The 286,229-nt window shown below is 50.8% G+C and overlaps 1 protein-coding gene and 1 long non-coding RNA gene across 4 annotated transcripts; both read left to right on the top strand.

Moving 5' to 3' along the window:
• The first annotated feature begins 18,598 nt into the window (after window positions 1–18,598).
• Window positions 18,599–19,292, top strand: LOC137165783 (uncharacterized). The gene is made up of 2 exons (XR_010923491.1): window positions 18,599–18,770; window positions 19,023–19,292. It is a non-coding gene; the product is annotated as an uncharacterized lncRNA (long non-coding RNA).
• A 24,002-nt stretch (window positions 19,293–43,294) lies between these two features.
• On the top strand, window positions 43,295–259,823 carry IGSF21 (immunoglobin superfamily member 21). Of its 3 annotated transcripts, none has more exons than XM_067566917.1 (10): window positions 43,295–43,703; window positions 135,002–135,114; window positions 178,848–178,969; window positions 210,418–210,536; window positions 235,007–235,122; window positions 237,328–237,799; window positions 254,637–254,722; window positions 256,593–256,785; window positions 258,248–258,286; window positions 259,567–259,823. In XM_067566917.1, the coding sequence occupies exons 1-10, from the start codon at window positions 43,637–43,639 to the stop codon at window positions 259,638–259,640; spliced, it is 1,401 nt and encodes a 466-aa protein (XP_067423018.1). In that variant the 5' UTR covers window positions 43,295–43,636; the 3' UTR covers window positions 259,641–259,823. The 3 variants fall into 3 exon arrangements, with proteins under 3 accessions (XP_067423018.1, XP_067423020.1, XP_067423019.1); XM_067566918.1 differs by lacking the exon at window positions 43,295–43,703 and adding an exon at window positions 129,641–129,723; XM_067566919.1 differs by lacking the exon at window positions 256,593–256,785.
• The last annotated feature ends 26,406 nt before the right edge of the window (window positions 259,824–286,229 follow it).

Genomic DNA, 286,229 nt, shown 5'->3' with positions numbered 1-286,229 from the left:
TATGTCTACACGCAGCTTCTTTATTTATTTATTCTCTCACAGAAAGGACAAACCATTCATAGTAAACCTCTTCTGAAAGTACTCTTAAAGGTACAGACCAGAGCCTTTGGTTACCTTAATTATACCCAATATTCTCCCTGCCATAGGGTAAAACTTGCATAATTCAGGATTATTCCAGGAGGCACCAAGCAAAAACAAACCATCTGTCTGGAAAAAGCGAATAAGCATAAACCATTTGCTCCCTTGGATGAAATCATGGCCCATTGAAATAAGAGGGAAATTTACCCCTGACTTCAGTGGCAGTAAAACTTCACTCCCTTCACATACACTTTCTGTGCCCTGTATTCCCTATTACATGCATTTCTATAGTCCTACCCATGCAGGTAATGGACACGATTTACCACTAGCCTTTAGACCAGAAACAAATGCTAGGTAGCTGGTTCGAGGCTCCCATGTTTTATGCAACACCTTCAATTCCCCAGGTGACATGGACACTATAAAAGGTCCCCTGATGACATATAATAATTTATAGCCACTGCTAACCGGCTATCAACGTTCTAGGACTGTATAGGAGTGACAAGCCGTAGAAGAGTTTCAGGGACACAGGGTGAATGTTAGGGTACATAATCGTGCTGCAGGACTGCTGGGTTCTGCTACTGATTGTGTGACCTGAAGCCAAGTCACTTCCCTGTCTCTGAACCACAGTTCTGCTTGTAAAAGTAGTGTGTGTGTGGGGGGGGGGGGGCGACTACTTACCTACCTCACACGGGCAATGTGAGACTTAATTCATTTATAGCTGTAAAGTGCTTTGGGAATGTTGGCTGAAAGCACTATGGAAGTGCAAATTATTGTTGCTATAGAGTCTCTGCTCTCAAAGAACGGCAAGTCTCATACGGTGTAATTTATCAACACAATGCAAGTCTGTTTTACATGGTGTCTTTAATACAAAAGGTGAGTTAAAGCAGAGTTAAATAAAGCTCAGGGCTGGATGTCTTTCTTCAATGCACGCTCTAGTCCCAGCACAAGTTACTGAGCCAGATGTGAGAATTGTTAGGCGAGACTCCCTAGCAGGTCGAACCGGACCATCGAAACGGTCCCTTCTGGTGTTGAAATCTGCAGATTGCATGAAACCAGTTAGAAAGTTAGAGCCATAAAAATTAGCAGGGAGAACTTGAAAGGCCTGGACAAAGGAGAAGAGAGAGGTTTTCATGTGAGATTTGAAACTAGATGGAAATTAATGAGGCAGAGAACAACAAAGGATCTCTTGCCCTGATGGTGCTGTAAACATATGCGCAATGCATCCCAGCGGGTCAGGGTTTCAGTGGAGGGTAACGGTTAATTGCTATACACCACCTCCTGGGGGGAAAGAATGGCATTGTGTTAGGGGGTTGCAGTGTGTGCGAGGGTAGGGCACGACCTCTTATTAGACAGGAGCAATGCACATTTTTTCTAGGAGCAGGCAGGACTGTTTAGAATGCCGATTCCCGTACAACGGTGCCCCTGGGTACCCTGTGCCCCTGCCCCCTGGAGAGGTGAGTTACAGTGGTGTATATTGCTGTGTGCTGGAAACCACCGACCAACCAGGGGCTGGCCCTCTTACTAATTGTCACTGCTCACACGTTCTCACCTCCTAATCAAGGGTGGTGAATAGGCCTCGTCTACTCTAACTGGATGGACTTTGCTAACACCTCCCCTCCCCATTGTTGTTCCTTACCCTGGGGTGTCGATATATACCCCCATCTGATTTCTGTTTCTTGCATCTGACGAAGTGGGCTGCAGCCCACGAAAGCTTACGCCTGCAGAAATTAAACGTGTTCGTCTTTAAAGTGCTGCAGGACTCTCGGTGGTTTTTTCTCTCATTCTAGATGGCTGTTACTTTGTTCTTCCTTCGGTCACTTGAGAAACCGATGTTCAGTGGTGCTGGTCAGAGTTACCACGGGGGGGGGGCACCCTGTTCCTGGAGACTGAATGTGCCTCCCTCTCTTCCCAGGGCTGACCCTTCCAAAGCAAGATTGAGACGCACAGAAGGTGCTAGACTGGGACTCAGGACACCCGGCTTCTATTCTGGGGCAAGTCACTCCCCTCCTCTCCTTTGCCTGTCTTGTCCATTTAGGTTGCAAGCTCTTTGGGACCGCGACTGTCTCTCTTGGCACAGAACATGCCTAGCCCAAGGGGTCCCTGATCTCCATTGGGCCTCTCGGCGCCGTTGCAATGCCAACCGTGTTGGGGAGGCAGCTTCTGTGTTACACAGTTCCTCCCTCCCCCCCGTAGGGTCTAAGCCCCTCGCAACCCCCGCCGTCACACGTGGGGGACTGTTATCCCCACTTCACAGATGGGGAAGTGAGGCGCACACAGGTTAAGTGACGCTCCCAAGGAGCCCGCAGGACTTGAACCCAGGTCTCCTGACATCCAGTCCAGTTCTTTGGGTTCTGTGGGTGACTAGAGGCTCCCAGGCTCTGGGTTTGCCACGTCCCTGTTTTACACCAGCACTCATTTCACACACAATTAGTGAAGAAAAAGGTAGCCGACCGCTAACATTTTGGGGACAAGACAAGCCTCCAGGAGCATCCGCCTTCGTTTCCAGCAGCACCCACGGCAGGTTTCTGAAAGACTGGGCAGAAGGTGTGGCCTAGAACTCTTCCCTCGCTGCCCGGCGTCTTCAGACTCCGAAGGGTTGTCAGTTTTAGTGGGAGGTCTTCCTGGAGGTTTCATCACACGTGAAAACCGTTAAAGTGGAATCTTTAATTCCTGGAGGCGACAGGACAATGCTGGAGGGTTGGCCACCCTAAGACTCCGTGAGATGAGACAGCTGCAAGCGTTTAGCCAGGCAACGCCGCCACGGAGACAGGAAGGCTCGATGGCTCCTTGTTCTGTGGGCCGTGAGCGTGTGTCGCTTCGAGAAGGAGCCACGGGCGTGTGTGAGACAAATGGCTTTCAGATGGAAAGGCCTCTGGATTTATCCATCTGTAACTCAGCAGCAGTAGGATGAGCGGTTTTTAACCCGACGGTCACACGCACCCCGCACAAAGCGGCTTGGCTTGAATTCACCGTCTGCTTTGCCATTAAGGGCCTAGTTTTCAGAGGTCCTGAGCACCCACAGCTCCAGATGCAGAGGGCCTTGGGAAAGCAGGCTTTCAGGCAGAGCTTCTTCAGCCAAAGGAGGCTGAGAGGAGGCCGTGGGAGGGAGGGGCCAGGACCCGAGCTCTGGATTTGAGCAACCTCTGGGGAAATTCAGATCTGGATCCAAATGTTCCGGCTCCGGCTCATCTCTGCTTCATGGTGGTGGGCAGCTACACGCTTGGGGCAGACGAGAGAGTGGGCGGAGAAGAAGCAAACAAGTGCAACAGATAAGTCACCACAGCGCCTCCTCTCGGAGCCCAGTCCTCAACAGGCGTAAACCCATCACTCCGATGGCCCTGCGCTGAGTGGCTGCGGCCCAGGATCTCAGAATCTGGGTGCGGGAGCAGCACCCCCTGGTCTGAGAAGGACAAATCACAACTGGATTGTTTAACTGGGCTTCAAGAGCAGGATGCTCTAAGTCGCCGGCTGATCCCAGAGCGGTTTCGTGTTGCTCACTGATCATTGTGTGGAGGGGAAGTAGGAAGCTGCTGGCTTGGGAAGTGACTAGCCTAGAGTAGATCTTCATGTCTCTGACCGCAGAGGTGGGTCTGAATGAACACTTGATTTCAGCTCCCTCAGACTTCGGGGAAGTTTTGAACCAGGCCTCAGATTCGCTGCTCACATCCATCCCTCAAAGGTGGAGTCAGACAGCCATCCCGATCCCATCTCCTGCAGACTTCGGGGAGGCTGAAGTCCAGATGTGGCTCCGTGCTTTGTGGAGTGGTTCTGTGTGTCAGGGCAGGAGACTAGTTGGCTTCATGCCGCCAGTATCCATCCGCCACCGATCTTGCTGCCATGTTGGTCTTTCCACCTTCCCTGGAATCACACCACCCCATCGGAGAACGTCGACTGGACTGATGGCACAGCCAAGCTGGCCCTACGTTGCCAGCTGTTCAGAACAGGTCTGCGCTAGGGACGGACCACAGGGTATGGTTATTTGCCTAGACTGCTCAGGTTTGCATCACAGCTTTAAATTAACTGGCTTAACCTCTGTGGCGCCCCATGGATGTTCCGCACCTGTCCAGAAAAGTGACGCCTGGTGGACCCTGAGTCAAGTGCCTCAGGTCCTGTTGCATTAGTTGCCAGGCTGAGGAAAACCAAGTGGTCCCAGAGAATACACCACCTATGGTCCCCCAGGGGTTAATGTTATTGCACTCCAGGAAGAGCCTTTCTGCAGAGATCGAAGGAGGAGACTGGTCTGGTTGGAACCCAGTGGGATAATTACACTTGCTTCAGATCAGACCTAACTCACCACCTCCCCGTACAACAGAGATAATCATGAGCCCTTCAGCACGCAGGAGCAGCAAGTGAGACACACACACGCACACACAAAAAGGACTTGACAGGCTTTTCCCTTTGTGCAATGCAAGTGAGTAATAATCACGCGCGCTGGTAAATAACTAACGGAGATGCTGGGGCTGGAGACAGCAGCTGCGGCGTGAGTTCTGCTGACCCTTGCATTGTTACCACCTGAAGGGAAAGAGCCGCTATAAAATATTGAAAGGAACTAATAGAAAGCTGGACAGCATGACTAATGGAGTGGAGAGAGGAGGTAGGGAGAGCCAGCCAGGCAGCTCCCCTGCCTGCTGAACTGCCGCTCGCTTTGTTCCGAGTTGTAAGTGGATGCGAAAACTGCAGGATGCTCAGCAGCAGCCGCTAATGCCAGGCCAAGTGAAGCATGAGCCATCCAGGCGTGCGACAGCACGAGAGAAGCTGCAGGAGGGAAAATGCAGGAGCCCCGCACCTGTGCTAAGTGGCTCAGCAGCAGGACGGGATGGTTAGGGTGTTCGAGGGAAGGAAGAGAAGCCAAAAGGACAGGAGCTGCCCGGTTGGGCGTCTGGGGTCTTCCACCAGCCCCTGGCATCACGCTTTCTCTAACCCATGGCGCCACATGGCACCGTGGCTACCGGCCTGTGGCCAAGGAGGACTGGACGGGAAGCACTTTGGAACCCGGCCGTGTTGCTCTCTCTTCAGAAATGGAAGTTCACTGTTTCAGTCCTTCCCAGTTCCCACTCTGGGGCTGCCCATGGTGCTAAGCCCCTCTTGTCTTGTGGAACAAGGAGCCAAATCCAGATGCTGAATTACACCGCTGTGCAGCATTGCTGCATGGCAGCTGAGCAGCTGCCACAGTCCATCCCAGAGGTGGCTGCGTTTCAGTGGCGGGTGAAGCCATCCCTAGAGATACAAGATCTGTCATTCAGTAATGTGCTCTGAGGGTTAGTAAGGGCCCCGTATAATTGGAAACTGATGTCCACTGGCCAGTGGAGTTGAAGGACCCGTGCTGCATAGCCTTACAGGTTAGCAAGTGCAAGACCTCGGGGATTCTTGTCCAGGGGAGGCTGTTTTGTCATCTATTTTTTTTTTTTTTTTTAACCCCAGGTAGTGCCACCTCTTCTAGACCCTGATGGGCCGCTGGATATGCAAATAGTGGCCTCGTGGTGACCCCTGGGTGGTTTCTTTCTGTCATTGTTCTGTATTGTGCATAGTGATCGGGGATGTACTCCCCCAGGACCGAGATTGTTGTGACTCGAGAGGAAATCCACCCTTCAGCTCTGCTCCACAGTGGAGAAGTGGTGCCTCCTGGGGAGCAATGCTGCTTAGTGGATAGAGCACGAGCCCAGGACTCAGGAGATCTGCGTTCTCTTTCCGGACCTTGGGCAAGTCACTTCACTGCTCTGTGCCTCGGTTTCCCCACCTGTAACATGGGGCTAATGATGTTGAACCTCCCCTTATAAAGCACTTTGGGAACTACTGAGCGAAAGCGTGCTAGGTATTATCATTATCACGGCTTACCTGCTGCCGAATGCCAGCTGTGGAGAGACGCTGTAATGCTTTGAGCAATCCTTCCCCCTGGTCATAATGTGGAAAACAGCTGGGTTACCCAGGGATCCCTGATCCTTACTGCTGGAAACCGGGGGCAGACTGGAGCCGCTCTGCTGAGGTCCAGCCTTACCCTGCATTACTTCTCAGCTTGAACTCTACTGCTGCTCCTGCCTGGCCGCTAATGGCTTTCCTCTCGCCAGGCCCTTTAATAAAGTATTTTAATTTAAATGGTGCAACCCTGATTAGACAAGTCTTGGGGGCGAGGGGGATGGGAGGGGAGGACAGCACCCTCTCCCTGGTTCTGAGGGGCAGAGAGCCTATGTCGGGGTGTTTTCCCCCCCCTTTCCTCCTGAAGAGTTGTCAGAATCATTTAGGTGTAGGCGGAGTGGTAGACAGCTGCCAGAACTAATTGGCAGGCCAGGCCTGCACTGTGGCACAGCTCTGCCTCAGCCTCCCTGCCCCCAGCTGGGGTGGCCACCCCGGTTCCGACACCAGCAGGGTACGGTGAGGGAGCGAGAGGACGATATAGGCATCTAGGCCCACATGTTGCCAGGGCTCTGCTCGCTCACAGCCTGGATCGAAGGTCAGGTTTGCATGAGTCCGCGTGCAATAGGGCCCGGAGCGAAACAGGGTGAAGGGAACAGAGGAAGCCAGAATCCTGGCACCAGCATCATCGCTTCCGGAACCATGAGGCCGGCCCACAAACCATCATGAGATGGGCTTGGAAATCACGAGATCTTAAATCTGCCAGGGTTGGGTTTATGGGGCGAGAGCCCTGGAGTCGTCACCTTTCCAAGCTTTTTGCTGCAGCCACCAGGACCAGAAACGGACTCCTTTTTTAAAAAAACGAATGCAGAGAGTCTCACGTATTCACATGAATCCAGGAGCTGGAGCATTAATAAAAGCACCAGCTAGGATAAGACTCCTGGTAAAGTCATGAGACCTGGCAACACGGCAGGGAATAGCTGCATGGCCCACTTCCTGCCCCAGGGTAGGCCTCAGGTCACTACGTCCGGGGCCTGCTGAGTATTTCATTCCTATTACCTTCTCATCCCCTGCAGAGGACCCACCAACCTATCCAGTGGTAGGCTCCATTGATATTACCCATTCACCCTGTACGAAGGCCCTGTGTTTCTCTGGTACCATGTGTGCTCCAAGAGGCACTGTGGGTCTGTGAAACTTCTTCCTTTCTTCCAGGCCAGCTGCGTCCTTTCTATCCTGGCCTCCTTTCTACCCTGGCCGCTGCAGGCATGAAATAGTGGCTGGCAGTGGGACCAGGCGCTTAAACAAATGCTTTCAAATGCAGCTGGGAGGGAAGTGAGGTTGGTTTGAGTGACACAAAACGGTTCAGAGGAAGGGACATTTTTTGGATTGAATAGCCCTGCTCCTGTGTATGCCCAGCTCTGAGGAGCTGCTGCATCCTTTCTGTCTAGGTATATGGAGCCATAGTCTGTCCTAAACAGGAGGCATCTATGAAAGAGAAAACCGTTACAGCCCCAAACCTACAGATTCCACACAGCTTGAGTCTCAACTTGGTCTCTCTTGTTTATCAGGGCCTACGTCATGCCTGGAACTCCTTACAGCATGCAGAGACATCTAGTGGCTGAATAACATATTGCAAATTAATCTAGCATTCCACCTTCCACCTGCTGGGCCCCTTCAGATGCCATAACTCCACCTTTCCCCTCCATTTCCCCCGGTGTTGTCATGGCCACTTGTTCTCTAGGACTATCTGTGCACTGCTGCTTCATTTATATGTCCCTGGGCTGTGTGGGGGCAAGGGCCCCCACCGCGTGACCCCAGCTATCGTGTAATTGTTTTGCACAGATACCCTCCCTCCATGGGGACATCTGCCTCGGCACAGGGAAAATCCTAGCGCATGAGCCCAGTTCCTCCACTGTTTTGTGGGTAGGGGTGGAGAGAAAAGGATTCATGCCCTGCCCCCTTCCTCAACCTCTGTCCTGCTCAGAAACTGAATGCAGATGCAGAGACTGGGGACGTCATGGCTCTGAAAAGCACACAGCGGCTTCTTTACAATGCTTGCACTCCGGGGGAGCCTTTTCCTAGCTCCCTTCTGTTGTTTCTCTCCACCAACATCCCCTCCCCCATTGCTGACACTTTTCATTTCCTTTCTGGTTCATTGTCTTAGGGTCTTTTGTTGTTTTCATTGTTGCCATTTGGTTTTGAAATCCCTTTTCTTCTCCTCCGCTCCACAGGGATTGAAAGTTTCCTAGTCGATAATTAGCCACAGCCAGAGTCTCACCCCTGAGCAGGTAAGGAAGGGCCTGCTGAGGTCAGGCTTGACTCTGTACAAAAGTTGGATTCTCACCTGCTGCTCTTTGTTGGTGGATAATAAGGAGTAGTGGGGTGTCATGGATTATAAAGATAGAAGAGACCATTGTGATCTCTAGTCTGACTTTGCGTATAACACAGGCCCTGGGACTTCTGCTGAATTAACTCCTGTTTGAACTAGATCACACCTTTTAGAAAAACACCCAATCTTCATTGCAAAAGTGCCAGTGATGGAAAATCCACCCTGGATCCTGGGACATTGTTGCAGTGGTTAATTACCCTCACTGTGCGCACACTGCACCTTATCTCCAGTCTAACGTCACCAGCGGTGTCTTGAGAAAGGACGCGTCTAGCCACCTGCTTTGCTCTCCCAGCCTTAATTCTCTTCTCAGTGTGTCAACAGTCAGTCTAGTGAGAGTCTGTTATACTGTGTGTACCAGGCACTCTCTACTACCACAGACAGACCCTGGGGTTCTCTCTGGCTCCTAGACAGACTAAGCCAGTCAGTGCTGCTAAAATGTCCGATCCAAAGCGCACGGAGGTCAATGGAAGTCTTGCCTTCGGCCTCAGTGGGCCTTGGAGCTGACCCTAAATCCTGGCCTGTCGTGGAAGGGATGGTTGGCCTTTTCTCAGTCAGGACCAGCCATAGACTGGGGTCTGTTGCCATAGTGGGGTGTCAGTTGCGAGCGTCAATTGCCATCGTAGTTCTCTGGGAGCGCTGGAACTGGGGGGAAGTGACCAGTTCACTCTGCCGAGTAGCTGCCAGGGTGGGTTGTATTTTTTCACGCCAGCAGTAAATGGTTCCACTAACTTTCACAAATGTCACCAAGTAAAACATCCCGTTCCTGCACAAAGCCCAGCCACCCCTTTGGCTTTTCCTTTTAGAAAGCTTAATACAGGAATAGGCCTGGTCCAGGGTGGGGAGCAAGACACAGAAATCCAGACCGACAGACAGCATCTACCCTCTGGATCCTAGCACACCCATCGCAAGGGGACCTGCAGATACCAGCCTGTTTCCCACCTCTGTTGACCAAAACTAAGCCCTGTATGCTAATATCACCGGGACTGGAGGAAGTTTGGACTCACGCCAGATCTTCATGAGAATTGTTCAGATGAGGGACTTATCATGACAGGAGCACGACTAAATGGCATCTCAGAGGGCTCCAGGGCCCAATCAACAGTGGCTCCTCTATTGAATCTGCGAAGGAGAGGGCCTGCTGGGGTGGTTTGGTGACATCAGCGTTGTGTTTGTCCAATAGGAAGCAAACACAGCATTTCCTGGTGAAAAATGGCAAAGTGCAATCCTCCAGGGAAAAAGACATTATTTGTATTACCATAGTGCCAAGAGACCCATAAGGGAGGTTGAGGGCCCATGGTACTAGGTACCATACACAGAAGAGCTTACAAGCTAAATGGACAGCACAGACAATGGAAGTGTTATTATTTCCATTTTACAGACCGGGAAACTGAGGCACAGAGAGATTAAGTGACGTGACCAAGGTCAACACATGGAGTCTGTGGCAGAGCTGGGAGCTGAACGCAGGTGTTCTCTGGATCACACCACTGCCCTGACTCTTAGCCGGATGAGTTTTTGTGGATTTGATTTTCCTGACCCAGTGAAAAGTTTACCATTTCCCAAAGAAATGTCATTGCTGGCACAGTCACTTTGGGTGTTCTGTCCAACAACATTAACATCTGGGGAAAATCCACGATGAGAACAACACATTTTTGCTTTCTCCTGCTCAGGTGACTTTCCCTCCAATGTCTCCAATGGTGAGAAATATAACCTCGAGAGCTGGGAGTCAGAAGTGGCATGGCTGGTGTGTATCAGGCAGGTTGGAACCAGACTTGTGTGGTTGCCCTCTTGTGGCTGGAAGTCCACAGAGCCTATACGTTCCAGCAGTCATGGAGCTTCTCTTTCAGCTGGACTCTTGGACCCTAGTCCACATGTATAAAACGGATCTGATGACTGTGGTGTCAGGCACGCTGTGACCAGAGGTTCATTACAGCTTCTTAGGCTTCTGAGAGCTAAATACTGAACCAAAATCATGAGAAGTGGGGAATGGAAAGTCCGTCAGGCCAGGCTGGGAGTGGGGAGAAATGGCACAAAGTGCTCCACCAGCAGGCAGCTCAGAAGTGGGGCGGGGGGCGGCCAGCTGGGAGATGCATGGGCTCAGAGCATTGCACGGGCTGCTTCGCTGGAGAACCCCAGGCTGGATTTTGAAAGCTGTCGTCCCCCAGGCAGAAGGCCATCCCTAATGAGGCTCAGTCCATGGGGATGGCTGTCAGAACCAGAGGCAGGATTGTTTCACGGTGCCCTTAATGTATTTCATGGATAATTTCACAATTATTCATTCGGGGGGGGGGGGGAAGAATCCCAAACCCTCCTTCCTAATCAGCGTCTGAGCTCTGAGCCTCGCCTGCTTATCTCTGCTTCCCTGCTAATCACTTACCACTGCGCTGGCTCTCCTGCTTTGTTTGGAGTGACTGTTCCTCAATTGTACATTGGCTGCTTGGGTTGTTTTTCCTCTTCTTCCTTTTGTCCCTTGTCGCAGTGCTGGCTGCATCTTCCACGCCTCGCAGCTGACGGGTCCTTCTGATCCTTCCCCACCTAGCCCCAGCCATGTGGAACAGGGCAGTTCCCAGCTCACCAGCTGCTGTTGAACCAAAACAGCGAGGATGGAGTGGTTTTATTTTTATGCAAGAGCCTAAAACGATAGATAGATCATCTGCAAAATAAACCAAAACAATTTCCAGACCATGGGGTTCTTTCTTTTAACATAGATTGGTGGTTTTATGAATGAAGGATAATGATAATACCTGGTTCTTATAGCACTTTTCACTGGTAAACCTCAAAACACTTTACAAAGGAAGGTAAGTATCATTGCACTTTGCTGCTGCCCTGCCTTGGAGGGTCTGTAGCTCTGGGACAGCCCCCCCCCCCATCATACCTATACCAGTATAAAACAGGTGCGTAGACCAGGCCTACTCTAAACCAACCTACTTTAAACCAATCTTTACTGGCTTTTACAGAAAAGTATTATTTGGTTTTTTTCCAACTTTCACCCTAATTTTGTATAATTAGAATATATAAAAAATAACTTGTTTTATTAGGAAAATACAAGACATTGCATGAGATGCATGCATTACGGTAATGCATTAGTTTGTGTGTATATGCAAAGCTGCCTGTTGAAATAAGGCTATGTATTCAGCTAAAAGATGCACACTATAAACAAAACAGGCCTGGATGCAAGCTCTGAAGTGAGTGCACATCTGAACGTAGTGATGAATCTCACGCCCACCACGTGCACATTTCAAGCTGTTAGCAGACAATGGCTTAAAGATTTGACGCGCTAAAATGAGAAGAAAATTCTGTATCAGAATATGTTTCAAATGCAAGGATGTATTTGAAAGTTTCAAAACAGGAGAAAAGGATGAAGCTGATGAAAACAAAGGGGAAAATTAGCTAGTAGTTCTAAGTCTACACCAGTAAACTATTTATTCACATGAAAAGTTTTATTTGGGGAGCATAGAGATATTGTTTTCTTAAACTCAGAGGTGGCATTGTGGTTTGAGTTCTGTTTTAGTTCTGCAGCAAACCACATTGAATTCCTTTCCTCAAAGCATTAATCTACCAAATAGTTTTTCTCCCCATCCTTCCAGCTACCAAAACAAACCCCAATATTTACCCAGAAAAAGTATTAATAGTTTTTTGCACCAATTTTCAGCTGTTTTTGTTGTAGTGATAAACACTGATACATTCCCAGGAAAAATTAAATAAAATAAAAACCGAAAACGAAGGGCTCTGCGTATAACATTATATTATGTCATTTGAGAAATAGGATTTGATTACAATCATAGGATTAGAAGGGATTGCAGGGGTCATCTAGTCTAACCCCCCAACTGTCTAATTAAAGATTGTGTCCTGAAGCATACACACAGGGAGGGCAGAGTTAAGGTTGTTTTCCTTAACTTTGTCCCCCTCCCGTGTGGATGCCAACCTTACTTTTGGCACTTCCTGATTTGTATGTGCTTCACTTTGAGACCTTTAACGGAGATTGTTGTACAGAATTTCTTGGTAGTTGTTTTTTGTTTTTTGTTGTTGTGTTTTTTTTTTTTTTTAAGAATACCAAGATGGGAGGAAAGAACCACACCAAAAGAAGCGTAGTTCTGCAGGACTTCTAAACTCTGCTGCTATGCAGAATTATTTTTATTAAATATTGACATGGTGGTAGCTTCCAGAGGTCTCAGCCAGGTTGGAGCTCTATTGTGCTAGGTGCTGTCCAAACACACAGCAAGTGCTTGTCCCTGCTCCAAAGGCTTACAGTCGAAATAGACAGGGCATGACGGGGGAAGAAAATAATATAGGATGCCTTAGCACAAATTGACGCCGTGCACGATTCTTAGCCAATTAGGATCTGGCAGTGCGAGTGCTTCTCAGCCAATCAGAAGTCGAGATCACAGCTTGCCCCCTGACTAGCTGGCATCAGCTGGCCATTTTTTGCAGGCAGAGGTGAGTGCTGAGGGGTACTTGCAAGGTGTGGAGAGTGGTGGCTGCCTGGGCTCTGAGGGCGATCTTCACTGGCACTGGTGTTTGTGGGTTCCACAACGTGGAACAAATTGGTTGGGCTCCGCAGGAATGCCCTGTTCCATACACGTCAGGAGACCTGGAGGAGATGACCCAGCCTTAGGCTCTTCCCCTTACCTAGCTACCATGCTCCTATGGTGCATGCATAGAGGGCTCCCTCCAGCATCCATTTCAATGTGTGCAGGGGCCCAGCTTGCCCCTCCTACATCCTCTGTGGTCTGCAGGGGCTGAGTCGGGGCCTGCCCACCCTGTATGCATTACAAAGGGCCTGATCCTAATCCCGTTCGTGGAAAGGCTCCCACTGACTCCACTGTGCTCTGGATCAGGCCCCAAGTGCAGAAGCATACCCAGCATTTGTGAAGGGCTTTGAGCGCATTGGCTGGAAGGGCTCATCTCACATGCTTAGCTTCTGCGTTCAGTCGCAAGGGCAGGGAGGTAGTGCACACACCGGGGGACCTAGAGACCTGGATTCTAATCCCAGCTCGGTCATCGACTGGCTGTGTAAATGTAGGCAAGGCATGACCTGTCTCCGTGCCTCTGTTTCCCCATCTGTAAAATGGGAATAATAATAACAGTGACACTCCTCACACTGAGGGACGTTTTACCAGTATTCATCAGGACCCAGATAATGCAGCCCTGAATGCCATAGAAATGCCTATAAATAAATATCCTTGGGCTGAATCCTCTTTATCTGCTCCATTCCCCCTTAATATTCACATTCTTCACTGGGCTTAATCCTTCCGTTTTCTTCCAATTCCTTTCCTAGCATCTTTGCTCCTTCTTGGGCTCCCCCTTCTTCTCACCCAAATGCCTTCAGCCCCTTGAACGGAAAGCACCCCTCTGGCTTGTTCGTTCCAGTCAGACTCCTTTGGCAGGCTGCAGAGAGCCCCTGATTGTACCAGCAGCTCCATGCTTACCCTTTCAATTACATGGTAATGCACGTTAAAATTACAAATTTATTTATAGTATTTTTTTTTTCACTCTGCAATTTTTTACAGCTCATCTGCTGTAACAAATTCTACTTCATAAAGCAAAGGAACACGTTATTATTACCTTATGGAAATAAACGCGAGCAGCTGATCTTTATTCCGGGTCTTGGCGTTTGTCTCCTGGAATACTTAATACAGTTTCAATCAAGGCTCTGGATTTGTTCCAGTCACTGAGGACGGGGGAAACTCAGCTCAGGGATTCGACTTTTATTTTCTTCTCTCGCTGCCCCCGTTCGATGTAATTTACTCCATCTCTGAACCCTTGTTATTTGTTCGCCTTGGATAGAGCGAGGAAGGGTGATAATGTGTTTGTTCAGCAGGGCCCAGCAGCTCTCAAGAGACAACAGGAAGGATTTTTGGTCCTCCGGGGAACGTCCTGTTCCAGGAGTAGGAGTGGATTGGAGCTGTTTGCCAGCACCTTGCGTCTAGGCCCTGTGACCTTGGTCTTTCCTTTTTAACCTTTTAACTGAAGGAACAGAGTAATTGCCCTCCTTTTACTTTTAGTTTGGAGGGAGGTGGATGCCCTTGAGACAGATGCTCAGGGCTACTGTGGGGAAGATGCAAATCCATATTTATAAACTAGTAGCACTATAGGCCTCAAACACCCCATTGTGCTAGGTGCATGCACATAGGGGGAAAGAGCCCTGCCTTGAAGCGCTCACAGTCTAAATTGTCAAGGGCTGGGTGGGTAAACTGAGGCACAGAGAGAGAAGGGAAGTGACTTGCCCAAGGTTACACAGTAGATCAGTGGCAAAGACAGGAAGAACCTTTCCAAGTTGTAGAGCCTCCGCCTGCAGGCAATGGAGCCAAAAGGAGTTTTGCCCTTTTGAAGGAGGATGAGCCTTTCCGTCTCGTAAGGCCTGGTCCTGTGTGGTGATGAGCCCCTCCCTAAATTCTCATTGGAGGCAGACACTCAGCACCGCACAGGATTGGGCCCGTGCTCCCAGATCCGCGCGTGCTCAGCTACCTGGAGGAGACAGATTTTAGGGTGCGTAGCGAGTCTGCAGGTGCCTCGGGCACAGCCAAAGGAGAGCTCTGAGAGCAGAGCCACGCAGCTGGAGGAACAGCGGCAGTGCTGTGAGGTCTGGGTGCTGTGAAAGTGGGGAGGGGAGGAGGGAGTAAGGAGAAAAGGAAGGATTTTACAAAGGTCAGAGCCTCTGCACAAGCCCTCTGTGACTGCCCTGTAGTGATGCTTCACACGGGTATCACTCCTCTTATCTGCAGGTCATTATCCTCATTGCACACGTAGGGAAACTGAGGCACCAAGGGAGGAAATGACTTGCCTAAAGTGGCTCAGCGGGTCAGCGACAGAGCTAAAAGGAGAACTCAGGACCGGAATACAAAGGGGCTGCAGGTAGGGACTGAAGGGTCTTGGCGGAGCTGGAGGGGCAAAGGGAAATTTTGCACAAAACCTGACCCTCGTCTAGTTCTGCCCATCACCAGCCCTGTGAGGCCTTCGGCCCCACAAGCAGCGCAAACACCATCGTCCCTAGTGCACAGGACCTGTGGGGCTTGGGGAAGTGCACTTGTTTTCCCTTTTTCAGAACTGTTTCCCTTTGTGAATCTGTGACTCAGCAGTTCCCCCTCCCCGCAATCACTTTCAAAACCATCCCGACACCCTTAATCTTCTCAAGTGCTTCTGCTCTTTACGTTACCACCAAATGCGAGCTCCACCCACCAGCCCCCTTCGCACCAAATGACATTAGAGAGAGAGCCTGCTTTTTACATTACGCTCCAGATTACCGTTGTTATAACAACCCCGTGCAAATCTGCCCCCCATGGGCCCGCACACACTCAGATCCTCCCTCCCAGCCCAATCCGCTGCCATTTCAGACCGACTCTTAGTAGTGACAGGCTGTCTTTTGCTTTCAGAAGTGACCGCCCACTGCATGCAAGGTTTAAGGCGCTTAGAACGCAATGGGTTTAATGGGAAACCTCTCTGAGCTGGAAAATGACCTCCAGCGCTTTTCCATGTTCTTTGCCTTGAACCTCGCTAGCTCCCTCGTGGTTTTCATCTATTTAGAGCCATTACTCCTTTATCCACTAGCCGCAGGATGTCTGTTTGATTCTCACCACCAGTGGCTTACTTCCCGGGGTGATGAAGTGTGGGAGGGAGAGTTATTCCAATGTCTTTCCAAGCCCGTCTCCCCCCGCTTGCTCTGTATCCCCACGTCAGCTGCTTAGCATGGGACTTTCTGCCCATGCTAGTTCTGGGCGTTGACTGAGACACACAGTCAGGTGAAGGCATACGATGCACCCTGCTCGCCTGTTGGTAGGATTCCCGGTGGGTTGGCTTTCAGCTGAAGAGGACGTGTTGCCAACTTGTGACATTTGGTGCTTTTCTTAAAGCCTTAGTTCCTGGAAATCACATTAGTAAGATGGGTTCTGGCTGTGGAACAAACTTCCGGAGGAGAATCAAGTGAATCCAGAGTCTGGCTGTCTATAGGAAAGGCTACAGAGCCTTCCTCTTCAGAGACAACTTGAACTTTTCACTATGTGACTGATACGCTCCCAACACTGACATCCCTTCCACATACCCCCGCCAAAAGGGGAAAATAATAAAACCTAAAAAACCCCAACAAACATCCCTATCCCAAGCAGAGTTTAGATACTGAAAAGGGAGACAAGCCGGTGACTCAGAGAGGACTTCACTATTGCTATTGATTGATACGGAAGGCACTCCGATACTGCGATGATGGATGGTATTATAAAACCCTAAGATAGACTGATGGGAATGTGTGGTGATAGACAGATTCATTCTCTGATTTCTTTGTTTTAAAAGTAAGTTTCTAGCTCTCAGAGTTGTGGAGAAACGCTTGAAGCTGTGACTATTCAAGGCTGTGACGCCAGGAGGTAAATTATTAGACCCCCCCAAAGTTCTCCATTGTAAAATCTCATGATAGTTCATCCAATCTCGTGATTTTTTTTGAGGAGCGTGGCTTGGCTCATGCTATCTGAATGTGTGGGGCTGGCACTTCCAAGAATCCTGTCAAAGGGTCCGGGATGATACTTTATGTGTGTCTCTTCATCTAACGTGGCGGCTCTTGAAACTGGAAGCCACTGGTGGGCTGCAATGAAAAATCGTTTTGTGAGCCTAAGTCGTGTGGGGTTCGAAGAGATGGGTCCATAGTCAAGTCTCTGCCTCACACAGGAGCCTGCAGAATGGAAAAGCTGGGGGATCCTTCATCTACTGGGGCTTTGGTTCCACTGTGGCATCAAACACATCAGAGTTTGAAATCACGATCTTACTCAGACTGGGCATTCCTCTAGCACCTGCTGTCAGAGGGGGAGGGGGGTGTTTGTCTCCCAAATACTCCTGAATTCCTGGAGGCTCCCTCCCAGGAATCAGGGATTGGCCTCATTTTCCAAACAGCCACGCGTTCAGAAACGGAAATTGTTTTCATTGGCTGCCTGGGTCACGTTTGGTTGTTTCTGTTTTCTAACTGGGTAAGAGTGGCTCTAAGAGCTGCTCTGCACAGGTTTTGTACTGGGCTTTTCACTTTTATCTATATGAAATCAGTGTAGTTAAAGAGATACCGTCTCCTAGTGGGGATTCAATTGTGCCAGTACAATGGAACTTATAACAATGTAATTTATTCTCATAAATGTAGGGGCAAAAACTATACTAGTATTATTATAATAATCATCCCTCGCTCTTACACAATGCTTTCCATCAGTAGATTTCAAAGTGCTTTATAAATGGGGGGGGGGGCAGTATCATTATCCCCATTTTAGAGATGGAGAAACTGAGGCACAGAGAGGGGAAGTGGTCCAGCAGCCCAGTGGCAGAGCCAGGAGGAGAGCCCAGGTCTCCTGATTAGTCCTCAACTGATACGGCCTCAACTGGAGTATTGTGTCCAGTGCTGGGCGCCACATTTCAGGCAAGATGTGGGCAAATTGGAGACAGTCCAGAGAAGTGCAACAAGAATGATTAAAGGTCTAGAAAACATGACCTATGAGGGAAGATTGAAAAAACTGGATTTGTTTAGTCTGGAGAAGAGAAGACTGAGAAAGGACATAACAGTTTTCAAGTACATAAAAGGTTGTTACAAGGAAAAGGGAGCAAAATTGTTCTTGTTAACCTCTGAGGATAGGGCAAGAAGCAATGAGGTTAAATTGCAGGAAGGGTGGGTTAGGTTGGACATTAGGAAAAACTTCCTAACTGTCAGGGTAGTTAAGCACTGGAATAAATTGCCTAGGGAGGTTGTAGAATCTCCATCACTGGAGATTTTAAGAGCAGGTTAGACAAACACTTGTCAGGGACGGTCTAGATCATGCTTGGCCCTGTCATAAGTGCAGGGGACTGGACTAGATGACCTCTTGAGTTTCCTTCCAGTCCTACGAGTCTGTGATTCTCAAGTTAGTGCTCTACCCACTAGGCAACATTACTTCCCAGAAGGCACTTTGATACTGTTACAATTGTGTTCACACCAGGCGTTGTCTAGATTTAACTCTTTCAGTAAAAAAACTATACCCCTAACGTTGTTAAATTGGTACAAAACCAGCGTCTAGACCAGCCCTTAGAATCAGATGATAGATGCAAACACTGGCAATTTGGATTCGCTCTCCGGGAAAAGTCTCTAGTGTTGGCTTCGGATTGGCGTTTGGATTGCTTGAAATTTTTCAAATTTTGAAATTTCAACAACAACAAAAAAAAATACCAGGAAAATATCTGCTTGCAAACATTCCCCTCTGTGTGGTTTGTGACCTGGCTATGCTACATGGAATGATGGGGCATTTGATGAAAAGTTTTGTCCAAATTTCAACAGGAAAAGTGGGGGAAGAAAATTTTCCTGGACTAGCTTGCAGTGTTTTCACCCACCTCCCCGCCGTTCTGCTGTTGTCCTGACAGTTTTGATTGATGTTTGAGGGATGGGTCCTGCCAGAGAGCTCTGTCTGGAGACAGCACAAAAGAGCAATTAGCCTGGACAAAAATGGATTCACTTACAAGTTCAAAGGTATGTTTGTGAGAACTTTTTAACGGTGGCTACCAAGCTGTGTTCACTAGTTAGTAAAATTGCATGTATGTGCCTCTCTCTCTCTCTTCCTCGTCTTTCCCCAGTTGCAGATGACCTCTATTAGGTCTTAGCAAGTGGCTAAGAAAAAGCTACACATTGAATTTTTCCCCACTGCTCTGTTCTGAGCACTGACGATTAGGTCGCCAAAATGGGTGCTGTTGGCATATTTTAGCGAGCTTTTTTTTTCTGCAGAAATATTTCTGGGGGGAGGCATTTCTCCTACCCAGGAAAGGAATTGGCAGTAGTGGATTTCTCCAGGCAAAGCTTCCAGGTCGTGGGCATGCACATGGCAAATGAGGTATGTGTGCATGAGTACCACAGAAAAGGATGGGGGAAGATAGTTCTGAAGAATGCAACGTGACAGCTGGAGATAGACAGAAAATGCCTGTAACTTTTCTTATTATTTTTATCTACCTGGTTGATGTCATCAGCCTATTTATACAGATTCTAAGATACCTCTTTCGTATGTGTTTTATATATATGTGTGTATTTATATATATATGGATATGCAGGTTTATATTTGTACAGGTCCTGGGAGGATTCATTTACAAAGTGACTGGAGATCTTTTGATAGCTGACGTGAGAGGGGTGAGAATACAGGAAATAATTCCTCTATGGGCATCATATCTGCTCAGGATTCTGCAGTAGGGCGACCAGATAGCAAGTGTGAAAAATCGGGACAGGGAGTAGGGGGTAATAGGTCCCTGTATAAGACAAAGCCCCACATATCGGGACTGTGCTTATAAAACCGGGACATCTGGTCACCATATTCTGCAGTCAGTAACAGCAAGCTCCCGCTTTCTCATGCAACTGCAAGACCCAAGGGGTGACTTTGATTTCCCAGCCAGCTGGAGACCTTCCAGCTCCCACCTCTTCACTGTCCCGGCTTCCTGATGAACAATGTCTCCCTGCACCAGCTCCATGATTAACCAGAGGGGGCGCGGTGGAGCTGTGGGACATGAGCTTCTCCCTCTGGTTCCAAGGCTGCTGCTCCTGCAGCGCTCCCAGGTGCAGGGGGAGGGCAAGGCAAGGGCATGGGCTGAGCCGCTGCTGATGGGGGAGGCGTCCTGGGTTCAGATGGATGGGGTATGTGTGCAGCTCAGCTGCCTCCCCGTGGAGACTACGGAGCCTCCTGTAAGCGCACCCCAGGAGGGCAGACAGCGTTCCCTGGTTGCAGATGAATCCCCTTCGCCAAAGTGGAGTAGCAGGGAGTGCTGCACACTGGGAGTGAGGGGCATCGGCAGAGTTGGGGGTGGTGGTGGTCCAGGGCTGGGACAGCAGGAGTCAGGGGCAGCCCAGTGCCATGCAAGGAAGCGTGGTCTATAGCCAGCTGGGAAAGCTAACAACACCAGGAGTAAAACCTCCTCTGGGCAGAGAAGCCCGAGCCACAGGCATTGATCCTAACTGGGCAGAACCTTCTTACAGTGCGAGCTGAGAAAGCAATAAAGCAGGGGACGGAGTGAGGTTTAATTCCTGTGCTCAGACTGAGGCCATCCATTTAACACTGCCCCCGCTTCCATCTTCCCTCCCCCATGGCCTTGCTGTTTCCTGCACTCGGCCTTACAGCCGTATTTCCACTCCTCCCTGGGGTCAGGGCTGCCTTTCGCTAAATACGGAGCTCGCTGTGTAGATAAAGCACGCATTTAAGCTACCTTTATTGCAATCAATAAATCACAGCACCGTGTCTGATTGGGGACAGAAATAGCAGGCCGTGGGCTCGCCGCGGTGGCGAGGCGGTGAGGGTGACCACCACTTGTAAGAGAACAAAGCCCATGACCGATCGGGGTGTCGGCTGAGAGCAGGGGGGCACGTAGCCCCTTCTTATACAGCCTGGAGCTGCACCCCCCCTCCCCAGCCCACTGCACTCACTCATTGACTTCCAGCACACAACCGCTCTTAGACCTTGTTTCTTGTCGCCTGATGGTGCTGAGGTTAATGCCAGCTGTGTACGCTGTGTGGTTATGCCGAGCCCTGTTCCCTGTGTGAAGGCCTGGAGGTGGTACCCGGGAGCCATCCCATGGCAGTCATCCGGAGCTCAGCAGCGGGAGTGAGCGAGCGCCAGGCCTTAAGAAACCTCGCCCCATCTGACCCCAAGAGAACCGTGACCTAAAGCAGAGGGAGGGGCCCGTTAGGGGTTGCGGAGAGGAGAAGGTTCCCGGTGGGTTAGGTTAGATGGCGAGGAGGCAGCAGAAGCTTTGGACAAACATCCACACTGCAGCGGGAGCTGGGGACGAGCCTCCACAGCTACTGAGGCCCAACATCGCTGCGCTAGCCCGTGCTGTGAATCAGCCCTCTTGGAAACGGCGAGGGAATTAGTTTGTGTAGGAAAGCCCTGGGCAAGTTGGGCTCGTAGATATGCGGAGAGTGGGCCCCAGGTTGAGGAGGCTGAGGCCTCTTTTTCCATTAAAAATGTCCTTCCCCCGGCACAGATGCAGCAGCCAATATGGGCTCTGCACCAGCAAACAGCCTCGCCCAGGCCCATCCATGTGGTTAGCCAGGGGACGCTCGCTAATAACGACGCCCAGGATGTCGGGGTTACCAGCAACTTTCTGGGAAAGGTTCCGCACATGGTGGAAGCCTCGGGGGGCCTTTGGTTTCAGCCTCTCATCAGAAGGCCGGCATGGCTAGGATGCTCCGCCCCGTGCACTGCATGGCGAGTGCAAAGAGGTGACATCAGAGCAACGTGGAACTGCCAGGCTGATGGAAGTGTGCAAACGGGCAGCCAGGAACACTGAAGGCTATTCCTGGCTCTTCCGCTGGCTTGCTGCATGGCTTGCTAAAGATCCGGATTCTCAAACTTTGGGTGTTTGGATGTGTGTGTGTGTGGTGGGGGGGGGGGGGTTGGTTCAGAACCAGCATAGAGAAAGGGCCATTTGTCAAGCTTAAATCTGTATCCAGACTTCCTCGAAGTTCAAGGGTGTTTGAACTCATCTCTGCAGGGCTTCTCTGTAACTCAGTCCCCCCACCGGTAAAACAGGGGTAGCGCTACTCCCCTCTCTCCCAGGGCAGGGGTGCAGAGGTTGAGGTTTGCACAGGGCTGTGAAGATGACAGCTGGGAAGCGCTGGTGACTGAGCAACGCACGGGTGGATATGCATTTAACAGATACAGCAAAAGCCTCATTGTCGAGGAGTGCAAATGTTCCTCTTTCATGGCTGAGATGTTATCAGGACCCACAGATACGACTTCAAAGCTGTGACTTTTCCCCAGAACATATTTGTATTAAGATCATTCAGGAGATGTTCCCTCTGCCCTTATGCATGTTTATTTCAGAGTCAGGTCCCGTGGAGAGGCACTTCCTATTAGTGGAGCAAAACATTTCTGCTGATATTTTTTCCCACTTGGAGCCTGATTTCGATGCGGTTGCAGAACAGTTGTCTTTAGAGACATGATTCCGGCTCAGTGGGCCTGGTCAGCACAGGATGCACTGCAGGGGAGCAGCTGCACCTTTTTCTATTGCCTTAGAGCTGCGCAGGGAGCTCTGTGTGTTACTCCATCTTACGGAGGGGCGAGCCCATTTGGAACCGCACCGGCTCTGACTGGAGCTGTGGCAGGATGCGAGTTACTACCCTGCTCAGGGGAGTTGCTGCAGCACAGGCTTAACTGGAATCAATCAAGCAGTTAGTGGTGGGGATTGTTGGCACTTGGTGGCAATTGCTGGGCTAATGAGGTGATTGGCTTAGTCATGGAAAGAGATATAACTGGGAGGAAGGGGGCATAAAGGGGGAACTCAGTGAGGGAGCTGGGTGGAGGAGAGAAGCTGTGTCCTGCCCTGCTCAGGAATGGGACTAAAGGTAAATGTGGGGGAAAAGAAACCAAGGGTGTGTGTTTGTGGCTGAAGGACCAGGCTGTGCTACTCATTGGTGAAGGAGCACTTGGGGACAGGAGCATCCCTGGGCTTGTGTTCTGCTTAGGCAAGATGACCAAGAAAAAGGAGCAGCCAGAGGAAGAAATCCAGGGAAAAGAGAGCAGGGAGCTGCTGAGTGAGGAGCAAACACAGAGCGATGCTGAAAGAGGGGATGAGAGAGGGAAGGAAAAAGTGTGTTGTGGACATGCTGTGTCCAGGGGCCTGCTGCTGCCAGCCTGACTTCTGCTCCCCAGCATGGGGGGGGGGTCCTGTGGCTGGGAAACCAGCAGGAAAGGTTGCTTTGGGGAAGAAAGATGGCCTTGGAGTTCAGGTGCTATTCTGGGACTCCGCGTGAGACACTGGTGAGTAGGGCGCTGAGCTGAAAGTCAGCAGAGCTGAGTTCTCCATTGCTGGCTGCGTTACATGACCTTGGGCAAGTCCTTTCCTCTCGCCGGGCCTCTCGTTTCCCTCCCGCCCTTCGTCTGGCTTGTCTAGTTAAGCCCTAAACTCTATAGGCCAGGGACCGTCTCTTTCTCTGTGTCTGTACAGCGTCTCGTACATAGAGGGCCTGAGATAGGTTGAAGAAAGTAGGTGCCCCTGGGGTAGAAATAATAGCAAGATGGAGGTTCACTTCCACAGACTTTCTGTGTGATCCCAGGCAAGTAATTTAATCCCTCTTGAATCATACGTGAGGAATTAGGGGGGTGAAATCTATGGATTTAAATTACAGATCAAAAACGGTCTTGCATGCTGGGACTATTTTTGCAAATACGAGTCAGACTACACCATCTATTACGTAGTCGTAAAATCATGGAACATTATTCTTATAGGCACATTAATTATAAGATCCCATTCTGATACCGGTGTGTAAGGGGACAGAGCTGGGGTTGCTGTGGTGCCTGCGGGCCCAATTCTGCTATGTCCCACAGGTGTAAACTGGGCGTGACTTTCCTGAAGTTTGTGGCACTGCTGGATTTATACTGGTGTAACTGAGGGCCCACCCCATGGATCTGAATTTGCTGAGTGCTGTGAGATTAAAGTCTCAGCTCAAATGCTGCCCTAATGTCTTTTTATTTATATAGATATGCATAATGTATATGGACAAAAACCCACTGCCAGCTAGTGGGGAGAGAGTCATATTTCACCATGTCGCCAGAGAGCAATAATTTAACTAAAGCAAATATCTAGACTCCAGATTACATCAGAGCTGTGAAATAGGGACTTTTTAAAAGCTTTAGACACTGGAGCAGATTTAAATGAATAATCAGGGCTGAAAATGCCAGCCCTTTACACACTTAGCTGGTGGCCATCTTAGATTAGAGGAAAACCACATTGTTTAGAATAACGTTTTGTTCTCTTCACGCATAAATCTCCAAGGGCTTTGCAATGGTGGGAGAGTATCATCACCCACATTTTACAGACGTGGAAGTGAGACACCGAGCGGCACAGTGACTTGCCCACAATCACACTGCAGGTCTGATGAAGGAGTGGAGCCCAGGGGAAGGATGGTCCAGCAGTTAGACTGCTAGCTTGCACCATAAGAGATCCAGATTCGATTCTCCACTCTGCCACAGACTTCCTATGGGGCCATAGGCAAGTCATTTAGTCTCTCTCTGCCTTAGTTTCCCATCTGTACAATGGGGGATAATAGCCCTGCGCTCCTCATGGGAGTGTTGTGAGGATAAATACACTGAAGATTGTGAGGTGCTCAGATCTTATGGTGATGGGGTGGGGAAATTAAATGCCTATGACAGATAGAATCCATTTAACCAAGTAGCAGTAGCCGTCTGTAGCAGTAGCAGTAGCAGTCTGTAGCCACCAGACTGCTATAAACTCAACATTAACACCCCTATGGATCAGTCCTGTAGAATTTAATAGGAATAAAACTAATGAAGTTCTCTAGCATTTAAACAGGATTTTCTGGAAACTATTCTAAGCAGCTATAGAAATGAAAAGTGATTAGCAACTTTCCATAGGCATATTAAAAAAAACCCTGACCGCTCAACAGAGGTTTGTATGAGGGATCGGATTCGCTTGCAAATCCTATAGACGGCTCTAGTTTTAAATAATCACCATGGAATGGATATCACTCCCCATCACGTTCCTTAGGATTTTTCCATAAGAGAGACCAGCTCTCAAGTTATTGCCACTGAAAACAGATTTGCTGCTTCAGAGCAGAGAATTCAAAAGGGCGGCCCCTGTGCCCATCCTAGTAGGGGAACGTGTTAAGCTGTCACGTTATTATGTTAGAGAACATGAAGAAGCAGCCGTGGGGATACCTAACCCAGTTCTCGAAGACTCTAGTGACACTGTAAAGCTGTGTAGATGTCAGGTGGTTTGGATGGCACAGGCAACTTGAAGTTCATTGTCATGGTTACCATGATGCTTAGAAACCTTTGAGTGTTTCTATGGTTTTCTGTCCCATAGTTGCCTGCCTATTATCCTCCCACCCGGCTGGGTACTATGGTGGGGATACCCTGGCAGGTTAAATTCCAACCCACGTCTCATAGAGTGGAGAATCCCACCATGCCACACCGTGGCCCAGCAGCTCTGCAGTCCTCGTGAGGGGTTTCAGAGCTTTGAATCCCCCTTTGACTCTTTTGGCATACACATGAGGCAAAGGGAAGCGCTGAGAGGGACTCAAACACGCTTCCCTTCTCAGACCTCATGTTTGGCATAGATTCTATCAATGGTTTGTGGTCAAACTGGGGGGATGTGTCTAGGGGGGGTCCCACAGGGCTCTGTCCTGGGTCAGTATTTTCACTAATGACTTAATGAATTGGATAATGGAGTGGAGAGTTTAATTATAAAACTTGCGAATGACGCTAAATTGGAGGAGCTGCTAGCATTTTGGAGGACAGGATGAGTAAATGACCTTGGAAAGCTGGTCTGAAATCAACAAGATGAAATTCAATAAAGACAAGTGCAAAATACTACACTTAGGAAATAAAAATCAAATCCACACCTACAAAATGGGGACTAACTGGCTGGGCAGTCGTGCTGCTGAAAAATGGCTGGGTTTATAGTGGGTCACAAATTGAATGAGAGTCAACCATGGGATGCAGTTTCAAACAAGGCTGCTGTCATTCTGGGGTGTATTAAGAGGCGTGTCATCTGTAAGACAGGAGAAGTAATTGTCCTGCTCTACCCCGCACTGGGGAGGCTTCAGGTGGAGTAGCGTGTCCAGGTCCTGGTGCCACAGTCTGGGAAAGATGTGGACAAACTGGAGAGAGTCCAAGAAGAGCAAGAAAAATAGTAAAGGGTTTAGAAAACGTGGCCTTTGGGGAAAGGTTAAACTGGGCATGTGTAGTGCATGTGTAGTTAAACTGGTGCAGGGTAGTGGAGACAGCATGCAAAACGGACATTACGAAGTCAACGGAAGTTACGCAAACTACTTGCTTTGAAATTTGCGTTTTCTATTAAAGTCCTTCATTAGCATTTCACAAGATTTCTCTGATGGGTTATATAGTTACAGGGGTATACGCCATGTAAATGTTTACTATTACATTATAACAGGAACAGATAAGTAAAAACAATGCAAGTAACGTCCCTTTAGTTTTCATGAAGTTTAAACACCCAATACACTTATGCATGTAGCCATTACTTTCCTCTATACCAATACACAAGTGAATTGACCTGAATACACTCTAGCACGATCTGGTCTGCCAGCGTCACAACCGGTGTTTGTAGACTGGCGGGATCTGAATTCTATTCCAGCTGTCGCTGTGAGGTTTCAAGGGGTTGTGGCATGTAGCACAATGCAAATTGTCGCCTTCCAGCTAGCAGTTTATTATTGTATGGTGGTAGTGCCCAGGACCAACTGGGTTAGGTGCTGTAGAAACACAGAACAAAAAGGCAGAGCCTTGTCCCAAAGAGCTGGCAATCTAGGTTCAGACTCGTTCAGATTTATAATCCATTAATACTGAGCTTCCTCACAGGGCTGTTGTAGATCTTTACTCATGTTTGTAAAGTCCATTTATCATCCTGAATAAGGACAAAATACTGCTTTCTAGACCACAGGTATATTCCATCAGAGAGGTATCTCAGGGGGTGAGAATCTCAGTGCTAGGGGAGGGAGAGAGATCTATAAATATACGGACTGGATGATTCAATAGACCTCTCCCCTCTCTATCTTCAGTGAGAGAAAGAGAGAATTGTCTAGCAAAAAATGCAGGGGCAGGGAAAAGGGGGGAGATAGGAAACAAGAAAATAACCCTAATTGGGTTCAGCTTTAGCTTGAATGGTCTTGGAAAGGATTCCCACTCATGACCAGAGAGGGAAAACCTGGCTAGGTAATGCTAAGTGCCTGAGACAGGGCCGTGCACCAGCTGAGACCAAGAAGGAAATTAAAGAAATTTCCTTGATGCCATTTTAATGACTTGACAAGCAGAGCAGCAAAAAGGCACTCAGAGCAAGAGGACTACTCCTGCTTATTTTTAGTAAATGGATTTTTTTTATCGCTCACGTGTTCTGCACAATTATTGCGCTCTGGGTTTAAAGGACCCTGTGTGGGAGCATTTCGGAGTTCACATGCGACTCCTCAGATGCATATAAAAGCACTTGTGTGCTCTGAGAGCCTGTCCACGCACACCCCCCACCCCAGTCTGTGTGCTGTGTGTGTGGCACATTCACACACCCCTTCCACACCTGCACACACAGCACCTTCTCACTCAGCCGTTTGAACACGCTTGCCTGCACACGCACATTCACATTGGGGTGCAACTGGATTTCAAATGAAGCCATGTTCCCGTTCAGAGGGAGGATGCAGCCCGGACAGTCTAGGCCCTGGGGGGAAAGACCCTCCCCAGATATAAATCAATGCAGCCATTGACCTCGCTGATGCTTCATCTCTTTATGCCAATTAAGGAGCTGCCCATGGGAGCCTGAATTTTGATCTTCATGGAGGGAGCAAATCTCAACTCTCTTACGGAGCAATCTGTAGGACGCTCCACTCATTCTCATGGAGTTCCCTGACCCTTCTGTGGTTTTTTTCCCTAAATAAGGTAAAATAGGGCCCCGATCGTTAAAAATCTAGGGTTGTTACTAACCAGTTGCCACAGGGTCATTGAGGCCAAGAGCTTAGTAGGGTTGGGTTGGGTGCTAGTGTGGTGAGAAACAGGCCTCTGATATTCCTCCCATCCTATTTCTGGGCCCTTGTGAGCGTCCCAAAACACTGCTACCATGTGAATTGGGAAAAGGGAGCCAAGAGGCAGGCTTGGCCAGAGATCCTGGGAGAATGGCAGAGCAGGCAGTGCTGAGGAAACAAGTCAAGTTCCAGCTGTCCGTATATCTACCCGGCAATCAGACACCCGCCGCTGCCCCATGCCAGCTGACGCGGGGTCAGGCTAAGGGGCTGTTTAATTGCCCTGTAGACTTTCAGGCTTGTAGACCCTCCCACCTTGCAGGGTCCTAGATCTTGGGTTCCAGCCTGAGCCTGAATGTCTACACGGCAGTTAAACATCCCCTGAGCCTGAGTCAGCTGACACAAGACAAAACCTGTCATGGTTGGGTGTAGGTGGAGCTCTGAGAAGTGATGTGGAAGAGGTGGAGAGACATCAGTGTTTTAATGGTCTGAGCCAGCCTGACAGAAAGGTCTGAATGCCCGCAGGGCATTTGCGGGAGAGACATGCGGCAGGGACCCTGGGTCCTGCCTCTCGTCTTGCTGCCGTTGTCTCTGCTAACTCACTGTCCGTTTTCCCAGCATGCTCTGTTTTTTGACAATTGTTCCTTTTGCCCCCGGGTTAGCAGAACAGCCATGCTGCATGGAAGGGGAGAGCGTCGCATCGGTGGGAGGATGGTTAAGACAAGGCTCTGGGAGTGCTGGGTTCTGTTGACTCCCTGACACCGTATTTCTTCGCATTCTTCCCCTTCTTGCTCCTCCCTCTGCCGGGTCCTCAGCAGCAAGCACAAAAACAAGGTGGGTCCTATCAAAACAGCAGCTGTTGTGGCTGGGCTTTCCGTATTTCTCTTCTGGAGGGATGGGTTATTTTGAAGGCAGATAGCTAGTGAGAAACAGGGGAACATCCCATCTATCCAGGCACATTCTGGCAGAATCAGATACCTTGCCACATTGTCATGTTAGATGATCGCTGTTTAGTTCCCTGCAAAGTTCTACCACCAGATAATGGCAGATGCTGTTAGGTTGTCTTCAGGCCTAAAAAGACTCCCAAGGGTCAATCCAGGGGCAGGATTCCAGCCTTTCTTAGCACGTATGTTCCCCTTGCAGCTGGGTTTGTGAAATGTCCCTCTGGGTCTTGCCTTCTCCACCCATCTGCTGAGATTGCCTCTGTTCCATCTGTCTGTGGCCATGGAAGGGACTATGAGGTGGTCAGCTAGAGCGCTAGGCACTGCTCCGGGGTTTGCGCTCACAAGGAGCATCCGCGTCCATTTAGGGCTGCACAGGGTTTCAGAAGCCCTGAGTTCGAGAGGACCCGTTCTCTCAAAGGGAACAGCTAGCTGAGTCAGCCGTGCTGCACCTGGCTTCACATGGACAGCACCTTGCGTAGCTTCAGTTCTAAACCAGACGTTGGCCGACGTTCACATGAAAGGCCCGTGAATCTTAGCCAAACTGGACAGAAAGCCAGGACGGGTTTGTCACTAAACACCCAGCAATGAGAGCCCTTTCCCTGGCTCGGCCACTTGCCCCCAGTGCAACCTTGGGTCTGGCCGTTTCCCCACCTGTAAATGGGGGTAACCCCCGCCTCACGAGGACACGGTGAGGCTTGGCTCGCTGATGTTTGCGAGGTTCTGCGGTGGAAGGTGCTAGGGTAGGGCAAAGGGTGCATAGGTCTCCCAGCTCTTGTGATGGCAGGACTACGTCCATGCACGGACATTGTGAGGTGTGTGTTGCAGCAGGGGGTAATTAGCCAAGGATACATCCCCATTAACGCTAATGGGAATTGCCTGTGGCTAATTACCCCCTTTGTGCTGCATCTTCAGTAATGGAAAGTGACTTCATCAAAGCGTGTGCAGGGGAAAGGAGAGATTTGAGTCAGTTGCAAGGAATTGTGGGGGACATGTTTGCCCTATTATCTATATTACAGTGGGGAGTCCCTAGCTCAGGGGTGTCAAACTCGCTGATGTCAAACTAGCAGCTTGCTGGTTTGGACCCAGCTCTGCTCTGAGTCCAGGTGGCATGAACCCCCGTCAGGTGAAAAGAGAAAAAGATTTCCCATGGACTCCGACAGCCAAAGCTGCTGAGTTTCTTGCAGCTCTGATGTGATTATGGATGAAAGAAGGAGCGGCTTGGGTGTGGGAGGCTGCTGGAGAGACAGCACTAGAAGACTGCAGCTCAAAGACCCAGTGCAACCTCAGTGCAAGGATCTGTTCAACATCCCTCATCAATTCATCTCCACCTGGATCTCGATGGATCCCTCCTGAGACAGTAGCGCACTATGACTGCCTGTTGTTCCTGAGCTGAGATTGCCAGCACAGGTACCAAGTGTGGGGTGGATAACTATTCCCTAGGAACCAGCCTGAGCTCCTGAACTCATTTCACATAGGGCCTCTCGCTAGGAACAAGTTTTTGTCCTCTACAGATCTAAGAGGGCTTTGAACCAGTGACCAAGACCTATGCCCTGCAGGAGAAGAGCACGAGCCTTTCCCGTGAAGGGGCAGCCCTGAGAAGACCCCATTTCGGGAGTCGCTTAATGCTCCACGAAGGGCATGGGGAGACAGACAAAGAGCAAAGCGGAGCTGTTTGCCGCTCTCTGTCTGCTTCCTCATTAATCTTGATTATGGAACCCTCATGCTGAAGTTAATTTTCTTGTAGATGCATATCAGTCATGTAGCTGGGAATCTCTCAAAAGCTAATGAGGGATCGTATCCTTGCCACATTATTACTCTGCTAATTAGTACACAGGTTTCTTCTGAAAAGGTCAGAAGAGAGAAGGCAAGAGATGGCAGATTTTTCAGTAGAACGACAACATCCTCTTTTGTGTCAAATGTGCCAAGGGGAAGCTTGGGAGGATGCTCAGATCCCTACAAAGATAGGGGCCCAGGATACCAAATTCTCCTCTGGATTTGGAACATCCTCAAAGCAACAGGAGATGTTTGAATTTTGGGCTTTGGTTTTGGCTCATCTCTAGTTGGGGCAGCTCTGAAATCTACATCAGATAAGATGCAGCTACTGTTCTAGCTGTACCACTAATAGATAGGAGGTAGATAAAGACATCCCAAAAAGGGTGACATTTTCATCCCAGGGCAGGGGCCCAGGCCACCCTTGAACTGGTTACTGAGTCTTGCTCTCTTCCTAGAGCAGGTGTCAAGGACACACTCATTTCACGCAGAGAGCAAAAAAGTCTACTAAAAAACAAAGGACTAGATTAAGCACTTGAGTAATGTGACAGGAGAACTGGTAGAAAAAGTTTCAACTACATTTTTTTCCCGCTGAGAAATGCCATTTTGCTGAGGTCAATATGATTCAGCGAAACATTTCTTTCAATGAAGTTTTCAGGGGGAAAATTTTCCCTGGTCCAGGCTGAATGGAATTTCTGGTCAAAACTAGAGTGAGCGAACCCCGTGTCTCGCACTGACTCGGGCAGACTGGGGGCTTGAACCTGGGTCTCAGCCAAGTGCCCTAGCCCCCAGGCTATTAGCTATGCAGGGGCGGGTTTCTCTTTTGCATGTTTCTTCGTGACATTTTTCAAAAGGACTCCTTTCCATTCTGAGACAGCGTGAAAATAAATTTCAGAACCTCAAAGGTTTTCACAAGGGAATTTGTTGTTTTCCAGCCTGCCCTAATCAGTGGTGTACTTGCAGCAGGATCACGACAGCTGTCGATAACCCAGCAGACCCAACCCTCAGCCTGGGGGCAGTAATGGAGGGTGCGCCATTCCTAGCGCAGAGGAGTGTTCGGATCATGGTGGTGTTGGTAACTTCCAGTGTTCCGAGTTTGCCTGAGCGGGGTTAGTGTCCTTTGTGGGCTTGCTTCCATCTGCGGCCAGGGAGGAACCACAACACACCCTCCCTTGCGCTGCTCGTCTTTGCAGACGACACACCACGTGGTGCTGAGTCATAAATGCCATCCCACACTAGTGCCCGGTTAGGCGCCTCCTCTCCGCCCGGGGCAAGGCAGAGCTCACAGAGCCCAGACTGGGATTCACTGGGCCTGATTCAATGCCCAGTGAAGTCAATGGAAAAGACCCTCTTTCACTTCAGTGAACTTTGGAAGCCGCCTTTGTTCTCTACTTTGGATTGGACGCTACCCGGGATTGCTTGGAGCCATGGGAATAAGGCAGGAGGTAGCCTAGCGAATCTCATCCTTCAAAAGGGCGCCTGGAGGCTTCCCAGAGGCAGCTGATGGGGTGGCTTTGTGTATTTCAAAGCCGGCAGGATGAAGCCAGAAGTGGAAATCCTTGAGTCACCTCCCCCATTTGGACTGGCCCAACATCCAATGTCTGAGTCCTTTTCACCTGGAGCCAAGAGCCCCCCTGACGTGAGCATGGTGAAAAGTAGGTCAAAGAAGAGCCCAAATAGGCAGAACAAACAGGGCTATTACAAGTGCGAGGGGAGCAAAGCTCATGTCCCCACCGCCCTTGAGCTGATAACAACCATCTTGTAGCAGGTGTGGAGGTGAATTTCCCAGCACTTTCAGGGACCTGACAAGTATCCACACTCCCAAACATCAGCACCCTCAGCAGTGAGAGACTGTATGCGACACAGACCTAATCCAAGGGATTTGGGCCCCCAATGTAAGGCAAAGCAGGCACCTAAATCCCTTAGGCAGCTTTGAAAATTTCCTTCTAGGGGGCCTAATGTTAGGTTCCTACATTTTATATTTAGGTCCCTGGTTAGGTGGCTGGATTTTCAACCAGGAAAACACCCAGGAGCACCCGGCAGCTCCCACTGACCTGAAACTCTTGACCTAAAAGCTTCGCTCAGCCCTAGTGGATATCACTCCAGGTCATGGGGTGATTGATACATGTTGGCGAGAGGTCTCATGGCAGGCGCTTACCTTGCTACAGCCTGTGCCTGCTCTGTGGATTTATAGAGGACTCCCGTCTCCAGAGCTGTCAATCCAGCTCCTTTCACCAGCCATGAAATTCACACAAAATTAAAAACCAGGCAGAAAACAACCGAGCCAGACACCTAATACAAACGGCAATATTTTTACCCAACAATTTACATCACTTACTGTCTGCCTTAATGTCCTGGAATTTGGTTGATGCCCCGCACATTTCTCTCGGCATGTTCTTGTGCTAAAATAGTATAGCTGGAGGCTGTCAAAGGTAGTTTGCTGCAGGAAAACAACAAATTCTTTTAAAATGTTTTGGGACAAAATCTATATATCAAACTTCTCTGCACTGCGGATCGCTGTTGTGTAATAGAATTAGTTTGTGGGGGAGCGCTCCCAGAGAGAGGGCAGCATATAAGAGCTACACCATGCATTTGCAAGGAGACCCCAAGTCACATCGAACTCCCTGGGGTCTGGGTTTCTTGCTATGCTCTCAGAGGTTTGTGGTTTTGTGGCTAATGCACTGGATTGGGTGTCGGAAGATCTGGGTTTGATTCCCGGCTCTACGGCAGATTCACTGTGTAATGTTGGCGAAGTCGCTTGAGTGGTTAGCGAAGACACAAGGGCAGCTAAACCTCCTGGTTTAGCCAAGAAACGTGCGATACAGCAAGAGTTTCTGTTCTCCAGAGTGATGCAGCCCTCACATTAAGAACCAACCAGTGGGACCCCCTATTTCATTGTCTGGATCACCCCGAAAGGTCTCTGCTGACAAGTTAGAGAGCAATTGGGGCAAAAGAACCACAGCACGGGCTGGAGAGGAAGGTTTTGCATGGGTACATGGACGCTGTCCGCGGCACCAAGTTTCACAACCCACAAAGTCAGGCTCGCACTGCCACACTAAAAATAACCGTGTAGACGTTGTGCCTCAGGTTCTGAAGCTGGGGGGGAAGGGACAGAAGAGCTGTCTACACGGCTATTTTTAGAGCCCTAGCATGGGCCCCATAAACCTGCAGACCCAGGCTGGGAAGGTTGGTGCCCCGGGCAGAGAAGATGTAGGTGTCACCCACAGGAACGGGCAAGAGCCGGCAGGTTCTGAGCTCCTCTCTGGGATCTGCGAGTTGGTTTCACTGGAGGGTTCTGGTGACCACAAGCGTCTCCCCACTTCCTCCACTGATCTTTGTTACTGTCACCAGGTGGTTTGACGCTGAGAGTCCCCCTTTGTCCTGCTGCTTCCCTGCTCTCCACCAGCTGGAGATGGGGCCTAATGGCTAGGCAAGGAGCAGCCCCATTTCCGCGGCTGTGGGAATGGTGAAAAGGAAGGACTTTTCCTAAGGCAGCTCACGTGGCAGAGAGCCGTAGAGTTAATCAGGGTCAGGCCTGGTCCCATGCTTGGAATGGGAGTGCAGGCAGCAGTTATGTTGGTTGAGTAGGCGGCACTCTTCCTGTTCAGTCAGTCGTGAGCCAGAGAGGGCACTGTGCTTGGACGGCTTTCCCACCCTGCCAAAACCTTTGAGATGTCAAACATCTTTCCCATTCCATCTCAGGATGAAACTGAGACCTTCTGAGAGCTAGACCCTAGAATAGCCGATAGCGTGGTCGTTAAGGCCCAGACCCAGCTTCAAGTCCCTCGTCTGAACGAGGCAAAACACGGACATGAACCTTGGTCCTAATCACCGCTGTCAGGTGGGTCTTTTTTCCCCCCTCTCTGGTTTTGACCAGAAATTCCATCCTGGACCTGGGAAACCTTCCGGACCTTAAAAAAAAAAAAAAAAAAAAAAAGTTCCATTGATGAAAAATTCCCAACCAGCTCTACATCTGACTCATGTCGTTCGTTAAGGAGCCCACAGTTCCTTCTGCAAGAGAAGGCATGAGAACCCTGACACCCTGGCCAAATCCCCAGGTCAGATGATTAAATCCTACTGCTGCTTTTAAATACCCTAGCACCGGACATGTATTCTTCATTTCCTGCCCAACTTCTCAGCACCTATACATCCCACCCCCATAGACGAGCTGCATTTCAGTGCCTGATAAATCAACTCCAGCCCAGATATGACTTCTGGGTAAGAGGTGCAGTCTAAAAGTAAGACAGCATTATTTCTATTTAACGGGGGTGAAGAATGGGGTGAATGGTGGTTCAGTGCCGGGTACTGAAAGGGGAAGGAAGTTCCCCCTAAGGATACATCTTTGAATGCCTCCTACAAAAGCTAACCAAATCATATGGGTTGGGTATGGTTTGTTATCTGGACACAATGGATTTTCCATCATTTCCTATTTGCTGGACTCAGCGGTACATCAAAGTCAGTTTTTTGGCCATAGGCAGCTTAGGTTCTCTCATGGGGCCATATTTGTAGTGAATTTACCAGCACCTTCCCTGGAAAGTGTGGAGAATTTGATACACAATGGACATGGGTTTGCATGGAAGGTGCTGTCACTGTCAGCCCAGCGCCGAGGCTGTTCTGTGGTTAATACCGCAGCATCTCGAAGTGTGAGAGATCGGTTGCTTTCAGGAATGGCTCTCTGGAGCATTCCCTCTTCATCTGAGGGGCTGTTTATTTTTTTTATTTCAGAGATTAATGCAGTCATTAAGAATTAATCTGCCTTGAGTTTGCAAGTGTGGAGAAGCAGCCAGAACACAGTTTCTACAGCCCATCTGTATTTCAGAGTGGCAGATATTCCAGACCACAGCGGATTGGGAAGGGGGAAGTATTTCCTCATGAGAAAATTCTAATTTTTTCCCTACATTTTCCATAGAAATATGCCTCTTTTAAAAATTGAAACGGGGGTGTTTTGTTTTGTTTTGTTTTTAACAACTGGACGATTTCAGATTAAACAGTTGTCCAGGGAAAAAAAGTGGTCATTTTGAAAACCAGCCTTTTTTGATTGAACAGATTTTTGCATTTTTGTTCAAATTTTTGACCAGCTTTATTCTAGACCCACAACATGTTCCAGCACTCCATGACCCCTGGAAAACTTCCCCCAGCTTCTACCAGAAACAGCAGAGTGAGAGAGAAAACATCCAAGATGGAAGGAGCAGGCTAGCGCAGCTGGGGTGGGCAGCGGCCCCAAACCCCACCTCTGCGAGCCATATGCACTCTGGCTCCTGAGGCTCTTGGGAGCTGATGACAGTGAGGAAATGTACAGCCCCAGGCACAGTGCTCCAGACTGTGGATTGCTGTAATCAGAGGCTAGAGCCCTCCCTTGGCTAACGCAGAGCCAGAGCTCTCCATTTTCACAATGGCTGGAGTAAGCAGTGCTCTCCCATCACACCCAGAGCCGGATTTAGGGGCAGGCGACTGCCTGGGGTGCCAGGCGCAGGGGGTGCCATTTTTTTTTTGTTAGTGACAAAAGTCTGGAAAATCAAAGGTTTGAAGTAAAACGTTTCAGGTGTTCCATATGTGGATTCATTTTTCACGAACTTCCTAGAACGTTCTGGACCTTTGTAGAACGTCATGGAACCTTCCAGACTTTTTCTGAGAGCTCCATTTTCCTCAGACCTCCGAGAACGTTTTGCCAGCCAGGCCCTCGCAGGTATATAAGGGGCGGGGCGTCGCCAGTCAGTCAGTGAGGAAGTGAAGCGAGAGCCCAGCGCGATATCGTGAACCTGGCTATATTGTGTAATTGCGTACGCGTACTGTATTTTAAGACTTGAAGAGTGTCAGTAGCAAGTAATAAAGGACACGTTCAGTGAGAGGCCAGAGACAGCTATCGAATCCCTCTCTGCGCCACAATATAAAAGAAATACCGTTACTACTTTTGCCATGCTTAACACGTAACATTTGATGACTGTCTTAGATTGCGGAACACGGACTTTAGCTCTCCTTAATATTGTCCGTTTCCCCCCGTAGAAAATAAAAGATGCCCCCGACGAAGCCTTCAGGAGATCAGTTGCACTCTAGTTTGCAGCAAGGGGCAATTTGGCTGGGCAAATGACTGCAGCAGAACAACATAGACCAGGCTTCCGGCGGTGGCGATGGTCCCAGTGTAGAAGAGATTGAAGAGCGATGTTTAACAAATGGAGCTGGGAGAAGGGCGCCGAAGACGCTCCTCAGCTAGGGTGCCTTTTGGTCTAGGGCTGGCCCTCATCACCCCCTCTCCTCCTTGCCTGGCCTAGCGAGAGCTCCCCCTCCTGTTTCAATCCGGTGCAAACCCTGGCTGCAGCTTCCCTGCGCAGAGGTTGTAGACGAAGCCGGAGCAGCCGCAGCGGGAACACAGCAGAGCCGAAGTGCGAACTGGGCTGCAGCCGGTGGCAACTAGACAGGTGCCTTGATGCTCTCTCCACTTTATTTTTAGAGGGGGATTTAATGCAGTCCCAGGGCTGGGAAAGCTGGGCTCACCCCTCTCTGGAACCAGAAGATTTGCCCCCCGGCGAAAGCCCACTTGGCTCTAGTCTGCCTTCCCCAGCTGGCTGCCCTGGCAGAGCGTGTCTTTCTCGGACAACACCCAGCCCATCTGGATGCAGAGCGTGAGGAGTGCGTCTCTTGGGCGTTCCCTCAGCAGCACCAGGAGAGGCATATCTGGATGTAACCCAGCTTAGGGGCATGTCTCCCAGATGTTACCTGGCTCAACCAGGTGCAGTTAGGAATGTGTCTTCTGGGCACTAACCAAGGTGGCCAACTGCATCGATGGAGTCCCTTGGATGCTACGGCCTGTCCCATTGCACTGGGGGAAGAGCATCTCCTATCCTGTGCAAGGAGCATTTCGTCCGCTGCTGGACCTTACCTTCCCCTGGCGTGGAATGTGCTACTTACCAGCAGCACTGCAAGCAGCTCACACCAGGAAGTGCAGACGTTTTGTCCCAAGGGCCATTTACTGGGGAGTTGGCTGAGACCTGATTCAGCTCAGTACATGAATGGACAAAGAGCGACATCAGCGTGGATGAGTTCAGCCCATCTCCTCCTGGCATTGCCCGAGGGGAGATTCCCTTACGGACCAAGAGGGTCTCTGTTTCCCTGGGCTGCAGTAAGAGACATATCCTAGTCATAAACTGTCTCCACCAAACAGGAGACTCTGCTAATTGGTTCAGTTCCCTCTTGAGTCTGGCCACAAGGGGGCAACTCAGGCAGGGAGTGACGATCTCAAGCTGTCATGGAAAGCAGATCAGGCTTCAGGCTTGTTCTTTTCTATTTATCTCCCACCACAAAAAAAATATGGAGCCAAATTCTTTGCTGCTGCCATCCTACTGGAGTCAGTCGAATTATGTGAGTAAAGAATGTGGCTTGTGTCCTACAAAATAAATGGTAGCGACATAGAAAAGGCCCTTCTGGGCAAGAACAGGACGCTCAAACTGCAACACACTTCTTCTCGGGAACCTTTCCAGTCCTGGTCTGCCAATCCATCCCCAGATCTCCCTCCATGGAAGGACGAGACACTCCGCACGCTTGCCTTCCCATGTGTGCAGGTGGTGTTTTGTTTCACATTGTGGGGTGTGTGTGTGTGTGAGAGAGAGAGGGAGAGATCAGAGCTTAAATAATGATTTAAAGAGGACTTGTGTATCAGGCAGATTCCACCAAAATCATATGAGCATTAATAACGTCTGCATGTTTCCTAGCAAGCCAACACATTTGCATTCCCTTAAAGGACAGCGTGACTTTCCCAGGGTGAAAACCTTCCTTTTGCATTTCTAATTCTGAGCCAGTTCCAGGGATTTTTACCTGCTGGAGACTTTGCCGTCTGCTTCGCGCAAGGCCTCCTTTATAAAGGAATGAGTGTATGACAGAGAACTGATAAGAGTTCAAGCAAGCAAGGAAAGGATGGGGGCATACTGGCCTGTTCAAAGTGCCCATTTATCCACTGAGGTGTTTTAGAAAGAGACTCTCAGAGCTATAACTGATCAATAGAAATTGTATCTCCCAGAGACATTAAAAACCCAGCTGTCTGGAGAGAATGCATGTGTAATGGTGGAGAAACTGAGCACAGGTAGATGGGTAAGGAGGAGTGGGGAATATGGCATATGCAAGCAGGAGGAACATGATGAAAGGTGAAATGGTCACTGAGGAACCCAGACATCCGGCACTCTGTTTACATCCAGCTCCATCCACATCAGTCGTCAGTTTCCCTTCTGTAACGAGAGAAGGGCTTGAGTCCTGACATTAGGATCTGGAACTGGATCCAGCTCTGAAGTTTGTGGGTGTTTTGGACTGCATTCCCTGTTAGAGTGAGAGAGACCCAAATTTGGATCTGGTCCAAACCAAACTTCCCCAGATTTCAAGACTGTTTGGATTTTCTGGCTCATCATGTTACAGAGAGAGGCTCAAGTCATGATTTGGATCAGGATTTCCTCAAAGGTTAGGGGGAAGGTTCAGAACAGGTGTTCCAACTGGGCTCCATACTGCTGGTATACGAAATGCCTAGTGCACATCAGGCATGGCAAAGCTGGAGTACGTGGAGATAAAACACTTGCTGATTATGGTACCAAGCCTGTGACATTTTGGGGCTCTCGGAGTCCTTGAGACAAACACCGTGGCTGAAATTTAGGCTGAGCTTGATAATGTTATAATTGCTAATAACATTTGCATCTCTGCAAGCTCAGTCTGTGATAAGGGACATCAAACTTCAAGCTTCAGGGTTGGAGCTGGTCTCATGTGGGGGTCAGGAAGGGATTTTCCTCTCCTGTGGTACCAGACTTCAGAATTGGCAAGATGCATTATGGTGTCATCTGTCTTCTTTTACAGGATCAATGCTATGGCCCGGACAGGTTACAGGGCTAGATGGAGCATTGGTCTCATCCATTATGGCAAACCCTGTGTTTCTATTTCAGAGACAGGCCTGCTTCAGAGCCTCAAGTCTGAACGACCCTGCAATAGAGGGAAGTTTGGATCCACATCTTAATAACCTTACAGCAGGGCAGCCAGTCCAACTGGCATTTCAACCGCTGCAATATCCTCTTCTGGGTGGTACTTTCAGGGCAGCCGACACCCGGCCCATTGGAAAGGTGCACAGGTATGCATTTGTGTAGCTGTCCCTGCTCATCTCTCATCACATTTGTTGGTATCCAAATTTCCTCATTTGGGGTCAGATGTTTCCCTGCAAGACCCCATTTTCATTGCATTTGGAAGCCCAACTGAGTGCAGCTTTCTGCCTATGTTAGAAACTTATATGGCTCCCATTACCTGAGCACCTCGCAATCTTTAATGGATTTATCCTCACAGCACCTCTGTGAAATGGGGCAATGCTATTATCCCCAGTGTACAGATGGAGAACGGAGGCTCTAGCTCCTAGGTCACACAGGAACCCTGTGCCAGAGCAGGAATTTGAACCCAAGGTTTCCCAAGTCCCAGGTGGGTGCCCTAACCACCGGCTTGCCTTACAACAGTCCATTTCCTTTTAAGCCGCTCATTCTGAAACAGAGCCTCAGACAGCATTGTTGTTTTCTTGCCCTGCTTTGTTTCTTTATACTCGTGTCAATACAGACACACACGATCCCAAAGCTACACCAGCGTCTCATTGGCAGGGGACCTGCAAGCACTATCAAATCTATGATCAAATAAAATTAGGCCTTATTAACATATAACCTTTGCCTCATTCCTGTCAGTATGTAACCAAGGCTTTCGCTGGAGGATAAAAAAGGGCAGAGAACCCATCTCACTCGAAGGAATTTGGAGAACTAATTGGTTTCTTTTTTTCCCCCTTTAGACACTGATATATTCTGGGGCTGGTTTTCAGGGGGTTTGCTTATTTAAAATATAAATCTTAACCTAGAAGATTTTAAAATAATGATAGCACTTGCGTTGGTTTTCCGCCATGGCTCTCAAAACACTTTACAAGGCATTCATATGCTACCATAAAGGCAGTTTAAGAATCTGTGTACAAGTGTGCAAATGTGTGTAAGTGTCATTATACTTATTTTCCAGATGGGGATACTGAGGCCAGGCCTCTATTCAGAGTTGCACCAGTGTGTGATTTTTAAATGTGGCAGGAGGGGGAATAGAGACTTTTAATTTGATTTTAAACTTGGCTCTATTGGAGTTCAGCGGGTCTCCACACAGTGTTTTTCACAGATTTGACCACATCAGGGTTAAAACTGAATTGAAGCAAAACAGAGCAACTTTGATAAAAGTCTTTAAAGTAATGAATGGCCTAGGGAAGTTGAGAGGGAGCTTCTGTTCTCCCTCTCTCATAACAAGGACAAGGGGACATTCAGAGGAATTAAAAGGTGGCAGATTAAAAACGGATGAAAGGAGATATTTTGCCACACAATGCTTAACTAGACTGTGGCACTCCTTGCCACAGGAAATAGTTGAGGCCAAGTACATAGCAAGATTCAGGGAGGGATTGGGACGTTTATATGAGTCACACATTTATATGAGTCACACAAACAGAGCTCTAATTATTAATGCTAACCGAAAAAAAGGAAAGGCGATTAAACCTCATGGTTTAAACCAATTTTTGACTATTAAGAGATGGGGATGAGACCTAAGGGGGCAGGGGTAGATTATCCCACATCTTCCCACTGGGGATATTTACACCTTGCATGTGATTCTGGCTACTGTCAGAGAGGCCACTGGGCTATATGCCCTGGTCGGATCCAGCCTGGCACGGCTGATGTTCCTGCACCTAGATGAGAAAGGGGCTATCTCACCCCAGAGAGCCGAGAACACAGCAAAGGTCTCTTCTCTCCTTGTGCGGTGTCCTAGTCACTGGCCAGTGTAGGCAGAAACGTTGAAGTGGAGTGTAAACAGAGGAAATGCACTGCTAGGTATAGATTATAGCTGTTAAATTAAAAACATCCTCTGGTTTTAATGTTAAGATAGTGACAGGGAGAGCAGAGCCGTGAAATTGTCAGTGAGGGTTGGTATTTGCATCTTAACGCTGCCTTTCATCAGGCAGAAATGAGAAGGTGCAGCAGAGCTGGCTAAGGACGCAATCAGATTGAATGCAGAATTCCCTGGCTCTCGTTGGTTTGGCTCCATACCTTCACATTCTTTAAGCAAACATATTTGCACAGTCCACCCTACTCCACTTAATTGGGAAATCCTCTTAATTGGGACATCGTCCAGGGGATAGATTTCAGCTCAATACTCTAATGGACTGTCAACTCGATATATGCACCACTGCCCTCCACTGGTTGGAATGAGAAATGCTCTTCTGTGGGTCTGAGGTCCTATACTGCTAATAGCTCAGAGGGTTTCTCCTATAACTCACGTGGGGTTTTTGAGCAAGAGGACAGGGTGCTGGGGAATTCTGAATGGAAAAGGGGAGCAGCATAGTGAGAACCCCGAAGTCCTGGGTGCTATGGATTTGTTACAATACCAGTGTCTCCTCTTTAATGGGGATGGTAAATCTATTTACTGGGCTCACCTACTTTTATCTGTTTTCTACATTAAAAGTGTGGGGACCATTTATGGCGCTGTATGGTAGAACTGTTGAAAACAATTTCTAAGGAAAAACCTTTTAGTTGAGACATGGGCTTTTGCCCAAAACATTTTTTTTTTATGAACAAGTTTGCAACGAAAATATTTGGGTTTGTGTTGAACAAACAGGGAACCAGAAAAACAAAACATTTTTGGTTTTCAGCAACCCTTTTAACTAAATAAATACATAGATAAAAGTTCAGTGGTGTGGGAAAATGTTGACAGTTTTTTCTCTTCAGAATTTCTCAGGGGGGAAAAAGTCATTTCCTGCGGTGGTGTACTATATATATATATATATAAATAACAGAGTCCAGGGGTTCTGCTACTTAGCCCTGTGATCATACCTAGTAAGCCACACTGCCTCCAGTGCTAGGGATAGAACCCAGGAGTCCTGCTTCTCCCTTTCCCCTTCTCTGGTGCACTAGATCTGACTCCCCTGCTCTCACTGGACAGACCACATTCTCTGAAGAGCTAGCACTAGAACCCAGGAGTCCTGCTTCCCAGCCCCCTCTGCTCTAACCACTAGGTCACAGTGCCCTCCTAGGAATGGAAATAAAGCCCGGGAGCCCTGCCTCCCAAACCTAGGCCTAGACCCCAGGAGTTCTGATTCCTGGGCCTCTTCTCTGACTAGTAGGCACCGCTCCTCCCCACCAGCTACCAAAGGAAACGGATTTAAAAATCACGCCCCGGGGTCATTGTGGAAGGCAGGGGGGAGCAGGCCCAGCTAGGAACCAGACAAGAAACCCCAGGGGATTGCAATCTCCCGCTGGTCCCGTGTGTGACCTACAATAAAAGGGACCGTCCAACAGGTCCGAGGAGGGCTGAGTTCCTGGCCCCCCTCGGGTGTGTAGCTCACCTCTGCAGCACGGTTACCAAGCGGCCAGCGGCTGGGCGCTGGGTGTACGATTTGTCCCGGGCAAAGCTGGGCCGCGGCTATGCCCGGAGTTGCGGGGCGCTGGCTCTGACCCCCGCTGCACATACAGGGATTAGGAGGGAAGCTGCCGACCCAACTTGCACGGGAGCGGGCGCAGCGCACCGCGAATCTGCGCCTGCCCCCTCCATCTGCGCTCCTTCGCCTGCGACGTGTGCTGGGGGCGGCGGGGGAGGCTGGAGACTTAGGTGGGGTCTGTGTTTTTGCCAGCCGGGGAAGGGTTAAGGAGCTAAAACCAGCCACCGAAGGGGGGGGGGGGGGAGCGAGCTCCGGCGTCTCTCTCTCTCTCTTGCTGCAATAAATCGGCTTAAAGGACCGGAGCCCAGAAGCCCAGGAAGGATTAAAGAAAAGTCTGCATAATACAGCCGCCGGAGAGGCAGAGACAAGGGAGGGGGCGGGCACTGAGTGGAGATTTCCTCCCCAACTCGGGCAGCTGATCCGGTTCGGCGGGCAGCCGGCGAGCGAGCGGCGGACGCGTCAGTCACCAGGTGCAGCATCTCCCGCTGGATTCGGGCAAGGAGCCGCTCTCGCTCCCTCCTCCCCGCCCTGCTCCTGCCTCCCCCCACCCCGCCGTCCTCTTCCTGCCGCGGGACTCCAGCGGGCAGCGATGTTCGCCCCACGCCCGCGTCCCGCGCTGCCCGACCCTGCCCTGCCCCGCTCCGGATCGCCATGCGGCAGGCGGGCACGCGTCTGAACCCGATGGAGTTCTTGTGCCGGGGGCCAACATGCGAAAGATGCTGAGCTACCTGCGCCTTTGTTTGCTGCTCTGGGACCTGCCGGAGGTGGTGCTGGGTGAGTGACACCCCCCGGGGGGGCGGGGGTTCGATTCCCTCCCCCCCCCCAAGGCCAGGCCAGGAGAGGGGGTCGGGTCCCCAGTGGTGTAAAGCAGCGGGCTCCCGTCAAACCCAGGGGCTGGCTGGGGTACCTCGGGGCGGGGTGTTTCGCTCTAGGGGAGGATCTGGCCCCTTTTTTAACGCTCTGGCTCCGGTTCTTGGCCACTTTCCCGAACTGTCTCTGTCTTGCTTCCCCTTTTCGGCTGACGGCGTTTGGTCTGGCTGGGGTGTTTTTTTTTGGGGGGGGGCGGTGGGTGTTTGACGCCAGCCTTTTCCTCCCCCCCTTCGGCAGGGACGGCTCCGGTGCTGCCAAGCGCTCCCGGCTGGCGAGCGGCGCCCCAATCACGGCGCATTGTGGAGTTGCTCTTTGCGAAGAATACCGTGCCGATTGCGGCTGATGAGCCGGGGCCCTGCCGCCAACTCGGCGTGCGTGGAAACCAAACCCGAGCCAGGCTGTGTGTGTGTGTGTGGGTGTGTGTGTGTGGAGGGGGGGGCAGGCAATCCCCCCAGTCAAACACCTGAATCCTATCAAGGAGCTCTGGCTTTCTGCTCCACTTCCCCCCCCCCCTCCTCCTCCTCCCCGCACACTCCGGAGCTGCACGTGCTAGGCGTGTAAACCTCTGTCGAACCAGCTGGCTTGATTCGGGTTTAAACGGATGGGAGCAAAAGCCGCGTAGAGCGTGACCGGAGGGGCCATAGCGACGGGCCTGCGGTGGGGGGCTGGAGCTGGCCGCCGTGTCTTCCCCGCACTCCGCCGCCCTCGCCCCCTTCGCCTTTCGGTCTCCCAGGAGCCGAGGCTCTGAAATCTTGGCCAGCCCCTTCTCCTGCCGGCCCGGGGGGCTCAGCTGCCGGAGCAGCCCCTGCCCCGCTCCTTTCCTGCTCGCCGGCTGGCGCTCGGGGCCCGGCGGAGAGGGGAGCGGACGGGGGGCGGCCGCTGTGTTCAATGCGCCTCTGCTCGCGTGTAACAACCGAGCCGGAGCCGGAGCCGCTCAGCTGGCAGGAGCGCGCGTGTGTGCCTTCCCAATGCGATCGCGGGGAAATGGGCAACGTCTCCAGTGGGACGCGCAGCGCCATCCTTCCTGGGGGGGGGGGCGCCCAGGACCCCCCAGCTGGAGGCTACCCAGTTAGCAGGGAAGCAGACACCCCCCCCCCTCCCCAAGCTGCGCGCACGCACAGCCCCCGGGGGCCAGGTCCACGGTGACGGGCTGCCGCCTCTCCGTGCATCGCAACATCTGGGGGGGGGGCGGTGCAGGGGACTCCAGCTGCAAGCGGATGGCATCGACAGGGCCGGAGAGGCCGGTCTTTGGAAGCCGGGGTCCCGGCACAGCTGGGGGGGGGGGGGGGATGGGAGGGCGGTGTGGCCCCGCAGGCTGGGAACGGCCGGCCGGGGTAAAATACACCCTGCTTTAGACATAAGGCTCGCTCCTCCGGCGGGGGGGCGGCGGGGGTGTCTCGCTGGGTTTCTCTGGGCCTGGCATGGCTTCAGGCTCAGCGCTGCTCTCCCCGGGGGTTTCTCCCTGCCCGCAGAGCGAGCCGGGGGGAGGGGGGGTCTGGGGGAAAAGCCACCCGCCGCGTGTCGTGTCCCCCCCCCCAGGTCCTGCTGGAGACGCTTGTGTCGGGGGCGGGGGGGGGGGGTGATGCTCGCTCAGGTCCGAGAAGGGGCGCCCTGGGCAGCCGCCAGCGTCGCACCCACCCGGCCAAGTTTGCAAACTCCCGCGGGGCCCCTGGCCCCGGCTGCACCTGCCCTGCCTCTCCTGGGGCCGGTGTTTGGGTGTGTGTGTGGGGGGGGGGAAGTGTTGCCCTCCACCCTCTGGCATCGGCGTGGTGAGTCGCCCCAGGCTGCTGTCCCCATGGGCGGGTGTCTGGGTCCGACGCTGCACCGGATCGTGCAGGGGAGGGGGATTTGCAAAGCCCGGTCTCTATCCCAGGCAAGCCGCAGCATCCCCCAAGGACGCAGCTGGCTACCGTGGGCACCTTCGCCAGAGCCCCTCCACACCTCCCGGACCGGGCCAGCGGATGCCTGTGTAGCTGGCGTGTTACCTGTGTGTGGGGAGGGTCCGTTTCCCAGCGTCTCGCTGGTGGGGATGGCCCCACTGCGGGACCCCTCTCCCAGCGATCGCCTGGCATGTGCCGATCTAACTGGGGACACACCTGGCTTGGTAGGAAGGAGGGTGGCTGTGACCTCCCCGTTGCCCGCTGGCCGTGGTAGCGTTTGAGGCCTATTACTCAGTGGGTTTACAGGGTTCTTGGCACCGGCTTGGTTCCAGGATACGAGAGCCACAAGGGGGGTGAAGGAATATCTTTTATTGGGCTTTATCTTCTGCTGGTGGGAGGGACAAGCTTTGAAGCCTGGCTCCTCAAGTCTGGGGGGGGAGGAAGCCGCTCTACAGCGTGAGGGGAGATGGTGCCCAGCACAACCAGCTGCACCAGGGGAGGCTCCTGTCCTGGCAAACCCAGCCACACAGCCCAACCCTTCCCCAGCGCCCTGGGGATGGCAGGGGGAGCGGAGCCCCATTCCTCCCTGCTCCTTGTGCGATTTCATGAGCTGTGGTTAAACTGCCCTCTCTTCCTGTCTGGCCTGTGGCTGTTGCTGTTACCTACCCTGGAAGGTTTGAAGATCTGGAACAGCCCAGAGAAATATTTGACCTCTGAAGGCCCCATTTATTCAGCACTGGGCAGTCACAGCAGGGTCTCCCTTGCCCCGGCGCAGGGAAAGCAGGGTTTATCTGCTCAGTGCTGAGTTTATTTCCCCCTGGCATCTGGTTTGATCTTCTCTTATCCTCCGTTCCTGCTTAACTTCCTCCTCCTCCCCTGGGCAATGGAATGGCCTTTCCTGGGCTGGTGGCCTGCAGACAGACCATGACCCAGGTCACACACCGGGGTGATCTAGCCCGGCACCCACATACCCCTTTTCCAGCTTGTACCCTGCAGTCTGGGCTCACGTGGCTGGTGTCTGGTAAGCACATGGGAGAGGTTAAAGGGAAGTGCATCAAAACCTGCCCAGTCTGAGTTGAGCCTTACCAGGATTTTGGAAACAGCCTGACTACACAGTCCCTGGCATGGGGTGGAGAGTGGGGTTGGGGCACACTTTTAAAATGTACTTCTCAGTTATCATTTAGAGACTGGCAAAAGGCTCCCCCTCCCCATTATCCTGGTGTCTGAGCACTTCCCCCACCCCTGTGAGGGAGGAAAGTGCTGTTATCCCTTATGATGTAAGAGGTGGGAAACTGAGGCTGAGGGGGACTCGGCCAAGGTCACGCAGGGTGCTTGTGGCAGAGTTAGGAATGAGCCCCAGTCTCTGGCTCGTGACCTAACCACTGGGCCTCTCCCTTCGGATGTGACCACTTTAGAAACCTCAGCCAAGCCAGGCCACTGGTGTGCTGTGAACGCTGCTGGTCATGCTGCTCATCATCATCTCCGTGTTTGTGCTGTGCCCTTCTGGCTGTTTGCCATCTCTGTGCTGCAGTAATGGACACAAGAAAAGCCCGGAGGTAGCCTGGCCCAGTGGTTGGACACCGAGTTGGGGTCAGGAGCTTGTCTGCATGAACATTTCCGGCGTGTCTACACTAGAAACGCTACAGCGGCACAGCGGTCGTGCTTCAGTGTAGACGCACGCCACAGCGATGGAAGAACCTCTCCTGTCGCTAATAAATCCACCGCCCCACAAGGCAGTAGCTAGAATATTTCCATCGACCTACTGCTGTCTACACGGGGGCTTAGGTCGGCTTAACTATGTCTCGGGACGTGAATTTTTCACCCCCCCCAGTGACCTAGCTGGACTGACCTAACTTTCTGTTGTAGACCAGCCCGTAGAGCTGGAGTGTGAATCAACCCCCCACCCGCCGGCTGTGCACTGAGTATCCATGTGGACCCTGCTGCTGCACGCTTCAAGTGCCTAGTGTGCTTTAATCTCCTCCTCTTTCAAAGCCGGGTACATCAACACGTCCCACAGAACTGGGTGCACACGCACACTGTGGGTGGTAGCTTAGTGTGAGGTAGACTGATGCCCAAGCCGGCTGCAAACTGTCTAATCCTGGCTCTAATCCTAACCTACCCCACGACCCTGGGCAAGTCACTTCCCCACTCTGTGCCCACATCCCCTCCCGCTCTTCGTCTGCCTTGTTTATTTAGATTATAGGCTCTTCACGGCAGGCACTGTCTACAGCACCTGGCACAAGGGGGCCCTGACCTCAGTTTTGGCTTCTAGGCACTGCTCTAATAGCAACCGGTGATATTCCGACTGAGGCTTGAGAACCAACAGTGGCTATTTAATACGTCTCTTGCAGCTCCTTGCACCACATGACATTAAAACGCTTTGTGATTTAATTATTAACCAATCAGGATGCTTTTACTATGATGTTACCCAATTGTAGTTGATAAAATTATAATACTTGGTGAGTCATTTGGCTGTGAGAATAACATTAATATATATAACTAAAGACTTCCTCTGTCATACTGTTTAAATATGAATCTATAAACAATGAATTCACATTAGTGTGGCTCTTTTAGATAATGTTGATCACTCATTTGGCTCCTGAGGTCTGAATATCATTGATATAAACAGGAGTTTTTCCTGTTGCACTTCGTCTTTAAGGTCAGGGATAGCTCTGGTGAAGTAATTCACAATGGATAACTTATTTATTGACTTTCACCTTCTTTTCTGTTTGCAAATTGTTCACAAACCGAGTGATTTTTGTCTAACTTGTCTGTTCATAATTTTTGCAAGTAATTCTCAGCCTACAGATCATTTGCAAGCAAGTCATTCTATTTGATAGTCAGCGTTTGAGATGGTTTGATTGGACAGGCAGACCGCTGGGGGTGTGTTTATTCCCTCAGATTTTGATATTCGCCTTCTGAAAACTCTTGAGTTTGAAATTCCCTTTCTGTCAATATTCTGCAATATTGGCTCAAAATATGTACTTTCCTCAAACATTCCTGCCAGTAAACTCCTTTGCTTTGGCTGTGTTTGATGTCCCTGGGCTTTAGCAAAGTCATTTGAAAATCAGAGAGTAATGTACATTCACAGGAAATATTTTCAGATTTTCACCTAGCTCTGGCCAGGACAGCTCCACACATGAACCCCCAGATCCTCAAAAGTATTTAGGGTTCTAACTTCCACCCTAAATACCTTTTTGAGATCTGGGCCAGAGAGCCTAGTTCATTGCTGACTTATGTCCTGTGTAATCACTGGTGTAGCTATTTACGAAGTAGGTGCAAAATACCACCATTCTGATGTGGGGGGGCATTGGATTGCACTTGTGTAAATGACAGCACATGATGTAGGGCAGCAATAAGCTGGAACCAAAACATTACCTTGTGAATAGCTCTGATTTATTGTGAATTAGTCCTCTTGTATTTGTGAGCCAGGAATCCCAGACTAATGAGAGATAAGAATTCTGTTCCTGAGGGTAGAGAAGGAGTCCCAGGTGGGGGGGTGTCTAGCAAGAAAATATATCACTTTGCCAGCGGGCTTGCTCATTAACAAGAAATGATGCACAGGTAGGCAGAGCCGTAGGGGAGAGATCTATATACCCAGAGGCCAGTGTTACATGCTGAGAGGCCGGTGTGTGTGTCCAGTAGTAGCCTGGCCTCGGTTTGTAATCCCAAGACCCTCATGTCCCACCAGATTAGGTTCTCTTGACACCTGACTCACTTTCTCCAGGTCCACTCATCAAACAGGGCGAAGCAGAAATTCCATGTTTCCCAGGGAATGGGCTCTCCAACCTGTAGTGAGGCAGCCCCTTTTGCCAGACGCATTCATACCCCTCCAAATACTCCGCTCTGAAGGTCATGCTGATTCCATCAGACCTCGCTGGTAGTCTGTGTAGATGCCCTTTTGATCCTGTGGTCCCAGGGTCTGTTGATCTCCCTTCACTCCTGTTAGGTAAAAGCATCTGTGAGGTTCAGGCAGCTGGCACAAATTCCTGCAGGACCCAGGCTGGCCAGCCTGAGCCAGCTCTTCATGAACAGGCTCCGCAGGTTCCAGGGCTTTTTCTGTCTTGGGGGCAAACCCCTTCTGCGGCTTTCTGGCCCTGATGATCTGGCAAACGAGAGGTTAATCCTTCAGGAGGGAGGCATCCCTGAGAAGGTCAAGGATGCTTTCCTGGATCCATCGAGTCCTGCCATTTCCACTGTGTACCGAAGGGTTTGGTGTGGGAGAGAATTATTTTGCTGTCCATCCCGGTTAATCCAGCCCTGCATGTGTCCCTCAATTCAAATCCCAACTGTCCTGCAGAAAGGTTTGATAGGAGCCTGGCGGTGGGTGCTTTAAAGGGCCAGACTTCGAATGCAGCTGGGGCTGGATTGCTGCCTGCCCACTCCCTGGCGATCAGTTTCTGTAAGCCTTTAGCAAGACTCAGGCCTGCAGTCCCAGTCCAGAGTTTAGAGGAAAGGATTTCTGCTAAACGTCCTCTGAGCCTGCAGGCTCTGTTCCACTCCCAGCATTAACCCTCGAGGTCCCGTTGTGCAGCTGCCGCAGGTCTTGAAGATGGGTCAGCAAACTAGATGCCTGAGTTTCCTAACCTCCTTATACCGTCCCCTGCAAGGATGACAGAGGTGTTGGGGCCGGCACCTTCGCTTGTGCCTGCATGTGATGCCCAGTTCCCTTCAGCTCAGAGGCTGCCCTCCTTCCACCCTTCCCCTGCTGATGAGGCAGATCCAATGCAATGTCAGGGAAGCGGTCACGCTCTGGTGGAGGAGGCTTTGCTTTGCTGGGTCAAGGGCCCTTAAAACTCCTCTAGCCCCCAGGCTCAGGGCTGCAGAGAATCCGGCCCTGCCTGGCTGGACTGGAGGCTCCTCTGGCTGGATGTGCTGAGAGCCGTAGCCACCGTGGGTGAGATGTGCAGAGCTGCTCCCTGCCTTCATTAGCCCTTACAGAATAGGTATGTCTGCATCAGCGGATGGAGGCTTTGGCCCCGGAGGCCTAGATCCTCCCCTCTGCTGCTAGGCGGGTGGGACTCCCCTCAGACGCTACTCCCACACCCACACCTCCTTGGCAGGGAGCTCCACAAGGCTCCTCTGTGGGATGGGGAGATCCAGCCTAGACTTCTCTGCTGTCCTGATTCCCCCCCTACCCTCCCCGGAACCGGCTGGGTGGGTGCTTGCAAGCTGGAGTAACCGGATAGTCTGTAGCTGTTCTCAGGTAGCACAGGGGCATGCCTGGGATGAAAGGGGACGATGGGGCAGTGCTGGATGGCAGGGATCCTTTCCCAGCCCGGCCTCTCCTTTCCGAAGGCAGCAGGCCGAGAGGGGCGAGGGTCCTGAGTGCAGGCGGTGTGAAGAGTACGCAGCGCTGCATGCGTCCCTCTCCAAACCACTTGCACAAGCCATTTGTGCTGTTCTCTAGAAGAACCGTTAGTGCCAGGACGATCCATGTGCGTCTGACGCAGCCGAGCCAGAATATGTCTTTTCTGCAATCCCTTATCTTCATCTGCAATCACCTTATCTTAAGAGATCTTCCCCGGGGAGTGAGTGCAAGGAGCGGGCGTGTGCAGAGAAACCACCTTCCCTTCCCTGCACGCCTTGCTCAGAAATCTCCCATTGATCTGTGCCCTCTTTCCCACCCCCTCCCCTTTCCTCAAATGACTTGCCTTGTCAGTCACTGAGGACACTGCCTCTAGTAGATAAATGTCCACGTTTGAATATCTTCCCGGGCGTGACAATCTAGCCGTGTGTTGCCAAAGCGGAGAAGGGGGCTGGAGCCATCCGGTCCCTGTCAGGAGTGGTTACAATCCATCAAACATCTGCACGGGCTACGGCTTCTCTGTATCGTTTGGGGGGCTTTCCCCCATGACCGTTTGTCAGACACTGTCCATTTCTGAATTGGTGGCGGGTTGCTTCAGTGCGTAACGTGTGTCTCTCTCTCGACTCCCTTCTCCGAGGGCAAGGCAACGCATTTCCTCCCCCCCAGTAATGGAAAGTCTTTTAGCACTCAGAGGAAATGCCTCATATTATGGACACTGGGGTAGGAAGTTCCTCCTTGTTTCAGTCTCTCCTTTGGCAGAGCAGCCAGCACAACAATCTCCCCTCCCAGGTGCCCCCCACTTTGTGTCTAGTTCCTGGTCCCTAGTTCTGTGTTTGGTGACCATCTACCTGACCTTTCCATCTTGCACGGCAGCCATGTAGTCAGGCAGGATGCAGCTTCTGTGTAGATGTTAGGCCTAGGGAAATATGCCCCCCTCCCGCTCCCCCAAACGCTGAGGATTTATGCCAATAGACACCACCAACTCACTGTGCAGATATGGATTGAAAGGGCTCCCCAATATAAAATATTCATCCAGAATTGTGTTGGTTTGCAAAAAGTGCTGGTGGAAAGAGTGAAGGTTGTGAATCCAGCCCCAGATAACTATTTGTGTAATATTCAGACGAGAAATGTTTCCACAACTATCCAGAAAGCTTGAAACACAAAAGGTTACCAGTATAGCTACACTGGTTTAATGAGGGGTGCAACTCCCCCTACTGGGGACACGGTTATTCTGGGATGAATGTGTTTATCCAGCTATAGTTTATTCCTGGACAGAAAGGGGAATAATCTATACTGGTATAAGACCCCTTTATACCAATATAACTATGCCCACACTAGGGGTTAGACTGGTATAACTGGTTCTCTTTAAAAAAAAAAAAAAAAAAAATCACCCAGCTAACCAATACAAAAACTGTGTGTAGATCAGGCCTATGGGAGTGTGGGGGGCATCCAATCAGAAGTGGACACCACCACATGAGGTGGGTGACTAATCAGACATTAGGGCCATGAAGGAATAGCCATGGTGCATGATTCTGCAGAAGGGCTGGGCCCCCCTGTCTCTAGTTGGAGCTGTGGATTCTGGGTGTCTCTGAAAATCAGGCCCTTGGGGACTTATCAGGCTAGTGCCGTCGGCTGGCCATCAAATCAATTCATGCTTATTTTACAAATGCATAAAATCCGAGGTCTCTTTGCAGTCATGAAAAGGGCAACATTTGTCCAATAAAGAGCTTTGGTTTCTCTGAGGTCCCCGTCTGAGTACTCGCCATCTTTGATGTGATTAGCCACACACCGCCCCTGTGCGGTTGCAGGGGGGAAGCGCTGTTAGCCCAGATGGGGAGCTGGGGCACAGAGAGGCTAAGTGATGTGCCTAAAATCACAGAAGAGGTCTGTGACAGGGCAGGGACTTGCACCTAGACTAGTCCTCTAATGTAGATGGCCCAGTTTTTGTAGGAATTTGTAGCTTTTGTATTGATCCTTCCTTCTGAGGGAGATGTTACTCAGTTGCTTGGTTTGGGGGGAGTTTGTTTGCGTGGGAGGGTCGTGTGGAAGTGGCTTGGGAGAAACGTCAGGTAGCTGTGGGCTGTGTTTTCCTTTGGTTTGTTTTTGCCCCTCCAGTGCTTGGCAAAGGAAGGGACGGTATAAGGGACTCACCACCCATTGGATCTGTCCACACTGCGATGTGAGCCCAGGGTTAATAGAACTCGTTAGCAGACCCAGGATTTGTTAACCTAGGACTTGAGCATCTCCACTCATTTGTAACCCCAGGTTAAGAATTGTTGAACTCTGGGTCCCAGCCTAGGGCTCCAGCCTCCTCGCCGTATTATGCAGGCCCGAGTCCGACAACCCGTATCCCAGACTTCGTAGCGGCCTCCCCTTCTGTGGCCACTCATGGTGCAGTGTAGGAAAGCTGGTCTGTCCACCAAAATTGACCGTCCAGAGGACCAAGAAACTCAGCTTGTAGGACTGTGAGATACTTTGGGTGGACTTCCAGTGCATGAGTCCAGTGGGCTGCATCTACACTGCAAAGCAATAGGGCTTGAACCCTGGATCTCAGCTTGACTCAGGCTTCGACCCTCCACCCTTCTGGGATCCTGGGACCCTGGGCCTGACACCTGGATTAGTGCAACTTGTGTGTAGATGTAAGTGGGGCAAGTCTTGAGCCTGAGTTTGAACCTGGACTTGCATTGCACTGTAGACATACTCTTTGAAGTTGAGATCTGGAAAGCTACTTGAGGGGCTGGTGAGTGGCGACAAGACATCTGCCTCTCATCTCCACTCTCTTGCCCACAGGGGTAATTAGCTCAATAGCCCCTGGTTGCCCAACCTGACCTAGAGTCACTGCCTGAGCCGGGCGGGGCAGGAGAGTAAGAAGGACTTGTTCTCTCTCTGTGCTGAGTAAAGCTCTGAGAAACTAGCCCTGGTTGAAGGGAAATGCAGTGGCTAGGCCTGGGAACAGGTGTGGGGGGGACACAGCTTGCCTTTCAAAGCCGAGACACCCCTAGCTGGTGCTTGGGTTGGAGGATTTAGAAAGAGCCCGGGGTTTGGTTTGGGGTTTTTGCTAAACCTGCCCAGTTTGAGTGTTTACTGTCTGGATTGCACTTCAGTGCAGGGCACGTTACTCCTGTGGGGTATCGGGGCCTGTCCTGGAATTGCAAACGATCACTTAATGCTGCTTCTCCAGAGCAGCCTGTTTTCTCTCTCTCTTCCACAGCCCCAGTTTTCCGTGATGTTTCAGGGCAGGCAGAGAGATTCGGTACAAATGATAAACACTCTTGCTGGCCATTGCAGCGTAACTCTGCTTTATTTCTGAGCATTCAGAACCGTAACATACAAGAAGCCAGAGTAAGAGAGAGAGACACACACACAAAGCAGACTGCTCTTAAGGCAGCAAGGCACAACTCACCTGCCCCCTGCCCCTTTTTTTAGAGTGACTCTGCTCTCGTTTTTCGTTACAGAGCCCCCTCGAAAGCTCCCCCTCTTGAAGTGATAGCTTGCAATCCCAGCACAGTCCTCAGTACGCCACACCCCCACCCCGAACAGATGTCAAACAGCTGCATGACATGGCCATGCACTGTTAGCCAGCTGCTGAACTCTGCCGCAGCAGCTCACAGCCAGGTGAAAGTGCTCCCTGCACCATGTGGCTGTAGCTTAATCCTGTGAAGTGCTTTTTTTTTGAGGCTTATGAGATGTGCTCTGCGAATCAATTAACAATGATGGATTTGAAGGCGAGGGCGAGGGGTATCCAGAGCCTGCACAGATCCAGCTGTTCTGCAGCATCCTGGCCCACAAACCCAGTGGCTAGCGAGCAGAAGCGCAGCCAGTGACGGGTCCATTGCCAGCCATCGGCGCATAGGAAACACAGCGCTGCATGATGGGGATGGTATCACACCTGCGGGGAAGCTGAGTCTGGGGGAGGCAGTGGGAGTGGGTGTTAATAATTGATGGTGTATTTTAAAAATTCATGCCCGGCTCTTTCTGAAAACTTTATTACACTGAACAGCAAAAACCAAAACAACACAGTTCTAAACCTTTCCTCCCCTCACTGCTCCCCCCTTAGCCACCCCTCGTTTGGAGCACACTGTGCCCAGGAAGGGATTTTTTTTTTAATTGTGTTGAGGATTGTTACTCTAAAATCCTGGTGGTGGTGGCGGGTGTAAATTGTATGGCAGGGGTGTGTGAAAGGGTTAATGGCAGCAGGGATTATGGGGAGTTTAGGAGACCTGTTTCTGCTTATCTGATTAGAGGTAAAAGAAACAGTCCCTGGGAGGGGATGGTAATAAATGGTTTAGCAGAGTCTCAGGGGAATTATTCCCACACTCAGATAATAAGGGTATTGGTGTCATTGGTGGGGGCGGGGGAGGGTTATCCACAAATGATAATGGCTGGATTGTATCTGCACTTTACCAGGGGGTAATAATTTTTTGCCCCAAACCGATTTCTCTTCCAGGTGCTTTGCTACCCAGCCGTCACCCAATGCTGACTGGGTACAGGCGAAGCCTGCGCTCTGTCTGACTATATGGAAGTTCATTTGGGCTGTAGCGTTGCCAACCCCAGGGCTGGTTTGGATCTCGGTCCCATTCCATCCCGACTCACTCTGCCCTCGAGTTCAGAATGGGCACCACGCTGGGTTCATGGTTCTGATTTTGGACCCTTTGGGGGATAGTTTTCAAATGCACCAATGGGAACTGGGCATCCAAATCCCATTGAAAGTCAAATTCTAGTGACAAGTGAACTCCTGGGTATGCCTTTGAAATTCTCCCCACGTCCCTAAGGATTTTGCTACGTGTTCTGGACTCTAGCAGTTGGGTACAAAAGGAGCTGCAAGCTCTCTGCAGTGCAAGGTCTTGTTTACTTGGTCCTGCCACGACTTCTCGAGATCCCTTCCAGCCCTGAGTCTATGGCCAAGTCTACCCTATAAAAATATATCCGTATAACTACGTCACTCGGGTTGAAAAATCAATGCCCCTGACCTCACCCCTGGTGTAGACAGCCCTATGTCAAGGGGAGGGCTTTCCCACTGACGGAGGTGGGTTAATTACGCCGACTGGAGAAGCATTTCCATCGACATGGGATTGTCTTCCCTGAAGCACTACAGTGGTACAGCTGCAGTGTTTTAAGTGTTGACCTGCCCTATGAAAACTTCCAGCGCTATTACCATGAGAAAAGCTACAGCAATGGTAAATTACGAGTCCCGTCTTTGCCGATGTAGATGGATGTTGTGTGTGTGTGTGTATTTTACAGGTCCTCTTCTGTGTTGATCCCCAAGAATACGAGTTATTACAGTCCCCAGCTACAAAATCTTAGCTCTTCCACTCAAGCAGTAGCAGCTCATGTGTTTAGCTCTAGAAGTCCCAGTTCAATCACTGGGGTGTGTTCGTTAAGATGGTGGCTGTTGCATAAACACGGTGCCAGTCAGGTGCAATTCTGATCTCAGTTCTACCTGTGCAAAGGGGCAGTAGCTCCATGGATTTCAGACGGATCACTCCTGGATAGAGCTGGTTGAAAAGTGAAACTTTGGTTCCACAGGAAAGTCTGAGATTTAACAATCTGGTTTTGTTCCAAGTTGCCACAAAAAGTCCCAAAAAAGAAAGAGCTCTGAATTCTCCACAAAACGAACCAATCCAGAAATATTTCATTTTGGCGTTCTCAGAATGTTTCATTTCAATGATCACTTTGACTTTTCTGATCCATATAATATCATTAATAAGTAGTGGAACCATTTGGATAACTTTTAGTGACAATTTTGACAAAATCAATATGTTCCTGCAGAATGTTGAGACTTCATCAAACCAGCGTGGTGGTGGTTAAAGTGAATATCGGGACTGGGTCCATGTTGTGCTGGACTCTGTACTAACACACATGATGATCTGGTCTCTGCCCTGAAGAGCTTACAAACTAAATCCCTGGATCTCTTCATTGCACACCAAGGGCTCTTTAATTTCCACCTGCGTTTGTCATCACAGCTGTTGGGAGACAGTGTGGCTGGGTGGATTGTGCCCTGAAGTGGAACTCTGGCTTCTATTCCCAGCTCATCTGCCAAGTGACCGTGGGCAAATCACTTCCTTCTTTCGTGCCTTGCTTTTCCCATCTGTAAAATGGGGGTGCTGGTGCAGTGTGCCTGCAGTAGGAGTTTGTGCGACGGCAGTGTGTGTGTATTAAGGGGTTGTACAGATGCATCTACATCGATGTAGTTACACTAGCGCAAATATCCCTAATCTAGACAAAGCTATGGTTTGTGAATTATCCTGAAGCCAGCCCAGGGATGAAATAATAATACTTAGCACGTGTAAAGCCTTTTTCTTCCATGAATCCGAAACCCTTTACAAAGGCAGAAGGTTCCAACAGAGCTGGGGGGACAAGCTGAAATTTATCAGCGACAGAAGAGCGTGGGCCTAGTTCTGCAGGTCCGAAGCAAACGGAGTTCGGCAGCTTCCTAGACCTCGGAGCACCGGGAATGAATCGCAGCTTTGTCCGTGAGGAAGGATGGGAGGATCCACCAGTGATGGGCCTAAATGCATAGTTTTGGGTGGAGAGAGTATTGCATTAATACGGGGGGGGACTTCCTTGTGCCTAGCTTTATCCTTTTGATATAAAAGCCAGCCAGATTGATCTTGGCTTGAGCCGGGCTGGAGCAAGGCCTCTGGGCAGAGAAGCCAGGGAAATGGTTGAGGTGGGGGGTAACAGAGAGCCCCTTTCTGGAGGTGGGAGGACAGAGCTGGCGCAAGTCTTGTAAATCACCCAGCAGAGATCAGGCGCGGAGCTGGGAGGATGCAGCTGATCTGTCTGGTTTTGTTCCCTTGCCAAGTTGCTCTCTTTGCCCTTTTGTTTTGCTTTTCGCCGCGGCACTTGCAGTGCTGATGGGGTTTGTTTTTAACTAATGACTGGAGCTTACATTATCTCCTCGGCACTATCTCCTTCCCGCTTTCCCGGCTCCTTCCTAAAATAAACCGTCAATCACGGGCTTGTTTTCAGCGCAGGGCTTTGACCGCTTTTGGGATGCGGCTTCATTGCACAAGAACCAAGGGCAGGAGCGCTCGTAGCAAAGCGCAAGGACAATAACCAGATGCAAACCTTTTCCTCGGTGGAATTATTGTTATTGCTAACCAGGTATTTATAAGTACAATAGCTGGAAGCAGGCACTAGACCTATAATAAACAGGTGATTTGACTCCAGTTGGCGGCCAGTACCAAATGTCAGAGAGAGAGAGATCTGGGAGGAAAGTGTTGTAAAATCTCCGTCATACCACTTGGCGGAACAGGAATAGCCAGGGAGGGGGGCAGAACATGGCTCATGGGAGTCAGGGGGTAAGGAGAAGATAAAGAGAATGAAGGGGAGAGTGGAGTTATTTTCAGCCATCTCTTTATAGCTCTAATAGCTTTGTGTGTGACAGAGTGGTGCCTAGAGACCTCAGCCAAGATCAAGGCTGCATCGTGTTTGGTGCTGTACGTACACGAACTCGCAGTCTGAGCAGACAAGGAGCGTCAGCCCAGACGGGAGGTGACCTTCAGCAGGGCACACACCTGATCCGTGGCAGAGCCAGGAATAGACCCGCTGTCTCTTGACTCCCAGTTCGGGGCCGTGCCCATCAGACCACGCATGCATGCCCACGCCCTCCATTTCCTCTCCAAGCCAGGGCACTGGTATGCACCGTTTCTCTTGGGAGTTTTCATTCCCAGGAGCCCTTGTTGGAGCTACATGCAGCTGAGAAAAGGGGGGCGCTTCCTCATAAAGAGGGGCTCCTTCTGAAATGAAGCTTTTACCTGGGCTCTCTGGCTGCACCGCTCTGCTGCAGTTACCCCCTCTGTTCTAGTGCTGTGGTGCCGTTGCATGTCTGTGGGGTCTAAAGAGGCTCAGAGTACAGTCTGTGTGTGTTCGGTGAGCTACTGTAGTAGGAGAATACGACTCCTTGGAAATGGATGAGTCAGAAGGAATTTTTCGATCCTCTAATCTGACCTTTGGTATAACCCAGGCCAGAGAATCATAGCCACTTCCTCCGGTATCTTCTCAGATGAGATCCAGTGCAGTATGAGGATGCGAGGGTGGCTCTGGGATATGGTCCTGGTACAGATGGATGCCAGCTCCTCCCCTAGTCTCACAATGAGGGGGGATTTGGGGCATCTCGCTACCTTTCAGCAGCTTCCCCCCACTGTAACAGCGGATTTTGAAGGTGAACCATGAAGGGTTAAAGCCTGGTTTACACAGCTCTAATGGGAGTCAAGTTTTGAGCTGCGACTCTCAAATGTAATTAGCACCACATTTAGCTGGAGAGACGATCATTAATGAGCCATCACGCCGCGACAGCCGGAGTGAGTGGGATTTTTGAAAAAGGAGTGGGGCACTGGGGTTTTCAGTGCCTCATGGAAGCACACAGTACAGTCCTTCCCATGGAGCCTGTGGCTGGGAGGAAACGCTTTTCCTCACCCCCTTTCTCCCTCCCACACCAAGTCACCTGTGTCAGACTTAACGGCTCCCAATAGAGGATGGACTCCTCCTCCCATCAAAGTCAATGGCATAAGGATTTGACCCTCTGCTATGAATAACGGTGCTAGAACAAGGCTGATTGGAAAAGTCCCCCAGTGCAGTGGTTCTCAACTAGGAGTCTGTGTACCCCTGGGGGTACGCAGAGGTCTTCCAGGGAGTAGGTCAACTCATCTAAATATTTACCTAGGTTTACAACAGGCTACATAAAAAGCTCTAGCAAAGTCAGTACAAACTAAAATTTCATACAGACGACTTGCTCTATATTGCGATTTATTTGATAATTATGTAGTAAAAATGAGCAAGTACGCCATTTTTCAGGAATAGTGTGCTGTGGCACTTCTGTATTTTCATGTCTGATTTTGTAAGCTAGTAGTTTTTAAGTGAGGTGAAGCTCAGGGTACACAAGACAACTCAGGCTCCTGAAAGGGGTAGAGGAGCCTGGAAAGGTTGAGAACCTCTTCAGGTCAGCACAAGGCCTGCAATCGCTCCCCCTCCATCATAGTAAGGGTACTGGGCTGCAGCAGTAATGCCGAAGGTACTGCATGCTTTCCTAGCCGGAGCATTGCCTCCCCTCCCTTTTTACAGTCAAATCCTGGCCCTCCTTCCACTAGCTAAACTCCCTTTGACTCCAAGCACAGTTTTGCACCTGTCGGGGCTGAATAGAAAACGAAGGGACTTGGGGAGTTGACCTACTGGGGTTAGCTAGAGCTGGCCTGAAACTGGGCTTCCCATTCCGCAAGAAATTGTGAAATGTAATTTAAAAAAAAAAGAGACTGAAATCATTCAGAAACATGACATTTGGGGATTTCCTGGGAATTCCCGCAGAACAGGAATCCTAAAACGTTTTATTTAGAAACCGGCGTTTTTGTTTTGACCTTTCAGAAACATTTTTTTTGAGGCTCCCCAATCTGCCCAGGGCTCCCAGCGGCCCGCCAGGCGGGGAGCTGTGCGGCTCGGGGACCCTGGAAACCCCAACCCCAAGGCAGACCATGTGGTGCGCTGTCCCGAAGCTGAGAATCCCGGGAGCCTGAGCTGCCAGGTGCTTGGATCCTAGTTTCTCCAGCAGTCTGCCAGGTGGGCTGCTGTGGAGCTGGGAGGGTGAAGTGGCTGGTAACCAGGCCGGTTTTGGAGCCTGTATAGCAGGCAGGGTTCTGTCAGAAGTTAGCCTAGTTTCTGTGGGAGTTTCATCAAAACCTGCACATTCCTATGGACTGTCTGGATTTTGATGAATCAGTGTTTTCCGATGGGAAAACGTTCAACTGGAAAACTTCCAGCCAGTTCTGTTCTGAAGGGATATTTCTATGGCACCATAGGTGTGCCTGGCGCTTTGGATTCTAAGACCAGATCCTCGCCTTGCAGAATTTACAATCGAGACAGGTTTTGTTTGCCTTGTCCACAAGAATTCTTCCCGTCGACTTCAGTGGGGATTTGGTCCTTGGCCGCGCAGCTTGTTGGATCCCAGGATTTTGAAGGACGCGCATGTTTCTGTCTTTATCCAACACAGTGCTGAACTCTAGGATGACAAGGAGAGGTGGGGGAAGGGCTGTGGGTGGATAACAGGGGAAGTGTGGCCCAGAGGTTTTAGGCCAAATGTCTCAGACGCGCTGTGCCCCCAGCTGTGTTGAAGCCAGTGTGAGCTAAGTCAATGGCAGCAATTTTCCAAATGCCTCGCAGGAGGCAGCCAGGTTTGAAAACTTGACCTGAATTTTTGAGGAGCCGGGTGCACTGAGCGGGCAGGGAGGAGATGATTTGTGTGTGTTGCACTGTGTCCTCTCTGCATCTGAGAAACCTGATCCAAAGGTCCTAGCGGGACTTGCGCTAATGTGCTAAAAATAGCTCTGTAGTTGTTGCTTTGAGGTTGTGGCTTGGGCTATCAAGCCCCCCTGTCCCTGCAGATCCTACCCCCACGCTTGAAAGCCCAAACTCTAGCCTGAGCGGCAACCTCAAAGTCCAGTCTACACAGCTATTTTTAGTGCACTATTGCTAGTCCGTGGCCCCGGGCTGGGAGGCTGACTCCCAGCTGCAGTGTAGACATGCCTTGAGAGGCCTCAGCCTGGATCAGGGTCAGATTGTGCTGTGTGCTGTGCGTTGTAAGGGACGGCCCCTTCCCCAGAGAGCTTGCTTGCCATCTAAATGCAGGAGAGGAAGGACTATGAGCCCCGTTTTGCAGATGGGGAATTGAAGCCCAGACAAAGCGGCTTGGCTGAAGTCACGCAGGAAGCTCTTTGCAGAGCTAGGAATTGAACCCAGCTCATCAGAATCCTACTCCATTGCTTTGACCACAATAATAAAAATCCCTCGCCCCGTCTAGTGACTTGCAGCAGTAGGTCTCAGAGTGCTTTACAATGGAAGTCAATGCCATTAGCTCCATTTTACAGAAGGGGAAATTGAGGCATGGAGACGGGAAGTGACTTTGCATAAGGTTGCCTGGCAGAGCCAGGAATAGACGGTCACCTCAGGTTTCCTGAATCAGAGTCTGGCGCTCTGTCTGCTAGGCCACAGTGCTTACCATGAGACTAGCCTTCCTCTCCGATGCGCTTCCTGTCTATTTCCCCAGAAGCCACTCCGGAGAAGGACGACCACTTTTTTCCCGAAATGCAAAAACGGTACACATGCAGGAGTCCCGCCCTCTTTGTGGCCCCGCCCCTTTCTCCTCCTCTTCCCTCCGAGGCCCCGCCCCCTGACCAGCCTGGAAGCCAGCTGGGCTGTGGCAAGAGCCATCCAAGGAGCCTGGGCTGCTGTGGGGAGCCCCAGACCCTCCACCTGCCCTGGGCAGGGTGCCAGGGTGCCCAAGAGCAGTCCCCGGCCTGTGTTCCCGCCCTCTGGAGTGTGTCGCCTAGGGCAGGTGGAGGGTCCAGGGTTCTGGGGCTCCCCACAGCGGCCCAGCTTCTGGCCTGGACAGGGCAGAGGTGTCGGGGAAGACAAGGAGCAGGGGATGTGGCCTTGTGGAAAGGGGGGAGCTAAGGCCTCCCTCAACCTCCCCCCCCCCCGGGGAAGAGGCTGGAGCTGCCCCTGAGCCTCAGGGGCGACGCCGCAGGGAATCCGGGACAAATGCTGTCCCGGCGTCATTCAGCCCAGGACTGAGATTTGGAATGTACATTTTGGGACTGTCCCACCTGGTTCAGGGCGGTTGGTTGCCCTACTCCAGAGGCGGTGCGGCCAGCAGGCTCGCGTGTGGGCAGAGAGGCGGCGTCTGCCATGGCCTGAGAGGCTCCGTTCCCCCAGTGGCGTGTGGTCTGAGGGGCGCCGTTTCCCAGCGGCGCACGGAGCTGCCAAGCGGATCCGCTCCCGAAGACAACGGGCTTTGTTTGTCCAGGAGAGAGAAGCGCCGCTCCATCTGTGAGAACCTCGGCAGCTGAAAGGGAAGGCGTCTCCAAAGGCCGAGTGTGTTTGAAAATGCACCAGGGGGACGAGGATTTGCTTTCTGATCTGACCGAGTGTCGATGTATAATTCACCGTGTGTAACTGGTGTTTAACAGAATAGCTGAGGGGGGAAGATTAGCAATAGTTACTCCATCCCTTGCCTATCAAATCCCTGCAGAGGCCCGGTAAGCGGGGACCAGGCGACATCGAGAGCTGTCTGGAGGAACTGTGGGGCCGTGCCTAATCTGCATATTCATTTACATACATGTGGGGCGGGGGTTTTATTCAAGAAACACGCCCCACAGTAGGCCGTGAGCTGAAACTCATAGAAAGGGATGGGACAGAACCTGCTGGGTTCCATGCATGTCTCTCACCTGGCAAGTCATGGGGAGGGAGCTGCTGGCCGCTCTTTGTGCGTGCGGTGGGTCAGGCTGGCCTGCGACTGGCCAGGATCTGTTCAGCACCCTGGGCTCACGTTGGCTTTGCTAGGATTTCAGGGCATTTCAGGATCTTGCAGGACCGGCTTCTGAGGGCCTCAGCCAAAGCCTCCTGAAGTTTCTGGAAATCTTTTGTGGCCTCACTGAGCCTTGGATCAGGCCCCAAATGAGCAGAAAGTGTCGGGGAGGGACCGTTGCTGGGGGGTGAAACAGGCCTCTCGAGTTTAGGTTTTACTTAGTCTCGGTGATGGATTCAGTCCATGCTGCCCTGCCCACGCAATTAACCCCCCTAGCATCTTACACCATGCCCGTTACCATGGCACCTGAGCCTCTGCCCTGGACCGGGGGCCCTATGCTCCTTGCTGCTGTCTGAGCTACATTATCTGCCTTCTCCAACCTGCGTGTGCTCATCCCTGCAGCATCCAGGCGCAGCTCTCCAGCACCCACCAGCTGCTTTCTCAGGACTCCCTGGCTCTGTTTAGTGAGCGCTCAGCCCCTGCCTGCTTCTGATCCACTTGTGAAGTTAGTGCTGGGACTTGGAAGAAAGCCAAGGCCAGGGTCTGAATTCTGATCTCTCGTACTCAGGCGGCTGGACATGTAGCTGAGCAGCATCCGACTATGAGCTAGATCTCAGTCTGTGCTCGTGGAAGGTGTCTCTGGGCTGGAGCCAGGGCCTCTGGCATGGGGCAGATTGGTCATCATTTCCCATTGTGATTCAAGAAGACTCTGGTTTTTGAGGGGGCCCAATTTGAGACACCCTAAAGAAGCCGGATCTCCAGAGAGAGGGTGCTCGGAAATCTCCCACCCATTTTACAACATCTCAAACTGGGCTCCCAAAAAACTGCAGGGCCCAGAATCACGTCATTTTTGGAAAATGTAGGCCTTTTCATAAGGGGGAGCCCCAGGGGGGCAGCAGTGGGAGAGCCATTGGTGCTGGGGTGTGTGAGATGAAGGTGGAACTCAGTCGCGCTCCAGGGGAAAGGGGGAGATGACAAAGACAAGGCCTTTTCCCACTCCCCTTCCACTCTCTGGGCCCTTTCCTCTGATCCTGGCCTGAAAAGGCATCTCAGTGAGTTCAGTCTTTTTTCATACATACACAGAGAACTGTTTTGGGAAGAGAAACCTTTAGAGAGCAAGAACTTTGCTGGGGGAGGGAGGACGACATCCCAGCTGGTTATATCCTAGTCTCTGATGCACCCTGGGCTGCTCTGTGGTGAAGTTTGCCGGGGGAGAAGGGTCCAGCCAGGAAGTGGAAATGGGCAGATTATGTGTGTTCCTGTCACGCTGGAGACTGGGTTTGAGCAAAGGAAGCCAGGATTCTTGCTGCCAGTGAGAGGCTGGTGTTTGTCAGTATTGCACGATGGACGGACTCAGGATGACTTTGATTTGAGATGATGGCTCTTACCCAGGGGCTGAGCAGGGGAACAGATGCAGCAGGAGAGAAATATCCTAAGAATTCCTCCTCTCTGCCTCTCTCACGGGCCAGGTGGGGAAAGGGAGAAGGCAGCATTATCCCATGAGTGACCAAAACAAGCCCCCCACATTGTCCTACGTGCAGCCAAGGTTCAGAGGTATGGCTTTCCCTTCTGAGCCACGCTGCTGCAGTACTGCACACAGGACCCAGAGTAGTCCCTTTTTTTTGCAAATATTCGGCTCAACCCTTGGGACCCAGGGCTGTTGCCAATCTGGCAATCAGTTGGACAAAGTTTCTCTGCTGCTGCTCACAGTCAGGGCATGCCATCCCCCTCAGCTCATAAGCAAGTTTCACCCTGCTCAGAGAGAGACCACGCTGGCTGGAAACTTGGAATATCAGACAAGCAGCCGGGTAGGTGCACTTAATAAAAGGGATCCCAAAATGGGCCAGTATTTGACGGATGAGAAGTTGCTTTGAAATCTCCAGAGGTATAAAAAACAATAGAAGATATTATTTGTCAAGTGTCTGTCATGCAAACTCTATCCACAAATGCCTTACAAAGAAAAATAAGTTTTATATATGGCCTGGTCCTGCAGCATTGACACTAACGGAAGCTTTGCCGTTGACTTCAACTGGAGTGGAATCGGGTCTTTAACAAATAATAGCAGAGCAGCTGAGACAGGCCTGGGAGGGGAATTTTAGTCCTGTCCTCTGAGATGTTCAATGAACTGGGGAGCAGATTCAGCCCTTCTAAGAGCACAAGGTGCTCTGGGATCATCTAGCCTGACCTCCTGCCTAACACACCCATAGGACTTCCCCCAAATAGTACCTGTTTGAACTAGTGCAGGTCTGTTAGAAACCAACTCACCTTGATTTAAAAATGACTAATGATGGAGACTCCACCACAACCCTGGAGAAGTTGTTCCGATAGTTCATTGCCCTCACTGTTAATAATCTACACCTTGTTTCCAGTCTAAACTGGTCTGGCTTCAACTTCCACTCATTAGACCTTTCTCTGCTAGACCGAAGAGCCATTATCAAATGTTTGTTCTCTATGTAGGTACCCCTAGACTGCAATTAAGTCACCCCTGTACCCTTCTCTTTGTTAAGCTTGAAGGAGCTCAGTCTATCAGTGTGAGACGTGCTTTCCAACACTTTGATCATTCTGGTGACTCTTCTCTGAACCCTCCCTAGTTTATCAACATCCTTCTCACGGCGATGAGGGTTTAGGCTCTTTTGCAGACAACATTGGTTGTGGCAGTTGCATTCCAAATGCACGTAGACAGGGATTGCATGAACGAGGCGGGCCTTGCTAACTGAGCGAGAGGCGGAGAGTAAAAGTGGAACAAATCTGTTGGAGACTTTAAAAACGATCCAATTTTAAATTGGACTTGTGAGATGAATGGGCTGCTTGGCAGTCGCTGATGTGAGGTAGTGCAGTCTAATGGGCACAGCACTAAATTGAGAGTTGTTAAATGTGAGTTCTATTCCCAAACCATTTGTGTGACCTTGGTCCGGTCACTTCCCCTCCCACTTGGTGTCTGTCATGTCTATTTAGATCACAAACTGTCTCTCCCCATCTGTACGGTGCCCAGCACTAGAGCATTATAGGTAAGTAATAATGACGTGATGTGGTTGTATCCTTTTCGTTATATAATTGCCCACACTTTATAAATGTTTCTTTGATATAATAAATAGATTATCAAGGTTTAATACTTGCTTCGTAGATCTTACAAGCTTCAGTCGTGTGTGTTCTATAAGCCAAGGTTATTAGCAACCGACTGATCTGTTGGCTTTTTTAGCAATTGATTAACCATGTATTAAAACACCTATTGATCATTTTACCCTGTAGAAGCTCTTTATAAATGTACAGTCAGGGCCGAGGTGTATTAGCGGAGGGCAGGGCTGGGGTGATTGCACAGGTTAAAGTAGATTGGAGCAGGAGGGGCCACTCTCCGTGCCCCAGCCAAGGAGAAGGGGGAGCAGTCGGGTGCACTGCTTACCCCAGCCAGGCAGTGGAAGAGAAGCTGTCTGTCCCCCTGCTTTAACTCCTGTCCACTTGCGTCTTATCCTGACAGCTGAGATCAGCTCAACAACTGAGGCACTTGAACCAGAGCCCCCCGACGTACCTACCTGAGGGGTGTGGGCAGGGTATTCTCAGCAAGGGAGACTCAACGCTAAGTTTCTCTCTTCCCTCCCCCACCCCGCAGTCCAAAAGGACCCAAGTGTGTTGTGCCCAGTGTGACCTTCCCTTCCCCAGGGCTTCTACTGGGCAGGCTGCTCGAGTTCTGTGAGGATGGGTCTGGCCGGACACAGTGGCGTGGGCTGGTGGGTACCAGATGCATTGATGTCCGATGTCCCTGCCACACAGATCAACCCACCAAGAAGCATCACTCCTCATGACAGCTGGCCTAAAAAGAATGCCCTGGTTTGAGCCACAAGTGAACCCAGAAGCTGCTAGTGGACTAGGACCGCCTTGTGGATGGCAGAGGCGCCAAGGATGGCATGTATCCTGTAGAACAAACTCCTCTCTCATTTCTGCATCTGGCCCTTCCAGCCCAGGCCAGTCCATTGGGAAGGGGCAGTGTGTGGGGCCAGGACCCAACAATAATTTTTTCGGGCCCAGGACAAACTTGTAACAAAGGGCCCACTCCCACACATGTACCGCAATCCCTCATCCCATACATACAGTCTCATGAGCCATGACATTTTTTTTCCACATGGTAATTGAGGTTGCAGCCTGGGCCGGGCCCTCCAGGGCCTCCGGGCCCTGGTAAAGTGTACCTTTCCTCCCCCACCCCATGGGGGGGCCCTGTGTGGGGCCCTGCTCTGCCGCAGAGGATTCCTGTCCGTACGGCTGTCAGTCTTGGAATCTTTTACCCACACGAAATTCAATGACAAATTAAAACCTCCTGAGGCTCAGTGCCTGAAGGAAGCAGCCCCCCAACCTGTGAGTGACTGCCCCACTGCTCAGACAGGGAGGCGGCCTGGAATAGCCATGGCCAGTGGTTGTCTGGATGACAAGCACAGCATTCCCTGTGCACTGGAAGGGTCTCACCTCTCCTAGCGGCAGGGTGATTTCTGAGCCAGCCTCTCTTTGTCGGTGAGTGTGTTTGTTTGCAGTGTGTCTTGGGAAGACGAGCTGTCTGGCCACTAGGTTATCACGCTAAAGAGCGGCTCTGTCCCAGTGACTTCTGCCAAGCAGAGCAGGGAAAGAGGCGGAGGGAGGAGACCCACATCTTGTGGTCCTTGATCAACCAAATCATATTTGGCTTTAAAATCTTGCAATTGAGGAGCAGCTTTTGGTATCAGCTGGGGGGCCGGGGTGTGTGTGTGTGTGTGTGTGTGTGTGTGTGTGTGTGTGTGTGTGTGTGTGACAGGGTAAAGGGCTGCTCATTACATTATTTCATTCATGTCACTGCATCTGGTTTAAAAGGCTGATTTGACTTTTCTCCCTCCTGTCCTTTCCTGTGAAAAAACGGGGTGCAGGAAGGACTGGACTCAGGAGATCTGGGTTCAGTTTCTGGCTCTGCCATAGACTCCCTATGTTTGTTTGTTTGTTTGTATTGCAGTAGCGCCTAGGAGTCCTTATCATGGACCAGGACCCCATTGTACTAAGTACTTGCGGTCTGTCACTTAATAGCTCCGTGCCTCAGTTTCCCTACTGTAAGATGAGGATAATGGTACCCTGCATCAGAGGTGTTAGGATATGTATTTGGGAAGTGCTCTGATATTATCAGTGTGTGCATCACATGATGTATCCAGAGAAATAGGGAATGTAAGCCATGTAATTCAGAGTATTATTATTCATTATTTGTATCACTGTCGCACCTAGGAGCCCAGGTCATGGACCAGGCCCCCATTGTACCAATACAGAACAAAAAGACGACTGTCCCTGTCCTGAAGGGTTCATAATCTAATTGTACTGAAGAAGGGTCTTAACTCAAAGCACAAACCTTGTTAGAAATCTTTGCTGTTTGAGCTAGTCTCCAATAAATTGCTTCTGCTAAAATCCTCCTTAGAAGGTAAAAGTTATAAAACAAAGTGACCCAAGAATGAGAGAAGGGACGCGGAGTCATGGAGGTGGGTCGTGAACTTCCGCAGAGTTTGGAGGTGGTTTTCCTTTTCAAGCTTGTTCCAGAGAAGAGGGTGAGCTGCAAAGTTCAGAGCCGGCTCTCAATCCAGAACTCTCCAAAGTATTTTTGGATTTGGGAGGTTTGGAGTTGGGCATTCTGCTCTGGCCACGTCTTGGGGAGCTGAAGGGAGGGAATCCTTTGAAAGTCTGAAAATTCAGAGTTAAATTTCTGCAGATCATCTTCAGTCTGCTCATTGGCCTGCCTTACTGCGTCCTCCATGCTTTGCAATGTAAGGTACAGCAGATGCAGTGATAATGTAGAGTCTGCAGAGCCAGGACTGTGGGGGGAAGTCTTCCATGATCCTAAGCCACAAGTCTCTACCACTTGAGCTATAGGAAAATTCCCCTAGCTGGCAGCGTTAGTAGGTCCCTTATTTTCTCTGTGTGCAACCACTAGAGGGCAATGTCTCTCTCTCCCACTCCACAGCCAGGACTTCCAGGAGACTGTCAGCTTTACCATGTAAGTCAAGACCATTTAAAGTCTTTGTCGACTCCTTTGTCCTCTAGTAGAATAAGATTCAGTCATACAAGTGTGTCAGAGAATGGCACTGAGTATTGTGGCCTGCGGCCAGGATTTGTATGGGATCAGAACAGCTATTCAGCCATGCAGCTCTGCGTCCCAGTCATCTATGCAATGGGAAGGAGAATAAGTTCATTAGAACAGGATGTGCAATTGATACGGGGAGAGCAGAGTGTGTGCAGCATCTAGCACATGGATCCATGTTCTTGATTGGTCCCCAGGCCCTGCCTTAATAAATGCAAACAGTAGACAGTGGTGGTATGTGGAGAAGGCATGTAGCGGGTAAGAGGTGAAGGCACTTGTCCCCCAGCCATGGCAGGAGTGTGGGGGAGGGAGGGGCAGGGCTTGGTTCTGTAGCTAATGCATAAAAGGACTGGCGGCTGTTACTTCACTCCAGGAGGGTGGGTTGCAGAAAAGCCTGAGGTTGCGTAGGCAGCTTCTGTGTCATCAGCACACAGTTTGCATGTTGTTGGGTGGGGTACGGGCAGGGTGGCCAGGTGCCTGGTTTTCAACCAGAAAGTGACGGTGCCTGGCCAGATCTGCTGACTGGACACCCGACGTCCGGTTGCTGCGGGCGGTGGAGGCGCCGGGTCGTCGCCCGCATCAGTCGCTATTCAGCCAGGGCTGCCTCCTCTGTGTATTGGGCAGCTCCAGCGCCCAGCCCCAGCTCCACAGGCGAGACCCTCCCAAACCAGGCGGAGCAGAGGGCTGGGGGGGGAAGGAGAGAGGGGAAGAGCAGCAAGCGACAGGGGAGGGGGAAAGAGGTGCTGGGGAGGATTCAGGGGCAAGAGATGGGGCAGGGGATGTTCCGGCACTCCTGCTGGAGTGTCCAGTTTTCCGATACTGCCAAGCTGGCAACCCTAGGTATGGGGGTGAGGCCTATAGTAGGGCGGCAGTGTGGCGTAGTGGATAGAGCATTCCCTGGAGAGCTGGGTTCTATTCCCAGCTCTGCTATTGGCCTGCTGGATCACTTTGGACAAGTCACTTCTCGGCTCAGTGCCTCAGTTTCCCTATCTCTAAAATGGGAATAGTGATGTGCTTGGAAGCTACTGATGAAAAAACGTATTTAATAAAATAGGTATTGACGTGACTCCGACTAGAAATGCAAAAAAGGCTGCTGTACATAGATGTAAGGGATATATGCCAGCCTGTGGCAGGGCAGGTAAAGGTGTTTTGGAACACTAACCCTGAATTTCCAGAAATTCAAATGTTGGGGGGAGGGGGAACACCCCCACATTTAATATTAACTCAGAACTTTGTCTCTCTGAAGCACTTTTCATATGTAATGTTTTCAGACGCAGTAACTGATGTAGCCTTTTCGCTATATTTATATCATAATGCATTTTCTTTTGTTTAGTCTGGGATTTCTTTCTTTTTTAAAGAAAGTATTTTAAAACATTTAATATGGGCAAACTTGCTGTAGATCGTTATTTCCTTCTGACAGAGAGAGGCTCTACTTTGCCATAATTATAGCTGCGATGTGCAAATGACAACTGTTGTTCGGAGAGATACAGGACCGCGTAGTATTCAGTCTGCAGTAGCAGAAGGAAAGATTCCAGCAGCAGCTTGTCACTTCCTTGTCCCATACCCCAAGAGCCAGTGGCGAAAGCTTTCCAAGTGACGACTGATTTTGGGTGCCTCGATTGGTAAGTGCCTGACTTGACTCCTTAAAGGGGCCTTATTCTCAGAGTGGGCGCTCCTGGGTGGCATTGTGGGGAGAAGAGGGAGAGCCAGTGGCATCTGATGATGAACAGAGGTTCCCAGCTATTGGCACTCGAAGGAAATGTCCCCATGAATCAGAGCCACTTAACTTAGCACTAATTGTTAGCTGCGTGGTGAGACAGTGGGGTCTAGTGGTTTAAGCATGTGACTGGGATTTCTGGTATGAGGGGGTTCCCTTTCCAACGCTTCCTCGACCTTTGCCCTCCCCGCTCAGGCTGTCAAGAAGGGACCCGTGGGTGCTAACCAGGGCAGTGGGTTTTGTGTTGTAGATCTAAGGCACACACAGCTAGTCTGGTTTTGTGCTGTAGATACTCATCCACACCACAGACGCCATCCCAACACACTAAAGTAGGTTACCAAGAGCCATCAGGTGGTCATGACTTTCAGACACTACCGAGCTGGGCCATGTTCCCACATCCAGGTGAAAGGCTCTTCATCCAGTCTGAGAGCCATCCAGGTACCCAGCAGTGAATCCATACTCTTCCAGCAACAGTGCTCATGTTGAAAGCTCTGTGCACCTAGCATTGTGGAATAACCTTGGCTTAAGATGGGGTCTGCCACCCTCCCTCAAACTCCCCAGAGGGAACAACCTCATAGACCCTTCAATGAAATCATTTCACTGGGCAGCTAGAGGAAGGACCACCAGTTGGATTGCTGGCTCTGTTCCTTATGGTAGGATAGGTTTAGAGATGGGCAAAAAGTTTCCATTAAGACACTTTTTTCCCCGTCGGAAAATACCACTTCAGCTAAACTGAACATTTTTGCAAGCTGTATAGATTTCAACGACATTTTGCTTAGAAAGAAGTTGGAGAAAAACAGTTTTGAAAATGTCAAAGCATTCTCGTCCCGACAGTTTCAGGATGAAAAGTTGAGATTTTGCGATTGGAAACCACTTTTTATTTCACACTTTACTTTTCTATGAAAACAAAAGTAAGATGTTCAAAAAATCAAAATAAGAATGAAACATTTTGATTGACACAAAAGGAATTTCGGGAGGGGGGGAGATTTTGTTTTGTGGAGAACTTCCGAATTTTGGGTTTTCTTCCTGATTCAGGATGAATTCCCCCCACCCAAAAAAATCTCAAAATTTCCATGGGACAGAAAATCCATTTTCTGATCACCTCTAGGACAGCATGCGGATTGGTTGCCTAACTCCCTTAGATTGTTTTGAAAGCCCCACATTGAGTGATTTTTCCCAAGGTCACACAATGAAACAGTGGCAGAATCAGGATATTAATTCAGGGGTCCTAAAGACATGCTTAAACCACTCGACCCCAATGGTTAGCACTAAAGGTCATTGTTTGTTATTCATCAGAGGCTCATGGGAACATTTCCTTTGGGTTCCCGTGTCTGGGAAGTTTATCCTAGATGGGATACTATTAGGTGGTATAGCAAAGCGCAACAAGTCCCCCGAACACAGAGAAATGATCTAAGGCAGATCATGACTGGTATAGGGTGATCGAAAGCGGGGTGCTCAGATGGCAGTACAATCAGAGGACCCCCTATGCCAGCCCAGTATATTTCCCCCACTTACCTTCCTCTCCAATCCATCAGCTCTGTGTGTGTGTGTGGGGGGGGGGGGGGTGTCTGTCTCTCCCCCTTCCCCCTCTCTCTAGGCACACTGTGGCAGAAGTGATTAACATTTCTGGTATCTCTGCGTTAGAAATCTTGCTGCATCTGCTTTGTCCTACATTGAGCACTAAATATAGCCATTAAATATGCTCTCTCCTTTCCGAGAGAGATAACATTGTTTAAATAAGCCCTTTAAATTTTAAAGAGTTTGGGTTATTTTCTCTCTGCGGGAAGCTTTTAGCAGCGTGCATCGACAGTCGGGTGCGGGGAGGGTGGGTACCTCTGACAACACAACACATCCACTCTCCACAGTAACTCACAGAAACTGCTGAAAGGTAACCCAGCAACATCCTATTACCGGGCATCAGCAGCCTGGGAGATGCAGGGGGAAAACAATCCACCCCCGTTACCCCACCAGCCCTCCCCACTGCCAGAGAGCATGTCTACACTGCAAAAATACCCCAGCAACAACTCTCAAGTCTGGTTTTGCAGACTTAAGCTCACGCTACAGTGCAGAAAATAGCAATGTAGATGTTCCCGCTTGGGCTGGAGCCCAGGCCTTGAACCACGGTAAGGGGAGGCTGGGTCTCAGATCCCAAGTGGGAATGTCTATACTGCTATTTTTACCACCATGGTGCAAGCTCCATGAGCCCAAGTCTGTAGACCCGGGTTCTGAGACTCACGGCCACAGATGTTTTTTTCCTCCTTCCAGTGTAGACCCACCCTTGAGATCAATTTCAACCCCATCTTTTAGCCCAAGGAAATTCCCCCCCAGCTGCATGTCCAGTACAGGTCAATGCGGGCAGCATCAGTGTATAATTAGCATTGGTCTTTGTATCTACAGACCCCTTTACAGATTTCAGTCCTCACAGCACCCCTATTTATAGCACCTTTCCAAGGTGGATGTTTATTACCCATTTTACAGATGGGGAAGCGGAGGCACAGAGCTTATGGTTGGGATTTGCAGTGAGGACTAAGGGTGGTAGGCACCAACCCCTGTGAATATTAGTGCGGTGTGGTTGCCTGACTCCCCCGGCCACTTCTGAAAAATCTCCCAAGGTAACATCATGACAGAATCAGTTGCAGGGATGCAGAGAGCCTGGCGGGGGAAGCTCGCCCTGCCTCGCCCATCCCAGCTGCCCCTCTCCTGGGCTACGTGCAGGACAGTCGACCTGGCCCCTCTCACCAGCAATAGTTCCCCAGCCTAGCGTCTGTCTGTGAGAGCTACCAGATCCATTGTCATTGCCTGGGCTGCATTTCACCACGCTGGGAAAGGAGGGTTAGGCACGAAGGGGAACATTTTTGAAAGCACAAGGGGCAGTTAGGCACCCAACTCCCACCAGCAACGAATGGGGATTCGGGCACCCGCCTCCCTTTTGAAAATTTCCTGCTAAATTCCAACACTGGTATAAATAAAATGGGAGACAATTATTTACATTGCAGGAGCATGGTGCTAGGCGCTGTACAAACATGGAACAAAAAGCCCGTCCCTGCCCCAGCGAGCTGTCAATCCAAGTGTGTGAAATGCCTGCGCTCTCCGTTCCCTAGGACTGATGGCGAGAGGCTTTTTACCCCACCGCTGCCCCTCTGCGTTCAGTTTTTGCAGTGCTGCCCCCTACAGAGCCCTCCCCGGCACTGCAGCCTTCGGGCATGTATGGGGAAAAGAGCACTTACTCCATCAGCAGTCATTTCTCCCGGCCAGCTGCTAGGAAAGCCTACCGCATTACCAAGCCGCTATTACCCATCCTCATGGGAGCACTGAATTAACGGAAATATTTTACGATCCTACGCTTCGTTATGTTTTATTAAAAGCAGAGCGTCCGCTCTCCCCTGCCACATCCATCAGATCGGAGGCTGCGTTTTGTGTGTGTGTGTGTGTGTGTGTTTTTATTATTATTTCTCTCCCCTCCGCCACTGTTGTATTTAAAGCAGCAGGCTCTGTGCGGTGGGATTGCAGCCCGCGTTTGTTTTTAGAGCTGGCAGAGGGGGAGGTAGTGGCTCGGGTACGGGGGAGGCGGCGTAGGTGGGTGGAAATTTGGTAGCATGTTGGATCTCCCCTGATCGATGCTGACTCAGCGGCCCGGGAAAGTGTGAGATGCCCAAATAAATTGGTTGGGGTTCCCCAGAGGGGCTGAGGGCAGGTCGGGGTAGCGGGGAAACCATGCAGCATTGAGTTGTGGGAAGGGCAATTGAAGTTTCCTCAGTGGAACGCGTCCCTCCTCTTCTGCTCAAAATATCCCATGTGGTCCCCAAAAGAGATTCCCTGCAAAAGACCTCTCGATTTCCCCCAGAAAAGCCCTTGTGATTTCCTCTGGACCGGAGATTATGCAGATTGGTAAATGAAGAGGGCATTGCCTGCCCCATCGCCCCAGCATGGAATGGAATCTGGGGTTGGGCTGGCAAAGGGAGAGTTTTATGGGTATAGGGGAGGGAACCCCTTTATCTGGAATGGCGGCTGGGGGACAACCCCCCTCCTCTGGTGACCGGTTACACTGCAGCAGTCACACATGAGCAAAGGGGTGAAGAGATTAAAACAGGGGTGCCCCCCGCAAAATGAGTGGGGATCCCCAGGAAAATGTGAGACTAAGCTCTGATCCTGCAGCCCAAAACACCAAGGGCCAAATTCTCCGCCCAGCAACACTGGAGCAACCCCGGTGAAGGCAACGGGACTGCACCAGGGTACGTGGGAAAATAATTTAGCCAAAACCTTTTGTTATACAGCTGGAAGGCGGGAGAGGGGGGAAGAAAAGACCAGGATACAGAACTATGGGAGCGTGGTGGAGGGGAACCTCTCTGCCTCGATTTCCCTCTCTGTAAAATGGGAGATGATAATGCCTAGATCTTATATAGCAATTTTCGTGCATGGATCTCAAAGCACTTAATACTGACCACCTGTGCAAAGCACTTTGCAATCTCCTGATGAAAAGCACCTAAAAGAGTTGGGTATTTTTATCACTATTTATTAACAGTGTCTCAAACCCCACAATAGGGCAAGCTGCCAGAGGAGAGGCAGCAGTGAGACCTACAAAAAGGGGAGCGGGCAGGCGGGCAGTCTATCCCTGAAAGATATATCCTGGGATTGGAAGGGCTTTGTGTGTGAGGAGGGAGGGGGGTATGGTCTTGCCTGGTCACTCCTTCTCCAGAAGGATGCCGGGGGAGGAGAGGGCCAGCCAACCAGCCCCCAGATCTGGGTTGTGGTCAGTGGTCCAACAGCTGAAGAAGCCTGGATGTTAGATGTATAGTCTGTCCCTCTGCGCCGGCTATTTAGTAGACCTCCGAAGAGGAGAGGGAGATCCCTGGGCCAGGAGGAAGGGCCGTTACAAGGGCGTCCAACCAGCTTCGCTGAAGCCTGGCTGCGTTTGTTCTCTATTGAGACTTGCATGCTGGTGGCCCCAAAGCCATGTGCAGTGAGACCAGCAACATCCCCACAGCCCTGCTGGATGAAGATGAGACAGGACAGCGAGGTTAGCGTGAGTGAGAGGGGGCATGAGTTTGCAAGAAGACCCTCTTTCTGCTCCAGAAAGAGGAGATCGTAGGAGGGAAATAAAACAAATAGAAGGAAAAGCAAATCCCTTTGCAGAGATAGTGATATTACTCTAGTGAACAGGCTGGGAGTTAAGTATTAGCCATTCGGCTCGGTGGCAGGGTGCCAGAGGAATATTGATCGCCAGTCATATCTGGAAGCAGTTGGGAGACAGAAAAGTATTAATTAGCAGTTATTTTTCAGCAGCGCGGCGATGGATCGGGATTAAAGTAACAGCCATGCGCATCCGTTCTGTAGTGGCTGAGGAGTAATGGTAAATCAGCATTATGAATTGGTGCTGTGAGGGAGAGATATGTTTTAATCTTATTAGTGGTACAGCGTTACTGAGAGAGCAAAGGGATTATTAATCAGAGAGTGTAAACCGGGGAGAAGAGGGTAGCTTCAAATTAGCAATCATGCTTTTGTACGTCAACAAAAAGCCTGGAGATGGATATCGGGCATGGTAGTGCAAGGTGAAGAAGAAAAGGAATCAGATAACGGGATGAGTTACTGCAGAGGTGAGGCAGTAACAATCGGACGTGAAGGAGGGGTGCGGGGGGAGTCGTGTGTCAAAAGTGCATCTCGCCCACGTGGAGAGGGTGGAGTGACAAGCAGGAACGCGGGAGGGTCTCCATGGGTTCAGAGACCAGGCACAGCCATGCCATATGGAGACCCTAGGACTTGCCATACTCTTTCCACTGTAAGTCTGGTACTTTTTTTGGGCCCAACGTTGTACCATCTGGGACAAATCTGATACCAGGCCAAAGGCAGGGTATGTTACTGTCTGGTATCCTGCATTGGGTCCTGTACTTGGCCCATGCTGCAGAGAAAGGAGAGGAACCCTTCCCAGGCTGCACCTGGCGGACTGTAGAGTGTGTCTGGGTGACTGGCAGGGGGTGGACTGGAAGCTTGAGAGATGTTTCTGGCTCGGTCACTAGTTCTGTAACCTTGGACAAGTCCCTTAGGGCCATATTTCTGTTGGCTGGGGGAAACCTTAGTAATATGCTTTGGAAGAACGGTCAAAAATAGAGGAAACCGGGAGGTGTTAGACAACGGTTGGGAATGGGATGCAAAGAGCAGCAGAGCCGAGGCGCTGGAGCTGGGATTAGGAACGCAGGTTGAGAATGGCCATAAAACGTACCCCAAGCAAGAAGGAGGTATGAGCGGTGGGAAGGTAGTGAGTCTGAGGAGTGCAATCTGGGGGATGTAGGAGCATCGGCGCAGCGCGTGGGGCAGTGTGGAGGTTCTGGAGGAATGACAGGAAAGAATGTGCTTTGCAAGCCATGGAGGCTCTGGAAGAGTAACGGAGGGAATGCGCTGTGGGGAACGCGGTGGTTCCTGAATACCGAGCGCACAGACTGTGCTGTGAGAAAGGCATTGGTTCTATAGCAGCAGCAGCAACCCAGTGAGAATGCACGTGGGAAGGCCGTCGGTCTGGATGAATGCCTAGAAGCGCAGTCCCAGGGAGTGCGTAGAATAAGGTAAGTCAATTGGGGTGAAATACAATTAGTAGCATTGAATCAAAAGGGTCAGAGTTATTGAAGGCTGCTGCCTGACCTCAGGAAGTGGCGCTTAGCCTCTCTTCCTCCTGCCTTTCTGATCAGGTTCCTTTCCCTGCTCGAAAGCAGGGGGGTTTTCCACTGAGGATGCTTTTGTCGTAAAAGCCACAATTCCATCTTCTTCTTCTTTTTTTTTTTTTTTGCACAAAAAAATGGGCTATTTACTGTACATGGCGAGTGGAAGGAGCCAGGAGCCGTGGGGGCACAGCTGGAAGGGAAAGCAACAACCCCCTCTGGCCAAAAAAAACCAACCCTCAATAAGATCGTGCAACAGATCTAGAGAATGAAACTAATGAATGCAAAGAAGTCTAAAGTATGGCCAGGAGAACAGCACGCTTTACACGTCCGTCAGAGCCCAGAGCCGGTGCTCCATCTGCAGAACGCCATCAGCCAGCCAGCATGACCTGTTTAAGTCATTGCTGTACATCTCCCCCGTTCAGCAGAGACGTCAAGGAGATCCTCCCTGATGTCTTTGCTGACAGGCTGTGGCTTCGCTGAAAAAAATGCCCTTGACAGTCTCCTGTCAGCAGGGGTTGCCTTTTTCTGCAGCTGGAACTCTGATTTTATTTTGTAAATATAATATCAGGAAATCAGCAGAAGGGGGAGGGGGGAGCCAGAAACAGAGGAGAGAAACCAGCTAGTGGGTGTGTGTGTAAAGAGACAGAAAGCAGGAGTGAGGTCACTCAGCACCCCAGCTTCTGCAGCATCCTCCCTTGCCTTAAACGGGGCAGCCCCCAAAACTCATTCAACGAACATCAACGAACAACGCACCTGCCAACCTACCTCTCTTAAATGGGGGATTGGAGAGCATCACCTTGCTTCCCAGAGATGCCGTAGGTCAGGTCAGCTCCACCACCGCTCCCCAGAGGTGATGTGCAGTCCCCTCTCCCTCTTAAATAAGAAGTGGGGGAGTAGCTCCCCGTTTCTCTTAAATGAGATGTGGGAGACAGATGCTCACACCCCTCTTTAAATGCATTAGTGCGCCTTCTTTAGTGCACTAACCTGGGTCTAGCAAGTTCCTCCTAAGTGAAGGAGTGCAATTGTAACTGCCTCTGTTAAGCCAAAGCATCCTACGCCGCAGGAGGTTCATGAGAGAGTCTTTCCCTCTCCCACCCCCACTTCCTCAAAACTCATCCCAGTGTCAGGGGATCTATGTCCAGAATGAGTGATGGTTTAGATTTTAAAAAGCCACAAGGAAGAAAGAACAAAAGTAAAGTCCCCTGAAGAGTGAGCACAGTGTGTGTGTGTGTGTCACTCTGTAACATGCTGCAGCAGTGCCGGAAAAAGAAATGGTTGCAGGCAGGGTGCTTGGAAATGTAAAGGTGTAGCACGCGGGAACTAAAAGCATCCAGGTTTCATAGCTACGCACTAGTGGACATTCTCATTGCTAATCATCACAACCCACTTTAAGAAGCGGTTGCTTTGCAGGAGATTGCCAAGGAGCTCCCAACACCCCAGAGATTGTTTAAAGGTTTCTTAATGCTTTGGCCATTTTTTACTCTATTTGTTGGGATTTGTCCCTAGCTGGGCATCTTAACAGGAAGCACCAGGTTCTGATCTAGGGGATATTTTTTTTACTGGGGGGGGGGTGCTTTTTCTTTACACAGACAGACACACACACACCCTCCCCCTTTGGGACACAGACCCAAATCCTACAAGGCAATGAGAGGCTTGACGCCCAAGCCAAGATCAGGGCCCTATTGTGCTAGGAGCGGTACGTACACATAATGCGAGAGAGTCCCTGCCTCAAAGAGCTTACAATGTAAAGAGACAAGACAGGCAAGGCTGGGAGAAGGGAAACATTATTATTAATTCTATTCCACAAATGGGGAAACTGAGGCAAGGAGCAATCAAGGGCTTGGCACTAGAGCTGACGGCAGGATGACAATTTCATTTTGTGGCAGCTTTCAAATTTTCAGAGCTTGTTTTTGTTCTGCATTAGAACGAAAACTTTCGAGCACTTTTGCAAAAGTAGGGGAGAAGCCGAGGAAGGGGCCAGGGCCAGGGATGCAGGAGACCTTAGGTTCAAGTCTCTGCTCATTCAGAGGAGAGGGTTTTATCCCAGATCACTCCAAATCAGGCCAAGCAGGGAGCTGAATCTGGATTTCCCATGTCCCAGGCCAGTGCCCTAACCCTGTGCTTGCTCACTCTCTTTCTGTTGACCCAGAAACCTTCCCGATGAAAGTTTCATGGAAACCGACATGGCTCCATGTGTCAGTTTTGATGAGACAGCATATTTTGCCAAAATTTCATATTCCAACCACCTCTACTTGGCACCCAATAACTGGAGCCAAGATTTTTCAAAGTCCTCCACACCAAACATACCAGTCTGGCCTTAACTGACTTGTCCAAAACCTGCTGCAAAAATTGCATTTGAATCCCCTGTGTCCCAGAGTCTTAATCACAAAACCATCCTTCTTCTCCGAGCGCCCTTTAAGTGAACTGTTGTTTCAAACAGATTAGGTCATGCAGTCTGTGGATAAGTTTAAAAAGGAGGGTGAATAATCATCTGTTTCCGACTGCAATGTGCAGAATCAATGACATGGATAGACATTAAATATGAAAAATGCCAAGGGGGAGGAAGAATCAATAGTTAGTAAAGAGATGGATCCAATCAAACCTCGGGGATAATTGGATTTCCTAAAAATTCATCAGCTGGGCCACAGCCACCCATTTGTCCTCTGACGCTGCCCCCGCCCTTCCCATAAAAACCCAGCTGATTATTCCACAGGACTCTTAATTTGGCACAGAACAAGACGCCGATGTCTAAATCCAAATCCTCATACTCAGTCTTCGATGAAATTAATTTCCCTCCCCCCTCCTCCAAGCCCTGTAGTTCTAGCTAAATCTGGAAATAAACGAGTGTGTTTAGAAAGACTATGAGGGTGTATCAAAAATAAAAATTCAAAACCAATGGCCCAAGAGTTCAAACCCTTACCAGCGCAGCCCTTACTTATAATAATACAGCGCTCTGAGAGAGAGCTTTTCATCTGTCGTTCTCAAAGCACTTTACAAAGGAGGTCAGCGTCATTATCCCCATTTTACATGGGGAAACTGAGGCACCGGGAGGGGCGGTGTCTTGCCCAGGGTCATCCAGCAAAACAATGGCAGAGCCAGGAATAGAACCCAGATTGTCTGAGCCCTGCACTGCCCACTAGGCAACACTTTCTTATATTCTATGTTGTAGACCCCTGCCTGGCCGGTTCATTCGTTTGATGACAGCAGGAAACCAGGGCAATAGCTCCATAATCCACATGGGGAAAATAGAGCAGAAGATGTGAGAAGGGAACAGATGGCGTGTGTAAGCTCTTTGGGGCAGAGACTTTTTGCTCAGTTTGTGCAGCGTTTAGCACAGTGGGGCCCTGGTCCATGGGGGGGCTCCCAGATGCTATTGCACTACAAATAGATATTAATAGAGGGGGTGGGCTCATTTGTAGTGCCCCTCGGGCCTTTGGCATTACCCTGCAATCCTTGTTTTCTCTTGGGCTGCTCTGAATTCTTTCCCCAAAGCGGGGAGCGGGGCTGGGTGAAGGTGATGCAGACAGAGGACGGTTCCTTGCCTGGCACTGGAGGAAAGCAGCGTCGAGTAAGGAGATTCTGTTGTAACTGAATATTCCTCGGGGGAAGGACTTTTGTTTCCACAGGGGAGGAAGGAATGGCAGTGCTGTAAAGCAAGGCGAAGGGCTAGGAAAGCTGCAGCCCTGCCTCTGAAGTGCTCGTTAATGTGGGGACTGGGAAAAGGAGCCGGGCTCCGTGCAGAATTAGAGGCTGTAATTTGCAGATTGTGGAGCTGGGTGTTTATATCATTAGCATTAATGAGTTACATGTGTACTGTGAAAGGAGCGCGTACCCACACGAACAGGCTGGGCGTAGGTTAGATAACGAGATAGCAGCTGAATTAGTCTCTTGATTAAAGGTACAAACAAGTGCACGGAGCCTCTCTAACGCTTGGGGGCTGGAGAAAAAGGAGAGTCAGAGTCGCAGCCCAAAGGCGCTAGCCCAGAGCTACTTTCAGCTTCCTTGGGAGCACTGGGTCCTAGCCTCTGTTGGAGACAGGCCATTGAGCTATATGGACCCACAGTCTGATCCAAGGTCTTCTGTGTTTGAACTGGGATTTTGCTTTGGCCTGTTAAAACGGCAAGAGGCTGGGAGGCTGATCCCCATTTTACATGGAGAAACTGAGGCACGGAGAAGGAGACATGCAGGCCTGTCACCGCTAACCAGTGCTTGCTCGGGAAACAGCTTCAGCCTCCAAAGGGTTGAGCCAGGCCCCTTTTTAGTGCCTTGAACCTCAGTCAGAGCCCTGGCTCCCCTTTCCCCTGCTTTATCTCCTTCAGGCCTTTCAGACACAGAGTTCTTCTGTGCTGCACGGGTGGTCTCTGAGACACACCTGCCAAGTACTGACCTGGCCCACATATCCCCCCCCCGCCCCCCGGCCCGACTCCTGCTCTGTACGTACCCCTCCCTGCTCACATACCTTTCACAACCTTCTGTTGGGCGGGCGGTGTGTGAGGGACGTCCCACTCACCTTCCCCAGGGAGACAGGGGGGTGGCCAACTCCCTCCATCCCAAGCCTTCAGGCTGTGGGAAAGCCAAGCGTTTTCTGAGCTTGGGCGGCCTGTGCTAAGCCCGCTAAGCAACAGGGCGGGTTGAGCGTTCATCTCTACCCCATGTGGTAACTAGGGAGATCACGGGGAGCCTGGAACCAGCTGCCCATCCCACAATTCTTCTGCAAGGGGACGTGGGGGGGGGAGGTGAAAACGTCACGTGGGAGTGCTGCCCCTCTGTGAACCTCCTGCCTGAGATCCCAGCGTGCAGTGGGGAAATCTCTGGTGATGCGCCAAGGCCACTGAGCTTCCTTCCCACCCTGAAGAAGACAACTCGAGTGGGTGGGAGTGAAGCCTTAACCTGTAGTGAAAGGGGGCCCCTGGCATTCCCCAGCCCTGGGGGAGTTTCATGAAACTAGCCAGAGTCTTGTGGCTTCTTCATGACATTTCCACACTGGGGAACTTGGAGTAGAGCAGAAGCTGCACCGTAGCTCCAGCTGTTTGCCAGGCAAAGTTTTGGAAAACTGGTGGCAAGAGATCTCAGAAGGAGACACTCCCCCTACTCCTCCTGTGGCAAGAGATCTCCGAAGGAACCCCTCTTCTCCCCTCCGCCCGTCCCCTGGGTTGACCTCAGCTCAGCAGCAGCTCGAGGTGGGGAAAAGATTCACTCCCACTGCTGTAAAGACTGGAGCAGGCCAGAATTACACTACGTTTTCTCCTTCTCCTCTTCCTCCCACAATGAATCCTGGATCACCCCTCTCCTCTGCTCTCCACCTCCCTTCAGCAGGGAGAAACCTTGTGCGGAGATTAGCAGATCCTGCCGGCCTTGCAGTCATTCCATTTGATTAAAAATAATTAAAAAGCAGAGGGGATGTAATTTTCCACACACGCGCGCCCTGGGGAAGCTGCTAAAGTTAGCAGTGTAAGAGGACAGCAGCGCATCTTGTTCTTCAGCTTGAGCCTGCGTTGTATTATGTTTGGAAGGTGCCAATTAATCACTTCTGGGCTGATGGGAGGTGCTACCCGCCTGTTACTTCGCGGCGTGAGTGGAGAGAGGGCTATGGAGAGTAGTCTAAGGAATGACTTCCAGTCTGCTGCGAGAATTCAGCTGGAGGCATTTGCCGGGCAACAGTATTTAAAGTGTGGTTAGGAGACGGGATGATGGACCTTCCCGAAGGTGGCCGCCGAGATGTAGCAATGTGTGTACCATCTAGGACTATGTGTGTGAGCACACTAGAGATGGTCCAGCCCCTAGAGGTAGTTGTAATTTTAGCGTCACAAGGCCTTTGAAATGGGACTTCTAGTGAGAATTCCTGCTGCCAATGGTTAGTTGGGGATCCGGGAGACCCAGCTTCTCTGCCACAGAATCCTCCCATGACCTTGGGCAAGTCAAACGTTGGCAGGGATGTAGCCAGAACCGATATTTTGGCAGGGCCCTGTGGCTGACACGGGTGGGCGTAAGTTTAAAAACAAGCACTTCCCGAACTTCCGGTTTCCAACCACGTGATTGGAAGCTGGACGTTTGGGAAGGGACCGGCTGAGAAATGAAGCTGCCCGACAGAAGTTGGGGCTGTGCTGATGCCAACGCTCCACTTAGCTACCTTGACAACCAGTGGGGAAGTATGTGTCACTAGTGAACTGACTAAACCCTTACAACCGGCGCGTCAGGCAGCTGAGTGATTCTCGGACGGTCGCTTCCCGAACTTCTGAAGGTCGGGAAGCGACCAGCCGAAAGCTGCCTGATGCTCCAGGGTAGCTTACGCGGCGCATCGGCAGCAGAAGCGGCCAGTTGGGTGGACCTGCTTTCAAAGTGGCTGGGCCATGGCTCACCCAAGCCCACCCGTAGCTACGCCCCTGCATGTAGGGCATGTCTGCACTGCAGGTGATGGGTGTGATGGCCACATGTGTAGACGGACCTGAGCTATCTGTAGTGTTGATGGCCATGAAGCCACATCAGCCAGGGTGGTAAAAGCCTGCCTAGAAACTTACTCAGATGGCTGGCTGCACCCTGCTGCTGAATGAACGAGAATCAAGCTAGCTCACATCTACCGGTGCTGCAATCGTACCTCGTGACTACAGTGTGGACAAACCCAGAGTCACGCTGAGCCTCTGTCACAAGCCTTTCTAACCGCTACGTGAAGATAGCAGCACCGTCCTATTTCATGGGGTTGCTAAGAGCAGTGGTTCTCAGCCGGGGGTACATGTTGCCCTGGGTGCATGCAGCTGTCTTCCAGGGGGTACCTCAACTCAGCTAGCTATTTGTCTAGTTTTATTATAGGCTACAGAAAAAGCGCTAGCGAAGTCGGTATAAACTAAAATTTCACGCAGACAATGACTTGTTTATGCTGCTCTGTCTACGATACACTGAAATGTGAGTGCAACACATATATTACAATTGACTGATCTTATAATTATATGGTGAGAAATGAGAAAGGTAAGCAATTCTGCACTAATAGCGCGCTGTGACACTTCTGTATTTTTGTGGCTGATTTTTGTAAGCAAGTGGTTTTTAAGTGAGGTGAAACTCGGGGGTCCGCAAGACCAATCAGACTCCTGATTTGGTGTACAGGAGCCTGGAAAAGTTGAGTGCCCCTGGCTCAGAGGGTAAACGCATGAAAAGATTGTAAGGTGCAGACACACACATGCTTTCAGGTCACTGGTGTGTCAGCTAGGATGGAAGCCAGGGTGCTACCACTGTGCAAACAGTAGCATGTGACATTACCAGGGGGCTGGAAGGAAAGCAGCTCTGCTGGAATGCTTGAACCTCAGGCTTACATGCCCTCCACACACAGCACTCAGATTGGCTTCAAAAGAAGGATCCTGGAGGAGTCAGCAGCGGTAAGTGAGAACTGCCGTATGAGATCTTCTAGGCCGTACTGCCTGGAGCGCCCAGGAAATCAGCTACTTTCAAATCCCCCTTTATTTTTTCAAACCAGCCCAACAGAAAAGGAGCTCCGGGAAGAAAGAAGACCCTGGGATACGGTGGCACTGAGCAGTCTTAGCTTTTACCTTTCTGCAGCCGTCGCTGGGCTGGATGGCTGGACTTGTGGTTAGACCAGCAGAACAGCTTGCAGGAGATCTGGTTCTCCTCTAAGTTCTGCCTTTTGAGAGGAAGGATGACTTGGTGGTTAGAGGCCCTGGACTGGGACTCTGGTGATCTGGAGTGAAATCCCAGCTCCGTCAGGCTCCCTGTGTGACCTTGGGGGAAGTCCCTTCCCCTTTTTGTGCCTCAGTTTCACCATCTGTAAAATGGAGATAATAGCACCTCTGTACCTCCCAGGCTGTTGTGAGGTGAAATACACGGGATGTATTTTGAAATAATATTGATAGGGGCCATATAAATACCTAGAGAGATCCCCTTAAAAGGCTTAGAGCTTGTCTACACAGAACTTTAGTGTGCGCCCACCAGGGTCTGTGTGGACCAGTTAATGCACAACATGTTAGTGTGTTGTAGAAATCACACTTCTGTAGAGTGCTTTACCCACCATGTAGACCAGCCCTGAGTTAGCAAGAATAGGATTTAAACTTAGATTTGGATTTCAGGGTCTGCTCCTTTCATGCCATGTTCCTGAATGGCCCCTGACTTCTGCCTTTATTCACACGGGTCCCTGTGATTTTCATTTGGTGCCATGCCACTTGACAGGGATTAAATCCTCCTCGCAGCAGAGGAGAGCGCTCTGGTGAGTCTCTGGCTAAGGGGGAGGTTTCCTAATGATTGTAGTAGCCCTGCGTAATGCAAGCTGACAAGCCATTGACGGAGGGCATGGCCGATGAGGGATGTTGTTGGAGGAAAGCTGTTTTATTCATAGCAGGCGAAGGTTTGGGTTTGGAATAGGTTCAGGAGGGACATTAACCTGCTCCCAGGGGCAAGGAATGAAGGATTGTAATTGGCAAGGCTGAGGAGCGGGGGGCACTGGTAACTGACATGGCTGTACCTGATGGAAGATGAAAAGAGCAGCAGAATGCACTACCTCTGTTTGGTATGGCAACACAGCTTGTGCCAGCCAGCCTTGCGGTCAGGGCTGAGGACAGAGGCTCTTCCATGCTCACATCCGGTTTTCAGGCCCTTCGCGTCGCTTTGCCACTTGGGCTGAATTGTCTCATCTTTTGTTCTCAGCCCGGAGGTGGCTTTGTCTTGGGAAGTTTTGATTCTAATTGTATTTGGCTGTTTTCTTCCCCAGCGTTCCCTGAGAAAGCAGAGCGTGGGGAAAGTGTGTGTTTCGCCGTTTCCCAGAGACCTCCGTGTGAATGTGAGGTTTGCAGAACCCCAAAACTGCTTTTATCCCCTCCTAAACATCAGGCCCCGGGGCAGATTCAATTCAATTGCCTCTGAAAATGAGTTGCTGTAGTTTGTTTGAAGAAAATTAGTTTAGAAATAAGGACACTTAAGCAATTAAAAAATAACAACGCACAACGGCACCCATACTGGCATAGGTGTGAGTGAGAAAGTAGCAACCAGGCTGGGAGTCAGGAAACCTGAGTTCTGTTCACTCTGCCACTGACTCACTAGAGCACAGATCTGTGCCTCAGTTTCCCTTCTGTTAAATGAAGCTAACAAGGCCTCAATGAGAGTCTATCTAAGTATCTCTAAGAATCTGGGCCCCTGTGGCTTGCACTTAGAGGGCCCGTCCAGACTAGAAAACATCTATGCTTTGGGGAAGCCGAGAGATTTGGGCTCCATCAGTGAAAAGCTGCCTCAAAGAGCCAGCCTCATGTTTGCAACGTGTGTAGCCAAGCAGAAATGAACAGCATGCTGCACAGACAACAATGGAGCGGGATTTACATAGATGTAAACAGAGAGCACGCTATCCATTTGAAAATGGGTCATTTAGGAGCCCTGTCTGACCCAGTTGTGTTTCCGCCTGTGACTATCGTTAACAGCAAGGACTGCTGCGACAGCAGAGAGGCAGGGAAAACACAAACCTCGTGACGGGTAAGTCTTTGGTGGACCCAGTGGCCCAGGTTAACCTTTTTTTTAAAACAATGGCCTGTGGTCGTTTGCATACAGTTCCTACCATACCGTGAAGATGCAGCCACCCCCCTTTACCATATCCCAGCGAACAGCTGGATGGTCCAAGTGGCTGGGGACTCCGAGGCGTATTTGAATGTTGCGTGTGGCTGTCGTATGGCGGTTATCTTTGCCTTGGCTGTTGCCCATCAGGTTTTGCACCAGTGATTTCATGAGCCTGCTGTGGGTCTGTTCTTCATTGGCTCAATTACGCCTTAGGAAAATATGCAGCAGGCAGATAGCACCAGCATAAAGGTGTTGGCAGCGTGTGGAGATCTGATGGGACCAGTGCTGGGAGAGGCAGAACGGGCTGGAGTTGGCCTGTGTTTACCACACCGCTTATCTCCGAGAGTGGAGTCCCTGCACTCGCTCATTTTCAATTCAATCCAAAGAAACACTATTGGCACCACAAGCGATACAAGTGTATCGAGAGAGACGGGGCCTGCATTGGTCCGATTTGATCCCCCGTGTTCATTTGTCAGCAGCCTCCATCCCTGATCCAGCTTATTACCTAGTGCGACACCCTCTCTGCCCTTTCTCCTAGGATCAGGCACAGTCTTTCCCCAGTGCTTTCAATATGACGTCTGTTACCATGCCTGATAATTTAAGGAAATGTCTGTCTTCTGATCCCTCCTGTTTCAGATGCTGGAGCAGAAAGCACTTCTTTGTCTCATCCTCCCCTCTGTGTTAGTGACTGCATGATCTCTTGGTCTCAGGGTTGGGATTGTGTTTCATGCCTCCCAGTTTCCACCTCTGGTGATGGTGCATTTGGCAAGAGTCTCCCTTTAGTTTTCCACATGTTTTACTGGGATGCGGGACTTTACTGGGTCCTGTTTGTTTCTCTTTCCCGTGCAGCACCACACCTTTCTCATCTTCCCTCCCCAACTAAAAACCCATCCCCACTTTTCTTTTAGAAATAGAGTCCAGCTGTGGTAAGAAAAGTTCTGTGCCAAACAGCTCCTACAGATGTTGCTCTTCTCCTCTTTCTCTCTCTTCCCACTAAGCTAGGCACATCTGTGGAATGAGCCATCATTAGTAGGAGAGGAGAGACTTGTCTATCCGCTCTGCTGCCCCGCTGTGCCATTGCAATTCCCTGAGTTATCTGAGCGGGGCCAGAGTTGCGGAAGGGGGAAGGCCTGTTTGCAAAGCATGCTGCAGGTGTGAAATGCTGAGGATCCCATTTAGTGCCTGCTCTGCAGACCCAGAGCAATTTCCCATGGATGGAAGCCTACCTTTGCAAGGTGGCCACATCAGCTCCTGCCTTATTCCTCTCGCGTCCCTACCAAAGGTTACAGGTTTCCTTTGAATGGGACGGCTTTTGCCTCATCTGATTGGCCCTCCTTGTCTTGCGGCTGACTCCCCATCCCTGCCCTTGCTGAGTTACTGCAGCTATTTCCCTTCCAACCGCAGAATGTCAACGGCATGGCCCAGGCAGGGGCTGCTTTTGCCTCCCTCCCTGCTGCCCTCTCTGGCTGAGAAAGGCCTCCTCTGTGGGGTTGTATTTAAAATGAAGGTGGTGGCTGGTTGTTGGACACCATGGATGCCGGGGTCCATAGAACGTAGCGGCAGCAGCAACACAGATCTCTGCCACGCTGCCCATGTCACAGCCTTGCTCTGAAAAGGGTGGGGAAGGAGTCGTGTCTCCTCCGCTCGCTTAGTCTTGGGCCCCAAGTTGTCTCTTCTCCCAGTCGAGTGCCACTTGGAATCTGGAGAATTTACAGGTTCTTCTTCCTATTATTTTCTGTCTTGCAGCAGCACCTCGAGGCACTGTCTGAGATCAGGGCCTCACTGTGCTAGGCACTGTACAGACCTAGTCAACAACTGTCCCTGCCTCAAAGAGCTGATGGTTGAGCGAGACCAGACCGAAAAGTTAGTGCTGGGTGAGCGGATGCATTGTAGAGTCACAGCCAGGCAGTGCCGGGCTATGCAGGCAAGCCCAAAGCTGGGAGCGGAAAGGCACAGAGAGGGAAAGTGACCTGGCCGAGATCACCCAGCAGGTTCTGGGAGAGCCAACACTGAACGCTTTTGAAAATCCTCCTCTCCTTGTCTGGTAGGAAATGGACAAAGTCGGTTCACAGAGGCTGGCAAAGAGGCACTGGAGGGTGGGTAACAACCTGCTCTGGGCTGGATTTGAACCAGTGGCCTTGGAATTAAAGGCTCCCTCCCTGTGGTAGCCAGTGCCACTCCTTGGAGATTGAAGGAGAATCTGAACTGCCTTCCTAAGAGACCAAGAAAATCCTGGCCTGGCCCTGAAATGAATGATCTCCTCGCTAAAGCCTCTGTTAGGTTATTATTACATGTATCAACGCTGCAGAGTGGCCAAGTGTTTCTGATTTTTTTATGTTTTATTTTGTTTTAAGTCCTATATAAAAAAACCCTCCGATTTTGGTTTGCGTGTGTGCGCGTTTTCACGGGCGGAGGGGAAAATCTGCGCAGTAGAGAGAGTCCATCGTCTCCAAAGAAATGCCCCTGGCTGCCAAGAAATCATTTGGCTTTCAGACCCAACACATGAGCCCCCGCCGGCTGATTTGTCGAGTGACACAAGACCCGGGTGGTGGGGTGCGGAAGAGCAGGGTGACAAAAAGAAGTCTCCCCAGAAACCTCTGCCAACCATCCACCACTTTTAGAGTGATCACAGCCGCCGTAAACCACAGTTGGGCACTTTATTACCGCGCTAAGGCATTATATTTTAATGGCAAAATCAGTAATGTGAAGATGCGGTAGTAAAATATGCCCCCTCCCCCACCCCACATCGTTAAGAGACTCCAATAAGATGAAGGCCCGGGATGTGCTCCGTTAGCTTTACAGTGATCAGCTAAGCGCCCTGATGGCAGGGAGAGAAATTATAAATAAAACTTTACTACACTAGAGTAAATGCCGCTAAACATACTACACAGCTGTGCGGTGGAGAGAGATAAATATTAAATCTATAATTTATGTAGATGGTTTCCAAGCCCGTACGGAAGGGACTGGGAGCGGCTAATAAAATGCAATATATCAAGAAGAGTTATCAATACAGCAAATACAAGGCTGGTAATAATTTGCATGTAGATTGGATAGAGGATGGTAGGCCAGAACCTATGCACGTACTTGCATCTTCTCCACGAGGCTGCTGGCTGCGTTCACGGAATGATTTTGATTTCATTTCAAAAAGGTAGCAAAACTTCTTAAAAAGTCTTTTGGTTGCATGGAAGAGTTGACTCACCACGGGGGCAACCCCTCCTGGCTGGGCATAGCATAGCAACTGTTTCATCGTCTAGTGCCCCCTGCTGTTGCCCTGTCGTGGTCCAGTCCTGTCGTGGTCTCCCTTCTCGTGACTCATCCTTCTATCCAGGTCACTTTAAAGTCTCTCCTCTTCTGGGGTATCAACAGTCCGCGTGGACGGTGTACCTCGTGATACTGGTCATCGATATGATGACATTTCCTCCTGTGGGGCTCCTCTTCCATTCTGCTCTCCTCTTGTGGCCTTAGGACGTCTCCCTGGATTTCAACCAAACTCAAAAGCAAACCACCACCACAAAAGCCATTTCTGTCCCATTCCTTGAAATTTTAATCCATCTCGGGTCCTCCCCCAGTTCTTGATTCTTCTGCAGCACCACATCATCTTTAACATTTATTTTCACAACAATCCTATGTCATAGGCCAGTGCTGTCATCTGCATTTTACAGAGAGGAAACTGAGGCAGGGAGCAGCTAAATGACTTGCCCAGGGTCACGCAGGAAGTCTGTGGTGGAGCAGGGACTCGAACGTAGGTCTCCCAAGACCTGGGCTAGTTCCCTGAACAGCTAGACCATCCTTCCTCTGAGCAGCCAGCTAATCGTTGCTAAATTGTGCGCTTGGCCCTGTAACATGACTTCTGTGAAACTAGGATGAGACCAATTTGTGTCCTGTCTTGAGACGTAAGCCCTCCTTCTCCAGAAGGGAAGTGCTCTAGCCAGAGTCTAACCAGGTGGGCTAACCATGTGGTGGGTGAATTTCTGAAGCCATCCATTCTGTATGTTGGCTCAGATCTAGTGAAAACAAGAGCGAGGGGCCTGGCGAGGGTGGGACACCTCGTGGAGACCGGCTTCCTCATACCGTGCTCCGGTGAGCTGGAACAACCTGCCAATGGCCATGAGCTATGGAGGGAGCCATGAAGTCGTTAATGGGATTTTGTTTCGTTCCTTGCACAAACCGTGTCACTGTTATGGATGATTCTGTCTGGTGCAGATCTGGTTTTCATTAGCAGCACCTGGAAGGTAGTAATGGGCTTAGAGAAAGCAGGGTGTTTACATCCTTATTATTGGTCACCACTTGGTGTCCTAATCAGAAAGTGATTTGGGGAGCCATCATTCACATCCTCGAGCTCAGGAAGGCAGGAGGCAAGGCCAGAAATATGATGGGGGGAGAGGCAGGCGAAGGGAACCGGTGGCAGGGACAGAGTGGGGGTGATGGGCTGGGCCAGAGATGCTGCAGGGTAGATGAAACTTGCTCTAGCCGCCAGAGCCATCCCCAGAGGCTAGGAATCCCCAGAGGCTAGCCAGACTCTGCCCTGAGTGCTGCAGGGAAGCCGTATTCACTTGGTCAGAGCGTCGCCCTTCTCTGGAGACATGCGAGGCCCCAGCGGTCCTTCAGCCGAAGCTGGCTTCGTGGTTGGAATGGGTGAAGGTAGCAGCCTCTTGGCTCCTTGCTGAGCGGGACAGATCTGCAGCATGTGTAACTGGAGGTGCGCCGATTGCCACGAGGTGAGCGCGTGCTTCCCAGAGCCCAGTGCTCCTGATTTTTGTCCTCTCCCCAGATCCTTTTGTCTCTAATGGGAGCTTTCCAACCCGCTCCTCTCCCTGGGCAGAGGAAAGAGCCTGGCTGGTGACAGTTCTGCTGAACACAAACCTTTTGAACAAGTGCCATATTTCTTTGTCCTGCCCGCGGACCCTGCGTCTGGTCTGTAGCCTTCCAGGCGCAGTGTCTGTGCGCGTCAGAGCATCAGAGAGAGGAGGCAGGATTCCTCGCAGCTTTGTAAGTCTGTTCCCATCTGCCCTAGAGCGGCAGCGACAGCTTCCAGCGCAGAAAAATGCTCCCGTAGAAGAGATTTGCAAAGCGGCCACTTTGAAATCTCTGCGCAGCTGTGGGCAGAGCTCAGGGTTCATGGGAGAAGGTGGCACAGGCTGAAGGGTTCCCAGGGTGATGCTACATAGGCCTTGTACCTTTTAGAAGACTTACCCCTGCTCTGACGGGGTTGGGGTTGCTACTGGGGCCTCCTCCCCCCGCCCGGTGTGGGGTGGAAGGCACTAGCTCCTTCTCTCCCTCCCCCATGGCTCGCAGCAGGGTCTGGTCAAGCTGAACGGGGATGAGGAGAGCACAGGCTGGTGTGGGGTTGAGGAGTAACCTAGTGCCTAGGCGTGAGAAGCACCAAACCAAGGCCCAAATCCGCCGCTTCCTAAACCGGGTGGGTGTCAAGGAAGGCCTGGCTAAGAGCGTGGGGTGCAGCACCCTGGGCTGACAGCTAATCCCTTTCTACGCTTAACTCCTTCAAAGCACTTTCCAATGACCTGGCTAGTGAGATGCTCCCGAAGCAAACCCCTGTGCCCACAAACTTAAAGGTGGACTTGGGGGGGGGTCTAAGCTTGGATCCTCCCTCTCTAGCAGACTGGCCTTTGATCCAACCGCTTCCCATCTTTGGGGTGCTTAAAATCCTGCCTTGGGGCTCCCCACTTTGGCCTCCTGCCCCCCTCCCATTTTTTTTTTACAGATGAGCAGACGGCCACAGAGAAATGACTTGCCCCAGGAGGGAGTCGAGTGTCCGAGCCAGGATGAAATTCCAGGAGCTCTTAGCTCCCAGTGCTCTTCTGCCTCTGTGTCTGGACTTGGGGCAGCTCCCCCCGTAGGAAGGAGAAGACGCCATGATTTCCTGGAGCCCTCTCAAAGCGGCTTCCAGCCCCGGGCAGGATTCACTCATCAGCGGGCTACTCTAATCCCAGAAGGAGACATCCAAGGAATACAACGGAGGGCAAGGGACTCGGATGTGCCAGGCTTGTCGGCTCAGCTTCAGATGCCACCAGCTTCCCCTGGACACAGTTCCACGGGACTCCCTTTCTTCTCTCTCATTCTGCGCTTCTCCAGGGTGACGGGGGAAGGCAGGTGGTCTTTCTCAGCGGCTCCATACTCTTTGGGACCCAGCTAAAGGAGCCGTGGTGAGAAGCGGAGCTGCTGAAGGCAGAGACCCTGTCTCCGAGTAGTGAAGCCCCATGGCTCCCCCTTACCAAAAAAGAAGTGGAGGCCCAGGGTCTATCCCTAAAGCATACGGCCCCAGGACTAGATAAAGATGGGACGCAAGCTTGCACTGTGGGACCAGGACACCTTGCCTTCAGTGGGACCACGATTTATGCCTGGAGAGAGTCACTAGCACCAGGGAGTCTCCAGACAGCTGGCAGCCTCTGTTGGCTGGTGGGGCTGGGAGTGTAAAGCAGACTTGTGATGGAGTGGGAAGGGAGGCCGGACTGGGAGCGTGGAGCAGAAAGCATTTCCTCGGGCAACGTAGCTTGCGCCGGCCCTGCTCTTCGTTTCATTGCATCCCTAATTTTTTTCTGTCATTCCCCAGCACTTCATCCACCACAGACTCATTACAGCCCATTAATATTTAAAACCAGGCTGTGAAAGGTGCTAATTATCCTGCCCGCACTGCTGCAAGCTGGCGGGGTGAGGGGGGTCCTGCTCACCTCCTCCCAGGGCTGCTGCTGCCCCTTCCGACTGCTTAACAAGAATAAGTTACACACCAGGGATGGCCCTGCTCCCTAGGGCCTGCAGCTGCCTGTTAGCATTCACTCATGCAACAGCTTCAGACATCCGTAGCTGAACCCTGGGCATCTGTTGCTGCTCTCTCTCTGCCGAGGTTTTCGCTGAGGTTGGTTAGTTTGCTCTGGTGGGGAAGAAATCAAGGCAGACGCTGTCAATCCAAGGTGCCTGCTCGCCTCATTTAGCTATCTCCATTCCTCTGCTTTCACTCCAAAATACAGCTTCCATATTATTCAGCTTCCAGTAGCACCTCGAGGCCTGGCCATGATCAGGGCCGTGTTGTGCCAGGTGCTGTACACACACGTAGTAAGACACACCCCTTCCTCCAAAGAGCTGACAAAGGAAGTATTATCATTAATGTAAAAACCGAATGAACCTACACTTGAAGGTTCATTCCAATTATGATAGGATGTGACTTTAAAGTGCAATGGCTATTCCTGTATAATTCCATATGTAGACATTCTTATTCTGGGTTAGAGTGCATTGTTCTGGTTTGGCCTACTCCACTTTCAAGGTGAATTAAGCTAAACTAGAACAAGGCACTTCATGTGTAGACAAGACCTGCGAAAACCATAAGTGACTGGCATATAGAAACTCAGTGGCCACTATTTGAACCCCGGTTTCTTGTGGGTTAGTCCACTGCCCTAACCACAAGACCGTCCTCTCTGGACTTAGCTAGCCACTCAATCTAGGAGTCCGTTTCCTGTAACGCCAGCATGGCTTGTGATACTGGGAATGGATTCCAAGAAGTAGAGCTGGGCAGGTAGTGGAAAAACTTGTTCTGTGAACATCCTGTTGACTTCTTAGCAGAGTTTCTCTCCCCTGTTCATGTCCCTTTTTTATTCATTTTCCACTTCCATTTGCCTCTGTGGGAATGGGGAAGCTCAGCTGGAGAGCAGCAGAGCTGTTACACGGGTGCTTAGGACAAGTCTGGAGTTAGGGACACCTTGCACGGCGACACATCGGTCACTGGGTGCCCCCACGCTTTGGGGGAGAATGACCCATCCACCTCTGCTCCTCTCGGTGCTGGCAGTCCACGTCTGCTGGCCTGCAGGCTGCGTATGAGTCCTGAATCCCGCATGGTCAGCGGCGTACCGTAAAGGACAGAGCGCGCCGTCTGAGCCGTGCTCCAGGGCACAGCCTGCACCTGCTGATGCGGGGAGGGGGAGGGAGGGAGTAGAGAGACGCGTGAGCAAACAAGCTATTGCACTGATCCAGCGGGCTGCAGGAGGCACTTTATGTCCTCTAAGGCCCCCGATTGCCTTTAACAGCTTCGTAGCCCAACTCTCTGTAACGCACGCGGTGGTGTCCCAGGGATGGAGTGGTAGGGGAGCTCCTGCCTGGTTTAGTTTATCAAACTGCAGCAGAATCTGTACAGGCCTATCTGCTAGCAGAAAGCCGGTGTTTACGGCAGCTTCTGCAGGAGCCCCTGGACAGCTCCAGAGCTGGGGTTGAAGGGGATCAGAAGAGGGCAATCTGGGCACCTTCCCCGGCAGATTGAGGGGAGGAGAACTACACTGCGCTGGGTTTGGAAGGCAGCCCAGGAGGCAGGGCCGTGCTTCTTGGCTGTTGGCGCTTCTCCAAAAGGTGGGCCGCCCCTCGCACCGAATGGTGCCTGGGCTGCTTTGTGCAAAGCTGGCAGAGCTCCTGGAACTGTTTCCACTGGCCGGACGTCAGCCAGAACGTCTCCGGGGCGAGCTGTGAAGTCATGGAAGCAAGATTTATTGTTTGCCTCTCTCTCTTCCTGGCCTCTCGGTCTCCTTGTGCTAAACAGGCCTCCCACGCCAGGGGCACGTGCAGCGAGCTAGCTGAGCGGAGCCTTGCAGGCGGTGGAGGATTCTCCGTCTCCCCATTCTGCTCCCAGATGGCTCCCTGCTTTGGTGAGGCAGACGCGCTGAGGAGGTTTTATTTTTGGGGGGATGGGGGAGAGAGAAGGCGAGGGGTTTGCAGGGTCCAAATGGTGACTCCCAGGGACACTGCCTAGTAGCCAAGACGCAGCCCTTCCACTCTGCAACGTGCAGGGACTTGGGGGACAAGCCCAGCCAGGCCTGCAACCCTCTGTGGCAGGGCATCTCCATTGGATTCACATCTCCACAGGGACGGGTGTCTCCTGGGCACCTCTCCTCCTGAGCGCAGCCCCATTGGCAACCGTGCGACGTCCTTGCGGCCACTGCCGGCATGGCAAATTTCCCTTAGGGCAGGGGCCGAAGGGGAGTGAAACCCAAGTGGAAGCTCTAGTTGCGTGGGTGGGGTGGAGTGTGACTCATCCCAGCCCTAGAGAGGAGGGGGAAAAATGTTCTGCCCCATTCCCCCTTATTTAAATCCCAGCCATGAGAAAGGGCTTGACGCCATTGTAGCTGTGCGATGGAATAAGGGGGATTTGCCTTTAAATATATATGTATTAATCAGAATGGAATCGTGTGTCTCTGCCTTTCCTCTCTCCCTGCCTCTGGGCTTCCCCCCCAGGCACGTGCTTCCTGGCATGTGCTTTCCAGCTATCTGGTCCCCCTGGTCCTAGGCACCTGCTTCCCAGCCACCTCGTCTTCCCTGCTTTCCCACACACGGGCCGGGCACCAGGCCTATTCTGCCCTGCAAATATTGCCCAGCCACCTGGTCCTCCGCTCCTCCCACTTCCTGGCAAAGTGCTGCCAAGATGCCAGCTCTCCTGGACGTTTCGCTCCTGGCTCTGTTCTCTGAGCGCAGCGCCGTGTACCCTTTCTGATGCTCCCACCCACCAGCAGCCCAGAGCGGAGGCAGCTTGGACGGCTTCTCCTCCTGGCTTGCGACTGCTCTTTCAGACCCCCCTGCACGTTAGCGCTCGGAGGCCTGTGGAAGCAGCTGGAAACGAGGAGGAAGCAGCACGAGGTGACCAGCCTGCTCTTGGCGGGCCACCATCAGGGGCTGGGCCAGAGCTCCACCATTCCAGGATGTACGGTGACCCTAGAACCAGAGACATCTATCATTCCTGACACCTCCAGGCTATCGAGACCTAGCAAATGCACAGCCTGCCAAGGCCTGGCCCATGGCAAATCGCCCCGAGGCTGCAGGCTCCTTGCTGGATGCGATCCCACCCTCGCCTGCCTGCCCCACCCGCGAGGACACCAAGTCTGCAGACAGCAAGTGGTTTGGCCAGGAAGTCTCCTGGGCACGCGGTCTGATCCATTCCTAAGACCCTCTGCCGTGCCGGTGCTTTGGTGTTAATTTCAAGCCACTTCCTCCTCCTCGTCTCATCCGACTGCCTCTTCCTCGCCCCTCCCAGCCCACTGAACACACACCAAGAATAATTAGAGGTGCAAACTGATAAGTGTTTCTTCCCGTTTATGCAAAGCAGTGAGGTAAGAGGCATATGATTAAATGTTTGTACTTTAATACACTGCGGTGTGAAGGAAGATGAATTTTAATTACCAGCTCTTAATTGTTTGGTCAGCCTGTTAATATCCTGTTTACACAGTATTAATGCAGTTTGCTCTCCGCCAGCAGGGCTCTCCCTCTCCGTGCTAATGAGGCTTTTCTCCCAGGCCTATCGCAGCACTGGGGCTCCCGGCAGCCTGTTCCCGTGCAAGCAAAGAGACTGGGACCTCCCCACAGCCCTGCACGAGGGCAGCCCCGTAGGGGAGATGCACTGGACCACGTGAAAAGTGTCTTGCACTTGTGGAACACGAGTCACTTGTTGCACTGGTGCACGTGAGCCCTCGGCGTGGGTGCATCCGGTGTGATTCGACCTCATGTCACCGAATTCCAGGATCTAGAGCACAGCTTTGTTCCCTGAACAGGGTGGAGAGATGTATCATCTGCATCTCAGGTCAGTCAAGTACCCACTTGGGGCTTGTGTTCCCAGGCTCTTATGGCAATTATCAGCTTTACCATTCAAGCAAAAGACCACAGGGTGGATGCCCATGAGAGGGAGGCAAGAAACACCATGCTCCCATGTGGAAGCCTGAGGAATGAGCAGGGAAGCAGGTGCCGGGAGTCATTGTGGAGGATGCTGCGGCCTGGTGGAACTAGGCGGTTTAGAGACTTCTAATCCTGGTTGTGATGCAGTTTTACTGAGTAGTTTAGGGGCAGACTTTTAAAAGAGGCCCCAAGGGTATGGCTACCCTGCACTCGAAGCTCCCTATTGCCCCACACACACCAGTCTGACTCGGGTCAGCTAGCCCTCAGGACGTGAGTTCTAGGGCCCCACTGGGGGGAAGGAGGGTCAGAGCAGGAGTCCCACTGAGACTCGGGTCCAAACCATGTCTTTGCAGCGTGGCTGCAGCCCAAGCTACAGACGTGAGTCGGAAAGTCTGGGCAGTGCAGTCTGGATGTGTTCACACAGGTGTGGGACCCGGGTCCAGCAATTATAAACCACGGTTTACAGTGCAGGGCGGACGCTGAAACCGAGTCCATCAGCCTGGAATACACAGACCCAATCTTAGCGTACAGTGGATGGCAAAACTTGGATGCTCATCTTGAGATACCTGGGGCCTGGTTTTCAAGAGACGTTGAGCACGCGCTACTCTCACAGACTTCAAATGAAAACCCAGGTTGTCTCAAATCCGGTATCTGGAAACAGAAGCCCCCTCAAATCAGTGGCCACTTTTGAAAATTGGGGCCTTAATCTCTCTGAACCTCAGATTTCCCAGCTATAAAACTGGGGTAACATTGACTTAGCTCACTCAGAAGGCTGCCATGTGGTTTAATTCAATAACGTTTGCAAAACACTGTGTAATTGCAAAGCACAGTCACTGGCAGAGGTGGGATTAGAACTCAGGATCACTTAGCGCCTCTTCAGCCTACTAGAGGATGGGAATAAACAACGTGTGACTGCTTTCACTTCAGTGAGATCTTCTGAGCAAATATTACTTTTCTATTTTGCAACACGCAGTAAATAGTTCATGTGGAAATTTGGCTCAGATCAGCTTATTTTTCCCCCCCAAAAATGCCACAATTTTACGCAAGTTTTGCAAACTCTCCACCAGACAGAGTTCTGTAAAAGGTGTTTTTGGTTTTTTTTTTTGCAATGGATGTGTGACCCAGTTCTGGTTTAACTGGTTCACCAGCAGGGCCTTTGGCAAGAATCACGTTCTGTTGGGAAGAGTTTATATGCAGGATCCCAATGGTGGGAACTGGAGAAGCTTTGAAATTTGCCATAAGAGCCAGAAAGTGGCTTGGCATAGTGTCTTTGGTATTGTATTTGCAATTCATAGACAGGCCCCTGGGAACCATAGATGCATAGATCCCAAGGCCAGAAGGGGCCATTGGGATCATCTAGTCTGACCTCCTGTGTAGCCCGCACTCTAGAACTTCTCCAAAATAATTCCTAGAGCGGATCTTTCAGAAAAACATCCAGTCTTGACTTAGAACTTGTCAGCGACGGAGAATCCACCCTCACCTTTGGAAAATTGTTCCAATGGGTAATTACCCTCACTGTTAAAAATGTACGCCTTATTTCCCGCCTGAATTTGTCTAGCTTCAGTTTTCAACCACTGGATTGTTAGACCAGGGGTCGGCACCAGTGGCGTGCGTGCCCAAGGTGGGGCAGGCACGATGATTTTGAGTGGCACTCGCTCTCGCCTCTTCCGGCCCCATCCCTCTCCTCCGTGGGCCCAGTGGCACCATGGCCAGAGCCGTGTCGCTCCCAGCCCATAGCAGCGCCATGCGGCGGCTGCTCCCCCCCTCCTCCTGGCCCTGCCCCTCTCCCATGTGATGTGATGTGGGTCCAGCACTGGGAGGGGGGCTGGGCTGGGAGTGGGGAGTGGCCATCGCACGGTGCTGCTTGGGGCCAGAAGCGGCTCCTGGCCAGGGTGCTGGGCCCACGGCACATGGGAGAGGGGCAGAGGGGCCGGAGGGTGGGGAGACCTGGCATGCCGTGTCCGAAAGGTTGCCGACACCTGTGTTAGACCTTTCTCTGCAGACTGAAGAGCCCATTGTTAAATATGTGTTCCCCATGCAGGTACTTATAGACTGTCATCAAGTCACCCCTTCACCTGCTCTTTGTTGTGCTAAATGGAGAGACACAAGTTAGGCTTGAGTTACTATAAGACATTTTCTAACCCTTCAATCAGTCTCGTTGCTCTTCTTTCATTTTTCCACATCCTTCCTTCTTGAAACCCTGATCCATAGCCGAGGAGAAGTCATTCCCAGGTCCATAGACTGAGCTTTGTGCCAACTTGGAATCCTGGTGGGGTCTTTAAACTCTGATGTTCTTTGGGACATTAAAGATTTCATGGCATTTTTCATCAAAGTGGGAGAATTGCTCCAAGACTGGCCAAAATTCTCCTTAGCCTCAATCCCCTGACACAGCTCTGTGCTGGTTGGTTGCTATTCTCCTGAACCCCAGAGATGGCTGCATCTCAGCGGTGTGGTATGGATTGTGTCTAGTTTACGAAGCGTTTTGGGATCCTTTGGGAATAGGGGAAGGTTCAAGGTATATATTAGGCTAATGTTACTGCTACTCAATTCGTATTAACTCCATGTGTTCTGGTAGGACACAGAGACCCGCCCCTGAGCTCAGAGCTCCATTGTACTAAGCCCTGGGCAGCTGTCTAGCATGAGAAGCTCCCAGACAAGACACAAGCACAGAAGGAGAAGAGAAGGTGGGGCTGAAAATGGAAGCGTGTTGGGGCTGCCGTTCTCTAGACCTTGAGTTGAGGATCCTTGAGTTGGGGGCCCAATCCTGTCCTCACTGAATTGGATGCAAGTTTGCCATTAACTTCAATGGGCAGCAGGTCATCCCTTTCAGCTGTTCCCTGCTGGGTGCTAGGGGTAGCGTTTCTGCATCTCTGCCTTTCGTGCATCTGTGCGCAAAGCCTGCCATGCCACTCAATGAGGCAGACTTGCATATTGTCACCCTCCCGGCTAAAAGTCTTTAGCAAACACACACAAGTTTTCTTCCCCACCTTCTTTTTACAAAAGCAGCAGCTCATTTGGAAGTGTGAAGCCTCTTCTGTCTGCCACGTCTGATTTCACTTTGCGTCATTTAACCTGTGTTAAAATATTTATTCCCCCTTTAAAAACGCTTTAGCTAGGAGCGTGAAGAACAAAACCCCAAGAATAGACAGATCTGGCACTTCCAGGATAGGGCTGTTTTTTTTTAATTCCCCCCTCCTCCCATGTGTTCTTCTGCTCGCCCCCCAGTTAACAATGAGCGGCAGTGACACGTTTGAATTGTAAATTGCCTGTAAGATCATAAATAAGGCATTTCTGGAGCCAGAAACAGAGCAGGAGAGAGAGATTTTGCTATGCTCACAGGAAAGAGAACAACTGCTGGCATTTAATCTTTAATGAACAAGATGTTACAAAGCATTGCGAGTCAAGATATGTTTACTTAGCCATCTCTGCTCTAGTCTTGGTTCGGTTCAGTTGGCAGCAGTCTTGCCTCTTGGTCTCAGAAGGTTGGGAGTTCGAATTATGCCTCCCAGCGGGAGGCTCTGTGTTATACAATGGCAGTGCTGCGTTCTCAATGCCCTGATTTCCCCCCACTCTCTCGTCATGTCTGGTATCCTGGCGTTGTCACATCTCATCCTTGAGTCTGATCCCCTTGCTCTGTTTGAGTCACACCTTGTTTCCAGTGGGTGAAATCCTGGCTTCCGTTCCAAAACGTCCATTGACTTCAGGTGCACCTGGATTTTACCTGGTTCTCCTCACTTTCACCCCTTACAGCACCATGAGCTTCCGCGGAGTCACTCCTGATTCACACAGTGTGAATGGGATGGGAATCAGGCCCAGCTGTTTAGCAACTGCATAGGGCTTCATAGTGCGGGATTTGTGCTTACCTGTTCCTGGTTCAATAGCAGGTCACTAACTAACATTCCTGGCCAGTATGTCCTCTGGGTAGAAAGCTAGACTGAGGTCTTTGCTGGCCACGGCCGGTGCAAATGAATCATCCCAACAGCTCTCTGTAATATAGGTTCCTGGCTAGTGTTCCTCCACTCTGTAAATGTCCCAGACTGTTTGTTTCTAAGGCTCCAGCACAGCCAGCGATGTGTCCTGTGCTAACCTCAGAAGCCAGCACACTGCTGGCATCTCAGTGGCTTGCTGGTTGTGCATGCTCTGAAAAGGGAGTAAGCTAATCATCTGCACAGGCTGGGCAGGAATGGTTTGTCCCCTGTCCAGCGCTGCACATTTGACTTGGCTCATTGGGAGAGCGTCTTGTCTTCCTTCGCACTGATACTAGCCGCGGCCAGAGGTAGGAGGATACTGGCCCTGATGGACCAATGGACTGATCTGGGATGGCAAAACCTAGGTTCCTTTGTAAAGAGCTTTGGGATCCCTGCTGCTCAAAAAGCAAAAGGCACAAAACCCTTTGATTTCAGCGGAGCGGTGCCTAGGCTAGAAGGGACTCAAAGAGTTAACGCTGTGACACCCACGGCACCCGGAAATAGTGTTGATTCAGCCATGTCAGATCTGGATCGTTACTAGCTACACTTCAGGCATATTCACAACTCAGTGCCCCCTGCATCACAGCCCAGGGTTAGACCTACTGGCTTCCGTCGCCAGAGCGGAGCAAATATGGAAGAGAGAGGCAAGAATTTAAAGAGAATCATGAAAAGGCCGAAGAGAAGTAGCCTGGGCCAGGGGAGGGCTTAAGTCTAGAGCCAAAGGGATAGATGGGATGAGAGAGGCCAAGCACAAGATCAAGGGAAATGAGAAGATAGAGGCCGGCCCTGGAGTTAAAGAGAGGAGGAAAAGGAGGGAAAAGAAAATGAAGATTGGGAGAAGAAAGATGCTGGGTTTATTAATAGCCAGCTGAATGAAAGCAGCATAATCTTCTCAGCAGGCTCTCAAAGTCTGCCCTGGCCGCCTGTGGAAGTCTGGAGTTAAACCTCGTTGGGCTTTTTTCAATATTGAATAAGCTTTTCCGAAGCCAAAAGAGGGGAGGATGTGCTGGAAGACGCTGAAAGGGTTAACATAGGTTGCACTACACTTAGAAATGCTACCCTCTCTGCTGGGTTATCACTCGCCTCTCCCAACTAACTCTGGGGGCTTGTCCTCTGAGTCGTCCGTCCTGCGTCACTCCCGCGATGTTGCTGATGGCTGGTTCCTCCCTCTCCCCTAACTACAGAGAATATTATACTTTTGAGTACAAGGCCCTACAAACTACTCAAAGCTAAAGCTAAAGCCCGTACATTTTCTGACACCGGTTTCTGCCCAGCTCATGGAACATGCTGCTTGCCCTTCACCAGTGGATCTCTTTGCATGGGCAGATGCTACTCCCGGGTTTCACTGCTCTACGCTGTTTGTCCCCTAGTGCCAGGCGATTTTATGCGCTGTGTTCACTGCTTTATGCCCATGGCCCCGCTCTGCCATTTTCATGCCTGCTTTCAGAGTTCAGGGCTTTGCCGTACCTCCGGATCTTCTTGTGCGGGGATTCTCACACTTTTTTTTCTGGGAGACGCTTTTTGAAAAATGTTCAGGCTGTGGTGACCCCCCCACGAAAAAGGGACACTCCTCCCCATGCTAGGCCACCCTTACTTCTGCGCTGCTGCTGAGGGCGGCGCGGCCTTCAGAGCACCCGGCCAGCAGCTGCAGCCATGGTATGCGTGGGAGCTGACAGCTTGCAACCTCCCCATAATAACCGTACGACCCATTTAAGAACCCCTGTTCTTGTGGTTTTCTTTTCTTTGACTCTTGCTGGTATCCTGCACTTGCAGGGCCCTTTTTTCGTGCCCTGTCACATGCTCGCCGACTCTCTCGCTTCCATGACTCTGTGCCCATCTCCAGGGGACCTGCTCTCACACTGCAGGGAACCAGACGTGGCTCCTGTCTGACAGCTGGGGGCTGAGCTTTGCTTTGGGCCTTCCGTGGAGAGCTTTCCCTGTCCATCTAGAGAGTCCGAGGCTCTGCTGGGGGAGCCCTGGGATGCCTGGTGAATGGGAGAGCAGCATCTTGGGCAGTCATCGCCCTGGGAGCCGCGCTGCCATGGCAGCAGAGTGATGCAGACTCAGAGAAGCAGCAGGTTGGACTGAATCCGTCCAGAGACAGACAAGCAGAGGAGCTGGCAAGGGAAGTGCATTAAAGCTCATTGTTCCTCCCTCCCCGCACACACCTTTCCCTTGCTCCCCTTTCCTCATTCTGGCTGCCGTTCTCAGTGAGTGTTGACATCAACGGCATCCTAGTCATGTTAATGAGCAAGCCCAGCCTGGTGCGCAAAGGCCACCAAATGCTGAGCCTGGTTCCCCTTGCTCGGGGCTCGGGGCAAGGGCAGAGACTGGTGTGGGGAGCAGGGAGCACAATCCAGGGGAGCACGTGCTGTCCTGTCAGCTCTAAAAGGGGAGCCACGGAAGCCAGCAAAGGACCTGGTGTGAATTATGCATGAGCCCTGCTAATCATGCCCTGATTAAAATGATGATGTGTTAATATTATCTCTGTCACCTGAGCAGAGGGGAACTTGTGGACAGCTGGGGGCAGGGATGGGACATGGAGAACAGCCAGACTTAGTCCGGCTTCCTCTCCCCGCACTGGCCTCTGGCTGGGGCTGACTCAAGCGGTGGTTTTGGGATGCCCCAGCCGGAGGGGGCCCCTGTGCATTTACTCATGCCGGGGAGCCAGGCTCCTTCTCGGACTCCCGTGTGTGGGAGGGATCGAGGATTGCCACCTATCCTGACCAGGCGGGGATTCTCCCTGTCCTGCAGGACCACTCAGGACAGACCCGGGTCCCACGGCACCATCGTACCAATGTGGTGGTTTTGGAAGCAGGCAGGAACCAGTTTGAGGTTGGCCTCGAGCTCTTGTGTGCCTCCCCCCCCGCCCCTGCCCAGGCCCAGCTGTTTGCATTCCTGGCAGATGTTTCACACTCCCTCGGTGACTTTACGTCACCAAACCAAGGGGAATGACAGGACTGTGCTGATTTAGAGCCTTCTGTCCTGTCTGACTCGTCAGTGCCAGCCTAGATGGGTGGGTGGAGCACATCAGCACAAAAGGCCCGCCCCCTCAAATGTGGGAGGGGGTCACAGAACCAGCAATCAAGTAAATATGGGGTGGGGGGTTAACCAATGAGCAAACAGGACTGGGAGTTGGGGGGGAGGGAGGGTGTCAGAGGTGCATAGGCGGTACCAGCCTGCTGGAATCCTAGGAGGTAGTGAGCATGGCCCGGCAGCAGTAAAGGATGCTGGTTCCTTGGGCAGGGAGATGGGCCCAGTGCAGGAGAGATTTCCAGTCTTACAAAGAGGCACAGTGACTCCCACTGTATTGTTCCCTCCTTTCAGAGTGGGAGGGTATAAAGTAGCTACCCCTGTCATCCGTTAGAAATTAGCCTTCAGAAACCTGCGACAGCTGAGAAATTAATAACAGGAAAAGGAGTGAGCAAATAAATAATATTAGATTAACACTTTCTCTAGGTTTATGAAAAAAATACCAAACAGCAAATACTCTAGGAGGGAGTTGTGCAAAAGGGACCAGAGGCTGCCAGCCCATCTGTCAAGTCTGTCCCACCCACCTCCCCTTCCTCCCTCACCAGCCGTCAGAGTGTGGGACTAAACACGAGGGTCTCTTGAAGGGCCCTCTGGGTTGTTGCTTGCTAGAGGAACATGGGCTTGGTCTCTATCTCCCCAGACTGAGGTCTCCAGGACTCTCAGTCTGAATGGGGTTGGGCGTAGTCACTGTTTGGGCAAGAGACCGCCAAGGAAAATGCGTGTGATGCAGGAAGCGTGGCTGTTTAATCCGGATGTGGTACTCTTCCCCCGGAGCTGGCACTGAACCTGTCCACCAGCCTGGTGCTTTGGGACACTCTGCTTCCAGATGACACAGAAAAGTGACAACCCAATCATTTGTGGAAAGAGCGGAGTTATTAAATCAGAGCCCGATGGAATGCGCCTGCCCTCCCAAGTTCTCCTGCGGGTTCCAGTTGGATGCAGCATTTTTCTTCACTTCCTGCGATAAAACTGTTGGCGTGTTGCTGTTTAAACAGTTGCAGCGTTCCACCAGAGAGATGGCTGCATTTCAGGGAGGGGGGTGGGAGTTCTCTGGGCATGTATCCCCGCAAGACAAAAATTTCATGAGTGGATTCCCATTTTGGGTGCTCCAACCTGAGGCTTTTTCTCCCCCGGGGGTGTTGAGGATCTGCTGCTCCCACTGACTTCCATTGGAATTGTGGGTCCTCAGCACCTTTGCGAATTAGGCCCCAGGTGCCTTCATCTGGCAGTACTTAGTCCTTCCCAAGACACTTGAGTGAGAGACGGACCTTCAGTTCTGGATCCCGGCTTCCTCCTCGCTAACCTGAATGGGCACTGAACAGAAAACAGTGACAAGGGAGCAGAGCATCTAGGTCTATCAGCAGGGAAGGAGTTAAATGAAATGTCCTCTGCCATGGCAGCCATTGCTTGTGTCTCTGCCAGAGCCCCAGGAAGCAAATGCCTTTGTTTACATGTTTGATCACGGAGGGCTCTGGCTATTAATCGATCAGGGCTTCCTCAGAGATAGTGGAACTAGAGGCAATCTGGGTAATGAGACATGCTGTTTGCAGCTCAGCTCTTTCCTGGTTCTCCCAGCTTGGCCACTGGCTCTTGTTTATTTGAAGAGAAATCCCTCTTGCATATGCCATGGGGTTAAATTCCACCCACGCCTGCACTCCAGGCCTTGTCTCTCCCTATGGAAGCCCGGGCGACTCTCAGAGTCGACACAGGCAAATGGGAGGTGGAACAGTCGTTCCCTGGATACAGCCCTTGTCCGTGCAAGCAGTTGTCAAAGTCTGGTATGCAGCTAAGAAGGTGTGGAGGTGTGAGGGTGTGTATGGAGCCTGTATCCTTTCCCCCCATAGATGGTTTATAATTGAAAGCAGGGAGCATGTTGTTGTGTGCTTCCTTTTATTAAATGTGCCACTCCTGATTTAAAAGGACATTATATTGATCTCTTATTTTTTGTGCGCATAGGATGGGTGGCCGTCCAGTTCTTCCAGGTCCAGCCCTGTCAGGGCCCCCGCCTCATCATCATCCTTTAGCAACTCCAAGGGCAAATCCTCCAAGTCTGGCCCTGGTATGGTCACCTCCTCCTTGTCTGTGTGCAGCAGCTCCTCCAGGTCTTGGCCCCTCTAGATCACCGGGTCCAGCAGGGTGGTCAGATCTGGGGGTACCTCTGGGCCCCAGGCCTCGCTCTGCTCATTCACTGGTGCCCAGACACAGGCCCCGGTCCACTTGCTCAGGTACTAGGCAGCTCTGGAGGGCAGGGAGGGACATCCTTCCCCTCCAGGAGCTGGCCACCAACTGAGCTCCTGGGCCTCTCTTTTATACTTCCTTGCCCGCCCCCTCGCTTCTGGGCGGGTGGACAGGCAGTCTCTGGCTCTGCCTCCACAGGCCTGGCCTGTTTTCCCCTGTCAGTTTCAGAGGGAGGCCACACCCATTCACTACAGTGCGTCTAGCAAAACTTCCCACCGCTCGCTATCAAAAGATATTCTTACTCCCCTGGGATGCAATCTAATCAGAGGACTGTATTTCCCTGGGCCACGATCTAATCAGAGGGCTGTCTTTCCATGGGCTGTAATCTAATCAGAAGTTCGCATTTCACTTGCAACGTCTTGGCAGTGAAATGCGGCTTCTTTATAAAGAGCAAAGAAAAAAAAAACCAGACCCCAGAACTTCTGCAGCGTTTGGGTTGCGACTCATGCTGAAGAATTGAAGTCGACGATGATGATTGTCTGAGAGGGACAAACCCACCCCTGTCCCCGTTGTTTAGAACAACCTTTAAAATTCATTTTTAGGTTCAAACACCCTCTACCATTTTGTTTTAATGGAACAAAATCTTACCAACCTACTGAAGAGAGGGAAAACCAGGTCGTGGAGTCTGGATCTGTTTCCAAACTTCCCCAGAAGTGTGAGCGGCGTGCGTTGGGATCTGGGGTTTGAGTTTGGCTCCAGTTCCACAACCACTGCATGGGGAAGACCGAGAGAGGCTTTGAAAAGAAAAGTGTTTTTTCTCTTTAAATCTGGCCACGTCTGTCAGAGATCTGAACTCGGCATGCAGTCACCCTTTGACTAAGGTGAAAGAGGACTCCATGCACGTCTGGGGTTCCTCGCGGCCTGAGAACGCACATATGTTTTGTGCTCATGGGCGCCAGGATGTTTTTGGAACCCTAGATGCAGGGGTTGGTATTACCCTTGTGCTACGAAGGGACTGTGGCAGCGTGCTGGGTGGTAACCCCCTAGCCAACCCTCTGTCACGCCAGCCCCGGCTAATGAAGGTGCAGTAGAGCTGGTTAGGAGAACCGGTCCCTGATTAGGGAATGGGAGACAGCTGTCTGCCTAACTGGGCTGAGAAGTTGCTTGTACCTGATTAGCAGATAGGAGGCAGCTGCTAGGCTGACTAAGGAGGGCTCAATATGCTGCCTAGAGGAAAGAAAGGTGGGAACATGGAAGTCCAGGTATCGTAAGGAGGGGGGAAGAGACACACACACACACACACACACACACACACACACACACACACACACACTAAGTAAACTGCTCTAATGACTGCTAAACCAGAGGCTCTTTGAGTCCTTGTGAGCTGGAGGGTGGCTGAAGTGGAGGGGCTGTGGTGCAGCACCTTTACAGAGACCATCACATTTCACTCTTGAGGGTGAAAGTTGGTTTCCAGGGGCCAGGATGGGCTTGTTTTCCATGCCTCACATTGACTGACTGGGTGTGGTTTGAGGTTTGTCTGCTTTCCTTTGGAACACCAGGCATTTGCTGGAGACTGGTGTCCATAGCCAGTGGTCTGATATCGGAGCTCAGCTGCTGACGTAGCTTCTCTGGCTCTGCTTGTACTTCTCTGAGCCGTGTCAGTGTCTGTCTGAAACAGTGTTTTGACTTTTGTTTTTTTAAGAGGTGTCTATAATGCTATTGTGGAAACCAGCTAGAAATGTATTGCTATATAATAATAGCATCAGCCCCCTGTCTGGATAGATGTGGAGACCCCATTACTGAAGGATCTGGGCAGCTCTGAGTCTGTAATGTACTATAACCTCTGAGGCAGGGTGGTGCTGCTCTCTTCATTTTACAGAGGGGGAACTGAAGTCCAGTGAAAGCTAGTGACTTGCTCCAGGTCATCCAGGTTAGCAGCCTAACCAATGAACCATGGTTCCTCTCCATTCAGGGCTACCCCCTCCATTTGCACCACTCAACCTGAAGGTGCCTGCATCACCCCAGCTGAGGCTTCCCATGACATGGGGGGAGTCCAGTGACTTCAGAGTGGGTTGATATTTTTTCAGGGAAACTTTTTTTTTTTTTTAATGAAAAAGGTTTGACTGAAATGACATGAATGCAGAAAATGTTTCTTGCCATGGCTGAGATTTCTTTCCCCTCGTTCTTGCCTTTTATTCTCCTCCAGAAGGGAAAAACATGGAAAGAAAGGGGTAAAAAAATGACACCCAACTCCCCATCAACAAAAATTCAGGCTCTGTTTTGTTGGAAAAAAATGAAACCTTCTGCAAGAAAAAAGTTGTTTTGTTTGAAATTTGTTGATGAAAATATATAGCACTTGTCAAACTGGGGTATTCCCATGTACTGCCCCCCATCATGGTACAGAGGGTGGGAGAAGTGGGGAGGGCATGACATGCACCATCTATCCCTGGTTGGTAGATGGGGCCTGCTGGCACAGGTTAGAGCAGCTCTTGGCCTGTTGCAATCTGTGTCTGCTTGGAGCAGCAGAGAATGAGGTGTCCTTACCCCTATTGAGAATACATCTGTTGATTCAACAATCACTGGGTTAAAAGCGTTGCAAAGCCTCGCCAATAATGGTCATGATTCCCAGCGGGGAATTCTTGTTGGGCAGAGAGGAAATGAGTTGTCAGGCAGAGGGAGAGACTAAGATATGTCTACATTGCAACCCAAGGCGTGACCACAGCTTAGGCGGACACGCTGCACTGGCTTTATGCCCGCTAGCGTGGCTAAAAAGAGCAGTGTAGACATGGCAGCATGGGCAGTGGTGTATTGCTGAAGCCCAATCCCCCACATCTGCGTAGCTAGCTTTAGCCAGGCTGGCCTGGGGATGTCTACCGGAGCTGCAGTCACATCTCAGGCTGCAGCTTAGACGTGACCTAAGGCATGTAAAGAGAGGAGGGGAGTAGGTTGGGGAAGTGGTGGTGATGAGCACATACGTGCTCTGGAAGAGAACACACTTCCATTTGGGTCTAAACTGGGACTTTGACCTGGAGGGGCCTTACGTCCCCCATGAGATATGGAAGGTGGGGAAATCTTCTCTAGAGTATGGTACCCATCGGGGTAATCCCTTTCCAGCTCATCTGAAGCCCAATGGCTTGGAGAAAGCCCAAGTGCTGTGAGGTTTGGACCCTGGGGTCTTAGACAGAATGTCCCTACTCTCTTGCACAGTTGCTCTGCCTCCCTGCGGGCCAGACTCTCTTGCCCAGCTGTCGTTCCGGTCGGCCAGTCTCACCCCGGAATGAGGCGGAAGAGTAGTACCTGGAGGAAGAAAGAATGAAGAAAAGCCCGTGCGCGTCCAGGCTGTGTAAAGAGAGGTGTCCAGTATCAGTAAAAAGAAATTAGTCCAGCACTATTTTACGGGAGGAGAAAGGCTGCGGTTAGAATATTGTATGCAGGTTGGGTCACCTGATTATAGCAAAGCGCATTACAGGAATGGAGGGAGGGCAGCCAAGGGCAAACCGAATGAGAGAAGGGCCTCAGCTATTTAAAAAGGTGAGGAGAACTGTGTCTCCTGTTCTTTGCGGGAAGAGATTACAGGCTGGCTTCATTGTGATAGCACAATTCAGTGTGGGATGGAGATCCACTATGCAGCTGGTGTCAAGCAGAATGGCTGTCATTAGACAGGCACCATTAATCCACTTTGTGGCATCGGAGATAGTAGAGGTATTTCCTGCTCTAAGCGGAGGGAAGTATCTGCCATGTGTCGCAATCACAGCGGATTAGCGGTGGCTTTTCAGGGCGCTGACTGACGGCGTCAGACCAGCATTTTCACAAGAGGCCACTGATTTGGGGTGCCTGAGATCTTGGGCTCCCAACTTCAGGCACTTTTTGGCTCTGATTTTTCCGAAGGTGCTCAGCACCCACGACACCGGGAACTATAGGTGCTCGCACCTCTGGAAGCCAGGCCCATGCTGTCACTGCAGAAGTGGTCCGCCCCCAAAATTGTGGCACCCAGAACCAGCTGAGACCATTCATCCCCAGCACTTGAATTCCCACAGGAATTGAGCATGCGCAGCTCCATTCACAGCCCCTGGGAGCTGGTGTGGTTCAGGACCTGGATGTCTGTCTTAAAATTGGATACCCAAACTCAGTGGCCACTTCCGTATGCTCATGGTGGGCAGTTGCATCTCCTGGATGACCTGACGCTCCTTGATACAGAGAGAGTTAAACCTCCTTGCTGTTGGTGGAAGGAAGTCCCTTCTAGCCCGAGGCTAGAGATGTAGTAGCTCTGTTCTTCTGCAATAGCCTGCAGTGGCATCAATACAATTGGATTCCGGGGCTGGAGTGTAAACATTGCTCTGTGTGCGTACATGGGGCCCGGGCTGTTTGCTTTTCGTTCTCTGCAGCGATTCACAAACCGTGGGCAGCACGGCGGTCTCTGTGCTGTGATCAGTTCAGGCTGCTTGTTCTGTCCCAGCCCCGAGGGCCCTTCGGCCCGGGAGTCACTAGAGTTTCTCGGAGGTGGTAGTAAAGGGGTAACGCTTCTTTGCCGGTCTTGGGCGAGCAGAGCTCATCCTGCCTCCCAGCAGCCTCGTGCCTGAACCCTGCACGCAGCGGCCCTGAGAGAATCAATCACCCCTATCCTCTCGCTGGGAAGAGCAAAGCTGAGCCCCTGCTGGGCTCTCTATGGACACAGCTGGCTCCTGCGGAGTTGGCGGGGGGGGGGGGGGTCCTTGCTACTGCTCAGGGCACCAAGACCCCTGGGCCCTGTCTCATGGGGACAATCTGGCCAAGGGCTCTTCCTGGAGGCACATCGCTCAGGAAATGGCTGGAAAGCTCACGGGGCGCTCCGCCCTCCCCTCCCGTCCCTGCTCCTGTCTGGCTGCGGAGCGCCCTCTTCTTCCCCTCCGCCCAACTTTTCTGGGCTTAGCATGTTACCCACGCAGTTCCCGCCTGGCAAGCTCAGAATGACCCTTTCAGATTGCAGCTTGTTTCTTGACTTTTTCCGTGGGGCGGGGAGAAGCCTGGCGTTGACTTGCCTTCCCACGTCTCAAGGAAGTTCTGCCGCCCTCCCACCAGCCACCGCTCCCTGCTTGTTCCCTCGGCTGGCACAAGCTCACATCTGCAAGGTGCTAGGTGTGTCCCGCCAGGTTGCAAGCACCCTCCGGGGCCTTGCTTCTGTGGGAGCTGAGAGCACGCGGCGCGTGGCGGGGTTGGACCCTGTCTGCGAGCAGGCGCTGCCTCCCCCCGGGCCAAGCGCTGGCAGGGGGGTGCTGCAGCAGGGGAGGGGTCAGGCTGGTGGCGGACGGGTCTTGATTGTCAGCGGGCGTAAATCAGCGTAGTGGGCTGAAGGGCCGGATCCCCAGCTGGTGTAAATCAGTGGAGGAGTGGTGGCGCTAAGTGTGGAGAACAGAGGGGTCACGGGGCCCTCCAGGCAGCGAGGACGGGCAAACTGAGGCGGGCGGGTGGGCAGAGGGGACCCGACCCAGCTGGGATGGCAAACTGGGCTGTGAGCAGATGGGGGAGAAGGCCAGCAAGGCCCCCCCACCCCCACGTTCTCACCCACTCACCTCCCCGTGAGGTGGCAGGAGCCTTTTCTCTCTGTCTGCCCATAAAACTCCGAGCCCCTCTGCCCCGAGCAGGGACAGCCAGCTGGCGCCGGGCTGTCGCTACCAAAGCAGGAGCCAGCAGGTTTAAAATGGGGGGGGGGGGGGGCTGTTTCTGGATTTGCTCTCCTGCCTCTGCACCCCTTCGTCCAAGATGATGTCTCTTTAAAGGCCTCTTCTCTCAGATGGGCCAGTGCGTTGGCTGAGTGCGCTAAAGCCGCCGGCTGTATTTCCTCCCCCTTCCCCTGCTCCCTGCCGGGCTCTTGTCCCTTTCACACCTAATACATCCTCTGTCTGGGGCCTGGATCCCGCGCGGCCCCGACAGGAGCTGGGCTCACTGATCTAATCGACCTTGCCCATCTTTAGCGGCTGCAGTTTGATTCAGACCCTGCCCCGAGCTCCCCGCCCCATCCCCTGATCAGGAGAGCTGTGGAGGAGGGGTTGTGGATATGAGCCCGTGGGGGGGTGTAGTGGGAGGGGAGGGATGGCTCCTTACGCTCATACCCACTCCTCCGTTAACCATCCCGGCCCCATGGCAACCTGGGAGATCTTCTGAGCCTGGTGGATGGAGCCAGAGGGGACCAGGTGCTGTCAGCGAAGCCATGGGGCAGGGGAGGCAGGAATTGGGCTTTTCCCAGACCCCCCTTCCAGCTCTGCCTTGCTTGCCTGAGAGAGGGTCGCTAGGGCCATGAAGTCAGTCGTGTGTGTCTCCTCCTCCCCCCTCTCTGCCCCCCCCCCCCCCCCCCCAGAAAGAATTACTTTTAGTTTAACAAATATCAGCTAATGAAAGGAAACAATCCAAACGGATTAATTCCTGTCCCCACCAGGAGAGCTGTGGGGTGAGGGAACGGGAGGCTATTTCTCGCCACAAGGTGTGTGTGTGTGTGTGAGAGTGAGAGAGAGAGAAATGGGCACTGAACCCAGCCACGTGAGAGGCCACATCTGTATCACCTGCGCATCTAACTGTCTAGGATTCAGTCCCGTATCTTTGGGGTCCCTGAGCTGTGTTTTTCCCTTTCCCCTTTAAAAGTCCACTGCTATTTCCTCCCTCCTATGATCTGCGTGCCCATTTCCATGGGGAGGTACTGGCCCAGTAGCCCCCCTTTCCTCCCAGTCCCCCTCAAAGTTTAGGGGTTCTTCCACAAAGAGCCGCTCTTCACTGCCAGAGGGGAGCGGGCGTTGATTAGGATTCCCTGTGTCTGCTGCCTGTGGGGCTATGAATGAGTCTCTGATCAGCAAACTGACCCCATTGTCTTTCCGTTGTTCTGTTGGGATTTCTGCCGGAGTCACGTGGCAAAATCTGATGCTATTAACTGGGATTGGCAGAGGGGATGCTGCTGCAGCTGGTATTGTTCCCAGATGGCACAAGAGAAAAGTCTGACCCCAACCCCTTCCAACAAACGGGACTTTGTCCTGAGTCTTTGAACCCTTTTTATTCCTTCAGCTTCATCTGCCAAAATCCAGCATCCCGGGTCTTCAGCTGTGTATGCCAACGGATTTGCCAGCGTGCCCATTGATCCATGTATGCACGCTGACACGAGTGTGCGCACATGCACGCTTTCCTGCTGACATGGGTGCAAACACACACACACACACAAACCACCTAGACACGAAGGAATGCAGGCACACACACATGGATGCATGCACACTGATGCATCTTGATGCACACGTCTGTGCAAGCACTTCTCTGACATGTGCAGGTATGTGCCTGCCAAAACATGCACACCCCCTGGCACGTATGTGCTCATTGCACTGGCATCTGCACGTGTGCTCCTGGATGTAGGGCAGCTGACACGGCATGCCCTTGCTCTGCAACGGAGGATGGAGCTGGAGGGAAACTGAATTTCAAAGCAAGCTGCCCCCATTTGTTCAGTTCAGCTTTGTGCGAGTTCACACAGCAAAGCCGCCTCCCCGCACCTGCTGTGCTTCAACCTGGAACTGCGTTTGAAGATAGTTTTAATTCAAGTTGTTGTTTCTTGGCCTCCCGCTGGCAGTGGCCGTCTTGACAGTGGCATTTTTATTTGTGATAGGAGGTGTAATAGGAGCCTGCAAAAGGTCTGCTCTTAATAAGGCACCTGAAGAAGAAAGATCTCCTGATAATTACAAATAGGATAAGAACATAGGCGTGGCCGTGCTGTGTCAGGATACTGGCCTAGATGGACCATTGGTCACTCTCTTGACAGTGGCCAGTGCCAGATGCTTCAAAGGGAATAAACAGAACAGGGCAATTATTGAGTGATCCAGCCCCAGTCGTCCACTCACTGCTTCTGGCAGTCAGAGTTTAGGGACACAGAGATCAAGGGGTTGCATCCCTGACCACCTTGACTAATAGCCATTGATGGACTTATCCTCCATGAATTTATCGAATTCTTTTTGAACCCAGTTATACTTTTGGCCTTCAACATCCCCTGGCAATGAGTTCCACAGGTTGACTGTGCGTTGTGTGAAGAAATACTGCTTTATGTTTGTTTTAAACCTGCTGCCTATTAATTTCATTGGGTAACCCCCTGGTTCTTGTGTTTTCTGAAGGGGTAAATAACACTTCTAGTCACTTGTTGCACATCAGTCATGATTTTGTAGACTTCTACCATGTTGCCCCTTAGTCATCTCTTATCCAAGATGAACAATCCCAGTCTTTTGATCTCTTCTCCCCCAGAAGCTGTTCCACATTCTGATCATTTTTGTTGCCTTCTCCGTACTTTTTCCATTTCTAATCTCTCTCTTTTGAGATGGGGCAACCAGAACATGCGGTATTCAAGGTATGGGCCAATCATGCACTTATAAAGGTGTGCTGATATTTACCGTCTTATCCATGGGTTAATGAAGCCATTGTTTGTGTAAACGTCCAAGCAGGGACACAGTCTCCAGGGCTCCCCCCATAGGAATGTGGCAACTGGCACACAGGATCAACCCGATGTCCAGTTTCCAACAGTCACCGCCCCAGCTGCTTTAGAGGAAGGTGCATGTAGGGAGCCTCGTTGCAGAGAAATACGCTGTACTCAGGAAAAGTGTTTCCTAGATCTCAGTAGAGTAGCGTCAGCTCTGATGCCAGGGGTGTTGTGTCCCATCTCTAACTCCTTGGGCATATCTGCAATAGAACTGGAGCTGTAATTTCCGGCTCAGACAGACATACCTGTGCTAGCTGTGACTTAGCCAGTGCACTAAAGATGGAGTGTAGCCACGGTGGTGGGAGCGGTTTGCTGCCTTGGGTACAACCCCATTTGAAACACTAGCCAAGTGCTTGGGCGGCGAGCCGTGGGAAGGGCTATCCCACTGCAGCTACGCTTCTATTTTTAGTGTGTTTAGCTTGATCAGAACTAGCCCCGGCATGTCAGCCTGAGTTGGAAATTACCCCTCCAGCTCCAGTGTAGACACACCCTTTGCCAAAAAACACAACAAAGTATCTTCTTAACTGGGGTTGGCTAACTCCGGTTCATTCTGTAGTAAAACATCATGACAGGATTAACTGGGTTAGCCAGAGTCTCATGGATGGAGCCATACTCCACCCCTCCCTTATGTCCTGATTTAGCCTGCAGGAGTTGCCCCCGCCTCCAAGCTCTGTTTTGATGCAGTTAAATAAATCAGAAAGTTCCCAGCCTGCAGTCTGGTGAGGACTTAGTTTTTGTTGCACTGAGTGGTCCGGTTACTCCAAAAAAAAAAAAAAAAAAAAGAGAGAGAGACACACACACAGTGAAGACAGGATCTCTCAGCTTTTAACCTGGGCTAGCAGTTCAATTTCAAGCCTATGATGCAGCCTGCAGTTAGCTCCGTTGTCAGATCTTCACTGTTATTTTAACCCACATTAGCTAACATGAGTTAGAGGCACTATTTTTTATTTATTTATTTTTTTTTTTACAGTGTAGGCATGTCCTTGTTTTGTTTTTAATCCCTGCTGTTGAGTGTGATCTGAGTGTGCTTGTGTCCATGTAAACGTCCAAGCCTTTCTTGAAACTTACTAAGTGATCACCTTTGGAACTCATTGCCACAAGTTAATCGTGACAGGTGTGAAAGGAGCAGAGCTGTCTCCAAATGAAGGCACTTTTGGGCAGTGCTATGCTCGTTCACCCGCACATTGCAAAGCAAACCCTTTCAGCCTGGGTGGCTTTTAGTCCTGGTTTGGGGAAACCATAAATAATTGTTTTTTAAAATGTAGAGTCTCCTGAAGGGTCATTCTGGCTATTGTGGGTCATCCGTTCACAGTGGAACTTCGGCCATAGCTCTTTCCCTGGCCACACCCTCTGTGCCGGGGGCTGAGTGTGCTTGCTCTACCAGAGAAATCCCCATGGATTGGCAGAAAGTTGCCAGACAAGGGTCCAGGATTTGACCCAAGGTCTGAGGGGTGCTCTGAAGTCCTGAGTCGTTAACTGAATGAATCCCATCTCGATGCAGTTGGGGGCTATGAATTCACCAAAGGACACACGTGCCCAACCTGCACTGCTGATCCCCAAGATGAACATTGAGTTCTCTTTGTTAGGTTCAGTGATGTAAGAGAAGCGAGTGGGGCAGGGCTAGACCTTTTGTTTAAAATAACAAGGGCAAGATCACTTCAGAGGCCAACTCCATTTCCTGTAACGAGCGGCTGGGCAGAGAATGACTGGGAGAAACTAGAATCACCTGGCATCATAAAGCTGCTTCGTATATTTCAAACTCAACCTGTTACATCTGGATCGTCCTAGAAAGCTTTTGCAAGTCGATCTCTTCTTCAGAGCACGGTTTCTCCACCTGTCCTCTGGGCCAAACTGCCCTGAAAGAGCCCCTTGCGGGTGGCAATGAGCTGGGGAGCCCTGGTGCCCGTTAAACGTGGTGGCAAGGTGACATGCTTGCTCTTAGGAGCTCGAACTGTCAGGAGGCTGGAGTGTTTTTAGATCCGCTGACACTTGCTGGCATCAGTGCAGATGATGACAAATGCGCCGTTAAAGAGCCGAATGAGTGAAAGCCTGGAATATTTCAAGGCATCTCGGACTGTGTGTCTTCTGCAGGCCACAGGTGTGTACATGCATGCTGGTGTGTCATGTCCTTAAGAAGAAAGCAAGCGGGAAGTGCGTGAACTGAAATCAAACTTAGGAAAGACAGTGAGTATGTGACAGTTGGAGGTAAATAGCTGAGAAGGGCCCAGGGCATCCTGTTTGGCCATTTCTATGGGGAAACTGCGTCAACCACATCAAAACATTGAGCAGGTTTTTGGAAGGGTCCATCAGGGATTTTTTTTATTTTATTTTTATTTGTCTGGCTTTTTTTCCCCCCACTTGGCATTTTTGGGCTGGCTCCTTTATGAACGGTGCATCTGTTGTTGTTGTTGGGTTTTTTTTTTTATTTTTTTTTCCCCTTTCCTGTCTCTCTTGTGCTCTGTCTCTCACTCACTCATTTTTACTTTCTTCTTTCTGCTCTGGTTTCTTTTTGAACCGGCCGTCTGTTTCCCTGGCTCCTGTCTGATGTGGGCATCTCGCGTTGTGCTTGTCGTTGCCTTTGACTTGCGTTCCCTTTGTGAGCTGCCCAGGTTTAAGATTGTCGGGTCACCCTCTTTGTTGCTTTAGAAGGGAGGCGGCAGTCACTTCTGCAAACTGTCCTCACCATGGGTCTAGAGAGGCCCCGATGTGCTGTGCTGACAGCAATGCACTTAGCATCCTTTATTTCTTCTTCTCCTTGCTGCGCAGCTTTCCAGCGAAGTTCATCCCCCTGACTTAAACTCTTGCAAGCTCTTTAATACAGCAGGGCTTGGTGGGGATGGATACCTGCCTTGCTGAACTCTAAAGGACTAGCTTCTTACATAAGACTTGCTCGTGTTTCTGTGACCTATGGATTGATCTCTTGTTGGTGAGGGTCAGAGAAGGGAGGGGTGGCTTTGGGGGTGGGGATTTGTTTTTTAGAAGCAAGTTCCTGGTATTCGTGGATGTGTCCATGTTGGAGATCAGCAAATATCTGGACCAAGTGTCTTTGTAACCTACAAGATGTGCATCTCCCCATAGCACTGTGCTGGGTTGACATTTGGTACTGTGTAATGGACACCATGGCCACCCAGGATTTCATGCATAATATTGTAGCACCTGCTGTGGCCACCCAGGACTTTATGGTCATAAGCACAGATCTAGCTCACGCCCTTGGACTGCTAGAAAAGTTTTTAGCAGTAGCAGCATTCGGGCTGAAAAGAAACACTTGAGCACCCCTGCTAATCCATCCGCTAGGGCACCGTGACGACATCTACCCCAGCCGGTACGTTACAGCTCCTGGCGTGAGGCAGTGCCATTTCAAATGTTGCACAATGTCTGTTTGTAGGTTTGTCCAAGGAGTCTAGTAAGAGTCCTTCAGAATCTAGCACAAAGTCTAGAATCAAGGTATCTGGACCAGAAACATCTAGAATAAAGACTTCCAGATTTAAGAGCCTAGAATAAAATCTAGGGATAAAGATGTCCAAGTTTAGGGGGTCTAGAATAAAATCCAAGATAAAGGGATCAGGATTTCAGAGTCTAGATTCACCTCTAGAATTAAAGGGATCAGAGGTAGGGTTCTGGAATGAATTCTAGAACAAAGACGTCTGGTCCAATAAAACCATCTTTACTTGCATGTTGTCCGTTGCGGACATGGCCAAAGAGTCCAATACAGCGCTGAGCTCTGCAGCAAATGGTTTCAGCCTCTTCTCTGCCCCCAGGATCCCAGGCCCTCCCGGGGTTGCAGACAGGATCTAGCCTTCAAATACAGGGGAGGACCAAAAGGTGGTGCAGGGATTTCAAGCAGCTCCAATGGCTTCCGGCAGGGCCTGAGCCAATGCACAGGCCCATCAGCATCGAGCCCTAACGATCACATTTAGCTTTGTCCTTCAATTGCTGCACAGCAAATGGAGCGGAGGGAGAAGTCAGCGAAGGGTCTGTGTGCACAGCGAGTGCTGCCGGGACGCTGCCACGGTGCCATTCTCCGCCCCTCCTTCCCCAGACCATGTATATATTTTCCTAATCGCTCCGGCTGCTGATCATTATCTGGCTTTGCACGAGAGCGAAAGAGACTTCGTGTCAAACACTGAAAAATGACTTTTCAAGCAGCCTCTCTCCCCTTTGAAAAGAGGTGACTTGCTCAGAGCATACAAATCACTCAGCGCTCCGGCGCCTCGGCTCGGCCCGGGAGCGTGTGTTTGGATTGCAAAAAAGCCTCCCCAGCCCCTGCCAAGGTCACCCACGAGAAGCTGGGAGGGCAAAGCAGCCCATTACTAGTATCACGGCCTCACGGAGCTGCCCGGGTCAGGGAGTAAAAGGGCTCATCTCTCCCAAGATTGTACATCTCCAGTGAGCTGGCTAGGCGCAGGCATCTGCGGATGAGGCATGGATGAGGGATAGGCACCAGGACAGTGGTGCTTTGAGTCAGCTGGGGGGAAGCGCTGTCTAGTGATCAGAGCTGGAAATTGAGGGGGGCTTGAATCTCCTTTTTAGGCCTAGTTCACTGGGGATTTACCCTGATCTTAGCCACACGTGCAGACAAACTAAACTGCTATTGACTGGAAGAGTTTAGGGCCTGATCCTCCAATGTTAGGCAGTAGCCGTGGCCCACCCACTTTGAAAGCAGGCCCACCCAATCCGATTTTAAGCAATTCATCCTGCATTGTGTCAGCCTCGGTTTCGCTTGTCACTCAAGGCTTGTGCCCACCCATGTCAACCACAGGCCCTGCCAAAAACTCAGTTCCGGCTACGCCTCTGGTGTTAGGTACCCGCAGCCAGTCGGGGCTGGCTTTTTCAAAGGTCTCTCACCTCCCATGTAGGCACCTAAAGAAGGCCTGTGTTTTCAGAGCTGCCCCACCGCATCCACTATGCCACTGAAGTCCAGATTGCCAAAACATGTGCAGCTCTTTTGAACATCAGCCCTTGAACGGGAAGCCAAATTCTAGTGGAAAAACCTGTCTGCTGCAATGGGGCTAACCCCTCCTTGGAACCAAGCGAGCTCACTGGTGCAAATCGTGGCGTACTGCGGTGTAGCCCGTCTACACTAGTAGTGGCTGAAATCAGAGCAAACCCTTGGCAGAGCTTGAGAGGAAGGATTGTACAGAGGCTAGGGAGCTAGCCCAGGCTTTGGGCAGACTTGGGTTCCCTTCCGTGCTCTGCCGTAGAATGACTTGCCCTAGATCACACAGGAGTTTAGTTTCTGTCTACACTGCATTGTGAACCCAGGTCTGTGGGACCTGGCCTTGTGGACTCAGTGCTTCCAAGCCCGTGCTGGAGCAGCCACACTGCACTACAAACCTGAGCTGACAGTTGCTGTATCTAGGTCTCTCAGCCCTGCTAACACATTCCTATTGCACTGCGCAGCCCTTCTGACTCCGGTCTGCGGCTTGAGCTACGTCCACACTGCAAAATGGACTGGGCTTGGATCAAGTCTCAGTGGGACTTGGGCTCTGAGCCACCCCCTAGCAGGATCTTTGGACCTGGGTCCTGAATGCTTGCTGACCTGAGTCAAACTGATTTGTGTGCGGGTGGAAATGGGATTTGGGCTCAAACCCGAGTCAGAGCTTGGGTTTAGTGTGCGGTGTGGACAGACCCTATTATGTGCCTTAATTTCCATCTGGAAAACGGAGGAAATAGCACTGCCCTGCCTCGCAGAGGTGTTAAGAGGATAAGCAGGTTAAAGACTGCTCAAACAGACAGATTACTTACACTGGATTATGGCCTGTGGAATTACTCTGGTTCTACAGTGGTATGGATGACAGGAGAACTGGATTTACATTGTATTGTCAGTTCTGGTGCTGCTTTGCTCTGCAGCATTGAGCAAGTTGCTTAAGCCACCTATGCCTCAGCTCACTCACCTTAGAAAATGGGAGTAAACAGTACGTACAATGCTCGCTTCCCAGGAGCTGCGAATGACTCAATAATAATTCACAAAGTGCGTTGAGATCTTCGTGCAAAAGGCATTATAAATGCCAAGGCTGCTTATTATTTTACAGGCAGGGACCGTCTTTTTTGGTTCTGTGTTTGCACAACACTTCGTACAATGGGGTCCTGGTCCATTATGGAGGCTCATCGGTGCGCCGGTAATACAAAGAAGAATAACCAATACATTGAAACCTTGAGATTTTCTGATGCGGTCAGAATCCAAATCAGGCCTCTCTGAGTGGGCAGCGTGTTGGTTTTTTGTTTTGTTTTGTTTTTTAAAGCATTATCTTTTGCCACCTGGCAATTCCGACTCTGCAACCTCCTTTCTTTAATCGCTCCTGTTATCTGTAACAAAAAAAAGTGTAATCTCACCCAGTCGGCTCCTAACATTGGTTAACAAACAGGCAAAGTTTTATCACGCATATCGGCACGGTTTGGCCCTCTGTCCCTGCTGGTGTGTCAGATAAGGCTGTAATACTTTAGCGATTTCCTTCGGGCTTTGTGCTCCTGCACGGGATGGAACCCTTATATGCCAGCTCCATCCGAGGCAGACAGTGCGTCAGTAGCTGATGTTTGTAAATGGGAAGGCTGGCCGCAATCTCTACATACGCACACGCGTGCATGCAGCCCATTCAGAACGCTGCCTTTTTCTGTAGCAGTATGTTTCTTTCAGAAAGGATAACAGCAACGTGGGGGAAAGGGTAAATCAATGAGACAGTCGGGAGACAGGCAGTCGAGGGAAAGAGCTGGCTTTAGGCACTTGGGTCGGAAAGGCACGCAGGAGACCTCCGTTCTGTGCCTCATTCTGCCACTGACCCGTTGTGACCTTGACAAGTCACCTCCAGTCCCTGTTCCCCTCCCCTCCTTAGTCTGTTTTGTCTATTTAGACTCTAAGGGTGGGGTTTGCAAAGGTATTCGGGTGCCTAACTCCCTTTGTGACTCCCACCCTAAGCTCTTCCAGGCTGGACTGTCTCTTACTATGTATGTACAGCACCTAGCACAGTGAGGATCCCATTCTCAACTGGGACCTTTAGATGCTATGATAGTACAAATACTGACTAACGACACGTCGACGCTAGAGCGGGAGGTGTAATTCCCAGCTCAGGTCAACACACCCACACGGACTGTGACCAAGTTAGCCTGCTAAACGTAGAAGTTTAGCCATGGCGGGGTGTGTGGTAGCAGGCCTGAGGCCGATCCCAGCTAGACCCTATGTACGTACTCGGGTGGCTCACCGTGGCTACCCTTCTGTTTTTCGCACGCTGGCTCAGTCAGAGTTAGCGTGGGTCTGTCTGCCCCATCTGGAGAGTACAGCGTCAGTTCTAGTGTAGACGTGCCCCTAGGCCTTGTCTACACTAGGCGTTTTGGCAAACAATGGCCACCCTGGTTTAGCTGTAGTGGTGCATATTCTTAGCATAGAGAGGGTAAACGGCAATTTGCAGCTGCTCAAAGTGCAGGGTAAACTGCACCAGATTGAATAGCACCGGGTAGGAGCTTTGCCTGTTTACACCAGGTTGCCAATGCCAGTGCAGACAGCTGATGTCAGTAGACAAGGCCTTATGCTAGATTTATAAAGGTGCACTGGTGAAGCTAATCCTGGTTTATTTTAATGTAAGTAAGAGCAGGAGATGGCCCAGAACATCCCTCTTCAAAATAATCCCTAGCTCATATATAACACTCTCTTCGTCAATAGATGTCCAAAAGCTTTACAGAGGAGATCAAAATTGTGACCTCCATTTTACAGAAGAGGAAATCAAGGTGCAGAGTGGCAAAGTGACTTGCCCAAGGTCACCCAGGGGCAGAGCTGGGAACAGAAGCCAGGTCTCCTGAGTTTTAGCCCATTGCTGAAGCCGCTGAGGCCCACTGCTTCCCTTACTATCCTCTCCTGCAATTCCAGCCGGTGGGAGATGAACGAGATGCCCTACTGGAGGTTAAAGCATCACCCCAAGCAAATCCATTTGTATAAAGCTGGCCAGAAGTCACGTGTCACCTCGTTTAGGCCACGGATTTGACAGTATTTTGCCGATAACAATGGAGACTCCTCTCGGTTGTGTGTTTTCTTTGTTATTCACCCAGCTCTGCTCTGGATTTTGCCAGCAAGTTGGGTGAGTTACAGCTGAGACCGGGTGAGCTAGAGAGAGAGCAGCATTGTAGTTTAGACAGCTGCTCAGCAGCGGAGACCCACCCCACGTGCCTGCTGATTCATGCAGAGCCAAGCGGGCAGCTGATGGGAGTCTGTTCCGGTGGTGGAATTTTACAGAACGCTGTTTACAGGCGCGGCAGCTGAAAAAGCAAGGAAATGAATCTCTTCAGCTCTAATCTGGATTCCACACTCCGGTGCTGCTGCTCCTGAAGTGTTTCACTTTGGTTTATTGCAACAGATACAACCTGTGGGTCTGGGGTTTTTTGTTTTTCATCGTCTTCGTCTGAGATGAAGCCGACATGCCCGAAGGGGCATGAGAAGAATTGATGGTGGGTAGGGCAGGTAACCTGGCAACTGTCTGCAAGGCTTGAGAGTGTACCTGCATCAGCTCCCCGATCACTCCGCCTATTGCCGTGCATTCTTGGCTGTCTGTCACCATACAGTCCTGTCTATCAGTCTAGAGACTTGTAGGACCCCCATGATGATAGCAATTGAAGCCGCTTCCTGGCATCTAAAGCATAACTAGCCTGTTTCTGCCTGCCTACTCTCTCCTCCAATGTGCGTTGTCATAGTCTTTCCTTCTCTATGATCTCTTTGCTTCCCTGCTTAAATGTAATTACATTTATTAGAAGTAGAACATCAAGCTGCTGCTATTAATTATAAGGCATAAATCACTTTAAATGTTTTACATCGCCAGTGAGCTTTACAAACCAGCTGGTCTGTTTTAGGATTTCGAAAGGTCCCTTCACCTCATTATCTAAAACCCAAGCTTTAGCAGCCAGTCCTTGCAACGCCCTCTTTGAAGTGTTCTCCCCATTTTATAGAGGGGGAAACTGAGGCACAGAGGTTAATTTTCAGTCCCTCAATTTTTCAGTCCTCCACTTCAGACATCCAGGTATTTCAAGTCTGTGTCCCAAGAACGGTGGCATCCCAAATAAGTTGTTACTTGAACAGGTGAGGCCTGGGTTGCTTGCCCAAGGTCACATAGCAACACCGTGTCGGAGTCTGGATTCAGACTGAAGTCTGCCAAGATTTACAGCCCCAGGCTCAAACCACTAGGCCATGCTGCCTCTCTTCTGCGGTATGAATGCGTGCGCCGTGTGCACCTGCGGGTTACAGTGTGGATTCATTATGGACATTTATAGTATCATGTTTTGCCTTGCCAGTGACAAACCTATCCCGGGTATAAAGAACGAAAGGGATTTGCCCAATCTGTTTCTAGTTTATCTTGTGGACTGTGGCTCATGTCTCTACCTCCCTCGTGCCTTTCAGGTCCTCTTTACCTTCTCTGCTTGACACTTCCGTCTGGAGAACTAGTGATATTTCTCATAGCACGGATCTTGTGCTTTCTCAGTGCCGCAGGCTGATGGCGACACAGTGGCTACAAACAGCCATTTAAAAACAAACCAACCCCATTGCATTGTTCCATGTGTGCTAAAGATGTAAAGAGCCATAATCTGGCTGTCTAGGGAGATGAATGTACCCACGGGTTTGGGGAGAGGGAGGGATTGGAGTCAGTGTTCTGGTCCACACCCTTCTCTAACAGTGACCTAAAACGATTCCCAGTTGGCAGCCGTTTGGCTGTCTCTGTGAAATGAACTAGCGTTCTCGCTCGAGAGTCCACAACCAACTCTCAGAGTATTACCTAGAGGTGCCAGCTGAGATCAGGGCCCCATTGCACCAGGTGCTGCACCTATACATAGAACCATAGGTGCTGAAACTAAGGGTGCTGGGAGAGCTGCTGCACCCCCTGGCTTGAAATGGTTTCCATCATAGACAGGGTTTTTTCAGTTTGGTTCAATGGCTCTCCACACCCCCACTATACAAATGGGTCCAGCCCTGCGTAGTGTGTGAGAGTTCCTGCTCCAAAGAGCTGGCCATTTAAATCCCGTGGTTTTCAACTTGTTTTCATTTGCAGACCCCTACAAAGTTTGGAAAGGAGGTGCGCCCCCCTTGGGAAATCTTGGACAAAGTCCACAGCATCCCGAGGCTCTGTGGATCATAGGTTGGAAACCATTGGTCTAAATAGACAACCCAGACAAGGGATCCTCGTTATCCCTGTTTTTACAGTTGGAGAGCTGAGCTGCAGCTGGATGAAAGCCCAGATCCACAAAGGCACTGACCCCCTCCCCCCCGCCCCCCCAACTTAGGCACCGAACTCCTAGCTTTAGGTTCCCCTATGATTCACAGAACTCTTGCCAAACGCTGCAGCTGACCAAACTCACGGGCCGCTTAAGTTTTCAGGGTAAAAGTTCCCTCAGTGCCTAACTTTCATCCTCGGAGCCTGTGCCCTGCTGCTTCCCTCCAGGCGCCGGGATGCCCTGTCTCCCAGCTCAGCCCTAGAGAGCAATTCACAAAGGGGGGACCATTGGCGTCCCGCCGCCTAGCTCGCGTATGGGGCCTGATCCGGTTGGCGTGCTCGAAGGCTGCTACCAGGCTGGAGCCCCATTCAAAATCTGGCCATGGGAGGAGGGGGTGGTGGTACCCACCGTATACATTTTTAGCCCAGGGGTGAGTGCACTCTCTTGGCTTGCTTGTGAGAGACCAGGGTTCACTCCCCTCTTTGCCAAAGGGAGACAAAAAATATTGGAAGAGGGGGTTTCTCACCCCCCAAGAAAGTGCTTTAGCCACTTGATCTGCCTGCCTGCAGGGGCGAGGTTCCTGCTAACGCATTGCTAATCAGCGTGAGACAGGCTCCTAAATCTGGGTTATCTCCGAGAGAGGGGCAGGATTTAGCTCACACCTGTCTGGCCAGTGCCTCCTGTGGGCTAGCTCAGCTGGTGCCCGGCCTTGCGTGCTGGCATTTGTGAGCCCCAGGCCGAGACACCATCTCTGCCCATTGCCTAGGGAGCCTGGGCACCTACCTCGGGCTGCATGAATCCCGCTGCGTCCCCGTGATTTTCTAGATGCCCATGACTTGGGCGCTGTGATTCTGAGTGTCACAACGCCTACGTACCTGTGTGAATCCGGACCTACGTGACTTGCCCAAGGTCCCACAGAGCTGGGAATTGAACTCCAGGCTTTCAATCTCAACCCAGGGCCATCAGCAAGACCCAGAGGTTAGGACAGTGGAAGGGGGGTCAGGAAACCTTGGGTGAAATCCTGGCCCCATTAAAATCAATAGCAAAACTCCCTTTGACTTCACTGGAATGGGTATTTTACCCTGGATTCTATCCCAGCTCTGCCACTGCCCTGCAGGGTGACCTCAGGAAAATTGCATCCCCTCCCCGTGCCTCCGTTTCCCCACCTATAAAATGGTGGGAAGGCTCCTGACCGTTTCTGTCAAATGCTTTGAGGTCCATGGATGAAAAGCACATTATTAACCACAAAGTCGTCATCCTTTCTCCCCCGGGATGCCTTTGCTACCTGTAGAGAGGTCAAAGGTTAACAGGACCATAAAGAGGGCTTGCTTCCAGGTCAGTGCCATGAGGAGGAGACATGAGTCAGGGGTTGGGCCACTGGCTTGGAGCACCCATGTTCCCGTCCCTGCTCTGCCACAGACTTCCTGTGCAACCATGTGACTTGACCATGTCCCTTGGCCTCTCTCTACCTCAGTTTCCCACCTGTGAAACGATAATAGCTCTGCCCGGCTTCACAGGGAGGTTGGGAGGATAAATATATTAAAGATGGTGGGGTGCTCAGATACTGCGTGGATGAGGGCCGGACAAGTACTTAATGTAGATAGCTACAGCTGTGGTGCCTTGCCATAAGCGGCGGAGGAAAACTGCCTGTTCTTTAGCTAAATAAAGGCTCGAGTTTCCAGGCCTGTCAATCTAACCTCTTTCACCAGCCGTAAGAAATACAAAAAAAAAATGAAATGAAATCGGGTGACCTCGTGACCCCTTCTCAGCAATGTGCCTGCAATCTGCTTGCAGCAATCAATGGGAGGAAGTTAGATGGGAAAACGAAATGGAACAAAATAGCCATCCACTGACAAGCAAGCATTTTGGAACGGCTAGAATGCAGTGCTCTGATTCATATCTCTGGCGTGTGCTCATTTAATAAAGCATTAACAGGACGCAGGGATTGCATCGCCCCTCCAGCGAGCAGGGAGAGAGGCTCCCACCCAAATACTGCTAGGGAGAGACGGGGGACAACACACACGGCTCATCGTCTTGTTGAACTTGAAGCCAAGGGGTTAGCAGCACTGTCACCCGTCAGCCTGTGCTGGTAGCGGGGCAGCGAGCCAGGGAGAGGGATTGCTTAGTCCTATCACAGCTTAGCGCTCAGCAGCGATTAGCATCCACGGTGGCTGCTACGGCTCCGGTCCCGCTCCCAGATCTGATCATTGCGACTGGCGCAAAGGTCGCGGCATCACTTCGGTTTGGTCTGAGCGCCCTCCCCATCACGCGTGATGGAGGGGCTGCCAGGCCAAACCCGAGTGAGTGGTGTTGCGACCCCATGCACGCCATCCGGAGCAGAGAACTGGGCCAAGCCCTGCAGGACGGGAGCCGCCACTGCGGAGTCAGGTTTTTTTTCCGTTTTATTTTTGTTTTTTTTCATGGTTGCAAAAAACACAGGGCTGTAGGAATTGCCCTACGTGATCAGACCCAGGGGCCATCCTGTCTCTTACGGTGACCAGCACCAGATGCCCTGGAGGAATGTTTAAAAAAGAGAACGCCTCTTGTCTACTGAGGTCTCTCTCAGAAAATTCATGGCGTTTCCTTTGCGCCCTCAGTGCCCCGTTCAAAGGGACTCTAGACCCACTCACACAGACCAAGAAAAGGCTTCTCCCGTCTTATGCAGCCACTCACTGCATTGCCAGCAAATCACCCAGGCTCGTGCTACATGAACAGACCCAGGGAAATGGGATTGCATGGGATGGGATGATTGCTCTGTGTATCCATAATGTATTTTCCCCAAGGTGCAGTTGCACAGCTGTTCAGATCCACTCCCTTCTTCTCCAGCACTTGCCTTCCATGCGCTGCCGTGGCAGCCGGCTTTCATTTTTAAAATCTCTCTCCTTGTCTCCGCTTCCCCTTCCCCCCCCCCCCCCCCCCGCAACCTTCTGGGAGATGGAAACCTTGCAATCAGCGAGAAGGGGATGGGATAACTTCTCCGTCACTTCTCATACGTCTCTCGGGAAAGAGACCAATGATGGGGGAGCCCATGGGTGAATGAATGGCCCTTATTTCTGGTGTTTAGATCTGGGCTTGAAAGTCGGTAAATGTTGAGTTCAGCCCCCGCCCCTCCACCCCCCCACCGATGAAAAAACATTTCCATCAGCCACTGGACCATGCTACTTCTCTCTACTATGGGGGGGTTGATTTAAGTTCAAATCTCCATCCTCCTCCTTCCCTCACCCTGTTTGAAATGTACTCTCCTGCCCCCCTCCCCCCCCCCAACATCTGCTTACCTGGCATGCTCAGGGAATGTAACGAGGGGGCGGGAGGATGGATCGAGAGCCCAGCGAAAGGTTATCCAAGTCGGTTCCTGCGACTGACTCACCTTTCCCTGAAGGAGTTCAGAGAATATTCTGACAGTGAGCGAAGGGTGGATTTCAAACAGCGCTTTCCTCCTCAGGCCAGCGCAGTGATGGCTTTCTTGTAATAGTCTGTCTTACAATAGTAATTACGTATCTACCCCAGCATGGAGGGAGTGTCTTCCTCAGCTGGCTGCGACCCCTTTGCTCCGGAGATACGGGGCAGGGAGCTCCCATTACCAAGCACAAAAAAATTCTACCTAGATGGCCCATCTGATTTAGACAGTGCCTGATCTCCCAGGCTGGCCTTTGGATTTTAACGCCCCGCTCCTTACTACTGGAGCGCCAGCCTTCCCGCATTTCCATCCTCCATGATCTGACAAATTGTCCACAGCTGCTGTGAGGGGGAGCTGAGCAAAATCCACCCAACACATTGTTTATGAGTATTTGCTCAGATTAAAATGTCAGGCACAGTTGGGTTTGCTTTACAGGAATACACGTGGATTTCTAAAGCCGGCAGGGGTCGCAGGGATCATCTCATTTGACCTCAGCTGTGGAATAACCACGTGGATAACTCCACAGCCTGAGTGAAGGACCAGCTTTTTAAAGGTATTTAGGAGCCTAAAGAAGCAGGCAGGGACCTAGAGGGATTTTCAGCAGGGCCTCGGCACCTAATTTTCATTGAAATGAATGCACCCACATTAGGTCTCCTCCTAGTTTCGTGGTAGTATCTTACAGGGTCCTGAATATCAGAAAGCGCTTGCCCTCTGAAAATCAGGTCTCTCTAAGGTGTCGCAAGTCAGGCACCCAAAATCTCTCTAGTTGCTTTTGGAGATGCAGGCCCAGACCGCTTAGGTGACAAGTTTGGGAATCCGAGGCAAAGCTGAGGATAGGTCCAGGGAATCTTGATTCCTCATCCCTTCCAGATAATAGCTTCCGAAGAGGAAAAGAGGCGGGGATGGGAAAAGGGACTTGTCTAGAAGATGAGAGGTGCATGAGAACAGAGAAACGCAGAGTGCCTCTTGCTGATCTGCAGCGTCACTCTGTGCAACGTTCTGGGAGCGTTTAACATCCAAGCACATTCATCTCCCATGCTCGTCCCGTATGTCTGCGTCTAATTCTTAAATATCGCTGGTTATTTTACTAAATGTCTCTTAATAGGAGCGCCATAAATGTTGTCACAGATACAGGAGGGAGAGTGATGGAGGCATTCAGAATAATGAAGCGTGGCGTTAAGAAGGATCAGTCGCGCGTCTGCTCACCCAGCCTCATGTTGCTGGGGGAGGGATATGGGGGGGCCCACAGACTGGAATGGATTGGCAACACAGGCAGACCCAATAAAACGGATTACCTCCGTACACCTGCTCTAATTAATCTGCAGGATTCACTCCTACGAGAAACTGAGTCAAACAATTTAGAGGGCTTTGGAGCGGGTCTGGAGTGATGGAGACAGGGATCATCCATACCACTCCAGCAGCTTTGCTGAGAGCAGGTTAGTTATTGTTGGAAGGGTGGGGGGGAGTGAAAAGGCAGGAGGAGGGGGACAGATGCAAGCTTCGTGCTTCAGGACGTGGGTTTAGTGTTTGTATGTGTGGGGTGAGGGGGCTGGGGTGCAAGTTCCCCGTTCCCCATTCCCCCTGATTAAGATCAAATGTACAAATGTCTCTGTGTGAGAGCGTGGAGGTATCCCCTTCCCCTCAGCATCGCTCTGGGTCAGCAGATGAGGCAGGTTCTGGATGAGAGGAGAAGCAGCAGCGTGTGTTGCTGACCTGGGACACGTGAGTCCTTGCTCTGACACAGGCTTCCTGCGGGATCTCAGGTGCGTTACTTGGGGCCTGTCCTCACCCCTAAGCCCCTGTGTTTCTCACCTGCGTGTAAATAGCCCCTGTGAACCCCGCTGTGGGAAGTGCACAGTGACTAACAGGCCCTTTGGCGTCAGCGTGAGATAACCCCAGTGAGGGCCTGGAGCCGGTAAAACTGAACTGCTTTGTCCTCGCTGGTTTTTTACATCAGGGTGGCTCACGTGTGGCAGTTAGTCTGAAACCAGGCGGGGGGGGGTCTTGGAGCCTGGGCTGCGTCTCTGCTGCTCTTTTTAGCTCCACGGCCCAAGCCCCGTCAGCCCGAGTCAGTTGACCCCCCCGCTCTGAGCTTGGTGCAGCGGGTTTCCCTTTGCAGTGTAGATGTAGCTGCAATTCCCCCGCTGGATTTAGATCTTAGCACTTCCCTACCTGCTGGGGTGGCGGGAAGGGTGAGGCTAAATAAATGAAAGACTCCCCTAAATTTTAAATGAGAGAGGCGCACAGATACGACACTGCCGGGCGGCCGGAGCAATAGCACCGCTAATCTACTGGCAGAATAGGAGCCTGGCCCGAAGCCCTTTGCAGGCAGCGGGGTGTGAGCAAGAACCAAATGCTGAGAGAGCTGAGGGGTTTGTTCGGCCGAGCACTGACTACGAGCAGGGCGGATGTAGCCCCTGCCCGGGTAGCCGTGCCCCTCTCAAGAGACAAGCCTTGCCATGGAATCTCAGCCTCTGTCAGTGTGCGGGCTGGGCCGGTAAACACCCTGGGCAGCTCTTCACATTGTACCAAGAGAACGTTTTTAAACACGATCTCCAAGCACGTCCCTCAGCCGAGTCACCAGCATTCTCTCCGTTTCCCAAATGGGGAAACTGAGGCAAGGAGCAATTCGGCTCGTCTACTCTATCGCAGTACTTACAGGCTTGAGGTCTTGCAGGTCGGGCAACCACAACCCAAGGCACCCGCAATCAGCGTTGGCTCTTGATCAAGTTGGCCGAAGAACCCACAGGGAGTCGATGGCAGAGTCAGGCAGGACGGGAACCCCAATCAGCTGACTGCCAGGACACCGCCCAGCCCATTCACTGCACTGTGACTACATCCAAGCAATGTGTTCGTTTAATCGTGCTACACATTAAACACTGGTGCAATAGGATAAAGGTGAACCGTGCCTCTTTTGCAGCTTCATAGCTACTGGAGACCCACAGTCCTGGGAAACAATGTGACTCTTAACACCAGGACCTGAGCGTCTCCAGCATGTGATGGTGGTAGCAGCAGGAGTTCTCGGGGAGCAGAACGTCTAAAGGCAATTCCAAATGTATTGGCCCTCCCAGCGTAAGCCTCTTGGCTTTATTCCCACTGCACGTCTGAATGCTGAGGAAACCCAGACCAGACTAACGTGAGAGCAACACTTTGAAGTTCTGGTAGCCATGCAGTGGTTTTCAGCAGCCTCAGACCTCTGTGCCACTGTTAAAGTTCCTGAAAAATCCCAGGTGCGCTAGAGTGCTTTGAAAAGAAAAGAAACCCTGTGTACCCATTACACAACACGCTCCCCGGCAATGCACTGGGATGGGAATCTCTGGAGCCTCTAGAATTTTTCCATCCCCTAACAGATGGGTTGTTTGATCTGAAAGGTTTCACTGTCATGGCCAATTAGAAGCAGCTGTTTAACATAGCCCTGTCTGCTCCCCTACCCCCAGCTTCACCACTCATCTTCCCTGCATCACCCTGGCTGGCAGGAAGGTAACAGGCGGGATGTGGTTGCTGCACTCAAAAGAGAGCTCCTGGCTGTAGTCTGCAAGCACTGATTAATTTCAAAGGTGGGCTTTTGTTTTCTTGAGGGTTTTGTTAACCCCTTCAGCATCTCCATGGTTGGAAGCCATTTTGCAGATGGAAACAGGGATAGGAGTCAGTTATGCCTCTATTTCCCTTACTTGGTTTTGTTCCTTTGACAATGCGTTTTAATCCACATCTTGTGCTGGGGTGTCTGCAGGTGGGTTTTAGCACCACTGCTGATTAGAGCAAGGAGGCCATGTGGCAGTTCTCTCCCCTGATTGCGTTCCTGTGGGGATGTTCCTTTCTGAGAGTGCCTGGGCGTTATTCGTTTGGTAGATGTCAGCTTCGTTTTGTAACTGTTGAATATGCAGCCTGCACTGCTGCATGAGGTGAATAGCTCAGATTCAAGACAGAGTGGAACAAAATCTGCGGGCCCGTCAATGAGGAGAAAACTGAAAGGTGCTCTCATTCCTCATGCTGGAGCTGTCTGTCAGCAGAGCCTGCCCCAGTGATGGACAGAACCCAGGTCAATGCAGTGTCTTGCAGCATGCTGCATTTCCATTGCATGACCATGGGCAAAGCTGGTGCAGGCTGACTATTAGAGAGAGAGACTGGCCTGTCAGCTCGCCTGCATTTGGAGACCAATGCACTCAGATTCACTCCATCTGGACAGCTCTCACTGCCTGCCCAAGAAGAGCAAGGAGTGAGGGATAAATGTGCGGGGAGAGGACTAAGATGGTTGTAGGTACAGAGTGGGGAGGGATCATGGGAAGCAAGAAACACTGAAGGTAAGAATTGATGAGCAACACCAAGGTCTTTTGCAAAGGCACAGAAACGGGTCTCAATCTGCTTGTCCTTCAGTAAATCCATTGAATTCAGTGGTGTAAAGGTGCAAGATAAGAATCAGGCCCATTAGGTCATCTTCTCAGTGTGGTGATTGACACACCAGGGACTGAACAGGGACCTCATGCTTTATAAGCAGGCGTGGCAGAAAGCCATTTTAATTTTTTTATAATTTTGATGGATAGTATTAATGTTTATTTTTCGACTGTTATTGATTTAAATATTCACAGTTGCAGGAAATTATGAGGGGGTCAGACAATGGGGGAGATCAACCAGTAATTATTTAAGGACAGTAGATGCTGAGATTCAAAAAGTGAAATCTCTCTAACCACTAAAACACAAATATTTGACATCACGTGTCAAAATCTACAAAGTCAGTATCCTTAACTCAAACTTTACTAAGTTTTCAAGCAGCATTTTTCTTACTTTGTCCATCTGTAACTTCATTATTTCAATTATTATTGATGGTAACGTTTTTTTTCTGGGTTGGGTGTGGATGGTGAAATTGACGTTTACTGATATTTCCTGATAAAAAATCGACTCCTTCCAAGCCTGTCTATAAACCTGACACAATTTGAGCTACAGAGCCTGGCTCTTAAACTGAAAGCAGTAGCAGACCCAGAGCCTCTGTGACTGAGGCACAGTCAGGAACATGTAACACACCCTGACCAGGGGGTTACGCTTCCAACTTGTGTAGCCATTTAAACCACTGCAAAGAAGTGTAAAAGGCAGCATTGCCAACTCGCATGATTTGATTGTGCATCTTTTGACAGCTGGTGTTTTACTTACAGTCCAAGCTCTGGGAGTCATGTAATTACATGAGCCTTTCAACTTTACCTTTTTTTTTTTTTTTTTTAATTGAAACTTGCTAGCCCTCTGTTTGCGGAGAAAAGGCTGGAAATGGGACCGGAGCATACGCCAATCTCATCGTTTTGGGGGCCTGACTTGTGATATTTGAACATTTGGGGTTGGCGATGCTGAAAATGTTAACCCCCATGGTATGGGTGAAGGGAAAATTATTTATTTGCGTTACCAGGCCCCCATCGCGCCAGGCACTGTACAAACAGAATAAAAAGATGGCTGCTATCGAAGGGGCTTGCAATCTGAAGCGACAACCGATGGAAATGGACAGATGGGGGGAGTACAAGGGAACAGTGAGACACTATTGGCCAGCGTGGTAGGCTGTGGTCTCTGCACAGCAGCAGGTGTTTCACACCCACTGAACTAGTGTAATTGATTCCCCGAGGGGCAGGACAGAGGGGAATCAGGCTCAATGATTTTGTCATGAGGACGCCATCATGCATGGAGGAGGAGGAGGGGGAGGAGTGAGTAGAGGATGGGCACGTTGAAGCCGTTCTGCATTTCCAACCCCACTTGGGATTGGTTTTCCAGTTCACTTAGACCTTTGCCCCCGCCCCCACTTTCCAGCCCTGTCTTGGCTCATATTCTGTTTCTCTCCCTCTGTTATTTCACAGGCTATCTGACTGTCAGCATTGAGCCGCTCCCGCCTGTGGTGGTCGGGGATGCTGTGACTTTGAAATGTAACTTCAAGACGGATGGCAGGATGCGGGAGATAGTCTGGTACCGGGTAAGTGACCATCCGTTAAATCCCCTCCTGGGACAGGGACGGGGTCAGGCAAGCTGTGCGTCCAGTGTGTGGTGTAAGGTCAGGGCCGTGCAGCTGAGGGATGTCAGAGGAAGCTGTCAAGACTTCTCAGTGACAGAAGTATCGATCACACAGCCATGGCTGCCTCATCCAATCTAAAAGGCGAAAGGGGAATGAGACAGGAGGTTTGGTTTGGTTTTTAAATGAAGGGCAAAGAAGTATTTGTGAGATCATCCCTAGGGCCCTCCTGACGCTCGCTACAGTAATTTTGTGATGCGCCCTTGGTGGGTTTTGGCACTTGGCAGTTGAGCTAATGGGGTGTTTGCAAAGAAAGGGAAAACGCAGTGGCATTTTAGTCTGTTGGTTGCGATCGTGCCTGGAAGATTATTGGTAGGGACAGGCCCTGTGGTGTCCGTACTGTTTGGAGCTGGGACCCCGGTTACCCCACCGGAGAGGCAGAACTTCATTGTAAAGCACAGCTCAGGCTCCCAAAAGTCCAGGGGGTCTGGATGTGACGATTTATGGGTAGGGGCCAACTGCAAAGCTCTGATTTGGATCTGAACTTTCCCAGCGTTTGACTCGCGGAGTTTCCTTCCAGCCGTTCCGTAGTTCCCAACATTCACCTATACGCCAAAAGAATCTTAAACCCGCCATTGCATGTTATTTCCCTACTGGGGGCAGGGAAGTTGGGTGGCAAAGTATGTATCTCCCTATGCAGTCGTAATGCAACATCCAGGTCAGGTACAGTGCCAGCTGGGACAGAGGCAGCTCAGAATGAGAGCACGAGACCTGTACCATGACCAGGGAACATGGTTCTGTTCTCTTGTTGGGCCAAAGTGACCTCTCTGCATAAGCAGGTAAAAGTCTCTGTTTGGGGAGAAGGCAGCCGGGTCAGTGCTGTGCAGAATCCTAGGTGAAGGCCAGGGTTAGGTCTAAATGGGAGCAAGAACAAATCCGATGCCTATAAATCTACGCAGGTGAGCACCAGCCAGAACCGGTCGTTTGTGTTCTTGCTGACTTCATCCATCTCCCTTTGCCTGCGTTTGAATGGAAATCAAACTTGGTTTTTAATCTGACTTTCCCTGGGAATGGGTGGGATAATGGCGGAGAGCCTCTCCAGCTTCACCTGTATCTCAAACACACCTTTAACACCTAGTCCCGGAGGCTATGCAGTAATAGGGGTGGGGATCTGGTGGTGGTTCCATGGTGATGCTGCCTGCCCGGGTGTGTGGAGGTGAAGGGCAGATGGTGCCCTGACCCCTGCTGCTACCTAGCTTCCCAAACACATACTGAACAGACCCGTTTAGGATCATCCCTGGGGCAGCAACACTGGTTTCAGTAGAGCTCCACCAGCCTCAAACTGAGTCCGCAATCCTCTTACACCCCCAGCAACTTTTCTCTGATGGGAATCCCTCCCTTCCCTGGCTGCCGTCTCCAAAGAGCCCACGGTGGCGGCGTGTGAGGAAATCAGTCTGATGAGGATTTCCAGAGGTGTAGAGCAGCAGGGGGATAGGGTTGCTGCTCTGTGTTTTGCGTTCTGGCTGAGAGGATCCAGAGAACTTCGGTAGGAAACATGGGAACAGATCCTGCATTGTTCTTTAGAGGTCTGGGAAGCCAGTCCCTCATGTGCGAGAAATCCACCTGTGGGCGTGGGAGCATGGGTCAGAGGGGTGGATGTGCCTGTGGCTGATCCGTGCGTGTGCAAGAGAGCGTGATCTGGGTGTGTGTAACCTGTGTCTGACTGCGGGTGCGCATGTGGACATCATCTGTTTGTGTATGGACGTGTGCGTGTGGGATCTGTGGCTGTGTGCATTTGTGAGAAATACATGGGTGTGATCTGTGTTTATGTGCATGTGTGTGGTCCGGGTATGTGAGATCCATAATTGTGTGTGTGTGAGATCCGTGCGCGTGATCCATGCAGGTGTAGGTGTGCACCTGTTTGCCTGTGTGTGCGTGTGAGAAAGAGAGAGGTGTCTGTGTCTGATAAAGACCATTGCTTATTAGCAAACTCTGTCTGAGCTCATTTAACTCCAGGTCGCTTGGATGGCAGAAAAGCCAAAAGGTCCGTTTATATTGCAGAAATGTATTAAGCCTCTTCAGAGGATCATGAGGATTTATCTCCACCTGGCAATTTTGTCTCTTTTTTCCTGTACCTCACAAATTGTCCTGAGAGTTTTACTGGCTGTTGCCCTGGGGTCACCGCAAGCCAGATGCCTCTTGGAACACAGAGAGGTCTCTGTGGTGTGATAAACCCCCTCCCTTCCCAGCATCCCCCCCTTCTTAGTTCTCCAGCCCCGCAGGGCTCTGTGTGTGTGTCTGACGCAGGCCCCGTGATTGGCACAGTGAAGAGCCAGTGCAGGCTCATCCTGTCGTGCTTGCTTGGCTGGCCAGCGTGTAATGCACAGAACCGGAGGAGATGCGCGCGGAACACGCGGGGTTTGCCTTCCCCCAGCTCTGGGAGGGACTAGAACTTGGGACCAGTGAAGGGGGGTGGCAGGGAATGTCTCACCAGCCCCCCAGCTAAGGGGAAATAGGGCAATACACGTGATACAGACTCGGAGCAGTGGGCTCAGTGTCCATCCCAAACCCACCTTAGCGTGAAACGTCTGAGGCTTCCTTTTGGACTCCGCCATTAATACCCTGTCCCGATGCCCGTGACCACTGACGCCATCCCCAGACACGCTCTGCCATGAGCAGCCCTGCCGCTGCAGAGGGAGTGAGAGCAGGGACTGATTGTTACTATGCTTTATTATTACTTTTGACTTGTGTGAGGGTTGCCCTTCGAGAACAACCAGAATCGGGGCCCCATTGTGCTAGGCGCTGTACGTACCCATTCCCTGCTGAACTCTGCCATCAACTTCGTATCCCCTAGGACAGCAGAGGCTGACACAGTCCCAAACTGTCACTGTGCATTAAGACAACAGAGTCTAGTACCGTGGCCTTGGACGGACAGACTGCATCCAGGAAGGCCCCTGCTGATGGTATCCAATCCCCCTGGTCTCCTGCATGCCCGTTTGGCTGATGCGTGCACTCTGTGCAGCACACGCCCACAAAGGCCCATGCATTGACTCAGACTATCTCCGTCTCAGAGACTCCCCTTCTTCAATGCTTTAACAAAACGCTTTCCCTTGGCACCGGCCCTAGTTCATTCCGAATCCTGGCTGCCTAACGCTGTGTAATCTCCTGTCTTCGGGACGTGGGACAGGACCAGACAGAATCGGTCACCAGGGTTTGACGGTGTTGGAGGAAGTTTCTGAGCAGCAGAGCCGCAGCTCAGTTTGCTGTGAGGCACGAGGACACCAGGATTATTGTCTTCAGTTTCTGTCGGTGCCGGCCAGTCACAGGTAGCTAAATTTAGCCCTGTAAGTGTGATTTCCAGCAGTCTCCGTCTGACTTCAGCCCTGCTGTGTATAACTGACAAGAGCGCTGTTTTTTACTCGTCATAGAAATATTAAAGGTGAACGTGCACTCCCCTGGAAGAGAGATGCAATGAAAATCTCATTCTGAAGCTAAATCGAAACTCGGATTTTTCTCCTTCCTGGCTTCTCCCCAGTTTATTGCACTATGGCCCGTGCTCTGTTCCAGCCATGCAACGTGTCTGGGCTGATGCACAGTGATATGATGGGAATCTTTCCAATAACTACAAAGGGCTTTGGATCAAGTCCTTGGAGAGCAGGTGTGAGCTGGGGGGGATCAGGTTTCTTATTAGCGAAGATAGTGCCGATGAAAGGTTTGTAGATGGACGGCCCTGAAAAGCCACGTCCTTCATTTATCCACAGGACAGGGCCAGCGCGAGCTGTAGCGATGCACTCTTCCCCCAACCTCCATGCCAACGTGCTTGGAGCCCAACCTGCAGGGACCCCTTGGAAACGGCGGAGATGGTTTTTCAGGCTGCCTGGTCCACACAGCCCCGGGCCTCTCTGCTGACACTCCTAGCAAGGAGGTTTATTAGCGGTCTTGGTGACGGTGCTTTGGATGCCCACTTGCCTCTTGGATCTGATTTTGATGAGGCACTGCCAAGTCTGGCCAGCCCATAAGTAAAGGCCCCTTGAATAATTTTGGGGGCCTGGGCTTTGCCATCCAGGTACCCAAGTTTGCCCTGGATGATAAACAACTTAAATGCGGCAGCCCTAATCTGCTAGCAACTAAGCCGAGATCACCAAACTATTATACCCGGGGCCCCACAGAGCCATCGATTCCTCATGGCTTTCTTGTCGCTCCCCTCTTGGTCTGGATTCAACGCGGAGGTGAGATGCTCCCTGTCCCATCGCTGTTGTTGTATCGTGAAAATTTATAGGGCAAGTGACAAGGCAGTGGAAAGGGAAAACCTCATAGATGCACACTCAGTAACATCCCCACAGATGAACAAGCCAGATGGCTCCAGGCAATTTTTAACTGTGTAAGAGGTCTTAGGTTCAAAACCGGGGTGAGCTCAGTTTAAAGGCCGATGGCCTAGTGGCTAAAGCACAACTGGGAGTCAGAATATCCTAGGGGCAACTTCTTAGCATCCTGCACAGTCCAGGATCTGATCTGGGGCAGCCCACGGGGATCAGGAGTCCCCATCACAGTGCCTGCCCAAGTGCAAAAATTCCCAAATATCCAGTCCTGGCTATTTCCATGGAAAAATCAGAGGCCACAGCTCTGAGGAGAATGCAGCCTTTCCTATTACCAATCCCCTCATCTTCTCTGGAGACAGCTAAGATTGCTGCTCACCTGGTCTGCTTCACCGAGGGAATCTTAACGTTGCTGAGTGTTAAAGGGAGATCATGAAGGAATTTTTTCCATCATATTACTGTTTATCTTAAATCCCTTTGGAAGCTTGAAATTGAAATCTGTTCACTTACAGAATTTTTTTTCCTGCTCTGTTGCATATGCCCATGGGTTTGTTATTGTAGGGTCTCCCCTGGGTAATGGGTTGCACTTGCTCGTTTGCTATAGAATTTTGCACATGCACTCGGATGTTTGTTGCTGGAGTGTTGCATGAATACTGTGCTCTCTCCCCTCTGATTTGTTGTTGCAGGGGCTCGGCTATGTCCTATGATTTGTCATTATAGGGCTGCACAAGAAGGCACACGCTGGTTTATTACTGCAGGGTTGTTCCTGGGGACCATCTTACACCTTCTGTTTTGTTATTGTAGGGTTGTTTATGAAGACTAGGCTACGGGCTGCCTGTTAATTCTGGGCTGCATATGCCCACTGGCTTGATGTTGTTGAGTCTTTCACAGGTGCTAGGCTATTTTGTTTGTTTTGTTTCTGTAGGACTGGCCATGAATGCTGGGCTGTAATCCTTCTGGTTTGTTACTGTAGGGTCGCTCATGAGACCTGGGCCCCTAGAATTATTTTTTTAAAGGAACAATAGCTTTGAGTCAGTTGTTCTGAATCCCACCCCCTACTCCTCATGTTTCCTCCTTCCAGACTGAAATGCTTCTAGTGAGGCCCATCTGCTCACTTAGGCACCAGCAACTACCGTATGTGCCCAGCATTAGCCTCTGCCATGATAGGTGCTGTGGGGAGATGTCTGTTTCGTGACGTAACTACACAGTATGTCAGGATGCTGCCCCGAGCTCCTTCCATGCTCCGTCCTGCCTTCAACTCAGTTCACACCCCCTCTTCTTTCTGATCCTGTTTTCCTTCTGCAATAGATCCGTGCCATCCACCTTCTCCATTGTCCTCAGGATTTTTTACCTCTGAATCATGTCCCTCTTAATCTCCTCTTTTTTTAATGAATACAAATTTAATTACCCTCTCCTCTCCTCACAATGCTAACCCCTGAGACTCGTTATCACCCCAATTACCCTCTTCTGCACCTCTTCCGATTCTTCATTCTTCTCTCTCTAGTATGGTTCCCAAATATCCCAGCTGCAGTCTCACCAGCCTTCGGGGCCGTGTCGTAATGATCTCTTCTGATCTCAGCTCTATTGCTGGCACTTCCCTGTGTTCCCTTTGAGTTCCCTCAGAAAATTATACGGACTTTGCCATCAGATTTGCTCTCAGGGACTCTGGTTTCAAAAGGCAGAAAGTGACGAAATGGTCCCTGCCATCCTTGATGCTGTCTGTCGATTTGCTGACATTTCTATAGCCCCTTGCATCCCACAGTGACATGCAAATGCTGCTTCACCCAACGCTGAGGGTGCAACCAGCTCTGGGGTGAAACACCACAGCTCTTTAAGGACCACACTCCAATTGAAGGCACCAGCCCTGCAAATACTTATGCATGTTAGTCAAGTTATTACTCCATCAGGACCGTGTTTACAGGGTCGGGCCCTCAGACAGGAAGCAAAGAACACGTCCGTTGAAACTGCAGGAGGGGTTTTGGAGTCCTGTCTCGGAGGTGATTCAGTGGGAGTCACAAGTACTCAGCCTCTCATAGGATTAGGCCTCTGGATAGACCGATTCCAAGGTGGAATCTGACCAGGACATTGGGGTTACCCTGTTATTCTGAACCCCTGCGATCTGTAACGACGACAGCTGGCTTGGATGCAGATTTAGCCATCTCCTCTTGGCTCAGTCTGGACAGTGAGATGAGTCCCGCCAACCTAGGCCTATGTCGGAGCTTCCAAGGACTGATCCAGCTCATGCCTGTTTGGTTGTTGAGAGCTGAAAAGGCAACGGTTCTGGGGGTGTGGCTGCATGTGCATGCATCCAGGAATTGCCAGACCCTACCCTGATGGAAAAGTCCCATAGAAAATACACTAGGGAGAAAACCAATAGGGTTCTTTAAACAGGGCACTAAAAACCATTTCTTGTCGACAGGAGAAGGAAGGGAGCTGTGTCCTCTGGGATTTCCAGAGGTAGCCAGAAGTAATTTGGCTAACCGTTGAACATGCTTCATCCAATCTCACTCTCGTGTAAAATGTTCCTAGCTTTTTTTTTCCTTAGAATGCAAATTCTCCTTCCATTTTTACCACTAACGACTGCAGTATAATTGCTACAATGTTGCCCAGGGTGATATACACCAATGCTTGTGAAAAATGATTTCACTAGTGAATGCTTGTGAAATAAATCCTCTGCCTATCTAGCATTTTCCAAAGAAAATACACCTCCTGGGATTATCCTAACAACTGCATGTTAGAGACTGAGAGCTGAGAGTAGTGATTGCGGCTTAGATTTGAGGCAGCTCCCTCTCTTAAACTCCAATACCACCTACTGGAAAACAGGCTCAGGGCGAATTCAAATGGCTCGTAGCAAAGACAGATTAGGAAGGACAGTGGGATCTGGATGCAGTTCATCTCCTGACCCACTTTTTGAGGAACTTTACAGCCGTTGCACAATCTTTAAATCCTTCCAACTCCTGCAGATAGCACTTGGCAGAGTTTCTGTGACCGAACATGAAAAACACAGAGGGGGAGAAGTGACTTCATCAGGGGAAGCTGGCCAACTAAAAGTTTCCCTGGCTCTGAAAACCCAGCTCTTTAGTTGTACATTTGCCGGCGATGGGGGCGGCAGAAATCGCTAATTGGGCTGGTGATAAATTCATTGGCTTTTGTGTAAGACCATTTTCCTTAATCTACTATACATTGAGGACTCTTCTCCCAACAGCAACTCATCCCAGTCAGTGAGAGAGAATCCACCATCTGCACTGGGGATGGCAGCTCTTCCCCCAAAGGATTATTACGGAGCTGCCCCACGACAGGAGCTGTCGCACAGCACGCGGCATAGACGCGGTTCAGAATTAGGGCGTTGGAAAAGTCCAGCTGGTCAAGCAAATCGCTCTCCCCCTGGTATTCCGTCACATCCACCCCAGCCGGGTGACATTGGAGGCCTGTGCGTTGCCTGAGGGCGTTAGTGCTGCGTCAGCTGCGTTCTGGCCTCCTGCACAGGGTGGTTTTAGCCCTCGGTGAGTTCTTGCCCCCGCTCTGTTCTCATTTGGGTTCCCTTTTCCGCTCAGTCGCTGCCCTGCTCTGTAATATTGGATTAGCCCACTTTCTCCAAAGCTGATTTTCTATTTGCATAATCCTCCCCATTCGGAGCCGTGTTCCAGCCCTTGGTGATAAGATGATGTGCCGGGGCAGCCAAGCAAATTACACTCTTCATTCTGAACAGCCGTCGAGAGAGAAGGTGGAGGAAAATAACCCGCTTTTTATTTTTATCTCCGAACATTCCCCTTTTTCCAGGAGGGTGAGGATGGCGGCAGCTTTCCATGCATCTTCTGACAGTTGTTTTAAATATAGGGAGTAAAGAGCATCCCCGGGCATCCAAAGCACTATGGCTTCCTTGTGATGCTTGTCCTAGCTCAGAAAAAAAGCCGGTTAAAGCCAAGTCCTCTAATTTGTCACCTCTTTACTGGTTCTCTGGGCATGTCTTTGCTGCACATTAAGCCTGAACTGGGACTGCGGTTTGATCCCTAGTCCCGCTTCTGTCCACACACAAAGCAACCTGACTGGGTCAGCAAGCGCCCAGAATCTTAAATAGGAAGGCTGTCCTGAATCAGGACCTTTAAGGCATGTTTTACCCCACATACCTTTTCTTCTGGGTGACTGAAGTACGAAGGGCAGCTCTGTATAGTGCCATGAGCAAGAAGGTAGGGGCGCTGAGTTCTAATCTCAGCGAGTGGTGATCTGTGGCCGTGGGCATGTCCCTTAACCTCTGTGGCAGGGAGGAGAAGAAACCCTCCCTGGTATTGTCCATCAGTGTGAAATTCTTCACTAGGAAAATCGTTTTGTTTCTGGGCCATTCTGATCTGGTGAAAGCGAAGTGAACCTGCAGTTGGATTGGAGATATACACAGCAGGGGGCCTGATTCTAGGCTAGTGTGAACGGAAGACAGTGGAGCTACACCAGTTTATACCAGCTGAGGAGCTGGTCCTATAATCTTTAACCCAATCTCCGGTTTAATCTGTGATGGTCTATTTATTGCACTCCAGACACCCAGCAAAGTAGGAGTGACTTTCCTCCCCACACGCCTTTTCTTCTTCTTTTGTTCCCTTCTTTCTTCCACGGACCTTTCCGAGGCAGATGCTGAAAGCTCCAGTCACAGCCTCCTACTCGCTTGAAAATGAATGATGCTCTCCAGTGAGCCGGTGCAGAGATGCAGGGGCTGTTGAGTTATATTTATACAATTTGTAAATCATTTTGACGGTGCTTTTCTGGAAGATGCTGGCACCAGTTGTGCATGGCAGCTTTCTCACTCGTTTGTTTTGTTTTAAAGACGCGAGAAGGACCCTTCCTCGTGGCAACCCCGAGCGATTCCCTGGGTGGCGAGACGCCTGCGGGGTTGCTTGGGTGCTGGTGCTGAAAGTGACCGTGGGAGCTCAGAGTTCAAGTGCTGGGGCAAAGGAGGGACGCCCATTTGGCCTGAGGATGTGTCCATAGGCATGTGTGGGTGTGATTTACAGGGCACTCTCTGTGCGGATCTGTAGAGGAAATTAGTCTGCCCTAGGCTCAACCAGGAAGCTTTAGTTCAAGCTGTATCCCTGGTTCGGTGCCGGATGCTTCAGCCCTGATGGATTTAGTAGGTGAGCACTGTTTATTTCTGCCCTGTGGGGGCTGAATTCTAGACTTCAGACGAACACATGGTGCCTCTGGTGGGAGATGAATGCATACCTCGAAGGCCAAGATTTGGCTGTGACAACTGATATCCACGTAGAAAAGGCTGAGCTCCTGCTGAAGCGACACTATGGTTTTTGAGAGGGGAAAATAAGCGGTCATCTTTCCTCTATTGTGCCCCACCTTCCTCCTTCGTCAGCCTCCTGCCGTGCGCTATTATCAGTGGAAAGCAGCTACTTACAGCAGCTCCTGCAAAAGCAGACATCTCATGCCTTTCATCAGAGCGCCTGTGGTTCCCGTTTCGAAGCAGGGGGAAGTGCTAATAAATATTGAGCAAAGAAAATGAGTCTGTAGCCAGAGCATTTTGATAAATCAGAAGTTAAAGAAAAGAAAATCAATGCAGGTATGCTGGGGCGAATTCATCTGAGCACATCTCCGTCTTCGAAGGGGGATAAACCTACAATTGGCATGGCCCGTTGGCTCCTTCTTGCGTCCACTGGCAGTGCAGCTAGAGGCTCAAAATACAGCAGGTCCAATCCCTAGCTGGTCTGAATTGGTGTGGCTTTACGGCTGTCCACGGAACTATCCCAGTGACACCAGCTGAGAATCTGGCCCAACGCTTGCCGCTGTACCGGCAGCTCCAGCTGGTAAATACGCAGCGATCTGCCCCTCTGCAGACTGGCCGAAAAATGAACAAGAGTTTCAGCATTCAAATGAAAAGCCAGGGTCATGCCGATGCAAACTGACAATTTAGGTGGTACACACAAAGGGTGGGATTTAGAAATACTGTCACCAAACTGAGCCGTGGCAGAACCAGTGGCAGGGTTGTACAGCTCACATTGGATGATAAGTTGCAGGGCTCTCCCACCACCTGACGGTAACCCAGTAGGGTCTGGGAAGAGAGCCAAAGAACGGAGAGTGGTGATGTAAAGGGCACAATGGGTTTCAAGGATTGACAAGAGGCACTGGAACAATTTTACAATTCACAGACTTTTATTACAGAGCGAAAACATGCCATCCACTCAATAGATTTGTAGTGTTGAAAGGAAAGCCGTCAACTAAGCCAGGGGCTTGCTGTTTAGAAATGAAGGGGGGGCTGGGCTGAGCTGCAAAGATTGGCTGTACATGCGTTGCTGCTTCAGAGTTGAAGCTGAGATCCTGGGCTTTGGTTCAGGCCTACCTCTGTCGATAACGCAATAATAAAAGCTATTCTGAGACCAAAAACCTCTTTTTACTCACCTTTCGGTTAGAGCAGCCAGACTTTTCCTTTCAGACAATGGGTCCAGTTCTGTCCTCACTCCAGTTTTACATCAGAGTAACCCCACTAATTTCAGCGGCATTAACTCTTGCTTTGCCACAGTGAAAATGACAGAATCGGGCTCTCTGGTCTCTTCCTTCCAGGGTTTGTGGAATGCTGCAAACAGTATTCTGATCTCCCTCGTATGCTCAGGGCTTCCCACGGTCAAACAGTGCCTTCCAGATCATGGGGTTTCTTGGAGCCTCCTAAAACTCAGCAGCTGTTGGGTGATGGTATTTCCTGTGACTGCTACTGGACTGGACCTTTTAATTATATTCCTGACGAACAAAGCCTCGTTCCCTTCTCAACCTCGTACATGTTACATGCTGCCTAGCTATGGCATATGTATGTGCAAAGATGTATATGCGGAATGCTTGTGTATTTCCATTAGCTGGGCCCCATGGTGGCCCCTGTCATTTTTAGTGGCTGATGGAAACCCTGGATGACACTTTTTCCGGCTGTTCCCTAGTTCTGCTGGATGTTCTGCTAGCTCCCCTCCTTCCTGTGATTGGGCAGTGGGGCCCGCAGTGACTGTCCTGACTCGCCGATGACCAAGGAACTGATTTAACGTCTTGTCTCAGCATCTTTGCTGGCTTCCAAGAGTAGGTGGATGTTCCAGCTTCCCTCTTGGGTGGGTGGGTGGGTGGCTGGGATGTGTGATTCAGTGTCCCTCCTGACTCTCCGTGGCAGGTGGTCTGCTGACTGCTCCTTTCATTTAGTAGCAGATGGAACTCTTGGGTCTCATTTTCCTTGGAGTCTTGGAGGCTCTGTTTTCTTCCAGTCACTGACTTTCTGTAGCTCCCCAGGCCCTTTCCAGGCAGGGAACTGTGATGCTTCTGGGGTTGTGAGACATCTTGCTACCACCTGCCCTTAGCATGAGAAGACTTATCCATGCCTGCTTTGAGTCTGTTCCCCAGCTCCAACAGCCTCTGGCAACACAAGCGCTGCCTTCCAGACCTCCGCAGGCCCTGCTCTCTCTTTGCAGATAAGCAATAGGCACACACCAACCCCCAAGTCCTCCAAGCGTCCCCCCAGGAGTGGCCACCCCTGATCCAGCAGACACTCACAGAATACCTGCTCCCAAAGGAACAGAACCCCCCACCTTGACCAGTTACGCCTTAGACTCTCTCACCGCTCTGCTTTACACTCAGTACTTAACGATGTATATAGTAGAAACAAGTGACTCTGTTATTTAACCAAGAACAGAGTGTCAAGTAATAGCAAGCAGACATGTCGGAAGCAAAGGATTATAAAATCAAGTTATCACGTACACTCTAGACTGACTTAACCAGATACCCTGCTTGTCTAATAAAGGTTAGCTCACCCAAAGTCATTCCAGCCACGCCTGGCTGTGGTCCTTTTTTCATGAAGCAAACACACCCCCAGCTTGCTTTCGAGGTGAAGGATGCTGAGTCACTTCCTGTCTTTACAGTTATAGTCCAAAAATCCATCACTGTCCCTTGAAAACACCCCCACCCCACCTCCCCCTGATTTATTTTTTCCCGTAAATTCCCTCTCTTGAAGATTCCACAATTTCACATTCGCATGCGGCTCAGACTATAAAAGGGGCGTCCATTGTGAACCATACAATTTACACATAGCCAGACAGAGAGAAACATCTCTTGTCTGAAAGAAACTTGTTTATCATCTCCTGGTGCCCGGCCCCAAGTCGCAGACTTTATGAACAGGATTTTCAGTATATAAACATGACTCCTTGCATATTAGCCACACTCACGATTATGATGCTGACTAGTGTGACGCAGGTTTCAAGACGTTACATGGCCCCTTTTGGTGAGCTAGCGTGATGATACCTGACCCAGGGGATCCCTGGGCCTTCTGCAAGTTGGCCCCAAGAGGTCTCCCCAGATTACAGGAACCAGGTCCTGATATATTGCAGCTGGTGAACTTCTCTGGCTCTTCTGATTTTCAGGTCTTTGTGTGACTGGTGGGGCCCAGGGTTGGTGCACTCCCCTGCCATCTTTGCTGAGCTAAAGCCAAATCATGACTTACAGAACAAGGCGTAAGGACTTTCTTTGTCTCGCATAGCTCTGTGCTTGTCTAAATCACCAGGACCATCATATGGTTTGGCGTGACTAGCAGGCTGCACTCAGGAGCGGCCCAAGACACGAACAGCACAGAGTATTGATACAATAAAAGAAAAAACCACCTCTTCCACGTCGGACCTACAGAACAAGAACGTTCCCCCACCAGGCTCTGCAGCCCATTAACTAGGACCCCACACCCGAGGATTCCCCAGCAGAACCCCACTGAGACTTCACTGGGATTAGCTGGGCAATGGGCCACTGATTTCAGCAGGACTCCTCATGGACATAAGGTCAGATGGTGGGATCAGGGCCTGACGTTCTCACCCAGGCTGTGCTGAGGTGGCAGAGAATGCACCAGTAATAATCTTGCTCCTCCTCCTCCTCTTTCTCTGCGCTGGACTCTCTGTCCCGAGAGCCCCAGAGTTACATGGCTGCTAAGCCTTCCCTTCTGCTCCTCTGCACCATAACCCTGCACCCCAGCATCCTTCTAGCTCTTATCCTCCATTTTTCAGCCACCCCACCTGTGCCTTTTGCACAGGCAAAGGGGATCCTTTGACCCTGGCTTTTGCAACATTTTACTGACCATGCAAGCAAATAAACGTCTCCTTGCTCCTGTTGCCTGTGGGACAAAGAGTGCCAGCACAAAGCAAACCTGAAGGCTTCTTTCCCTCCTCTGCTTTGGCTTCCTTCTCGACCTGCTCAGGGATCAACCCAAAGCTCCTCAATTTGCTGGCCTATTGTGTCAGGTCCATAGAAGCCAGAACACGTCTTCCTCTCTCCTCCGAGTGCTTTCCCTGGAAGCCAGGCAGCTTCAAGGGCTTGAAGGAAGTGTGGCTGCAGGGAACAGAATGTATTTGGCGGTTCGGTTCCATTGGGAGTTCAGGATAAAGCCGATCTCTGGCCCAATAACTTTATATTCAAACCAGCAGGAGGTGTGTGGGAGCGAGACTGTACCAGAACACAGCCCAGCTGGATTCAGGGTGGGATCTATCTGTCTACTCCATGTTATTTTGGGAATGCTCATCTGCCACGGTTTGGGTGCTGTAGAAATACCTAAGGGAGGTAGAGAGAGCTGGCCTTGAATCCTGGCAGGACAATGTTCTGCATAGTGAACAGCACATGCAAGGGCTGGCTCACCAGCCTCATTGCTGGGACTGGCAAATGACTCCTGAGCGGCTGCAGCCGCATGGGGCTAGCAATCCCCGGTCGCTCTGAGATGGAGGAACTGACGCGATTGGACAGACGACAGTGGTCCTGGGAGACGTGGGAGCTGGGACTCCTCCTTGCACTGGACTGCATCCTCAAGCCGCTTCGTGGAAGGAGGAGTGTGAGCATGTCTAAAACCAGTGATGGGTCCAAACCCCCTTCAGGGAAGTTTTGTTCTCAGATCCGGGTCCAGACTTGGCCCATTCTTTCAGCAGGAGCTGATCCGAAAGCCCAGGTTCATGTGCTCTCCATCCAAACGTCATGGCTCCATTTCACCTCCCGCTAAACCTGAGGAATTGTTAATCAGCACGTTGGGCACTTCCTCATTGTCTGCGGCAAAGTTAATAATACTGAGCCCTTGCAGTTAGCTAAATCCCTGTGCTGCTTAAACCTCAAACCCTCGAGTGAGCTGTGCCTTACCGTCCTCATTTGACAGATCGGGACACGGAGCCGGGCTGAGCGATTTGCCATCCCCACGTGGCAGAGCGGAGATTAGAATCTAGGGTGACGAGGCTCCTCGTGCTCCGTTCCGCTCACTGGACCGGGCTGAAGCTAAAACTGGGCTCCAAAGGGAGCCGAGTCGGCCTCCTCGGAGCTGCTCCTCCTCTCCATTTTCTTTTCTTTTTTTTAAACTTACTGCTCCTTACAAATGAATGCTGAAATCATGCCCAAAGCATCCAGGGTCAGATCTCATGTTTGGCATAGGACTGGAGAGAGAGGGACTCCCACCTTTTATTCTCCGCCTTCTCCCATCCGGATCCTGATTTAGTCCACAGCACAATCTAGAGGACCCACAAGGCTGCTCTAACTTTCTCCTGACTGTAGTGGTCTCTAATGCTACACCCCTTGCTACCTTCCTTTGGCTGTTTTCCCAACGCAGGGGCCAGAAAGAGGTGACCGAGAGCTGGCTATCTGGAGATTCCCAGGAAGCTGGTTAAGCCAATATTGTGCGTCCTTTGTGTCATTGTCAGGGCACAAAGAGGTTGTATCTGGCCTCTGACTATTCCCCCAGCCTGTATCTTGTTACCGATATTAGAAATGGAGGGAAGGGAGTCGGCGGGAGCTTTCTCTCTCTCCATCGGCCAGGTTTCCAAGCCGCGAGGCAGTCGTTTTCTCAGCTGCACCCAGTGTTTGCAAGGTAGCTCAATGGTACACACATCAAGGATAATAGGATGGTGAAAGGACACAATTCTTGCCATTAAAAAAAAAAATCCCCAGAGAGACGGGCCCCGGAGGTGAAGGGGGCTGCATGTTGCCATGGAGACCTCTTCCAGGCACTGACCGCCCCGACGGGTGGCAGCCGTGTTCATACAATAAAACCTCCATTGATCTGTAATTTGCACTTCGGCTGCCCTTATCAGTGATGGCCAGAGATGGAAAAGGGGGCTAGATGGAGCCGGGCGAGCTCCCTTTGTGTCTGCCTCAGAAAGAACAAAGGGAGCTCGCGGCCTCTGGTCACATTCCTTAGAGGACTTTTCCATGGGCAATAGCTGCGGTTGCAGGGGTACGAGTGAGAGCGACATAAGGCAAAGGACAGACTCAGCCTGCGCTGGACCCTCCTCACCCCATCCCTGCTGGACTGGGCCCTGCGTAAAGCTCTGGCGCATGCAGTCCTGAGTCTCAGTTCTTCCCTGCACTGAGCACAATACCAGGGGTTGCAAAACTGCCTGGGGCTCACACGTCCTGTATTCTGGGGCTGGTGAGGTGTAAGTTAGGGCAGCCCTGAGGCTGCTTTACCTTATGTTCTGCTTCCCATGGCACCCCTGCAGGCCATGGGATGCAGAGAAAAGCATCCACATGATGTGTTCCAGCCAGGCCCCATTCCTGCCTCTGGCACGTCCCCACACATTCCTTGCACCAGGGGACGAGAGCAGAGCCAGCTCCAACAGCTGTACAATGGTGGGAGATCTCCCCTACACAGGGGGTTCCTGGTTCTCTCAGGACCTGTTTCCTGGCCCCTTTTCATCACCGCGCCTAAACAACCTTAGCAGAATAGCAAATAAATCAGCACTGCAGTCTCTCTAGCAGCTGGCAGACAGAGTTCTGTTGTTTCAGCAAGTTTGCAGATGACACTAAGCTAGGGGGAGTGGTAGATACCCTGGAGGGTAGGGATAGGATACAGAAGGACCTAAACAAACTGAAAGATTGGGCCAAAAGAAATCTGATAAGGTTCAACAAGGACAAGTGCAGAGTCCTGCACCTAGGACGGAAGAATCCCATGCACAGCTACAGACTGGGGACCGACGGGCTAGGCAGCAGTTCTGCAGAAAAGGACCTGGGGGTAACAGTGGATAAGAAGCTGGATCTGAGTCAGCAGTGTGCCCTGGTTGCCAAAAAGGCTAATAGCATATTGGGCTGCATTAGCGGGAGCATTGCCAGCAGATGGAGGGAAGTAATCATTCCCCTCTCTTCAGCATTGGTGAGGCTGCATTTGGAGTATTGTGTCCAGTTTTGGGCCCCCCACTACAACAAGGATGTGGAGAAGTTAGAGAGAGTCCAGCTGAGGGCAACAAAAATGATGAGGGGGCTGGAGCACAAGACTTATGAGGAGAGGCTGAAGGAACTAGGCTTGTTCAGTCTACAGAAGAGAAGAACGAGGGGGGATTTGATAGCAGCCTTTAACTACCTGAAAGGGGGTTCTAGGGAGGATGGGGCTAGGCTGTTCTCGGTGGTGGCAGACGACAGAACTAGGAGCAACGGTCTCAAGTTGCAGGGCGGGAGGTCTAGGTTGGACATTAGGAAAAAGTTTTTCCCTAGGAGGGTGGTGAAGCACTGGAATGGGTTACCTAGGGAGGTGGTGGAATCTCCATCTTTAGAGGTTTTTAAGCTGTGGCTTGACAAAACCCTGGCTGGGATTGTTTAGCTGAGGTTAGTCCTGCTCTGAGCAGGGGGTTGGACTAGATACCTCCTGAGGTCCCTTCCAGCTCTATGATTCTAATACTCCCCTCCAGCTTGCTCCTGGACGGGTGCGCTCCAGGAGAAATGTGTTGCTTTCCAGGTTTGGGTACGAACTTCAGGTCAATCCTTTTGGCGAAGCAGCCCGTGCGTGCAGTCCAGTGAGCCAGCCCCACCCAAGTCATTGCTCTGGGTCGGAGCGAAGACCAGCCCAAGTTGGTTGAGGTGGTGGGTTGGAGTAAGGGGATTTCTCACAGAGTAGGGGACTTACTGACTTTGTGAGCTCGGTTTGGGGCCCAGTCCCTTATTTGCCTTTGAGGTTATTTGCTTGACTCAGCTGTCTGTCAGCTGCTATCTGGGCTGAGGCATCAGGGAGTGAACCCGTCTCTTCCACAACTATAAGCATGAATCTCTGCAGCTTGAGCCAAAGAACCAGCCTAGCCAGTTGTGAGCTGTAATAAACTCAAATCCTCTGTGGCCTGGCCACAATGGGGGGCCGCGTATCTCACCCTGAGCAGTCTTGCACCCAGGGTGAAATCCACCTCTGTGTGGAGGGCCTTAGGGGTTTACATGAGACTTTAATGGTGCATAGACTTTGGGTGTAAAGTGGTGCATGGGCCTCATGTGGGGATCTCTGAACTGGGGCGAATCTTATCCTTTGGGCAGTTGGATTGGTGCATTGTATAAACCTAAAATGAAAATCCCCTGGTTGTACACAGCCTTTCAGATCTACGTTGCTTTCCACGCTTCCTGGCTAGTTTTGCCATGCCCTGTAGCATGCCTGTGGGTGACACACAGAATAATCCTCCAGTATTGGCTTGGCTGGAGCTTTTCCACCTCGCACCTCCCTGCCTCACATTCAGCCGCTTGGTGGCTGGCTCCGTGCCTGTAACGTGTGTATCTCTCTTCAGTAACGCTGTACGAGTGGACATGATGTCTTTGACTGAGCAGCTTTGGTTGAAAGCTGTGTCTGGTTCCCTTGAGTGACACTTCTGGTGCATTGTGTCAACAGAAACAATCCCTCCTCCTCTTCCCCCCCCGCTAGATTTTTCTGAAGTTGGCACTTCGCTTGGGTCCTGCGAATTATACCATCTCCTGTGCTGTGGGATGGTCTGTTGCCAGGCAGATCAGACAGGGATGCACACGACTTCTCATCCCTGCTTGCCTTCGGGCTTTATCAGTCATTAACCAGACTTGACGAGGGACCGATGCAAAGCAAACTCTCCTCTTAAAAGTAAAACCACGTTGAACCGAGCAAAGTGTGTGAATAACACAAACCGTTGCGGTGCGAATGAGAGTGTGCGCAGCTCCATCGAAGGGTGTGTGCACGCGAGAGCCTGTGTCTGTTCTGGAATAATACAATACAATACACAAGAGCATGTCGTGCCTTCAAAACACGTGGCAGGTACCAAGGGCCATTGAAGCCCAGGTCTCCTCCCCTGCTGCTTTGAGAGGAGAGTTTGAAGCCGATGGCAGAGTATGGCTCATAAGTAACTAGATGAGAGAGGTAGGGGTGTGTGTGTGTGTGTGTGTGTGTGTGTGTGTGTGTGTGTGTGTGTGTGTGTGTGTGTGTGTGTGTGTGTGTGTGTGTGTGTGTGTGTGTGTGTGTGTGTGTGTGTGCGTGCACGCGTCAATACAGCTGTATGTGAGCAAGCAACATCTGTTGCATGGCACGTGTTTCCGAGTGTACCGGTTGCACTGGGCATGCTCAAAGAGGCTGTTTCCCGGGTGGGCTGGTGGCTGTGCTGGTTTTTTGGCCCCCTTGGTGCATAGGGCGGCGTTGTTTCCTGAGCCTGTCTGGCACGTTGGACATTGCTGGCCGTGTTTGTTTCCCGGGTGCTCCCAGTGCAGTGGGATGCGCTCAAGGGATTTTGTTTCCTGGAGGGGCCTGAGGCCTTTGACATCCAGGATGAGCCCATTTCCTCCACCCTACCTGCTGTCTCAGACACACCAGAGAAGCATGGAGCATGTAAACTGGGCATATTGCAGAGATGCCAGCCTGGTGCAACAGACACATTGGAGAAACGAACTTCATGGCTGTGCCTGGGGTTGCTTCATCCAGCGCTGAAGATGTTCATGCCGGCTGGGGCTAATTTGCTAACGTTGGGTATCTTAGCATCTGCAACCTTCACCTGCAGCAAAGCAAGCTCCATCTTTTACCTGGCCTGGTCTCTGTGAGGATCAGTGCAGTGGGGACAGCACATGGGAAGCGCTAGTTATAAACCAGTGTTTCCCTTGCAGGTGGGGAAGCAGGCCTTCTCCATCCTGGTCTCCTTGTCCCCAGTGCATGCATGAACTCTGAGACCTACCATCACCCACGCCCCACCCTCCCTCCAGAGAGAACTCTATCCTCCTTCTTTCAAACCAGCACTGACTGGCATGTGGGGAGCTGCTACCTTGCAGTGTCTCTGCGGGAGGCTGCTGACTTCTTCAGTGCTTTTGGATATTTTGCTTATTGCCGAAGTGCACATGGTCAAGTCAAATAACATTTGGAAGAAATTACGGTCCGTGGGGATGTGGCACAGCTTTCTCCAGCGTCCATGCTCCGGGGTATTTATACCCTGCTCCTCTCCAGAGGATGGAATATGTTGTCCCAACATCTCTCATTCTGCCAGGGCCTGAATGGGGGACGAAATCCAGAATATGCTCTCCTGAGTACCCAAAACACAGGATGCTCGTCAATTACTGCCGCAGGTGAGGCAGCATTAATTCGTTAAGGAGGCAGAGTGCAGCCTTGTGGTTTCAGAAGGGAACTGGTGATCAGGACTCCTGGGTCTTATGCATAGCTCCCTCCTGGATGCCATCAGGTGAGTCACCTCCCTTTGCCGGTTTCCCCACCTGCAATATGGAGCTAATTGTGCTGTTACCAGCTTCACAGCAATGCTGTTACGCTCTCCACACCTGGCATGTCTCTCTATGGAGGGAGCATTGCCTAGTGGATAGAGCGAGATGCCTCGGTTCTATTCCTGATCTTCTCGTTGACTCTCAGTGTAATCGGGGGGGGGACAAGACTTTGCAGCTGTGTCCAGCTCATTGTGGGTGTCTCAGTTCCGGGGCTGTCAGAGGGGTGTTCTGGACTGGGGCCAGGACACTGGAGTTAACGCCTCAGCTAGGGCAGAAATCTAGTTGCATCTTTAATAGTCACCAGTGGCCTGTAATGTGGCTATGTGTGACCCCCCAGAAGCCAGGGGATGTAGTTCCACTAACGGGGGCATGAAGATACTTACAATGGATGGTCGGGGAAATCTGCACACACGACAGCTTTTCCCTTCCCTTTCCTAGTGACCCTGGCAACGGTACTGCCTCCTACAGGCAGTGACCCCTCCCTGTGGCCCGTGGGAAAGTTACTGTGCCAGGTGCCGGCTCTCTGTAAGCCTTGTGCAAGGTCACCCCAGTACTCTCTTCTTCCCTGCTCTCTCTCGGGGGCATGGGGAGGGGAGAGGCAAGCAGCATGTCTTTGCCAGGCACGGGGGAGATGAGAAGATGAGATGAGAAACGGAGCTGCAGTCACAAGACAAACTTCCAGGGCTCGGCGTCTGCTGGTGCAGTGTTTGCCCTGACAGAGCCGCGTGGCAGGAGGCATCTCGCTTTCTCTTGGTATCCCAAGGGCCAACTCGTCTTCCAGCATCCGCTGGGGCGTCAGGGGCTCACTTTCCATGCTGTGATCTTCCTATTTCCCTGTAACTGGCTTCTCAGCTAAGTGAAAGCGAGTGAGGATGCTGCTAACAGCAAGCAGAGGGATAGCCGGACACAGGGCAAGCATCCCTACGTGTCTGCACCCGGGCACCTCAATCCAAGCCCACCGCATCCATTCTTCTGGCCCCATGTAACTGCCACTGCATCTGCTCTGCAGCACCGAGCTATTCTGGCCCAGCCTCTAGGATCACGCCACTGCGTCTCAGGCTGACTGGCAGCTCCCCCTGCTGTTCCCTAGGGGCTGCGCTTCTGACTGAGGCCCCGGGCCCCTGAAAATGGGTATCCTTTTCCCTCTGAGCTGTAAGTAACAAGTAAATATAGGATTTGAGCCATCGTTGGACCTGGAGAAACATTCTCGTTCCAGGGTGCAATGAGCGAATCACAGGTGGGTGACCAGAGAGCAAGTGTGAGCAATCGGGACGGGATGGGGGGCAATAGTCACCTATATAAGACAAATCCCAGAATATTGGGACTGTCCCTATAAAATGGGGACATCTGGTCACCCTTGGTGGAACAGAGTGAGGATTTTTTGTTGGGCCTAGAAATGCCGGTTGCCCAAACATATTAATCCCCCCCCCCCCTTCGATCTGGTTCCTGTTTTGCCCACTGCACTTTAGCCCACCCCAGGTGCTTCAATGGTCTCTGTTCAGCCCCAGAGTATTTGAGCGTCTCGCAATTGTACATGCTCATTAGCTGTGCCCGGTGAGCGAAGGAATTTGCTAACCTGAAGCACAGGGTAGCGTAAGTGCTTATGTACATGGGTACACTCAGGAACCTTAATCCAAATTAACTTTAAAAGTGGATTAGTTAAACTGCATTAAACCCCTGAATTCACTGTGGTGTATTAAACCAAACCAAATTAAAAGCACTTAAATTCTGAATGAGAGCATCCACACGAGTTTAATGTAGTTGAACCAATCCTTTTTAAATTCATAACCTTAGCTGATTCAAATTAGCTTTCCTTTAGTGTCCCCATGTAGACAAACTCGGCTGATTTGGCCCCCGAGCATGCACACAACCCGTGTCTGACCCAGGAACTGAATGCAGATTTCCTGAGTCCTAATCAGAGTCCTAACCATTAGCCAATCATTCCTTCCCTTCATTCAGGAACCTTTTGCAGCTTCATGAGCAGGATCTGAGCATGAGATGGGTTACTGGCTCCCCTGCAAGCTAGCCTTTTAAAGAGTCTTGAAAGACACAAAACCATCACGTTGTCAGCTGGCTCAGGATCCCGGCTGGCTCAGGAACTGTGCTGGAGACCTTATTAGTGTGGTCACTGGCATGCCACAGCAAGTTACGGGGATGGAGAAATTACTTTTCACAGCACTGGAAAACTAGAGGAAAAAAACCACCCAACCAACTCTATAGAGATGTGTATTAATAGAGAGGAAGCCGGGCAGCTGGGAGCAGCGAGTCTGTATGCACAGACAGCGTTCTGACAACCTAGTAATGAAAAGCATGCTGCACAGTTCAGCTGCGGTCATATCACAGGCACAGTTCCTTGGCCATGAATTCTTTGCTGTGGGCAGCACTTGTAAACCAGCCCTCTTTTTGCCTTTAAAGAAATACAGTCTGTGTTCTGTGTCTGTACAGCGCCTAGCACAATGAGGTCCCGGTCCATGACTGGGGCTCCTAGGGGCTATTGTGATACAAATAAATAATAATAATTGTCAAGATGGGTGGGTGGGGGGGGGGAGGAGAAACAAGTCAGGGGCTAAAGCATCCCTGGGTAGAGCTGGCTGGATGTAGGCACGATGCCCTCTTAAGTGGGGGTGCCCTAGCTGCTTTCCTGCAACTCCAGGGGCTCTGACATCTGGTCCCAGGGGTCCCAGTGGGAGTTGCTAGGTACTGAGCATCCTTGAGACAGGTAGGTATTTATCATTCTATGACAGCAGCATCTAAGAGCCCAATTGCGATCCAGGCCCCATTGTGCTAGGTGCTGCACGTGCACATACTTCGAGACTCAAAAAGCTTGGACAACAGCTAAGGGAAAAAGAGAGCGACTTGCCCAGAATCACTCAAGAGGGCAGTGGAAGAGCTGGGATGAAAACCCCGATTCACCACATATGACTCCAGCGCCATATCCACTAGACCCTGCTGCCCCTTCGTGAGCCAACTCTTAATTAGGTGTCTCAGTGGGAACGGGGCTCAGTTGACAATCATAGGGAATATAGGACTGGAAGGGAGCTCCTGGGTCATCCTGTCCAGTGGCTGATGTCACAGGCAACTCATCAGATCATCCCTTTTGTAACTTTATCACAAAGCTAAACCTGCGCTAGGTCAGAGCTGCTGAGTAATCATTGAATCCCGTAACAGGAAAGCGTGTTTATACTGAATGTTATTTCTAAGAACTGGAGGAAACATTTCTCATCACTCTAGGCCCAAGAAAGCTTCCCATCGAGCCCAGAACTTGCCCCCACCCCTTTCCTTTTTGTCTTCGCCACTGCAAAATCAAATCATTGTGTAACCAAGTGGCACAAACTGGCTTTGGCTGCGCGAAGCAGCCCCGCAGATATCCACCCCATGCAAGCGTGTTTGTGTTTTACGTGCATGCAGGAATGTGTGTGCAAAACTGGGAGTTGAGACCACTTGTAAAAAGTGGCCTGCTGCGTACTCTTGGGACTGTGTGTGTGTAACCCACGGGTGAGAGTGTGTTAGCGGTTCCCCCTCTGTGCTGACCCACAGGGGATGGGAGGCATTTCAGCTGCCACCTCTACAGACCTGGCACTTTTGTTCAAGCAATAGCCCCTCATGTTGGGGAGATTCTTGGTTCAATCCCCAGCAGATTGGGCAAGAGGGTGGCCATAGCACACCTCATTATGTCCTGCTTAATCTGCTTTTCATGGCTTAATTTACCTGCATTTACCGTCAACAGAGCTTTCTGGCAGAAAAGTCCTGAGTAATGCCACTTCATTCCTCACTATAGTGTTTAAAGTGATGCCCAGGTCCTTCTGCGCAGGGGTGAATTTCTCCCTGGGGTGCATACTCCATATTCTGTCTGTGTTTTGTGCTTAGGTGTGTACTCTGTGTGTAGATACTGTGCATCCTCTGTGTGTGTGTGTTCCATGGGCCTGTGCCCATATATATCTGGCTGTGTGTTTGTGTGCAGGATCTAGATGTGGGTAGAGTGAATGCCCTTGTAAAAATACTATGGCATTCATCAGTAATGGTGCAAAACATTACAGCTTCAATAGACCACTGTAGGACTTAGGCTTATCGCTAGCGAACCCTGTAGTGTTTTTTACCACGTTTGATTGTTTGTGTTGAGTATGTGCACATGTCTTGTGTGTGCATGCATAAACTGTGCTGTGCTCTGTGTGTACTGAATGTGTGCAAGCATGCTGTGCTCTGGATGGCATCTGCAGCGTACATGTGCTGTTCTCTGCATGTGCTTCATGTGGGAATATGAATGTGCTGAGCTCTGTATACCTGTCCTGTATGTGTGTATGTATGCGTGTGTTGTGTCCTCTGGGGAGGTGGGGGAATGCTCTGTGTGTGTGTGCGTGTATGAATGTATTTTGCTTTGTGTGCATGTACTGTGTGTGCGTGATTGCATATGTATGCCTGTGAGAATGAATGTACTATGCTCTGTCTGTGTGTGCGTGTGTGAACATACCGTGCTCCACCTGTATGTGAATGCATTTGTGTCTTTTTCTCTGTGCGCTTGTACTGTGTGTGCGAATATGTGCTCTGTGTGTGAATGCTCTGTGTGCTCTGTGTGTGCGGGTGAATACGCACACACATTACTCTGCCTGTGTATTCCATAGGTAATTTTCCATATATTTAGTAAAACACGGCACATATTTTTAAACTGCCCCATCACAATATTGCAAAACAGGAAACGTTCTGTATGTTTTTAACAAGGCGCAATCCCCTCTGTTTCAGCATAATTAAGCCAAACCCCCAGCACACTATGGGACAGTTTTCCTTCTATATATGGAAAGCCCGGGGCCCTGGGCAGTACTGCCCCCCCAACCTCTGGAAACGTCCTTTTCTCACCACACGCCCTATGCATGTGATGGGAGCAGCGGGGACTGAAGCAGAGAGTTCGTGGATTAATATAAAAGGCATCATTGGCAACCGTGCTGCTCTTTAACTGCCTCTGACACCGTGCTTGTCAGACTGGTCCATGTCGGGGGAAGGCAGCCCTGCTCCAGTGAGCGAAAAGAAGCCGTCGGACAGGACGAGAGGGCTGATGCGTCGCAGATGCCATCTGCACGCCTCCCAGCAGCCTGATAGACTGCGACAAACTGAGTTCCTGCAGGGGGGTTGTCTGCCACAGCCCATTAAGAGAATGAGACGTTAAAATCTTGCCCAGCTCCTTCCCAGATGTCTCAAGGCGAGAAGGGATGTTGGGCAGGGTCATGCCAAGGGTGACAGGGGGCCGTCTCCGGCCTGTTTGGAGCGCGGCTGGGATCCCTGGTGTAATTTCCCTCTCCCCCAATCCCAGAAGAGAGTGTGTTTAGGATTGGGAGCGGAGAGGGAGGCACTGGCACCAAGGAGCGCCTGGCTACAAGAGGAGTCACAGGCTGCCTTCCAGCTATCCTGGCCCCATATGGGCTCAGGAGTCCCTCCACCCCATCTGCAGGCAGCTGTGAGATGCCAAAACAATGCCTGACCATCTGGGATTGAACGCTGAGCGAGGGCAGCACTGTGCACCCCGGTTGATAAAGGGTCTTTGCCCGAATGAGCCCCAAATGAATGGCGCCTGGCCTCTGTATGTGGCAACCGGGCATCCAGTCTTTCTTCTTCCTCCTCCTCCTCCTCCCCTCATTATCCCGTCAAGTGGGGTCAGGTCATAATGCAAGCAGCTGCCACTAAAGCCTCCCTATTCACCTTCGTCTTTGTTTCCATCCATCCCTCGCTTCTTTGCCTTTCCTAGGGGTCTTTTTCCAACCACCCTGTCCTGCCACGCCATCTTCACCAGGTCCCCTTCATTCGTCTGCTGTGTGTGTCTGGACCAGCATCATCACGCTTCCTGGATTTCATCAGCCACGTCATGGACTTTGACTTCCATCCTAACGCTTCCACTTCAAAATCTGTCTCTTCGTAGAACCTTTTTTTTTTTTTTTAATAACATCTCATCTTGAACACCGGTAGGCATGGAACCTGCCATCTCTTAATTGCCCAGGCTTCTGCCCCGTGTGGCGTTGCAAGGCGCACCATTGTTCCGTGCATTTCTCTTCTAGTTTGTTTCTTTCCTTTTATAATAACCCTTTAGTTTTAGTTACTAAAGGATGGGCTGGCAGCATGGTATTTTGGGTAAGATCTAAACTTATAATGATCTGGTACTGTGGCTGACCCTTTGGGGTCAGGAGAACCTTTTTGATAAAGAGCATAGAGTTTTAAATAACTTATCTCTTTACTGGACCTAGTGGCTGATTGGGAGCCAGAGACTGAAATGCAGTAAGGGGGGCTGTGTATGTTTTGTTTTAGCTTCTTGATAACCAGTGTGGGGAATCAGAAGCAAAGTTTGTGGCTGGTTGGGAAGTCTGACTTCAGTGTTACCCACCAGTGCTGGGAGAATCTGCTCTCCTTTTGCAGCCTGCCCTGACCTTGGCATTTTCAGGTGGCTGCCCTAAGCACGGAGGGGTCACAGGGCCCACACTGGGTTTCAAGATGAGGCTATTCCCCTAGTTGTACTGGATCTTCCTAGGTTCCTGATGGGAAGGTTGGAGCCAGTCCTAGCGAGAGTTATGTAAACCTTGCAGCAAAGACTCTTCTGCTGAATTTTACCAGTACAACCCCGCTGACTTCATCGGACAATGGGGAGCTCTTGGCTCTTTTGAATCATAACAGTTCAGCGATATTGCTCGGGATTATATGGAGAGGTATCAGGTGGCTCCTTTGGATGCGACTCTTATTTCATCCAGTTATTTTATTAACAGGAGCCAACAGGCGTAGTCAGACCCCGCTGAGGGACAGCCAAGCTCCGGGACCCTGGTGGAGCTGAGAAAATGTGCATGATCCTGTTTGGAGCAGCTGCCCGATCTACTGTGTGTGGCATCTCATTCTTGTGACCTGCCATACCAGGAAAACAGGAGAGCGGGTGGAGAGATCAAACCCAGGACTGATCCATAGTAGCACTATGATAGCACAATGAACCAGCAATTTCCTTCCCCTACGACCCACATTTAAAGTTGCCTCAACCACTTTCATTGCTGTACCTACCAAGGATTTAAAAAAAAAGAAGTGACTTGTGCAATAAGGTTATCAATCATTTTTTTCCAGAGGACTGATATGAATGGATGATTTGATGCACTGGTAGCGTTTCTGAAAATTACACATCATTCTTCCAACAAAGCTTGCACCTTTGACTGCTGTAATATCTATTTGACCATGCAAGTAATTTTCAGGCATCACTTAGCATGCAAGCAAAGCATGAACACTAGGAGAAGGACCCAATCTGCACGGCAGCCCAATGATGAGATGAGATGATGGGGGGAGAGACGGAATAATCTGTTGTCGCTTCCTTATATTTATTGATATCTCCATTTAATTTGGAGTGGGGGAGGTGGGGAAGCAGGAGAGGTGGTGGGAAGGGCAAGCGCAGTGGTAATGATTTTAACTGCGGGATCAAATAGTCTGGTTTGGACAAACAAATCAAATGCTCCATTTCTTTGCAAGCCGCGTTTGCTGCTGCCGGTGGGAGGTAGCGGAAAGGGCTTTTTTCTGTAGCATCAGCAGCAGCAGCCGGAGAATGTGTTTCTGCTCACGGCCTTGTTATACCCAATCTGCTTTATTTTAAAGAGTCGCTGTCAAGGTAGTTAGTTAGACCTCCAAATGCACCTACTTTGGCAGCTGTCCCAGAATAGTGCAGATGTTACCTGCAGCAGCCCAGCCATGCTGTCATGGGGAGAGAAGCAGGGTATTTCCTATTGGTCTTCGGGAGAACAACACGTTTAAAGGGACACTGCCTGAAATACTTGAGACCTGAACAAACAGGAGTGGAAGGGAACAGGGGAGTTCAGATCAGGGGCCAGGTTCTGCTCAGTGGCGTAGTGTAAATGCAGAGCAACTCCACTGACGACAATGGTCTTGCTCTAGATTGACACCGGTGTCACTTAGCGGAAAATTTGGCCTCTGTGATTTTCGTTTAGACCCTTCTCTGTGGCTTAAGAGGTTCAGAGGGGTCTCAGTTACTATTGTAAGGAGAGCCACATAAGGACGGGTGGATGGAAGGACAGACAGACAGATCCTCTTCTCCAACGAATCCTCTATGAGGGCTTCCACAAGCGTGTGCATGTGGCTTCTGGGAGAGGCAGCCAGACCCTTTGTGCCGCGCTGCTGTTCCCACGCAAGTGACTTGCTTGTCATTGACTAGAGGGTGTGACAGGCTGAGCTTTCCTGGTGCCCGGCCTAGACAGGGGCTTGGCTGGGAGCGACTGTCTGAGGCTCGATGCAGATGAGACTGGGACGATGCTAGCAGAAGGGATGGGGTGGTAATGGTAGGGATGGGTCCAGTGCTTGGTACTGACGGGGTCTGTTCTTCCTTTGCCGTTTGGGGCTATTCTTGGATACTCCGTTTCTGGAGTCCCAGACAGAGGTGGCTGGCCCGGCCACCACCTTCCATATGGCTTTGCAGACTGACCTCCCCAGTGCCTCTGGCTGAGTGCTAGGCACTGTTGTTACTGGGCTGGATCTTTCACTGGTGTAAGTCAGCCTAGCTCCATTAAGCCATGCTGATTTACGCCAGCTGAGGAATCTGGGCCATTCAAAACAACCCACCTGCAGTGTTCGATCCAACCCCTGCTAAGCCAACAGCCATCGGCAGGACAGATCCGTGTGTGTGCAGGATCTCCCAGCGCGCTCCCCTGCAGCAAGGACGCCTAGAGCGGAGGGGGGCATCGCGGAGGATATGAGGGAGTAGGAGGGTGTGGATCAGAGCGGAGGAGCGGGGCGCTAGGCGTGACATGCAGCTCAACGTGTCTCAGTAATTGGCCCTGATGGGAGAGGTAAGGAAGGCAGGGTAAAGCATCTGACAGTTTAATGGTGTGCTTTAGGATTATCTGCTCCTTGGAGTCCCTTGAATGTGCTCTTTAAGCCAATGCTAGGAAGCAGGAAACTGATCTTACGCAGGTTTGCTCAGCTACTGTGCTGACTGGCGGCGGATGGGCGGGCGAGCGGGCGCACAAGCGCAGGTGTGTCCATCGGCAGGGCCAGCAGAGCACAGCAGAGCACAGCAGCTGGCGCCCTGGGCCCAGGTCAGACCCGCGGGGCCGAACGACTGCCGTGAGCACGTGCAGTGGTGCAGACCTGTCCACAGCAGCTGGTGGGCACTAGCTGATGTCATCCAACGGGCGTGTGGGTGCAGCTCACTGATGTTGCCTGCTGATCCTCCAGGCGGTGATCACAGCTGATGGAAATGGGCAAAGGATGTTCGGCCACTGCAAATACATCCTGGGCTGCTCACGGCTAATGGCTGAGTTTCCTGGGTTGGCTTTTTCCTGGGAATACTAGGCACAGGTGGGCTTCACTCCCCCAGCTATTCCGTGTCCAGGCACAGGGCCTTACTGTACAGTGTCTCTGCAGACCCCCACCTTTCAGGCCATTTATAGCTCAGAGACCTCACTGGAACCAGACGTGTGGCGCTGTAGCTGTCGTCGAAGGCAATTTCGGCCCTGCCTAGTAGCAAGGAGCCGGAGACTCTACAGGAGACGTGACAGCTGATCTCTGTTGTGACACTTATCTTCCCACAAGTGTCGATGGGATAACTCAGCCATGGCTGCGTCACTCAAGTGCTCTCCTTGCTCAGGGAGATAAATGTCATGGCAGAGAGATCAGCCTCATCTTACCCAAGACACTTCAGCGCAGAATGCAGAGCATCGTATTTCGAGTCAGGTGCATGACTGGAGTAACGTGTCTGAGTTACACCTGAGACGGATTTGCCCCAACTTGCCTGATCTTCCCCTATAGAACATACCACTTGGAATATGGGGCCTGATCCTCAGCTGGTGTAAATGGGTGGAGTTCATAGCTCTGTTGACTTCAATGGAGCTTACACTGATTTATACCAGCTGGGATCTGGCTCATGGAGTTTCTTTTAGCAGATCCATTGCAGGATCTCGTGGCCAGTGTCTGGTGCTTTATAAGAAAACTGCCCCTCTTTCCCACCCCCCAATTAACTGCCCAAGTGGAGATGAATCAAGCCCCTGATATTTAAGAGGGCGGAAGGTGAGGGATGAAATTAGATATGGGGAAAGCGGAGGTGGGCTTGATTTCTGTAAAACATCATGGGTTAGGTTTTCTCTGGACCCCTCCCCGCCCAAAGTTCATGGGACATGGGGAGGTCCGGGTGCGTGGTTCCAATCTTAGCCTCGCTCTAGCTGAGACCTGCCAGGGCGGGTTCCACCCCGGGGCGCTCCGTGAGACCTGGGGCAGGTCCCAGCGGGCGAGCCGGGGTTTTGTCGCGCGCGCTGCAGGAGGTACAGCTGAACGAGTGACGGGACACAGAAAGCTTTTCTCCATTCCTCTTGCGGCGGAGGTGATGTAAGCCAGCGATTCAGGCTCTGCATGGCTCTCGGGCTGGCACGTGCCCTCGCTCACGCCCATGCATCGCCGCCGGCTTCAGCCAATGCTTCGGTGGCAGGGCGCTGGGGTAACCGAGGGCAGAGCTCTGACCAACGGAAGGCTCCGCTCGGCTAAGCCTGTATTGTTGCCATGGGAACCACGACACTGAGAGTTTGCGGCGGAGCCCTCAAACTTGGGCTCCTTCAAGCTGAGTCTTCGCAAACGGAGCTGGCTTGTTTTAGTTCGGGCAGTAAAGGCTCCTTCACTGAGGTCCAGAGATCCTGAGCTCCATCCGTGCTGCGAGCAAGTGGAACTACGCAAGACCTGCAGACCGGACCACTCTAGGAAGCACGGGCATATGGGAAAAGGAAGCCCGGGGCCTAGAAGAAAGAGGATGTGACTAGCCCAAAGATCTCCTGTGCAAGGAGTTCTTGCAGCCACAAAACTGAGCTTCAGCCCTGACTTCCCAGGTGAAATATGGAGCCTCTCTCTCTTTTTGGATACGCTGATCCCGTGGGTCACTGCATTTCTTTTTGCAATGAAGGGAAAGCTGATGCTGTGATGGCTGCGTCGCCCTCCCCGCTCACCCCAGCCCTGCAGACGGCTCCAGGAGTGCGAAGGCTGGAAAAAAAGGACCAGTCGGAGCCGACAGCAACTCATCTGGCGTGTGACAGGCTGGTGGATTTTGCCACTTAAGCAGAAGTCACGGAGGGATGCGTCGAAGCATGGAGCGACAAGAAATGCCGCCACGAGGTTGGGCCCAGAAGCGGAGGAACTCGGTGGAGCAGAATGGTCCGTTTTATCAAAGTGCCTCGAAGCAATGTGAGTTTTTAACCCTCCCCTGGGGCTTACAGAGGACCAGAGCCATTCCCAGCCTCCCAGGGAAAACCCGGCTTAATCTGGTTCTGCGAAAGCCAGGCAACCAGTTCAGCTGGCCTGGGTGTGCAGAGCAATGTCGTCCAGCACGGGCAGCCTAGCATGGTCTGAAAAACACTGCAGGCTAGATTTTGGCCTTGTTGAGCCACGTGAGAGCAGGAAGTAAGCCCTCATCCATCCACCCTCTGCACACGTCCCTGATGGGCTGAGTAAGACCTCCTGTGGTCTTTTGGATGGAATGTAGTAGATGCTCCTGCCTGCAGACAGGTGGGCAGGGATGAAGCAGACAGAGGGAGGGAGTGGGTGGAATCTCTTCTTCTGTCTATACGCTGACCAGGTGCATGGAGGGGATTAAGTTATACCCTTTCCAGAGGGAGGATGTCTCTGAAGCAGGGCCTTCTGGAATTACTCCCTGGATAGGGCAGTACATGCACTGCCCCTTGCTCAAGGCTGTGTCTGAAGGCACCACCTAGCCTGCAGTGCCTAGTCTGAGTGTGTCACTCCAGAGTGCGTGTGTTGGGCGATCGTCCTGTTACCGTGCTGCATTGCTAAGTGACAAACCTGGGCGCACTGACTCAGAATTTCCCCCCAGACCTGTGAAATGCCATGTGCCCACCCCGGTGCAATTTGCCATTTTGCTCTCTGGCACTTTCCCATGGGAAAAAAAAAAAATCAAACAGACAACCTTACAAATGGCTCCCGAGTGCTTCTGGTGGCGACTGCGTATTCTGTATGGCGACTGCTTGCCATCCACACCCGCCACCGGACACTGTGACCATGTAGCCTGCACAGCTGCTGTGTGATGTGCACATAACCCACTGAGTCAGTGTCCTCCTCTAACGACTGGTCAATATCAAGGGTAAGAGCCTACTACTGCTAACAGCGAGTGAAGTTACTCCTATAGCAGAAGTGATAGAGGCCCACGCTTTTAGAGCAGGAAGTGGTGAACCCTGGGATGACCCACGAGGGGTCTGTTACTTGTAAACCACTCTTTGCTCTCTCTGACCACCTCCTGCTCTGTCCTGGTATTTCATGTAACCATGGGGTGGGCCATACTGTTACCATGTGCACGGTGATCGCCGTGCACCCGTTGCTTCATGCACTAGGGCACACTAGTAGACTCCTCAGTGCTCCAGACCGTCGCTGCGTGCTCTGTAATGCACCACATTCTCACTGCAGCTGAGAATTCAGTGGCTCGTTGGAGTCTCTCCCTGTTTCTCTCCAACCAGCCAATGCTACGTTAAGCGGAGGATTCATAGCCGCAAGCCAGAGTGGCTTTGGACTACTTGAGTCCTTCAGCTAAGCCACCTATGGATTGAGCCGTCAGGAAAGTTGCACATTATGGGGATCCCCAAAAAGGGGCTTCCGCATAGCACCCTGTGACGTTCCCCATCACTGTGGGGTTTGGGGTGTGGTTTGCTAGCTGCTCTGCATCCTTCTGTAAACTTCTCCACTGGGTTCCCTGCACCGCCTCGCAGAGGACCCAGATGAGACCAGGCAATTTATGACGCCAGCTTTCTCTGCCAAAAGCAGATCTCCCCCGTTGATTCTCAGAGAGCAATTCATCTGTCTTCCAGCGCTGATGGCGCGAGTGGGGCAGAGTGAAAGCAAAATGCCTGGTCAATGGAGAAGCGATAGTAACTGGAGGGGAGTCGGGAGGGGATCTTGCTTCTGGCAACACGGAAGGGCAGGAGGTTAACGGCGTCTCGGCACAGTGGAAATAATTGTTTTTTTGTCAGAAATACAATTTTCACTCTGGTTTATAAATAATGCATGGCACAGGCTCCAGCCCCGGGCAATTCTTTGCTCAGTTCTGATTCCTTAAATGCTCCTTTCGCTCCATGTCTCTTTTTATTGGTATTATTTCATTTGTGTGTTGGCTCCTTGTGTGTGTGTGTGCGTTGCTCGGCTGAGGGTGTGCATTAAAGGGGGAATATGTGCTTGGAGGGTCAAGTGTGTCTTTTGGTGACTTGAGGGCTGCGTGTGTGCATGGGTTGTTGAGGAATATTGTGGGAGGTTTAATGGGGGGGTGTCGTGGTGGGGGATGTGTGTGTTCGGTTTATGAATGTGATGGTGTTATTAGGTGAGTCTACATGTATCTCAGTGGACATGTGTGTTGTTGAAGCATGGGTGTGGCTGTGGTGGTTGTGAGTTTGTGGGTTGGACACCTGCACTGTGGTGTGCGCTGGGGTTATCGAGGGAGGTTTGTGGAGGCCGCGTGTGCCTTTTTTTGTGTTGGGAACTATGCCCTGTGGGAGGTCCTTGTTTGTTTTGGAATCACGGAGTCTGTGGCCGAGGTTAGTTGTGGCTTTGTGTGTGTGAGCTCAGGATGTGTGTGTTGAGGTGTGTGCTGGCGTTTAGAAGTGCGTGCGCATGGTTTTTTGGGGAAGGTGTGTGTGTGTTGGGATTGTTGGGGATGAGTGTGGGGGAGATCATTTGTGTGTGGGAGATGGGGTTGTTTAGTGACATCTGAGTTGTGTGTGGAAGGGGGGAATGTGTGCGCTGTGTGGAATATGTGATGTTGTGGAATTACTGAGAGATGTGCATGAGTCCTTGTGTATGCAGATTGGTGGGGGGCAGGTGTGTGTGTGTGTGTGTGTGTATGTTTGGGGGCTGTGGAGGGCTCTGTGTGTGTTGGTGGATGTGTGTGTTAGGAGAGGGGGGAGCTGAGTCTGTGATTTGGGCCCAGGGTGGAATGAGACTAATCAGTTTTCCGCCTTAATGAAATAGCTCCATCCCGGCTTCCCGCGCTCAGCCCGACAGGAGACGTTGGAGTCCCTGAATTATCTCCCCTCCCAAAGCGAGCGAGAAGTGCCTGGGCTCCTGAGCCTGCAGTCGATTCGTGAGCAACTTTAAATATATGTAATTTCGCTCAGAAGCCAGCCCCGGGGCTCAGACAAAGGCGTATAAATCAGACTAATCCCTGGAGATAGACTATTTGGTAGGCACCTTTTCATCGGAACCTGGCTGTAATCCCTGAGGAACAGGCCGTTCCGAGCTGGTGTTCATCTGCCGTCTTTCTCTAGCTCCTCGGTGATTTGGGGGGGGCACTGGCGTTGGGGAGTGAAGCGATGTTAATAGCTGCTGGCTGTGGGGGAACGGGGCACAGCATGGCAGATCCACCAGAACTCCAGCCTCCCCGCACGCACCTCGCCTCTGCTCTGCCAGTCCTACCCTCTTCCTCCTGGGCATCTCTGCCAGCAGGGCCCAAGCATAATTTTTTCAGGTCCAGCACAGACTTGTAACACGGGCCCCCTCCCACATACACACCCATGGGCCGGGCCCCCCAGGGCCTTTGGGCCCCGGTAAAGTATACCCTTTTCCCCTCAGGTGGGGGCCCTGTCTGCCAGCGTAGCTCAATCCTGTCTGGCAGCACTTTTGCTTTTCCAGCCCTTCTCCCGCCGCGCACGTCTTCCAGGGTGCCGTGATCTAGACCGGCAGCAACAGTTGCTGTTCCAGTCCCACGTCTCTTGGTCCGGACGGGCAGCACCCCCTGTTATCTCACACCTCATCCCTGCTAGTTCTGTCCGCTAGTTCTGATCCGCGCCCTTGTGGGAATCTCAGCACCGGGGCGGAGGATTCACTAGGTCGTGGAGGCCGAACTCCACACGTGGCCGTGAGAAGTGGCTGCCCCTTGCCTGGGCCATTTCTACTCGGTGGATAAATAGGACCTACTGAGACCAGGGAATGTGCAGGCAAACGGCAGGCGTTAAGTCTGTCAGTGAGTGTTTGTCCTGGTCTGCAGCTCCTCTCTCCCTGCAGTCTCATGTGCTGTCCAGAATTGGGATGTCCAAACCCATTTCCCAGGTCACCAGCCTGCCTTTCCATTTTGGCACGGCTCCCCTTGAGACCTGCAGGCTGGGAGGCAGCATGGCTTAGAGAATAGGGCACTGGGATGGAGACTCAGGAGACCTGGGCCCTATTCCCAGCTCTGCAGTTGGCCTGCTGTGTGCCATTGGCCAAGTCCCTTCACCTCTCCATGCCTCAGTTTCCCCATGTGAACAATAGGAATAGTCTTCCAGACAGGGACCATTCTGCATGTGCACAATGGGGGTACAGCTTTAGGTTCTCCCACAGTATTACTGCCTAGTAATATGACAAGCAATCCTTTCTTTGAGATCTGGATAAGAGCAGATCTGGATAAGAGCAGATCTGCATAAGGGCAAGGTGTTGCTATCACTGTTTGAGCCTGTCTTTGAGAAAAGTATTTGCATAGTCAGTTATTAACGTGAAATGAGGAGGTGCAAAAAAACGCTCCAACCCATTACCCACCCCAAATCTAGAGCAAATGGCAGTGCCACTCTGTTTTAATGTGGAATTAAGAAGAGATTCTAATCAACTCATTGAAATCCTTCCTGGAAAGAAATACCTCCAGCAACGAGCTCCGGAGTGCATGCCTGGCCTTTGTTAGTGGGATAGTGAAAGCGTTCCGAGATGGAAAGGAATGGTATGTAATAGGGGAATGTAATTTAAACAGCTCGAGCAAAACACACAAGCTGTTTTTGCTCCCTGCCATTATTACACTTTGTAGCAGCCGCGGGATTGGGCCATAAGTGGGATATCAAGTTTATTACAGCAATTTCCAACCTGTAATTGGTTTTGTGGAACACAAAGAAAAAGAGAAAGAGAGGTGAGTGATTTTGGAAGGCAGCTGTTGGGAGAACGCTAGGCTAGTTGTGTTTTGTTCTATTTGTTTGCACAAGCCAAGTGAAAATAACCGTCCCGTTTGCTTGTTGCATTGACAGACCTAAGTACATTTACCGCGCTTCAGATCTCCATCTTCAAACGCAGTGTCGGGAGCCTGGAAAGAATCAATAAGACGATTTGGGCAAAGCCCAGCCTGCATGGAAACGAGCGACATAGGGGGAAAAATATGAATGCAACAAAAAAGAGACGCTTAAGCAGAGTCATGCTGGGATTCTGGCTATGGTGGCAGCAGGTGGGGAGAAAAAATTCAGCGCTGCAGCCTGCTGCTGGTGAGCAGTGAAGATGTGTAGGTTTTACTGGTTTCCTACAGCCCCCCGGTGTGTATGCGGCAATTTACTGCAGGGACACACTGCTGTGGGAGGATGCAAATTACATTCATCAGCGGCAGCACAGTGGTGCATGCTGCAATATACTGCAGGGAGTCCGTGCAGTTGGAAGAAGCAAGTTTATACTGATCAGCAGTTTACTGTAGGCAGATCGAGGATTAGGAGTGCATAGATTATATTGATTTGTTGCGGGGACAGTTATAGCTGCTGCAGCCTGCTTCGGGGAGATAGTGTTTTGAGCATGCTGAGGTTACTAAATTGCTGCAAGCTACGATAGCAGGCTGCCATACGCCGCGGAGCTCCCGTGTTGGGGGTTCAGACGCTGGGGACTCGCCACACAATGATGCCTCCTGCTGCATCACGCAGCCTGGAAACAGTGGCCGGGGTGGAGGATGCAGAATATACTGATTGACCCGGTCGTGCAGATCAGACAGGAGTCAAGGGCCAGCTCCAGCTCTTAGGTTGGTGTTTGCTTTTGTTGTCGTATTCTGCACGAAACCCTTCGGATTGGAGAGGTCTCAAAACGGAGATGAGCTGCAGAACCCCATTCATCTCGGTAAGCAGCACTTACAGAAGCAGGCCAATGGGAAACCACTGCGAAATGCTGCAAGCTGCCTTCCTCCTGGCCCCACAAACACCCCCACCCTGGATCTCATTTTGGATGGGCACCAGGGGGTCGTGGGTCCAGAGTGGTGTTGGCCCATGGCATTTCCTCCTTCTCTTAACAGCGTAACTAGGGGAGGCAACAGGAGATTTCACTCCCCTGCCACAGCCCTCTGTCCTCACTCACGTATCCAATACAGCAGAAGAGGATGAAACCACTTGTGCTGCTGCCATACCATGTGGCCCGGGGCGACCAGAGAAGATAGCCACCTGTGGATGATACCAGCTGGGATCACAACTGGTGCTGCACAAAGCCCTGCGGTTTCAGAGGCAGGGCGCCGGCAGGCCTCGTTGGAGGGGGGGTGTCCAGGTCCCCCCTCCTCCCCTCCATGGGCTTTGCTAAACTTGGCATTCACCGGAGCCCCACGAGGATGAAACAGCATGGCCTAGTGAGTCGGACACTGCAGAAGGAGTCAAGAGACCTGGCTTCTGTTCCTGGCTCTGTGAGAGAAGCAAGTGCGCATGTTAACTGCAAAGGATACTCCTTCCTCATCCAGCCAGCCAGCTTCACGTCTGTTACTGCCAGGCCGCTGCACACTGTGAACATGCTCCGTCAGGTGGGGATGGCAGGGCTAGGCTGCTAGACTGAACACGGAACCGACAGCGGCGCTGACGTTTAAAGAGAGAAGCACGGCATCCAGGCGCGAGGGAAGGTGCCCAGGAATCACTGCTAGCATCCGGACACTCCCCTCCCCTTCGTCCCCATGGTACCCCCGCTGCAGCAGAGCGCGGTGCGACGCGCTGGAAAATCCAATGTTCCACCGTTTAATGGCACAACAATGGGCAGCTAACGCTATTATCGGAACACCGCCAGCTCCCATCTCGGCAAATGGAACTTCATTAGGGGAGAATAAACAAGAGGAGAATTCACTGCTGGGGCTGTGAGAGGCATTCAGAGCCTTGGCTGTATCTTAACAGGAGCTGGAGAGGGCCCTGTGTGTTGTCAGGGAGTCTCATGCTGCATTCTGGCTATATGTTGCTCCGTAGCACCTCGAGGCTTTCGCTAGCGTAAGATGCCAACCATTGTACTAGGCGCTGTACAAACACAGGGTGAGACAGCCACTGCCCCAAAGAGCTCACTGAACAGACAAGAGGTGGGAGAAGGGAGGAGGATTATCCCCATTGCACAGATGGGGAACTGACGCCCAGAGAGACGCAGGCCCAGAGCCACGAAGCTATTTAGGTTCCAAACTTCCAGTGAGATCAGGAGAAGTTCAGAGCCAAAAGAGCTTTGTGGATCAGGGCCGAAGTGACTGGCCCGGGGTCGCGCAGGGGAGCCGATGGAAGAGCTGGGAATTGAATCCAGATCTGCTGAGTCCCTGTCCAGTGCATTAGACACAGGCTCAGGTGATTGCATGTGGAGGCCCTGTGTGCACTTGTGCATTTAGGTTGAGAGAGAGTAATTCTCTGTATGCTGTGTGGACCTGGCGCGGCCAGCAGGGATGTCCTTGCAGGATTGCATCCATGGCCTCCCAACATCCCTAAAATGCTTCTGCTGGAGCACAGAGCAGGTCAGTGCTTCGAGCCCTCACCCTGGCTAGGGCACGGCTGGAACTCCAAGCCCACCCGCAAGAAAGCCCGAGCGGGAATGTCTACACTGCTATTTCTAGTCGCTTACCATTCTGGACTCTGCATTGGCTGTTCCTGTATGAATATCAATACAGAAATTAATCCCAACTTCAGCTGCCTTGGCGTGGGGGAACCCTCTAGTGGCTACTTGTGGGGTTGGGTAAGGCTGTGCCCTCCGCCGCCAGCCTAGATCCGTTGCCCGCAGCAGCGCCTGGGTGGAGGCAAGGTCTCCAGCAATGGAGCCGGCTGGTTTGTTGCAGTACAGAAGCATGTGGCTAATTTTAAGCACCTGGGTCGTTCCACTGAAGTCAGTGCAGCCTCCTCCAGCGACTCACTCGAAGTCCAGGGGGGCTACTCGTGTGCTTGTGCTGAAGTCGCTAGCTGAATCGGAGCATTGACGCCCCCCCCATAACCCTGATCCCAAGTTCACTGAAATCAGTGGAAAGTTGATTCCCATTAATTTTAACAGGCTGTGGAGCGGGCCACAAGTTGAGGTCTCTGAGATACGCGCATCCCAATGGGTAAAGGCTAAAAGGAGTGGGCTGTGGTGGATTTATGCCTGAAATAAGGCCTGTAGCTACCGGTATGTGCAAACACTGGTTTGTCTCTGAAATAGTCCCAGTGACTTGAAAATCCACAGTGATACTGAACAGAAGAGCTCTGACTTTTGTCCCGGCTCTGTGAGCGACTGTAAAACTTTCTTTCTTTCACTGGTCCCAGAGCAGGTTCATTTGCTTGGTCAAAAAAAAAAAAAAAGATGTAAATAAAGGCAAAGGGAAATTGGACCTGTCCTTGAAAACTTCCCTTCCTCCCCCAAAGAGCTGGAGATTTGTGTCTCGGATAATTCTTTTTGCAGTTCTTTATCTCGTGTATGTGTGTGTGTGTATTTTCTTTGTAATAAAAGCCTCTGCCTAGGCAAATAAATTTGAAGAGACAGTTTTACTGACAGCTTTTTTCCTCCTCTGTGTAATAAAAAAAAAATGGAGTAAAATTTGAGATAGAAATGGTAGCGCAGGCTGCATTTAAAGAGCAAAATAATGGGGCCATACCTGCGGCAGGAGAAAGGCAGATGCAAGCAGAAAGCCCAACATGCAAGTGCCTTCTTGCTTTGCTTTCTCTTCTTCTAATCCTCTTCCCTGCTCCAAGCCCACACATGGCTCTCAGAGTAGAATGAAGAAAGGCTGTGTCATTGATGGATGGACATCGCCCAGCAGGATGCTGACTCGGCATGTTTCAGCTGGAGTTAAAACAAAAACCAGAGGATGGATAATTTTTAGGAGGAACTTGAAACATTTTATGAGCATTTGTAGGGTTGGGTGCTAAGATAAGGGTAATCAAATCTCAGGCTTCAGGGCATAAATTGACTGCTTATCGGGGTCAGGAAGGAAGTTTCCCCTCCTCAATAGTAATTGGGACAGCTGCATTATGGGAAGTAGACGGGCTGCCTTCTTTGGAAGCACCCATGCATGTGCTTGGCCTGATTTTAAAATGGAATATTACTGTACTCTTCTGATGCTCTTCATCAGTGCATTGATCATACCCATCATTAGTGCATTTAGTGACCATCCGTGGCTCCCTGATGACCTCCCAGCCCCTTCCCAACAAGCTTCTTTGTGGCTTTATTTTCTTGCTGCCCTTGGATGTAGTCATACCTTCACTGTCATGTCTGTAAAGCCCTTGTCTGGAATTCTAGTCATTGCTCCTGCCATTATCAGCACCACCACCCTTGTCCCTGATCATTATTATTCTACTATAGGAGCTGTGAGCTAGGAGAACAGTAAGAGAAAAGATCTGGGAGCCAGGATGGTGTTAGGCAGAGCGGTGTGAATAACTGATTGTTTTGTTCAGTGACTGGTCTGAATAATAATAATAAAAAAATAGTTTGGGTTAACCCAAAACAAAATTTCTTTGAAATTTTCAGTGAACCAAAAAGCTGGGGGAGGGGGAAAAATTCATGTCAAAAGAAATGTTTCATTGGATCCAGAATGAAACGCTTCATTTCATTTTCAAGCTTTTTTCTTTTTGGGGGGAATTGAAGTAAATTTTGAAAAGAAATGTTGCACATCGAAAAATCGAAACTTTTTGATTTTTCTCCCAATTGTTCTGGGGTTTTTTGTTTTTTTTTCCCTGACTGGAACAATTTGACGCAAATTTGCAAAATATTTTGTTCAAACTGAATCTGCATTTCTCGGTGGGAAAAAAAACTTCAGCCAAAATAGGGTGCCCCTCTCTAGCGTCAGGTTCTAAATCAGTCGGAGCCACTGTCAATCAACTCGGGAGGTAATAAACTCACTGCAGAGCAAATGCTGCCCATCGGCTGAGCTCAGTTATAAACCCTAGATTTGCCACTGTTTGCTATCCAGCCTTTGCAAAATTAAGAGCGAAACACACTTGCCATGCAGGCAAAGCCCTTGTTGCAAAATGTCTTGTGGCAGCATAACCAGACTCCCAGCACCGCTCTGTGGCAGAAGCTTTGTATGTATAATGTTGTTTCCTGCGAGGTACATGGCTGACACCCTCTCCCGTGTATTTGCAAAGTGCTGCTCCTGGATTTTATTGGCTCCATTTGTGCAAGCAGTTCGAATATAAGCCACTGAATGACTCTGAAATAGCTTCAGAAGGAGCCAGGAGTGCACTTTTCCCTTATCGGGTTTACTTCTTTGTTTTAAATAGATATGAGCCCAAGATGCACAATTTGGATCAAGATCTGGCCATTGAACAGCTCAGTATCCAAGAGCTGGGTTGCGATTTGGCCCGTTTTAGAGATGAACACCTGTTGTGAAATTCATATGAGGGAAATGGATTCCGAATGGATCAAACCAGAATTTGAATTCCGGCTGTTCTCCGAGTGTTTGTATCTCAGGTCCTGGTTTGGGCCCTTCACTGATTTTTAAATGAGCTAAGTCAGAAACACAAGATGTAAGGGGGAGGTGGAAGAGTTGGTTAAAGCGTTAGTGGAATTTTAAAGTCCTGCAGTGGACATTTCACTGGTAGATCACTTAATGCATCTTGCTGGCTTGCAGAGATGGCCAGAAAGGAGCCACATACTCAATAGACCCCCTTTTTATTGAAAGGGTAGAGATCCACCTTTTATTCGCAGCAGCATTGGGTTCACGCAACACAGGGTGCTATGATCAAATCGCTCCTCACCTGTGGAGAGCTCGGGTCCCCATTGCTTGCTGAGTCTCAGGACACATGGACTTTCTCTCCCCTACGTTTTGACCTTGCCCCTTCCATCTCATCACAGCGGGTGGAGCCACGGTGCAGTGATGTAGGTGAACCGACAGGAGCAGCCAACAGGGGAAGAGAGAATCGGGGAGCTCTGTTGTGGTGCTCCCCCTCAGGGTAGCATTTTGACAAGAGAAAGGATTACTCCCCAAGAGGCATCTCCCCCATCCCCATGCAGCCAGGACCCTCACACAGTGTTCAGGGTTAGATTTTGATCAGGAAGACGTTGAGACAAGCGGGAAAATGCAGCCGCACGGAGGGGTAGGTAATTTAAGTGGCTCTAAGGTGGGGGTGCACAGCCCTGCATCTTGGGAAAGCTCTGACCTGTTTCTTACAGCACGGGAGCCACACAGGCGAGCTCCCAGCCTCTCTGGCAGTCTGCGGGAATCATAGCCCTACTGCCAGACCTCAAAAGCCAGCTGTGTGAATGGTGGATCAAAGTTTCTTCCTTTTATTTTATCCTCCCCTCTGGATTATTTTTTGTTCTCTCTCTCTCTCTCTTTCACCCCCCACTGACTTTTTTCAACTTTGTACTAATTTGTGTTGGAACAGCCCTAACCACAAAAAGTAAGGGTGTGTGTGGGGGGGGGGGGTATAAATCTTGGAAGCTTTACCGGGAGTGGAAGGAGTTAGAGGGGAGAACAGGGGAACTTAATCCCCACCAGACAGAGCCTCTTACAATAAGGTTCCTTTAACGAGAAAATCAGGCCAGCTGGCTGGAGATAGGAGTTGGAGAAAATGAAGCCAGAGAAATGGCCTCTGTTCTTGTGATGGAATAGTTGGAAACTTTGCGGAGATAACAGCCTAGCAGATGAGAACGGGGTGGGTTTTTTTTAATCATTTGTGGGAAAAGGAAATAAAAATCTAAAAGCGGACAGAAGAGACGGGGTGGGGGAGGTGGGATACTTCTCCCCACACACCCCATTCCTCCCCCTATCTGTAACAACCTGAGTGTGCTAGCCATCAAGGTTTGCACCTTTTTTGTCTTCTATCTTAAGGGACTTATCTCGCTCCTATCACTATAACATCTGAGCACCTCACAATCTTCAGGATACTCAGCCTGACAACACCCCGGGGTGGTAGAGAAGTGCAGTTAGCCCCATATTATGGTGGGAAACTGAGGCCCAGAGAGACTTGCCCACAGTCACCCAGGAACTCCATGGCTGTGCTGGCAATTGGACCCAGACTAATGCTCTAGCCACTGGACCATCCTTCCTTGTCTGGGAGTAATGGTGGTCTGGAGTCCGGGCTGGGGGTTGTGCAAGGAGGTAGATTAGTTCTAGTTACGTTTCTGTTCTTGCCATTCCATCTCGGGGTAACTGGCATGCCTGCCTGTCTTAATGCACACCGGAGACTGTCGAGGGCACCTGAAGCACTGGATGGGCGCTGCTGTGTTGTGATTTATAAAACGTATGAATCAACAGTTACTGGAGATAGGGCCGGTATCAAACTGTTGGGTCTAAATGCCCTCAGACTCTGGTCTCTACCCCTGCATCAGGCTGGCCAGCAACTCTGGATTGGAACCCCTCTAAACTTGGTAGTTTGGGCCAGTGTCTGATCACTAGAGGAAGTAGCTTATCCCTCCCCCTGAGTCAAAGGTTTTTGGAAGGAGATCTGGGTTGGAAGGGGATAGTAAAGCACAGCAGGCAGCAAACTCACAACCAGCTAGCACCGACGGGGACACAGAGACCGCCTGGGTCAAATAGCGGGAGGCTCACGAGTTATGGGAGCTAGTGCAGCAAGCCGCACAGCTGTGTATTTTCTGTGTAACTGTCACTGACCACCAGAGATCATGTCCATTCATTGTGAAGGAGGAGGCGCCAAGTCTTTCTCCACCATGAAGACAAGATAGTGCGCGGGAAGCCATGGGGGCCCCAGGCAGAACCTTTTGCTGAGGATACGTCTGTTTCTGATGCACAGGGTTTTGAGCTAGACTGGTCTCTTTTGTCGCTACAGAGATCATGGTTGACGAGTAAAAAAGCCACCACTACTTTAGCCTGAAAGCTCGTGCCTCAAACCTAGAGATGGAGCCAAACAAAGACTCCAGATCTGAACACCTCATAGACTCTGAGGGAGTTGGTTATAAACTTGGTAGCTTGGACTCATCTCTGAATCAAATGTTGGTCCAGGAAAATGTACGATGCTGCCCGTTTATTTGGCTAGGACAACCCCAGCTATCGAATTCATATGCACATTTATGTGTCCTTGGCAGGTAACAGATGGTGGTACCATCAAACAGAAGATCTTCACCTTTGATGCCATGTTCTCCACCAACTACTCGCACATGGAGAACTATCGCAGGAGAGAGGATTTGGTGTACCAGTCGACAGTGCGGTAAGCCACTCCGCCTCTGTTGAAGAGGTTTCTCAAGACTTTCCTAAGTTATAGGATATATCAATTTCAGAGGAGACTCCTGGGTTAAAACGTGTGTGCAAGCAAACCTACCATGAAGCAATTGTAAGCATGCACAGAGGACTGGTTGTTAGGACAAGTGCGACACACATAATACACTCTGTGATGTATTTACTCTCTTTGCCCAGTTCTGATACTGACGCAGACAGCTAGCCTCCAGCGAGTGTAGGGTATAATCCAGAAGTGTGGAACAGGGAATTACCTGAGTCATTTCCAGAGATAGGCCCGAGCTGCTTTTGTTGAGCTGAGATCTGGATAGAAATGCCTCTAAAGTTTAGGGGGGTTCAGAACCCTAATTCCAACCCAGCCAATCTAACAGAGACCCAGCACCCCCTGACACATACTCAAAAGGCCACATTCCACAGAGGCAGCAGAAGTGGGCGTGGTCCCAGATACTCAAGACGTAGGTCGAAGTGGTTGATTGTCAGACATGGGTCAGGAAGGGATTTTCCTCTAGTCCAGATTGGCAGGAACCGGGGGGGTTTCTTGCCTTCCTCTGCAGTGTGGGGTGCATGTCACTTGCTGGGATCATCTGGGTGTATCTCACTTACTGCTCCGTCATTCAGGGGCCTCAGGCACTAGTGCACCTTGGCCCCTCCTGTTCTCCGCCTGTGGCACAGGGCGGGTTTAGTCTCCTGAGGGCTGCAATACTTTGGTCTCATTTTGTTGTGGGGCTTGGTGTGGGGAGGGGGTGTAGGTGGCCTGCGGTGTTATGTGGGAGGTCAGACCAGAGGATCTGGTGGTCCCCTGTGGTCTTCAGCTGTATGACTCTGGCCTAGAGTCACGCAAGTATTTGGATACAAAACCCCAGACTGAGGCACGTAGATCTGGGTTTCGGTGCCTAAGTCCAATACCTAAGAGACCGCAGAGACTGGGATGAGGCTTACAGAGAACATCACTGTCTCTGTCTGAAGCCTGAGGAGCCATTTCACTCTCCAGAACAATTGGGTTCTGTTTGTTGCTCGTCCCCGAGGCCCTACAAAAGGCCATAATCACAGAGTGAGCCCCACCCTCTGAGGCCTGCGATGGGATCTCAGGAGTTGGTGTTGGCCCCCTGGGGCCCGATTCTCCAGTGCCCAGCCCTTTGAACAGTCACTTACAGCAGTGCACCATGGGTCTGAAATGTTCCCAGGTCTGGAAGATCGCATGGCGCACTCACTGGTGCAGGGAATCGGAGGCTCGTACCCAAGGGCTTTCCTCTTTGGAGCCCAGGTCATGCATGTTAATATCTCCAAGGACTGCCACTGAAATCAGGACACACAGTCACTCTGACCTTTTCTGTGCCTTTGGTCAGCCGCCCCTTCTACTTCCATCGCCTGGAGAACACAAGCCAGAGGCATCTTGGAGGCCAAGCCACCCATGCATTGTAATTCGTGATGTTCATTCTCATGACAAAGCACGTGACCAGAGCGAGCGAGCGGGTCACCTGTTCTCTCACGCTTTGCCAGGTCTGTTGTCGAACCTCCTGACTTCCTCTCTTTCTCTGCATTGTCTCTCCTGACCCAGTGCTGAATATCTGCCCATCTTTGCAAACACTGATTGGAAACGTGGGTGCTAGAGCTTTTACGGAGGGCTCCCCCTCTTTCTTCCCTCCAGCCCCTGCTTTTCCCTCTGTCTCATGACAGCTGAAAGTCTGCAGTGCTGTTTTTTAGTGAAATGGGAGCAGCTGCTTTCGATGGACATGTCAGGACTTTAAATGTTGGTGCAGTGGTTATTTCATACCTGTTCTCACCCAGATAGCAGGGGGAAGGGAGGCATTAGAGAGGGAGAAAGCTTTTAAAATAAAATTAAGGGAACGGGGCGGGGGGAGGAAGACAACAACCCAAACATTACGTGAAGAGGAATCAAGTTGTAAGCTAGAGCTGCTGGTGCTTTTGCTAGACTGGCGACAGGACTTCAGGGATAAGAACTCCGAATTTACATATAAATGAAGATATTTACAAATTAATGCATTTCAAGCAAGAGAAAATCCCGGCATCACAGCTGTCAAAGCTTCATCCTCTCTTGCTGTGGGAGACTGAGAGAACGAGGCGAAGAAGATTACCAACACACATGACAGCAGGAATGGTGCAATTTTCAGAGGCAAGATGGGGGAAGAACGGCGTTTACTCTGATTGCTTCTCCCTGACCTTAGACCTTTGGTGCAGGAAAGACAGGCCCATTGAAAGGCAGAAAGAGCATCCAGTGATCCAGTATGACCTGAACATCTCCCTGGAAAATAGGAATGGATTTAGGAGCTTGGTACTCTAACCACATGTAATGTAGACGGAAGCTCCCCATCCTCCCTGTGTAAACGTGTCTAATGAGCTCGGCCCTTTTGTCCTGTATTTTCAGCTAGCCCTTTGTGTACAGAAATTCTTCTTGACTCGGTTAGGATGAGCTAGGCTAGGGCCTCGGATGCTGTGAACGGGTGTAGCTCCACAGACGTCCAGGACTGAATAAGGTAACAGTCCCCAAAAGCACTGAAGTGATTTAAGAGTCATGTCAGGTTTACACAACACCGTTTTGTTGGTATAGCCGTGTTGGTCAGGGGTGTGAAAAAAACCACACACCCTCGCTGACATAGCTGTGTCGGCAAAACCCTCAGTATAGCTGCTGCTACACCAGCAGAAGAGGGCGTCTGTTGGCATGGCTAATAACCTTTGTGGAGGTGGGGTTCTTGTATCAGCAGAAAAGCTCCTGTTGGCATAAGCTGTATGTGCATTAGGGGCCCCTGCCAGTACAGCTACACCAACACAAGGCATCTGTGCTGTAGACAAGGCCATTTTAAAAAGTGACAAAGGCACTAAAGGTACCTAAAGGTCAGTGGGACTCAGGCGCCTAAGCCACTTCTGTGCTTTGGAAAATGTGACCCAGAATCTTTGTCAATGCCTTGAAGGCTGTTACTGTGACCAGTGCCACGTTGTGCTAGGTGCTGTACGCACAGCCCCTGCTCTGAAGAACTTACAGTCGAAACAGACAAGGCAGACAGAGGACGGGGGTGAGGGGACACACTGCAGGTCATTGGCGGGCCTGGAATAGAACCCAGGCATTCTGAGTCCAGTCCAGGACCCTATCCACTAGGCCACCTTGCCTTGTCAAGCCATTCTTAAATTCGTCGTAGGTCATTATTTTAATTCCTCATTCCAGCATGAAACACTTTGTTTTGTCCCCACCCCAAAATGCACCGGTGCCTTTTTCCCTAAGCCAGAGCGGCTGTGCTGTATCCGACCCCTGTTCATAACTTACTCCACATAGACCTAAATCATTTGGTCGGCCTGACCTGTCCCTTTGATTCTCACAAACGTTCTTCCAATGATAAGGTGACTGCAGGATTACTCACAGTTCTGTACTTTCAATGTGATCTCATTAAGGCTTTATACAGAGCGAGGGATGCTGTGGCCATGTGGCTGATAAGTTCCCTACTGATCCCTCCTCCCCGCCCCGTGCCTTCCCCCCTCCCCCCACACACCTCCTGCTCACGCACACGCGCGTGCACGCACACACACACACACAAGTGCACATGCTCAGCAGTTCCCGTGTTCCACTTAATGTGACTGCACAGGTCGCCAAGGTAAGGTGCCGCACGACAGACTGTTGACAATTAAATCCTCTCTCTCCCCTCTTTGTTAGCCATTCAGCCGTTCCCTGGAGAGAAAAGCACCTGCACGGGCCTCACCATTTAAAAATCGGAGCTTTGCTTTTATATTTTTACTGCTCCTTGCTGGAGAGCTGAAGTGGTTTTTTCCCCGCGTGAGAGGAAAGTGGCGGGAGGGCGCGTCAGGCCACCTAATTGCCTGTCAGCTGCTGAAGGGACATAAAATCACCTAAATTTGCCGCCTTTGATAACATCAATTTCATTTCAGTTCCTCAAGTACGGTAAAGAAATGATCTTTTCCTAATGCACCTTTTTCCATTCTCTCTCATGTTTGGCCTCCTGTCCACCCTGCTTTACTTCTCCCCCGTCCCCCCCTCCCCACACCTCCCCCCACACCCCTAACTCTCTACCTCTTCCACTCTTTATACGTCCCCTTTAGCAGCCCCCCTTTCCACGTCTTTCTCTCTCTCCTCTGCTCCTATTTCATCTCCCTTTCTGTCCCCTGCATTCCTTTGCCCTTTCTTGTTCACTCCTTCCTGAGAGTCCTTTGCTTTGTAGCAGACTCATAAAGAGAGAGAGAGAGGCTGAGAATTAATTCCATCTCGCTTGTTTCCCTGTTTTAAAGCCGGGTCTTGGGCTCCTCATCAGACACTGTTGCATTTTTCAGTTCTACTTTATTTTCTGTGTAGTGTGCTCTTCCAGGGGCGTTGTGGGTAATACTTACAAAATCCTGGGGCTCTGGAGCTGCTCATTCTGCTGTGACTTCATCTGAGAGCATGGGGTCTGGCCAGTCCATGCCATTAGTGTCTTCCCCCTGCAGGCCTAGGCCACCTTAGTTAAGCTGTTTTAGCGGGGCACGCTAGCACAGCACCCTTCCAAGCTCCAGCCTGGCGGACGGTAGGCACGGGCAGGTACTCTGCCTCCACCTCCCCCCGTGGGCTCCAGGCTCAGCAGCAGGCCTGCGGCCAGGACATTCAGAATATTTTTCTGTCCAAGGCTCCATGTGTGACAACCAGCATCTTGGCCAGCACTAGGAATCTGCAGAGCTAAATATGTGAGGCTAGCTTGAGCTGAAGAGCCGGGTTCTGTAGTGGGGCTGGGACAGGCGTGGGCACGGATTAGGGCACACAACGCACTCACCAGTGAGTTACAGAAGTTCTCTGGACAGACTCACCAGCACTGCACCCCTGTCTGACTACACTACACTCCCAAAGTCCTGTCCCAACATGTGCTGGGCTCAGTGTGATACCTGGGATGGATTCTCTGGCAGGGGACATTGCACTGGTCACTGTTCTCCTTCCTCGTCAGGCAGGAGCTGCTCGGAGCGAAGGCTTCTGAGTAGACAAGCGCTATCTGTGGAAGGGAAGCAAAAGGAATATGCCTGGATTTTCAGTCCTATAAAACCACCAGTGAAATCGAATAGAGCCCACCTGGAGCAGAGGTCGGTGTCCCCATCAGATCTCATAAGCTGAACAGCGCTGGGCTGGATGGTGGTTGTGTAGGAACACCTGGACTCTCTAAACCATGGTGGTGGTGGTCCAGAGAGTGGCGGGGGAGAGGTGAGCTGGCTCCAGATAGATGCCATGTACACAGCTGTAATAATCCCTGGATCTAATTACCTGATCATAAACAACAAAGGGCTCAGTCCTTTCCTCGGAGGCGATGTCCATCCCTTAATTTGGGGATGGAGCAGCAGGAGGTGAATTTACATAAATACCCTCAAAAATAGATTGAGAAAACAAGGCCAGAAAGAAAGAAAAGCTCATCTTTCCTTCTCTTCCGAGCAAGAAATCACTTCCAGGCTTGTCACGTTTATTACTAATTACACGCTTGCTTTATGGCCAGTGTTACACAAACAAAACTGGAGCTTGAAAAATGTCAGGGGGAGATTTAATTTAATTTAAAAAGGCCAAGATAAAGTATTTATTTTTGCAATATTTCTTAAAATTAGAATTTACTAAACGTATTTCAACTCTTGTTTTCTCGACACCAGGTAATAAAACCCTCCTCTATCCTTGGCAATGTATTGTTGATTCCCCAAAGTGACTGTTACTTAAACATGTAATTTTATTTGGGGGGAGGAGGGGCTGTAGACAAGATGGGGGAGGGAATATCTTTTATTGGACCAACTTCTGTTGGTAAGAGGGACAAGCTACACAGAGGAGCTCTTCTTCAGGTCTGGGAAACGTGCTGCTCAGAGTGTCACAGCTAAAGAAAAGGTGGAACAGATTGTTTAGCATAAGTAGTTAACACATATTTCAAGGAACCACTCGAAGTGAAGTGGTCCATTACTCGCCTGCACTCGTAGGACAAAAAGGGGAGTTAGTGGGTAACAGATGATTGTAATAAACCATGAACCCAGTGTCCTTATCAAGACCATGATTTAAAGGCTTGGGCTACACTAGAGACTTTTGTCGACCAAAGTCAGCTTTTTGCACAAAAACAGTGGTGGTGCACGTACTGCAATTCCTTCCCCCTCCCCCCCCGCTGACCCAACTCCCCTGATTTGGGGACAAATTAAAACCGCCTCAGCGAAAGGTGTAGCGCTTTTGGTGCCAAACCATTAGCGACAAAGCGTCAGTGTAGACACGGCGCTTGGTTCTGTCATGGTAAATGGCCTCCATGCTCATCATGACTGTTCTGGCCATCAGTTTGAACTCCGCTGCCCTGCAGCCATCTGTGCCCCTCCCCCCCTCTTTAAAGTGCATTGCTTGTGTGGGCATTTTTGTGCATGCACCCCCATACGTGTGGACATGTTTGCGTGGTGCATTCGTGTCTGACGGCTAAGAAGTGTGTGTGTGAGCACATGCATATATTTGTGTGCATACACACATGCCTCGTTGTCAGATAGCTACATGGGGCCCTGGCTGACTAATAGCCAGGGACAGGTGTGTAGGAAGAGTGTTGCATGGTGACTAGACCTGAATGTAGAGAAAGGAGCAGGCAGAATCAGAGGCACTGGGGGGAGCTCCCTTTGAGACTGGCAAGGGGTGCTCGTTAATTGTAAGAAACATGCTTGGACTAGGCTGCCCCTTGGGTTGCTTCTTCCCAGCATGTCTAAGGGGTGCCAGCCACCCCATAGAGACCCCACCCTCCTAAAGGATGCTCTCCCTAGGTACTGGGAAGCCCATTGCCTCGGCCCTGGGTCATTCAGAATGCTGCAGCACCAGGCTCGTGGCGGGGAACATCTGCAGAGTAGCCAGAGAGAGACAGCGGCCACTGTTCCAGCCCACAGGACGGAGTGGCAGCTGTTGTGAAGGTGTGGCGGTGCCCGAGGGTTGGGGCAGGTTAGGGTTTGTTTCTCTCCCCCCCTTACTTGGGCTTTAAGAGGGATCTGAAAATCTCACCCCCGTGCTTGGCCCAGGACAGTCCTGGATTGTTCAGCACGCACTTGTGGGGAGGGACAGCCCTAGGATGCTTGGGTTGCCTGGCTGGCAAAGAGGCCAGTGAAGGAGTCTTCATGGTGCAGGAGGCTGGAAGAGGCTGTCCAGGAGGGGCTAGGTTTCGAGTCAGATCTGCACTGAGAAGGCGGCTGGCTGAGGGTCTGGAATGGATCGGGGATCTATGCTAAAGAGCAAAAAGCCTGGCCAGCGAGGCCACCTCACCCAGGTCTGTGCCCTGGTCTGTATTCCCGGGTCCTATGATGCAGAGCTCCAGATGCAAGCACTCACCCATCTGGATCTCCTCCCACGTAAACACACTTACCAGGGGCGCCGGGTGTTTCACCGACTCGCCTGCCAAGTGGGAACGTCAGTTTGAGCGCATGGTCAGCACTGGCGATGCATTTTGCCCCAGGTGTTATGCCCAGTTCATGAGGCAGCTGTGAAGTGGTTAATATACGCCGACAACGCCAGCCTCTCCCAGGTTAATGTGGAAGCTGCAAGCTGAAGAGAAATACACCAAGAAATCGGGTTTTTTCCTCCTATATTTTAGAAGGTTGGTTTCCTGGGCAGAGTGTGTTCTGCTCATCTGCTAGTCTGATTGCTGTAGAATTTTCTGACATGACTAATTACTGTTTTGAGTGCATTTTTGAGGCTTTACTAATTGATTACGCATTCTCTGACTTGACAGATGTTTTTTTCTCAATGCAAAATGGTTTTTGGCTACGAAAACCATTGTCTTTCTGCTTTGCTCTATATTTAGTCCCTCTTTTACACAGCAATACTGCATAGAGAGCCAGTGGGTGCTAGCTGTTAAAGCAAAACTCCTGGGTTCTTGTCCTGACTTGCTGTGCCACTGACTTGCTGTATTGTCTGGGACAAATGGCCTAGGCCGAAATTTTCAGACAAATTCAGACTGAAAATGAGGCATGTATTTTTAACGGAGAAGGTAATTGACCATTGGAACAGCTTCCCACCAATTGTGGTGGTTTTTCCATGACCGGCAATGTTTAAATCAAGATCAGATGTTTTTTCCAAAAGATCTATTCTAGTTCAAACAGGTGTTAATGCAAGGAAGGCCTGTGGTCTTTGTTATGCAGGTCAGACTAAGGTGATCACAGGGGTCCCTTCTGGCTTTATAATCTATGAAAGCCCAGCAGCTATAGTTAGGCACAAATCTATATTTAGCCACCTAGGAAAGTGACGTGAAATTGATGCTACCTGGTACAGTAGGAGAGGCAGATGCCCAGCACCTCAAAAGTTATCTTGGAAGGGTGAACTGATCCCTCTGTGGTACTCTGTAAAGAATTGAAGGAGTTGCAGAAATGCACTGAATTATCCTGTGCAAAACAGGCCATGAGATGCTCACATGCAGGGCAGATTGCAGCCTAGAGACAAGCTGGGTGCTTAGTACAGTTCCCTCCAGCCTGCGATTCTGGCCAGTACCTTGGAGTTGGGAGGAGGAAGGGAAACGGCAGAGAGCAGTGACGGGCCGGGAGAGCTTTTTAAAATGCATCACTAGTCTCCATACCCCTCATGGGACTATTTTGCTAGGGGTGAGCACACAAATCCCCACCCTTAGCCACCCACCATCTGTCCCTTCCTACATAGACTAGGAGATGCCAGCCAGGAACTGCTTCTGGCCATGCCTGTGGTGCCCTCCCCTTAGCTACTTAGCTAGAGGAGTAAAGCTTTATCACGGGCGCTGCAGGAGGAATATTCCTGATCTTCCCAGCGTGTGCTCTCAGCTCATGCCCTCAAGCGTAACTTCTCCTTCTATCGTGGTCTTTCAGGTACAGAGAGAGCCTGGGTGTTTCCAAAGCTGCCAGTTACAAAAAGGTATTTAAAGGCTTAGCTGGGGGGCAGCCTGTGCTAATTATATGCTCTGAACATGGACACGTTCCTCGTGCAGTGAAACAGGGTCCCTCACATGGCTGAGACGCAGGCAATTGATCAAGCAGACTAGGATGCTTTCAGCATCATGAGGACAGTGGACCAGTCCTCACCTGGAATCAATGACAAAGAGCAGGGGCAGAAAGTGCCTAGGACAGGCAGTTTTCATAGTAGGGATCCTCTCTTGAACCTCTCCGCCTGTATTTCCTCTATTGACATGCAGTCCACCAATCTCAAGTGACTCCTTCTGGCCCATCCAGGATGAGCTGCCCTCCAGAACTGGAATCACTGCGATGCAAGGCTCCTTTCCCACTTCCCCACAGAATCCCTTTCCTGGCTGCTCCCAGCTGTCTGTGAGCAAAGGAGTGAGCTCAGGTCCTCATCGCTGCCCATATTACATAGACACACAAGTTCTCCTGGTCCCAGAGCTGTTAACACAGCACTTCCTTCCACCAGAAGCACCTTCACTTGGAAATCTCTCTCCCTCTTTCTCTCTCTATTGTAGAACTAATAGAATTTGCAGCCAGAAAATTTCACTGGCTCAATACTAAGCACTTAAAAGCATCCGTAATTGTCAGCATGGCTTGTGCAAATTGTCTGAATTACCGTGGAACTAAGGCTGTTCGTGGTGAAAATATTTTCATGCATTTGCCTTTTTCAGAGGAAAAACAGCAACGTGCTTTCTTCACAGTGAAATATTGCCAGTTTTCGTAGGAAATAAAAAGAGCCCATTTTCAGAATCACACTCTGCCCCCACCTCCCAAAAACCAAACAAACCCTAGATCCTTCTGCTGTGTGACAGCTGTGGTAGGGTCGTTTGTTGGCCCCAGCTCGCACTGATCACAGAAGTGCAAAGTTCCTGTATGGTTGTTATTTCTCTGGGGCGTGCAATGTGCTAGGTGCTTCAGATGCAAGGTCCCTGCGCTGAGGACTAGTCACACAAGACACAGAAGAAGGATGGAGCACAGAATATATCCAAAACCTTGTGGGGTGCATGGCGCAATACATCTAAATGATGCAGTGGGGTCCTGTGATTTATGCGACACAGCTGCACTAAATTCTGCAGCAAATTTAGGTTTTGCAGCAATGACAACTGATGGAGAGACGAGGCACAAGCCCTGTGCCGATGGGGAAGAAGCCTGCCAGGTCGAACTCAGAAGCCTTGCATTAATGGCTCTGTGCTTTAATGTCTTAGGAGCTGTACAGTCGAGGAAGGTGCCAGCCATGCAGTATTCTTAAGCGTGGCAGGGATACACTCTGCCCTTTAATGCTTACGTGCTGTGCAGCAGAGGGACACGTCTGCTATATTGTATGGACCAGCAAAGCCCCACAGCAGTATGGCATGGCTGTTGCACACTTTCGGAGCCATGCTACCATCTGCTCCTGACCGCCTCCATGCAGAGAGTTATTTAGCCCCTTTTGCCACTCCTGCAGAAGTCTGCACTTTGCAACCCACGCTCCTCAGGCCATACTGCCCCCACCCCCACCGTGCTCCTCGGGTGATGACAGCAAGCTACGATCGCAGGAGAAATGGCCATTTGTTTTGATTCCTTCAGCAAAAGCCGAGATTTATGCTGCAGCCTCTGAAAAAAGGTAAATTAAACAGCCGTTAATCGCATTCCGCACAGGCCTGTGGAGACAACGAAATGCAAATGACTAAGCCGTGGCGCTCAGCCCATGGCTTGTTAGTTCCATGGGTGTCTGCTTGACTGATGTAGGGTTTTTGAAGGCGGGTTGTTTTGCAGGGTCCTGAACCCCTGTGAGTTTGTGAAGCCCGCCTGCTGTTTACAACTGTTCTGAAGAAAGAGAAATCCATCTAACACGAGAGGAGCGAATCACATTTTGGGTCCACGTTTTCCCTGCCTGTGCTGGTATTCGGAAGGGTACAGCGGCTCCATGCTGTACTTTTCCAAACACATGCAGCTGCTAATAGGGAGTGAACTGGTTTGAAATGAACAGCCACCAATCAGGTTGCTCCATCTGCCGTATTTCCCCCCCGCCCCCTTTCCCCCATTCCCTTTAATAAGATGATGATATCTCAAACCGTTTGCAGTCGCTCTGCAAAGGGACATGCTTACTGGTTGCTGATGAGGCCATGGATCTGTGCAAACGCCATTTGCAGCTGACTGATGTCGTTACGCGAGATTCTGAGCTCTTTGGGGCAGGGTCCAGGGTCAATCAGGGTAGGACAGGGGACGCCTCAGCCCCGACATGACCTTCTAGGGTTGCCACCTTTCTAATTGCTGGTAACTGGGCCCCTGAGGCCACGCCCCCTGCCCTGCCTCTTCCCCCAAGACCCCGCCCCTGCTCCGCCTCTTCCCCCAGGTCCCGCCCCCGGTCGCTCGCTCCTCTCTCCCCTGCCACTTGCTGGATTGTCTACACCTCCCTTCCCCGTTTGGGCTCCCTCTGCTCCAGGGCTGGGCTGGAAGCTGCTGCAGCCTGACAAGGAGCCTTCCTGCATGTAGGAGGCAGCTCCAGCTGAGCAGAGGTTGGCACGGGTTAAAGACCCGGCGCCTCCCCCTGCCTGCGGTAACCGGACTTTTGGTGTCCCGTCAGGCCACGTGACCGGACGTTCCAGGCCCCCTTTTTGACCGGACTTTCTGGTCGACGACTGGGCACCTGCCAACCCTGAGCAGCTTGCTCTAAGCACAGCTCCCTCTCCAGCAACCCCGCTCGTGATGTACTTGCTCCACCAACACGCACCCTGTGCTGGGAAGGCACAAAGGGGCAAGCGCAGTACCCGGCTGCAGCACCTTTGTGGCAGCAGGGACCTTCCCTCGGATAGTGGGATCCTCTGCTGGCTGCCTGCCGCCAAATTACGGCCCCTCTGCACCGCCAGCATTCGTGATCTGGCCCCAGGGCTTCCAATGTGTTTGTCCAGCAACCTAGCCACAGCAGGGCCCTGATCCCGACTGCGGACTGGTTTGGAGATATGATTTCTAACACCCAGCAGCTGTGACAGACAGTCGTTGTTCCAAACGGCTGTGTGCACCTTTAGACAAGACCTTAGAAACGAAGTCGTGTATGCCCCGGGTGGACGTGAAAGATCCCGCAGCTTTATCCCTGTTGTGCAATGTTACTGTGGTCTAGCTGCCTGCTGTCCCCCAGAGCAGACTGCAACACGGAGAGCTGCGTGAGGCCGGCATGGAAATGTCAAAGCATTCATATGGATACCCGTAGGCTGCTCGTCCAGGGGAGATTGCCAAGGCTCTGAAGTGAGGTTTCTGAACTTCTTGCACCGGCGGTTAAAGATAAAAACGGCAGACACTGGGTAACCCGGGGACGCTGTGCTGACCCCACCTGTGTTCCTTCATGCTCCCGCTCCCTTTCCTCAAACTGTAGTGATTGAAACCATCGACGGGGGTGGTAACAGCAGCAGGTGGCTTCTGGAGGTGGGAAGAGAGAAGCTGCAGGATTGAGGATCTGAGCCTGGGTGAGATCTGGGGGGGAATTGGATGTGTGCCTACGTAGAGCTGGCTACTTTCTTAGGATTACTCTGGGGCGCTTTGAATTATTTACTCTCAGTCAGGGGCTGGAAGAAGGTGGGTGGGAGAGGCAGGGGGGACAGAATGCAAGATCTAGATAGAGCCAGAAGCTGAGGCTGCGGTGATATCAAAGCCACTGACGCTGTCAGGGACTGCTTGTAACGTGCTACGCCTCGGACCAGTTTCACACAGACACCCTTTTCTTTCCCCCCCCAAAGAAGTATTCCCTCCCTTCTCCTCCAAATGAGGAATTCTTCCCAAAATTACCCTGGCCTGAGGCTCAGATTGGATATTTCGGAACCACTGATAGGATTGAGGCCTGATATTTTGTGACTCTGTTGAGCTTCACATAGGAAAGGGGAGATTCCTATCTTTCTGGTAGGATCCAGAGAGTATGCCTCTGTCCCTGGAAGGTCTAGAGACGCTGCATTGTAAAACTGTGATATTTTTATTACTAAAAAAGCTATTTTAGGTAATTGTGAGGGGTTGCTGTAATGTCCTGTTGCGTCTGAGGTCTCTGTAACGTTGGTACACGCTGAGGCAGGCTGGCTTTATAACTGGAGGAAGGCATCAAGGTCCCAAGAAAGACTGGATTCTCCACAGCCTTCTCCTCTACAAGAGGGTGTGACGGGTAGCCACAATCCGCTGACAATTTTAAGCACGACTCTCCTTGTCCTTATGAAAGGCAAACTTCTGTTTAACAGCATGCGGGTTAAAAATAGTGAGTTAGCGTGTTTTTCTAACACAATGTGCTTTGCCGGTATAGGCAAGCCTTTTGCGGAGTCGTTTGCATCGGTGTAAAGTGGATGTAGGATGCTGCTGGTCTGCTCTGGGGGTGTTTCACACCCAAAATGTGCAGGGGTGCAAGGTTGGGGGCAGAGGAGGCTCAAAATGTTTACAAACTCTCAATCAGTTTTCTCACTGAAGCAAGGGGCATCTCCGGAATGCGGGATCCATAAAGGTTTTACTGGTTTTCCTTTTGGCTTTATCCGTGTAGCCAGCCCCAACATTTAACAGAAAGACTAGTTGAGAAATGAGGCAGAAAGGTTAGAAGTAGTAGTATTAGTCTAGGAGCCCCAGTCGTGGCCCAGTACCCCCATTGTGCTAGGTGCTGTACAAAGCGGCATTCCATGGGCACTCTGCCCTCTGAGTCAGTATTACGGCCAAGCAAATAGTTAGAGCTGGTCAAGAACCAGATTTTACATCTCACGGAAAACTACAGGATTTTGAATATTTTTCTGTTCCAAAATGGGATGGAAAAAAAAAAGGAAAGTTCCTAGGAAATGGAATTTTAAAAAAATCATTTGGGGCTGATTGAAATATTTTATTTAACACTTTTCCCAAGCTGCCTTTTGTTCTCCAGCATCTCAGCTTTCAGTTAACACCTCCACCCCCAATCGGTCTCTAGCTGTTTATGGTTACAAAGTAAACCTTGAAAACGTGAACTGAGTTCAAACTGACGCAGTGCCATCTGCCTGAGTTTGCTGAGAGCGTGAAACAGTAGCAGTGAGATGTGTAAATTCTCTGACCAATAGTTCTGCGAGGTGCGGGTGGAGCTCATTTTGTGGGAGAGGCTTGGAGGAGTACCACTACCCCCCAGTTTGATCTCCGTCCTAACTCTTGGGCTGGCCTTCCGCACAGGGATGGATTTTACCCAAAGTGCTTTCGAGCTGTCTGAATAATGAAAAAACATTTCCACTAATAATGTATTGGATAAATGATGGAGGGAAAAGTATGCGGAATAAACTGTTGGCTGAATAGTGCTTGATTGTCAAGAGAGCTGGCAAAAGAATGAAAATGTAGTCTGCAGCAAATCAGGCTTGAGGGGTCTTGGCAGAGCTGCGTGAGGACCCAAGACTGGAAAAGCAGGGGTTGCAGTGGGTCAGGATTGAAGTGCTTTGGTAGAGCTGTCCAGGAAATTGTACTGTTTCTTGTTCAAACCAGGGCTGTCACTGACTCACTGCCATGAACACCTTTGCTTTAACTGTGACAAGAAGGGAACGAACAAACCTTTGTTCTGGCAAGTCAGTCTTTGGAATTCCTGCGTGGACCCTTTCCCCTCTCCTCCGTTTTCTCTTTCTCTCCTTTCTTCCAGACAGTGGCTGCTTCTCCCTTCACCTCACATCAGTACCTCCTTGTGCAAAGCGGGCCAGCTGCCAAGCAGAAAAAACTCCCAGGAATAGTTTTACCTTTTGCACCATTGCTGTTCGAAAGCGAGAAATGTCAGGCGCAGGAGTGTGAGATTTAAATTAATGGCAGGGTATTCTAGCAAAAGAATGGCTTTCCCTGGGATGATTGTTTCTGACTTGCTGCCTTGCATTACTTCATGTTACAGGATCTAGTCATGTCCGGTTATATCACAAGTGAAGGCAGCACAGGGCAACTTCCCAGAGAGGAATCGGTTAATAAATATTGAAATCAGGTTGGAGATTAACGCTGGTTTGGGAAGAGTGGGTTGGATGTGATGCAGGATTCTGCCACCTGCTGCTAGCATGGAGCCCATTGCATCCTCAAGCCTTCATGCCATGGGACAGGTGCAGAGAAGAGTGTTTTGCAATAAAGATGTCCCTTGCAGGTCTCTGCGGAAGCCAAAGCTTCTTACAGAGAGAGAGCTCCCAAAGACTCCGGTGATGGCTGATGTAGTGTAAGAGGGTTTGTCTTTCAGTTCTCATTACCGGGAAGGCCGTGTGAATGCTCAGCCATGACTGGTCCGGTGCTGCTCACCGTATCGCTGGGGGATGGTGAGTGGGGAGGGAACCTCCTGAGATGGAATAGACTCGATGACAACAGCCTATTCCACTGTATGCCCAACGGAGGGGGGATGAGGAAGATTCATGTTACTGTGAATAAAAAAAAATAATCCCTAGTTCTTATGCAGCACTTTTCATCAGAAGATCTCAGAGTGCATTACAAAGGTGATCAGAATCGTGATCCCCATTTCACATATGGGGAAACTGAGGCATGGGGAAACTGAGGCACAGAGCCGTGCCTTGCTTAAGGTCACTCAGCAGGCCCGTGGCAGAGCCGAGAATAGAACCCAGGTCTCCTGAGTCCCTTGCCAAGGCTCCCATCACTAAAAAGGACTGAAACGTTGAGCGTTGCTTTACCTTAAGTGCATCATCCGGGGGCTATGCGGGAGAGCCAAAGGGGAAGATGCAGGGTCAGAACCACCTGTGCATCGGTGCCCAGCTGGTCCCCAAAGTGCCCCGTCACGCACACAGGAAAAGCATGGAGTGATGGCTGCAAAAGCCATCTGACACAAGAACCGGGTGTGCTAGCCCAAGACAGCCATGCACCTTGGGTGTCTTGTGAGAAGAGATCGGAAGAACCAGAGAAGGCCTGAGGGCGCTGGACCGAAGCACAGCAGTGACTGGTGCTGTGTGAAGGGTTCAGTTTCAGTGCTGAGTTCTAAAATATTGAGTCATGCTCCAAAAATTCATGAGATTGGCCTAAAAATCATGAGATTTTTGAAACTATTAAAAAGTGTTGAGTACTTTTCCATTGCCTTCTGCTTTCTGGGGTCACACTCAAGTCACATTTTCCTGCAACTAGGAGGGCTACAATTTCATTTTATTTTAATGAAATCTGAGAGCCCCTAATAGTCACTAGACTCCAGGAGCTGGGGCTTCAAAAAAAAAAACAACCCACCAAATATTGCAAGACTTGCAATAAAATTACGAGACTCGACAGCACTGTGGTTTCAAGCCACTCCTAAAAATGCAGTTTGCTTCTCCAAGTCTTTTCCAACCTGTCTGAACCTCTTCATTGTCGTCATCAGCCTTAAGGCAAATCCCAAAGGAAGATGGCATCTTTGTAGATTGGGCGCCACCTGGATTGATCTCTAGTTAGGCCCTGAAGACTGGCTGGCTGGGTGATCCGTCGATGTCATTGGTGGTCTCATCGCACCACCGGAGCTTTTGGCATGCGCATGATCCTCTTGAGCATGGGGAATCAGGCTGGAAAACTCATGGAATTTTTTCTCTTCTCTTCTTCTCTGTGCTCCAAACGGATGAGGGTCAGGTGGGGGAAGAGAAGGATTCTCTGCATATTGACCCTAGACTGGCCCCATCCTTCTGCTGGGTAAATGTGTCTCTCTGAGGGCTGCTGGAAGGTGAGTCCTCCATCGCACAAGGGCGAAGAATCTCCTGCAGCTTGGCCCATCCTCTGCTGTTTAGGGCACAGTCCATGGCTCCCTTTGCTGGCAGCTAGGTGCTTCAGAGCCCCTTTGTAAGGGGAGGGGCTGAGGCCCATTGGGAGTTTTAGCTGAGTAAATATTGGTGGCGACCGCAGGATTTGGCCTGGGATATAGAAGAAGCGTCTCTCCTGGATGAGAGGGAAGCACTTGGAGCAAAGATGAGGTGGCCCTGGCCAAAGACTGATTCCTAGGTCTCATTTCTGCCTCCGTCTCTGGACTGACAATATCTATCACCTGAAGGCTGGATGGCTCAGGGACTGAGGAATAACACACAGCGCCTTCTGCTTCTGGATTGCCTGTTCCAATCCAGCCCTGGCTGACAGTGATTGACGCATGACGCATTTCTCTCCGCCGGCTGTGTGTAATGAGCTTTGGTTCATATCGCAAAGGGCGATTGTCAAAACATCCTCCCCTCGTGGTATCTCATTGGTAACGGCCGCGGTAGCCAGAGATGACATGATCACGGAGCCTGACCTACCTGCTCATCCAAAGAGGGGGTTGGTGTGGGTGCCGGGCAGAGTTCAGAGAGGAAGCAGAAGTTGCCGCTTGCCACTTCACCTAGCTTGCCTCCAGGTCACTAGCACTAAACTGAATGACAGAATCTGCATATAAGTCAGTAGCCAGGGATGTCAGCCGCTTGCCTGAGTCCCGTGCTGGCAGTTCTGTGTCCCCAGCGATGGTGTCTCTATTCCTCAATGCCTGCACTTTCCTCCGCGTCCGTCCCACTGTGACCGAGGCCCTTACGCAGACTCTTCTCATCCTGGTACAGGAGAGTTGTTGCTCTTTGCTTGTATGACAGAACTTGAAGCCTAACACAGAAGGTCCAAGTCCATGCCCCATTCACCTGCGTCGTTCCTCCCCTGGCAAGAGGGCCATAGAATCCCTCCCGGACTGCCTGCTAGTTCCCAGACACCAAACTGAACGGCGTGTCTGGTGCCTGGACTCACGGTCTATACGTGGGATTTTAACTAGGACCCTTGTGGCCCTTAGCCAGCAGACTATCGGGTGAGCTGGGCCCTCTCTGGACTTTTTGAGTGCAGCAAAGGGGTTCTCCAGCTCAGAAGGGGATGGGACCCATCCATGCTTTTGGAAGAGGGACCCTGGTTACGATCAGTGCAGATGGCCCTCGCGCAAGGATGGCTGAGCCAGCGGGAGCATCTGCTCTGTGTACTGAATTGCTGCCCACTCTCCTCCCCACCAAGCTGCTCTTTGCAACATCCAGCAGCTTATGCAGGAAAGCAAGAGGTGTCTTCCTATTACAAGGAGGGCATTTAAAATGGGATTCAGTCACACCCATGGTGGCTTACGGGTGCTGTGGGGATGCTGTTGCTTCCACCCGGCCTGGGCCATCCGTCTGCCAGGTCCTCTGGGGGCCGTTCACATCTGGTGCCCCATGCCTGCATGACAGACCTCCTGGGCAAACCGAGTCCATACAGCAACTGACCGGCGATAGTAAAAGCCCCAGTAGTGGTAGGTGTCACCCAAGCTGGAGGGGTTTGCTGCTGTGTTGTGACAGCAGCTTCACGCGGAGGTGGATGGGACCTTTCAGCTCTTCTTCTTTGGCAGCTGAGCTACCTGCAGCTGCCCAGATCCAAGCTGCCGCTCCTCCTTTCCCCAGTCCAGAGCCAGTGTTTGACACTGATGGATCGAAAGGGGGAAGAAGCATCTATCCTTCACAGTGGATGAGCAAAGCAGAGGCTGAGAGAAGCAGAAGGCTCCTGCCAGAGCAGAGACTTTATGCAGCCTGAAGCTGGCTGCAGAGTTGCCTCTCAGGCTGGGAAGTATCAATATTATCCAGCCTCCCAGCAGCCATGAGTTGCATGGTGGCAGCGGAGAGAAGCCACACACAGTCTGCAGGCAAGCAGCGGTTTCCACTGAGTTGAGGCTTTGGGGCTTGTTCAGACTTGAGGTTCAGGAGACGCAAACCCTAAATGGATTGAAACCAAAGGAAACGGCCCCAGCCCGGACCTCTGGGGAATGAAACCCCAGATGCTGGTGGTGATCTCGGTCGTTAATTCTCATGCTAACGCCCAAGCCTCCCCTTTGTAGAATCTCTGATGTAGCCCCATGGCCTCCCTATAGTTTAGCACTCTGACTGTCTTTATGATCCCTTAAGTCCCTAGCGGGAAGATCCTGCCGCTTCTTCTGTGGCTGTGCTGGTAGATCTGGTGGAGAGGAGAGTGGGAGAAGCTAATGCAGTGAGAGAACTGAGCGGTCGTACTTAGCACTACCCCAGCTAAACCCTGCAGTGAATTCCTCCAGGCCGTAAGAGAATCCAAAGAAACGCTGTCCTGAGAAGTGGGGCTCCATCAGGAGAGACCTGTGAGAGGAGCCACGCACCTGACTCGCCACCTGACCTGCAGAGCACAGACCTTTCCATCACTTACTCTGCATTTCTCGCTTCTATTTCTTTAAATGATGCAGTTGTGAAATGTTTTCCCTTTTGTGCATTGGTAATTAGAAGGTGGAACAGATGGCTCAGGCTTAGTTTAAAATGATGTGTCCATTAAAATAAGCTGCCAAGTAACTGTTCACTTTAACAGGGGGCTTGTTTACTCTAACAGGGTTTTGGCACTGCTAAAATCCATATTAAACAATCCAGAGACTTTGGGAGAGGATTTGAGAAAGAAGGTTCCACTTAGGGCTGCTCAAAAATTTTCCATCTAACCTGTTTTCGAATGGGAAAATTGGGTTTTTGACTGAACATTTTTCATGAAAAATATCTGCTCCCCAAGGAATTTTTTAACTTTTCATCGTCGTAACGAACACCCGAAAACCAAAGTATTTCAAATGAGAAATGCCCCTGCAGTGCCTCATGGGAGTTGTAGTTCAGTTGGCCCATGTCCCCATTCTCCTCTAGGTAGGCTGAATTTCACAACTGGACTTCCTCTCACCAAGAGGGTGGTGCATCATGGGAGATGTAGTCTGAACAGGAAGCCCAGGCTATCACGGAGAATGGGACCATGAGGCACCTGCATTACAGTTCCCATGGGGCCCCATTGCAGGATTTCCACATTGAAATATTTTTATTTTCATCCAGAATATTTCAGGTTTTCGTTTTTTGCCAAAGCATCAAAGTTTCTATGGAAAAAAACCCTCCGTTTTCTCTGACCAGCATTAATTCCACTGCATCTCAGGGCCAGCCCCAAATACTGCTCCAACACAGGCAGGGGAAAACGGAAGTATCACCACTGATGGTAACGTATACCCTTCTGCAAAGACCTTGCTCGGGGCAGGAGCCAATTCCTCTGACCTTTTCCTCCCGTCCAGCCATGTGTTGCTCAGTGCAGTACAAAATAATTGCTCCTGTCTTACTTGGAGACAAGTTGAGCTTGGAGGAGTTTTATGAGTAACTGCTTTTGGATCCGATCAAAAAAAAAACCCAACCCTGCTTCTGCTGTGTTTTCCAGCAGTTTTGCTTTTAGCAATGCTTGTGCATACATCTGGAGCAGATTTCCCTTTTCACTGCCGGGGTTGGCAATCAGCCATATGCACAGAGATAGAGAGAAGGATCTCGAACGCAATTTGAACTTGGAGCTTTGGTCTCCAGCGTCTGAGCCCACTGATTTGCACTCCAGTAGTTATTCATAGGAGCAGCTTTCATCTGAGGATCTCAAAGAGCTTTACAAACAAGTCATTAAGTCTCCCAACATCCAGTTAACAGACACTGGGATTAATTCACAGCTGGGTCCCAACTCGCTTCTGTCAGCGTAACCAAGAGCGCAGAGCACCAGCTGCCCAGCAGGGGCGGACAGCCAGCCAACATTGCTAACCAGAGCGGCGAGGTGCACAGTTGGACAGTGCTGGCCGGAGAGAATCACAGCTGATTCAGAGCTGGTTAGCCCTGCTTCGCTGTAAAGCTGCCAGCCTGTGGCAGAGAGCAACGATCCAAAATACCACCTGTCGTCCCCTGGGGCACAGTCCCCACCCTGGCACCAGCAGAGGTGAAGTAAGTCTATGGAGACACAGAGAAATTAGCTACCTACCCATCGGCGCAGGAGTTAAAACTACGCTCCTGACTCTGAATCTCCTGTTCTAGCCAGTAGACCACACTGCCTTCCCAAAACTCAGAATTTAACCCACAGATCCCACTCCTGATCCCTTGGTCTACCCACAAGGCCAGACTCCCTTTCCAAAACAAACAGACAGCCCTGGCACTTAGTCTCCTGCTGTAGCTCCTAGATCGCACTCCTTCCCAGAGCTAGGAATAGAACCCAGCATCCTGACAGCCAGTCTCCCACTCTCAGCCCTAAGGGTTTCAGGTGTGGCCCTGACGTACGCCAGAAGATGCACTGTAGCATCACCAGCTGACCCCAGTTCTAACCCAGTGGTGACCCAGAAAGCTGTTGCCCTGTTTCAGAAGTCTCCTTCAGTCACTCTGTAATGACTGCAAAATCCAGCTCTTCTTCATCCGTCCTTTTCTCTGTTCTAAGTCCTCCTGTGCGCCAGCAGCTCTTTTCCCTCATCCAGGGCTGCTTTTCACTGCAGCATGAACATGAGGTCCCCTAAGCACCAAAAACTTGCGGCTGAAACAACCAGCCTTCTGTTTGCAGGGAAGGGGAAGGTATACAGCCCCTCTATGGGGGGAAATTTAATCACAAACACAATGTCACACAAGTGGTAACAATGCTGTCTAAACAGCCAGCCTTCTGTTACCAAGCAAAAGCAGAGCTCAGCCATCCGGGGAGGTTTTAAACAGGAAGTTGTTTCTGGATTTATACGCACCACGCAGCTCTTTCTTCAGCATGCTGTGTGATAGTTATGCACGCAGCCCTCATTACACACACACACAGCTCCAGTTACCGGCAAGTCCCCTCGCATCCTGCGCTGACAATATCTCCTTTGGTGTCATTGAGATAAACTGCCCCTGGCTTTTCTCTAATGAAATGACTGCATGAAAATGTTGCTTTCTGAAGCTTTTTCTCTGGGATGCTCTTAACAAACCAGGCCAGGAAAGGAAAAACGTCGAAGATCTAACAGCCGTGGGAGCTGGGCTTTCTCTGTTCCCTCCAGCACTTGGAAAGGCTTGGAGATGTAGTGTGTTGGAATGGACAGTCACCCACCCTGACAGCAATGCAGTCAGATGGGAGTGTCACCCCATCTGGGGGTGAGATCAAGCTGTAAAGCACCATCAGAAAAGTGACGATGATGAGGTAAAGCACAGTATTGGAGACGTATCTCCCCATGATGATATCGATCCCAAAGATACTCAGATCACTATCAAAGAGGTGCCAGCTTCTGATGAGATCACACAGAAGGATGCTGTGATGTGCTGTCCGAGAGGTGTCAGCCTCTCAGGTCACACCCAAGGATTCACTGCAATTATTTATTATTGGATTCTGGCGGCACCCATAAGCCCTAGTCATGGACAAGGACGCTATGGTGCAGTGTCAGAGACATGTCACCGTGTGATGATGTCATGCACAAGGCTGTTATGCTGCACTTGTGGAAAGGTGTCCGCCAGTAGTCACGTAGCTCTGAGGATATTGTGTTGCACTGCTGGAGTGACGTCTAGCAATATTGACATCACACCTGAAAATACTCCACTGCACTGTGAAAGAGATGTCCCCCATGACAATACTATGCTGCACTGTCAGAGACGTGTCACCCGGGGATGATGTCCCCCACACGGATCCTGTGATGCCTCATCAGTAGATACCGATCTATAACACAAAATTAATCAAGTGCTTTATTTGAAATAATCCCTCAACATTCACCGAACTGGCTTAACATAGCCATGACATGCCCACTGCTTCAGTGGGTGGTTTAAAAAGAAGACCTACAAAAGAAAGTCGTGAAATTTGTCCAGCAACCTAGTTAGTGGCTGTTATTAAGCCTGCTCTGAGTGGCGGGGAGCTGTCCCCCATGGTAACATGACATGCCAGCTGACTCTGATGCATCCTGAGAGGTGTCACTCACTGCTGTAATCCACAAGGCCACCCCAGCCATCAATGGTTGCGGTGTAGCACACGAGCCTGCCCTGGGACATCGCCAGCAGCTGTCACTCCCAAGCCGTCAACAGCCCAGGAAGATGACATGGGCAAAAGAACCCTGGACACTTGACGGGCAAGGGGCCTTGGGTGAGTCAATGCTTTCAGTGATCCCATCCTGCTGCACCCATGCAGCAAAAGGGAGGAAGGAACAAATAGAGCCGAGAGGTGTGTGGGGGGGAGAGATGGGATAATCAAACAAAGGGAGTTTAGCAGAGAAGCCAGAGTCTCATTGGAGATATTTCTATCAGCAGGGGCGCTGGAACAATTTGTGTAGTGGGGGAGCTGAGAGGCATTGAACCAAACTGTAAACCCTGTATATGATGGAAGCCACTTCAAACCAGGGGGTGCAGCAGCCCCCCCACAACTGGTTCCAGCACCTGTATGATGCTAGCTTTCTCCCCCCATAAAATTAGACTCACCCCCACCACCACAGCCTTGTCAGTTTCCTCATCACAGGCAGATAGCAGGGCCCTAACCTTTGTGTCAAGCCCCCTGGCCTGGCGTGACAGGCGGAGCGGGTGTTGGACTCTGCACTCAGCCCACACACCATCCACCAATCCACCCCCCACATTAATTGCAGAGACAGTAACGAATTCTCCTGTAAGCAATGGCAACACTCTGACCCCACCCGCCTCCCGGATACGGTCTGTCAAACTGACATGAGCGGATGAGGCATACACAGGAGCCGGCAGACCCTGCGCCCCTCGGTCACATCGCCACAGCGGCTGCTTTATCTGCTGCTCATTTCATGCCTCTCCTGCAGGGACTGACTTCCTCTGAGCAAGCCTTGACTTGGACTTTGTTCTTGCTCTCTTGCCTGGTGCATTGTGGGAGAGAAACCCAGCCGTTTCCATCGTCTTGTGTCATGGCTCCTTCGCTACTCGAGGACTAAGTAGCAGAGTGGGACACACCTGTACACACACACAATCTGAGGAATGTATGCATAGACATGATGAACCTCTACACAAACACATACAGCAGCGCACCACTATGTATACAATGAATATACCTACACAAAATTACATAGGCACATACATACCACTAGATAGACACAGTGCACACACTTGCACACAACTATATATATATGATGAATATACATACACAAAACTAGATCTAGGCCAGGCATACACCTATGCACAACTAAACATACACAGATACTGTATTATCCACCCAACACACACACATGCACATATATAACAATACATGCACACCTATATATAAACACACACACATGATGTTTGGTACACACACACGTCATATCCACACAAACATGCACATGCAGTGAACTGTACATATATAGCATATACATACACACACAAATATATATTCTGCAGTTACACAACACATAGGCCTATACACAACTCTCTATACACAATGCATACACTTATACACAGAGACGGCATTGTCCTCAGAAATATGCACATCACACGTCCATACACAACACACATGCACACGCATCATAGACTCACTTTCCTGTATATTAAATCACACATACAAACAATTTAAGACCATAAGCTCTTTCAGGCTGAGACCTTGTATAATTGTATTTGTCTGTAAAGCTCTCTGAACTCTTACAGAGAGGAAGGGAGAATGCTCTATTATAAACTATACACACATGCACACACTGATTAACACACACCCATGTATGCACGCGCACACACACGCCACAAACAGAGAAACACAACACCCACAAATGCCATGCGTCCACGGTGCAGGGATTCAGAGCCAGACATGCAGGCGTGCAGGCAGATGCGCACACAGGCAGGTGGGCACGCACACAGAGGCCCGAAATGATCCCTGAAAAGCAGGGGGAAGAGGCAGGAAGAGAGAAGAAACAGGAGGGTCTGTGTGTACAGACAGAGAGAGAGGCAAGCATGGCCAATCCTTGGCTGATGTAAATCGGTGGAGCTCCACTGGGATCAATGGGGAGCGCCGACGTTTTACACCAGAATTGAAGCTTTATGGACATCATGGAGCTGCACTGATTTCCGCCAACTGAAGATGTGGCCCAGTGACTTCAATGGGGTTGCCCTGATTTGCGCCAACTGAGGATCTGGACTCTGGTGAGGGAGGGGAGGCAAAGAGCAGGGAAGAAGGGAATGGAGCGATGAGGAGGAGAACCAGAACGAAGTGGCAAAGCTTGGTAAAAACTCACGTCTTCATCTCGAAACCCCCACCTGGAGCAGGGGAAAGCGAGCGAGTGCATGAGCGAGAGACGTAGTGGAACGAACCCTTTGGTGCAAAGCCGGCGAGAGCCTGAATCTGCTTCTAATGGGTCATTGGAGCTCTGCTATCAGCATAATGAGGTGTCGGTAATAGAACGGCAGCAATAGCGCTGCTAATTGCAATGACACTAGCTCTGAAATGCTGTAATTGCCGATCGAAAATGCCGTGGTTTCTGGAAGCGGGGCACTATTATGGAGACACAGCTCCATTTGCAAGGTGCATTAGTGTTTCAATCTCCGGCAGCACGGCCCCATTTCCACTTCTATCACCCACCACACACCTCCACCCTCTCTCTTTCCCTCTCTGGCTTCCGTGATGGGCTGTTCGGGTGTTTTTTTCACAGCCCTCGGTTTGTTCCTATGCTCTGGTTCGGTTTCACCCACTGAGCAGTTTTATTACTGTCGCACTTTCCAAAACAGGAGAAAGGAGGCGGCGGTGGAGGAAATGCTAATGATGTTTCGAAGGCCTTAAGAGAAGAGTTCAGCACCCCTGAAAGGAGCAATAAAGACGCTTGACTCCACCACGCTCTGATTGCAACGTCCTGAATCCCTTTTCTCTCACTCCTTTGCACTCACACTCGCTGCCTCATGCTGTGTCAGTGGCTGCGCCTTTCTATTTTCTTCTCACCTGCTAACTGGCCCTGCTTAAATGTGCTCGGATAAACCAAACAGATTTAAGTCAGCCACATCCCAGGGACCTGGGGGAAGTTTTTTTGGCTTACAACCCAGTCACTGAACCTGGGAAACAGGTGGATTTGGGGGACCCCTGGATCCAATGCAAGGAAAGGGTAGGATTTGGTGGCAGGATCCCAAACCTGTAGTATAATTCCAAGTGCAATGTGGGACCATGGTGTTCTGCCACCTAGGATGCTGAGCCACTGGGGCTATTTCTGGATGTACAGCATAAGGATTTGGCCCTGGTATATTTCACAGTATTGGGGACGTAATAAAGCAGTGGAATGTGTTAGCAAGATGTCAAACCAGCATCCACGGTGCAGGATGCTATGAGGACGCATTATGCCACCCGGGGGGGGGAGGTTCTTTGTGCCAGGGGGATGCCCAGGTCACCCGTTCAGCTGACACCGGCTGCTTTGCGCCATTGGAGGAGGGGCTGTGGGTCTGGCTCTGTAAGGCTGGATTTTCAGAAGCGCTCAGGACCCGCATTCAGTTTTTATAGGAAAGTCCAACAGGATTCAGCAGGGAACAATACGTTTTCTATAAGATGTATCAGCCGGGCTGTAAAATGTGACAGCAGAGGCCTCATTCTCTGCTAACCCCATCACTATAGGATGCTCTTGGTTTTAGCCCCATTCGGTTCTATAGGATGTTCCCGTTAGGGCAGAACTTTGGGGAGGGAGTTCAGATCCAATCCTGAACTTTGTCTCTGGCCCTACTCTTGAGAACATGCACCATTCGGGATCCCAGTGCAACTGGCTGCCGGATGATACCATCCTGCACAGAGGTGCAGGGCCATGCAGCAGACTCGCTCGGAGTGTCAGACCAGGTGAGCCTCATCAGCTCCAACCCAAGAGTATAAATGGGTTGAGAGTCTCTCCAAGGCGGGACGTTATCAGGCGTTAGCCAGCACATTCTAATCAACACGCTGGAAACCTCTAGTGTAGACAAGGCAGTGTCGACTTGAACATGGGCTAAGGTGGTCAAGCGGAAGCCCATGCTCACCCCTAGCTTAGTATGTGTTAAAGCCAGCGGGCCACGACCACACTAGACTTCAGATGTGTTAGTTAGAATATGTTCGCTAACGTGTGCTACCATCATCCCTTTCCTCCTCGGCTAGACAAGCCCGGAGGCAGGAGAGATGTGGAGGGACATAGGGAAAACCACCAAAGAAGAGCCGAGCTCAGATGTTTATTGTTACTTAACAAAGGCAAATGCCAGGAAAGGGGGTGAGCCCGGACAATGAATGCATGTTGCTTTTGGAGGAGTTCGTTCCAGATCTGAACTTTACCACTTGGGCTCACCTCTGCTCGCTCCGTACAGTGCAGGGGGGTAAGGCTCTGGTCCGTCTAGGCAATGCACTTTACTGTACATATCGCTGGTGCCTGGGAAAGTGTTCAGACAGTACTGTTCTGATGCACCAGCCTCAGAGAGAGTGCTTTGCTGAGAGTTTAACGGAACTAGTATCAGTGTGTTTGCTGTCAGTGCTGCTCTGACAGTGCCCTTGCTTTTCATGTACTTTTCTTTTCCATAACACAATTACTTACCCTTCTGAGGAGCTGTCAGTGTTGGTAAACTCCAGCTGCTAAACTGCATTACACAGATCTCTCCTTAAAGCTTTGCAGTTATGAATAGTTTATTGATCCTGGTCCCATTGCTGGTGAAAAGAATCTCCATCCCAGGCCCCTGTTATCTGAATACCAGCTGCTAACCAGCTGGCCGATCGATGCCACTCAATCCCCTGGGAAAAAGCTCTCCTGCCTACTTAATCCACTTTAGGAGGAAGGCAGCTCTGGGGGGAGTTTAGATTAGGTAGTGAAAATATGAAGAATCCCGTGAGAGTCGTGGCCGGGGTGCAACTGGGTTCCACAAAGAAAATGCCAGCAGGCAAAGTGAGGACTCTGATCCTCTCTGCAAGGGTTTGCTGCCTCCCCTGCTCCGATAACCGCACTGTACGTTTGTTGTATTCGGGTGAGAGCCAGGACTCTTGGAGCCTGTTCTCAGATCTGCCACTCAACTGAGGCAAATTTCTTAGCCTCAGTCTCCTCATCTGTACAATGGTCAATTGCACATGCAACAATAGGGGTGCGCAACCTTTTTCTTTCTGAGACCTCCCCCCGCCATGCTATAAAAACTCCATGGCCCACCTGTGCCACAACCACCATTTTTCTGCCTACAAAAACCGGGGACAGCGTTAGAGGATAGCAAGCAGGACAACTGTCCAGCGCCCCACGCCGCAGTGGGACCCACAATGCTAAGTCGCTCAGGCTTCAGCTTCAGACTCATGCAGTGGGAGCTTCGGCTTTCTGCCCCAGGCTGAGCGACTCTAATGCTGGCCCCGCTTGGCGTCCCCCTGAAACCTGCTTGCAGCCCCCCTTCAGGGGGCCCTGGGCCTCTGGTGGAGAGCCACTGTGCAACGACACCCCCATTAAAAACATCTTTAGAGATTGAACCTGGGAACCTCTGGAGCTGCCTGAGCTAATGCACCAGGGCCGTTAGAGCAGACGCAATCACCAACTCGTAAACTTCCCTGGGTAGTCTGGCCAATAGTGCATTGTGTTAGTGTGGCTTACAGGGGAATCCTGGTGAATGTTTAGAGGACACATGGAAACCCTCAGACCAAAGGTGTCATAGGAACACCACATACAAATGCCCATTATTTGATTTTTCCTCTGCACACCGTCCTGCAGCGTGCATGCAAAGGTGTGCAAGGCCATGAGGTATTGACACTGACCTGGGGGTGGGCCCATAGCTCAGATCCAAATACCCCCGGAAAGTGGGGACGTTTGGCGGCAGATCAAGTCACTGCAGCAGGGTTCCCTTCCTGTGAAAAATTGCTAATTTGGGTGGTGGGGAGGGAATGTAAACGACAAAACAGGGCAGGGGAGAATTGGTTGATGCTGATGGACTCACCTCGCTGAAGACCTCATCAGGGTTTGCTTCCTGTTCCCTTATCAGTCTGGTTCTAAGCTGCAGAGTGACATATCTCTAGTTCTGTAGCTCCCTCTCATCCCTCCTGCCACTGAGTCTCCCGGGGGTATTTATTTGATTAACTCACAGCAACATGCCCCCATATATGTTAGGAAGCCAGTTCGATCGATCCGTCTTACCAATAAACCTTAATCTTTGCTCTCAGCTGAGCATCACTTTTATTTTCCTTCTCTGTTGGCTGCTGAGACAAGTAAGACACACTTTGATTTTCTATTCACCTTCTCAGGGCCTCCTGCCCGCTGCCTTCAGGCCTGGGATAAGGCCATGTCATTGGATCAATTTAATCCTGGAGCAGACAAATGTCAGGAACTGGCTTGGAGGAGCTGCTGGAATCAATAGCACCTTGGCCAAAACTTCATGCAGAAGTTTCTATCTCACTCCCCTCTGTTAATGCACCGTATCTGGCCAACTCCCCTGCCTGCATCGCGAGAGATGCGGCCTGCTGCTTCCCTTGACATCTGCACATACTTTATCCCTCCGACCTGTACCTACGATATTCAACATAGATAGGTGCATTGGAAGGAAGAGGTTAAACCGTTCGTGCATGCTGTTGGGAAAAGGCTTGCCCATCACAAGCACCTCCTATCCCAGATCTCACAGAGTTTTGCAGCATTAGCATGTTAAGAGGTGCTGTATTTAGAAAGGACACAAGAAAAATAATCCTCTAAAGAACATATAATTAACCTCTGGAACTCCCTGCTACTGGATATGATTGAGGTAGACATCTCAGTATAAGGCAGAAGAGGATCACACTATTCTAAGGGTAGCGATAGTAGTTAGAGTAACTGTGACAGGGTGGACTGGGCCCAGAGGGCCCCTGCTGGCAGTCTCAGGGTCCTGCTACACCTATCCCAGGAACGGAGCAGTGGAACTGAGTCCTCTGTGCGGCCTAGAGAGGCTGCAGGGAGCAGCCAATCAGGTCCCAGGAGGACCATATAAAAGGAGTTGCAGGGCCTGAGACAGTCAGTTCCTTGCTGGAGCCAGAGGAGTGCGGGGTAGTGATCATGACTTGCCAAAGGGGACTGCAGCACCACGGACAGCTCAGTGATTGTTGCCTGGTGAGGAAGAAACACCCATCTCCTCACGGTACAGTGCTGTGCACTTGTCCTCCTGCCCTATAGTACGGGTCTGCCTCCCTCCCAAACCCTGCTGGAGCGCTTTGAAGGCAGAGTTCTAGGAAATCCCAGGCACTTCCCTTCAGTTCACGCAGTTAAACGAAGCTCTTAAACCAGTGCGGTTGCTTTTCTGATATGCCCATGTACTGAGGAATGGGACTAGTTGCACAAGACTCAGTGATGAAAGGTGACGGGCTGTAACCCCGGCTGCAAACTAGACCGGTGAGGTGATCGCTGCCGGCACCTGTCCCGACGGAACGCCTTCCTATCCTGCTAGTGTCTCCGCTCATCCCGATGGGGACTGCAGCACCATGGACAGGTGTAGCTTGCTGTTGTGGATGCTGCATTGCAGCTTTGTGGGTTACTAATTGTGAATGAGCTGTACCACCTTGTGCGGTGAACCCATCAAGCACCTAAGGCATGGGGGAAGGGGTCCGGTGGTTAGGACATTTACTTAGGGTATAGGGGACCTGGGTTTAAGTCCTTGTTCTACTATGGACATCATCTATGACCATGGGCAAGGCTCTGTGCCTCAGTTTCCCTTCTGTAAGATGGGGAGAATGACTCTTCCCTGCCTCACAGGGTGGCCGTTAGGGTAAACACACTAAGGATTGTGAGGCCTTCTAATATTATGGAGATGGGGCCATACACACCTATAATAGGTGCTTCAAGAAGTGGTGCTGGTGACTCGGTAGGCAGCATGCTTCCCCTTTCATTTCTGGGGAAGCCGGGCTGGTTGCTAGTGATTAGGTTGGATGTTCAGTGTGACTCACAGCTGCTCTAACGTCGTACCCACTGAAGATCACGCGTGTTTTACTACTGACCCCAGTATGAGTAGCATTTGGCCAGTATAGAGCACTTTTGAGATTCCACACTTGGTCTTTTGGGGTAGGTCTACACTGCAGCTAGGAGTGAGCCTCCCAGCCTGGGGAGATAGATCGTGCCAGCAGGGCTTGAGCCTCGACACTATTAGGAAGAGCAGAGGGTTTAGCCCAAGCGTCCTGGCCACCTGACAATGTGCAGAACAGTTACCGGGAAGTTTCTCTTGACTGTAATGGTCACCAGCAGAGCTGGCTGAAAAATTTTCAGCTGAACAGTTTTCCAGCAGAAAATGCAGTTTCATCAGAATCTAACCATTTTGCAGGGCTGTGTTGATGTCAACAACATTTTCAATGGGAGAAAGTAATAAAGAACCATTGCGGCTTTCTCATTTCATTTTGATAATGTCAAAACGTTTTGTTTTTGATGAAGTAAAATGTTTCGTTTAAACAAAACAAGAAGTTGAATTTCATTTGGACTTGGGTATTATATTAAAATATTAATTTTAATATTTTAGAGATGTATATTTTCTATTATATTACAATGTTTCAGCATTGTTGAAATATATATTTTACCTTATCAAATTTAAATGTTTCCTTGTTTCCAAATCTTTTTTCTTTTTTTAAATTTCTATTCCATGGTGCATTTTTTTTTTAATTCAACTTTCCATTCAGAATGAAAAATTCTGTTTTCCAACCATCTCTTATTACCACCTTCTATGACAAGCTGCTGTGTATGGAGGTGGCCCCAACCAGCAATTCAGGAGTCTGACCTTGATGAATTTTTGAGCTGGACTTGCATTCTGTGACTTGCATTCATTTCTAATCATGTAGTGCACTCTTTAATAGCTGCTTCTGTCCCAGGGGTGGGAGTAAGTCTGTAGTGGATGTTGTGACTGCTGTATAAAGCATGTGTTTGGTTTGCAAAGCATAGCAGAGTCCTAAAGGAGGAATGATGTTACATGAGTGTAAGACATCAGTCATGTTACCGTAATGTTTCCTTTTCCTGTCTCCCCCTCCCAGTCTTCCAGAGGTTCAGATCTCAGACAATGGCCCATACGAGTGTCATGTGGGAATTTACGACCGAGCTACCCGGGAGAAAGTGGTCCTGGCATCCGGCAACATATTCCTCAACGTGATGTGTAAGTGAAGCTCCTCTTCCCTGGCTGGAGGTGGTCGTGATGGGAACTATGGGGGGCGGCAGAAGAGGAATCAATCCTGCTCTGAAATCTCTGCACAAAGCAGACAGGAAGCCAGTAGCGAATTGCTCTGCTGTAACCCCTGGCCAGGATGGTTTAACCATTAACCTGCTCCCAGAATGCAGTGTGCATCCCAAGGCCAAAACACGAGCGAGAATGCAATGCTTTGTTGGGGATGTGAAGGAAACGGAGCATTAAACTGCATGAGAAAGTCCAGCTGGGGTGACTCACCCTATAGCTGTCCATGCACAAGTGGCGTTCCCTGCAATGCTGTGCTTCCCGAGAGAAAGTAAACGCCTGTACTGATGCAGTCAGAGCCCCAGGTCTGCAGAGAGCATCCGCTCTGGAGCGCTCTGCTGGTGCCGCCAGCACAAAGCTGGTATGAAGCCCATATCTCCCGTAAGTTAGTCTGGTGCAGTCTAGCTTCATGCCAGTCACTGAGTGCGGAGCAAAGGAGAAAGCAGCTGGTCCGGGGATGGTTGAAGTGGCCAGGTATGTCCTGCTTGACTGATGTGGCCAAGAGGGTGGTCTCGCTGGATATGTTATTTGAAGGGAGCGTGGAAAAAGTCCCAGTCTTTTCAGGGGCAGTCAGATGGAGAACAGCCGATGCACTGATATCTCAGCACACCAGGGGGAAATCGGGAGCTGAGCAATGGGCTCTCCTGTTGCAGAGAAGAGTGAGGGAGCGACTGCCTGGGCATCAGCTAGGGCTGGAGTTTGATTCCTGGATCTTCCTCTGCAATGGCAATAATCACTGCTCAAGCAGAGAAGAGACAGCAGGCGGAACACGGCTCTTCTCCAGCATGTGATTAGGAAGGGGGAAGTTCGGACAGGGATTTTTATGTGGGGAAGTTCTGATCCCCGCACACACACACTTCATCTAAAGGCAGGATTTTGCTAAACCCATCTACTCCCTGCCTGCAGCCTTTCTGCTGCTGTCGGAGAAGCTGCTCTGAGCCTGGTAGATCTCACGAGCTAAGGAGGGCCACATCGGGTCACTGCGTGGGAGGACAGACCTTGGAGGAACACCTAAACGATGGTGCTGATTTAGAAGGTGGAACTCTTCCCTCTGAGCTAGTGCTGAACGACTGCCCCTGGATGGCGTTAGGGGTGGCTGCATTGCGCGGGAGGAGCTGCCTTTTGCCTGGAGTGTAATCCTGTGGGTATCGGAGGTTGCATGGCACCACTTATGTCTTAGTCCGTTTCCATGCTGAGTAATTATCGTCTGCCAACCTGACCCCGATGCAGCCACTACCGTCCCTGACAGTTGTGCGTCTGTCAGTCAAGTGGCATCATTATTTCTATTGCAGGTACCCCAAAAGGCCCCAGCTAAAACCAGGGCTCCATTGTGCTAGGTGCTGTACAGACACAAAGTAAGAGACAGTCCCTGCCCTGGAGAACTTACAATCTAAATAGACCACACAGGGAAAGGAGGGTTGGAGAAACTGAGGCATGGTGCCTTGCCTGGAGTGGCTTGCCAAGGCGAAGCCTAATGGCTGTTGCTGGACCATGAGAGGTAGCGTCCTACTCGCCTAGCCCTGTGGGGACAAGTATGGCGTTCTTAGCGGTGGGAGTTCTGGGGAAATGGGCGTGGGATGCTGACCATAGTTCTCTAGTCTTTCTCACACCCTGCATGTTTGGGATCCAACAGTCACAAAAGATGAGTCCACTTGTCCCGAGCTCTCCCGCCTGAAATGTGCTAGGTAAACAAGCTGGTGCCAGAAAGGAAGCAAGTTCCCTCCTGGATCCTGGGCTGAATTCCTGTGCCTACCTGGAATGGGTGTGGGCTATGTACAAGCAGGTGTCTCTTTGCTGGCAGCTGTTTGGGATGGTTCAGTTCATATAGGTCAGTAGGCACAGTTTTACCCAGGGTGTCCTGTGGTCTGTAGTTACCTGCCTGTGTGTTGCCTGAAGCTCCCTGCATCCTAACTAAACTCTAGGGCACTCGGAGTACATATACACGTGTCCAATAAAACACAGACCAGCGGGGAAAGACATTTCTTGGCCGTTAATGAGCGACTGGAGGAATTTGACCACAGACCACTATTCTGCAACAATAGGAAAAGAGAATAATAATTACCTGGCGTGTTAAGAAGTTATGAGTTGAGCGACCCGTTGCCATGGAAATTACGGTATGCTCCACGGAGAGCACTGGCTGTTCTGAGCAATTAAAGACCGGCACAGCAGTGATTAGCAGAGATCACCCCCAAACGAGCCACGTTCAGAACCAGGTCAGAAGGTCGGGGTGTTGGGATCCAGGATTTTTGCCTCTCTCTGTTATAGAGCGAGACGCTACTTAAAAAGCTGGGAGCTCAGGCTGAACTTTCGCAAAGCTCTGGGGGGTGGGCTCTATCCGTTATGGAGATTGTGGCCACTTGCAAAGCTGGGATCTGGGTCGGACCTTTCCCAAAGACCAGGGATTTTTGGACCTATTTGTTCTACTCAGAGCCAGCTCCAATTCTCACGGTCCCTTTCTATGTGTAACTGTTGTTTCAGGCTGTTTCTGATCCTTAGCAGTGCAGTGTGTCCCGGTTCAAGGCTGACTTTACCTTGCTGTTCCTGCCCGGAGCGCCATGACACAGCTCTGCCAGTGCCCCTCACAAAGCAAATGGCCAGACATGGCACCGACAGCTCAGCCCTGGGCCCCCTGTCAGCCATCAGCACCACTGGCTGCTTTGGTCTTCAGTTCTTCTGCTGTGTTCCACACCTGCCCTTCAACACTACCTGTCCCCCCGGCCTGTGGCTCCAACACAGCACTGCCCACGCAGCTCATTCCAGAGCCGCAGGACCTCCTGCTAGGCTGCCCTTAGCACCCCCATGCAGCGCTTGGCCAGTGCTACGCAGTCCTGGTCACCACCAGTTAGTCTAGAGCTGAAGCCCCACAAGATGCTGCCTGGGCATCTCCGCCCTGAGCTGCAGCACTGCCTGCGGTGGGAGCGTGTCTGCCCCCTGTGCTCACCCCACTTACCCAATCCCCGGACCCGCCCCGTGTCGCGGTGCACACCTTGCAGCCAACCTGCATCTTGTCAGGCTGCTCCAGGGCCAGCCCCTCACCCGGCATCCTCTAGTGTCCAGAGCAGAGGCTGTCCCAGCAAGTCTATCCCTGGCTCTGCCACTGACTGCCTGCATGCCCTGAGGTGAGTCACTTAGCCTCCCTGTGGCTAGTGTGATTCTGTCACGAAAAGCAAAGTCTTTCTGCTTGGGCAGGGGCTTATTTTTGCCCTGTTCCACCCGCCTGCTCCCAACGTGCACTTCCCCACCATCTATCGAGTGGGGACAGGTGAAAACAGTTCAGTCCAAAATGTTTTGACCAGCTGTAGCTAGAACCTAGGTCTCCTGACACCCTGCACCACCACAGAGACCGAACCTAGCACTGGGGATGTCTGCGCTGCGATAAAAGGCCCACGGCAGCAAATCTCAACCGACGGGGGCTTGTGGGGCTCGGGCTGTGGGGCTAAAAATAGCAATGTCGAGATCTGGGCTCGGGCTGGAGCCAGGCTCTGAGGCTCTGCTCCCGGTGCTGGTTTTCAGAGCCCGGTCTCCAGTGCGAGCCCGATTGTCTGCACTGCTCTCATTAGCCCCGCAAGCCCGAGTCAGTTGATCCGGGCTCTGAGGCTCGCTGCTATGGGGTTTTTATCGCAGTGTCGGCCTAACCCCTCGTCTCTAGCTCCTGCCTGTGCAGGCTGCAGGCCTCCGTCTCGGCTCACTTCAGCACAGCCCCCTCCGTGCGCTCTCCCCGCCGGCAGAGGTGTCAGGAGCCTGGGATTGAAGCTGGCACCTCCAGGAGTGTGTGAGGTGCCAAACGCTGGCTTTCCAGACAGCGGCAGTGGTCTCTGCGGAGTTCCGTCATTTCCAAAGCCCATCCAGGAGGTGTAATTGAGAATTACTGCTGATAATGATTCACATCACTTGGGAGAATCCCCCCGAATCGCTCACCGTGAGTGACAGGATAAGGCTGCAGAAGCCAAGCTGCTGAGAAGAGGTGGATTTATTTTTTATTAAGAGATGGCTGCAGTCTGCTGTGTGTCTCCCTCTAATAGCAGGGGTAGGACCTAACCCCCTGGGCCTTGCGGTAGTGGGTCCCTGTCGTCCATCTCTCCAGCCCTGGGGGCCATGCATTCACCGGGTGAATTGAAAGGGCAGGTCTCGCCATCGGGGGCGCAGTCTGCTCAAGTCTGCAGGTGGCCTGAGGCAATACCTCGGAGACAAGTGAGGCCTGCCCTTGGTCAGCTGGAGGTGGTGCCAACTCTGAAGCCTACTGACGCCGACCCAAATGTCAGCGTTCACTCGCGAGCAAAGCCTGCCAGATGCCATCGACTGAATGGTATTTCGTTTGGCTGCCCTGAGTGGGAGGAGGTTGGATTGTGGGAGGAGTTTGAGAGCACTGGCACTTATTTTGCTCCAAGGTGACCCCTGTTTTCTGCAAGTGTATCAGAGAGAGCCCATGTGAAAAACAGTCAGTGTATGTTCCGCATCATCGTCTGTCCCCAATCTACAGAGGACACGTATCTGTTACAGCCAGTGCTTTAGTTCAGGTAACAGAAACCTGTGCTTTTGGCTCTGGAGGTCCCCAGTTCAATCCCAGTTGTTGATGATACATGACACAAAACGGGTTGGTGGGGGTGAATGGAAGTCAGTCCTGAAGCCCCACTAAAGTAAAGACACCAATGGCCTATTAAAAAAGCTGGGAGGAGGGGCAGCTAACGTCTCCATCATCCCCTCTCCCCAAATGATTACAGCTAGTTCAGCTGCAAAAAATATCCACTGCCGGATCCTGCTAGTTTGCAACCGAATCTAGTCTGGAAAAGTTAAGGTCAATACAGATTCCCGCAGCCAAAGACACTTTGAAGGTGTTGCTGCAAACCTTTCAGTTTTGATACAAAAGGCCCATTTGAGTTCATGCAGAGATTCTTTTTCTTCCCGGGGCCATTAACTAAAAAGTGTCTACTCCCAGCAGTTTCATTGTGTTCAGTTCACACGCTGGAGGCAAACTAAATTGGCAATTAAAGCCGCAAAAATACAACGAAAAATGATACTGCATTACAGGGAATGCCGTGCTGAAAGGAACTCAGAGCACAAGCAGGGAAACGGAAACTTTTCCCACCCCGCTCTGCAGCCTTGACTTGTATCACCATCTGCTGTTCTCCCCTTGTGCCCCTTTCAGAGTTCTGCCAACACGCCTGAGTTCAGGGATGCAGTATTTCTTTCTGTTTCAGCCTCAGCCCTAGCTAACAAATACAGCTGGGCAGGAATTTTTCAACCAAACTCTTTCTGTCAGAAAAGGCTGATTAATAGAAACTGAAGCTTTTCGCAGGCAAGGGTCGGTTGTGATCAATTTTTAACGTGAAATGTTTTTTTAAAAAGTTTTGAAATGATCAAAGTGTTTCATTTTGACATTTCCTAAATGGAAAAATCCCAGGTTTCTGGTTTGAAAGGACATTTTGTTTCAAATGTTAATTGTAGTTTAAAAAAACAATGAAAAGCCTAAATCTAAATGAAATATTTTGATTGCCCTGAACTGAAATTTGGGAGAGATTTTCAGTGTGCGAAAATTTTTTAAATTTTGTCCCATTTTGGGAATAGGAAATTTTTTTTAATATCAACAATTTTTGCCAGCTGGCAACACCATTTCTCACTCCGCTCTACTGACAAATGCACCGAACTCTGTAAAGATGAGGTTGAGAACAGCATGCTTCTGTCATGATATTTGAACCGAGGTCTCCTACAATCCACCTCCTACAGCTCTATCCCACTGCCATACAGGAGGCAATCCTGCAACTTTAGGCGAATCTAATTGTGGCTGGTTCTTCCAGCAAACCCACCACGCTGGGTAAATAACAACTTGATCTGGAGCTTTTGGCAACCTGTGCCCAGCAGAGGGTCCAGTCAAACATGTCTGCAGAACTCGCCAAATCCATTTCACCTCGATCAAAGCTGCCTTTCGTGGAACCAGCTAGGAGAGAGGCTGCTTTCCATCTCCCTCCCTCTCCAGGTGCTCCCGCTCAGAGCAAGTGCCTCTCTCATTGCCTTCTCCCAGGGTGCTTAGAGCCAGGCTGCTCTGCATGTACAAATTAACTCTACGCAGTCGGCTAGTTAACCTTCCTAGCGAAATTACAAAGACAGCTCATGCTGGAAACACAGGGGAGCTGGGCCAGACTTGTCTGCAGGGAAGTGTGTTTAGTGATTAAAGGAAGGCCTGTCTCTGGAAAAGCTCTTTATTAATTACATCCGTGTGCGGAGAGTCAGGGTCTGTGACCGACCTCGGCGGAGAAAGGAGGCAGCGCATGGAAAAAGAGCTGCTGATCTGGTGCACCTCAGCGGGGGGTATGTTTATTTATGGGGGAGAGATGTGTGTTCAATGATGTGATATAATCATCAGCAAATTAAACCCAAGGCATATTTGCTTCTCTCTGCCACCCCCCCCCCCCCACCCCATCCCTGAAGAGTTCTGACATTCCGAGAGAATCTCTAATTATCCATAGGATGCAGGAATCTGTACTGACGTGGCATCAGCTCTGCAGATTGGCCCTGGGTTTCCAAAGAACCAGCACCAGGGGGTTACCTTGTGATTTCAGGGTTAATATTGGGTTTGCCTGAGCTCAGGGATACATCTCCAAGATTTAGGTATTGAGACCACCTGGGCTTGGCATTTGGTCTTCAGATCCCCACCCCCCAGAACCCAGAGGCATGTTTCCAGCCCACCTGGAAGTGACTCTGGATTGAAAGCACCGTAACTGAGATCAGACTCCAGCCAGCCCTGTGATGTAACCCAGCCCTTCCAGGTGGATGGGCTGTGCCTTCTCCACCGGACCCAGAGGAAAGCCCATGCGTCTGGCACAGGGATCTGGAGCCAGCTCTGGTCAAATCAAGCAAAGAAGTTTCCAAGCCGTCGTCAGCGTGCCTGCAGTTTCTCTACGAAGGAAGATGGAGCAATAATGACTACGGAGCAAAGAAAGTTCATCTGTGTCCTACAGCACTTCAGTTAATCATAAAAAGTTGTATAAAGAGGAGAGAAAAATCAGCGCAGACTCAGCCGCGTCCGCTTTGGCGGCCTCTTGCCTTTTTTGCTTTCAGAGAGCAAAATCCATTAGTGGCAGCCCCGAGGCCTGGGAGCAATAACCCTGTCACACAGCAGCTCCCAGCCTTTCCTGCCGCCTCGGCCAATTCATCTGATGAAGACCCTGGGTGGAGGAGCCAGGGCCTGTCACCTTTCGTTCTATCTCCATTCATTATGTGTAATGTACAACCTTGTCTAGATGAGTGAGTGATGCTGCCCTCTAGTGCTGGGCCAATAAGGCAATGGTTCTCAACCTTCCCAGACTGCTGCACCCCTCTCTGGAGTCTGATTTGTCTTGCGCACCCCAAGTTTCACCTCACTTAAAAACTGCGTACTTACAAAATCAGACATAAAAATGCAAAAGTGTCACACGCTCTTACTGAAACATGGCTTAACTTTCTCATTTTGTCTGTATGAAATTGTAGTTTGGACTGACTAGATCTAGATGGGTTGATGTATCCCCTGTAGTGTAATTCCCTTTTTGTTTACTTGCGTGTCTGTGTGTAATAGAAACAGGGCAAATTCTTTATGGAGGCTGCTGGACATAGACAAACCTGGGCTCTCTCTTTTGCTCCTGGAGTGAGTGACTGACTAACGTCCTAAGCTGTCTCGCGCTGCCATAAAGGGTCTCTCAGTCTCGGGGTAGATGTGGCTGCCCTGGAAAGGATTGTTGTCTACAGGGGAAGCAAGAGGGATGGGAAGAGCCCAGGTTTAGCGTGTGTCTTGTTTGTGCCATGATTTTTGTAGGCTTTATCCTTGTGAGTTGTGGATTTTGTGGTCCCTCTTTATAGGAAGGATTAATAAATGATTAATAGATGCTTAAATAAATGGTTGATCAATGGCTATAGAGGTCAAAAGGTTGCTTATAACCATCCATAGCACCCTTTACTGATGTGCTTGTAATAACCATTTATTCTATAGCATACACTGCTCATGTCTGGAATGGGCTTATAACAGCTATTAACTATTTATTAACCTGGTATATACCCTTGATGCAAAGCGTGACCGATGTGCTTACCGCTTGTTAACCTCTCTCTGAGTGAGTTGCTTCAAAAGTTACAGCTTCTCCGCCATCCTCTGTCTCCAAGAATGGCGAATGGCCCACGGCGCGGATCTAGCTGGCAGCTGCGGTAAATGATTCATTTCTGAATAGCATGACAGGGCCGTAGCAAAGGATTTAATTAACTGAGGTGCTCATGGGACAGGTCCTTCCATTTTAAAAGGTCCTTTTTAAATAACAACTTTCCTTTTAGGAGGCTGTCATCTCCCAGCTAAGCACTAACTCTGTCCCCCTCCAAGAAGCTAATGTCTTCTGAAGAAGGGGTGGGGTGGGGAGAGTGGGTACGTCAGGCCGAGATGAGCAGCAGGGCTTCCATGGGATGGCTGCAAATAAAAAACTAAAAGGATGATCCAGTGGCTAGGGGTCTATCCTGGAAACCATGGTTCATTGTTCACCCTATCACAGACTGTGTGCCCTTGGGAAGGTCCCTTAATCTCTCTGTGCCTTCGCTCCTCCTGGGTATGATGATACCTCCCTAACTCAGAGTCAGAGGAGTGTTGTGAGTTGCTCAGAAAACGATAGTACTAGGGACCTTAGATACCGAGACAGTTAGAAAACTAGCTCCCCCCGCTAGCGGGTAGCTGAGCCGCCAGGCCGGGTTCCGAAGCTTGCATAGGTTTCTCGATACTCAGTGGGTCGCAGTTTTTGGTTCAGACCCATCCTCACTAAACACATAAGGCTTGGGCCGTGGTTTCCCCACTTTAGCACCATTTAACATTAAACTGCAGTTACCGGGCCTCAGCTGCTTCCACTCAGGCCAGCCGTCAGCTCCCCCAGCCTTCAGCGAAAGCAGGGTCGGGCTCCCACCTTTCTTGCCCCTGGTTGATTTCCAGATCAAACCAAATTCACTCATATTACAAGGCAAGTGTATTCCCTCCTCCCTCCTCTCCCCCAATTGTTTGTGTTGCAAACTCACCTGCGACCTGAGAGTCAAGCTGGGGCCTTTCTGCCCCATTTGTCGTCGCAGATAACAAAGTTCCTGTAGTCAGAAGAGGGCTCGTTATTGGGTTGATGGAAAGAGAACAGAATGAAGCATGGCCAGGCCATGGGATCCAGCGCGACAGGGCCAGTAAACAGAGCCAGATGCCAGCCCCACAGGCAACAGGCTTGAAAAGAAGAGGTCAGTTTCATGTCATTCAGACTGCGGATGCATTAAATTACCGTTCAGGGAGCGTCAGTGCTGTGCTAGGTGCTGTAAAACGGAGGTAAAGAGGAATGGATCCTGTTCTGAAGGGCCTAAACTTTATGCAAAAGAAGTCTAGCCACAAGTGGTAGGGCCTCGGATGGAGCAAAATGCACCCTGCTGTGCACTGGTGCGGTGGGAATAAATCCCGCCTTATCCTGTTGATGTCCCTTTCAGCATGGTTGCAGGACTACAACATTCTCAATTCTGGTCCGTCTGCCCCGCAACATCTTGGTCTCCGGTTGTGGTTTGTCTTTGGCAGCACAAACCACTACTAGAGGGCCGGCAAACTCTTGAAAAGGATAATACCCAGTCCTGATGCACCGCCGGTTGCACGGTCCTTGATGTCCCTCATTCCCTCCCCTACCTTCTATCTCTCCCAGAGGCCAGGCTGCCCTTTCCAAGAGGTTGCACTGTGGGATTGCTCTTTACGCACCCCTCTGGGGAAGAGAGGTTCCTGGGAGGCGAAGGGCACGCGGAGAACCAAAGCCAGCTGCAATTCCCGGCTGTCTGTTGGCTTTGAGGCAGACTCCGCGGCTGAGCGCGGGACGCCGGGCGTTGGCTTCTTCTTTGCAGGGTTTTAAGGGAGGAGATCAGGCGGATTTCATTGCTCATGACAGGCAGGCGATTGGTAACAGCAGTTAGTATTCTGAGTACGGTGCCGGCATGCACACTGCTCTGCCGAAGCCCTTCACTCCTGGCCTGCAGCACCCCCTGCTTTTCCAGCCCTGCCAGAGCCCCTCCGTGGTTTCCCAGACAGTTTTACCAAAGCACCTCCTCTATCCCCCTCTGCACCAGCCCCTACCCCTGCAGCCCAGCCTTGGAATGCACATCACATCACTCCTGATCTTTAGCAGCCAGCAAAGAGCAGGAGGCTGTCTCTGCAAAGAGACCGAACCAGTTTGTGAGCTGCTTCGGGTGGGAACTGCCTTTTTGTTGCCTGTCTTTACCGAGCCCTGGTCAGTGGTCGCTGCCCCTAGGTGCTACTGCAATGCAAGGAATAAGCAATAATCGTCTCCTTAGTAAGCCAGTCCTGTGCCTTTCACGAAGCTCAGCCAATGCACGTTACTAGGGATTGCCTGTGGACCCACCTCTGCTCTGCTGAGCAGCATCTGCCAGTAATTCTGCACTGGGCCAGTAAATACCCACCTGTAAACCCTTGCTCTGAGCCACTCCCCTTTTGATATGGATGACCAGGAAGATTTGGAGCCATGAGGCTGTATTCTATTCTATATTGTCCGTACACTGCGCTCATCCTCGCAGCATCCCGGAGCCTTCCAGCCGTGCATCAAGCAATGTGCCGTGTGTGTTCTCTTCTCTCCCCAGAGCAGACGCGTGTGGCAGGGGCGGTGTCTTGCTTTGGCAGGGCTCTGTTTATTTTTTTTTAAATGTACCCTTTGCTCTGTCTTCATGTGAGAGAAGGCAAGGTGCAGTGTGAAAGAACCTCGGTATGAGGGGGACTTGTTATGGGAGCAAAGAGAGCTCACGTATGTCTGAGTCACTTGTGACTCCCAAACCAGATCCTGGTGTAAACGGCAGCCTTTTCCTGTGCCGGACTTGCCCCCTCTCCACAATGGAGGCCAACCGTTGGTTTCTGCAGCCACACCCCACCCCTTTGCACAGCAGCGCAGCGGCAGCTGCTCCACGCAGCAGGGGCGTATGTGCTAATAGAGCTCCGGGGCGGCAGGTTTCCAGCGGCACACTAAGGAATTCTGTGTGCAGCTCTCCTGGGGAAAAGGCAGAAGGGGCACAGTCTGGCCGCACCGGCTTTGAAGGAGAGCAGCAGAGCGGGGTGCAGGGAAGCACTGACCGCACGCAGGCTAAATGACGCTGTTTATTTTTTGCATTGCAATTGCAGCCAGGCTCACTGATCAGTGATCAGAGCCCCGTGGTGCTAGGTGCTGTACAGACCGTAACAAAAGACGGTCCCTGCCCTGAAGAGCACCCTCTGTAGGGCCTCTCTCTTCGCAGGCGCAGCCTGGCGCTCCTCAGGAAGCAGTGCTCTGCGGGTCTCTGGAGGTCTGGAGCACCTGCCTCAGCCTGCCTTTCAAAAGTGAGTCCTGGGCGAGGGTGTGCGTGGGAGTTGTGAGGATAGTAACCTTCCCCCCCGTTTCCTTTCTCTTTCCCCCTTGATCTTTCTCCTTCCCTTTTTTCTTTTTTCCTGTGCCTCTCTCCTTATTTCTTCCTCCTCTTTCTCTCTTCCCCCACCCCCGGCTCAAACTGGGGTGCCATGGCAAATCACCAATAGAAAAGCCGCTCAGCGTGTAGATAATCCAGGAAGCCCCTATTAAATTAAAGAAGCCACCCTGCCTCGTGCTCCATTTTTGCAGCTCTAAACACACAAGCCTCTCGGTAATGAAGTAAGAGGCCCTGCTGGGAAAATAATCCTCTTCAGCAGAGAGAAAAGGGGGTCACTGAAGCTGCTCCGTTGCCGGGCGCTGGGACGGAATGTCTAAGGTTTTTCAGTGTGTGTTTAGACGTCAGCCAACATCTTAAAAGTTGCTTCCTCGTGTGTATCACTAGCACGAGCTTCAGGTTCCTGCTGGAACTGCTTATGAGGGGGAGACAGGGCCTGCGCAGACAGGTATCTGCAGGGGGGCAGGTGCCGATGGCTCTAACTCATTAGGGTTAGTCACACAGGATCTGAGTTTCAGAGATGCTGAGCTCTCTCCTTTCCAGCTGTATCAATGGGAGCTGTGGGTGATCAGGCCTAGATCTTCAAAGTAGGAGGATCTGGTACTCAGCGCCTCTGAAAATGAGGCATATGGTAATAGTAGGACTGAACCCATCCATCGGAGGATCTCAAAGAACTTTACAAACACTAAGAGCCGCATGCTGCTCTCATTAATCCAGGTGTGACTCCGAAGTAAATCTGTCAGTGCGTGATAATGGAATGACACCTGATTTATACCAGAAAGTGGAAAGCCACATTTGGCTAATTACTGGTTTGGCTCCAGGCAACCCCTCCTGCAAGGCAGATATGATCAATCCCCAGATTACAGATGGGTAAACTGAGGCACACGGCGGTTAAGGCCCTGATTCTGCCATCCTTACATTGGTAGGTGAATGGTCTCATTGAAATCACATGGCAAGATGCTCCTTACTGTAAGGGTGGTGGAGTTGGGCGTGAGAGCTCCTGGCGAGTTAGTGACAGAGCTGGGAATAGAGTCCAAGGCCTGATTTCCATGACAGAGAAACGGAGTTATCCTCACTGAAGTCAGTGGGTGCCATTTATAGCCTTTGGAGCCCCTACATGTCTTCTGCTCCAGTCACTGATATAACAAGAACCATGCCTAGTCCTCACCTAGCACTTTCTACAGGCAGATCTCAAAAGGGCTTTACAAAGGATAGTTGGTATCGTTATCCCCGTTTTGCAGATGGGGAAACTGAGGCACGGAGAGGGGCTGTGACTGGCCCAAGATCACCCAGCAGCAGAGCCAGGTATAGAACCAATCTCTCTAGAGTCCCAGAGCAGTGCTCTGTTTACTGTGCCACCAGGATAAATGGAAGGCAGGCATGGAAGGGATGGGGGTGGGGGTTGGACATGATGGCAAGCTGCCATTGAGCTCATCTGAGAAGTAATTGCTCAGTGGCAAATCCAGTCTAACCCGCCTCATCTATTTGGGTGCAGCAGCAGGTACAGAAGCCAGCAGAGTGCTTGGATGGGAGGGGAAGGAACACAGAGAAGAGGACGTGGTTCTTGAACAGGGAGGCACGCTGCTATGCGCTGTGTCTAGATCTGGTTTCCTTCACTGTAAGGAAGATGTCAGAGTTTCACTAGGAAGGGGAATAGAGATGGCTGGAGGCACAGTGGGGCTTACAACTGCCAAGACCCAGGCCGACATTTTCAAGCCCATATTGCCAGTTAGGCCCCTGGTGCTGGCATTCCCAAAGGGCCATAAGGCACTTGATACCCAAGTCCCATTGAAATTCATAGATTATAAAGCCAGAAGGAACCCCTGTGATCATCTCGTCTGCCCTCCTGCATAACACAGGCCTGGGTCTTGCCTGAACTAACTCCTGTTGGAAGGAGAGCCGATCTTTCAGAAAAACACCCAATCTTGATTTAAAAATGGCCAGTGATGGAGAATCTATCATCAGCCTGGATAAGTTGTTTCAAGGCTTACTGATCCTCACTGTTAACAGTCTGTGCCTTGTTTCTAATCAGAATTCATCTAGCTTCAATTTCCAGCCACTGGATCTTGGGTGCCTAACTTTGGGGCCCCTTCGTTTGAAAAAATTGGATCAAAGATTATTTAGCGGAAGAACTTGAGCAAGGTTTTTTTAAATTATAAAGCACACTGTGAAAACTGATCCATGCCTGTTTTTCCCTTTCACCCCGCCCCATAATCTTAAGAGCAGGCGGATGCTGAAATGAAATTAAAGAGCAGAAAATTTGGAATCAATAAAAGGAACTACTTCTTTAATGCCGTGTGTGGTGAACCTGTGGGATTCGCTGCCGTAGAAGGTCACTGAGACAAATACTGTGGCTGGATTCTAAAAAGGCCTGGGTAATTTTATGACTGCTAATAACATTTGCAGCTATGCCAGCTATGCAAACTGGGATAATAAGGGCAATCAAATCTTATGCTTCAGGGCATAAAATGATCACTCACAGGGAGAAGGGAGGGATTTTTCTTCCATCATTACAACATTGAGTGAGTACCTTGTGGTTTCAATTTTCCTTCCTTTGCTGTGTCAGATGCTGGTCCCTCCTAGAGGCCATCACACCACATTAGGGCCCTGGGACTGACTGGGGATCTGCTAACATGGATCAATACGCCTCTACAAAGTGCCCAGGTGAGACATTTTGTTGCAGAATCAGGAATAAATCCTGTTCTCTTGACCTCTCCTACGTCTCAACCATCTTTCCTCCATGAGAACAGCCTTCTCTCGGTGGAATCAACAGTGTTTGAAGTCATGAATTCTGCTGAATCCAAGAGAAACTCTTATCCTTTTTTCAGTCTTCTCTTCAGATATCTCTTGGTGGTAGAAGCAAACTCAGAGCAAAATTTCTCCTCTCTGATCAAGAGCTGCTCCCACAGAGAGACAAAAGGAAAAACCTCCCCAAGCGGTGGGACTGGCCTTTGTTCTCCACTCACTTTCTCTCCCAGTCTCTCTGAGTTCATCCTGGGCAAGGCCGATGGCTACATCATTAAATTCTGACAGTTCTTAGGTCAGCAGAGATGCTTTACAGCTCCCTGCCGGCTGGCTCTAAATTTAGAGGTCTCAGCATTAGGTAAAGTTTCCTTCCTCCGGATGGCTCCTTTAATTGTACGTGATAAGTGACTCTGTGGTCTGCGGACCACGGCTGCAGGGGAGGGAGGGTGATTTAAGGGAGAGAAGTGGAAGGAGAAAGTTGCAGGCAATGTAGCAAAGAGATGGCGATACGCAGACAGAGCTAGACGATGAGAAAGAGAAGCCTGAACTGAAGGATTCATCGTAACCAGTTCCGGGCAATGCCGTGCTTCGCCACTCCCATATGGCCAGTGCTAATTGCTGATGAGAAGCTAAGCAACCTGGCATCTCTTGTTCGAACCTGTCTGGAATTATTTGGCTACAGGAGAGGTGCCAGTTTTGACAACACGCAGGATACTTGATCGTCTAGCTGACGTAAAGGAAGGTAGCTCCATCGACATCAGTGGTGTGATGTAGTTTTACAAGAGCTGAGGAGCCAGGCCTTGAGTTTATGTTTCTGTTTGGTTCCTGAAAATCAGAGACCACAAAGGTCTCATCGGTCACCCATTCCTCTCCAGTTACCCACTGTCTCCTTTATCTGTGCTGGGACAGAGCATGGCGCAACGAGGGCTGGTTAATTCCTCCCACTTGCTAGAGATCCCCTTTGTGCAGGCTGTCTTAAGGGCTGTTTTGCCCGCTTGAGGGTGGTTTTAGCTAAGCCGTGAGGTGGTGTATTTCACTGTGCCAATGAGCTGCTTTTCACGTGGGTGCAAGGATCCCTCTGTGGGGACACCTCTTTGGCATTAGCAGCTGGGAATCTAGGAATAACTCGTGAAGCGTGCAATCCTCCTGCGGAGCTGGTTGCTACAAGAGGCTATAAATGCCAGGCTAGTATCTATCGGCTGGGGATTTATCTTGGGCTTTTGGGGAAGCCCTAACAAGCTTCACTGCACTCCCTTCACTCTTATTGGGCACTGAGAGGTGTCTACCCCTGCGATGGGCTGAGTATGTCAACTCCACCGACATTGGTGGGAATTGGCTGGCAGGAGCAGGTCCGTACCCAGCCACTGGCAATGGGAAGAGCATCTGGGTCTGGAGAGGCTGGGAGGCAGCTGGGTTCTGCGCTTGCTCTTTTTACCCGCTGTGTGGAAAGATGCTCGTGTGGTTCAAGTGCTGGGCTAGGGTTGGGGAAATGGGAGTTCGTCTCCTGGCTGTGCCACAGATTTCCTACCTGAGCTTGGACAAGACACCTTCTTCTACCTGTGACTTATCACCCCATCTCTTAAAATGAGGACAGGACTATTGCCCTTCTCCCACAAATGTTCTCTGTTACTTCTATTTGAACTGTAAGGTCTTTGGGGCAGGAGCTCTTTCTCATTATGTGTGCATGCAGCACTTAGTGTGATGGCTATCACACTGAAAAAATAAAATCAGGTCTGGCTGCTTAAACCAGCACAAATCTTCCACGAGGCGGCTGCTCAGCAGCTGTGATGTTCCACGGCAGGGTAAGTCTTAGGCTGGGGCAGTTAGATTATTTAAAAATCTCACATCTCCTCTGTCTTGGTGTCTGTATTTCCCGTTTGTTGCCATAATTTGCTCCCCATATATCCATCTCCCACCTTTCTCCCTCGCTATCTGGAGCGATTTCTCTCCTGTCTCACTGCGTCCATCTTTCTCCTGCTGTGACACAGATCAATGGATTTTATTCTGGAGCCTGCACCGTGCTGGATCCGAAGGAGGAGGGAGCGGGTTATTTGTTACCGAAGGTTCCGGAGGAGAAGGTTTTGACGTGACAGAATGTCTCATCCTGAGCAGCAAGCTCCTGTCATCTGTCATAAGACAGAAGAGCAGCTTCCTCCTTTATTCCACAGCCTGCTCTCTCCACTGCACCGTGAGCACGTCCAGTTGTCCCAGGGATATATGTGAGATGAACAGACGTCTGCTCTGCTCAGGGGTTCCTCTCCCCGCAAGCGGCTGTCACTAGGAAGAGCTCTTTATTTTCCCCAGGGGAGAGGTGTTACCTGGCTACCGCCAGGTTTGGTATTTCTGGCCAGCAGGAGCCTGGAATGAATACTCGAAGGGTCATGATTCCCCAAAAGAATAGCTGTCTTACCGAGCGCGACTCGACATCTGTATAGCAGTGTCCAAGCCGCACAGCATCCTGGAATGGATTCTTAGGGGACGGTCCCTGCTTTGATTATCCCAAAGTCCTGCTCTGGAAGCTGGAGAGGATATTTCTAGGCATGTAAGAAGAAGAACGTAAGAAGTACTGCATGGGACCACCAGTTGCTTGTCTAGTCTGGTATTCCCCCACCAGGAATGGCTAGTCCCAGATGTTTTCAAGGAAGGTGCAAGAAACCATGTGTTACTTTACGCTGGGGTCAGTACTTTGGGAAACCTGCTGCTCAGATGCTTCCATTGATGTCTATAATGCATGGGTCACCAAATCAGCTGTAGAAGCTGAATCCTTCTCTTTCCTGGCCTTCCAACCCCAAACATGAGTGGGCCCCTCCCAGGGAAGGACTCTGGTTTTTTGCTCTGGTCCATGGAATCCACATCGTAAAGACTCTGTGGCTGTATAGATGCAGACATTATTAGTCACCAGTGGGGACAGAGCTGGCAACCTTTCGCACCAAAACCATGAGCCCCTGTTGCCTGCGCTATGGAGAGCACATCACCCTTACGTGTGAGCAAGGAACAGGCTCTTCTCCTGGATGCTGTCTGACCACCCAGAGCCAGGGCATCACATTAGCACCTGCTGCTGACATCCATGTCCTGGTCCTCACGAACACGTGCAACCACAGGGGCCAGGTGTCTGTTCCCAGCCTGCATTAGCGCTGACACCAGTGAAGTCTCTGCCCCAGGCAGAACATGTGAGGATCGCCCTGATATTCTTTTCTGGCAGATGGTTTAAGCCCTTATTATTCCAAGAGCTGCTTTGCTGGAAAGAAGATTTCCCAGAGCAGTAACCCCAAGACAGATGAGTCTCTTCTCTGCTGTTGGGAACATGGGTGGAGTCTCCTTTCTCCCTACGGGAGCTCAGACAGTGACCGACAGGAGAGGAAAGAGCAAATCCCTTTTGTGATCTCTAGTGCTGCTCTGTTCTGATAGCAGGTTGTGTTGGGTTCCAGCTCCCACCCACCAGAGACTCCTTCAGTCCGTGCTCCCGATGGAGATCAGGTGGGTCCCTGCCACCGCCCAAGGAAAACCGGACAGGGTGCTCTGGAAATGTCATGCCTCAGCTGGCCTGTGGGTTCTAGGTGAGGGACTCTGATCAGGATTCCACACTCAAAGGCACTAGAGTGATTTTGGAGTGTCTCTGGCAGTGGGGTTGCTCACTACCCCCTGACCAAGGCAGGCTCTTCCTCAGGGAAGCTCTTCAGAGATGAATGAAACTGCAGGCATCAGTGGAGACAAAGGAACCAAAAATCCCTTAGCAACTTCCCCTGCATTTTTCTGTTCTCCTCCTTCCCTCTGTCAGAAACGAGCGACCAGTGAAACTTCTCCTCCCGTCCCTGCTGTGACTGAAGCACCTGGGTGAGCTTTTGTTGGCTGCGGAGAATTTGGCTTAGGGACACCAAAGGCAGGTGCGGCATCTGTAATATCCACTGGATTTGTGCTCCCAGAGGGAAGTGCTTGGAGGGGAGTGTCGCCAGGAGAGGGGAGGGAAGGTGCTTAATGCTGTTTGTGTAGAGGTGGGCAAGACACCTTGGGAGATTCGTGTGAGCGGGAGATAACGCTCTTCCCTGGGTGGCTGACGGCAGGAGGAGAAAGCGCCTCCACAAACACACGCACTATCTCCCAGGAGCACAAACACACACTTTGGTGCATCGCTTAATGAGTGCAGGGATGAGACACGCAGCTGCCAGAATGAATCTCTTCCGTTCGGGTTCTTAGGCCATGTTCATGTTTGTGGTCCCCAGTGCAACCAGGGGTAGGAACGGCAGCTCGCGCAGACCTACCTGCACTAGCTGTACTCCAGCTAGCTCGTTGAAAATAGCAGTTCAGATGCCCCGGAGCCAGCTTCAGTGCAGGCTGCCCAAGTGAGTTCCCATTAGGAACAAGCGTGCTTGTGCGGTCCTCCCCAAAGCACGCTCCTCGCTGGCCTCCCTTCTGCTTTTAGCGAGCTAGCTAGAGTCCAGCTAGTGCGGCTATGTCTACACAAGCTGCCACTCACCCCGCCGGCTGCAGGGCAGATATACCCTGGTAGTGGGCTAAGCGGCATGATTAGCATCTGTCATGCCAGTGTCCCGTGAAGAAAAACTGGGATTCGTTCCCAGTCTCCCCCTGCAGGGCGGGTCTCTAAGGTGGGGCTTTGAAGGCTAAGGGGGAAATGCGAGGATCCTGGCTTCAAAAGAAAGCAAATGGAGAAATCCAGCTGAAGATGCTAACTGTGATGCTATGAGGATATTGGAAGACTCAGACCAGCACCCACCAGCCCTGGCCTCTCCTTTTCCCAGGATGCAGGCTCCCACCTTTAAGGGTCGCTCTCCAAGCCAACGATGCTGCAAGGCACCCCTTGGCATTAGGGGTTATGCTGTGATGGTTACAGCGAGCGCTGTGCCTTCGATGTTAAACCCTGGCCCCATGGCAGCAGCAGATGTCAGCGAGGGCGTTCCAGCCACAGGGTGTCTGCAGCTGAAATCCCGCTGGACCAAATCCCAAAGGGCCGAACGCCCACGTAGCCGTGTTGCAAAGGTGCTGCATGTTTCTTGCATTCCGCTCCCACTGACTTCAGGGGGCTTCCTGGTGTGCGGACGGCTCTGCAAGATTTGCCCTCTGGGTTCAAGATCAGCCGCGGGTGGCCTGCGATGTGCAGGAGGTCAGACAAGCTGGTCATGATGGTCCCTTCTGGCCTGGAGGTCTATGAGTGTATGAACGTGCTGTGCTGTGCTGTGCTGTGCCGGCTGACCCCGTTCCTGTCTCTTGGGGGTCTGAGAAGGGACAGAGCATTTCACCACAGTGCTCTGACCTGCAGAGCCCAGAAACCAAAGTGGGGCTTTGAGTCTCCTGGGATGCTGCTGAAGCTAGTTGGCATTGAGCAGGTGCTTCTCTTTACCCGTCTAATTAAAAAGCCGACAGCTAGGAGCTGCTCCATCCCCTGGCTTCCTCCCCCGCTCTCTGAGCATCTCCTGCTGCTGAGGCCATCTCATCCCTGCTAACCAAGCCACCGTTGCCATGTCTAAGTCTCCCCTTTGTCCTTTTCCAACCTGCCCTCTGGGAAGATGCATGGGTCCAGTGCCTTCCCCAGCAAGTCTGATCTCTTCTGCACAGGGCATTTGCATGTTCTGTGATCTGCATACGTTTGCGTTTGCTGCCGCGCCTCCTTGGAGAACAATTTGGTAGAAATCTCCAAGTCCCAATCTCATCAAAACCGATAATGATCCACAAAGGCAAGGGAGCTTCTGCCTGCTGCCACGTCTGGGAACGGCCTGTCGGGGGACCCTCTCCCTGTTCTGATCTGTTTCTGTTCAGCAGCAGGTGCCTTTAACCAGCCAGACATCCTGGGAAGATGGAGGGGAGCAAGACACGTAGGAAAGGTGGAGTGAGGCCGTTCGAGCCACGCATGAGGCTATACCTAAGAATCTGGGATGGAAGGTGAACATCATTTTCCTGCTCTGAAGTCAGAGGCAAAGGGAGAGACGAGCCAAGGAAGCTCAGCCTCACACCTGATGATAGAAGCAACAGTGGTGCTGGCACAATTTTCATAGTTGGGGGGAAGAGGGGGTGAGCCATTGAACCAAACTGTAAACCCTATATGTGCTGGAAGCCACTTCAAGCCAGGAAGTGCGGCAGCCCCCCCAGCACCCCTATACTGTGCAAGGTGCTGTACACAAACATAGGAATGTAGGACTGGAAGGGACCTCCTGGGTTAACAAATCCAGGATCTGCTCTTGCAGGCAACCTCGTCATATAACTCCATTCATCAATTGATCGAGCTCCATCTTAAAACTAGTTAGGTTGTTTCCTCCTTCTGCTGCTAGTTGCTTCCCTTCGGTGATCCCCCTTCCTGCCCTCTGTCTTATCTAGTTAGGCTGTAAGATCTTTGGGGCAGGGACTGTCTCTCTCGCTACATCTGTGTATAGCGACTAGCACAGGGGGTCTCCAGGCACCACTGTGCTATACCTAATAATAATCGGGCCATATGTTTGCCTGTCATAGTCAGAAAAACGTTCCAAGCAAACCAGAACAAGTCCATGAAGTTCCCAGCTAACCACCAGGGGAGGGGCGCTACTCTGGGAAATCAAACGCTTGTTGGGAGACAAGTGGAGCACGGCCCCTGGTGTGGAAGAGGAACAGTGAATCGTTGGGAAGTCAACACCCAAATAGACGAATCCTCCTTGCGCTCAGAGGACGACGACACATCGTCCTGCCTGCTTTCAAACCAGACTGCTCCAAACGAAAGCCCAGGAGAAGTCTTTCAGGAGACTGCCAAGCGGAACAATCTGCTGCTTTTGCGGTTGCTAATTTATTTTATTAGGAGGAAAAAAAAAAAACCTTTAAAATCTTTTGTCAAATAGAACTGTTCCGTCACAGGAAATCCAGCTAGCGATCCTAATAGTGGGGAAAACACACAGGGCCAGATCCTCAGCGTAGCGTCTTGGCCTTCACCGGTGGTGCACTGATTTACACCAGTTGGGATCTGGCCCATGGCAACCCCACTGGATATAAGGGTCCTGCTATGCACCGCAAAGGGGGACGACTGGTCACAGGCACTATTCTGCAAAAGCGGAAAGACTTTTTTCAGGGGCTGATCCTATGCGCATTAGCACAAATGGCAAACTAGCTGTTGGGTTTTACGCAGGCAGCACTCCCGCGGGCGTCTGAGCCAAGGACGCCCGGATTTTGCTCTGTGTGAGTAAGGATGACACAATCACCCCAGACTTCTGGTTTGGCCCCTCTGCAGAAAAGACCGGTCCCCCCGGCTTCTGTCTGTGGGTGTGGCCCAACAGGGGGCAGTCGGTCAGTACAGTGTCCCCTAGTGACTTATCGCCTGCACCAGCAGCAGGGATTTCCCTGGGGTACCTCCTATCCGACTCCTGAACAAACACCCTGGTTAGAGCTGTGATATCTGGTGAAACCACAGTCTCAGGTGGCTTGGCTACAGGCCGACATGCTAGTCGCAGCATCAGTAATTCTGTGAAACCAGTCAGAGGGCGCCGGCGGTCCCGCACCGCCGATCAGAGGGCGCCGGCAGTCCCGCACTGCCGATCAGAGGGCGCCGGCTGTCTCATGACACCAATCAGGGAGCACCACCCCTTCCCTGCCACCAGTCAGAGTGTGCCAGTGATCCCCACAGCACCAGAGAGCCCTGGTGCTCTCACCCTACTACCGAGAGCACTCGCCAGTAGCCAGTCCTGCTCCCACCCGTCAGCACTGCCATCCCCTTTGTGTATCTCCCCCTCGCCTCCCCGAGACCAGCACCCTGTGAATTAGGGCCCTCGAGCTCGCGTTGGAAGAGCAAATGGCTCATGAGAGAAGGCAACTCTGAGCCTCTGGTTGTTGTTTCCATTTTGATCTACGCCATCGTCAGGCTTCCCCTCCTGCTGCCCAGAGGGGCTGGAAGGGGCACGTGAGAAGGCCCCCATGGGCGGGGGGGAGAGCAGAGTGTGTTGATTTATGGTAGTTTGCCATTATACTGGCCCATAAAAGCTGCAAGCTCAGGGGACGCATGAAGAGCATGGATGAAGGAGAAATGGGCCACTGGCTCCCACGGGGCAAACAATCCTTTCTGAGATGTCTCTCTCCCTGGCCTGGGAGATGCAAACCCACCAGTGGAGGTAGAGAGAGCTGAGAAATTTACAAGCCCTTGTAAAAAGTTTTCCTGGGCTGCGGTAATTAACTGGCAGGAGGGGCTGCATACACGGGGAGGTAGAAGCCTGCAGCAGAGGGGTTGCACATGCTACGGAGCAGCTGCCACATAAAAGGAGCCGTTGCCGCCGATTACAGATGCGGCAGTTTGTGTTTATCTCTCCCGTCATTTGGGGCCCCGGCTCGACTGCTGTTATTGCTCAGTTCAATATTTAATTTTCACATAAACCAGAGGGTTGAGGCTTTCTTTTTTCTCACCCCGTTTTGTTTTGTTTGGCTTCTTTCATTCTCTTTAGACGACGCCTCCGATCTGCCTTTTTTTTTTTTTAAAGCTTTAAATGTGCACTTTGCTGCTCTGGGTGGGGCCTTGCTTCCCCAGCATCAGAGTTTAGCCCACCGCCATCCGCTGCAGCATCATTCCCCTTCTCCTCCTCCTCCGCCGCTTGGGTGCCAGCCGTCACGCTCACCCTGCAGCAGGAGGCTGCCGCAGTGGGAAGGGAGGGTGTTGTCAGTAAGTGCCCTTGTGGAGATAGATTAATTGGATTGTCTGAGCCTACTGGGGGGGGGGGGGGGGGAAATGGAGTGGCGGAGGTGCAGGTGAGTGACTGTGTGGGGCGCTGAGGAAGTGGATGGGTGTGGGATCCAGGCAGCACCTTCCTTGTGACGTTTCTGTGGGGCTAGAAGCCATGAAAACACGTTGGGGCGCCGATAACATGTCGCCATTACTCACGTGCCCAAGTGGTGTTTGGATCTGGACTGGGACCTGAGGCCAAACTTTTTCCAAGTCCAGTTGCGTTGGGATCTGGTTCAGCCCTTCCGGAGGCAGGCCCCGGGTGCAAAGTTCACTGCCCCATCTAGATCTGAACGCAGGGTTCGGGATGGTGCAGATCCATTGTTCTCAGTTGGACCCGTCCGTGGTTTGTAGGTTTTGCAGCCCTGTATCACCCCTGATTTAATTTTTTATTTACATGCCGCACCCAGCACTTGGGAGGCCCTGTACATATGGAGAGGAAGGCCTGGGTCCTCAGCTGGTGAAACTGGGCTGGCTCCAGGGGGGTCTCTGCTGGGATGCATGCTCAGAAAGGGCCTGTGGTGACAGGGAGGCAGGCTGCCTGCCCACCTTCCTCCTTGTGGATGGCCAGGTTGGATAGTGGGAGCCATCCCGCACCATCTCTTTACTAGGGCAGCCCGAGGCTCAGGCTGGGTCTGATTGAGAGGTGAGGCTGTGTGGAGCCCTCTGGTGAAGAGCCCAGGGAGATCTCTGAAATGCCGTTGGCCGTGACGCTGTGACTGTCACGTCCGAGTAACGTGGGAATGGCGGGAGAGGAGCATGCATGCGCCCCACTCATTCGGGGCTGGGAGGCGTCACGGTCTGTACAACTGGAAACTGTTGTTCTCCCGTGAACCTGATGAACTGCACAGGCTGTGAACGCCTGGTCTGCAGCACAGCTACGGGACTGGAGGGAGGAACAAGGGGTCAGGGGTGGGGGAGTGTGTGCGGGCACCTGCGCGTAGGCGGTGCATGGATGTACCGTGGCTGTGAGTCTGTAGAAGGCGTGTGTGTCTGGGGAGGTCATGCAGTTCATTCTGGACATGCGTGTGCAGTGTGTGTGGGTGGGTGGAAGGGACAGGGCATGGTGTATGCAGGTGTATTGGTGCACCATGTTTGTATGCGGTATTATATATGGGTGCCTGTGTTGTGGATACAGGTGTGTGGATGTGTGTACACAGACTTGCGTGGGGTGCATATGTGGTGCACGACCGTGTTGTGCCTGTGTACACAGTGTACGCACACACGTGATTATGCGTTGTGGGGGGAGGGGAGGAAATGGGTCTCTGCCTGTGTTTGTGGGATGCATGGAGGTGTGTGTCAGCAGGAGTGTGTATGTGTGCGTTTGCATGCTAGGGCTGGGGTGTGTCTTTGGCGAGGGGGGGGCGCAGGGAGTGCACTGAGTCTTCACATGCTCCTGGCGGGTTAGCCCTGTCCCAACCCACTCCCCCCCTTGTCCAGCTGCAGCGCCCTGTCCCAATCCCAGCTGGTGATTCCCATAGGACACGGCCGCTGTACGATCTTGGTTTGGTGCGGCTCTGTTCGTAATAACCCTGGCCTTTCTCCCTGACAGCGCCTCCCACCTCCATCTCGGTCATTGCTGCCGACACGCCTGCCCCCTTCAGCCGCTACCAAGCGCAGAACTTCACCTTGGTCTGCATCGTCTCTGGAGGGAAGCCGGCCCCGATGGTGAGTAGAGCAAGCACACGCCGGTGACTTGGTTCCTACCATGCAGACCTGGTGCTGCCTGCCTGCCCCGCCGTCCATCTCTCCAGCCCTGCAAGCCATGGCCATGCAATGCGGGCCCTCATGCATGCGCTGCAGCGTTCGTACGGTGCGGGTGGATGGGTGTTTAGGTGGGATGTAGCGTGGCCACAGGCTCTTGGGAGAATTGCCTTTGCCTTGGGGAGGGAGGAGAGAGGCAGCACCCTGTTGCCAGTCCCAGGAAGGATGGGAGGCGTAGATGGAGTGGGGATGGCAGAAGCTATGCGTGGTGGGAGCAGGCAAAGGAGGGGTGGCGTGGGCACCAGTGAGGATGGTAGAGGAAGGGCACTAGGAGTTTCTCCAGGAGAAGCCTGGGTCGTTTTCAGCTGAGCCTAGCTCTGGGGAAAGGAACCAGTCTGAGCCGTCTGAGTGGCCCAGAGCAGGTCAGGCCTAGACAGCAGCAGGGTCTGCGTCTCCCGAACCCGGGCCCACCTGCAGAAGGCGAATAGGCAGGATGCGTGTGCTCCGACAGCCAAGGGTGGATCATGATGGAGGTTTTACTGATATGCAAACCTGCCCGCTCGGAAGGAGGCTGAGATCCACCAAACTCATCTCACATGTGCTACATGCTCATTGTCGACTCAAGCTAGCACCTCCAAGTGAAAGGTTCTTTGCTCCTTTCCAGCCTCCGGGCCCCCCCCCCATTTCCCCAGGAAAATGTTGTTAGGTGCCCTGGTTCACTCTGCACTCCCATGAACATACAGGCTCGCAGCAAAGGCCGTGTTTCATTGCAGAGTTTATTGTCTAGGCTTCAAGGCAGGCTCTGAACTTCTCTTTTGAATGATTTTCTTTTAAATGAACACCCGGAGGAGACGGGGGGTGGGGGAGTGTCTCTGCTCTCCTAAAGGAGCAGAAGTTATCCCTGCTTATTCATTCTGATGTTTAAGGCATTTAAATAAAAGTATGTTGCTATTTTTCAAACACTTCTCTCCAAAGAGTCCTGCAGCCTTTACATTACGCGGAGACTTCAGAGACTTTCCAGGAGCGCTTTGAAATGGAATACAATTCTGCTGCAGCGAGACTTTCCAAAGCCCTGCATAGGCGTTGTGTCTTACCTTCAGCTCTCAGCACGCACAGGCGCACACACAGCTGCTGCCCTCTGACATATACACACACACACACCCTGCTCACACACCTTCATTTCCTCACACACTCACCTTCTCAGATACACACTACACACACGCACTCCCCTATTCATGTATGCAGTCACCTTCTCAGAGAAACCTGCACCCCCTCATACATGCACGCATACGCTCACTCACCTTCTTGTGCATAAACTCACCTTTTAGACACACACACTCCTGCACACACACACACACACACCCGGTCTCCCCTTCATTCGCACTTTTATTAGTTAGTACACTGGGTCGCATCCCCAGCAGTGCCTACAAGCTCCAGGCAGGATCAGGGCCCCATTGTGCTACGAGGTACACAAACACATCCTGAGAGCCACGCTTACAAACTCAGACAAGACAGACAGAGGGTGGGAGAAAGGGACACAACACCCAAGCAGAGGGATCTCACACTCGCCTTCACTCGTACACAACCAGACCTCCTCCGACACATACACTCACCTACCTCCTATGTACACACGTGCATGCACACACTCACATCTCACACCCACACGAGCCCTCGCAGTCACTCACCTTCGCACGCACTTACCTACACTCACCTCCTCTTTTACCAGCTGAATTCTAAACATCTCCCCCCACACTTCACACACTCGCCCGCTCACCTCCCCCTCACACTCCCCTGCTCACTAGCATTCCTACATCCGCTTGCTCTCGCACACACTCATTCTTACTCTGTGACACAGACACACGCCCGTGTCTCACACACCCACTCAGAGGTCTATCCTAGCACTTATGCCGGTGTGAAAAAACACCCCACCCCTCCCATCAACATCCTGACTGGCTCCGTCCTGGAGGTCAGAGAGGAGCAGGCTCATTGGCGCAGGAAGGAGTAGCTGCCCGCACTCTGGGCTGCAGCACCGCGGAGTCCCCCCTTCTCCGGGACGCTGGCTGCTCCTCTGAATCCTGTGTACTCCCCAGCAGGTGGGGGGGGGATCATTTGGCACAGGGGGATGGGTGGCCAGTCATAACCCATGCCGCTCCCTCTTTGCCCCCCCAGGTGTATTTTAAGAGAGACGGGGAGCTGATAGAGGTCGTGCCCCTCATGGAGCCTCCCGCCAGCGCCGCCGGGTTACAGGACGGCCGAGCGTCTCGGAATCTGTTGAACCGCGACCTGGATGACACCAAGATGCAGAAGTCCCTGTCTCTGCTCAACGGGGAGGACCGGGGCGGGCGGCCCTACACGGAGGAACCCCTCAAGAACCTCACCCCGGACCAGGGACTTCTGTTCAGCCCGGCCACCGAGATTATCCCAGAGACTGTGGTGAGCCGGGAGTTCCCGAGGTGGGTCCACAACATGGAGCCCGTCTACTACTTCCACCACACGCACATGCCCGTCAGCGACGGCACCGTGGAGGTGCGGGCCATGCTCATGTGGACGCTCAATCCGCAGCTAGACAACGAGGCGCTCTTCAGCTGCGAAGTCAAGCACCCCGCCCTCTCCATGCCCATGCAGTCCGAGGTCACGCTAGGTAAGGCCCGCGTGCTCCCCCTGCCGGCGGCCCACTGGGGGGGGTGAAGGGACGTGGCGTAATTTGTAATTCAGCTGGACGCTCAGCTTTGGTCTCTCAGGTTGATGGGGATGAAGAGCCCTCCCGCCCCACCCTCCTTCGCTCTTTTATCCCCTTGCTTTCCTTCTGCCATCCCACCTCCTCCAGATCCCTTCTGCCCACCCTTTCTTTCCTACCACACCTCGTGCAATCGCCTTCTTCCCGCCACGTGTCCTCCCCCGCCCACTCCCTTGTCCACCCTTTGCTTTGCATGCCAGTTCTTTCCACTCCTGCCTGGCCACGGGAGGAGGGGTTTCTTGGGGTCTCTGGGTGTGGTGGCTACGGTAGGGGGGGCAGTCAGGAACTTGGATTACGTCTAGACTGCAGCTGGGAGTGAGCCTCCGAGCCCTGGCGGACAGGCTCACGTTAGCGGGGCTCGTGCCAGCAGGCTAAAAACAGCACTGTGGACATGGGGGCTCTAGCTGGAACCCGGGCTCTCAAGCTTAGGAAGTTGGGATTGGGTTTTGGGGTTCTGGGGCGGGGAGGGGGAGGGGCGGTTCTTGGGTTCGGGGCCAAATCGGGGCAAGCCACTTCCCTCCTCCCCTGTGCGCACTGCAGTGGAGCATGGCCTCGAGGATAAACCATTGGACTAGGATTCAGGAAACTGGGCCTATGCCCAGCTGTACTGCTGTGTGACCTGGAGCCAAACACTTACCCGCTCGGTGCCTCAGTTTCCCCATCTGTCAAATGGGGATAATGATCCTGCTCCTCCATGGAGCTCTTTGGGGCCTACTAATGGAAAGGGCTAGAGAAGAGCTATGTGCTATGCTGAGGAACTGCACCTCGGGCTGTGAGTCCGTTAGCTCTCCTGCGCCGAGCCGTGTTGGCTGGGTGTCCCCAAGGACCATACCTGGCATGCAAGGGGCAGTAATGCCAGACCTACATCAGAGAACGCTCCTCCCTCGGAGCCAGGATGGGGCTAACGCCTCAGCAGTGGGGGCGCTGGGGCTGCCATGCGGCTGGAGGGGCCGTGACCTGCATGAGACACAAAACCAAGCTCTTGACCACTGGCAGTGGTGAAAGATCCCTGGCATTTGTTGCGAGAGGGCGTTACATTGGTGGCGCCGACGGGGTCCCTCCTTTGCCCTGAAGCCCTGTGTCGTGTTGCTGTGCGGTTATGCTCCCCAGAGGAGGTCGCATTTAACCGTGGGTGCGCGCTGAGCGGCTATACGCCTGTGTGGGATACCCCCGGAGTCAGTCATGATCTTTACTCCCCTTTACTTCTGGCTGCCTGCTCGCTCCCAGAGCCCCCTTGGTTAACCCTTTGCTCACCCGGGAAATCAGGAACATGTTTGAGACCTGAAACCTCGCTATTCTCCTCCCGCCCTGCACCACATCCACCCGTCTCTCAGTGCTTTGGCCACCCATCAGTTTCTAGGAGACTGTTCTGCCACTCCCGTTGGGTACCCTCCTGCCCTGGGCAGACAGGCCAGGAACTCCTATTTGGAGGATTTACCTGGGGCCCGCTGGCTTTCTGCGCTGGGCTGAATTCCAGTCATCTCACCCGGCGACGCAGCCCCCGTGCTGAGCGGCTCTCGCTCGTCTGCCTCGTTCCGTGAGCAGAAGCCAACAGAAGCGATGCATCCTCCCTGGCACGGATTTCACCCTCCTGCATGGTGGCTGTAGCACGGATTGGGTCGGCCCTGCTCTATCCCTACAGCGGGCACAGCATGGCTAGCAGCAGCACTGCCACCCTCTGGGTTAACCCTGCAGGTGTGCCCCGCCCGAGGGTCGAAGGCTGTCCTGAGTCCATGTGTGCTGCGGGAGCCGAGAGGCAGATCCATTCACGCCCACCAACAAGAGGGGAATGTTTGATTTTTTGGGGGGATGTGGCCCTCTCCCAATCAGGAACCAGAAAGAGCATCCGCCCCCCAGGACCCATTGCACCTATCACAGCCAGCAGACGGTAGCAACCTTCCCTTCGGCACCAACGAGGCTGGATTCAAACCAGCAACCGCAGAATAAAACAGCTTCACAGCATGTTACCGACCAGCTGAGCCGTCCATCCCCCTGGCTGACAGCGCCCTTCAGTCTTGACTGACAGTTATCATCACACATTCCTGTCTCCATGACACAAAACTCAGGATAACAAGGGAGTTATGGCAGGAGGGGAATCTTCTGCTCTGTGGTCTTTCGCAACTAACGCTGGAACTAACGAGGGCTGATGGGCTCCAAGTCATGCTGATTATATGAAAGTGGTTCCTTCCCCCCTGCCTTGAAAAACAACTTGCTGTGCAATGAGAACCCCTCCAAAACAGCCCCCGCGCTTCAAAAGGAAGAAGAGGGGAAGCATTTTGCATCCTTGCTGTTTTCTCCAACCATATCAGACGGCAAAAGTTGCACCTCTCAGCCCATTATTTTTCAGCCCACATAGGATTAAAGCCAGTCTCATTAATTTTTCAGGTTTCTGCACCCAAGATTAATTATCTCTTTCCTCTCGCTGGAGCAAAAAAATATATAAAATCCCATTCAGCAGGCACACTCCACAATGAAAAGGTCACTGTATGATTGTTAAATGAGCTGGCTGAGATGGGACACAGAACTTAAACTGTCCATTGATCTCCCTTGCCCTGACAGTATTTTACACTAGCAACCCTCAGCACAAATCTCCTGTCCCTTCAAAGTGCAATGGTGCAGCCCCCCTTTGGATAATGAAACTCTGGATCTGTTGAAGTTGTAGTTAACCCCTTGTATCCCTTGAGGATAAGGCTTGACTGGATCGATTCATCCAGGCGTGATGCATTTGTAAGAATTCTGGTAGATAACCGGCCATAAGATATGCAGACCAGAGAAGAACCCATGTTCAGGTGACTGAGGGGAATCTCCATCCTTAGAGGTTTTTAAGGTGTGGGATGATTTAATCGGGGTTGGTCCTGCTTTGAGCAGGGGGTTGGACCAGTTGACCTCCTGAGGTCCCTTCCAACCCTCATCTTCTATGATTATAGGGGTGCTGAGAGGAGCAGATTATTCATTTGAGTTTTCAATGTTGTAAATTTCCAGCTGGGAGTCGAAGTGACCAGAATCCTGTGAAAATTAGAACTGGCCAAAAATAGGCTAATTGTTTTCCTTGGGAAATTTAAGGCATTTTATCCTGCAAACTTTCAGATTTTTCAACCAAAAAAAACCAAACTCCACTAGCCCTGGCCTTGCGTTTGGCAAGGATGGATTGTGTCTCCCGGAGAACACGCTCTCGTTGCAGTCGCTGGGGTTTTGCTTGGTGGAAATCCAGCCGGCCGCACACGGGGATGTTCTGCCTGGAGCTCGGGAGGGGGATTCCTCCCTGCGCTAGTGCAGCAGCCTGCACTCTGCCGCTTCTGGGGCTGCAAGCGACAGCAGCCTTGGCGATATCCCATCCTTCGTGTCCTTGCCCAAGGACCCGAGGGTTGCCGATCTGGGTTGGACGTACTCCTGGAGGTTTCATCACATGACAGCATCGTTCATTAAAGATTAATCTTTAATTCCTGGAGACTCCAGGGCAATCCTGGAGGGTTGGCCCCCCCAGCTGCAGCTGCGTAGAATCAGTGGGGTGTCAGAACGCACCATCTCCTATCTGTCCTGTCCCCGACATGCCCCCCAGCTGTTCCCAACCCATCTGGAATGGCCCCGGCACCAGGGGCTCCTGAGCAGGGCCACGGAGCTGGCAGTGGTGAACCAGACCCCTCGTGTTCGCCTGTTTTTCTTCCCCTCGTCCATGTGCCTGGTGTCGTCGTCATAGTGCAAAGGAGAGCAGCAGAATCCAAACAACCCGCCTCCCACCTGCACTGGGGGAGCTGGGTCTGCAGGCGCCGCTGCCCTGCCGCTCCTGTTCCACGCTCAATGGCGTTAGCGTGCAGACTGCGGGAGGCGCGTCTGATCAGGTAACATTCCAGGTCAGTGTGTGTGACCACGTTGCCATCTAGTGGCTGGGCTGCAGGGAGATTAAGAGAGCTCTTGCTATCCTCCTTCACCTCCAGCTGTGGAGGCCTGTGCTTTTGCCACCACAGGTCCTTGCTTCCCTCCCGGACACAGTCGGTTGAGCCAGCAGCACATGAATCAGTTATGTAGGGAGAAGAGATGCCGCTCGCTCTTTGCTAGGCTGCCTGAGTCACTGCGAGCCATTCCCGAACAGATCCATCACCAGATCCCACCCCGGCCACTTGGGAGCCGTCACCGCTCCGGGCCCATCCACGGGACAGCAGAGCAGAGCTTTCAGGAAGATGAGGCTTTAATCCCCTTAGAAAAGTCTTCAGATAAATCCTGTTCCAGCTCCACGGACACCCCCTGCGTTTGCCATGGCTGGAGAAAGATTTGCCGATGTTCTAAAAGGAGCTAATCCCGGGAAGAGTCTCCTGCTCGGACAGTTCATTGAGTCTGCCAGGCCCCAGCATCTACATTAAAGACAAAAGACCATGTATGTTAATCCTGGCTGGAAAGCCACCTTCTGCTGACAATGGACTCCCACGGAAGAGCGAAATTCTTTGCAGGCGGGTTCTTTTTCAGCACACCTGTGGATTCTTTAGGCGGCAGATGGGTCAAAGATCCACAGCCGCTTCATCTTGGGAAAGGAGATAAACAGAGACTGTGACATTTCAGTGAAAAGCTGGGTCCCCCCCGCACTCTGAATTGTTTCCCCTGCCCCCTTCAGTTAACTCCATGGCCAGTTGGTACTCTGCAAACTGACCCTTTTATTAATACGGTTTATATCCAAACAGCATTTAGATGCTGCTGGCCAGATTAGACACGCCCCCCTCCATTGTGCTTGAAGCTGCACAAACACATAGCAAGAGACAGTCGCTGCCTGAAGCGCTTCCAGTATAAATAGACTCTCCGTGCCGGAGCCAAAGGGTGTGGCGACACCGGAGTGGGCGGTCTGATTTCTAGCTCACGTGAACACATCGGCACTAGCTCTGATTGAACACTAACGGTTGCAGTGTAGCTGTGGGGGTGCAGGCGGGGACCCTGAATCCCGTCCCATCTGAGACCATGGGTAAGGGGGTGTCCAGCCCACCTGCTGCTCTCACCGTTGTGACCACAGCTGCCCACTAGATAGCGTAATCCTTTGGTTTATGTTGGAGTGACTCATGGCATGAACCCTGGAGACCGTGGGTCCAGTCACTGCCGGTGACCAAGGCGGCAGCCATTACGCAAACTCCCATAGCGTCTGCAGGCGCGGCAAAGCAAACGTTGCCAAACCGGTGAAGAAGAGGCTGTGAGACTGTCAACTGGAGCTCCCTTCGCTTCAATGAGCGCCACGTCAGAGGTGCCAAATGCTTGTTCATCGCATCTCTGCCAGCACGGAGAGACGGGCAATATTACCCAACACCCCAGCAGAATTTTCACCAGGCACCGCGAGCTGCTCCGTCAAAAGCAGGGAAAACTCAAGCCGACACCTGCCTGGATAACTTTCCAACGTGTTCTGTCAGTCCGGGGTGCTGAGAACCAGAGAAGGACAAGGAGAGGCTTTTATAGCGCCTCTGAATAATGAACGAGGGAGTGAATAATTAACAGGGGAGATGCTCCCCAGAGTAGCTATGATTTGTGGCAATATGTGCAACCTCTGGCTGACTGGAGTGTATGGGGAAAGACTGTATTTTTAATGGTCCCATGTAAAGGAGAGTCCTGATCTGGAGTCCTAATTTCTTTCCGTCTAACTAACTGTTGGAGGGAGTGAATTTCCATGGTGCTTTCAAAAGGAAACAGCTGTGGTTGACTGGGCAAACTTCCTCTGTGCTTTCCACCTTTCTCTTGCTCTTCCAGCACTGGCCATGCACGTATATTAGCCCAACTTGCAATATCCCAGAATGCTGGTGCTGAGGTGAAATTCTTACACTAGGATGGTCGAGGAGCCGGTTCTGTGGGTTCCCTAAGCACTGCGTGGAGGACACCAAACTCATTGCTCGTAGACCGGCATCGCGTTATCAGAGGATAACATCTTTCTGTCAGTGCCACATCTTGGATTAGATTCACACCAGGGAATGGCGCCCTGGAGGTATCCAACCTTTCTAACGCCTGATCCAAAATGCCCTGAAGCCAATGGGAATCTTTCCATTAACTTCAGTGGGCTTTGGATCAGGCGCTTCCCCAACACAGTATCTCTCCAAACCGTGGGACTCTAACTCCTCACTAGTTCCCGTGAGAAGTTCTGTGTGTGGCCTCCTTTCTTCTCCTCCCCCAAGATTTGTTCTGCTCTGAGTGTGGACGCCACCGTAGGTCCTGAAGGTGCCTTCTCTCTCTGACATGCACCTAAAGGCGCTCCCCCTCAGCCCAATGGCAGGGGTAACATGGCCAGCTTTGCGTTACAACAGGTGGGTAAACTCAGCATGAGTTAATGCAGAGCAAGATTAGAAGCTGCCGGCAAGAGAGAGGACTTGCCAAAGGTTCCCCTGTTCTCCATTATAAAGCTTGGTCCAGCACTCTGCTGGGACGCAAGCCCTGGGACCTACCCAGGTGAATTATTAACATGGGGAGAGACAGGCATAGCCACTGGAATCTGTGTAGGATGGACTGACTCAAACCTGGTCCTGGAGACCAAAGCTTCTGAGTTCTTCACCAGTCTGCAATCCAGATCTTGTGTCAGAAGGTTCCTCTGGAGCCAGCTTCCATCGCTCTCCCCCTCCCACCCCCTGAGACCGATCGTCATCCCAGGGCCCACAGCCTGTGGAGTGGGAAGGAAGCAGTGGAGCTCTCCTGCTATCTGAAACCAGCCAACTAGCTGCTCAAAGAGTCTGGCAAAGGAACATCCCCAGGGACTTGATGATCCCCTTGCTGGCAGCTGGATTCAGATGAGGAAATGTCTCTCCTGCTCACCACGATGCCAAGGCAGAGACTGCTGCTGAAGAGGTGGTTTGCTTCTGCAGAGAATGAAGCCCAGCAAAATGAAAACTTGGGAGCAGCTCCACCCCAGGCCTGCCCCACCTCCGCGCCGACAGTCAGTGCAGAACAGGATTTGTGAGGGCAGCTGCGCCATGCTCCTGCTACCGATCCGGACCCTGCCAAGGGGCAGGTGTGTGCATGAGTGTGAGCCTGGGACAGGCCAACGCACCTGCCAGTGCTCTCCGCTCCCGCCACCCCTTCCTGCCCCCACACCGAGCTCCCAGCCCTGCAGCCGTCACTCAGCGTCAGCGGGAGTTTTGAGTGAGAAAAGTCGCCAGTTCTGAGCCCAATGTTCCCAGATGGAGGCAGGCCTGCAGCTGAACTAGAACCGGAACCTCCAAGCCCTGAACCTTGGGGTTTGGTTCCAGGGCTGAGTTTTGCAGCTCAGGCCCGTCTTTGGGTGGGGCACCCAGAAACCATCCAGCAACACCTACAGCTGCCCACAGCACTGGGGCTGAGCATCTTGGGCCCTGGCCACTTTATGAGCCGAAAGGCAGGGTCTGAGGATCAAATCTAAGCCACCCACCTGGGAGCATCTGGGCATCTCCTCTATTCTACTTGTTCATGTGACAAACCTGAGCTTTGCCTTGTGTCTGTGCTTGCCTGTAAAGCGCCCACAGGAGAAAGGCCACCTCTGATGAAGGCTCTCGCAGTGCTTCGCCTACAGGATTAGAGGAACACTGGGCTACCCTGGGGCTAAGCTCATTTACATTAACCAAACACCTGCTCTGCTCTATGGAAGTCAGCGTGGAGAGGAAGGGCTGAGTGAGCTGGGTTGGCTGTGGCTGGAGCCTGTGTTGGGACTGGCACGATCTGACCGTGTGCTGGCAACAGATCAAAGATCTAGGTCGATTTTAGAGCCATCCTCTCCAGAGCAACTAGCCCAGCAGTGCAGTACCGGGAGCTTGACTGATGCTGCCCGTGCAGCCACTCCATGCTGGCAGATCACAGGCTGCACTGCTGCCGGGATTTCCCCACGCCCTTGCGTCTTGCAGGCGAGCAGCGTTTCCATGCATGGAGGCAGCAGTTGGCTATTTCCCCTTGCCAGGTATTTCCTGGACAGCCGACCTGTTGGGCAATAATGGCCTTAATGGAGAGCCCAGTTGACTACATTAGACTCCTCCAACCGGCGTTCTCATCGCCCCAGTTGGAACCAGTGTGAGAACTTCCATCTGGAAATTCCCACAGGCACCCAGCACGTTCCTGCACCCGGTGCTGGAGTGCTCGCTAGGCCAGCCCTGCTCCCCAGGCAGACGGGCTTTGCCCAGGGAGCTGCCGTTGGTGCTTCATAGCCAGGTTGCCGGTGGCATCCTGCCTTTGAACTGCTGCCACTTCCCCAGCCGGGCAACCTCCTCTCCTCAGCAGGGGCAGGAGCATTTAGCAACCGCCACGTCCTGAGGAGAGACGGGCGAATGATGGGGATTTGAGTTTGCTGCTAATGCTGAAAAATCTGGGAAAAAAATGGGCTTGGGTGGAACCAAAAACAGATTTTTTTTATTTTTAATATTCAGCATATGGAAAAATAAAAAACCCTCCAACTTTTTGTTCCAATTTTGAGTGGGTTTTTTTTTAACATTTTTCTTTTAAACCATTAAATAAAATTGAAAGACATTTAAAAACAAAGAACCGCTTTGAACCAAAAAATAGCAACAATTTGGAGGGGGGGAGGGGGTTTCAACAGGAGCAATTTGTTGAAACCAACACAACATTTGAGAACTGTTTCGGTGTGGCCAAATCTTCGTCCCTCCCACTCCTCCCCCCCCCGCCCCCGAAAAACATTTCAGCAGCAAATGTGTGCCCAGCTCCAGCCCTGAGTGCTCCCCCAGCTCCGGGAGGAGCCAGGCACCCAAATGGCAGGAGCCTGGGCCGAGCCCGGCATGCTCAGGAGGCAGGCGGTGAGCTAAAGAGATGAGCTAGTTGTGCCAAACACCGGGGCGGCTGTGGCACAGAGCGAGCCAGGGCCCTCACCGTGGGGAGCACGGCCAGATGGCTGCCATGTGTTCTTTCCTGCTAGTGCACATGTACCTGGCTGGGCGCCCTCCTGCTGCTGTGACTTCAGGAGCCCTGGCTCAGATCACAGCCCTGCGGGTGTGTGTGGAGGGTGGAGGCAGAGGGCTGCGTCTCAGAAGTGGGGAACAAGGGACACAGGCGCGTTCTGGGAAGATGGATACGGAGGCAACTATCCCGCCGGCGCCTTTCCCTGTTACCAGAGGACATCATGTCAGGCCGTCACAGGCAATTAACCGCCCATCAGGCTGCGGCCGGGGTGGGACTTTCCGCCTCATTAGCTCACCAACGCCTGCTGTCTCTGAAAGCCAGAGCTAGTTAATGAGCGACTCGCTCTCCTGTTTATTAATAGGGCAGCCGGCTTACGAGAAGCGCTGACGACATCGCCGAGACTGATGGTTTCTGGCTAGCATGTCCCTGCTGATCTCTGCCCAGGCTCAGCAGCTTCCCCTGAGAAATCCCTGCTCCTCTGGTGTTTGGCTGCATGGCAAACACAGTGGCTCTGCAAGGGGAGATCGCCTAGCCCACCTGCATCCCACCATCGCAACGGGCGGGTCGCCCACTGGCTGGGGTGTCTGTGATTGGGGGTGTATAGCCCTCCATGTCCTTCCTCAGTCCCACGCGTGATCTGCTGATACCCTGCAGCATCAAATTTGATTAGCTTTTTATTAACCTAAATAACTACTGCACCAGTGTTAATACTCATAAAAATTAGCCCGCTCCTTTTTATACCCAGCCACAGTAACTGACTCTACGGAGAATCCCACCAGCAGATTTCAGGCGGCATGAAGAAGCCTTCGCTTTTATCCGCTTGCCATCAATGTCATGGACTGGCCCTTGTTCTTATCGCATGGGACCAAGTGAAGGAGGAGGGAGCTACTCTTCCTCTGCAAACAGACTAAGCCCCTCCTCTCCGTTTCTTTCCAAGGCTCCACACTCCTGGGGTCTGAAATCCGCCATCACAGCCCAGCACTGCGGTACAGTCTAGCCAGGGTTACGTCACCCAGCTGAGGGAGGGTGACCCCATGGTCAAGGCACTTGGGCGATCTGGCTTCAAGTCCCTGCTTTACCAGAGGCTGCCAGTGTGACCTTGGGCCCGTCACACAGTCTCACTGGGCCTCAGTTCCCCATCTTTAAAATGGGGCTAATAGCCTCAGAGAGGTGTTGGAGGAATAAAGACATGAACCAGTCTGAGGCGCTCAGCTGTGGCTGTGATGGGGCCTGACCAAGTACACAGCACAGCCTTACACCAAAAGAACCACAGGCTGGTAGAGAGAAACGGTCTTGGAGTCTCAAGGGAGTGAAATCTCCATTGGGCTCAAAGGGGGGGGGCCATATCTCAGGACAGGCCCCCGGGACTCTCTGAATAACAGCGCTCATTGTGCCACCCGCCGGACCGCGTGCCTGCTCAGGGGAATTATTGGGGGTGAGGCGGTGGAGCAGGAGCCTGGCAGAAGCGACCTTCAGTTCCAGGCCCAGCTGCTGTGCTCCTTCCCACAGAGTGGGGCTCTGATGGGAAAAGGGCTGGCATCGCTTATGTCCCCTGTGGCGCAGGAAACAGGGTGATTCGGATTCAAAATCTGGGCCCTGGCCATTGAGGCAGCCCAACTCTGTGTTGCCCCCATACTCAGGGCAGACAGCAAGGTGCCAATCCAGCCCCACGGAAGGGAAAGGCAGAATTTGGCTCTTTAAAAGCCCAGGTCGAGCTGCACAACCTGGCTACTTTCAGAGCCAGCCATGAGGGCCTGCCAGGTCCGTCCTGTTTGCTAATGGACACTAGGTAGAAGAGGATCTGCTGGAGGCGATGGTGTGACAGGGGCACCGCAGAAGAAGCAGAGACCCCGCAGCCCATGGATTGTACAGTAGAGATTGGTGTGCTGATGGAACAATCGCTGCTGCCCTGCTGGCTGAAACGTAGGATGGCAAACTCAGAATGAATGTATCGGGCCTGTTTGTTTTCTCCCGTCTGCACTGTGTAGCTCTAATGAGAATGATAGTTAGTCCTGATTTATATCGATGTAAGCGAGAGGAAAACCATCTTAGTCTTTGTGTATATATAGTCATCTAACATGGATACCGGGAAACTGCTTCCACGCTCACGCACGCTGGTTTCAATCATCAGGAGTCAGGGGTTGAATTCAGAGCGTTATGGTGGGTCAGAGAGATGAGACTCTGGTGGATATATTTCCCCAACTGAAAATGGGTCATCCCATCTGCAAGGGGACCAAATATCCATCTGTGGACTGACTCAGTGGAGCAGGACTTGTTTAGCTAATTATTAGGATGGATATGATTTTTGTCACGATAAAATTAGGCAAAATTCACAAAACAGTCATCATAAAACCAGGATATGGTCACGGTAGGACAAAGCCCGAGCCCCGCCGCAGGGAGCTGAAGCGGTCACAAAGCGCTGTTAAAGTCACGGCTTCTGTGACCAACTCGTACTCTTACATCTTAGTTTCTATAACGACCTTGGTGGGTGTCACATGCTTTACTGCATTGAAAGTGATAGGCTGAAGTTTCAAAAAATGGACGTGTAAAACTGCACTCCATAACTTGTGTGTACAACTGAGCCTGCACGTTTGTTTGTGCAACAGGGCACTTGTGACCCCAGAATGGGTGACTGCAGACAGCTATCGGTGCCCACTGAAATGGACAGATGCTCCTGGAGGGTGGGGCTAGTGCGGCACTTTTGAACATGTCGCATTATACCAAACACATACAAGGCTCCCTTCGAACCCACGCCCACCTTCATTGAACTGCAGATTGGGGTGTGGCAGGGCAGCCATCACAACACTGTAGCCAACCCCAAACGTTCCAGGACAGGGAGGGCCGAACAATAGAACATGCCCCTGCAGCGACAGTGCGACTCGGGGAGGTGGATGTAGGATGCAGGCGCACCGGGCGCACTGGAGGATTTGGTAATTGGGGCTGTAGATTCTGGGGGCTTGAGATTTCCCCTCCCCACTGAAGAAACCACTTAGTGGTTGTTAGAAGGGACGAAATCCGACAGTGCTTCTGACAGGGAACAAGAAATGATTCGAGCCAAACTGGTCCTTCAGAAAGGGGAACTGCCACGCCGGTGACGCCAATAGAAAAGTGCAACTGTCAGACGGGGACTGTGAAGGGCAAATCGCCAGCCATCAAAACCTACAATATGAAAATGTTTTCAGTATATTGCATGTGGGGAGCCGGCACGAGAAGACAGGGATGAGCTGTGGCAGAGCAGTATAAAATAATGAATGGCATGGACGAGGTAAAGCGGGTGCCCTTAGTCACCCTTCCTATGATACAAGTGAGAATTGAAAAGCAGCACATTTAAGCCCAGTTTAAGGCAATACATTTTTACACAACCAGTCATTAACCTGTGGAACTCATTGCCACAAGGTGCACCGAGGCTGAGAGTTTACGGTTAGCACGTTATAAGGATACTGAGAATATCCCAAATCATGTCAGATGGGGTAAAAAAAAATGGGATAAAATCCGCATGCTTCAGGGCATCACCCTAGCACTAAGTGTCAGGGGTCGAAATAACTTCCCTTATGGCATGTCACTGCATGTTGGCCACCAGCATTCTTGCACCTTCCTCAGAAGTACTTGGTACTAGCCGCCCGGGCCACTGGGCTGATCCAATGTGGTGAACACTGGGCCACACCCTAAGTCACATCCTGCCCAACCTCATTGCAGTCAGGCGGCTGCATGGGGTATAAATTAGGGCAGAATGTGTCCTGTTGCAGTTCCTCCCCCCCTCCTCCTGCACCCATTCAAGCTGCTGCTTCTTTCCACCCCCCCACCAAGTTCTCCAGCCTGCAATCCCTATTCCCCTGGTGCCCCCGACCCTCCACATCCTGTCTCACTCTGCAGCGCCTCCCATACATATGTCCTGTATTTACAGCAAGGAGGGATGGGAAATGCTCCTCAGAGGCCCTGCAGAGATGCCCCTGTTGTACAGGAAAGCAGAGGGCTCACCAGCCTGTACGGCTAGTATGTCCCACAGACTCACAATGTTAGGCCCGGAGCGTGCAGTCTGAGGGGTTGTGATTCTCTGACTGTGGAGTCGGGGGGATAAGGGGCCTGGTCGCTACCTGGCATATATGTCTGTGCAGCAGCTGAAGGGACCAGTATGCTCCCAGACACCACGTGTTCCATGCAGCACCTAAACGGCCAGCCACAGCCCGGGATCCAGCCGCATTGTCAGACAGAAGAGGATCCCCTGGGCTGGTGAATATGCACCCGGTCCCACTCAGCAGAGCCTTCTGCCAGCCCTGCCCGCCTCGCTGGCTGACGAGGCCCCGCTGTCCCCAGGCAGCCTCCTGTTGGTGCCATTTATATTTAAAGGCCGTGTTTAAAATAAATTTGCTGCCAGAAGCTATCAGCGGGAACAGGCCAGGCAGGGTGCACACCACTCCCCAGCTCTGATTTATTCAGAGCCATGCCTTGTAGAGTGCTCCGCTGTTGTCTCCTGGAAGGGAATTGATTGGGGCTTTGCAGACCTGGGAATGCAGGAGACACGGTCGGTCGGTGCTGGAATTCCCAGCCCTGCTAGTGACAAGGAGAGAAAAGTTACTTCATGGACCTGGCAAACCTGTGGCTTGCAGAAAAGAAGGCGGACTGGGTGAGTGCTCTGGACCAATCCAGCTGCCAAGCAACACAGGAATCTGGCTGTGCGGGGCCCTGTACTGGCGAGGAGGTTGGAGGAGAGGGTGGCTGAGGTTCAGCACCTTCACTCTGTATTGTGCTGGGGAAGGGGCATGGTCTTCATAGCCTGTGCTTGTGGCATAGTGCTGTGCCTTGGCCAGTCTTGTTTGAGTGGCTGGTGAGCTTGAGAAATGCAACACGCCTGGCCCAACGCGGGTCCTGGCACCTCCTTCCCAAGGAGCTGTTAAGCACCTTCGCCACATAAAACTCTCCCGGCCAAATGGAGACTTCAGGACAAGCTGTGGCGTTGATCCACGCTTCCATTGGCCTCATGCTCCTTCAGCACCTGGGGCGTTGTCACTGGCTGACTGGCCACCACGTTGTCTTTACTGCCGCTTTAACTGGACGTGACCAACAGGCGCAGCCGGCCGAGCTGTTCCGAGGTGTTAGTTTTGGCAATCGATGCACATGCAGACATGCTCACTCCACGCATTTCTCAAGAGTGACTCCGATGCACACAGGGACGATGGCCTTGCCACGTGGGACCCTGCCCGTGAAAGACCAGAGCAAGGGCTAGTTTTGGGGGGGGGGGCCACCCGTCAAATGCCATGCTGGAGTTGCAGCCCGGTGGAAGTGTCCTGTCCTCCAGTGGGAGAACCTAATCCCAATCTCAGGATCAAGCCCTCGCTGGTTGGGTTAGCACAGGAGAGGAGCAAGCGGGGTGGCGTGGGCCGAGGGAAGAGAGGAGTTCACGTCTGGCGTCTCATCGGTAGGGAGGGTGTAATGAGATGAAGGCCAAAATTGTCCGGGGGGGGGGTTTGCGCTGCAGTGCCTCGGTTTGCGAAGGCCCAGCCTGCGACACCGTGCGCTGAACAACACCCCCCCCCTCTCCCCCCAACACTACTGGGAGTCAGTGGGAGCGAGGGGTGCTCGGCCCGGCTGAAAAAATCAGGTCCAAGCTGGCTCAAGTCCAACGGCCGAGAAAAACGGAGACGCCAAAATCAGAGGCTGCTTCTGCATGTTGTGATCTGTGGCACTGGTGCCCCCTGCAGGACAGAGTCGGGCACGTTTTGTGACTATGTCCTGCTCTAGCACAAGTTGGGTGTGTATGTGTGTGTAGCTCAGGTGGTGGTGCCGGAAAACACCGGTCAGAAGAGAGGAGCGTTTGGGGGGGGGTTGATTTTTATTTTCACTTTCTGAAAACGCCCCGCAGTCCCCTGGACTTGGGAGACATTTAGACCCAGATCCGCAATGGTATTTAGGCTCCTAGCTCTCTCTGAAATCAATGGGGATTCAGTACCCTCAGGGTCTTTGAGGAGCTGGGCCTCAGACCCCTACCAGTACAGTACCAGCGGAGGCTATCAATGCTGAGCCGTAACCCACTGGGGGCGAGCTGCTGCATGGCACAAGACAGCCCCCACCTCTACAGATGGCCAGGTGCATTGCCCACACCCAGGGAGAAAGCGGCCAGAAGACATGGTTCCCCCCTCCAAGCATCGCTCACGCTCACCCCATCTTCCCGAGCGTGGCACTTACAAGGCGAGCTGTCAGAGGGCCCGGATGGGCCAGGCTGGCGTGGAATGGGAAGAGAAGGCGGGACAAAGAGTCAATGTCCCCCGCTCACTCCGCCAGCCAGTTCTCCCGCCAAGTGGTAGCAGAGCACGACTGAGGCCTCTTCTCAGCACGTGGAGGCTGCTTCATCTCAACCTGAACACGCCCCAGCCAGTAAGCCAGGAGTAGGACGAGGAGACGTTGTCACTGCGTTGCCATGGAAATGGCCCAGGCAACCTTTCCAGTCGAACCTTTGGCTTCTTTCCTCCTCTTTTCCGCACTGAGCGCCGTCCACCGCAACGTGCTAATGAGCGAGCAGAGCCCATTACCTGTGCCCAGCGACAGTCACCACGGACGCAGGGTCACGGCGTCCCTTCAGCGGCCAAGTACCTGGCCCTGGGTTATTTTAATAACGAACTAGCATTTGCGAGGCACTAGGAATGAAAAGCAGACGGCGTTGGCAGGAGGGGTGGTCACCGGGCTGATCCCAAGGTGAGGGCACTGTGCCAGTTTCATGCGGCGCCGCCTGCAGCAGAATCCGACACCTGTGCAAACAGAGGGCTGCAGAAGGAGGCATTAAGCATGGGGCGGGTGAGAGCAAGTGGCAGAGCTCTCAGGGACGGCAGGGGTTGGGTAGCCTGAGACAGCTCACAGAAAGCCTCCGGTTTAAAGACGATGCGATCTGCCTGTCCTCACCCTGAATGCCACAGCGTGAGAGCGATTGTATGGGGCGGGGGGGGGGAAATTCATGGTATCACCACTCCGATAGAAACGGGGAGAGTGAGGGAAAGGTCAGAAGGGAGAAGTGACCAAAGGAGACAGAAAAGGAACCAGAGGAAGGAACAATAAACAGTGGGGCTGATTGGTATTCTTTTTATCGATGGACTTATGCAAGGGCCTGATCCGCCCCTGTTGAAATCAGTATTGATCCATTGATTTCAATGGGAATCCTGCATAGTCATTCTTAAAGAGGCTTTTTTTCCTATCTTAAATGCCTCATGGACTTGACTCGAGGCGTGACCCCTTATATCTGTAAGAGCGATTGTTGGGCTTTGGTATCAAAATCTGGAGGTTTGCCTTTTAAAAAAAGATTTGTAATTAAAACTTTTTTTGTATTACCCTCTGATGCTGTAAGAGATGTTTGCTTGATTTGTTTCAGTAAGAATCTAATTTAAATAAATATGTAATTAAAAATTATTGTTCATCAACAGGTCCTGATCGGAGGGAGGTGAGGGGCTAAGCATTTCAGGACCTTTCTGTCCCTATATCACTCATGCAGGCATCTGGCTGTCTAGCTATCTGTCTGTCTAACAATCATATAGACATCTACCCATTTATCAGTCATGAAGGTACTTATCTATCAGCCTATCTATCAATCATGTAGGCATCTATCTACTCCTCTGTCAGTCATGAAGATATCTCACTGTCATGTAGTCATGTAGATGGCTGTCTATCCATCTAGAAGGTATCTGTCTATCAGTCATGTAGACAGCTGTCTATCCCTCTATCACTCACATAGGTATTTTTTAGATCTACTGTATCATCTAGGGATTGACACCACACTTTTCCTTGTGGTACTGCACCACCTAAACGACTATTCAAGGTACGACTATTAACCTCTATGGGCTACTCTCTGTGGCAGTGTTTGTCTATGGTGAGGACTCAATGCTCTGCTGACATCCATTCTCTTTCCTCTCCTCTTTCTCTGCAGTTGCTCCCAAGGGCCCGAAAATCATGATGACACCAACGAGAGCCCGCGTTGGAGACACAGTTCGGATCGTGGTGCAGGGCTTTCAGGTCTGCAGACTTTTTAGCTTCGGTCTGATAAGTGAAAATAAGGCCTGGTATCTGGTGCACTGACAGATGGAGTCTGCTTGGTGCCACGTCTTCCTATGCAGCAGATTTATACAGACTGGCAAAGGCGCAGGTTGTGGGAGGAGGAGTGCTACAAAGTGGTTGGGTTAGTTTGACTTTAAGGTTTGATTTTTTTTTTTTTTCCAGAAGTCAGGCACTTAACTGAGCCGCTAATTTTATTGGCAGGTTCATTCTGCGATTGCACATATAAAGCTGGGAATTTGTGCATGCAGACGGATAATGATGGCAGTTGGCCTGCAAAGTTCCTTGAGTTGCATGTCCACTCATACTAACTACACACGTAAATAAGGCGTGCAATTCCTCATGGATTTTGCATGCTCAATTACACCCTCAACTCTTGAAATTGGCTATTTTGTCTCTCAGTTAGAAATTGATTTGTTGTCACTTAGAGTTTTCTCTAATAGAAATCACTTCACTAAACAAATGTCCACGCTTCTCCATACCTCTGGCCTGGAGTATTTATTCTGTAAATGAATGATGCAGTAATTATGAACCTAGCCTGAGAACTAATGGCCTAGAGGTGGTTGCTCTGCCTACAGATTAAATATGTGGCTTTTAAATCTATGGTATATCTTAACTAGGAAAAAAGATGTGTTCTTAACGCATTTTAGCTCACACAAGGGAAACTCCTAGGGAAAAGAAGGCAGTTTGTAGTTTTAACACACGTTGGCAGGTTGACGTAATGACTATGGGGGACTGTAGAGTTTGCCTTGACCTGCCAACACCTATGAAAACTACAGACTGCCTTGTCTTCACTAGGATTTATTAATGACCAAATGTTCGCTGACCCAAGCTAAGAACACACCTTTTTTTTCCCTGGCGCAGACAAGAGTTATGCTCTAGGATTTTGTTATTACAGGGCAGATTCTCCCTGGCCTGTGCAGCTATTGGCAAAGGAGTTGTAAAGTGGCCCCCCACCCCAAACTCCTCTTCTCGTGGGTGGCAGCGTTTCATACCCACTCATCTCTCGCTTTGCACAAACTCAAGGTGCAAAGCACTGCAGAACCAGCCACTGCCTGGGAACACCGCCTGCTGCCTGCTAAGTTTTTATCCCGTTCCTTTAACTGTAAATGACGTGTGGAGGATTTGAGATCTGCCTCGTGCCTATGTGTCTGACACAGCTAAGCAGACTAAAATCTAACCAGGCCATTTAATTTATTCCCTGCTATAGAGCCTTTAAAGGAAGGGCTGCGCTGCAATAAAAGACCGCAATAAACAAAATTCTGCGACTCGGGTGGGTCTCACTCCAGCCCGAGCCCAGATGGCTACACTGCAATTCTTAGCCGCCCCGGACTAACCCCTGCAAGCCCAGGTCAATTGACCTGGGCTGTGAGACTCGGCACCATGGGGTTTTTTATTGCGGTGTAGACAAACCCTAAGTGCTGACATGTCAGTGGTGAGGTCGATCCATGCTGTCAGCTGGAGGGTCTGTAGAGTTCGCTGGGATCTTTGAGGTCAGACGCTCGATCCAGGGTTCCCAAACTCTATTGGTTCACGTACCTCCTTCTTAAAGTATTGGTGTGGAACGAACGGATGGAACGTCAGGCTCAGATATCACCAGTGGTACCTGTATCACCACTTGGGAACTCCTGGATTAGATGATCTAATCCTTTCTGGCCTTAACACATATGACTCTGTGGATCTTTGGGAGGAGAAAGGTGCTCTCTGAAATGCCAGTGCTTAGCTCTCTGTTAGCATCAGGGCGATCAGCAGAATTTGCAGTCATGAAAATGGCTCCATTTTACTAAAATAGCCCGTACATTTAAAGCTGTTTCCCCCGTTTTGGCTGCAGAATGAAGTCTTCCCCGAGCCCTTGTTCACCTGGACCCGTGTCGGGAGCAGGCTTCTAGATGGCAGCGCTGAGCACGACGGGAAGGAGTTGGTCCTGGAACGAGTGCCCCCGGAGTTAAACGGCTCCATGTACCGGTGCACTGCTCAGAATCCCCTGGGGTCCACAGACACCCACACCAGGCTTATCGTGTTTGGTACGGTATACACCCTTGGGAGGAATCCTCCTCCATCCCATGTTACTCCAGCTGGTTCAGAATGTCTTCATCTCCTTCTGACCACCTAGAAACTGGTTTTCCATTTGGCCCATCCGTGCAGCTTTATAATCTGCTCTTTGCGACTCCTTGTCCTTGTGTGACTGGCATTTTGATTGTATGAGCCTTTGCCAGCAGCACATTTCAGGCCCTTAGCTGAGAATAACCATTAATATTATTTATTTTACAACTCAAATAACTAGCCCAGGGTCTCTGTCCCGAAAAATTTATGATCAAGAAATGACATTTGTGGGAGTTTTTTTTTATAATACATGTGGGACAATAACTGATTTTTTTTGGTTCCCTGCCAATCCCGGGGGGAGGAGGGGAGTTCATTTCAGATCAACTGAAAACACATTTTTTCATACATTGGGTTGCTGAGAGACCATGCATATAGAAGCCCTGGATTAATTTTTGCTAACCTTTGTCCTCCCAACAGTATAGAGAATGGAAAGGGCCTCACCTTAGTGGTCCTTGTTTCATCAAAGGTTCCCAGAAATTAGAGATGGAAAAGACCTGTTTTTGGTGCTGCAGTCCATCCTCCTAGCCAATGCAGGCTATTTATTAGTGCTTTGTCTGGTCAAAATTTGAATGACGGAGCTTCCACCACCTTCTTTTGGGAGACTGTTCTACAGTCTGATGGTCTCACCACTAGGAAGCCTTCCTCATATGCATCTTAAATTTCCATCCTTTAGTTCGCACCCTTCCTGCTAATTAAAACCCCTTGCACAATGCCTTCCTTACTGCTGACAGCCTCCGGAATATATGCAGACTGTTCTCAGGCCACTCCTTTCTTCTCACTCACACCAGCATCAGTCAGGAGTAACTCCAGTGATACAATAGCCTGAGAAGCAGGCCCGCAATCCTGAGCTGCACCGGGATTTGTCTCCCCGGGTGTGGTTTCATGCGCAGGATTGCCAGGTGGAGGAATGTGGCTGGGATTTTGCCTAATTAGAAAGTGTGGTAGATCCTGTCTGGAAACCACCTTCCGTTGGATTCTGGAAACCACTTTTCTTTGGTGAACAGAGAAGAGGCTAAAAACTGACCTGAAGCGGTGAAAGCTCTTGAGTAAAAAAATCAGACCTCAATTCCTCTCTGATCTGCAGTCAGATGCAGCTACAGAGATGAGCTTCCCTTCCTGCTGACAAAACTCAACAATGAAAGAAAATCCAAGGAGTTGGGGCTGCCCAAGATCGCCCTTTTTAGGGTTCCCCACTTCGTCAGGCACTGATCATTGATTGACCCATATTATCAAGAAAGGCAGACAAACACAGTGGAGTGAAAGAGGCACTAGCTTTCCATATCCCATGAGATTAATGTGCACGTAAAAGCTCTTTTTGATGTTATTCATTCTAATATTAGCATATAATTCTAATTAGCATTGATGTATATTTTGTTTAATTAGAAAACCCAAATATTCCAAGAGGAACAGAGGACTCAAATGGTAAGTTTGGACCCTATGTGGCATTTCATCATAAATTACACTGAATTTTTGAGCTGCCTGTGGGATGGATGGACAGAACTGCACACCTTATGTTCTTAGGAGGCCATGCATAGATAAAACATTCCCCTGTGTGCTTAGTCTTATGGTCAAGAATCTTCCATGCTCCAAGGACCCAAACATTTTCTGGCTGTCAGCACCTCAGAGCTTGTCTGTCACGTGCCAGGTCTGGTGCTATATATATCTATATATATATATATATCTATATGTAAACAGTCTCTTAGTTCGCATATAACTACAGGACACCATTGATCATAACATCCAACTATAGGTAATGCATGGCAGGGGCGTGTGGAGTCAAGTGCCTGCCCAGATTTCCGCTCGGCCTGCTGGGGGCAGGAGGAATGAGAGGGGCTTTGTCCTTTTCACAGGGCGCCTGCCCCCCGGTGCAGCCAGGCCCAGGCGGGGCGCGGAAAGAGGGGGAAGGAGCCACTTCTCATGCCAGCTGAGGGTGGATGCTCCAGGTTGCTGCTCCCGGCCTGGGCCCACCCTCCAGGGACCGGCTGAGTAGGCCAGTGCCCCCCCTTCCTCCCAGCACATTCCTGGCTCGTCAGCCCCTGTCCCCAGCGGGGAGTGGAGGAGGTGAGCCACCGCCGCCTCTCCAGCCGGGCTCTCTCTCAGGCATTTGCCACGCTGCACAGAGGCAACGACCTGGAGCAGCCACCCTCCCCTGGCATGAGAAGCGGCTCTGTCCCGTCCCCTTTGCTCCCCACCTGGGCCCAGCTGCCAGGGAGAGTGGCTGAGCGAGCCAGAAATATGACGGGGGAGGGCGCAGCGGGAGGAGGACAGATAACTCTGGTGAGCACCGCCTTCCCCAGGCTGAGCACAGCATGGGGGGGGAGGGGGGGTCACTGAGGAAGGTGCCAGGAGCTGGTTTCCTGGCCTCTGCTCAGCTGGAGGTAGGGGCATTGCTCCCCGCGCGCCTCGCCTGCCGAGGTGTCTACACGAGCGTTCCTGGGGCCACTGGTGCTATGAGTCTCCCTAGGCTCGGGCTGGCCCCAGCCAGGCCCAGAGGCACGTGCTCCCCACTCCTGTGGCCTCAGCTCCCCAGGAGCTGGCGGGATTGGATGCCCTGGCCTGGGAAAGTGGGGCTGGAAGTTCCTCCCAGAAGCAACATGTGAGGCAGTCGCACGTCCCCCCAACTTTACATTGTGCCCCACCCCACCCCCGCTATCAGGAGGCGTGAGTCATCTGTCCCCCTAACCCTTCCATGTTCTGCCTAGGTTCAGCGACCGGCCACAATGGCTTCAGACTAATTTTGATGCTCACCCTAACAGTGATCCTGGAGCTGACGTGAAGATTCGCCGCTTTCTCCTCCCTCAAACAGCTCCACCCAGCATTTACATCTCCGTCAGTCGGTTTTCTTTTCTTTTCTTCTTTTCTTTTTTTCTAAACTATTTACAGTCTTGTTCTCGGTCTCTTTCTGTCTGTGTCTTGGCTTCCTCAGTCGATTTAATTAAAATGAAAAGTTTTTCCCCTGGTAAAAGGCTGTGCGTATTATTTTCCGTATGTAATCATTGGCATATAGAAAGCAAGGGCCGGTAATAGCACACAAACGCACGTACCAGGACTGCATCCAGGCGCATATTTTGCAGATCCCACTTAGGAACTGATGTTGGCAAAAGTCACCCCATGTAGCCATATGGAGGCAGAAAGTCTAGTAAAGGGTGGGGCTGGAAGTGTGGACAGCTAAGTTCTAGCCCCACCTCTGTCACCCATTCTTCATGACCTTGGACAAGTCATTTTGGTCAAAATTTTCAAAGGTAGCCACAGATTTTTGGGTACACACCCTAAATTTCCAAATGCGCTGAACTCCCGTTGATTGCAGTTGGAGTTATAGATGCTCAGCCCCTGTGAAAATAAGATGCCAGGTGTCTGAGGTTAGATACTCAGAAACTGTGGTCACTTTTGAAAACTTGCATTGTTAATCTCTCTGCCTCAGTTTCCCTCTCTGCAGATTGAGCATATACTATTATACTTAGAGACTCTCAGATGCAATGTTCTATATATGAGTGCAAAGTATTATTATTATTATTATTATTATTACTGCTCATTAAAAATCAGCCTGGGTGCTTCCTTCTTCCTCTTTATTGGTCAAGATGTCATAAAATTACATCATTTCCTGAAATCAAAAGGACACAAAAATGACAACTTGGAAATGGTCATGTTTTGTCCCGGGTTTGGGTCTTAGAAAAGGAAGACAAATAGAATTGTCTTCCATTTATTGCACTTAGGGCCAGATCCACTTCTGCTGCAATCCCATTGCCTTCAGTGGCGTTACACCAGGCGTGCTATATTTGTTTGCCCCCCTTAATGCTTGGTCATTAGGCTCTTGTGAGAAGAGGAGAGCAAGCTAGTAGTAGCAAAGTGTTTATTTAGCACAAAACAGAGGCCAATTCTAGGGCCCAGGACAGATTCTTTTCCTCTCAGTTGCTGAGTGCCCAAGTTTGTACTTATTCCATGTGCTTTTGTTATTATTCTTTGTTACATTTATGACATTAGCCCCCCTCCAAAGGGAGAGCTGGGTGAGAAACAGTTGTCCTTGTCCCTTGAACATTTCTGATGCATAGAAAAGTGTTCCCATCCCAAGGCAGGACAAAAAGCCAAACTCCTGAATATTTTTGCAAACCAAATATATACATTTACATTGACTTTGGTCAATCAGAACATTTTGTTTTCAATTGCACCCATCATTTTATATTTTAATTTGGTTGGTTGGTTTGTTTTCTCTAATTCACTTAAATCTCTAAACAAAAAAGTCATTTTAAACCAGAAATCCAGATTGGGTTTGGAAAATAGCGAAACAAAATATTGACAGTTTCAAAACTTTGTTTTAGTCATACAAAAACCAAGTACCAAACCTGGCCCTTTCCCGCGAACGCTTTCAATTTCAACAAAACATTTCATGGGGCAGTTCCCAACCAGCTCTACCCAAAGGCCCTGATTAAGGTCAGGGTCCCATTGTGCCAGGGATTGCACATACATAACGAGACGCCCTGTGCTAAAGAGCCCCCCCCCCCCCGTCTAAATCGTCAAGACAGACAAAGAATAGGCGAACGCAAGTATTAGTAGCCCCACTGTACAGCGGAGGAAGCTGAGCAGAGAGAGTAAATGACTTGCTCAAGAGCCATGCCAGAGATGGCAATCCCCCCCACGTCCCAGGGCAGTGACTTAAACACAAAACTACCCCTCCTCTTAGATGCTCATCCACTGGAGTCTATGGGAGACGTCATGGTTCCAGGACCTGGACCCAGTCTCGAGTGCCGACTTCATTAAATTGCACCTTAGATCCAGGACAGTTGGAGGTAAACCCTGGGCTGGAGATTGGTGAATTTTGGCGCCATCCCTGCACTGCATTGCCTGCGTAGCTGGCGCCAACTAGACAGATTGGAAAGCCGGCACATGCTTAGCAGGCTAATAAAATAAAAAGCCGCAGCTATTCCAAGAGGAGAGGGAGGGGAGGAACAACAAAGGTCACTTCCCGAAAACTCATTTTAATAGGCAAACAAAATGCCTTAATTATGCTCCAGCATCATTTATTCATGCTGCCGCGTTCACGTCCACAAAGAAACCCTGCTTGGAAATGAATATTTAATTTCCTTGTTCCGACACCTGCAATTTTTTCCTTGATTTTGTTTAACTGGGGTTTGGCGCGTAAGCGCCTGGCTGTTCCAGCTCCAGGGAGAAAGGGGGGGGGGGGGGCTTTAGTGTGTTCCGCGCGCAGCCCGGTTCTGAGCTAGCAATAACGCTGTGCAAACACACTGCGCTTGGGGAAAAGCAGTGAGGCCTGTAAGATTTCCCTTGTTCTGTGCAAACACAAATAGAATATTTATTAGAGGAGTTGCTGAGGCACAGCCGCAAACAACGTGGGGCTTCTTCCGCTCAGTCACTGATGAGTTTGGGGCGCCTTGGCACCGCTAGTGCATCCCAGGGAGGAGGGGAATAGCTTTTTGTCCAGCTACAAATCCAGCGAGATCCCCATATGACTATCCTCATCTTCTATACCACAGTACATAGGGCTGAGCCAGTGCCCAGTGGAGTCCATGGAAATGCCCCCATTGCCTTCCTTGGACATTAGCATAAGGGCCTACTGAGCACAGCACAGTCATGCTAGTTCTCATGCAGGCACAGCAATTCCAAGGGCTGAAACCTCAGTGCTGCCTAGTAATTGCTGGACACTGCTAAACTGGCATGCCAAAGACCAGACATTTATGGCTCCACTGTCCTGCAGTTGGTTTTATGTTGTTCCCATCTATAGCCTGGTTTGGAGCAGCCCAGAGCCTGTGTGAAACAACACTGGTTTGAAACAGCCCCTGGTATAACAACAGGGATCACAACAGCCCAACAAGATTGAAAAAATTGGGTTTGTTTAGTCTGGAGAAGCAAAGACTGGGGGGGCGGGGAGGTAGGGGGGGACATGATAACAGGTTTCAAGTATATAAAAGGTTGTTACAAAGAGAAGGAAGAAAAATTATTTGTCTTACCCTGCGAGGATGGGATGAGCAAGGGGCTTAAAGTGCAGCAAGCGCAGTTTAGGTTGGACATTAGGAAACACTTCCTACCTGCCAGGGTAGTCCAGCACCGGAATAAATTGCCTCGGGAGGTTGTGGAATCTCCGTCACTGGAGATTTTTCAGAGCAGGTTGGACAGACACCTGCCAGGGCTGGTCTAGATAATGCTTGGTCCTGCCTCGCGTGCCGGGGACTGGACTAGACGCCCTCTCGAGGTCCCTTCCAGTCCTGCACGTCTATGATTCTGTGCCACCCATGGGGCCTCCTATGTTGGCCAAGTAAGGCTGGCTATGCCAGCGCTGGATCAACCAGGGAGTCGCCCGCTCTAGGGGAATCCTCAGCAGCCCATGGCTGGCGGCTTTAAGTCCCCTTTGCATTGCTGGAGTGGCAGAAAGGGGACTTGGCATGGAGCAGACGCTAGTCCCAGATTTACAGCTGGCGCCATCCTGCCCTGTTAGCGTCGGCTTGCACCGCATCTAGGGCTTGCTGGCTTTGCCGCACCCTGTAATGCTAAGGCGAGTGGCTCAGAGTCGGAGTGATGAGCACAATGGCATGGACTAGAGCAAGACGGACAGCTGAGAGCAAGTAGATGCCTCAGAATGTTAGTCTGGGATGTAGACAGATGAGCTGCATTGTATAGCACAAAGACGCCCCCCGCCCCCGTGACATTGTGAGAGAATCCCCTCCGGCAAAAATCACAGGCCCCCAACCAGGTGAGCTAAAGGAGACTCTCCTTCAGCTGCGTGCACTATAGGGCCTATAGTACATAGTTGTGATTCTGAGCCATGGGGGTAGGCCTGTGCACGTCAGCCCATCTTGCTGACAGCCCCTCAGGGATGCCCAGCCAGCCACTGAAACGTAACCCGACCCAAGCTGCTGCTTGAGCCCCGCAAAGCTCATCCCTCGCGCCCCATTTCTCCCCCACCCTTCGTGTAGCAACTGCATCTCTGCCCTGGCCCGCTCGGCTGACTCACCCAGCCAAGCTCGTCTGAGTCTGGCCACGCTGTACTGCACAGCAATGCCACAGCCTCTCGCCCCACCCAGCCACAACGCTGCTCCATGCCTCATCACGTGGTGCGTGGCTAATGCACCCGCCTCCACGCTGGCTTCGACGCCCGCCCTCACATCCCACGCCAGGCCAGTCAAAATGGTCATCTTCCCGGCTCGTCACGCTGACTACAGCCCAGTCCAGCCGTAAGTCTGCCCGTTGGCTCCCTGGTCCCCTAGCCCTCCTGTAACTCCTCCACCCTTTCTCTGCATCTGCCCTGTCATTGGCAGGGTGACTCCTGCCATCACTCTACCAATGATCCCAGCCCCATTTGCCTATAGCTCCCATGCACATCTTTTGCTTTCTCCCATGCTGCCTCTTGCACGCATGGCAAAACACCCCCGTCAAAGTCCACGCGTCCCGGCCTGTCCCCACCCCGCTGCTCATTTGCTATCAAGTTGTTGCCTCCTGCCGCCGACCAGCCAGTGACGCCAGCCTGCCATCACGCGCTTGCTCCATTTGCAAACACGAAACATCCGGCTTTCGCCCATGCTGCTCCTCCCACTCGGCAGGAATGCCCTGTGCACATCAGGAAAGCTACGGCCTTGTGCTTCAAAACTCTTCTGTGCCAGGATGCCCACAAAATACTGGCGCTGGTGAGGAAGCTGGTGTGCTGATACCAATATGGGCTCATTGTTTCATTGCACTGCCCGCCTGTTTGCCTGCATCTGCTGGCTCTGGTTTTATACTTAGTTTGTAAGCTGCTAGGGGCAAGGACCATCTGGTTTTTCTGTGTTTATACAGAACCTAGCAGCGTGGGACCCTGGGCAATGGCTCTGGGTCCTAGGTGCTACTGCCATGCAAATTAATAGGGATTTTAAGAAAAGAAGGACCCATCATGTCACCTAGTCTGACCTTGCAGGCTGCAGAACCTCACCCAACTACTCCTGAATCAATAATAATAAAGCAGCACCTTCAAGTTCTCCCCTCAAAACTCTCCGCTGCACACAGAAAACTGCCAGCTGACAGTGGCGCAGCAGATGGTGAATTGTGCTCGCTGCTCCCGCTGGGCTAAGAACTGCAGCCGTCGCCTGGCTGTACTAAAGCCCCCCTATTATTTTGGTTACCCCCGTCCTCCCTCCCCTAGCTCCACCTGCCCCACAGACGCCTCAGTCACCTGGCGTAGCGTGGCCTTGCGTTTGTGGCCTGGGCTGGCATTTACTGGCTGTGTTTACAGTGCTGGTCCCAATGGCGCTCTAAGCTGGTACGTGCCACGCCAACAGAAATGTGAAATACTAATAATGCCTTGGCGTCCCTACGGTCCCTTTTCAACTCCCAGCCACTATTACCAGACGAGCAGCCAGTTCATTCCATTCTGCATGAAGCTGGAATTGTCAATAATATGCACTGCGTGCAAATTCTATTCTGTGGTAGGGGAGCGACCCCCCCCCCCCCGAGTAAGTGCCACAGTGGCCCCCATGCTTGATAAAGGGGGCTGATGGCAGAACAAAGCAACAGCAAAAACAGACCGTTCAGAGAAACAAAGTCGCACCAGAAGCAGCAGGAAAAAAAAAAAACCACACCTGGAGGTCACCCTTCTCCCCATATGGATTAGATTCCAAGGCAGGTGTATGGACATGAGACTGCCCCTGAGGGGTCTGCTGAATGCTGCTTCGTACCCCACTCTAGCATGGGTGCAGAAAACCCCAGCATTAAATCACTCCCCACTCATTGTCACCCTGCTCAGTGGGCCTCAGCATTTCCCATTTGTTATCTTGTGCGGAGGCAACCTTAAAGATCGCCCGCTGCACTGTGGTATAAAACAGCCTTCTTGGAACAATAGCTCAGTGTCACAAAGGGATTTGCCTATGACTGCCTACCAGGGACTGCAATACTGCCTGATTTATTAGCAGCCATCGCGCCAGGTTTTGCATTTAAATGCACTGCCGGTGTCACCAGTTTTCTGAAGGCTATTGACTTAATTCATATGAACTTGGCACAAGGCCGTAGACAAAGAATTCCAGTGAGGGCATACATTACAAGATGGCTGTGGGATGGCGGAGCGTGGTAAGTGACAGAAAAGACGAGAGCTGGTTGGAAAACACATCAGGACAGGAAGTCACCCCAGTGAATGTTTCTGTAGACTAAAACGTTGTGATACTGACGTGGCAGAATGGAATTTTGACCTTTTTTCAGTAGCTACGAAACATCGATTCGAACCGAAGCATTTTGTTCCCCATTGGCATTTTCACTTCAAGGGGCACTGCAAAATGAATCCTCTTCATTCATTTCAAAATGGCATGTCAGAAAGAGGCAAACATTTTGGTGACAAAATTCTGATTGTGACCAAACCACATTTTCAGCTCAAAAAAAACTTTTTGTCACAAAATTTTAAACCAGCCGTGGAAAATATCTATTGCTCACTGAGTACAGCCCGCACCAGCACCCCCGTGATAGCACATTGATGGTATCCTATGCACCCCATTACAACCACTGGCATGAGATTTTAGCCCAAGATGGTACAAGTTTTCCCCCATTCAGGATCTACTGATCTCACTCGATTTCTGCCCTTTGGGTACCAGAATTTTAGCAGCTAATGTGTGGAGGACAACAAAGTTGTGACAAGATTCTGATGATCAACAGATGGCTCAGGCAGTGGTGTTATGAGGAGGGCTTTAGGATGTCTAGTCACTGGGAGGCATTCATGGACAGAGGGCTGTTCTCTTGGGATGGACCTCACCTGAGTAGGGAGGGAAATGCACTTCTAGGATGGAGGCTGGCACAACTGATTAAATTAGGGTGTTGGGGGAGATGTCCAGGTAATCTCCAGGCCTGATTTTAGCATTGAGAGGAAGGAAAATGAAGTAAGAAAGGACAAAGCAGTGGGGAGCAGAATGGCCATTAGGAGGAAGGATAGTGTGGATATAGGTGGTATTGGCAGGAGAATGACGGTGCCAAATCAGGTAAGGAACGTGAGCGAAGCCAAGCAGCAAAAATTAAGATGTTTGGATACCAATGCGAGGAGCCTGGGTAACAAAATGGAGGAACCAGAGCTACTGGTAGAGGAACTGAAACCAGATATTAGGGATAAGAGAAAGATGGTGGAACAGCAGTCACGACTGGTCTACAAGTATTGAAGGGTCTGTGCTGTTTAGAAAAGACAGATATAAAGGCAGAGGTGGTGCAGTTGCGTTGTATATCAGTGATGAGGTAGACTGTAAAGAAATTAGAAGTGATGGAATTGATAAGACAGAGTCTGCCTCGGGAAAAATCACATTGGGGGAAAAAACTACTCGAGTTTCCTGTGGGATAGTGCTTGGGGTGTGCTACAGACCACCAGGATCTGATCTGAGCATGGATAGAGACCTCTTTAAGGCTTTTAATGAAGTAAATACTAGTGGGAATGGTGTAATTATGCGAGACTTTAACTTCCGCGATATAGACTGGAGGCTAAGTCCTAGTACTAATAATAGGGCCCAGATTTTCCTGGATGTGACAGCTGACAGATTCCTTCACCAAATAGTTACTGAACTGACAAGAGGGGATGCCATTTTAGATTTGGTATTGGTGAGCAGTGAGGACCTCATAGAAGAACTGGTTGTAGGGGACAGCCTTGGTTCGAGTGACTATGAGCTAGTTCAGTTCAAACTAAATGGAAGGATAAACAAAAATAGATCTGTGCCTAGGGTCTTTGACTTCAAAAGGGCTAACTTAAAAAAATGAAGGGAATTAGTTGGGGATGTTGACTGGACTGAAGAACTCATGGACCTAAAGGTGGAGGAGGCTTGGAATTACTTCAGTTCAAATTTGCAGGAACTAACTGAAGCCTGCATCCCAAGGAAGGGGAAAAAATTCATAGGCAAGAGTTATAGACCAAGCTGGATGAGTAAGCATCTCAGCCAGGTGATTAAGAGAAAGCAGAAAACCTATAAGGAGTGAAGGATGGAGGGGGATCAGCAAGGAACGCTACTTCTTGGAGGTCAGAACATGTAGAGATAAAGTGAGAAAGGCCAAAAGCCAAGTAGAGTTGGACCTTGCAAAGGGAATTAAAACCACTAGTAAAAGGTTCTATAGCCATATCAATAGGAAGAAAACAAAGAAAGAAGAAGTGGGACCGCTAAGCACTGAGGATGGGGTGCAGATTAAGGATAATATAGGCATAGCCAAATAGCTAAACAAATACTTTGCTTCCGTTTTTAATGAGGCTAATGATGAGCTTGGGGATAGTGGTAGTCTGGCTAATGGGAATGAGGATATGGCGGTAGAAATTACCACATCCGAGGTAGAAGCCAAATTGATCTCCTTCTTTGAGACAACAACAGATTTTTTTAGACAAAGGGAATGCAGTGGATCTAATTTACCTAGATTTCAGTAAGGCATTTGATACGGTTGCACATGGGGGATTATTATTTAAATTGGAAAAGATGGAGATTAATATGAAAATTAAAAGGTGGATAAGGAACTGGTTAAAGGGGAGACTACAACGGGTCATACTGAAAGGTGAACTGTCAGGCTGGAGGGAGGTGACTAATGGAGTTCCTCAGGGACTGGTCTTGGGACCAATCTTATTTATAACCTTTTTATTACTGACCTTGGCACAAAAAGTGAGAATGTGCTAATAAAGTTTGTGGATGACACAGAGTTGGGAGGTAGTGCCAATACAGAGAAGGATTAGGGTATTATACAGGAAGATCTGGATGACTTTGTAAACTGGAGTAATAGAAATAGGATGAAATGTAATAGTGGAAAGTGCAAGGTCATGCATTTAGGGACTAATAACAAGCATTTTTGCTATAAGCTGGGGACACATCAGTTGGAAGTGACAGAGGAGGAGAGGAACCTGGGAGTATTGGTTGATCACAGAATGACTATGAGCCGCCAATGTGATGTGGCCATGAAAAAAGCTAATGTGTCCTGAGATGCATCAGACGAGGTATTTCCAGTAGAGAAAGGGAGGTGTTAGTACCATTAAACAAGGCATTGGTGAGACTTCATCTGGAATACTGTGTGCAGTTCTGGTCCCCCATGTTTAAGAAAAATGAATTCAAACTGGAACAGGTGCAGAGAAGGGCGACTAGGATGATCCGCGGAATGGAAAACCTGCTTTATGAGAGGAGACTCAAAGAGCTTGGCTTGTTTAGCCTAACCAAAAGAAAGTTGAAGGGAGATATGATTGCTCTCTATAAATACATCAGAGGGATACATACCAGGGAGGGAGAGGAATTATTTGAGTTCAGCGCCAATGTGGATACAAGAATGTGTATATAATGGATATAAACTGGCCATCAGGAAGTTTAGACTTGAAATTAGACACAGGTTTCTAACCATCAGAGGAGTGAAGTTCTGGAATAGCCTTCCAAGGGGAGCAGTGGGGGCAAAAAACCTAGCTGGCTTCAAAACTGAGCTTGATAAATTTACGGAGGGGATGGTATGATGGGACAGCCTAGTTTGGCAATTGACTGATCTTTGACTACTGTTGGTGGATATGCCAATGGCCTGTGAAGGGATGTTAGATGGGGGGGGGGGTTCAGAGTTATTACAGAGAATTCTCTCTTGGGTGTCTGGCTGGTGAATCTTGCCCACAAGCTCAGGGTTTAACTGATTGCCATATTTGGGGTGGGGAAGGAGTTTTTCCCCAGGGCAGATTGGCAAAGGCTCTGGGGGTTTTCCTCCTTCCTCTGTAGCATGGGGCATGGCTCTCTTGCTGGTGGATTCTCTGTACCGTAAAGTCTTTAAACCATGATTTGAGGACTTTAATAACTCAGTCATAGGTCAGGGATCTATTACAGGAGTGGGTGGATGAGGTTCTGTGGCCTGAGTTGTGCAGGAGGTCAGACTAGATGATCATATTGGTCCCTTCTGACCTTACAGCCTATGAATTATAACTGCGTTAAAAAAAGAATTAGATACGTTCATGGAGGATAGGTCCACCAATGGCTATTCACCAAAATGGTCAGGGATGCAACCCCATGCTCTGGGTGTCCCTAAACCTCCAACTGCCAGAAGATGGGACTGACTGATGGGATGGATCACTCGATAAATTGCCCTAGTCTGTTCATTCCCTTTGAAGCATCTGGCATCAGCCACTGTAGGAAGATAGAACACTGAACTACACGGCCCATTTGTCTGATTCAGTATGGTCATTCTTATGCTGTGTTAGTTTTGGTTGCTAGCTTTCATTGCTTCTTGGCTTTAGCCAGGTTGGCAATCTCACAGCCCTCACCTATATTGTAATGTATCTGCTTCCAGTCCCACATAAAGCCAAACAGCTGTGGATGTCACAGAAAAATGTTCCAAATCTCAAAAATCTTCGGAATTCAGCTCAGTTCAAGGTTTGGGTTAAGGTTCTCTCCTATCCAGGGTGTTCACCTTTAATGGAAACCTGAGGCTGTTTCTGCCATAATGATTATCTACCCACTAGAACTAGCCAATATGTGGGATTTTTGGTTTGTGAGAAATTTTGCCTATTTTCAATTTTAGGCTCTTTCTGAATCGGCACAAAGCCCCCGAGAAATCCAGAAACATTTCATTTTAGAAACACTGAGGTGCTGGAACAATTTTTATAGTTGGGGTGCTGAGGTACATTGAACCAAACTGTAAACCCTGGCTATCATGGAAAGCACTTCAAGCCAGTGCTTCAAGCTATTGCACCCCCAGAACCTCTAGTTCCGGCACTGATGCATATGGTGTTTCTGAAACAAAATCAGCACCTTGAGGACAGACTGTTGCAGAGTCAAGTGGTGAAACTGACACAAATGTCAGTTTCATTCAGCTGCTAGGGCTGCAGCTCTGGGATAGCCGGACTATCTGCTCTGCTCCAGGCCAGGAACTCCAGGATTTCCAGTCAGCCTGGGCAGGCCAGATGGTGGGGCTGCTCAGGAGTTGCAGACCTGAGAGCTTTCAGATGCCCATCTGTCCAGACTCCTGGTGTGCCTGCCTGCCCCAGAGCTGCACCTGCAGTGCTGGAAGACACAGGGGTCTTAGCAGCCCAGCACGCTGGCAAGTTTCCCATGAAAACCTGTTTGATTTGCCAAAAAACTGTCAAATCTGCTAACCATTTTGGGTTCAAAGAATTGGCATTTTTTGACAAAACTCTGTTTTGCTGGAAAATTTCCAACCAGTTCTAGTACCCAGAAGACAAACCGGTGCTGGCACAGTGGTTAATGGTTTGAGGGGGGGCTGGTGAGCCAAGGATTTTTGACCTCTAATCCTGTGTGACCCTGGACAGGTCATTTAACTGCTCCACACCTCAGTTTCTCTGTCAGCAAAGCGGGAAATGATAATATTGTCTGCTGCATGAGGGCATTGGGATTTTTAAAGCTCTGAGTGCTAATTACCCCTGGCAGAGTATGTAGGAACAGGATGCTATGTATATAGCAGAGGACTGAAAGGGAAGAGGCAGGAACAGACACAGAAAGAAACTCAGGGGAGTTCCAGTGATATCAATGGAACTCTGCCAATTTACAAAAGCTGAGAATCCGGCCCATTGACTTTAATGGAGCTACACTGTCTGGGGAATGTGGTCCATAACGTAATTAAAAATACACACACACACACACAGACCAGATCATGAAAATCGGTGGATCCTTATTGATTTCTATGAGCTGGGGGAATCTGGCTCACGGCTCCAACTGACCCTCGCTGTCTGTCCTGGTGGATTAGTTGGTGCAGGTAGAAAGTGGAACAAATCTTCATACAACACACTACTACAGGTACAAATAATGCCGCGAGGCTGTTGTGAGCGGGCAGTGTTTCAACCCGGTCTGGCAGAGCCCTGTCGCATTAAGGGTTTCACTGGCAAGGAATGTGCCTTTCTACGACGCAAGCTTTTGTTCTGCAGTTAAGATTTCATTGATGGGGTTCAGCGCCAGAAACTGACAAAGGGACTGTGGGTGCTGCAGAAACCCTGTTCCCTTTTTATAAGAAATAGGTTGCATGGGATGTACCACACCTCCTGACCTGCTGTTAAAGTAAGTTTCCAAGGGGGGGGGTCTTTTTTTTTGTTGCAAAGGTACTCTTCTGGCTAGCAAAACCCTTGATGATCATTCTATACATACACAGCTAGAGTACAATGTTGACAACAAAACCCCAAAGTAGAAGTACCTGGTGTTTAAGTAAAGCTCACCCCGTTTTCACCTTGGTGAGTGGCTGAGTCACTGAGTCCGAATGTCCCCTCTCCCCAGGACACAATCCTAATTGTAAGTGACTTGCTTAGAACATGGTTCCATTCTGTAGATGAGCTTTCACATGGCCCTGGTGTTGGACGTTTCCCCGGTTTTTGCATGGTTTGGGGATGTGGTTCTGTTCTGTCCACACCACAGAACCTACTGTGTAGAGAACCAGCCATGTAGCCAGATTCCCCGTCAAGACTGCTGTTGTATGTGGATGGGGGCCACAGACAGAGATTGGAAATGATCAATCAGTGCCACGCCACTCTGGCGCACCCGTTTTCTGGCCTTATCCAATGACCCGCTGGAGCGCTCCTCCCCCCCTGAGAGGAAGGAATGGACTTTCCCCAGCCGGGTCTGTGCTAGCTGGCTGGACAGTAGCTGAAGATGCATCCTGTCCCATATGTTCATGGCAACTTCTCCTGTACAGGCACTGAGTGAGAAAACTGCCGTGTAGTTTCCATATAACCCATCAACCTTCTGACACAAACAGCTGGAAGCCAGGCAATGGGTCTCCGCACTCCACCCTCCGGCTACCTCATCATGCCCAAGTCCTGCAGGCTGTTGAAGTGGTGCAAAATAGATCGGCGCTATGGCCAACATCCAGTTTAATTCAGAACTGGTCGGTTTCCTTTGATTTGCCACATCCCCCGAAACTCTCCCTTCCAAGGCCCTGCCAGCAAATCACTGCACAGGTCAATCTGGGATGGGGGATGGGCTATGGGTTCCGTTTGCACCAACCTGGTCCCCTAGTTGAAACATTCATTTAATAAACCCCTCTTTAAAAACTGCTCTTCTCTTGAACTCATTCATCGACTGATTCTTTATTTTACAGATCCACTAAAATTATATATATGTACACACACACATACACATATATATACCTACCTTAGTTGTTCTCCAGGGGCTATTATCTAAGAATAATTTATCCTAGAAAGTTGTTATGTTAGAATTACCAATTAGATATGATTATAACTTACATGGTGAACACCGCGCTACTGTTGGAAAATGTGAATCCCATTAAAATCAAATTAGCATACGTTAGAGGAAGGGAGCTTTTACTGCACTGCACCAGGAGTTTATTGCCGAGCTCTGCCAAGCAAGGACTCAAAACAGGGCTGCCCATTTGTTTACAGCTGATGGGCTAGCACACACAAGTGGGCACAGACAAGCACGTATGATGTAGGTTTTGAGGAGTGCCGGTGATTGTGCAATATGCGGTTGGGGGGGGGGGGGGAAGCTGGCTTCTCTTCTCTTTCCAGGGCAAAGAAATGACCAAAATAAAACCCCTTCCTGCTGGAGGACTTCGTCAACTCTTTGCTGCCAGTGACAAGAGCAAAAATGGCCTTGATTTTGGATGAAGAGAGGAAACCAAAGTAACATTTCCATTGGAGAGTGCACAGCACACTGGATTTTGCATTACCAGCATCTTGTGTAGTCATGTACGCCAGGGAACAGTGAGTGTGCAAACGCTAAGGAATAGTAGTGATTTACACCTATTGTGCATTGGTGCAAATAACTGCACAAGGCTCAAAGCAACAGAGAATCTGCCCCACAGAGAGAGAGAGCATGTGTGTGTGTGTGTGTGTGTGTGTGTGTGTGTGTGTGTGTCCTCAGCAACAGTCTGTGCCAAAGTGAACACCGAATGGCTACCCTGTCTCTCTGGAATTCACAGATTAAAAGTGCAGTAAACAGAAACAGCGTCCTAAGAATTCCCTCGCTATGAATGTCACATGAGTAGGCTTGGAAGGATTTTTGTTGGTAAATGTCACAAACCAGCAAAAAATATTTCCAGTGATGATAATCGAAATTTACAGATAAGCAAAATAAGAAAAATGCTGTTTGAGAACTTGCTAGAATTTGATTTAAGGTTATTTACTTTATATATTTTGACATGTGATGTTGAAGGCTTGTCTCTCTCACCAACAGTAGTTGGCCCAAGAAAAGATACCTCATCCACCTTGTCTCGCTAATTTGTTTTTTAAGTTATACAGCTTTAGCTTTTTGAATCTCAGCATCTATTGTCATTAAATAATTATTGTCTGACCCTCCTCTGTACCTGATTCCCACATCATTTCCTGCAACTGTGACAATTTAAATCATAAAAACTGTGGGGAAAAGCATAACAAAAAACATTGATATTATCCGTCAAAATTATTTTAAAAAATAAATATCAAACTCTGCCAAGCCTTCTCATGAGGAATTCGAGGCAATGGAGAGATTGTTCTCACTGCGCACATTTCTGGACATGTCCCCAGAGCATTTTGCAGAGTAAATATTAAATAAATTAAAAACCCCACAGTGGGATTTTTACATTAGCTCTTGTGTGGACCCAGAATCAAACCAGCCCCAGAGTTCGAATCCAGATCCAAACTTAAACAGCTCAAGCCCATCACTGGATAGAAGCTATTTCCTCACTTCTTAGACCTGTAGCTTTACAGGAATTATAGATGAAGGAAACCTACTTGGTAGTCAGTCCCAGAGGTTCTCATGGTAGATCATCTGCCGTCTCAATACCCAGTCCCTCTGCTGCCTGGTTCTCAGGACATTTCATTCAGCACACCACCAGGGAGGGCTATGTGAGCTGCACGTCAGGGCCCCTCTGGCCTTCCCCTCAGTCCAATGTGGGATCATTTCCTACTGTGCATCTTCTAGAGATTTGTGCAATTGTTCTTCCACAACTATGCAGGGAGACTATCCCAGAATCCTGTTGATCTCACCCACTGATACGTTTCTGATGTTCAGTTTAATTTCCTTTTCTGAATGTCGGCCCATTACTCCTACTTTTAACCTATGGCAGTAAGGACTAATGAATAGGGTGCTGGTGTAAGACTCATGACATAGGGTTATATTCCCAGCAGAGCCACTCACCTGCTTTGTGACCGTAGCCAGTCACCTCACCTCTGATTTCCTTTCCTTTCTCTGCCTGTGCTGACAATGTAGACAGTAACCTGTTCAGGGCATTGATTGTCTCTTGGTATATATATTTCTATAGCACCTAGCACCATTAGCACCCAATCTCATATAGGTGCTACTGTAATGCAAATAACGATATGAAACAATTCTCCATCCTCCATGGTGTTCACAGCTTTCAGATACTTGTATGGTACATGATCCAGATAACAGGCCTGATCCAAAGTCCACTGAGGTCACTGGAAAGACTTTCATGGACTTCACTGAGCTTTGGATCATGCCCGGAACGGTAGAACTTCATGCCCAGGACTTGCAGAAAATCATCCGGGAAAAGTACATGTGTGCCATAAAAATTTTATACGGTTCATAAAATGTCTTGCCGTTTATATTCAAATGATACATTTAATAGTGTATAAAACACATTTTAAAAAGGTAAAACACAGGCCTCATTCTCCTGAAATGTAAAAAAAATTCTGGCACCATATACGTTAGGAAATAGAAGGTGTAAGGCCCAGGACGTCAAATTACAGAGTGGATGATCTGATTTCTATTATTTTCACTATACTTTCAGTATATGTGCAATACTTCCGAGGGGAAAAAAATCACTCCTTGTAAGTGGGACTAGCTGGCGGTGGAAAGAAGGGATAGACAGAGTGTAATTAGGGCTGATTTTAGCCCCTTTGTATGTCCCCCAGGAGAAGAGCTCTTCAATAAGGTGATAAAACTTGCTGAGGATGAAGGATTGGATGGCTTTGTCCATATAGCAAGTTCCGAATGGAGTGATCGACATTCTGAGTGAAATCCCGCCTCTATGGACGTCAACGCCAAAACTGCCACTCACTTCCCTGGGGCCAGGATTTCCCCCCTAGGGATGCAGAGCACAGCTGACTCCTCCACTCCAATTCAGACTTGAGACACATGAAGGCTGCCAGCTTGGGGAGTTTCTCCAATGGGATAAACATGTCACCACTACACCATGATGTAGCGCAAGGCCATGGTAGCTCGTGGCGATGGTTTTACAGTGCAGACTCTTCATTTTACATCCAAACCCCATGCCCCGGAAGTTATTTCACACAGCCCTGCATTCAGGAAACAAAGCAGGAGGGGTGGTGACACTGTAATGCGGACAGATGCAAATCAAGGAAAAGGCATATACCCTACATTCAATGGCTACTTAATGCCAAATACCAAGTGGGAGAAAAATCAGATAGACTATGCTGGGCCCCTCTCCAAATCCCTCTGTGTAACACCACTGGACAGAAGGGTGAAAAAATCAAGTCAGATACGTTTTGACCACTCTCGCCATTCAGGTCACCTTGTTAGAAAAGGGACATTCTAGATACCGAGCAGGAATGGTGGGAGGTAGAGAGAACAAGACGGGGAGTCATTTAAAAAGATTAGCGTGGCGTTGTCTGCGGTTTTTAGAAAGAGGTGACTGAATTACTTCCTTAAAGATGGTGCAGTTCAGAGGGGAGCAGAGTGGAGCCACTCAAGGATGGAGTCAGATGCAAGGAGATGGAGCCAGGCAATTCAGACAAGGTAGTTCTTAGGCACTCAAGGAATGTCAGAGGAATTGTTAGCATATGGCTTGGAGACCCCAGAAGCAACAACAGGAGAAACAGGTTTGGAAAGGAATGAGGCTCCCTGATTCCAAGGGCCTGATTCTCCTTTACAGTAAGTTCCCTTTGCCCTGCCAGAGTGGTGTGAAGGGGCCTTAGTGGAAACGAGAACCTGGCCCAAAGTCTTGGTCTGTTACAAACTCTTAATGGATGGAAATTCCTACTTTTTACACAGGGTCCCTCAGCCACAGAGCGTTTCTCAAAGGAGGGCAGTATCACCACCCCCACATTACAGATGGGGAAACTGAGGCACAATGAGGGGGACTGACTTGTCCAAGATCATTCAGTAGCAGAGCCAGGAACGGGACCAAGGTCTCCCAAGTGCTAATCCATTGCCCACACCATTAGGTCATGCTGCTTCCATGGCAGCTGGGGATCTAGCTACCGCAGAGACTGCCTGATCCTGTCCAATACATACAATCCACAGAGATGTAAAACCAGAGAAACCTAGGTTTAGATGATCAGGCACCAGGGCCTGGTTCTCCACTGTTCTGCACCGTGCATCATCATTTACACCTGTGCAAGGGAGGTGTAAGATTCCTTTTTACACATAGTTGCACAGGTGTAATGCCTACTCCAGGTGCAAGGCAGCAAGGACCCCTCCTCCTGGCTATGGAACACTTTGCTGGAACAGGTCAGACTCGGCCAAGGTCTGGCTACATCTAGATCCAAATATAAGACATCTTTTTGAGATAAGCCTTTCCCCATGAATAGTGAGGTTAGGTCAGTGACCTGTCTTCACGACGGAGCCAGAAATGCAGACAGGCGGCTCTTCTCTACCTGAACTGGGGCTTTCCTGCCGCCTCCCTCCGTTATGGAACAATAACGATTCCCTCCGAATTTGCCCTACTGTGTATTTCATCAACTTCATTGCATAGAACCCCGCAGCTGTGGCACTGCCGGCTGGGAGCTCGTCTGCTCGTTTACATTGCATAGGTTCAGGCCTGGCTGAGCAGACACCAAAGAAAAGCCAGCTACAGAGGATCAGAACTGCAGGATATCTAAAAGCTCTGACCATTATGGTCATAGAATATCTTTGGCCTAGCAAGAGAAGAGGGCTGAACTAAGACCTGTCTGTCTTCTGGAGATGGTTGGTTTTTGGGGGCACCCCCATGTTTTCCCAGCCCCCTGCAAGAGAAGACTGTTTTGCTGCCAATGGCAGGGGTGGTGAAATTGTACCCGGGCGGCCTGGACAGTTACACAAAAGCTTTCTAGAGGTCAGCAGCCTGACTGCATCACACGTTGCTGGTCTCTGGGCCAGACGTCACTCTCCTAAAATTGTTTGTGTTTAAAGAAATGCACCACAAATAATATCAACACCCTGCCCCCTGCCAGCTAATATCTCCCATTTCTCATCTGCCTTCTGCAAATACCTCCTTAAAAGCTCAGGTCCCCCGCCCCCCGCCCCCCGCCGCAATTCAATCAGAGCCAGAAACGGGAGCTCTCGGAGGAAGAAGGTTCTGCTTTTCTCCAGACCCCCTTGTTTAAATGTCAGACCCCATGGCTTCCCTCAAGTCATTGGATTATTCTGTTAAGACTTTATTAGCATACAGGCTGTTGTGGCAATTTCATACATGAACTGCCTAACGGGACAAAGCCCGAGAGTGGGTAATTGTTTAAATATACATTTAAAATCAATGAGATCTACCAGAGAAGCCACGCTGGAACAAATCGGTCCAGCCACTTGTGAGTTATCAGTGCACAAAATTTCTGATGAGTTTGTGCAAGCTTTACACACACACACAGACACACACACACACACACACACACACACACACACACACACACACACAAAACCAAGCAATTCTGGTAGAGACAAAGCATGGAAAACATCAGTCCCAAAACAATGTATTTGCGAACGTTAGAAGCAACTGAGAATGGGGGCAGGGATGCAGAACGGAAGCTGGAATTCAGCTGCAATTAGAGCCTGAGCTACTCATGTGGCAGGCACCTCTAATATCATCAAATATTTATTTCCGAAGATCTCGCTTTTCCCTGCGTTTGCACAACTGTTTAGTCAGCGGACAATATGTTTTGTTTATTTAATGAAGACTGAGAAATATTTGACAAGATAAAGATTAATAAAATAATCCCGCTGGCTCCCTGTCAATCTGACTCCCAGGCCCCCGATCTAGGAGCGATCCTGAGTCAGGCAGCATAACCGGATTTGATAAGAGAACTCCTGGGCTGCTCAGATCCCACCGAAGGCACAGGCTTCTGTGTGCTTCGGAGGATTATTTAGGGAACCCAAAGAACATTTCAGTCATAGAGTTTTAGGCCAGAAAGGGGCCACCAGATCATCTAGTCGGACTTTTGTCTTGGGATGAACCAGAAAACTCTACAGAAGGCTCAGGAGACCTGAGGACATCTGGTGGGATACTCAGGACCTCGCAGAGATCAGCCAAAAATTCAGGGCACTCTTGGAGAGTACATAGGCCAAGTCCTCAGCTACTATAAATCGACATAGCTCCATTACCGTCAGTGTTGAGGATCCTGCCCTGTTACATTCACTAGCTGGTGGAATCCCACGGACAGTTTAGGAAACCCTACCGGAGAGTTAAGGGGCTCCATGGAATCCAGCAGCCTGCATGGATAGAACCACAGAATCTCAACGTAACCCCGGGAATGAAGTTAATGCCTGATGGAGCAACAAAGCCAGAGTTTAACTGGCTGAATCCCCTCCTGCAGGAGGAATCTGGTGAGGCATTAAAAGGCCTTCGTGAGTGGAAATGCCACCCAGGCTGGACACGTATCAGCACAGAGCTGTGCTGTATCAGATGGCTTGGAGCCAGGCTTCCTATCTGCTGAATTCCATTTTTTAGTCATTATGCAAATATCCCATCCCAGGCTATGCAAAGCAAGAAAGCATTCAGCAGAGCTCCCCCTTTGCTCCTTGAGCTAGGCAGGATGAGAGAGGCAGACAGGAGCTTAGCCAGGCTCATGTGGGAAATCCACTATTAATTGTTTTGTTTGTTTTTGAAGCAAACAAAGCAGGGCGAGGAGTGAGAATTACAAAGCAGAAAGGTTGTGTGGGCGGAGTGCAAGGGGCTGCTTCTGAGACACACACCGGATCTGGTCAGGCACCTCAGGAAAGAGCTACACCCTCCGGGCCACCAGAAGGAAGGGTCTGGAGAAAACACAAGGATTTGCTTGTGGGAGCTCCCAAACAGACCCGTCCTAAGGGGATGAGGGAAGGTGGTGGTGGAGAGGGGCACAGAGCCACTGTTAATCTTCTGGCAAGATCCAGCATTCAGTGTGGTCAGCAGAATGACGATCCCCCGGGGTTGAGAGCTTGATCTTATCTGTCCCTGGGCGATGGGTGACCAGCTCGATGGCAAGCGTCAACAGAGGTGAAAGTGAGGACGGGGCTGGGCACAGTCCTCTGCACACCCTCCTGCTTCATCTGCAAGGGCACAGGGTAAAAAGGAGAGCATGATGTAGGCAGAGAATGGGCATGTCCAGGAGACATGGGCAGGTGATTTTCAGCATGCAAACAAAGCATTCAACTCCTCCCTGCTCCTCTATCTCACGCCTGCTACCAGGCAGGGATGCCTTGGAGGCGGCACAGCACCCTGCTGAGTTATGGGAGAATAGCACGCCCTCTCTCGTTCAGCACTTTTCACTGTCCACCCAGCCCTCTCCACCTGCCTGGGCAGAAAGGGTCAGCTCCCTGGCAGGTGTGCAAACACAAGCCACACACAAACTTACTCCCCTCTCCTATCTTATCCCTTGGGGGATATTAATCCCCTAAGATTAGCTAGTGTTCGTACAGCACCTTGAAAAGATAAAGCCCTGTGCAAACGTTAAGCAGTATTAATTATTATTATTATTCATCTTAATCATTGCCTACCACGTTCCACTGCTGACATCAACTAGTGATTGTCAAACCGCAAAGGATGTGGATAAACATTTGCCAGTTCAGATGCTCCGTGAAACCTTTTTGGCCTGTGATTTGGGTCTGGAAATTGCACAAGAACAAGACTTCTCAAGAGATTTACAGTGGCTGGTATTTAAGGGGACTAGGTACCCATCTTCCATTGAAAGCTAATGGGATTTGAGTGCCTAAATCCCTTACACCCCTTGGAAATCCCAGCCAGTATTATGAGTAGTATTTATTGAACATTGACTGCTTCAGGCTGGGTCAGAAACATCACTTTGATATTGTGTCTCACTATTAGAGCTGGCCAAGAAGTAGAAAAGTAGAACATTTGTGAAAATGTTCGCAAAAAAATGAAAGTCTGAACTGGAACAATTTCTTTTCTCTCGAGCTGCTAGTGCAAATTAAAAGCCAAGTTGCCCTGTCTTCATTGTTATTTTGACCTGAGTTCATTCACCCAAGTTGAGAGCACACCTTTTTCTGCAGTGTGGACATACCCAGAACTGCTACCCTCTCAAGTTCCTGATGGTGCAGACCCAGTACATGACAGCTGCATGCTATGGAACCTCTACTGTCTGCAGTGTTTGCAATGTAATTCTCACATGAAGCTGCAACCAGTTCCACACCTTAGCTCACCTTCCCTTCACAGCCTGGCTTGCTGGCTGGGAGGGGATGTGTGGTGGAACTCCTGCCATGACCTGCTGAAAAAAAGGGACGAGGTTTGCCTTTTGGCCATAAATTCTCAGCAGCTCATGGCATTTCTGTGTCAAGATGAGGCAGGCAAAAGGGACAAGGCACTTTGCTTTTGGGGGAAGACCTACCTTCACATTGTAAGGGGTTGGAAACTTTCCAGAGGTTCCAGTCCCTCCCCTGCACCATGCATGCTAGCATCCAAAGCTGCTTGTCTCCTTCCCTGGGGAAGAGATAACTGAGGTACCATATCAGAAGTGCCATACACTTGACTTCTATGCATCATTCATCAGAGAAGCTCACAGCACGTTGCCCATGTTCCACGCCTGTGAAGCTATTTTACAGATGGGGAAACTGAGACACAGAAGGACATTCAATAGCTTGTTCAAAGCCACACAGCAAGTGGGTGGCAGAGCTGAGGTAGAACCCCAGTATTCTGATTCTCCCCTATGGAAATGCTAGACTCCCTGCCCCATACGTGTCATAGAAGTTGAATTAGGCAAATGGTGTCTCACCAGGAATTTTGCATCTTTTTCCATTTGTGAATTCTCCGGAAAACAAGCTGCATTTTTCTCCTACTTAGTCAAAAAGAGTTTCTATAAATAACTCTTCGTCTGCCTTGCTCATCTACATACAGTTCAGTGTAAGACAGTCAGACTGGTTTGATTGGCTGCTTTACTCACATGGTACTTTCTAGTCCTCAGCTGGGTTAGTGGAACTCTTAGAATGAGATTTCCAGTGTAACTACTAGAGAATATAATTGTTTGCATCAGATCTCCTGGTACCAAACCAGCTAGTTCTCTCTGACCCATTGGATCAAACCGAGACCAGAACCATCACTGTCTTTCATTCAGCAGGACCATTTCTACCTCAACCCCATTCTCCACTAGTTCATTCCTCCTAACAGGGTTTGTTGTTCCATTCAGTATTTAGTGGCAGGAAGTTTCATAGAACCCAGGAACCCTGATTCCTAAGCATCCCCAACCACCCTGCTCTAACCACTAGACTCCACACACCCCTCCCAGAACAGGAATATGACCCAGGAGTTCCAACTCTCTTCCCCCCTGCCCCATACACATCCTCTGGGTATGAAGAGCTGGGCACTCTTCATACACAGAGTAAGAGAATCGTTGCCCGCAGAATCAGACAAAGCAAGCGTTACTATCCCCATTTTGCAGATGGGGAACAGAGGCACAAAGAGGATGTTACCTGAGATCACATAAGTCCTTGACAGAGCCAGGTACTGAAGCCAGGCTAGAGACTTAAGGAGAAGGCCACCCTTCCTCATTTCCCCATTTGATTCTTCTGCTGTTCTCATCAGGCCAGGAAGAGCCCGTGTGAGATCAGACCTGCTCTCTCAGCCAGTTGGATATTTCTCACCCTTTTTGCCTGATTAAAGTTGCACCAACCCGTTTCTGGATTAATGCTCCGGGAGTTCATCTAAACATAATTAAACAACCATTAGCCCACTCTCTACAAAAATGGAGATTTACAGACTCCCAGACCTCCATTTAAATGCAAATGTGACTTTTAGCCTGGAAATGAAGCACATTAAAAACACAGCGGCCCCATCCTTGTCTCCGCTTCACTGAAGCGACCTCACAGATGGAGTTTAATCTCACCGTCTAAGTAAGGAAGTGATGTGACACACAGATCTGCTTGAAAGGCTGGGCTGCCCAAGTATGACTGATAAATTGGCTGGTCCAAAGATCGATATCTGGATCTCAAATCCACCCCCTTTGCTGATGGAGATGTGTGTCTGAGAAAGCTGATGGAGTTGGGCTGGAAAGTCCATTGCTCTGAATGGGAAGTATGTCAAGCCACATGAAAGGCATACTGACCCGCCCTAGTACTGCATGCCTGGAAGCGTCCAGAAGACAGCAAAGGATGTGCCAAGGTTAGGTGCTGAAAGTAGCAAGGCCACCTGTTTTTATGCTGCTTTACCAGGCTGGATGCCAGCTGGGAGGGGATTCTTCTCTCGGGTTGGGTTTGCAAACTACTGCCATTGAAAGTGGAACGGACGATGCACCGAGCACCTGACCAGGAATCTAATTGTCACAAGGTGACTTCCACGCAAGGCTCCTGTAAATACGTGGGCCAGTCCTGTTCTCTTTCATCCACAAGGCAGAGAGAGATGCTTGGTTTCTCACCACGATGCCTGTTAGCCTCATTCCACCCCAACCCAGCTCTCGTCAACCAAAGCAAGAATGCCTTAAAAGCAGTTTCCTTTTCACCCACCAGCAGTCTCTGTGCCCTCTGCCAGCTGAGGGTGTGGCATGCCAGCCATGGCATATACTCATCGCTTGAGACCGGCTATCTAAAGCCATTCATAGCTAGGCATTTCTATGCGCTCACAGGCACCGCCAACAGATTGCAATCAATGCCAGCCTTCAACCCTGGAAAATGCCAGGCTCTTAGCAAGGGGGAAAGGGGAGATGCAGCGTGTCTTGGTGGAATTAATTAAATAATTGCTAACAGGTGTCCCAGCCCTGCACCGGGAAATTCCTGCACTCAAGGTAAGAACTGTACATACTCCTTCCTCTAAGCCGAGGGAGAACGTTAAGCCCTTTTTTGCCAACCTCTGCTCAGGATCTCAAGAGCCTGGCTCAGTGTCTGGCTCGTAGCACTCGATATAATTGTGTATATCTAGGATACGTGTGACACCCACTGTCCAGCCCAGCAGCAAACAGCTTATTTCCCTTTCCTGGTGAGGCAGAGTGATCCCCGAAAAAGCCAAAGTGATCACATGGTGGCTTCTTCAGGGAGAAAAGGAGGGGGTGTGGGGAAGGGAGACCAAAAAAGTGAGAGAACAAGAAAGAAAGAAAAGGAAGTGAGAGACAGATGTGCTAACTGCAAATCATAAATCAGTTTCCCCAACAACCTTCTCTTCCCCTCCATTCCAACTTTCTGTGGGTAATTACAAAGGACATCAATTAAAGCACCATGGTCCCCCCCCCGCCCCTTTGTTTGAAGACCTGGTGGTGAATAATGCAGGAGGCCGCAGGGGTAAGGAGCTGCTCAGATTGTTTCATTATTGATGAGAGATGACAGATCCTCCGCTGACAATCTGCCTAAGAGATATGATTAGCTTGTGAAAAATTAATCGCTGTTCTTAGGGAGGACGCGGGATGAAAACCCCAAGGAGCGGCGTTATCAGTGTTCCTTAATTTCAGGGGACTTTGAAAAGGGTTTAGCAAAACTTCGAGGAGACAATTAAATTCTATTACAGTCTCAAGGCTGAGACATCACAGCCATTAGGAGACAGACAGAGGACGCCGAGGCATAGAGCCGAGCCTGGGCCAAATGGATCCTCTCCCCAGAAGCCGCCTCAGAGGGAAAGCATCCCCCCTTCTTTGTCACTTGTCACGCAGCGGGGTGTGCTCCCAGCTCCTGGGACGCAAGCGATGGGAGGGGAACGGTAACACAACCAGAGGTAAAAACTGCCCGACACCACCGCCTGCATCAGACACGGCGATCTGCCAAACGCAGCCTATCCTCAGGCAACAGCTGTCTGCAGTGCTGCTCCGTTTGCATGCCAGATCTATCCAATGGGTGCCCTGAGACAGCCATTCCCATTAGACACTAGGGAGCGCCATATGGAGTTAGGCACCCAACTCCCATTGACTTTCCATTGGGATGTGGGGGCCTAATTCCCTTAAGCCCTTCCAAAAATCCCACCCTTATCTCTTTAGCTCCCGTGTACCACTATGGGGTCCAGCACTCTCCATCATGCTACAGCCCTGAGCAAGGGGTGGTGTGTAAACTCCACTACTCCAAGGATAAGCCACAGAGACACGCCTCTCAATCACAATACCCCAGCCCCACCCCTTGCCCCCACTCTCATCTCACTTCCTCCTAGGGAGCCATGCTTGTCTGCTGGCCTATCCCAGAGGGACAGTACTATGCCCCCCGCCAACGCCATCCCGCACCGGGTCAGCTACTCTAGTCTCTGAGTGGAGGGCATGGAGCCAACCTTCCACCTATTCCCTGCCCACCTCTTGCTCCCGGGAGGGAGTACTCTTCAAATAGCCTGGCCCTAGCTTGGCTAAGATCCAGCCTAGGGGTCTAAGGGAAATTCTGATTCCCTCTTGTCCCCTTGCAAGGGGTGAAGTTCAAATTACCACCTGTCACACTTGCACTGACCAGGGACAAGAATTCCCTCTACTTGCTTTTGGTTAAAGTCTTGCATGACCCTATGGACCATCCACAGAGTGACCTTTACAGTAGATCATAGATGGTTATTTTCTTTATAAAGGGCCTGGAATCTCCAAACTCTTCCTAAATCTCCCCATCCCCATCCACCCACATACAGAGAAATCACTTCCCTTACCCTTGAAATGCAGCCACCTCTGGGGTAGGTTGCAGCAGCTGTCTATCCGCTCAAAGAAACACCAGGCAACAGTTTAGAGCAAGAAGGAGGGAAGAGATCCTCTCTGTTCAGGTCATGTTTTCTACACTTGCTTTGATGGATTCTCTCCAGTTCAGCGATGTTTTATTTATGTTACCGAAGCTCATACCTGAGATGTGAGCTCAACATCGAAAGAAAAAAAGAGTCTCTTCTTCCTCTACTGTGTCTCCAAAACATACAATAGCTATGGCAGTAGGTTCACTCTGACTGCTGCTTATTACACTTCCCACCTGTACCTTGTGTGCTTCCTCACTGTCTGTTTGTTGGATCCATCTATTGTCTCTTGCATTATGCTTAGATAAGCTCTTTGTGGCAGGAAAGCCTCTTTTTGCTATATGGATTTACAGCACCTAGCACAATGGGACTCAGTCCCTGATTTGTTTCTCTAGGCTCTACCACAACCCCAACAATAAAAAATAGGCTCCCCTCAATTCTCTTCGGAGTCACTGGAAGTCTTTCCAGGACCTGGAGCAAGCCCATGGAGAGAGTGCTTTGCTTTATGACATCCCTTAGGGTTTGCCAGAGATCATATATTGTACTTCACTGTCTTTCACCCACTTGACACTTCCCAGTCACATAAAATACACACAGAAAGAGGACATGAATAACCACTCTAAATCCCTGGCATATACCCAGGTAATAATTCCAAGGTGCAACTGAGAGCTTGCGGTCAGATCTTTTGGGACATGGCTCGGCATCCTTCTCCCCCCGC

This window comes from Emydura macquarii, unplaced genomic scaffold, assembly GCF_026122565.2.
Source record: "Emydura macquarii macquarii isolate MOO-44397 ecotype Brisbane River unplaced genomic scaffold, CSIRO-AGI_Emac_v2 contig_2768, whole genome shotgun sequence".
Classification (NCBI taxonomy): domain Eukaryota; kingdom Metazoa; phylum Chordata; order Testudines; family Chelidae; genus Emydura; species Emydura macquarii.
The sequence above is the reverse complement of the archived record's forward strand: the minus strand, read 5'-3'. Positions and strand labels throughout refer to the sequence as shown.

What these genes read in the sequence shown, in the direction of transcription:
- IGSF21 (XM_067566917.1), top strand. Translation starts at nt 43,637, where the DNA reads ATGCGAAAGATGCTGAGCTACCTGCGCCTTTGTTTGCTGCTCTGGGAC. An exon ending in CATATTCCTCAACGTGATGT is followed by an intron (nt 210,537 to 235,006) that starts GTAAGTGAAGCT and finishes TCTCCCTGACAG; the next exon opens with CGCCTCCCACCTCCATCTCG. An exon ending in CACCAGGCTTATCGTGTTTG is followed by an intron (nt 256,786 to 258,247) that starts GTACGGTATACA and finishes TTGTTTAATTAG; the next exon opens with AAAACCCAAATATTCCAAGA.